The 227,097-nt window shown below is 38.5% G+C and overlaps 2 protein-coding genes and 1 pseudogene across 3 annotated transcripts; all 3 read right to left on the reverse strand.

Moving 5' to 3' along the window:
* Window positions 1-15,230: 15,230 nt before the first annotated feature.
* Window positions 15,231-104,277, reverse strand: Cmya5 (cardiomyopathy associated 5). Its single transcript, XM_042691064.1, has 13 exons — window positions 104,129-104,277; window positions 58,722-68,379; window positions 54,909-55,004; window positions 53,231-53,464; window positions 51,514-51,536; window positions 47,805-47,923; window positions 40,992-41,141; window positions 37,955-38,101; window positions 36,049-36,196; window positions 23,123-23,256; window positions 21,713-21,812; window positions 18,986-19,159; window positions 15,231-15,582 (listed from the first exon to the last, which is right to left on the reverse strand). The coding sequence occupies exons 1-13, from the start codon at window positions 104,275-104,277 to the stop codon at window positions 15,336-15,338; spliced, it is 11,379 nt and encodes a 3,792-aa protein (XP_042546998.1). The 3' UTR covers window positions 15,231-15,335.
* Window positions 104,278-106,596: 2,319 nt separating this feature from the next.
* On the reverse strand, window positions 106,597-153,911 carry Tent2 (terminal nucleotidyltransferase 2). Of its 2 annotated transcripts, none has more exons than XM_042690776.1 (15): window positions 153,661-153,911; window positions 146,666-146,836; window positions 146,383-146,472; window positions 142,832-143,069; window positions 132,906-133,020; window positions 132,725-132,816; window positions 128,270-128,336; window positions 126,491-126,560; window positions 125,031-125,107; window positions 124,077-124,205; window positions 118,033-118,076; window positions 112,282-112,418; window positions 110,537-110,628; window positions 109,401-109,480; window positions 106,597-107,891 (listed from the first exon to the last, which is right to left on the reverse strand). In XM_042690776.1, the coding sequence occupies exons 2-15, from the start codon at window positions 146,797-146,799 to the stop codon at window positions 107,817-107,819; spliced, it is 1,440 nt and encodes a 479-aa protein (XP_042546710.1). In that variant the 5' UTR covers window positions 146,800-146,836; window positions 153,661-153,911; the 3' UTR covers window positions 106,597-107,816. The 2 variants fall into 2 exon arrangements, with proteins under 2 accessions (XP_042546710.1, XP_042546711.1); XM_042690777.1 differs by lacking the exon at window positions 153,661-153,911 and adding an exon at window positions 153,343-153,438.
* Window positions 153,912-196,817: 42,906 nt separating this feature from the next.
* Window positions 196,818-196,965, reverse strand: LOC122117404 (annotated as a pseudogene).
* Window positions 196,966-227,097: the final 30,132 nt, after the last annotated feature.

Consider the following 227,097-nt stretch of genomic DNA (forward strand, 5'->3'; position numbering starts at 1 on the left):
CCTTTAAAAACTAAAGATAGAACTACCATATGATCATGCTATACCACTCCAGGGCATATATGAGAAAAAATGTAAATCAGCCTACAATAGATATATCTAGCCTTTCATATTTAGCAATACTATTCACAATAGCCAAAATATGAATTCAGCCTAGCCTAGGTGCCCACCAGCTGATAAATGGATAAAATATATGTGCCATATATACCCAATGAAGTATTATTCAGTCATAAAAAGAATGAAATTATGTTATCTGCATAGATAAAACTAGAGATCATCATGTTGAGTAAAATAAGCCAGACTGGAAAAACAAGCATCATATGGTCTCTCCCATACACAAAATCTAGCCCTTAAAAATGTATCAGAAGAATCAGGTGCCAGTGGTTTATGCCTTTAATCCTAGCTACTCAGGAGTCTAAGGATCATGATTCAAAGTAACCTATGCAGGAAAATCCATAATACCCTTATTTCCAATTAACCACCAAAAAGCCCTAAGTAGACCTTTAGCTCAGTAGGCAGATTGCTAGCCTTTAGCATAAAAACTCAGGGACAGCTCTTAGGTGCTGAGTTCAAGCTCCAGAATCAGCACTCAGAGAAGAAGAAGAAAAAAAAAAGAATCACAAGAACAATATTGAACAGGTTCTGTTTGGGGGTGGATACTAATGGAAGGGAAGAGGGGGAAACAAGAGGGTGTAGGAGGATGAATGGAATCATCCTCCATACACGTTCATATAAATGAACATGTATTAAAAAATAAAATAATAAAACATTTTGAAATAGTTTTAAGAAAGAAAATATATTACATTATATACTATATATAGTTATTGTATTGTATATTTATATGCGGTTGTAATTTATGTTAATTATATATATAACATTCTATTTAATATATTGCAAAAAATATCTAGAAAAACATCATCTTTTCTAATTGCCATAGAACTTCAACTTAAAACTACAATGACCCAGGCACAGTAGCTTGCCCCTGGAATCCCAGCTACTTCAGAGTAGAGATCGAAAGGATCACAGTTCAAGGCTGGTTCTGGCATAAAATCAGTGAGATTCCCCACTCAACAAATAAGCAAGGTGGGATAAACCTTTAATCTCAGGTACTAGAGAGGCATGGGAGGAGAGTTGTGGTCTGAAGTCAAGCTGAGTAAAACAAGCAGAGAAAAACAGGGCTAAGGACATGGTTCAAGCCATAGAACATCTGCCTAGCAAATATGAAGCCTTGAATTCAAACTGCAGGGCCACCAAGAAACAAAACAAAACAGAGACAGTGAAGTGCCTATATACATGTTCTAGAGTGTCATGAAAAAGACTGACTGAGTCAAATGTTGGTAAAAAAAGGTGGGAAAGTGAATTTGCACACTGCTGAGGGAGACTTAAGTCATCTGTGCACTTTAGAAAATTTGGCAGTTCTCTTAAAACTTTACTAGAATGTCATCCTGACATTCTAGTCCTAGGTATTTATCCAAGAAAAAATTAAAGCATTTGTCTATACACAGGTTTCTACATGATTGTTCATAATTGCTTTATTGGTAATCATCAAAAGCCAGGAACAGGTGAATAAACATTGTGGTACATCAACACAATAAAACACTACTCAGTGACAAACAGGAGCGGACTTGATAAACCCAGCAACATAGAATCTCCAAAGTATTTAGGTTGAGTGAAAGAAGATAGGCCAAAAATAAAAAAGAGGATATATTATATAATTTCATCTATATGAACTCTAGGGAGTGTAAACTAACCTGTGGTGATAGAAAGTAGAGGTAAGGTTGGTTTGCAGGAGATTTGAATTGATTGCAAAGAGGCTCGAAGAGGCCTTTAGGGTGATGGATCAGCATATTGCCTTAATATAATGATCACTTTATGGATATGTATGTCAAAGCCATCAAACTATATATGTGGAGTAAGCACAGTTTATTACATGTCAATTATGGCTCACATCATTATAAACTGCAAAAAGAAAGTGAGAACACTTTGAATCTTCTGCATGATTTTTCTGAACAAATGGAAGAATTGTCTCATCTTAGGTAACTGATAGTCAAAGATAATTCTTTTTTAAATATATATTTTTATTGTAAAGATATTGTACAGAGGGGTAATAGTTACATGAGCAAGGTAATAAGTCCATTTCCTATCAAGCATTGTTACCCCCTCCTTTGTCTTTTCCCTACTATCCCCTTCCTTCCCACCTCCCAACTCCTTCCTCCCCCTGCCAAAGTTGTGAAGCTCGTTTTCAACATACTGTCTTGTACATCTCATTGTTACAATGGGTCATCATGTATCCTTATTCCAGCGTTTTGTTATTTCCTTTCTCCTCCCCAAATTAGAAAAATGTATATACAAGATGCAGGACACCAGAATAAAATACAGTGACAACAGTGGTTGTACCATGGGGGAAGAACATACAAAAGAAACAAAAAAATCACACAGTACATTTTAAGAACATTAAAAAGAACAACAAGAAAGATAAAATCTCTTGTGTCCCTACCTTGAGGTTCATTTCACTTAGCATCAGGTTATATGGTCATATGTACATAGCTTTTGACCTCTTCTGCTTGTCCTAGACATATACTAGTTATTGCAGATAAGGGAAACCATGAGACCTATTCTTACATCCAGGCTAAAACAAGTGCTCCAGGGATGACATTACTCCCTTTTCTATTAAGGGGCCTGAGCCATTTGTCCTCTCACCCCTCATCCCTTCTGGGCTCATGGAGGACAAAGTTATCCCTCTTCACTGACTGCAAATGGAGACCGCATACTGGAAGAGATGCTTACACACAAAAACATTTATTGTAGTTTTGTGGATTTTTTTTTTAGCTCAAGGCAGGTGAAATCTCTTACATATGGATTTCAGACCAAAGACACATCATTCAGTGAATTATAACCCAGGGATATTACAAATCAAGATATATGCCTCACTTGTCATGTTGAAGTGCTGCCAACCTTCCAGCAACCGACTGTATACTCTCCAAAGACTGTCTCCCTAAATCTTATTCTAGACATGAGAATCAATGATGTTAATGTAATCACTCTTTTTTGTGGAGTCAGCATTTTCCAGTCAACTCTTGAGTCTCATTTCAAACAGAGACTGCACAAGCACAGAAGTCCTGGAAGGAGTCATGCAAATCCAATCACCGATTTGAAGAATCACCAATTCTGAGATGCTCTCTCATCACATATAAAAATGGATTAGGGTGGGGGCTTCTAAGAGCACTCTGACTTCTTAAGAAGGAAGCATCCTACATAGGGAGGTAGAACTTGATGCAATTTAGATTTTAAGCCAGAACACTTTTGAAGGGTCTATTAATAATTTGGCTAAGACAGCAGAGGTGGCAAATGATCTATCTAAAGATGACATAAATGTGGTGTATGGGTTGGGTGGTGGGACCTGATTCAAGGCCAGCCTGGGCAGAAAACTTTGCTAGGCTCCAATAACTAGTAAAAGAAAAAAAATCAGAAGCATGGCTCAAGGGGTAGAGTTCCAGGTTAGCAAGTGCAAACTCTACTACTACTACTACTACTACTACTACTACACACACACATACACATACACAAATAGAATAGTTAAAGATATATAAAACGTATTTGAACATGCACGCACACATAATTGAAATGACTGTGATTCTCTGGTTTCTAGTAACAACAATTGAATGGGTAGCTCACTGATAGAGCAGCTTGCCTAGTGTGAAAAAGGCCTTGAATTCAATCTCCAGCACTGCAAAATGATTAATAAGTTTTGGAAAAAACAATTCAAGTACATGCCTTATGTAGACATCTTTCATATATGGAATTAGACCCATATTTCTCTGTGGTGAAAAATTTTGACCTTTGGCACCACACAAAAACCTATAATTTATATAGATATGTATAAAATATGTATATGTATATAATCTAAATGTGAAAACTAAAATCAAATGAAAGAATTTTAAATAAAATTCCTTTAGGACAGGGAAATCTTTCTTAAATCGAATACAAAAACAAAAAGATAAAGTAAATCTTACCAAAATAAGAGGTTCTGTTTACCCAGAACCACTAAGATAGTAGAAAAACTAAGCTTCAAAGAGATATTTGCAAAACACATATCCATCAAAAAGACTTATATTTAGAATATATTTTAATAAGTCCTGCCAAAAGGACAGATAATGTTTTAGAAAAATGAGCAAAATATTTGAAGAAGTATTTTTAAATCCCGATAAATATAAATATTTAATTATTTAATCATGAAGAAGATGCAAATCTAAACTATTGTATAATACCACTGTAATACCAGGTGACAACAAGGATTTAAAGCAACCTCTGGTTGAAGGGGAAGTATCTCCTGAAGCTGAGCAGATACACACCAAGATGAGTGATTCTATTCCCCCAGTGATTCTATTCCTAGTTATTGACCCAACAGATAGTTTAAAAATTGTATGCAAGCATGCTCATAGCAGCAGTAGTTGTAAATATCCCAAAGCTGGAAACAATTCCAATGACTATCAATAAAAGATTAAATAAATCAATTGTGGTATATTCACAAATTATACTCTTGAATAGCAAAGAGAAAGATTAAATAAGGCCATATATGACAGCATGGATATATCTTACAAATATAATACTGAGAAAGAAGAAAGTAGTCGTAAAACAAAAAAAATCACAAGAATGGGTAAGGGTGAGCAAATGCAGTCACTGTATTTGCTATACACTATGAAAAAATGAACAATGCAACTTGTGGGCAGGGACAGCAGGGATAAAATGAAGGAAAATAAAAGAAGGAGTGATATTTTTCCAAAAAGCGTTGTATACATTGCCTGAGTTATGGAATTGTAACCTTTTTACAACTTCTCAATAATGACAATAAAAATATAAAAAAGGCACGACTCCATATATATAAAAGTCAAGAACAAGCAAATCTAATCTATAGTTAGTTTCAGATACTGATTATGTTCAGAGGTGGAGTGACTTCAACTCACTTTTCAGTAATGATAATATTCTTTTTTTATTGTCAAGGTGATATACAGAGGGGTTACAGTTACATAGGTAAGGTAATAAGTAAATTTCTTGTCCAACTTGTTATCCTTTCCCTCCTTTTTCTCCTACTTTGCCTCCCCCAACCTCCAAGTTGTACAGATCATTTCCAACATATTGTATTGTGTATGTCACTGTTGCATTGGTTCCCCCTTGTCCTTTGTCTCACCATTCTGCTGGTCCCCCTTCCCTTCCCTAATTCAAATAAATGTATATGCAACACCAGGGTACCAAAATCAAGTACAGTGACAACAGGGGATACACAAAAGAAACAAAAAAAATCACATAGTATATTAAAAACAACAACAACAAAGAAAAAACTCTTGTGTCCATGTCTTGGAGTCCATCTCACTTAGCATCATCTTATATAGTCATATGTGCATAGCTATTGAGCTATTCTGCTCATCTGCTAAGATTATCCTAGACATATACCAATTATTGCAAATGAGGGAAACCCTGGGACCTATGTTTCTTTGGGTCTGGCTTATTTCACTTATGATTTTTTCCAAGTCTTTCCATTTTCTTATAAATGTGGCGGTCATTCTTTGAGGGAAGCATAGAATTCCAGTGTGTGTGTGTGTGTGTGTGTGTGTGTGTGTGTGTGTGTGTGTGTGTGTGTGTGTGTGTGTGTGTGTGTGTGTGTGTGTGTAATATTTTTTGATCCATTCATCTACTAAGGGTCATCTGGGTTGGTACCTTATCCTAGCTATGGTGAATAATGCAGCAATAAACATAGTTGTGCTGGTAGCTTTAGTATGGCGTGTTTGTAATCATTTTAAAACTGTCCACACATACTTTAGCTATGAAAAAACCTCAGCATGTTATACATTTGTGATGTACTTTTCTGTATGAATATTTCAATGGAATGTTATTCTAAAGACTTAAATTTATAAAGATTTGTTTAATTTGTGGAAAAATGAAAAAACCAAACAGATAATATGTGTGTGCGTGTGTGTGTGTGTATTTTTTTTGTCAGTCATGGGGCCTGAACTCTGGGCCTGGGCTCTGTCCCTCAGTTCTTCAGCTCAAGGCTAGCATTCTACCACTTGAGCCACAGCATCACTTCTGGCCTTTCTGCTTATGTGGTGCTGAGAAATTGAACCCAGGGTCTCATGCATGCAAGGTAAGCACTCTACAACTGAGCCACCTTCCCAGCCTGATAATAAAAAATTTAAGCACCCCCCAAATACTACACCAAAAGAAATGGGAGATCAGTCTTCTGTCATGTCTACTTCCAAATGAACTTTTGACACTGCAATGTGCTACATTCTGCAGTTTATATGATAAGAAGTATAGTTCCCAGAGCAGAACATTGAAGTTCTATAGAGTCTGCTTATTCCTAACCTCCTTTTGTTAGAGTTTCCTTGTTCTTATCCTATCCCCATTCCCTCTCCAAAAACAGCTTTAAGTTCCCCAAACCTTTTTCTTAGAAGATAGCTTATTAGCTGCTCTAAATTCTTAGCTTCTTTCTTGATGGGTACTGGGTCATGAACCCTGGGTCTTGTACTCTCATTTGGCTTTTTCTATTAAGAGTAGTGTTATACTTACCACTGGAGCTAGTTGACCAAATTCAACATTTCTCCCTTTAAAACCTACTTGAAACCTGCTAGGCCCAGAGTATATTTCAGCTTGCCTGAAATTTATGCCTCCTGCATTGCCATTCTGATCAGTTCAAATAATCTTCTTAATTTGTGCCTTGGTTTCTTATAAAGATCTAGAGAAAACTCAAGCAACAGAAGTTTAGAGGTAAGCAGCAAAGAACCAGACTAATATTTCAACCATATCATTTAGAACTCAGCCTTCTACCGACAGGGTTGCTTTATACTCACCTTATGAATCTCATCTTCCAGGTTGTAACATGCATGTGACACTTCCAGGCCTTGTGGCTACAGCATTCTGGGAAGGGACAGGTCAGAGGCCAAAAGCCAAAAAACATGCCAATGAATCTAAGTTTGTGACATGGAGAACACTTTTTATTTTATTTTATTTTATTATTTTATTATTTATTTTCAGGTCATGGGGCCTGAACTCTGGGCCTGGGCGCTGTCCCTCAGCTCTTCAACTCAAGGCTAGCGCTCTACCACTTGAGCCACAGCGCCACTTCCGGCTTTTTTCTTTTTGCTTATGTGGTGCTGAGGAATCGAACCCAGGGCCTCATGCATGCAAGACAAGCGCTCTACCACTGAGCCATCTTCCCAGCCCCCACACTTTTTATTTTAGTCATCGTAATACTTCAGAGTTTCCAAATGCTGTACGATTATACATGTTAATGCTGTTTTAAAAAGAAAGCTTTGGTTAGTTGGATGGCAATGAGGCAAAATCATTCTCAAATTTTGAACTTTATGTTCTTTTGAAGTAATTCATAGGGTTTCCTATTGGGTTGAATAATTGGAAAATCCTTTCTATGACCCTAGGGGCAGAAAAATAGGCCTGATCCTATTCTTGAGAGAATATGGAACAATGTACTGCTGTTTGGTTCTAATAAGACACATACAGAGACCTTCAGTGGGGGGGCCTGGATTGGCATTCCTATGGAGCAGAGGTGTTTCTGACCTGAAATGACTTAGGGAAAATGGCAGCATCCCACACAGCCAAGGTTTGGTGTGTAGGTGTCTGCTGCTGCTGCTCAATGCTCAAATGCATATTTTATGCATTTTCTGGAGTTCTGCAGAGAAGAGCTGAGCTCAGAATAATTAAGAAGAAATGCAAATCAAGAAATAACTTTGGTTATCATCTAATTCACTAAGACAAAGTAACAAGCAGTATAAATTATATTTCAAGGAAGAATTGATTTCCTGAAAGATAGCATTGATCAACATTGTTTTCTTAAGAAAGTGACCTTCAATAGCCATGTTTTGAACAGAAGTATTTTTTTCTTTCACCCCAAATTTTCAAGCTTTTCCCCTTTTTCAGACATTACTTACTGAGAAAACTTGGTTACCAGCAAATTTCATGGGAACATCTCCTCATAAGACCAAGGGGATAGTTCTTCTTTCTAGTTTTATAATCCAATAGCCATTTGAAGAGAGCCTTAAAGTTTTCCAATGAAGATAAATAGGAAATTTGTATGTGGTAGGTTTAACTTGTGAGAAGAGAAATTGTACAAAATTATACAAAAGCCTATAAAATTTTCTGCATTTATTTCCAACCGTATTTCTTTTTTTGTATAAGGCTCTGTGTTAAAGCTTGGCATATTCAGTAAAATAAAAATATTCTCACCACAAGAAACTCCACTGCAAATATTTACCCTCCCCAACCACCTCCAGCCCCCTCTAGAATCATCTTCTACCAGAACCTCCTCCACAGATGCTCTCCACAGCCACACTGCCCTACCTGTGATCTCTCTAAGCCCCTGGTTGTTCCTCACTCTCTGTGCTAGGAACACCTCCTTGCTACTCCCATCTGTCTGGCCAGCTTCTATTTGACCATTAAGCCTCAGTACCAGTATTTCTTTTAAGCAAGACCACCTAAGTCCTCCCTACCTCCCCTGCCTATGCTTTTATTTAGAGCTACTCAGTGAATAAACTTAAAGAGGACACATGGAGGCAAAACTACTTTCATTACAATGTCTTTGAATTCTTCCATTTGGCACAGTGATGACACAGCCAACATTTCTTGAGCCATTACATGCCAGACAATGTTCTAAGCACAATGTGCATGTCAAATAACTTTTCTCCCAGCAGCTCCACAAGCAAAATGAGTAGGCTCATGACTATCTCAATTTTACAGATGAGAAAACAGAGGTATACAGAGGTGAAGTTATTTCCCTTCAAGCTCACATAACTGGAAAGGGAGTCACTTAATACAGACAACTCTCAAATATGTTCCTGTGGCCACATGAGTTTAGGATTTGATGGACAACTCCATTGGGACAATCCCAATATACCCCCAGAGGAACACATCTTTCAACCTACACTCCAGTTATGTTTTCTTTGTTGCCTCTTTTGCTACTAGAGCGATTATGCTTCCAAGAACCCAAATTCAAAAACCTGTATAGTCTGTGATTCTGCTGTTTTATCTCCCTTTGTATCTTGAAGCCCCTGCATCATAATGCATATATCATCCCCTACCTCCTAACACTCTCTACTCATTTAACCTCATTTGTCTGTAGTTTCTGCTCCCCTGCTTTCCTCCACTGGAGAAAAGATTCCTTGACAATTGGGATTTTTGTCTGATTTACTGACTTCCATTTCCCCCATGACCCACTAATGCTCAGTCCATAGTAAGGACCAATAAATATGTGCTGAACTAACAACTTATAGTTCTCTTTCCCCATTTCTCTTTTTCTCCATTATTTCTCCTACTTCCTCCTAAGTTATAAAAATATTCCAGCAGCACATTGGCTCCCAGAGGGCGGCACTTCCCCTAGACATCCTTCAAGCAGTAAAGTCAGCCATGGCACTGGGTAGCTCAGCACAAACTATTAGGATGGCTTGGGTTGAAAAAGGATTTCAACCATTAGCTAGATCTTCAGAAACGTACTAAAGGGGGTGTGCTAAGGGGATGCTAAGAAGTAATGGCCAAAGTCATTTTGAGGGAAAAGCTGTTCTTTGGTCTGAGAAATCCCTTAAATGTACTTTTTCAGTTCTGCAAAGAGAGGCCTAGAGCTTATGGAGCTTGTGGAGAATAAAAGACACAGAAATAAGGAGAGCAAAACTTTGCTCTTAGACTATTATAAAAAAAGAAGAAGGAAAAATTATATTAAGTGAAGTAAGCCAGGCCCAAAGAAACATAGGTCCCATGGTTTCCCTTATTTGCAATATCTAGTATATGTATGAGTCAAGCAGAAAAAGTCAGATAATGTGATGTTAGGAAAACAAACCCTCAAATATGTATTTTAATGTTTTTGTTTCTTTCATGCATGTGTTTCTAACGCATTTATAAGATTATTTCTTTGTTGCTTTGTATGTCCCTCCCCCACAGTGTAACCCCCGCTTTCACTATATTTGATGTCAGTATAACATGTGGAGGAGACGGGGACAAACAAGTCGTTTAAGGATTCAGGTGGACCTGTTGCAACAATGAGAAGTACAAAATGTCATGTCAAAACCAGCTTTACAATGTCGGTGTGGGGGGGGAGGGGGGGTATGATTGGGTGGGGGGGAGGGGGGAGGCTGGGAAGGGAGGTGAAGGGTAAACAAAGGAGGAGGCTGCAATGCTTGGTAAGAAATGTATGCATTATCCTGCCCATGTAATTGTAACCCCTCTGTACAGTATGTTCTCAAATAAAATAAAATAAAATTTTTAAAAAAAAAAAAGAAGAAGAAGAAGATCCTTATGTCAGCCAGGGAGGTTTTTCTGTTTTGATGTGTTCTAGTTCTACTGTATGATCAGAAACACCAAAGTCTGTGCAGAAGCAAGAAATGTAAAGAATAAAGTAAAACAGAGAAGTTAGTGTGTTCAGTGTAACAGTAGGACAGAACTGAAGACAAGATCAGAAGGAACTTCTCACAGAGCAGATGCTTCACATTCAACTTTATGTTTTTATGTTCTTTGAAAAATGCCTCTTGCTAGCTCCAAGTCTTCAACCAAAACCATGTTAACCACTAGCAGTAGGCTTCTTTTAGCAGTGCTGGGAGAAATCCAAAGAGCACTAGGTCCACATCTTGGGATGATACAGACCAAATGGGCTTAGGAAAGCACTAAGGAATGGTGGTATGATAGCTAGAGATGAAGTAGAAGTTTTGGAAGGAGGAAGCCAAGGAATATGTAATCATCTAGAGGAATTCTAGAAATCTGAGATAAAAAAAACAGAACTTCTTATAATCAGTATTGTATTGTATTTGGATAGTAAAGGAACGGCAAAAGAGTAGAAGACTTAGAAGCACTCTCAGTCACAGTGCTGAGTGGAGGTCATCTAGGTTTTGGATTCTCCTTAACTCTAGAGACCTTTCCATCAACAAATGAATTTTATATGGATCCCAACGTACAAAACTGAAACCAAGCTGCCGTGATGAAATGGGATGAGGTTTGAATTTTCCCACCTGGCAAATTCCCACTAGATCCCATGTTGGCTCCTCTAAGTGTCTCTGTAGAATGTCAAGACCCTGGAAACACAATTGTGGTGGGGGGATGGGGGGGACAAGACTCAGAACAACAGAAAAAATTATCTTCTTTTATATTCCAGACAATTGATCATTCTGCATCAATCTGAGCACTCAGAACCTAGTAAATGGTATGTCCCTTCCTGATGAGGTATTCTTCCTTTGCTTAGACCAAATTCCTTCACTGCTACTCACTGATGGGACTCTTAACCAAAAAACCTAGTGGAAAAATAAAAGTAAGCCTACTTCCATATAACAGCTTTCCAAATCTTGGAAGATTGCTTCTATTCTTCCCCAAGTTATGTTTGGTCCAAGTGAAATATTCTCTATCCTCCAACTATTTCCAAACTATTTGTACATTCATATATTCCTGGAAAAATTGAAATTGCTAGCGAGCATCAATTAGAAAAACAAGCTCAGTATTGAAAGTTATTCATTTAAATAAAGCAGGGCACATAGAAAAGAGAGTACAATCACAAACACTTAAATGTCAGTAAAAGAAAATGAGGTGTTGATCTGCTCTAAAAATAGCCTACAATATGTCATCTCTCCTGAGCTCCACCAAACAGCTGGACACCAACTCAACTCCATTCAGCTAAGGGATGTGCTTTATCACTCCCTGACTCCAGCAGATACCAAATCAGGAACATGAATGGAAGGGCAATCAGTGCAGAGGCACTCAGTTCTTACTAATATTATCCTTAAAATGCCCCTCAGCAGCTGGACGCAGAGCTGCAGAACCATAAAGCCTAATGTGGGTGAATTTCAGCTCAATTTAAACGACCACATGCATAGTTTTATAGAATTGTTGCCCCTGGCCAATGGCATGGACCCTGGTATCTAAAAAAATAAAAGACATTGTGTAACATTGGAATGACGAACTATTTCAAAGTATCGTTGGATGTTCTAGATTTATAATTTGCACTTGGTTGGATGGAACCTGTTGGGGATAGAGGGATGTGTTTCAAAGGTTGGAGATAGTCACATACCTAGAAAGTGCCGATGTGATTACCAAAGGCTCAGCTATGTGGGTGGCCCTGTAAAGGGAGGGAAAAAGAGGGAAGGAGAAGGGACGTAAGAGGAGGGGAGAGAGAAAAAGGGAAGGGAGGAGAGGGAAAAGGATGTGAGGGAAGGAGAGGGAAGAAGAGTTGAGGATATGCAGGTATACATACATGCATGCATGCAAATGTGTGTACATATACACATGGAATTCGCATGTGTCACATATATTAGGAAGATGATCTATAATTTTGTTTAAAAAATGAGACAAAACATCATTTTATTCTTGGATCAGGATATGAATTGTAATTGACCCACACTCTGCCTCCTGCTGGCTGAGGGTGTGAACAAATTATTTAACTGCTCTGAAACTAGTTTCCTCATCTACAAAATGATAAACTATTTTCACTGTGCAAGGTGAAAATTGAAGGAGAGGATACAATATACTGGACCTGTTATTAAACTATTAAACACCACTGACAGATTTTCAGAGGAGTAATTTTGACCAATTTTGACAATGTGTTGTATGAAGAGGAAGAAATAGAAAGGACAATGTTAATCAGAGAAGAGAGAGACCCAGAGGAGAGAACTACTTCACCACGCAAGGAACTGCATTACTTAGCTGTCTGTCCATACCACAATAACTTCCAAAACACCAAGCAGGAAATAATCAGTCACTCCCATACAGAAGTAGCTAGCAGGGCTCTCAGGACTCTGGTGTCCTAACTCCCACCATCCAATTGCTGCAGAGTTGGAGAGAGGAGGGCTGTGTGCTCACTAGGAATGTGTGGACAGTAGGATTTAAAGGACCTCTGCAGCCCCTTGTCACAGTGTTTTGTAACTATATTCTATGTGCTTGAAAGAAGAGCTTCTGAATCCAAGCTGTCCAAAAATGGCATCCAGTAAGGGCTCCAAAGAAATCTAAACCTAGTTTTTTTTCCACTATGGTAATTTTCTCTTTTTCTTACTACCCAGACTGCTTTCAACATGACAGCCAATATGCCTGGTACCCCGCCCATTTGCCTCAGCTGACTGAATTGCAGTAACAGCAGCTACACCGGGCAGGTTTTAGCTGCTACATGTGCCCTATTGGGTAGTTATGCTTTTCATTAACTCTCTCTGCAGGTCTTCTCGGAACCAGGAGAGTTGGCAGGGAATGCAGTCTTGGAAGATGGAGGATGAAATTTTATGCCCCTCCAGGCAATGCTCCATCCACTGAGAGGTTAAATGCCAGCCTCTGGCTAGTTCCATGTGGTTTTTAGAGGGGCTCTGGGCTCAGGTTGTCCATTATAGTAATAATCCATTCATAAAACAAGCTTTATTTGATCTCCTCTCCTCTTCCTATTGTCTCACTTTGTTCACTTGCCCAAGTGTTTCTTCAGACATCATCAACACAAAAAGACAGCACTCAGGACTAGGTCTGCTTCTGGATAAACACAAACTGAAACAAATTCTGAAGTTCATGTGGTTCCTTCTACTGCTAAATTATATTCTATCCCCTGCCAAAAAAAGAAGGAAGGAAGAAAGGAAGGAAGGAAGGAAGGAAGGAAGGAAGGAAGGAAGGAAGGAAGGAAGGAAGGAAGGAAGGAAGGAAGGAAGGAAGGAAGGAAGGAAGGAAGGGGAGAGATAGAAGCCAGGTTGCGGTGGTTCACACCTGTAATCCTAGCTACTCAGGAAGCTAAGATCTAAGGATCTCAGTTTGAAGCCTCCACTGGCAGGGAAGCTCATGACACTCTTATCTCCAGTTAACCACCCAAAAAGCCAGAAGTGGAGCTGTGGCTCGAGTGGTAGAGCGCTAGCCTTGAGCACAAAAGCTCAGCAATAGCACCCAAGTCCTGAGTTCAAGACCCAGGACTGGCACATAGAAAAAAAGAAAAAAGGAAAGAAGGAAGGAAGGAAGCAAGGAAGGAAGGAAGGAAGGAAGGAAGGAAGGAAGGAAGGGAGGAAATAAAGAAGTGACTTATCAGTGAGATCCTGAGGATAGAAATTTCAAGTCTTGAGAAAGTGAAGATAATATCTTCCACAAAGCAGTAAATGACCCTTTCAGTTTTGCAAAAAATCCATCTTGCCAGTAATTGTTCAAATTTCAAGACAATGTAGAAAAGGCCTTCAAGAGCTCAGTTAATACATGATCTTAGTTATTAAACAAATGTTAGACTATATCCCAAAACTTGGGTGTTATTTCTCAATTTAACCAAATAACTGAATTCATGATACTAAAACTGAATTCATAATATAATGTAAACATGAATAAAGCATTTATACAGCGCAAGAACAATCATCTCAACACATATTCCAGATTTATCAACTTTGCACACACTTTTGGAAGAGTTTGACAAATTCTGACAGAACATTTAAATACAATAAGCCATTTTTTTTGTAAAATGATGTCCTCAGCATCTGGCAGTTGACTTTAGACAACTGTATGAGCTCTGTGGACTGACAGTATCTTAGTTTTATAATATATGAGTACAAAATTTTCACATAAGAATCAATTGGAGCACAACCCACTCATATGTGTGATAAGATATTTTCTCTGCAGGGTGTCCTGGCCCAGAAATGCTAGACTGGTAAATTACCCAAAATAAGTTCACACAAGATGTTTTGTTTTATAAGACTCTAACCATTTATTTAACAAGATAGCAAGTTCTAATATCTCATACTTTTCTACATTTTCTACATTTAAAATTACAAGAAAATGAGACTCGCATTCTACAGTATACAATATTACAAAAGAGTTCATTATAAATTTAGATCAGCTAAAATACTTTCTCTAATGATTAGGATTCATTATCCTTTAGTGAAGTGAGGTGACATTTTCATGTGGAAAATGTCCCTGTCTTTCTGTCAGAGGAGACATTATCACTAGCACAATATTCTCTTCACTTTGACATGCCCATCAGTGAATTTCTTTTGCCAGTCAGTAAGACAGGGGAAAGCCCATTTCTCTATTTTGGCGTAAGTCCTTTTAACTTAGGAAAGAATTCAAATGCATGTGAACCAAAGGGTAGAGGTTGATTTTCATCCTTTAACCCACCCACTGTCTATACAGTCAGTGTAGACTACACAGCTGTCCTTGTGGATGTTGCTTATGTGCTGATCGCTGTGCTATTACCTTTTATTAGTGTGAATGTGTGAGAAACTTTTTGATAACATGTAGCACATAAGAGAAAAGACAGCAGATCTCTCTCTCTCTCTCTCTCTCTCTCACACACACACACACACACACACACACAAATTCAAATCCTTGTTCTTACAAACTCTGAAAGCCAAAGATCACTTATGCCGTACAGAATCGGGGGGCTCTCTTCCCAAGTGCAAAGTGCATTTTCCAGGTTTCTCCAGAGCAAAGGCAGGGTGAACACCCTCATTAAACCTGTGCCTCACGATGAAGAGCATCTGCCCACTCTCCGCATTTATAAATACAAGTCTCTGGTTGTTGTAGTCCAGGAGAATGCCCACTCTGGCTGCATGCTCAGTCACTTGGACGTCACTCAAAATGCCACTGTAGAAAAATGTATATCTGAAAGGAAATAGGATGGAATTTTTTTTTTTAAAAAAAAGAAAACTTTGGAAATCTTGAAGAATTTGAAAATCACTTCGAAATCACCAAGTTTTCAGTTTTGAATTTCAATTCAAAATATCATGAGTTGTAATGATTTTGTCCCAAATACTTTCATCAGATTCTTCCTAGATGCTAAAATGCACAGCTCATCCCAACAGAGGAGCATTTTTAATAATTTTTGCTGTTTCTGCATCAGGAGGCAATCCCAGAATAACCAACATATGCCTCCCTTGTGATTTTTTTTCTCTCTCAACATTCTAATTCTTTTCTGGCTGCCCACATGTTTTAACTACTGCATTCATGGTGTGTCATTCTTTTGAATAAAACTCCTTTGTGGCTGCCATGTATTATTTTGTTAAAAGTACTGCAGGTTTGCCTTCTATACAATGTATTAATTTTACACTTTTAAAGATTTATAGGTAACTTATATAAGGACCTTTATGAAGTTTAAGAACGTTGTTACTAGTTTTGCCAACTTTATGCTTTGCATATCTTCCTCCTGCCCCAAACCAAAGGCTTTGCAGCCTTTGATTTGTCTCAACTCAAATAAATTCAACTAAACAAGTGTTCTGTAGGCCTACCTATGTATTCAGTGCTTTTCTGGGTATTCTAGAGACTCTATGGAGTCATCAGGAAAAAACTGTTACTGACTGAAATAGGCCTAGGACTGAGAACCCTCATAAAGGCACAGACAGTTCACTTGTGGCTCACTCGCCACAATTTCTTTGCACATTTTGGTTCTGAAGGGGAAGGTTCAAAACCAGAGAAGGAAGGAGATATTGCTAACCAGAAAAAGCTTAACTTACCCATTGAAAAAACTAATCCAAGTTCAGATTTTTCTTCCTACCAGTCTTAGATACCAAGAGTGAAGCTCTGAAAGCAGGAGAGGAAGGATGGAATGAGAGATAGAAAAAAGGAATTGAGAGATGGGTTTCTAATCTCAAGTGGTAGATCTGTGTGCTGGGGTAGGCATGTAGGCAACTTGGGACCTAGAGATGGACTTTTGACCTATGATGTTGGCCTGAGATCCAGAAGCTCAAGGGCAAGTATTTATGGAATAGTACGTTGGCAGCTTCACTGCAGAAAGAAAGAAACAGAAGGGAGGTCAAGGGTCAAGAGTCCAGGAGATAGGTGAGATGAATGCACTGATCAAAGGCCTTTTGGGTACCTTACTATGAGAGATGATGGAACATTATGAAGTTCTAGAACCTAGAGGGCAGAAGTGTTTCTGGTAACATTGACATCAGTATGGGCTGAGGCCACTCTTAGGGAGCAGGAGAGCTCATGCTCAGCCAGTAAGAATAGGCACAACTGGGCTAGGCATGAAGAGGGAGGAAGAGATTCAAGCTGAGAGGGTAGTAGGACCAAGGGTAAAGTGGCAGAAAGCCTGCTTGTCATCGGAGAAAACATCACTATCTGCCTGACTTGTTGGGACAGACATGGGAATGGCTTTTAGGGTATTATATGGATAAGCAAATCAAGGGTAAGGCTCCAGACCAGCTCTGTTGAAAATAGTAGCTACTAGTCACAAATGTCCATGTAAATTAAAATCAATTAAAAATGCATAAAATTCAGATTTTCAACCCTAACTAATCACAATTCAAGTGCTTCATAGCCACTTATGGCATCATTTTTCTAGTATTGCAGAAAAGACTATTGCATAACACAGGTCTAAAAAGTTCTAAATATGCAAAAGAGCTTGGAAGATCCCTATCCCAGAGGGCCCAGGGCTGATCAGTCCCATTTGATCCCTCTAGTACAGAGGCCAAAGAGGGAAAGATGTCCCTTGAAGCTTTTACTCTACCAGTTCCACAGGACCTGTAATCTGCCCAACCCTATGTCTGCCTCTGCTTTCTGCTGAGCACAAGAGGTCCTCCATCTTATTATAGTTTAGATCTTAAATGAAAATGCATGCAATGACTGAAGGGCTTGATCTCTCAAAGGCCCACATACTAAGGGCTTCGTTGTCAGACCATGAGGACACTGAGACAGAGGAATCTTCTTTAGAATGTGAGACTGTGTGGAAGGAAATGAGGTCAATTGAGAACATACCTTTGAAGAGCTACCTGCCCCCCACACCCTGATCCCCAACCTTATTAAGGGGAACAGTTTGCCTCTGCCATATGTTCCTACCACTACAACAACCTATGCTGACAGAGGTGCAAAGCTCTGAGAACCTCATAAGGGCACAGACAGTTCACTTGTGGCTCACTGCCACAATTTCTCTGCATACTTTGGTTCTGAAGGGGAAGGTTCAAAGCCAGAGAAGGAAGGAGATACTGCTGACCAGAAAAAAACTTAATTGACCCATTGAAAAAACTAACCCAAGTTCAGAGGTTTTCTTCCTACCAGTCTTAGATACCAAGAGTGAAGCCCTGAAAGCAGGAGAGGAAGGAAAGAATGAGAGATAGAAAAAAAGAATTGAGAGATGGCCAAGTGACGTGGACCAAAACCATGAGCCACAATAACCCTGGAAAACTTCTTATTTTTAAACTCTGTGGTAGTGAGGATGAAACTTAGGGCCATACATATGACAGACAAGCACTCTACCAATGAGCTTGTCATTTTACCCCTAGTCCTTTCATTTTCAATTTTTTAGGTGCCCTGGTTGGCCTCCTGCTTGGCCATACTTCTGCTTTTGCCTCCTAAGTATCTGGAATTCCAGGTATGCACTACCACACCTGGTGCGAACTTTTCTAGAAAGGGACAAATAGTAAACATCTTAGGATTTGAGTCCTTATCAGCTCTGTCATCATCACTCAAAGGTAGCTATAGACAACACATACACAAATTAACATGACTATTCTAATAAAACTTTATTCATACAAGCAGGCCAAGGGGTCCTTTTTAGCCTATGGGTTATAGGTTTCCAGCCTGTGTACAGACAAGTACTAGAGAAGGAGGTGGGGATCTACTTCTTTCTTACTTCTATTGATTTTTTTCCCAGAGCATCACCTTGTGGTCTCTGTCCATTCTGAGGTAAGCTTAGATGCAAACACTTCTGTTAGGCATCTCCCAAGAGCCTCTTCCTCATGGCCATGAGTTAACTGAAGAGACACATCTGCCTCTCCATAGGGATGAAAGACAGTGAGGTTAGTTGGGTCAGAGCTCTGGATGGGTAAGTCTTGCTTAGTTAATAAAGATCAGTGTGAGAAGCCCTCTTGTCTTCAGGAACAAGCCATGTCTCTAAAACTAGTTTCCTCAGTGGCCATAGTTTACTTTCCATACACTTGACTCTGATTTTTCTTAGTTGCTTCAGAACTGAGGACAAGGAAGAAGAGATGTTCCTTATTGCCCAAAGCTCCCTGCTAAGACATCTATACATGACATTTTGAGTGAGAACAGAGAGGTCTCAGCTTACCTCTGTGGTTCAGAGCAGTGCATGTACCACGAGGTCTCCCCTTGTCCCAGGGCCCCAGCCTGCATGGCTGAGCTGGAGCAGATGCCAAGTCGATAAGCAGGGCAGTCTGTGACTGTAGTTTCCCAGTAATGCTGGCCACATGCTGGCAGCTCCTCACCCAGCACTGAGGGGATTCTGCAGGCAAAGTTAGTCAGATGAAGCACAGCATAGGAATAGCCAAACTTAATCTTACAAACACCATCACTCGCACACCCTCGGGAAAGATTCTATCTTTGACTAAAGAATGTGTTCTTTATTCTCCTAACGCTAGCCAGATTACCCCAGAATTCTCCTAAACCTCTACATGCATCTGACATATGTCCATTGTCTCATACACATATGGCACATTATGTGTCTTAAGGAAACCAGGAAATAAATAGAAGAATGGCGAAAGGAAGAAAATGGCACAATTTCTGCTTCTTCACAGAGGGAAGAAGTAAAAGGAGGGAACATGGCTTACAAAGTTTTCTCCCAAGACCTTTCTGAGGCTGACCTCAAACTCAGAATCTTCCTGCCTCTGACTCCCAAATGCTAGGATTACAGTTATGTTCTGCCCTGCCTGACCTCTGAAATCTCCTTTAGCTGTATGCCAGTGTCTGCTGACCTTCCTGGTCAAGAGTCCTAATGAGGTACAGTTCTGAACCAGCAAGAGAGCTCATGAGGCCAGAGCAGGTCCCTGTGCAGTCGACCAGGTCTGATCAGGGAGCTTTGTGGAGGCTGTGGGAGACAATCTCCATGCCTCCGGCCTCTGTGGATTGAAGTAGGTGTCACCTACTTGGTTGGCTAAAGACTGCTTATCATCTCACCAGAGCTGTTTTTTACAAGAGCACCATGAAATGAACCAAAGCACTTTCAACTGCTGAGGGTGACCTTGTTTGCCTGAATTGTTCAATTTTGCTTGGAAATGGCTGAGACAGCAAGAAGGCACTTAAAAAAAAAATTCAGCAGCGTTGATATTCAATCAGCACCCTGTCCCTCTCCCTCCCCACCTCCTTTAGCAGATGAGAAAATGATGAATGCTAGGCAGTGTAGTTCACTTTCTCATGTCTTTACCTCATTTGAGAGAGGCACCTGGTGACAAGCCCTCACTCCCAGGAGCAAAGCCTGGCTGCCTGATATCTATGAGCTAATTTTCAGGTTAATAATAAATAAACAAAATTCTATAAAAACACACTACACTTTTCATCACTTATTATCTATGAGCTCTTGCCAACCTCCAGTCTACTTTGCTTATAGATTGTTTTTGAGAAATCCAAAAAAGATAGAAGTCCCATTTTCATTTTTCCCCCCTCAGAATTCATTCACAAGTATATTTTTAGCACCTCTAATATTCCAGGCCCCATTGTAAATTCTGGGGATTCAAAGCTACATGAGAGGGAGCTGATGCCCAGCAGATCTTCATGAGGGAGTGCTGTGAAGTGACTCCATGAGTTCTATTGGTCCTTTTGTACAGATTCAGTTCAGGGGGCTCTAGGCCCCAAACAGACCTGGCCATTTTCAGAAGCAGGTAGCACTGCTAGATCACAAACAGGTGAGGAACATGGGTGGGGGAAACGGTGCCTGCCGCCAGGGACTGGCTGCCAACGGGGGGTCAACGCTGTGCATGTTAGCATCCCCTGACTAATGTGTCTCAAAAGATTTTCACATACTTTCCTCTATTTGGCCATTTCCACCCTCAGACTAAATCCAAGAGGGTGCAGGAAAATTTCAGGACCATCCTCAACTGTTCTCAGCTTCTAATTTTTCTTTTTCTTTTTTTCTTTTTTAATGTTCTCTTTAGTGACAGCCACAGTAGGGCAAGATTCTGGGGCCAGAATCAAGAACTCAAACATCCTCAACCTACTCAGGAACAGAAAGGCTTAATGCCTGTGTGCGTCTGACCATGCCAAATCATATCTATCGAAATGAACTCCAGGACATGAAAACAAACGGTCATTTCTTTTTAGCTGTTTTTCTTTTCTTTTTCTTTTTCTTTTTTTGTTCTGTGTGTTCATTTATATGTCTTTGAGAGTGTAAGGAAAGACGCAGAAATGGAGGGACAAGGGGTGAACAAATGCAGCAACAGTACTCACTGGACATTATGTTGAAAATGAACTATACAATTTGTGGGTGGGGATGGGAAGGAGCAAGGGAAAGGGTGACATTGACTTATGTAACTCTAACCCCTCTGTACATCACCATTATCATAACAATTTAAATTTGTTTAATTTCGAATATGGTAGGCCCCCCTCACTTTAAAAACATGGTCCTCAGCCACTCCACTGACCGCTGGCTTCTATTCTGTTAATGGAAATACTGCTCCAATGTATACATTAGAATAAAAAAGCTGGATTGTATGGTAAAAAGAAAAAGCCATCCTCTTCGCTATGCACTTGATACCTAGCTTGCTTTGGAAAATAATGGGATTATTACCAGACCCTTTTAATACCTTAAAACAGTCACTGTTTTAAACAAAACCACCTGTGCTTGTATACTTACTATAACACTTGCTCCAAGTTAGGAACTATCCCTGCCAATTGTCTCTTCACCTTGAACATGACTGCTATAGAAGTATGCACACATCTATGTTTCTGCCACATCCACACACATTCATCAAACCAAGAGCATGCTTGGGTGAGGCCACACCGAAGCAACCACCCTAATGCTCCACTGCTGAACCTCAGCCAGCTCAGGCTACACCCTACTTACTCTGTCAGCCGTCTCCTCTCAGCGAAGCTGATCACTGTCCCATTAGAAGAAATCTGTAGAGCAGGATGAGCTGTTTCTCTCAACAAAAGAAATCTGGTTCCTACGTATTGTAGTTAAGAAAATAAGATGATAATGTCGCGGTAGTGTCAAATACTAAAGCCCACATTTAAAATCCTACTCTCCCTTTCCCCTGATACCCAAGTCCCCACTTCCCCTCAGTTTTTTCAGATCCATAGCTGAAAACATCATTCATGAGTCCTGGCTGGTCATTTCTTCCTGGTGCCAGAGCATACTCTTTTAGGCAAATATGTCCTTGGACCAGGAGCCCCATATCACCTGAAAACCAGGTAGAAATGTAACATCTCAGCCCCACCCTAGACCTACGAAGTCAGAATCTGTTCTTTAACAATGCCCTCAGAAAATTTGGGTACACATTAAAATGAGGGGCACAACCAGTATAGCCTACAGAAGGGACTCCAGTGATGGATGGTACAGGTGCCATCTTGGGGGCAGGGGATAAAACATTCCTCAGGCAGGCAACCTTTGTATCTTCTCTTCCTACACCTCAGGCTGGCCTTACCTCCATGGTAAACAAGGCACAGAACAAGTTGTTGCTTGTTAAGCAAAGGACTTAACATGTCCCATCAATCTTGTTCCATCTGTGGATTTAGGATAAGGTAATAAGATGACCACCTTTCTATTCATCAACTACTTCACAATAATTACTGGCATTGTCTGGGTATTACCTCAAAATGCCATTGCACAGTTTTATCACTTCTTTTCATTCCTTTTATTCATTTATTCATTCACTCAACAAACATTCATTACCAGGCACCACTGGGTCCCAGCTGTTATCCTCATTATTCAGGAGGCAGAAATCTAAGGATCATAGTTTGAAGCCAGCTGTGACCATCCAAGAGACTATCTCCAGTTAACCAGTAAAAAAGCCAGAACTAGAGTTATGCTTAAGTGGTAAGGTGCCAGCCTTGAGCAAAAAAGCTAAGCAAGAGCACAAAGTCCTAAATTCAAGCCTCAGTACCAGCACACACACACACACACACACACACACACACACACACACACACACACACATCTTACTCACCAGATGATTGTGGAAAGATTTCTAAAACCACAAATGTTCAAGCCCATCTCCAAATCAGTTAAGTCCATTTCTCAAGGAGTGTAGCCAGAGTATCAGTACATCTAAGTATGTTAGCTGATTACTAATGGCAGTCAAGCTTGAGAACCTCTGAACAAGAAAAGCCAAAGAAACATCTTGCCTTTGGACCAATCTTGGCACCTCATAAGGACCACCTAGCCATAACAGCTTTATGAAGTTGCCTTCTCTGGAAGGTAGAAGGGGAGGAACCAAGATGCCTGCACACAGCTTGCTGAGCACACAGAACATACCTCTAGTGGAGATAAGGGCAGCTTCGCTCTGTTCACTTGTCCCGAATGCATTGATGGCTCTCACATAGAAGAAGTAATTGTCATTAGGTTGGAGGTTAACTTTCAGCTGGAGTCCTTTAATTCCAGAGAAAGATCTAAAGACAGTGAGAAAATAATATCAAATATAGTACCATGTGCTAAATAATTTACTTCAATTCTGTAGCGAATGAATATCTTTTATTAACAACAAATAACTATCTTCTTCCCTTTGTATTGACACTAGAGTTAGCCAGGTAGATTCTGAAATTTTCCTCTTGTCTATTAAGATTATGTTTTATGAAATCATTTCTATTTTTGCCAGTTTTTATCCCCCAGCAAGTACTTTCCACAATGCTCTTTGGAACAGCTATAGATAGATAGATAGATAGATAGATACATACATACATACATACATACATACATACATACACACATACATACATACATGATATAATTTTTGAAAAAGAAAAGACTGGGAATTTCATGGTCAATGAATTTCCAAGAATTTATATTTTTAAATTTTTGACTGAGGGGATACTCTCAGAGTAAGATACTAAGAGAATTTATAATCTGAAAAGTCCTAATTATCTCATTAACTGGTCTGAACTGTGGAAAACTTGGGGTGGGTAATAATTGTGTTCATGGCTATCATGCCAAATACACAAGTTATCTATTAACTTTTAAGTAATAACTGCCAGTCTTCAAAGAAGACTATCTTATAAAGCAAAGTTAAACCTGTCAAGAAAAAGAATTTTAATTGTCGGGAAAGACAAGGGGGAACCTTGATCAAAAAAAAAACAAAACCTCCAAGATGCTATTGCTAAGGAATTTGTTCAAATGGAAAGAAAAGTGTGGGTAGTGGGAGCTGAAAGCAGTAATTGGGCATGTGCCCAGGGGACTTGCTGGATCTGAAGATGGAGCTCTCTGGTCTTGCCAATCAGCTGGAATAGCTTTGTGCTTCTTACTCATTCTCTTCCCTCTGCTTGATATGATGGAAAACAGGAATAGCCACACCAGGCCTTTTTCCTACAGTCTCCATTTGGACAAGCCTGGAGAGAGTTACAAATTGGGCAAAGATGCTAATGAAGGAACTATTGTCAAGGCTGTTGGAGAGGAGGAATCTTGTTTCCTGGAGACACGTGCTATGGATCCATAAAAGGGATGGCATATTTGCCTTTCTGACCTTTCTTCCATGGTACTGTTTCATTCTTTCCCCATCTTTCCTCCTTCCTTCTCTCCCTTTCTTCCTTCCTGCTTTCTAGTCTTCCTTCTTCTCTTACTTCTATCTTTCTTCCCTTCTCTTCCTGCCTTCTTTTTGTCCTTCCTTCGTTTCTTCCTTCATTCCTTCCTCCTTTCCTTCCCTTTTTCTTACTTTCCTTCTCTCATTGCTTTTTCTTTCTTTCCTTCTTTCTCTTTTTCTCTTTGTCATTAACGAATGTACTACAAAGCATTAGAATCACAGTACTGGATTTTTTTCAGGGTATTTCTACCTTTATTGACTTTTTTCACTTCTTAATATCTGCCTTAAAGAAGAACATGAAGAATTAGAGAAAAAGAAACATTGACTCAGAAACTGCAGATATTTTTTTCCAGTGCTGGGGACTGAACCTAGGACCTTGCAGATACACTGTGTCCTTGATGTTTTGAGACAGGGCTTTGCTATGTAGCCTGTGCTGGCCTCAAATTTGAAGTTCTCCCGTTTCAGCCTCCTAAGTAAGGCCTTGGGTCTCACACATATGCCCACATTGTGCCCAGTGCCTAGAACTGCTTTAAAGCAAATAAGTCTATATAGAACAACAAAACCACCCCATCTTATGTCTAAAAGCACAACACTCACAGTGTAATTCACAGGACAGGAGAAGGGGAGAGGCTGGAACTGTGCTATGTAGTACTTGGGCTTAGAAAAGGTCAGTACAAGCTCATCAAATGATGTTGGTTGTTATTTCTGAACCTATCACCTGACCAGGCTCTCTGGGGCACACTATATTTAGATGCACTGAGAATGGATGCATGAAATTGAGCCACATGACCATAAACATCTAACTCTGCTGCAGTGACTTAGTGAAATCTATGTCCCACAATTGAAAGTGTAAAACTCAACTAATATCCACAATATTCTCAGGCAGATGTATTGCTTATCTGATTTAAATTGAAAGAAATGTTTTAAATAAAGATTGACTATAATTAGGAATAAAATTATTGTCTCAGCGTGTATGAGAAAGTGGCTACACTTCATTCATTCATTTATTGAATAAGTGAATGATTGGTCACTTATTGATCACTTGCAATGTGTTCAGGCCCTGTCACCTGCATGTCATCCTGAAGCCTAAAAGCTATACATATGGCAAGGACAGATGAGGGATTTTTAACTCTAGAGACCACACCTGACCTGGCTTCATTTGTAGCAATGTAGTTGTTATAAACCAAGGATGCTGTTTTCTTAGGTGTTTGCTTTTAAGGCTATGTGGTCTGTCAAGGAGAAAGTTCCATAGGTATCATTAATTGTAGGCCATTCCTCCCCTACTTAAATACAGAATAAAGGTTCACATGGCACTAAATCAAAACACAAGAAAAGAACCCACTTTCACTGTATATAAAAAGGCTTTGCAGGTTCAACAAGAATGCACCATGCCCACACAGAGACTAAAATAAAAGCACCAAAGCAGTATGAAATGTGGACACATTTTATTGTCCACAAGTTGCCATGTCATGCTCAAGCACTAAGAACAAAGTAAAGAAAGGTAAGTACAAATGATGCATTGTCATAGCTATTTGTCGTGTCTGATTCTACTTAGATGTCACCAGAGTTTTCATATCAACTCTTTTTAACCAAACAAAACCTTTAAAAAATTTGAGATTTGTGATCTGTAGAGCAGCATCCTCCAACGGATTTTGACTTTCTTAATTCCAAAATGAAGTTGCAAATGAAGCCACATGACTTGCCAAGAATTTGGCCTAGGGGCTGAGAAGGTGGCTCAGTGGTAGAGCGTTTGCCTTGCATGCATGAGGGCCTGGGTTCGATTCCTCAGTACCACATAAGCAAAAAGAAAAAAGCCGGAAGTGACGCTGAAGAGCCACTTGAGCTGAAGAGCTGAGGGACAACGCCCAGGCCCAGAGTTCAGGCCCCACGACCGGACCAAAAAAAAAAAGAATTTGGCCTAGTTCAGCATAGTTCAAGTTTCATAGGGTATCCAAATTGGGTCAGTGATCAGAGGGCAGATAGGAAATTGACCAGGCTTCGTTATGAAAGGGTTTTAGTCTGTAAACAATGTGACCCAAGTGGATGACTATGACTAAAAGTCTACAGCCACTAAGGAAGTTCAATAGACAACAAGAAATGTCTTCAGTAGGCTTACTTGGAATCTAATCATGAGATTTGCCCTACAATTGGCACAGTGCAATGGAGGGAGTGAATGCTCCAGTGAGGACAAAGAAGACCTTGGAATACCAACATGTTGGAATACCAACATGTCAGTAGATTACTGACTGCTGGTGGAGCATTATTAGCCCCCATGAGGCTGGCATTTCCTGAGCTCTATGCTCAGCTAGTGCTAAAGGACTCTCAACCTGCTCATCTCTCCATCAGTAAAACAAAGAACATTTATTACATCCATGTTGAAAAGCAGAAAGTGACCTAGAGAAACCCTACAATCACCTTAGAAGGCCACAGGCTACCATGTCAATGAGACATTGGTCTCAGAGGCCAGAAGTGGAAGATGCCAAGAGGCTGGGGAGTATTCTGTAGGGAAGGCCTTTGGGAATGACTAGGAAGTTGGCCATGGTTAATGTAGCAAGGATAATTTTATGTAAAAATTGAAAAGAAATTTTATGCAGTAAGAAATAATTAGGGATACTATGTTTATGGGAGAATTACTAAGAATATTCAAGTCAGAGAGAGGTATGAGGTTAAAAAAGAAACTGGAAGATAGTAGGTAAAATTATTATTTGTAGATGGTGTGACTGTTTATTTAGAAAATCCAAGACAATTAGCTATGATAATAGAAATAATAAAGTATTTATTAAGATGGCTTTATATGAAACTAATAAAAATAAATCAGGGGCTTAGAACATAGTTCAGTAGTTAAGTCAGTAGTAGAGTCCTTGCCTAGTATACTGGAAGTCTTGGGTTCCAGTTCCAGAATCCCTCCACCCCAACCAAAAGAAAAAAAAAAGCCTACATATACAATTAACAAATAGAAGAAGAAACAAAAGATCTTTCAATACTCTCTACTGTTCTCTCATTACTCTGTGACAAACATAACAATGTGTAAGATTTATATGAGGAACATTGTTAAGATACTGGGGGAGGGGGGAGGGAGACACACACCAAAAAAAAAAAAAAAAAAAAGGTGAATAAATGAAGTCACATCAGTTCTTCTTATAGAAAAACCACAACATATAAAACCTTCTATTCCCCCTAAGTGATCTATCAGTTTAACATGATCTCTAAAAATGACAAGTTGTCTGGGCCCAACTTGACTAAAACATAATACAGAGTTGCAAATAGAAAAAAAAAATATGAAAACACAATCTAACTTACCAGGGATTCTAAGTTGTAAAGCTATACTAATAAAAAAATATGTTATTTGGATATAAATAAATGGCTCAAAGTAACAGACTATAAAGTTATAAAGTCGGGAATGAAACCAAAAACAGAGACTCCTACTTTTTATTTAAAATGAAAACATTATATATATGCTATATAATTATATATAATGAGGCATTTCAGATCAAAAGAAGAAATGATGGGTTTTATTGAAACACTTGTAAAGCCACACTAAAAAAGAAAAATAAAGTTGGATTCCTTACGGCACACCTCTTCGTACAAGTGAAATTAAGAAAATAGGAGTTAGGGGGCTGGGAAGGTAGCTCAGTGGTAGAGTGCATGCCTTGCAAGCATGAGGCCCTGGGTTCGATTCCTCAGCACCACATAAACAGAAAAAGCCAGAAATGACACTGTGGCTCCAGTGGTAGAGCGCTAGCCTTGTGCTGAAGAGCTGATGGGCAGCACCCAGACCCAGAGTTCAGGCCCCATGACCAGCAAAAAAAAAAAGAAAAGAAAGAAAATAGGAATTAGAAGCATGGCTCAGGTTAGAGCACCAAGCTATGAGGAAAAGCATCAGATATCAAGTTTGAGTTCCCAGTCTTGGACAAAAAAAAAAAAGAAAATAGGAGCAAGAAGATAGATGACAGATAGCTAAAATATCACATAAACTAAAAGCAATTTTCAAAAGAGATCGATAAGTTCAACTAAATTAACATTTGAAGTATATTTTTTAAAAGATTTGCAACTCATCCATTTCACACATGAAAGGGGAAAAAAGAGAGCTTCCATTAAAAAATAAAATGTCATAATGTAAGGCAACAGATAAAGGAAATGAACAGCTCACAAAAAGGGAAATAGTAGCTCTGAAACCTATAGACATTTGGCATAGTGAAAGAAATGCAAAGTTAAACCATATGATTCCAGCTTTTACCCACCCAATTGCTAACAATCAAAGGTTCTACCATACCATATACTAAGACACAGAACCAAGCACCTTTAGACACCAGCTAGGGAGAAAAGCTACCACTTCTATGAAGACAATTACATAATGCCTATCACCACTCAATACATACCTACTTTATGGAATTGTTTTAAAGGAATATAAATATAAAAAGAGAGAATTTGTACTACAGATTCATTTGTACATCTGTGAAATTACATATAGATAGATAGATAGATAGATAGATAGATAGATAGATAGATAGATAGATATAATTTACTACAGCATTGTTGGTGGTGGTAAAAAGAGCATAGCAGCTTATATGCCTCTCAATTGAACAAATAACTTCCATCCTTAAGAGAGAAAGAGATGGTATTGTTTTGATTTTTAATTGAGGCAGTTCCATATGTATTGGTATGGGATGCTCAATACAACATTTTGATAAGCAAGAAAAGCAAGATGGTAGAAATACATACACAGTATGTTACCATTTATTGAAAAAAACTATAGATGCTTTTATGTGCACAGACTATCCAAAAGGATAAATACGAATCAATTAACATTTTCATCTGGGGATGAAAATTAAGAGCTAAGTTTAGGTAGAAAGGAAATTAATTTTCAGTGTATTCCCTTTTTTTTGGTTATGTGTTGAATTTGTAAATATCTTTACCTATCCAAAATTAAGTAATTTACTTTTGTTTGCAAACTCTTTATTGTGATTAAGTGATTACGTAAATTCACAAATTTTACAGTATTGTGGGATAGTGATGCTTAGTTAAATTCACAAACACATTCTCACTTTCATGGGGCAAATTGTCTATTGTGGTCTATAACGTTGATGAGTTCTATGAGCTCTGACAATACAGTTATTTCTTCCACATCAGGTGATGTGCACATTCCTTTCTTTTTGCATAGTGTCAGTTGTTCCCTCTTTCCCACTCATTCACGTTTAATAGCTATACTGGCAGGTCAGGAAGGATCTACGAGTTAGTTGGATGTGCTTGGTTTCAATAAGCCTCTCTAGGAATTTGTTAATTCAATAACTCAGGATGGTGGTAAGGGGTTACCTTAAGCATGTGCATATGCTTGGAACCTTGAGGTACTGGCAATAGGGAATAGATGCTCTCTGCACTGCCCCATTGTACACCGGATCTAAGCTGCTTTCGGGAGCAGCCTGTGTATAGACAATATGCAGGAATCCAGTGCCATGACTCCTGGAAGCAGCCTACGATGGTGCCATCTCTGCGGTGCACAGCAGATGGCTAAGTATGAATTGTTGTTTAAAAACACAGTTGGCTCTTACTGGCATGCACATTGGCAGCACCAACATCCAGCTAGTCAGTCAACACCATTTACTGTGAACTATGAGCGAAGCACATGCTGGGCTCTGTGGGACCTGAAAGGGAAGCAGTGTTTCCCAACCTGTCTGAGCATCTTAAGCCTTCTGAACTGGCTCCTCCTTCCCTCCCCTCCCCCTCTTTCTCTGTTTTGAGACAAAATATGTAGTCCTGGCTGATATCAAACCCACTAGGTAGCCAGGCTGGCCTCAAACTTGAGATCCTCTTGCATCAGCCTTCCAAGTGCTGGGCTTACAGACAAGCACACCCACACCCCGTTTCCGAACTAGAATATCATAAGAGGAGCCTGTACAATTCAATGTTCAACAAGCATCCCGGTTCATTTTTATGATCACTGAGGTTTGGGAAACACAATCAAGACATAGCATGGGGATGAGAAAAGGTAGAAAGGAGAGAAAGGAAAAGGAAAGTACTTGAGAACATGAGCAATATTAAATACAAGAACAACTAATCAAATAGCCATGGCTGAAGCTATTTATAAAACCTTACCCAACTGTAAAAATAGCAATTGTTTAAAGTAAAAAAAAAAAAAACAGGTTAGACCAGGATTAAGAAGAAAATTGTTGATATACCTTATATTTCTTATACACTTTATATTCCATTTATAAAACTCGATAAATATAAAAATTTTAATGGAACTATTTTTCTTTGGATGAATACATATACTAGGATACTCAATTTTAATTAAACCTCACTTCATGACTGTGCTGAAAAACAGTACAAGGGCTAAGTGCTGATAACCTGGGGCTAGGATTCCCTGTGGTTAGAATGTCTCATAACATCAACACAGCTGAGAGTTCTAGAGGAAGGATCCTGGACATCTGTTTTCTCTCTTGCAACCCTCCCCAAACCTGAATGATATCATTTACATTGCAGGCAGAGAAACCCTGGAGCCTCCTAACATGCATGCTCCCAGATTCTCTGAGCACTTCCTTATCAATCCCCGCCACATATGTCGACAATTACAAAGTCCCTGTAGACCTGCCTGTATGGATTTTAACACTATGCATTCCTTCAGATCTGATTTTTTTTAATGGTTGCATAGGAAATGTTTTCACATCTTTGGTAAAACTGCTCTTAAAAGACAATCACTATTATCTTGTTTAATAGCCCTTATATAAAGATCTCCATGAAAAATTCATCTTAGAGCTGAATGTCAAGAAATATAATTGTCTCTCTTAGTGAAATGTTGTGCTTCCTTTTTAAAGAGATGAGTTATGTAATCTTTCTTCCTCTCTCTTGCTCTCTTCCCCCTCTCCAGTTTTCACTTCAGCTGCCAAGACATTCAGATTTTGAATTTTATGTTCCCTTGAGGTACTATTCTCACCCTGAGCTCCCTGATACAAGTCTCCTCACCTCTGCATTATCCGTCTCTTATTCTTACAGGGCTGTTTGAGCAGTTCTGTTATGTCTAGGTCTTTTTTTGTGAACAAGTTGGATGCTGTAAGAAAGTGACAGAGTCTAAGTTCCAACTGAAGGAACAGGTTGTGTTTCTATTGACTGAGGATTTTCCTGTACAACCAGGAGATGGATGTGACTTCTAAAGCCCAAAGTCAAGTTGGATTCATTTAGCAAGATTTCATTTAGAAAATGCTGGATGCCAAGAATGCAGAGGGACGTCACCTGCACATAGCTCCCTGCAAAAGGAGCTCCTAACCTGGCGAGGGCAAATACTACCACATAGACAGCAATTAGCTCTTCAGTATTCAATGCATTTGGGTGGGCTCTCTTGTCATCCTTGGGAGCAAGTCTGGAGATGGAATAGCTGCCTTCTTTACCCACACCTTGCAGCTACTGCTGGTCAGTCATCACCTATGCATCCACCTGAAGGCTTAATAAGGAAGTTTTTGTGAGTTTTGGGTTGTTTTTTTTGGAAGAGCGAGAAGTGCAGAGATTCTCCACACTTGATTTAGGCAGAAAGTTCATTAGGAAACACATCTTTACTTGTCCTTACTGTACAGGGAACAGCAGGTACCCCCACATAGAGCATATACACATTACTGCTTTACCAGGCAATTCTGTTTCTCAACCAGTGGACCCATAAGCTAGGCACAGAGGACAATGTGGACAAGCCCAGCGCCTAGAAGCTGACCTCTCTTGGGAAGGCTCACCCTGGAAGACAGAACAGGGAGGGTCTCCCAACCCCACAGCCTCTTCAGGGGCCAGGGAGCAGGGAACAAGAAGCTCACTCCTGCCTGCCTTGTGGAGTATTGAGTCTCACAGATTTGTCATTCACCACACAGATTTTCTCTGCACAGCCCACACAGCTAATCCTTGTACTATATTTCTCTCAGTTTTCCCTCCTCCACCCACACTTCTGCTGACTTCTCTCACACAGGAGAGACAGAACAGCTGAGGAAACAGCCGAGCGGTGGAAAAATTTTGAAAGTGTGTTGAGCCCACCCAACCTGAGGAGAGCATTCAAAGAAAAACAGGAAGAGGGTGAGTAGGAGCTCCCTTGGGCCCCCACACACAAACTGAGGATTGTCACTCCCGCCCACCCCCAGTCCCCACAGGGACCAACTGCTGGGATGGAGCCTCGATGCCCACACGCCAAAATATGCAAATTTCTGTATGGATTATGAAAGAGACAATTGCTCAGCTATTTCAGACACTGTGTCATGGAACTTGAGGGCAGAGTAGGCTTGCCTCATTCAAACACCCACCGGAAGAGTTCAACCAGGACCTTTTTTCTTAAAGTGGAACATCTAGAGGCCATCATTCCAGAAGAATGAATTCAGGTCTGAAGATGATCTGATTTTGCTCTGGCAACCAAAGTTAGATTCCCCACTCTAAAGGACAATCAATGTCATAGCTCGTGTGTGTGTGTGTGTGTGTGTGTGTGTGTGTGTGTGTGTGTGTGTGTGTGTGTGTGTGTGTGTGAATCATCTCCTTTTTCATTTCCTTTTAACTGCCCTTCCTACAGCAGACCAGGTTTCTGTTTGTTTGTTTTGTTTTGTTTTTCCTGGTACTGGGACTTGAACACAGAGCCCCAGCGTCTCACTGTTTCCTGCTGGCTTGCTCCCTCTTAAGCCAGAATTCAGGTCCTACATCTTGCTGGTTGATTGGAAATGGAATCTCACAGAATTTTTTCCTCTAGGTCTCAGCTGAGTAGCTAGGATTACTGACATGAGCCACCAGTGCCCAGCAGATCATAGTTTTTAAGACCGCCCATTTTTATCAGGGATTAGTGGTGGAGAAAAGAGGGGGAATCATTTAATTCTTATGTCCTCTCTCTTTAGCTTAGGGACAGCTCTTAGCCAATTAGGTTCACAAAGTGAGTTATGTCAAAAGGAGGTTGGCCAATTCCATTCATTCACTGGTACATGTAACAGACCATTGTGGAGGACCTACACAGATAAGTTCCTCATCCTTACCTGCTTCTTAGTCTAGATAATTTTTTATCTTCCTTGCTCCCCTCCTAATCAATTTTGGGAGTGAATCAATTTTGGGATCTAGTTTAGTATAGGATTTTCCAAGGAACCCAGAACTTGAATAGAGTTATAAAACCAGTAGATAAATAGGATTATAACTGAGCTATAGAGATTGTAGGGGAATCATATTTTAGAGAGTTTCAAAATGCCATACATAATGAGATCTTCTAAAGCTGGTTGTGAGAACCAGCTTTAACCAGATGGTTAAAACATGTAAAACCCATGGCCCTTTCAAGAGTTTCCCTCTGAAACCCTTTAACCAGAGAACCAAAAGACATAAATGATTTTTGCAGTTCTGGTGTATTGGAATTACAGATTAATTATTTCACTGTCTATTGAGACCAGCCTGGAATACAAGACTTGAGAGGCTTGTGCTGATGAGGGATGACTCTGATACAGTGCATCAACAGTAGATCTGGCAGATAATCAAGGTAACAATTTGTGGCCAAAACAATTTTGCTTGTTTCAAAAAATTATCTAAAGTCAGACTCAGCAGGGAGCTAAAGAGTCAGCACTGAGCTATGGACTGGCCATGCCATTGCATTTCCTGGTACCAAGGAGTCTTTGAGCATCTAATTGGAAAATAGCCCCATCTTCAACACAGATCCAAACTCTAAAGAATGCCCCACATGTGGGACTTCCTTTACTTTTAAACTTATTGAACTACATGCAGTATATGACAATGGATCCTGAATTGTTCTAACACTGGTATAAACTTCAGCTCCTCATACACTCTTTTGCAATGTAATAAAATTGAACTTGATAGAAAAGTCTCAAATAGAATACACTAATGACAAGTTTTTTTGTTTCAATAAATCCTACATTAGCTTTGATGAAACTGGTGAATGGCCATTTGATTTTCCTACAAATGGAGCTATGATTGATCTCTTTGGCTTTGGTAGAAGGATTTGGAATGGATTATTGATATCAAATGCCTCCACCTTTTATGGTTTTAAGGCCCCAGGATGATTGGGCAAAGGAAAAATCAAGGGGGTTTGAATGGTGTTGCATTCTCTATTATCTGTTTTTCATGTAACAAAGAAATCAAAGACAACCTGGTAATTCCCAGTTGTCAGTCTGTTGACTATGCTAACTCATTGTCATGACAACATTATAAGAATAAGATAGATCTGGATGTGAATCCTTACCTTACACTCTCTCTCCATCATCTACTACCTTGGCCAACTCACTGAAGTCTAGCTTAACAGAGATCACCACTTACCTTCTTTTATTGTTGAGAGGATTAACAGAGTAAAAATAATTCCTGGCATGTGAAGGCCTTCAGTGGACACCTTTTCCCTTTTGTTTTCCCTTTCCCTTCTCCTTATAATTATAATAATGAGATGATATCTCAGCTCCCTCAGTGAGTTGGCTACAAAGTCTCAAGGTTTCCAGATTCCTGCTGATTTAAGTATCCAACTGTGCTGATATGATTTATGCAAATGCCAGCTGGGAACTGCTGCCATAAAAGATGATTCACTTCAGAACATTCATGAACTGTCTGAGCTGGCCTCAGAGAGAGCTAGGCTTTCTCTGCTGATACTGGGGGAGATTTCTATACAACTCACACACTCATAAAATCATATTCTCATAGTATCTAGGGGCTCTGCACAAGGTCCAGGGTATTTTCTTGTACATTTACCACATTCTCACTTCGGCTAAAATGCCTCCATCCCACCCGTACACACCCACCCAACCCAATTTGATCATTTCTTTGTGAAGTCTGTCTTCAGCTTGAAAGAACTATAATTATTGCTCAGTCATATGAAACCTCATATCATAGCTAAATAAATAGCTATAGATTGATCATGAAGATAATCAAGAGGTCAGACAATATGCTTCATTAAAATGTTGTCTCATTTCATACCATTAGTTCTAATTTACATATCCTGCCAAAATAGTTTATCTCAGTAAATTTGTTTAGAAAGAAAAATTAAGTATCTCAAAACATGAGTATTCATAATGGTGTGTAAAGTTATTCTATCATTGGGACTTTGGAAAACCATCTCATAGGTGAGCTAACACTTATAAGTGTCTAGAGATTACATGAACCTTTATTGATAAAATTTAGCTTCATCATTTTAGTGAGAGAACTTCCCATTTCTTTTTTACTAGAAGAATCTCTAGATTCTTCATGTTCTTGCAGAGGCAGGTATGTCTCTGTAATAATAAAAGTGTAATTAGCTCATTTATGTTACCAATATATCATGGAGACATTCCGATTTGCATTATACACAAGCTCACTATTTCCTGAGTTACATGTACCTATTATGATAGTGCTAGTAAAAAGTACATAAAATATGTATAAATCCTGTCTAATGACTCAAGATAAATATACCTCAAAGAATGTTCTATCTTATTAAAGTTCATATACATTTTCTTACAAGGGAGTTATTATTCTGCATTGTAGAGTGCGTTTTATTACAAACATGCAGTTCATTGATGAATAGTGATGGAGCTGTAAATCAAGTCCACAGCTTAATTACCTCTGCAGGATTTGGAGATGCTTTTCTTGCTTGGTGAGCACAAGCTCAGAGGTTAGCTATGAGTCTGGAATTTGGTTCCTAGAGTTCTGGGATGTCTTGCTTCCTAGAGCTCTGGGATGTCTCTTTCTGGAAAAGGACTCTTACCTGAGACCCTCACTCTCTGGAGAGTGCTGTCTACAGTACTCTAGAGTGTAAGTCTCTGTGGCATCTGGGTTGGCAGGCCGCCATCGGATGGTGGCTGTGTTCCAACACACAGTGCAGTCCTCAGCATGAATTACAGGGGTGGAAGGCGCTGCAGAGAGAGAAGCAAATCAATCGCGAGCAATGTGGGCTTGCTTTCCCTGCTGCTGGGGAAGAAGGCTTAGGTATGATTTTATTTTTAACACTTTTTAAACTGTAGTTTTTGTCCTTTTTTTTTTTTGGTACTGAAGATCAAACCCAGGACACTGCACTTACTCGGTAAGCACTTTGCCACTGACCTGCATCCCAGCTATTTTAAACACTTTTATTATTAATTTACTGAGACGAATAAAATAATTTTTATCTGAAAATTCATTCTGTGTTAAAAACCCAAAGGAGATAAAAAAAAAGTGTATATAGCTAATAGTCTCCCTCTCTCCTCTGCTTTCTAAGTGGAAAAGTTTTTAATCCATCCCCAAACAGCCTCTAATATAGGCTTACAGTAAACCCTGCTCCACTTTATAAATTTACTGTACATGTAAATAAATAAACAAAAAAATCCTTGCCCGTCTATCTTTGCACAAAAGATAGTCATGATCTGTCTTCAGTAGGTGCTCTATACAGAATTATTTCAAAAACAAGACGAAAGGATAAAGTTCTAAAGGGCAGGAGCAAGCTAATTCTTCCCTGAGACAACTCCAATTATCTTAAAACCAATGCAGCTAGTTGTGGCTATGTCTCCTGCTTCAGCCCCTTATGAAAAGATATCAACATTCATTAGTTGAATATCATTGCTTATCTCCTAGCACCTATACAATAAAACCCAGCCTTCTTGTTTTGTAAATACAGCCTCCATGTGGTAGTTTTTTCTACTGATCTCTCCTTATTTCTAGGGCTAAAAAGTAATAGCACACTTCTTATGTGCCCTATATGGTTGTTTTGTTTGTTTGTTATTTGTTTGTTTTTTGGTTGGTCATGGGGCTTGAACTCTGGGCCTGGATGCTGTCCCTTAGCTCTTCAGCTCAAGGCAAGCTCTTTACCACTTGAGCCACAGAGCCACTTCTGGTTTTCTGAGTAGTTTATTGCATGCAGATAAGAATCTCACGGGGCTGGGAAGGTGGCTCAGTGGTAGAGTGCTTGCCTTGCATGCATGAGGTCCTGGGTTTGATTCCTCAGCACCACATAAGCAAAAAGAAAAAACCCGGAAGTGGTGCTGTGGCTCAAGTGGTAGAGCGTTAGCCTTGAGCTGAAGAGCTGAGGGACAGCACCCAGGCTTGAGCTGAAGAGCTGAGGGACAGCACCCAGGCCCAGAGTTCAGGCCCCATGACCGGACCCAAAAAATTAAAAAATTAAAAAATAAAAAGAATCTCATGGACTTTCATGCCTGGGCTGGCTTTGAACTGTGATCTTCAGATCTCAGCCTCCTGAGTAGCTAGGATTACAGGCGTGAGCCACTGGCGCCCGGCTGCCCTATATGTTTTTTTACCATTTCCTACCTCAGTGTCTCTACTCATACACTTTCTCCAAATGAAATATGCTCCAATAATGTATTACTTCTTACTGATCCTCTAACGCAATTTCTATAGGAATCAGCTGTAGGAAGCCGTTCCTGATGCTGCCCCTCTGGTGACCATCTGTGTCCCCCTTTAGATTGCTCTCATAATAACTTGTATCTGGATTATTATCAATACTTTCTGTGGTTTTTTTCTAGCAGCCTCTGAGCTTTTGTAAATAGGAGCTCAGTCTTTCTCATTATTTTATACCCAGCATTTTGCTCTACATTCAACATACAACAGGTGCCTCATCGATACTTACTGGCTGATCTCAAGAGTATTGGCTCATAAACCCCTCTCCCATAGCATCTCCTTACCTGTTCTAAAAATTGCCCTTTCACTAGGCAGGCTACATCCAGTGAAGTTCACAGCCATTACCCAGACTTGATAGCATCGGTCAGGTTCCAAATCTTCAAAAATGCAGTAGCTTTCTTTCACTGTCAATCTGTATTCTTCTACCAATTCTAGAATAAAACACAACCATAAACTCTAAGGTGCCCTTCAAAGTTAACTAGATGTTAAAAAAAAATCATCCAAAAAAAAAAAATAAAGTAACACACCCTAAAAAAAAAACAAAACAAAAAAAACAAAGTTAACTAGATGTTACCATTTTTTTTAATGTAATATGATTTTTTCCAGTGGAAAAAAGACCTTACAAATTAAATTATGTAATAACTGGCTCTTTAGAATAAATACATAAGAATTCAATAGAAGTCTGAAAAGATATTCACAATGATTTAGTATTTCCGGGTGCCTGTGGCTCATGTCTATCATCCTAACTTTCCAGCCCTGGCAGGAAAGTTTGTAAGACTCTTTGTTCCAAATAACCACCAAAAAAGCCCCAAAACTAGTAGTGAAGCTTTAGCTCAAGTGGTAGAGTATTAGCCCTGAGCAAAAAAGTTCGGGAACAGAGTTCAAGCCCCAAGACTTCCAAACAAAAAAGCCACGGTATTACTTGTGAACACTTATCACAAAATAGTAATTAATAATAATATATTTGTAAGATGCTGAGTTTCAAATACCACAATTAAAGTAACTTATCTCAATAGCAAATATTAAAATTTCATAGTTAATGCTAGTTTAGATTTCAGTAACATATCTTCAAGAAAATTCTTAAGAGCTAGTACCAGCATTTCATCAGAGTATATCATAAAAAAGAACAACTATGTGTTTTTTAACTGCAGATTACAAAGCATTGTTGATGATTAGTAAACAATATTTGCATTCTTATGACTTTCCAGGTTTCAAATCCTGGTTCTTTCTTATGAATTCCTGAATTCTTTCAACTAACGATTTTCATAGCTTATAGAAATGCTTAGATTGATAGGTTATATGCTATTCTAAGTAACTTTGTTCAATAAAGATACTTTCCTTTCAAAAGTTGTTCAATTATCTTACTTTTTATATTTTTACAGTAAATGTAACTCAATACTATTTTATATACCTGCTCATTTGAGCCAACTTGATTATTACTACTAAATTTTTCTCCCCTTTAAAAAATAACGTTTTTTAAAAAAGAACAATTTTTTTAAATAGTCTATAGTGACTTCAGTTATTTACTTTTATTGGTTCTGAAAGTCACCTCTTAAAATTTCTTCAGTGAAGAACCCAACTGTTTCCTTAAAAGAAAATTAGGGCTCCAACCTAGCCAAATTCTTCAATCACCTCCTTTTTCAGAACATAAAGATCTATTTGACCAACATCACTAAGACTCTGAAAAACATTTTCCCCATTGCCCAGACACTGTGGTTACAGTTTGCACTGGAGTCATTCCTTTAGGTAATTCTGTTAAAAATCCACATGGCACATGTTACTGAAGACCTTATCACTGGCTGTTATCAGCACAGTTAAAGGCATGAAACCATGAGACACCCAACAGGGAAATGTTTGGGTTAGGGATGATGGTAAGCAAAATATGGCAAAACAAAATAAACACAGAGATAAGCAAAAACATCAACTTTTGTTCATAAATCTGAAAGATTAATGTTTAAGTCTTGCCCCTGACACGTACAAGTTATGTGGCATTGGACAAATTACTTATCCTCACTTCAATTTTCTCTTTGCAAATGAAGTATAACACTTATTTTGATGTGTAGTCCCAGGCATAAGGTAATAGTTTCTCAAAAAGACATAGTCCTTATAGACGGACTTTACATATACAGTAGCTTTTTTTAAACTTTTTTTTCTATACTGTTCAAAAAGAAATGTACTCATTACCTGACTTATGTGACTTTAACCCCTCTGTACATTACCTTTACAATAAACTTTAAAAAAAAAAACACCTTTTTTCCTAAACTATCACAATTTCAAAAGACTTAAGTCTTTTAAACAGTAGAATATGTTATAAATCCTTCTTGATTACAAACAGAGCTCCTGAGTTTTGTGATAGGATGTTAGTCCTGCTCATCTGGTTTCCAAAGTGTGTGGGTCTGTCTTCAACAAGCTGCACAGAATGTCAGCCACCCCAGCTCTGATTCATCAGGAAGTACAATCTCAAGCTGCCTGACTCCTGGTTCCGGTCAGAAGTCCTGCTGAGAATATGCTCTGTTCTATTCACACATTAATTTGAGACACTGGATAACTTCACCATTCCTAGGCCCGTGTGTTGAGGATTATCAACACCAAATAAACCTATCTGGTTGGTCTGTAGCCTTTATTAAGCTAGCAGACCTGAGAACAGGCCAACCAGGGCATCCAGTGCTGTATGTGTATTAAAGTCATTGTGTTGACATTGCTCCATACATAGTTTCTTTCTCCTCTACAAAGTGGGACACGTGGGCTGGGAAGGTGGCTCAGTGTTAGAGCTCTTGCCTTGCATGCATGAGGCCCTGGGTTCGATTCCTCAGCACCACATAAGCAAAAACAAAAAAGCCGGAAGTGGCGCTGTGGCTCAAGTGGTAGAGCGCTAGCCTTGAGCTGAAGAGCTGAGGGACAGTGCTCAGGCCCAGAGCTCAGGCCCCACAACCGGACCCCCCCCCCAAAAAAAAAAAACAAAGTGGGACATGTAACATTGTCTTTCATGCTTCCTATTGATTGAAACACTGCTATGTTTCCTCCTTATGGAAATGAGAATCACTTAGTTGCTGCTGTTATTCTGAGAACTCAAAGTCAAGTCTGAATCTCAATTATGAAAGTTAGGTTGGCTTTTAAGATAGGTGTATGTTTTTCTTTCCTTTGATCCTTATCATTATGTCTGTTGACAGTCTTTTGCTATTGTTGTTTGTAAGTGGCTACAGATGCTTTGTGGGTATTTTGATATGTGTACATACATATGTATCTATTTAAATATTTAAATACATCACCTGAAGATGCAGAAAGGTACACCTGTATTAGTATTTGTGCTAGCAATCCTACCATTGAATTCTTGATCATCTTGTAGCTCCTCCATGCAGTAAACCTGGAATGAGTCAACAACATCTTCCTTGTTCATGCTCCAATAAACTGCAATTGTGGTGCTGGTGGCAGAATTCAATTCCTGAGGTTCTAGTCTGGGAGGCTGGGGAACTGAAATACATGCACAATTTACTATAGCTAATATTGTTTTCATTGAAGTATTGTTTTGCAAAAGCTACTTATATTTAGTGAAAAACAATTCAAACAATACAGAAATACTTAGAATGAAAGTAGGAGAGCTCCTTGTTTCCCATACCCAACCCCAGTTATATTCCTTGGAAACAATCATGGTTATAGTTAAATGTGACAGAATGTCTTCTAGACATTTTCATATGTGCAAAAATATATCCCAAACCAGAATCACTATATAATATTCTTCTGTAGTCATATACATACACATATACAGACAGACAGATATAGATATAGATATAAACTTATATAGGCTAAAGGATGTGTCTAGTAACTTGGTTTTTTCAAAACAAAAAGTATAATTTTAATATGCTTTTCTAGCTAACACTGTATTATTCTATATTAATATAAAGTCTATATTAACAAGAGACCAATAAAATCCTTTACAACATCTTCAAGGCTAAAAAAGAATGACATAAAATGAATAACTAAGTATACTTTTTGAAACTACTGTCCCATTTTCTCTTTCACACTTGTACACCTACAGGTTTTTATTTTTGTGCTAGTACTGGAGCTTGAACTCAGAGCCTCATACTCTCATTTGACTTTTCTGCTCAAGGCTGGTGCACTAACACTTGAGCCACATCTCCATTTCTGGCTTTTTGTTGGTTAATTAGAGGTTAAGAGTCTCTTGAATTTGTCTGCCCAGGCTGACTTTAAACCATGATCCTTTGATTTCAGACTCCTGAGTAGCCAGGATTACAAGTGTGAGCTACCTATGCCGGGCAGACTTCTTTGTTAAAAAAATTTTTTTTTCTTGTAAAGGTGCTGTACAGAGAGGTCAGGGTTATATCTGTAAGTTAATGAGTACATTTATTGTTGGGCATTGTTATCCCCTCCTTTGTTTTTCTCCTGCTCTCCCTTCCCTCCCCTACCTCCTCCACTCCCCCCACCCAAAGATTGTAAGGTTCATTTCCAACCTAGTGTCGTGTGAGTATCATTGTTGCAATGGGTCATCCTGTATCCTTGTTTCAGCATTTTGTTATTCCCCTTCTCCTCCCCAAATTAGATAAATGCATATACAAGGTACAAGATACCAAAATCAAATACAGTGACAACAGGGATATACCATAGGTGAAAGAACATAGAAAAGAACAAAGAAAAACCACATAGTACATTAAAAACAACAACAACAAGGGAAAACCTCTTATATCCATATTTTGGGGTTCATTTCACTTATCATCAGTGTATATGGTCATATGTACATAGCTTTTGAGCTTTTCTGCTCATCTGTTAAGACTATCCTAGACATATACTAATTATTTCAAATAAGGGAAACAATGGTACCCATATTTGCAGACCTATTTAAAAATTAAAATTAAAAAGCTACATAGGAGGCAAAGTTTCCCAATAATTAAATTACATGTTATAGACATCTAGTGTAACTCTGTTGTCAATTGTTCTGAAGTTTAAAGGCAAATAATATTCTTAAGCATTTCATGAGAGAGTTTTAAAGTTTATAATTATGCATGTTGAACATAATGGTATATACAACATCATAAATCAAATCAAGCTATGTAATTTTCTGTCAAAATTTATGACATAAAATCATTGAACACATTTTACAAGTTAGAAGAAAAGGTTATTCCCATAGTTAAAAAAGATCCCATGTCTTTAAATTTTATGTGCTTTTTTGCCCAGTCAACAATTTCCCTAGAGACAAGCTTTCTGAAGTAGTATTGGCCAAATTTTCTAAGATAATTTTGTTAGAAAAGAAAAACAAAGAAAAGCAAAGGTTAGTTCAATACGAAAATAAAAACGAGGAAAAACAGATCTAACCAATAGAATACAATGAGACAAGTAAAAAGAGTCAATAGAGATAAAGAGTTGAAGAATGCAGAATTTTGAAAAATAAGTAGTATACAATGGACTCCATTCATGGACTCCATAACAGAGAAGCTGCCCAAAGTGAAATTCCAGATCCCCAATTAACTAGCTGCATTATTTTAACTGTTTCCCAGTCTTCAAAATAAGAAAACAGTAATAATACTATTCCTAGGGTAATGGTGAGATAATATATGGGTATTATATATGTATTTCTATATTGTTCAGATTACTGTTTAAGATACGATAATTCAAGTGCTTAATAAATGTGTCTGACATAATGAGTAGGAACATTCACAAGGCAAGATGGCCTTGGCAGGAGCAAAGAATCAGTGTCACATTCTCAAGGTATCCATCCCAATAGACATGATCAGGGAAATTTTCATGTTACCCAGGTTTATTGAAGAGCCAAACAAAACGTTTCAATTACTGTCAGTGGCCTTCAAAACAATGTTGGCATTTTAAGCATATTAAGCTATGTTGGCTTTTTTTTTTTTTTTGGTTGGTCGGTAGTGAGGCCTGAACTCTGGGCCTAGGCACTGTCCTTCAGCTCTTCAGCTTAAGGCTAGCACTCTACCACTTGAGCCACAGTGCCACTTCTAGCTTTTTCTGCTTATGTGGTGCTGAGGAATTAAACCCAGGACGTTGTGCATGCAAGGCAAGCACTCTACCACTGAGCCACCTTCCCAGCCCCAATGCTGGCATTTTTTTATAGTAACATCTCTTTACATTTTTCTCTCTTTCAAATAACAAACTTAAAAAATGATAGTTGTCCAACCCCCAAATTTTAAGGAAAAATGAAGCAAAGCATGGAGTCTAGAAGTAATTTTGTGCTCCTTCTCATCAAAATATTAAAGTTAAAATATCATTTTTTCAAAACTTTTACTCTACAAACATTTTTAAGTGAAAAGGGAGCAAGATTACTCCGTAGATAGAAGCTAGTAGATTGTGTTGAATAAGTATAAGTGAAAAGGGAGCAAGATTACTCCATAGATAGAAGCTAGTAGATAGTGTTGAATAAGTATAGAATTCTGGTTTTGTAAGATGAAAGGTTCTAGAAATGGATGTGGTTAATATTTGTATGGTGATATGAATCTACTTAATGCTACTGAAGTTACATGGGTAATAAGAGCTGGGTGCCAGTGGCTCATGCCCAGCAAGAAAGTCTGTAAGACTCTTATCACCAATTAACCACCAAAAAATGCTAGAAATGGAGATGTGGCTCACATGGTAGAGCATTAGCCTTGAGCAAAGAAGTTCAGGAACAGTGCCTAGGCCCTGAGTGCAAGCTCAGGATCAACACACATACATACACATACAAATACACATATATTCTCCCTTTCCTTCTCCCTTTCCCTCTCCCTCTCCCTCTCCCTCCCTCTCTCTCTCTCTCTCTCTTTCTCTCTCACACACATGCACACACACAAAGGTAATAAGGTAACTCTGTATATTTTTATTAATTGTTTTAATGCTTAGGAGCCAGAGTCAAGGAAGCAGGGCGATCACTAGAGCCTGGCGGGGGGGGGGGGGGGGGGGGGGAGAGGTTGCCTGTATTTCATGTAGATTTTTTTCTACTGTATAGGTGATGTACAGAAGGGTTCATAGTTACATAAGTCAGTTAATACGTAAATTTCTTTTTGAACAGTGTCACCTCTTCCCTCAATTTCTCCCAGTTTTGTCCCTTCCAACCTCCCTCCCTGACAAGTTGTATAGATTATTTTCAATGTAGTATCTAGTGAGTACCACTGCTGCATTAGTTCAGCATTTTCCCACCATTTCTGTGCTCTTGTGTGTGCGCATATGTATGTGTGCATGGGTATTTCAAGTACTATTTTTGTTTACTTGTTAATGTGGCCAAGGATCTAGATGCAGGTGCTCCTGACCCACAATTGGCTGAGTTTATGTGAATCAAAGACTAGTCCCTGTTTATCTTATTTTCCCCAACAATGTCCTTGACAAAGGACAATGTATAACACACAAAGACTTCGAAGCCAACCTATCCTTCCACACACTCCTCCCCCAACCAGTGTTTAGTCCTGAGCAATTCATTTTCCGGTTCCCCTCTTTTTTTTAAAGTTTTTTTATTGTGAAAATACCGTACAGAGGGGTTACAATTACATGAGCAAGGTAATGAGTACATTTCTTATCAAGCATTGTTGCCTCCTCTTTTGTTTCCACTTACCATCCCTGCCCTCCCATCTCCTCCCCTCCCCTTTTCTTTTCTTTTTTTTCTTGTGGGCTAATTTGTAAATTCCAAAGTGCTAATTTGAGGAAATATTTTTTTATTGTGAAATAGGAAGAGAAAAAACAAATTGTTTAAATAGGGATACAGGTAGACCCATTGCAACAATGAGATGTACAAGATGTCATCCCCTCTTTTCTTAACAACAAAACATACCTCCCTGGCCTAACGTGAGTTTAAATGATTGGATCTGCATAACCATCTCCGCAGAGCCAGGCCTTGAATAAATATAAAATAAGTGGCAGACGCTGCTGTTTCTCTTGAGAAAACACACATGTTTTCTGTGTGTGTGTCTTCTTAGTTCTAGCATAGAGATATCAGACTCACTTTTCAGGTACCAAGTGAGGGCTTTATATCTGAGAGGTATCACAAAATGATTAAGGAACAATGAACAATTAGCAATTCTGTGCAACAGTCTTATACAGTAGCATTTGTCTCTCCCATGAGTCCTCCCATAGACAGTTGGAGCCTTTAGGACTACATGTGTACTTTCCAAGCTTAATCCTTAACATTTCACAACTATTTAACTCTGTGACCTCTTACAAATAGGTAAAATATCCTCCCATTGCCCACCAAATATTCAAATGAACAATAGTATATAATGAATCTCTTAAAAGAAAAAGATGGGGGCTGGGAAGGTGGCTCAGTGGTAGAGCGCTTGCCTTGCATGCATGAGGCCCTGGGTTCAATTCCTCAGCACCACATAAGCAGAAAAAAAAAGCCGGAAGTGGCGCTGTGGCTCAAGTGGTAGAGCGCTAGCCTTGAGCTGAAGAGCTGAGGGACAGCGCCCAGGCCCAGAGTTCAGGCTCACGACCAGACCACCCCAAAAAAAAAAAGAATAGAAAAGAAAAAGAAAAAAAGAAGAAGAAAAAGGAAAAGATCTGCTCTATTAATCAAGATTTCTTAATCTGCATTTACTGCCCTAGTTTAACGCCTCCTAAAGACATTATGAGGCAACATCCTTCTGTATTGAGCTATTTCTAAACATTACCCATTAGGATAAATGACTGAATTTGTTATTGTATAAAATTATTGGGTGCTATGGATGTGGTATAAGTGGTAATATGTTTGCTTAGCAAACATCTGGATTCAAATTCCAGAATCTCAAAAAGAAAAAAGAGAAAAGAAAAAGTTAGTTTCGAATTTTGAGGGTTTATTTTGAGGAATGAGGCTGTTTTTAGGACACAATAGTCACTAAACTAAAATGCTTCCCGTAAGAATGAGTTTTAAATACAGCTGCCATCTTAAAGATAATTTTGGAAGAATATATCTTTTTTTTTTCTGTTTTTCATTGGTCATGGGGCTTGAACTCACAGCATAGGCACTATCTGTGAGCTCTTTTGCTCAAGGCTAGTGCTCCACCAATTTGAGCCATAGCAGCGTTTTTGGTTTTCTGGTGGATTGGAGAGCAGATTCCCATAGACTGCCTGCCCAGGCTGGCTTTGAACTGTGATCCTCAGATCTCAGTCTCTTGAGTAGCGAGGATCACAGACAAGAGCCACCAGCAGCCAACAACAACATCTCTTGAAGAGGACATTTAAGCACATTGTACAGTAAGTGAAACTTGATAACACGAAATACGGAGCTAAATAAGTTCCATTGTCTTGTTTGTTAAAATAGAACAATAAAAAATATTTTGGAGACAGTAGGATGCTTCTGACAGCCGAGTAGGAGGCTCCTGGCTACAGACCATGATGCTGAGCTGTTAGTTTTCTAATTGTTTTTTTTTTTTGAAGAAAAAGAAGAAGAAGGGGGGAAAAAACTAAACTAAAGAGGGGGAACCACTCCAAGGAAAATTGTTACAACATGTGTATTTGATTTCTTTTTACTTCCATATTTGGCAGGTGGTATGAAGTAAGTAATTATCAGAAGGAAGGAAGGAAGAAAGAAAGTAAAAGAAAGAGAGACAGAGAAAGAGAGAGAGGGAGAGAAGGAAGGAAGGAAGGAAAGAAGGAAGGAAGGAAGGGAGAAATATACATAGATACATGAATAGAGATAAATATCTTTTTCTTTTTGTGCCAATCTTGGGAGCTTGAACTCAGGGCCTGGGTGCTATCTCTGAACCATTTTGTTTAAGGCTAGCACTCTACCACTTGAGCTACAGTTCTACTTCTACCTTTTGGTGGTTAATTGGAATTAAGAGACTCATAAGTTTCCTGCCTAGACTGGTTTCACACCAAAATCCTCATATCTCAACCTCTTGAGCAGCTAGAATTACAGGCATGAGCCAGTAGTGCCCAGACAATGTCCTATTTTTTAAAGAAGACAAAATACAAAGGAGTTCATGGGCTCCTTGGCTCCTTCCTTCTACCTCTTTTTACCCCAACACAGTCATAATGCTTCAAATAGAAATGTAGTTTATCGTTGGAAATGGAATGCTGGTCACCTGCTTTATTTCGAAGTATTGCTTTAAGATATACAATCAACACTTTTCTTTTTCCAGATATATAAATGTTTCAAAACAAACAAGTAAGAGCTGCCAAATGCTATCAAATTAATTAATATATCAAAATGATTACCAGCCACTTGTTTCAACATCTGGTCACTTCTCGCTGAGCTGTCATCATAATGTTCAAAAAGGGAAAAGGCAGCAGGCATGTTCTCCAAAGAAGCCGTTCTGTCCATCGCAGAAAGCAACCTGCCAGGAGGACAAACCTCTGCATCAGTTAAGAAAGTACTAAACAATGTACAGGACAAAAGCAAAAACAATTTTTCATTGGAAAGTGGGACTGGTAGTGGTGGTTTTATGAAGCAAAGCCCTACTGTATTCCACTATGGCCTAACCTGTTGTTCAGTTTTAACATGGGCATATGGGAGGGTAAGCAGACATCTTTTAGAAAGTAGGTCCTACAATGGTGGTGATTCTCTTTTTCATTATTATAGAAAAGAGCAAAAACAAAGGAATAACTGCATCTCCTTAACAGACTAGCATTTCCAAAACAAAATGAGACATGCAAATATTGAGCCTAATACATTTCTTAATTCAAGCATGCTTAATGTTGAGAAAAATAATATGCAAGTGCTGTCCTTCCTGATACAAAATAAAATGAAGAAAAAGCAACATGGTGAAATAAACTAGATTCTCATCATTTCTTCTAGAAGGAATACTATATCTGGAGACAGAAGCTATCTGAGGACATGAAAGTTAGTTTTGTATGTGTGTATGTGTGTGTTATTGTCCACGTGCTTATGAACCATATTAACAGACTTTTACTTGTTTATATTTTTTTACCAAATCCAAGAATTTTCTTGTCTTTTCTACTTCAGAAAAATAAGGGTTATCTGAAATTCATTCTCTAGGTAACATGCAGCTTTAGTAAAGATTAATTCATTGCCAGTTAGACAACAATGAAGTAAAAATTAATTAAATGACACAAAATGAGCAAGTGTAAACCCCAAAAACCAAAGATACAGGGTTTAGTATCAAATAGTTTTCAGTTCACATTTGTAATATTCTAATGTTTTAGGAAAGTAAAAATATTCTATTGTATTTTTAAATAAAAGCACTCAGAGTCTCATCTACCAAATTTTCTTACTGATCATTATCTTCAAAAATAAATAAAATATGGATAATCAAATATGCATATATACTATCCACTGTATATGTAATGGCACTATAAATTCATATTTTTTATAAAATGATTAATAATCATTAGGAAGAAGTATGTGTGTATATGTGTATGTATACATATATAGAGAGAGAGAGAGAGAAAGAGAGAGAGAGAGATAGACAGACAGATATCACACATACAGATACAGGTACTAAGGACGGAACCCAGGGCATTGTATTTGTTAGGCAAGCACTTTACATCCCAACACAACTGTTTTTTTGTTTTGTTTAATAAAGTGAACAGAGCAGGAGAGGGTATGAGTTTCCAGGCCTGACTAATGTAGCTCAGAACTCATTTATACAAAGTGCTAATGTACAGGTACATAGTCCCACCTAGGAATTCTCACATAGTAGATTTGGTGCAGGACTCCAGAAATTTTAATTGCACAAATTATACAGGTGATTCAAATACAGTAAGTTTGAGGAGCCCCTGATCCCAAGAACAGACCAATAAACAAGAGTTTCTTAACACTGTCTGCACACTAGAATCACCCAGGAAGCTTTATAAATACCCAGGCCACACTTTGGATGGACTAAACTGGAATCTCAGGACATAAGATTTTTTTTAAGGTCCCCCAGTAATTCTATTCATGAGTCACCACTCTAAAGCTATTACTGATTAATACAGATAGTAATATGTAAATTATTTTTGTAAAACTTATTGGCAATAATCTGGTGAATGGAATAGGATTCATCTGTACAGCTTCAATAATGTAAAAAAAAGATCAGGTTTCCTATCCATGTCAATTTTTCTTTTTTCTTTTTGGCTGGTCCTGTGCTTGAACTCAGGGCCTAGGCACTGTCTCTGAGCCTTTTTATGCTTAAGGCTAGTGCTCTACCACTTGAGCCAGAACATCACTTCTCGCTTTTTTAAGTAGTTTATCAGAGATAAGAGTTTCACAGGGACTTCTCTGCCTGGGCTGGCTTTAAACCATGATTCTCAGATCTCAGCCTCCTGAGTAGGATTACAGGCATGAGCCACTGGTGCCCAGCTCATATCCATTTTTCTATGCCCTAATATATCACAGATACAAATTTCTGGTTTTACTTTATCTATTGGAGGATAGTAGTTTGAAGCCAGCCCAGGCAAAGAAATCTAAGAGATTCTTATATCCAGCTAAACTGGCAAAAGCCAGAACTGGAGGCATGGCTCAAAGATGGTGCCAGCTATGGAAAAAGGTACCAGCTCAGGTAGTGCCTTTTTCCCTCAAAGCAATTCAGGAGTTTAAGCCCCAGTACTGACACATACACACAAAAATTAACAAAAATTTAAACTTGTACAGATAGTGGTGAGTCTACAGCCATACCACCCTGAACACACCTGATCTCGTCACATATTGGTGAAGGGTAGGGGGCAGTAATTGAAGGGTAACACTGATCAAAAGGTACTGTACTCATGGCTTGACATGTTTAATTAAAACTCCCTTGTACAACTATTTTTTTTGGGGGGGGGGTCCAGTCGTGGGGCCTGAACTTGGACCTGGGTGCTGTCCCTCAGCTCTTCAGCTCAAGGCTAGCGCTCTACCACTTGAGCCACAGCACTACTTTTGGCTTTTTTCTTTTTGCTTATGTGGTGCTGAGGAATCGAACCCAGGGCCTCATGCATGCAAGGCAAGCGCTCTACCACTGAGCCACCTTCCCAGCCCTGTACAACTATTTAAAGATAATAAAAAGCTAAAAAATTAAAATGTAAAAAATAATGTTAAAATTATTTTTTAAACTAATTAAGTTTACCCTGTAGGAAAGACCTCAGGACTTGCCATGGGGCAAAGGGTAAAAGGGTCAGATCTCCTTACTATGCTCCAAAAGGTGAACATAAATCTGATAGCATGTATTTTTATAGACAACATTTTCTAATTTTGGAATGTTTTGCTTTTCTAAAGAATTAAGAATCTCTTAGGGGCTGGGAAGGGGGCTCAGTGTTAGAGTGCTTGCCTTGCATGCATGAGGTCCTGGGTTCGATTCCTCAGCACCACATAAGCAGAAAAAGCCAGAAGTGGTGCTGTGGCTCAAGTGGTAGAGTGCTAGCCTTGGGCTGAAGAGCTGAGGGACAGCGCCCAGGCCCAGAGTTCAGGCCCACGACCAGACCAAAACAAAAAAAGAATCTCTTAGACTGATTGTTTAAAGTATCAACAAAACAAAACAAAATGAAAAGAATAAGACTCATTTAGGTTAGTGGACAGAGAGAGAAGATAAATGCATAACTATCTCTTGAGGAGAAAATGAGGAAATGTCATTAAGATTGCATAACACATAAAATTGCTCAAGGCAGACATGAAGGATTCTTTCAAATTCTCATATTTAACCAATAAGTCTAACCATCTATAAATTTTTTTGTATACACTGACAGAAAAGATGGTCCACATTGGGTTGAAAATACAGATTACATCTCAAGGAAGCAGTTAAGAAACTACATTGTGATAATTGTTATTTAACTAAAGCACATGCAATTTTCTTTCAACGCTATCATTTAGCTTTTAAAAGCACTGCATCTCAAAGTGAAAATTCAGCAGCTCACTAAATGTATTTTTAATTGGCAGCTCCTTTTCTATAAAGCATCAAAATATTAAAAATAAAGCATCCAGTCATGCTATTCCCAGTCACCATGGTTTATATACCTTTCATTGATTTCCTCAAATGACTTGTGAAGGAAGACAGAAAAAGAAAGAAGAGAGAGAAAAATCTAATTATCAACCAAAAATCAAAACAAGTAAAGTGAGCATTAAGATTACACATGACCCCTCAGCTTCCCTAAGGCTGTTTCTCTTTGAGGCTTTAGTCTGGATAACAGAGGAATGAGTGTATTCAGGGGGTTGGTAGTCAAAGTGTGGACATGAATTGAGAGGTGGAGAGGGAGGGATTTTAGTCTGAATTTTTCCTCTGTTCTCTTTTTACCAGCAAGGCAGCCAATGAGTTGTTCATATTCTGCTTCTTTCCATTTATTAACTAATGACTTAGCTTCCAGAAGAGAATTCTCTGAAGCAAGAAAAATGACTTAAATTTTCTCAATGTGGGATATATATCAAAAAAGTATAATCAGTAATTATGAGTGATACCTTCTCTATATTTTCCTGTAATTTATAATGTTTTAGAATAGATATAGATCTTTCTTATAAGCAGGGGAAAAAAACTTTTTCTCCCAACTTGTTCTTCTAGAAAGAAGAAAACATTTTTTCTCAAAGTAAAGGTTTCCAGGGAACACATAAAGTATCTTAATAATGCTATGCTTCATAAGAGATGCTCAATTTAAAAATATTAAAGCTTTGCCTTGACTAAGTAGAAAGCAACCCAAGGAGTCTAATTATCCTTTAAGGATGGTCAGGTCCACTTGACCCAAATTTTCCCTGGTACAAATGTCCTGCTACAGAGACAATGTCCATTTTGCTTTTTTCTATTTCCAGACTTCCTAGATGGCTATGGGGATGAGGACCTATGAAAGAGAGTTTCCCCACACATTATCCACGGTGGCCCTTTCCCATTTGGCAATGGGCCTTCACTACTCCTGGTAAATCCTGGCCCCATAGAAGAGCAGCATCGTACTAATGTTGCAGAAGCAAGGGGAGCCTCTGGGTGCAGGCTGACAATCTCCTTTCTACATGTTGTCATTTGAATTAAAGACTCCAGTCTTCAGGGAACTCCTTATAAAAACATTACTGAATTCCTGAGATGCTGAAATTTGTATCCTCCTTTTTCCCTAAAAGTGTACCAAAATGTTACTCTCCATCACTTGGCAAGGATTACAGGGAATAGAGGCCATCTCAGATTAGCCGGTGGGGAGGACAGGTCTCAGAGCCATCAAGAAGATGCCAAACACCAGCAGACAGGGCTCACCCTGAGAAGGAAGACACAGCAGGAATAATGTTTCAAGACTGCTTTCCCCCCCCTTACAAGGTGACCAATCCAATGTGACAGAAGGAAGATGTGGTAGCCTGAATCTATGGCCTTTTAGCTGGATCTAGAAATTCTACCTTTGGGGTTTTGGGGGGCCTTTTCTACAGAAAGTAGACTACGAAGATACTTTTAAAAAGACAGAATTGTATAAGCCCCATGCTAAGATATAAATAATTGTGGGAATGTATGTGTGTGTTTCTGTGTGTTTGTCACAGGATTTCCTAGCATAACCCAGAATTTACTACTTAGAACTTCCTACTTATCCTAACCTCAAACTCACAATCCTTCCAGCCCCAGAGGCTGGGATTACAGGTGTGAACTACTACCCCTGACTTGTGAGTGACCTTAAGGAACATTGAAAGATGAAGTTTTAAAAATAGACTGGTGTCAGAGTGGGCTCCAGGTGGGCTCCAGGTGTGGAGACGCATTTTCCTTGGTGCTTACAGTCAGGAAGACAGTCTCGTCAAGCTCTTCCGCCTCTCTCACAACCGTCTCCAGTGTGTCCTTGGCGGTGTCCATGCTCTGCAGAAAGTGGACCATCTGATCATGCAGGAACTCCATCTTCTTCTTCTTCACTTCCTCAAAGCTCTGGGCTTTCTCGTCGTACTGTGCCAAAACTTTCTTCATCATTTCCTCATTCTGTTCTTCCAGTCTTTTTTCCTTTTTGCTACAGTTTTCCTAGAAGATGGGAACAAAGACACTTCAGAATGACACAAGAAGTACATGTGTATCTCTTCCTCCCAACTTTTTTCCTTTTAAAGACATGATTTCTGACATCCTGATGAGAGAATCAAATGTTACATGCATGGTCTAAATTTCTCACCTACCAACCTCCTTTGCCATAATTAATTTTGTAATATAACGCACTGTAAGAGGACCACCAAGAGAGTTTGGGGGGCTAAGATGTAGCTTAGTGGTAGAATGTTTTGTCTAGCATTCATGAGGCCCTGGGTATCATCTTCAGCACCATACACAAACACACACACACACACACACACACACACACACACACACACAATAAAATATAGATATAGATATAAAAATTGCAGAGAGGAAGGGTCCCTGGCCATCATCAATCAAATAAAATGTAAAATGTTCTCCAGGGATGGGGCAGGGAAGCTTCTGCCACAATAAGAGAAACTTTATCACCCATCCAGACACACCCAGTGGACTGGCTACCCTGCTCTAAAAGAGACACTTGGAGGAGGGGGCAATAAAAATCATTGGCTCACTGATCTATGACAGGAACCTAGGAATTGTGCAGCAGCCTTCAGCTGTGGCTGGAGATCTCCACCACTCCTGGTGACCGATGAGGGTGTCTAGGTCATCTCTGGACAAGGATGGAGCATTTCTACCAAATCCCTTCACTGTGGAGGTGCAGAAGCCATCTGCCAGGAGACACGATCTCATCCAGTACAGTATTACTATGAGAGGCACTCATTGAGCCTGGAGCAGTTCTTCAGAGTCACCCCAATGAGGGGTAAGAAAGTAATGTACTTAATTCTAAGTCTCAGATTCTCTACATATGAAATGAATTCAAGAGTAACACCTAACCGGGTGCCTGCAATCCTAGCTACTCAGGAGGCTGAGATCTGAGGATCATGGTTCAAAGCCAGCCCAGGCAGGAAAGTCTGTGAGACTCTTATCGCCAATAAACCACCAGGAAACCAGAAGTGGTACTGTGGCTCTAATGGCAGAGCACAGCCCTTGAGCTGAAAAGCTGAGGGACAGTGTCCAGGCCCAGAGTTCAAGCCCCACAACCGACGACAACAACAACAACAACAAAAGAAACACCTAACTCATATACTACTAATGAGGATTCATTTAGGTAAAGTAGGTAAAGCATTTTGGTAAGTTCCCAATAAATGTGTATGTTTAAGGACAAGTCCTTGATCCTTAGGCAGATAATACTCTCACTGATTACACGCAAAGGGAAGACTCTAAGAGCTTTCCTTTGAATAAACAAAGACAACAGTGGGAGAAAACACACACACACACACACACACACACACACACACACACACACACACACACACACTAGTTCAGATCTTTTTAGCTCAGAATCACTTAATGGTAATACTAAACAAACCAGGATAGAATAAAAGGGATTTTATGAACTTACCTCAATGGTATTAAAAAAGGATTCTATCTCACTAACAAAGGCTTCAATCCTCAAGGACTTTTCTTGTAAATTTTCAAGAAATTCTGCTAATTGTACCTGAAAAAAAGAATTAAAAGATCCTTAGTGTATAATACTTGGAAAAAGAACTTCAAGGAATAGGTTCTACTTGTTCTCTACAAATTTAATGTATTTGGTAGACACTATACCATACTCACTAACAAACCAATCCTTGAGTTATTTTTGCTGCTTCATCTAAACTGCAGGAAATTTTATATGATAAACCGGAGGTGCACAACTATTGAAAGTTACTTTAATTTTCTCATGCAAGAAAGGTAAGATGGTGAGCTCAAAGCATACTTACTTTAATGAACTATGGGTGTAAAAGCTTTCGCCTTAGGTCTTGAGTTTTATATAGTCTCAGACAGCAGCCTTTTTGCTAAAATGCTTCAATATACCTGAGCAGTGTCCTCACATAGGCACATGTGGTATGCATGAAGGACATGGGGTGAGCAGAGTGCCACCTGAAGAAGTCTATCGTACCAAATGACTACTAAAAGGACCCAAAAGTTATGGCAACCTTCAAAGGGTTAAACTTCTCAAGAGGTGATAACCAGATTAAAAAATGTATGGGATACAGGGCGCTGGTGGCTCACACCTGTAATCCAAACTATTCAGGAGGCTGAGATCTGAGGATCACGGTTCAAAGCCAGCCTGGAAAAGTCAGAAAAGTCCCCAAGACTCTTATCTCCAATCAACCACTCAAAAACTGGAAGTGGCGCTGTTGCTGAAAGTGGTGGAGCACCAGTCTTGAGTGAAAGAGCTCAAGGACAGTGCCCAGGCCGAGTTCAAGCCCCACAAGTAACAACAACAACAACAACCAATGTATTAAATAAACAAACTAAACAGAGTAACAGAGGTTCAACCATCTGACTATCCACAGAACGGTGATGACACTACATTGCTGAGGTCTCTACAGGATCTGCCCTGTCCTTCCCTCTGCAACCCATGCCCCCCGTGCCTCCCAGCTCCCATCAACAGGCTGTAATCTTTCCTTGGACTCTTTCCAAGGGTGTTCTCTATCTCTAGAATGTTCTCCTGGCCTATGACTTCTACCACAGCACTCACTATCTCACTTAAGGTTCAGCCATGTTTTCAGAGACATCTTCTCCAGGGCTCCCCTTTCGACTCCACTATTTCCCTCCCCAAAGCACATTGTATCCCATACCACAACCCCGTAATGATTTGGGTGGTCCTACAAGACCATCTTTTTTTTTTTTTTAAGTTTTTCCTCTCAATTCTAATGATGAAAAACATTCTGGACATAAAAAAAAGTCCATAAACATTAAGAAAGAAGAAAATGAATGAAAGGAAGAGAATGATGGACAAAAGTTAGGCCACTATGAAAGGGTGGAGGAGTAATTTGTACATGCAACGATCAATGCCTTACACAAGTACAAAAGCCCACCTATAAAAGGCTAAAGAATTCTCAACTTACAATTTTTAATTGATTTTTATTTCTAAAAAGTTGTCAACCAACTATTAATCTCATGGTTGATATAGCATAATGAAGCAAGCTTCCCTGGCTTTAGTTAACTAGTTCATACTTTGTCCTCATACTCTTTAGAGAAGATCAAGGAGAAAAAAAAAAACCTAAAAGATTTTTAAGCAGGTTACAGTTCTACTTTTGAAAATTTTCAATTAACAGTTTTCATTTTCAAAACTTACAGATGAACAAAACATAGTTAAGAAATCTGAAAAATCTGCTTCTTTCTTCTGATGGTATCTGGTAGCTGTTCCTTAACAAGTATCACTGTGAAATGGGCTACACTTCACTGAGCTAACACATCTGAGGTTTAGATCTCACAAAAGAAGTTGCTCCACCCACTTCCTCTAAACTTTAATAGGTAAAGTTTTAACAGAATTTTTCCCTGGAAAAATAGAATCAGTTGAGAAGGATTAATTTGGTAGGGAGATAAAAACCAGGATTCTCATATATAATTTTATTTAATCAACATGAGCTTGACAGTTATTTAACAGCAACCTAATTGGATGGTCATTTTTTAAATCACTGTTATTAACAAGCTTCTGAGCCAACAAATATGGCTATACAGTCAATAGTGTGAACTCTGGCATCATCCTGCCCTAGTTACCAATCCCAGCTCTGCATCCGATCACCTTGGCAAATCACTTAAACAAACTGAGCACATTTCATTATGTACAAATTGATGGTAGAGACAGGGGAGCTATAAGGTGTCAAAAGCATCCTGTATATAAATAACATAGCACAGGCTTGGCACAGAGTAAGTGCTCCACTCATGTTGTTATTTGCCAATTTTAAGATCACTCTGGCTGCTGTCTGAGAAACAAAGAGGCAGAGGAAAACTATTAGAAGTAATTGAAAGTAGATGAGAGAATCAAAGATTCAATGCTGGTTTCCAATGGCCATCTCCAAAGAAGTGGGATCTTTGTAATCATATATATAGGGTATGTGTTGTGACATTAGAGGACATTATGTTTATAGGATGTTATAAAAATAGGCAAAAAGAATGTGAAAATTGCCCTTTGAGCATATTTTATAAGCCAAAGTAGAAAATCAAAATTTTAAATCTGTTTCAGTATTTTTATAAAATTTACAATAGGGATAGAGGTATGGCTCAGTCATAAAGCACCCACCTAGCAAGTGTTAGGTCCTGAGTTTCAACTCTAGTAACACCAGAGGGAAAACATTTTTTTTATTAGTAAAATACATTTATTTAGTTATCTTTCTTTCCACCAAGACAAGCTGGACAAGCCCCTACAACCAGAGATTACCATTTACCCCTTCATTTACATACATTTTTACATTCTTTAGATTAAAATGTTACCATTTCTCTTCTTGATTTTCTCCTTTAGTGTTTTTCATTGTGTTTCTACAGTGGTTTTAGAAGATCTAATTGCAAGAGACATCACTCAACAAAGGAAAACATTTTTAAATTGCTCAACGTAATATAGGTATACTTCAAGGACAATATTGCAGATTATATAACTAAACTATATTTTCTATTCAGAAGTATATATTTTAAGTGTAAAGTCATTTGGCTATTGTGGGGGGAGGGTAGTCCTAGAGCTTTAACTCAGGGACTGGGTGGTGTCCCTGAGCTTTTTTTTTTTTCCTCAAGATTAGTGCTCTACTACTTGAGCCATAGCTCTACTTCCAGCTTTTCAAAGTTTCCTGCCCAGGCTGGCTTCAAACCACTATCCTAAGTAGCTAGGATTACAGATGTGAGCCATTTTGGCATTTTTGAAAACGTGGTCATTCCTATAAGATGACAAGCCCCTCATAGGCAATGCTCCTAAATCCCTAGGACTTAGAAAATTGCCTTGCATATAGTATATGTCCAACAAGTATTTCTCAAACTAATCTGTGTGTGTGTGTGTGCAAGCGCACACGCGCATGCATGTGTGCACATGGCCTTGAACTCAGAGCCTAGACGCTGTTTTTGAGCTTTTCCATTCATGGAGGACTCTACGACTCAAGACACAACTCTACTTCCAGCTTTTTGGTGATTATTGGACATAAGGCTCTTCCAGACTTTCCTTCCTAGGCTGACTTCAGGCCACAATCCTTAGATCTCAGTCTTCCAAGTAACTAGCAACTAGGATTACATGTGTGAGCCAATGGTGCCCAGCTTGTCAAACCAATCTTAACTAAATCCTTAGAGAAGCATTCTTAGTTGTCCTTCAGATTATTCTGCTTAAGGATGAATATACTAAATATCAGTCATATAATATAAAAGTGACTACATTATATTGTTGGTTTTAAAATGGATTTACCTTAACAGCACTTATTGCTGTGTCAAGCGTTGAAATCTCATGGTCTTTGTGGGTGTCAAATGCCTTGTCCATTGCAGAAATTAGGCTTTTACAGGTATAGCAATATGCCTCAACCTGGGACCTTTTTGGTTCTTTTTGTGCCTTCTCAGTCACTAACGCTGACACTAATTGGTCTTCTTCTGTCCTCTCTCTACCCAACTCTTTCTGTTCAGCAGACATACTTTGTTCTGCCTCTCTTGCAAATTCATGTTTCTTGAGGTGTTCAAAGGATTCCTTTTCTTGAGATAACACATTTTTAGATGTGGATTCTGAATGTAGTTCTCCTGATAAAATGTTTTGACTGACCACTTCATAATTCATGGACTCAACAAATTCATATTCATCCTGTACAGGGCTATTGCGGAGTCTCTCTTCACTTGGCTCAGCTGGGACCAGTCTTCTAGATCCTTCTGGTGGTGTTTCTTGAATATAGGTAGCACCAGATGCAAATTCTTCTTCCTCTGGGAAAGACACTTGTACTGGGACATTCAAATTGACCTCTGGACTTGCATTTCCTACCTCGTTGCCCTGAGTGCTTGGTTCTTCTGCACCCTCTGAAACTTGACAGGTGTCTTCAAATGGAACTGCATAGCTCATTTTTTGAGTAACCACTCTGACTTCCTCAGCTATGGCTACTTTCCTCTGTGTTGCCACGTCACCATGCATCTCCATGTGGCCAATTGGTTCTTTTTCTCTATAAATAGCCTGTGGTTCTTCTTCCAGACTCTTCTTCCAAATAACTCCGGGCTTCCCCCAACTGTCTTCTTCTGCAGCTATCAGTTGGTATGAATCATCCTTAACAACTGGTTTTTCTTCTAGACCTTGGCCTTGGTCCTTTTGAGTTACAGATGTGTCAAGAAGAATGTCATCCCTGAGTGTGTACTTCTCAAAATACATTCCTCTGCCATCGTCAATGTCAGAATGTCTGCTCGGAAGTGATGTCTCCGGATTCACACTGTCACCTTCATTAGCTGTCTTGCCTTCTCCCTTCTTCTGCCCAATTGCCTCTTCATACAGATCCTTATATAAAAATGCAAGTGCAGGTGGCTCTCCCAGAAGCTCAGGATTCACAGCTTTGACAGTGGTAGGAAATATCTGAGCTCTTGACAAAACTCCTTCTTCTGCATCAAATAAAGGCATTCCAGGTGACCTAGAGTCCACATCTCTGTTTGTGCCCTTTGAAGAGGTTGCATCCGCTGATTCTCGGATAACCAAAGATTTTTGTGGCTCTGGGTGAGGTAATTTTTTGTGGTCCTTTTCTAATCCATGAAAGCTTTCATCTAATTTCACCAAGTCATATTTGTGTTCCAGGACACTCTGCTGTGAACTTTCTGGGGAAGTTTCTTCTCTAGCTCTCTTTGAAACTTCCTCTTCAATCGTTAATTTCCATGGAGCTTTCTGCTTTTCTGGATCTGGGGAGATGTTATAATCGATCAAAGTGTATTTTTCAAAATAATCTTCTTCACTGGGAATTATCTGCTGAGTAAAAATTAAATCACCTGTCTCTGGATTGGTGGCTCTCTCCTCTTTTGTTTTATGAGTTGCCTTTTGTTCACTTTCCTTCCTTCCTTTTCTATCAGAATCATTTAAGTTGTTCTTTCGGGTTCCATGGGAAACAACTTCCTCACTTTCCTCATGGAGGAATGTTGTTTTAAATGGGGCTTTCTCTTGCAAACATTCTAACTCAGCTTGCATTTGTTCACTTTCTTCCTGATCCACTGAAGGAATAAAGGCAGGAGCATGAATATTCAATATTTCACAGCCTTCAGAAATGATACTGAAGGCACTCTTCTGATCTTCTGAAAGTCCTACTGGCTTACTAGTTGCTGTAAATTCTTCCTCTTTTGCATTTGTGCCTTCAGGCTCCTTGGACATTTCCTTGGTAGAAGTCATTTCATCAGCAATGATTGCTGATGTATTCATTATAAATTGAGCATAATTGCTTGTTGCTGAAGAATGTGGTTCATTTATGTGGGCATCTCCTCTTGTCTCAAAATGGCGCCTTGAAACAAGAATGGATTGTTTAGGTATCTCAGATGGGTGGTCTTTAAATGTTTGCATGGTATGGACAGTAGGCCTATCTGGAGTTAATTCTGACCATGGAACTTCCTGTTTCTTCATTGTACTAATTTCTGGAGAAGTTCCTGAAACAAGAGGTTGTGGCTTCCCCAGTGACAGCAAATATGGCGGTGTTTCTAATTTCTTTGTTTCATTAGAAGGAAGATCTAATGTCATTTCAGAGTCTGGAGACAGAGGTCCTCGCTTAATGCTTTCATTTGTGATAGCTACTGAGCCATCATTGGATAGGTCTGATACAATAAACTTTTCCTCTTTGAGACTTGACATGACTTTTCCTTTGCTTGACTTTTCTAATACCAGATTTCCTTCCTGAGGTAACAAATGGTTATCTATTTCATCATGATGTGGAACCACTGGGCGGAATACCTTGGTTTTCTCCACCAAAACTTTACTTTCTTCTAATGGATATGGTTGAGTTTCAACTGTCATTCTTTCCCTGATTTCTGGGTGAGCCTCTGAGAGCATGCTTTCTGGTTTTTCAGTAATTGGTGGTGTTTTAATGGATGAAAGTGGTTGAGTTTCATCCAAAGAATGACCTAAAGAGACAGGTGGGTTTTCAGGCACAGACCGGGCTATAGTCAAAGAGTACGGTTGGCTTTCCTGCTTCCTTTCTTCTGAAAATATCTGTGCCTGCCTGTCTTTTCCTTCTCTTTCCTTCTCAGAAGCTACAATAATGTCAGACCTTTCCTTGTGTTCTTTTGAATAGATGTGCTCCAGGCTCACAGCAACTCTTGATTCTCCTAGTTTAGTAGGTCTAAAGTCAGGTATCATTTGTGACTCCCCTATTCCTTGATTTTCTCTATGCTTGAAAGAAACCATCACTTCGGGGTTTTCTACTATCTCCTTCTTTTCTGTCAAGGCAAATGGTGTCGTTTCCAGGCTATCTTTCTTCTCTTCAGAATGTTTCAAAGTAGATTTGGACATTTCCTTCTTGAACCTGTCCTCGCCAAGATTAGCTAAGCTGTCTTTTGATTCTTGTACTGACAAAATTATTTGCTCTGCAGGCTTCTCTGATTGCTTCTTTGTATATTTACTTGTGATGTCAGATGAAACTTCTTTGGGCTGTTGTGGCATCTTATCTACTACATCAAAGGAAATATGTGATTTTTCTTTTTGATCAAGGCTTGGCTCTTCCTTAAGAATAGCAACATTCCATGGAGATGAAGGAATGCTTGCTGGCTTCTGGTGGCTTTTACTCTCAGGAACAGGGAAAGGAATCACATTTTTGGCTTCTTCCATTACTGATTTCTCACCCATAGGGGAATAAGGTTGAATTCCAAGATTCTCCTCAGTTGTAGTTAACTTTATACCCATTTTCTCTGAATAGTCTGAGATTTCTTTCTTCTCATAATCTTCACTATAGACTTCAAAGTTGGATTTGGGCTGTTCTAAAGCTTCTGTGTTTGATAAAGATGTGGAGTTTTCTTTAAGGTCTTGACCTTCTGTAGATTTAACTCTGCATTCTTCAGCCATTTTAAGTTTTACCTCCGGTACTGAAAGATCAGCTGTTTTCCGACTTACACCAGCATCAGGAGGAATTGTACCTTCAGGCTCTACTATGGTCACTGCTTTCTCTACAGAGGGACTTGGCTGAGTTTCTAACTCTTTTTCAGCAACTTTGTCTTCTGAAGTGCTTGATCCAAAAAATAAACTGGACATCCATGATTTGAAAGATGAAATTCCTTTCTTTCCCTTTTCCTCAGGAAGACTTTGCTCCACCACCTTAGGCTTTTCGGGAAGTTTTTGTGTCACCTCAGGTATCTCGGGGGCTTGAGGTTCTTCAGGTGCTTGGATTGAGGGGGTGGGCTTCCTTCGTGTGGGTATTTCAGGAGCTGGTTTCCTTACCTCATTACTATTATGTACAACCTTTGACTGAACCATTTTTGATTCTGCAAATGTCTTCTCTTCAGGTAGAGGAGATGTGCTCCTGTGGGCTTCATTTTCTTGGCCCATTGTGGGTTCCACAACTTCTGCTTTCACAGTGCCTGGCTCTATCCCTTCCACTGATGGGCCAAGCACCACTTTCTGAGGTGTTTTTTCAGGAAGTAGTTTGATTTCTTTCTGGTTCTCTGCTTTGGAAGCCTTGGAAAATTCACCGTTTACTTTCTCCAATATCAAGCTTTCCTTCTCCATCATAGAATGGATCTGTCTCTCCTCTGCTACGTTTCTTTCTCTACTTGGTCCTTGAGCCAATTTCACTTCTTCAGAAAAGTAAGTTTTAGTTGATAAAACAAAACCATCATTGATAGAGGTATTGAGAGCAGACACTGGTTCTTGTAATTCAGCAGAATGTGGCAGAGCCTGCGTTTTGATTTCTCGTGTCTGATCCTCATCGGATGCAGCAGCCTGGAGCTGCTCTGTCATCAGAGCATCGCTGCCAGAGGAAGCCAGCTGCTCAGACTCTCTTCTTCCTCCTTCATGTTGACCAGCCAAATCATCTGGCTTTTGCAGCATCCTGTTATCATCCTTTGGAAAAGGAAAAGACTCTTTCATTGTGGCTCCTTTCACATCTGCAGGCTCAAGTGAAATAAATGATTTTGATTGTTCCACAGGCAAATTTTCTTTCATAAATAAAAATTGTTTGGCACCCAGCTCTGGCTGATCTGCCTGAGAGCTGCTCACATCGGGCAATGTAACAGCTTGAGCTGAATGAAGTGCTCTTTCGGGCTTCTTTTGTTCCACAAGGATGTCAGGGGAAACAATCGTTGATGGTTTTGTAGCAGACTCAAGACGTTCCCTGTTTTCTTCATTTCCTTCTCCTCTGTAACTAAGCTCAGCTCGACTCTTTTCTAAAGCAGAACCCCCAGTTTCAGTTACAAGAGATTGTATTGCTTTTATATCTATGGACCCACTTGGCCCACTTAAACCACCAGGCAATTCGGACCTAGCACTTGGCAGTTCGGATAGGTGGAGTAGCTTGTCTTTCTTCTCATGCTCTCTAGGAAGCTCTGCCACAGCAAGTCCTTGTTTTCCTGAGAGGAAATCTTGCACTGGAGAAGATTCCTCTCCTGCTTGCTTGTTCTCACCATCCCCGAGAGTCAGCAATGCTGGCTCTAAATCTTCTGACACTAAATTTTCAAACTTAGGAGAAGAAATGGTTGTCTCCTCATTTTTGCTTTTTGGAATTACAGGTTTAGGTACAGGTGACACGTTTTGTGCTGAAGGAAATTTGGTTTCTTCACTGAGGTGGAGTGAAAGAGAAGGTTCTGGCCTTGATGTCTCTGAGGCAGACACCAAGTTCTTCTGTGATGAAACTGAACGTTCAGAGCTGAGGCTTGCAGAAAATGAAAGACCTTGTTTTTCTCCTACTCTTGATTCCTCAGATACATCAGAATGCTGAGAGGATGACACTTTAGATACCGGCATCACTGGTTTAATTTCTTCCATTTCTACTTTTGACAAAACAGAATGCTCTGTTATAGAAGATCTACTTGGAGATGAATCTAATTTAATTTCTTTCTCTGATTCTGACCTAGCTGAATCTTTGGGTAAAGAAGTTTCAGTGAGAGAAGCACTTTTAGTTACTTTTTCTTCTTTTCGTACAGAATGCTCATCTATCACTGCAGTTGGTGGCAAGCCTCTGCTTACTTCATCTTCTCCTAGTCTTGCTAATAAACCTGCATGTTCTACAGGAGTAGCAAGAGATGAATCTGTCAGGATGTCTTCTCTTGCTATCTTGGTTAAGCTTACATCAAGCTTCGTTGCAGGTACTGTGGGTTCAGCTCTTTTCTTTCTTTCTTCTGGCAAAGCTGAAATGGTTGGTGCAGGTGGACTGTGTTCAAGTTCCTTTCCTGTTCCTGCCGAGGCTGAGTGAAGCTCTCTCGATATTTTGGAATCATGTTTCACTTCAGAGAAAATCTCAGGTCCAGAAATAGATGTTTCCTTTGGAGATGAAGATGGTTTTGCTACTTCAGGCTCATTCTTTGACAACCTTCTCTCTTCTAGTTCAGAAGTCATAGTTGGAGCGGAACTGGGTTTGACATCCTTCTTTGGCTCATCTACCAAGTCAGGCAAAAGTGAAGAATATTGCATCGCAGACCCTGGAATATTTGGAGACTGAGGCTCCAGTTTTTGATCCTGCGATCCACATGCTGTAGCTGCTTGAGAATTGGAAACAATTTGTTCTTCTCTGACTTTTGGCAAAGTCATCTGCTCCTCTTCAACTTTTACAATAAGTGAGGCTTTGGGCTCCTGTTCTTTCTTTGCATGGACTGAATCAGGTGAAACTGAAAACTGAGATGCAGGAGAAACAAGTTTATTTTCTCCATTTGCCATGGATGACTGTTCGGGTGATAAGGCAGGTGCCGTGGCTGCTGATGAACTGACCTTAATTTCTCCCTTCTCCAATCTACTGGTCAAAGATGGTAGAACCCTGTCTTCAGGTTCAGATGACTGAGTTTTCTGCTGATGTGACAAAATGAGATATTCAGATACAGATGTGGAGATTGTTTGAGCATCTGACTTGACTTCTTGGTCAGCTTTATTTACTGCAGGCAGCAGGCTTGAGTCTTCAGGCTCAGACATGACAGATAAAGGCTCAGATATTTGCTCAGGCACTGGGGTTGCAGCTGTTGATCCCATCTCTCCCTCCTCTGCTTCTGAAAAGTAGGAATATCCTGAAGCTGATCTTGGAGTTAGTAGGGGATCTGGCTCAATTTCATTTTTCTCCATGTCTGGAATTCTATAGGGTGGAATTGAAACTTGGGATGCTGAGTCTGGAGAAAACAGTTCCATTTCTTCAGTGTCTTCATCTGACAAAATAGTTGGTTCAGATGGTGATGTTAAACACACTGGTGAATCACACTCAAGTTCCCTTTTCCCTGTTTCCTGAGTTGCATAAGGTGAAAATGAGAATTCTGACGCAAATGCAGAATCAGGAGAAAAAGGGCCACTGTCTTCTTGTCGCTGTTCTGATAGATTTGTAGGTGAGGAGGCACTTTTTAGATGTAGAGGGGATCTCTGGGTGATTTCTTCCTCCCGGGGCTCTGGTGTTGCATATGGTGGTGCTGAGAAATCAGAAGTGGATGTGGAAGAAGGTGAAAACCGCCCTGTCTCTATTGTCTCTTCTGACAAGGCTCCATCTTCAGAGGGACTGGCTGAGGGTGGTGAGGCCTGGCATTCAGAAATCAGCTCAGGGGTGTGTGGTAAGAAAGTGCATTCAGGGGCTGAAGCTATATCTGGGGAATATGGTCCAAGGGTTTCCTTTTGTTCTTCAGACAAAGCTCTGTGCTTAGAAATGCCTTTTTGTTTGAGTTGGGGCACATCATCCATTATCTTCCTTTGGGATTCCTGTGTTGCTTTTGGTGGAACTGTAGGTTTGGAAGTCAGTTTTGAATCTGGTATGAAATGTTCACTCCCTAGGTTCTCGTCATCTGACAGGGCTGTGTGATCTGACATAGGAGCAGCAGGCAGTGGTGACTGACTTACAGAAGTTGTCTCCATTGTGGGTGGTGAGAGACAAGGTTCAGAAATAGAGGTCACAGTGGGAGAATATGGAGAAGTGTCTTCCTTCTCTTCTCCTGATAGAACGATGGGCTCGGAAGAACCCTGTGGTTTTAACAGGGACTTGGAACCAATTGTTTTCTTCAGTGAGTCTGGTGTTGCATGGGATGGAAGTAAATACTCAGAAGCAGATGTGGAGTCTGGTGTGTAAGGCCCACTTTCTAAGGCCTCATCTCCTGATAGTATCTCCGATGTAACTGCTGAAAACAATGGGGACTGGCACTCAGGGATTTTCTCAGTTGTTGATGGTGACAGAGAGCGCTCAGACACAGAGGCCAAAGATGGAGAATAAGGCTCCAACTCCTCACGCTCTTCCTCCAACAAAACTTCTTCTGCAGTGGATGGAGGAACCACCTCAACGTCTTGCTTCTCTTGTTCATGGTTCAAATCTTGTGGGACTGAATACTCTGAGGCAAAAGCAGAATCGGTGGAAACAGACTCGTTTTCCTCTCTTTCTTCCTCAGACCAAGTGACATGGTCAGGCACGGGTGTTGTCTCTAAAGGTAGAGGTGGCTTCTCTTCTTTGTGTTCCGCTTCAGGAGACACATGTAATGGGAAGGGCTTCTCTGAAACTAATGGACTTTCTGGGTAATCAAGTTCTATGATTTCTTCTGCTAAGTCAGAGTCTTCAAGTTCAGTAGTAGCAGCTGTTGGTAGAGACTCTCCTACTTCATCTTTCCCCGGTTCTTGCAATGTTAGAGAGATGAATGGCTCAGGCATGTGTTCCTTCTTCTCTCCCTGGGCACTGGGGTGAGGAGGAGTCAAGTGTTCAGAGGCTGGTTCTGCTCTATCTGGTGAGATCAGTTCCAGTTCCTCCTCCCCTGGTGCAAACACTTCCTCAGTAGATGTTACCAGGCCTGGTGTCCCCAGAGAATCCTCCTCTGCGCCCAGTGCCACAGAATGGTCAACAGAAAGCGTATCTCTCTTCTTTCCTTCATCAGTGAAAGCTAGAGAGCTCGAAGAGTCAATCTCTGAAGATTCAAAATCTTGTGAATCTGGTTTCAGTTCTTCCTTTGCTGTTTCCAGGAACGCAGTGGCAGATGGAAGAGAGGTGGGCTTTGTTTCGTGAGTTTCCACCTCATCCTCTGACTGTTGTGGCACTGACTGTTGAGGTCTGAGTTGTCCTTGCTCTGCAGTGTTATTCCTTGCATAAGAGGAATCTGTATACTTGGTATGTGGTGTGGCGTTTAGTGGTGAATCAACGTAAGATTTCTTCTGCTCCTCATGGCTGAATAATGAGGTAAAGGACTTGGATCCCTTGGAGAGGGCGCCTCTCCAGGGTGGAGCAAGCTCTTTCCCTTTGTCATCTTCTATGCTTTGGGCTACTGATTTGCCTCGTTTCGAAACTACACTAGAATCACGATTGTCCAAATCTGGCTCTAGACTAATGGATGCATCTTTCCCCTTCCTATAATGTATCTCTTTAATTACATAACCCTTTGGCAACGTTCCATAAAATTGTAGAGGAATTAGTTCTTCTTTTACTGAGTTAAACATCTTGATTTTATATTGCACTGTTCCGATGTAGACAGGTCTTAACACTAACGGCTTGTGTTCTTTGTATATTGCTCCAGTAATAGGAGGAGTATTTGAGGTGGTCTTCTTTTTTCTTGTTTTATCATAAATGCCAGCAGATGACTTCTCTTTCTCTGTGGTTAGTGCTTGGCTCTCTGAAATTAAAGGATTGTCATTTTTGTGTGCTGGAAGATCTTGGGATTCCAAAGAATTTCGTTTTTTACTGCCTTTCCGGCGCAATGACGGTGAGCCATGCTTTGACTTCTGATTTCTCTTCCGAGCCTTCTTAACTTCATCCACAATGAAGGAAACATTTCCTGGAGGAGAATTCAAAGTTGACCCTTCCAGACTACACACACCGGAAGTCTGACTTTCTTCTGAGGCCCAAGGAGTAGAAGATCTACTTGAGTTGGTCTCCCAGGTGATACCACTGTCTTCCCGCTGAACTGCCACCATGGAAAAGGAGGGGTCAGAGATGATACACTCCTGCTTGGTCTTGCCCTCTTCATCCTGGTCTGATAACCTATAATGAATAACACCATCAACAATTATATTACTAGAATAACAAGACAATATTCATATTAATTATTAAAATAAGTCAATATACTTTAACAAAGGATTCATGTGAAATTAAAATATGAAGATAATGTTGCCATCTAGCTACATAAAGAAGAGATTATATAAAAAAATTGAAGTCAGGATATCAAATATCTCCCACGACAGAATGAATCAATATCCCTCACACTCAAAGGAAGCCAGAGTTTAGTCCAGCACTGCCCCTCCCTAGACTGTCTCCCTACCCCCTTGCGACTCACTGATCACTGTTGCTCGGTCACCAGGATGCTTATCATGTCTCTTGCAACTGTGTCACCTCCAAACCTAACTTCCCTCCTAGATTACTGCCATACATCTCCTACCGGGTCAGCTGGAATCAGATCTGCCTCTTTTCTTCTCCACCCTCATCCTCTCCTGTCTGTCTGTCCAGCCTATCTAACATTTTCATCATGGAACTCCTCACTCAAAAATATCTGGGAACTTTTCATACCTATAGAATAAGAAAAAAATTTAAAGGGGTATGGATTTAGACCACTGGTAGAGCACTTACCTAGCTCGTACAGATTCTGAATTCAGTTTCATAGCACAGGGAGGAGGAATTCAAACTTCTTATCACTCTGACCCCTAACCAGCTTTATTTTGGAGCACTTACTTCCCCTTCCCCTTCCATAATTTTGGTTTTAAATACAATCACATAACAACATATTGGTCAACAATGGACTTCATAAACCACCATGGTCCCAAGACATTATAATAGAACTGAAAATATCCACTCCCTAGTGACAAAGCGGCCATGATGATATCACTCAATGTATCACTCATATTTTCAGTGATGCTTTAGAAACAAATTTACTATACAACAAATCATAAAAGAATATAGCATATATAGTTATGGGCAAGTGGTGCTGTGGCTCAAGCGGTAGGGCATTTGCCTTGAGCTGAACAGTGAAAGACAGGCCCCAGGCTCAGGGTTCAAGCCCCACAACCAACAACAACAACAAAACACGTATAGTTTACAGTATGGACAGTATGTAATAATAGATTATGAGAATAAACCATGTACATATGTAAGTTTATTATTTGTTATCAGTGCTTTTTATACACTATACTTTAAAAAGTTTACTGTAGGGGGCTGGAATCATAATGCCATGTTATACTATAGCAACCTCACAGATCTTGTGTTCTTTGCATTTCTTAATTTCATCAATAGACAATTGTGCAGGAACATAGCTCAAGTGATAGAGCACTTGCCTAGCAAGTTATTCAGATCCTGGATTTAATCCTTAACAAAATACTCAAAGAGAGAGAGAAAAAGAGAGAGAGGGAGGGAGAGAAACAATCACCACCTACAGTGATTGATCCTACCATCCAGGTTTGTATAATACTGATATTCACACAACAATGAAATCACCAAATGATACATTTCGCAGACTATATCCCCTATTGTTAAGTGTGTGTAATTAACTATCCAGTATATCATAGGAACTCTGAGTCATACCATTGAATAAAAGGCAGATGACAGAAAATGCCAGTTTGCTATGCTTCATTTTCATCATTGGCAAAACTGGGAGAATAATGGAATGTACTTTATGGGGTGATTCTGTAGTACACCTAAAGTGCTAACAAAAAGTGCTTGGCATATAGCTGGTACTCCATAAATGTTACCTACATTCAGGGCTCCCATACAGTCCTTGAACTAGAGATCAAATAAGCCTTGGCATTATCATTTTCAACCGTTAGAGGTGCTTGAAAGAGCTGTCTTGTTGGGCTCTTCCCATATCTCCTATAGGATGAAGGCTTTGGCTGGCCCTTCACCTGCCCTTGGGTCCATCTCTCAAGATTCTGAAGCAGCTTCTCTGGATTTCCCACTTCTCTTTCTATTTCTTCATTTAGAGTGTTTACCACCCCCACCAGTCTCCACCTTTCTAGCACAGCTAAGTTAATAAGTTCTATTAACCCTTCAAGAGTATTTTTAAACTTCCATTGGAATTTCCTGGCCAATTAGGCAGCCATGATGACCATTGATTCATGGATGGTAATTTGGAGATTGAGACTCCAAGGGCTTTTTTTTTTTGGTTAGTCGTGGGGCTTGAACTCTGGGCCTGGGCGCTGTCCCTGCACTCTTCAGCTCAAGGTGAGTGCTCTACCGCTTGAGCCACAGCACCACTTCCGGTTTTCGAGTGGTTTATTGGAGATAAGAGCCTCACAGACTTTCCTGCCCGGGCTGACTTTGAACCGCGATCCTCAGTTCTCAGCCTCCTGAGTAGCTAGGATTACAGGCGTGAGCCACCAGCGCCCAGCTAAATGTTTTATGTTTTTTTGTTTGTTGGTTTGTCAGTCGTGGGGTTTGAACTCTGGGCCTGGGTGCTGTTCAACTCAAGGCGAGCGCTCCACCACTTGAACCACAGTACCACTTCCAGCTATTTCTGTTTATGTGGTACTGAGGAATCAAACCCAGGGCTTCATGCATTCTAGGCAAGCACTTAGCCACTAAGCCACATTCTAGCCCTTGCATGTATTTTTCTACAATAATAGAAGCAGGGACCTCTCTACATTAAAACCACTAACATAAACATTAAAGTGGTTAAAACCAAACAAAACGCACACACAGACTCTGGCACGGGTGACTTATGCCTGTACTCTTAGCTCCATTCTACCTTCCTGAGAGGTTGCTAGGCCAGCTTTGCAAAAGAAACGTCTGTGAGGCTTCATCTCAATGGAAGAGGCTGGACGTAGTAGCATCTGCCTATCATCTCACCTACCATGAGAAACCGACAATGGACAGTTCACAGTCTTAGCACATCCTGGGCAAGAATTGAGACTGTCTCAAAAACAACCAGTACAAAAGTACTGGAGGCATGGTTCAAGTGGTAGTCTGCCTGCCTAATACAATAATAAAAAAATGCACACAGAATTTGCCTCCCTTATTAATCTCTCTCCTTTCAAAAATAAATCATCAGGCATTGCTTTTATCAGTGGTTAATTCAGGAACATTTTTTTGGGGGGGGGGGAGGGTCCGGTCGTGGGGCCTGAACTCTGGGCCTGAGCGCTGTCCCTCAGCTCTTCAGCTCAAGGCTAGTGCTCTACCACTTGAGCCACAGCGCCACTTCTGGCTTTTTTCTTTTTGCTTATGTGATGCTGAGGAATCGAACCCAGGGCCTCATGCATGCAAGGCAAGCACTCTACCACTGAGCCACCTTCCCAGCCCCAATTCAGGAACATTTTTAAAACACCAGTGGAGAACTTGATTAAAATATTGATAGTGACCCATCCATGCCCCTCTACCCAGTGACTTTAACTTTAATGTGCTAGGGTATAATTTGGGCATTGTTGTGTTTTTACCTTTCAAGCTTCCAAGTAACTCAATAGGCATTCAGTTGAAAAAATCACTGGCCTAAACAATCCTAGTTCCAAAATCTAGCGTATACCTCTCTTGCTCACTATGACCCTTTCCTGGTCTGTTGGATTTGGCTGAGAACCAGGACCTTAAATTATAGGTATGTTCAAATCCCATTTGCTAAACTTCAGCATTCCCCCAGCACTCTACCACCGAGGGAGAAGGAGGTGCTGAGATCTTGCTCTCCCCAACACAGCCAGGTGGAGCCTGTTGCATCCAGAGCCCAAGTCAGCCTCACCCCTCATCCCAGCGGGCTATAACTTATAGCACTTTTTCTTCCTCTTCCTTCTCCTCCTCCTCCTCTTTCTCCTTCTTCTTTCTTCTTTTTCTTCTTCCCAGTCCTGAACTCTGGGCCTAGGCACTGTCCCTGGGTTCCTTTTTGCTCAAGGCTAGCACTCTTACCACTTGTGCCACAGTGCTACTTCCATTCTGTGATTAATTGGAAATAATAGTCTTACAGACTTTTCTGACAGGCTGGCTTCGAACCACAATCTTCAGATCTCAGCCTCCTGAATAACTAGGCTTACAGGCATGAACCACTGGCACCTGGGTACTTATAGCTTCTTCTATACATGTTCTTAGTGTAAAGGATGGGAAAGAGGAATAATTTGTTTCTCATTTTTCCTGGCAACTCTGGGCTCCCTTATTTGTTGTGGTATTAAACTCTGAGCTTAATTAGAAATTAATCTTGGTACTGGACTACATCTTATTTTGAACTGTTTTTTTGGACTCTTTTACATAGCTAATTAAAGTTATTTCTCAGAATTTTTAACTCATACTACTCATTCATTTCTTGTCACTTCACAGAAATAGGATGAAATTAAAAATGAAGGTTATGATATGATCTGGGAAGCCAGCATTTGGAATGCCTGTGACTATAGTAGCATTATAAAAGCAATTACAAATTCAATTTAGAGTTCATTATTGATTGTAAATTCAGTGTACCCAACCAGAGACATTTCCATTACTAGCTAGAATGAGTTCAGGAGTGCTAAGCAGAGCATCCAAATGGCAATCAACAAAGGTGGAGCCCTGCTGAGGTGATCCACTTGATCACTCACCTGCTTATTCAATCATTACTTGTTTCTGCATTTAATAAACTTTTGTTGAGTTTAGATTGTAAGAATTCAAATGTAGATGCAGAACCTTCTTTCAAGAAGTTTAAGTATAACGGTGAGGAAAAACTAAGCATTTCAATACTATTACAGAAGACAGCCAAGACCCAGTGGAAAGAGAAGACCTCAGAGGGGAAAGATTCTTGAGTCGGTTTCTAGAAGAAATAAAAGTTTGCCAAAAGGGTTCATTCTTTTCTTATTGAAGTCTATCAAAGCAACTTTTTTATTATGACTTAGCTTTCCATGAAAATTTATGTAAGGAAATGAAGTGAGACAGTTCTATTGGACCTCCCCCCCCCCCCCCCCCCAGTGGCAGAATTGGGCAAGAAGGTTCAACAGGTCTAAGATCAAGGAAAGGAAAGACTGATACTAAGTAGGCTAATACCACAGATAACATCCAAAGCTCCTTTTGAGGATATCCATGAATTAAGGTTAAAATTTATTAACTATAACTATGGAGATTATCATAGTTCCTCCTTTATCTCATTAATGTGGTGAATTATAGTGATTGATATGCAGATGCCAAACTAAGTTTAAACACCTGCATTGAACTCAACATGACTGTGATGGTATTATACTTTTTATATATAAAGCTGAATGTGGTTCTCATATATACTTGGGAATTCTGTTCTCATGATCATGAATAATATTGGACTGTAACTTCCTTGTTTACAAAATGCTTGTCAAATTTTTATATGAGTATTACATTATAATTTTTTTTAAGATTAGCTGCTTCATAAAGCAAGTTGAGTGTCTGCAATCCTAGCTCTCAGGAAGCAGAGGTAGGAAAATTGTTAGTTTGAAATCAACTTGGGCTATATAATAAAACCCTGACCCCTCCCCCCCCCCAAAAAAGTTGAGAATTATCCCTTTCTTTATTATACTGTGGAAATGTTTGTTGCATATTCAATTTTTTTCTCCTTTACCAATATGGTAGAATTTCTTAAAGTTCTTTGGACCTGGAGTCTTCTTCATAGTAATAAGTTTAGTAACTTATTTAATAGTTAAATGACCGGATTTTTGTGAACGGTGTTGTATTTTTTAGAATGAAAATAACTTATTTAGATCACCTAAATTTTAAAAAATCATTAGATTGCCAGGCCCCTTCTTCTCTATTAGCTTCTCAATCACATTCTATTTTAGTGAGTATCCATCCCTGACATTAGTGTCTCACATAAACTAGTATTTTTAATCACTTCCTGAATCAATTTAATTTCAGCATATATTATTGTAATTAGCTATTTTAAATCTGCAAGTGTTTTTCAGTTTCATAGGACTATTTTTATTGTCTTAAACCGTCAATATTTATTTAGATTCCACCTAGACACTGAAACTTGAATCTTGCTTCAGTCATTTCTTCCTGTTCCTCTGACTATCTGGATTTCCCTTTCTCTGAAGGACTCCTTTAGTATTTCTTCTGGTAAATTTTTATGGTGGCAAATTCTCACTACCTTTGCTATGGAAAATTTTAGTACCCTCCTTCTCAAATATTTTTTTTTACCATATAGAATTTTAGATTCTCACTACTTCACAACAAAAGACACTTCCCATTGTCTTCTGTCTTCCATTATTTCTGCTGATAAACTAGCTGCCAGTATAACTCCTGCTTTTTTTTTTTTATGTGAATCCTACCAATCCCCAACCTTTTGGAAGACTGGGTTGTTGTTTTTAGTTTTCAGAAGTTGTTCTCATGTTCTTAGGTACCAGAGATTGCTTGGAGACTGACTTTTTTTGAGTTTGTAGATTAATGTCTTTCATCGTTTTTTTAACTCAAGTCTTGATAAACAGGTACTCTGACACTTGAACCAAGTGTCCAGCTCTTTTTTGCTTTAGTTATTCTTAAAAATAAGGTCTTACATTTGTGCCCAGACTAGCTTACAATATGATCCACCTACTTATACTTCTCACATTGCTGGGATCACAGGCACACATCATTCAACTCTTGGTTGAGATGGAGTTTTGCTGACTTTTTGCCTGAATTTTCCTTAAACTATGAGCCTCTGGATCTATGCCCCCTAATATCTACAACTATTGGTATGAACCACCATACCACACCTGCTCATCATTTTTATTCTCAACCATTCTCAACCATTCTTTTGGTATAAATATTGTTTCTGTCTCCTGGTCTCTTTTACCTTCTGAGTTTCCAAGTTTTCTAAGATTTTTGTAAGTTATAAATCTTATTATATTCTGTCTGTGCTTTACTTGGTTGTTTCTTCCAATATTCTTTTCTTTTCTTTTGCATTTTTGTGTTTTTTCCAGTATGTCATCAAGTATACTAATTTTGCACCTAATTATGTCTAATGTGCTTACCAAATCATAAAATGTGTCGTTTTTGTTATACTTTTTCAGTTGTAGAATTTCTATTCCGTTTTTTTCTGGGTATCTGACAAGTTCTGCTCTATATTTCCATGTCTGCATTCATATAAGTTCAGCATTACATTAACAGCATTCTTCTACAGAAGCCCTTGCCACTCCATAATAGTCTAGCTATGTTCCAAGTAAGCATTAGTCATTGTACATGTGTGTGCACAGGTGTGCACAGGTGCCTGCATGTATATGCAGGCCCATGAAAACATTAAGGCTTGAACTTAGAGTCTTGTATTGTACTCTTTGCTTTGCTGGCTTGCTCATAGCGCCACTCTACCAGCTAAGCCAAGCCTTCGGTCAACCTTTTTGCTAGTTAATAAGATATGGGTTCTCACAGACTTTTCTACCCAGGCTGGCTTCATACTGTGATCCTTCAGGTTTCAGCATCCTGAGTAACTGGGATTACAGGTGTGACCATTCGTGCCTAGCTTCATAGTTTCTCCCTCTCTCTGTGTTTTTCTCAGTGTGTCTATCTCTCTGTCTGTGTGTGTGTGTCTGTCTGTCTGTCTGTCTGACTGTCTCTCTCCCTCCCTCTCTCTCCCTCGCCCTTTACTAGGGCTTGAACTCAGTGCTTCACACTTGCCAGCCTGCCAGATGTAAATTTTCAAAAGAGGGAAGTGACTAGCAAAGTGGAGCTATCAAAGTAACAATTGCCTTCATTTTACAGTAAACATGTTTTGGGGGGGTTGGTACTCATACTGATTTCTTTAAGGAACAAAACCTTGTACTTTTGTAGAAGTAGAATAGATCCTCAAAATATTTTTCTCTGAAAAGTTAAGTCTGTAACAAAAAAAGTGTAACTTTTATATTTTGTCTTTTGGGATCAAGATTTATAACCTAGGAACTGGCAGTTTCTCTGATTAACAGTTAAAATAACATTAAAGTTCTTTACATATAATTATGGACAATATAATAACAGTGCATTAGATTTGCATAGTGCCTAATTCTCATAAGAAACCACAGTTCAAACAAAAGAAGGCAGTGGACAATTTTTTTCTCAACTAAATCTTCTTAAATGATCTAAATATCTATTTTTGTAACGTAACAATGGGGAAGTCACATATGACCCTGCTTGTAAGTCTTGAAAATTACACTTTAAAGCATAAGCAAGCTTATAAACTTATGATATAAATTGTTAATAGGTCTTAAATTGTAAAAATCAAATTTTCTTAATAGAATCAGTAATTCTACAATTATATATTTTACTAGCTAAACTTACAAAAACAAATTTATAATCTATTAAGGAGGTAAGAAAAATTTATGAAAACATTACTGAAAGTATTATACAGTATTATTATGCCATAATAGACAACTCATAAGTACACTGAAAACTATTTCAGGCTCATTGTGGATGAAAAGAAAACGTATCTTATTTTCACAGTGGCCAGAATGTTAGTAACCAAGGCCTATGCCACTTGACACTCAGGGATGTTCCCCTTAGAAATTCTATGACTCAGCCAAACACAAGCCCTACACTGCAAACTTGTGCTTACATCTTGCTCTCCACTTTAAAAGGAATCGTCTCTGCATATCTTACCATTTCTGCTTTTAGAGACCAGCTTGTACATCAACTTTTCCAGGTAGGTGTCACTTCTGCAAGCCAAGGTAATCCCTTTCATCTGAACTTCTGGAGCTTTATGTAAACTTCTATGGCATTCACGATCCTGCATTCCAGCTCTTTTCACAGGCAGCTTCACTCCTCTACAAGGCTATGAACTTCTGTGAGGTGTTATTATACCATTTGGGGTTTTTTTAAATTATTATCTTTAAGTAGTGGTACAAAGTAGAGTACATAGAGTTTTCAATTCAACGTGCCAGTTTATGAATACAATTCACCTTGGTCAATGTCGCTCCTTCCATAGTTCTCTCCCATCTCTCCCAACTCCACCCATTCCCTCAAAGTAGTGTAATTTGGTTGATTGGTTGGTTAGCTGGTGGAGTTGGATTTTTGGAGATTCCTATTACTCTTTCAAATATATAATTTCAGGGGCTGGGAAGGTGGCTCAGTGGTAGAGCGCTTGCCTTGCATGCATGAGGCCCTGGGTTCGATTCCTCAGCACCACATAAGCAAAAAAGAAAAAAGCCAGAAGTGGTGCTGTGGCTCAAGTGGTAGAGCGCCAGCCTTGAGCTGAAGAGCTAAGGGACAGCACCCAGGCCCAGAATTCAGGCCCCACGACCGGATCCAAAATATATATATATATATATATATATATATAATTTCATTTTCAGAGTAACAACTCTGTGTTTACATGTCATCAGCTCAAGTAATATTTAATTAAATCATGTTATAACAATCACAAGTACAACCAGTATAAAACAGTTCAAGGACATCACAACTACCCTTTTATAAAAATACATCACAAAATAAAAGAGGAATTATTAGAAAGTAACCTGTTCACTGGACTGGTTAGCTTGCTTTGGGCATTAGTCTGCTTTGTGGAGAAGAGCATTTTGGTTACTGAAGGAAACTGGGTTTAGTTTTATTTGTTTGTCTGTTTGTTTAAGTGGCTTGAAAACTGGAGATAGTGGCACACATTTGTAATCCCAGCAATGAGCAGTCTAAAGTAGAAAAATGGCAACTCTGAGACTACCCTGAGTTCCACAGAGTATATATTTTTAATGTGATTTAAATGCTTTGTATTATACTTTCTTTACACTACCTGTTGCTGTTAGAGTTTACTCCCATAAAGCTTCAGGTGAAACTACAAGACTTCCTCAATCACCAATGACTTTCAATTGATTTCAAGTTTAAGCACTGAGTAAAATTCACTCACTCAATAGCTCAAACTATATTCAAGCAGAATATTCAGCCTGTTTTTTAATAGCAAGAATTACTGCTAGGCACAAATTTTTTTCTAAAAAATTTTCAAACTTTTACTTCCAACTAACTAACTTGCTCTAAGCGACATATTTGTGGTAGAAATATAAATCAATTTTGTCTTATTTCCTTCTTCTGAAGTCTAGAATGTATTTAGATGGAATGTATTTGGCTACTGGAGGCAGCTCCACTGGAAAACAAACTGGGTGCTTGCCTAGACCCTCATCTGTACAAGAATATCGCTAGATACAATTTATTCTGTACTTGAGAACACTCAGATGTTGTCTAGGACCTGTTTCCTGCTTAAATCTATACAAGAATATAGAAATTAGCTATGTGATACAATGGTGTACATATTTTTTAGCATTTTTTAAATTATCTTTTATTTTGTTGTAAAGGTGCTGTACAGAGAGGTTATAGTTACCTAAGTAAGCTAATAAGTACATTCCTTGTTATTCCTTGTTGAACATTTTTACCCCTCCATTTGTTTTTCTCTCACTATTTACCCCTCACTCCTGCACCCACACCCCCACCTCTGCAAAGTTGTAAAGTTCATTTCCTTTTTTTTTTTTTTTTTTTTGCAGTCCTGGGCTTAAACTCAGGGCCTGGGTGCTGTCCCCGAGCTTCTTTAGCTCAAGGCTAGCACTCTACCACTTGAGCCACAGTGCCATTTCTAGCTTTTTCTGTTTATGTGATACAGAGAAATCGAACCCAGGGCTTCATGCATGCCAGGCAAGCACTCTACCAAGCCCAAGTTCATTCCTTTGTGAGTATCATTGTTGCATTAGGTCACCCTTAGCCTTTTTAAAGGAGTATTTTATCTGTAAAATCTCTTTAAACACATGATAGCAATTTACTGAAAGTATTTGGGGCACTAATTTCTCATTTCAGATGTTTACTTTCATGTAGAAGGCCATCTGTTAGCTTAACCTTCCAGGTCTAGCTTCCCTTTACATCTCTTCCCCAGTTAATTCTGTTCTTGCCCCATGAATTATATGTGATTCTAGCTAAGACTAAGTATCTACATCTGTCTATTTTGAAAGTTTGGTATTAGAAAACACAGTATTGTCCCCATATCTAAGCCGCATTCCCTGATATCAGCTTTATCAGTAATAAAGCTAATGCTTTTAGCTCTATCCATTATTTCTTTGATTCACCCATCAACTGTTTTAGAACTTAGAAAAGGAAGAAAGGGTGTGGTGTCATAGGCTGCTTGTCCAACCACAAAATGAATAAGTGGCCACATGTACGGCAGCTGGTCTGACCTACAGGATAGGCCTTGACAACAAGAACAGTTAGGATAAATAATCTACATGTTAGTGAGTATCCATAAAATAATGTTTGGGCCAAACAGATGGAGAGTAATCCATCAGGCAGAATTCAGGACTTCTCTGATCACATACAAGACTCAGAGACACATCCTTAGGAACTGAAAAACATTGATAGCTGCCATGATGTTTTTTAAGTGACACACACAAATTGTAAGGGGGCATTATTAATGGCCTATGATAAGTAGTATTTCATATAGTAGAAAGGAATCACATGTTTGGAAAAAAAGTTTGCTCAAAAAAAGATGAAATTTGGTGTTACAGAATGCCTTACATCACTTTATGCTCAGCCATATAGCTCTATAGCTGCATCTGTATCTGTTCATGGGACTAAGAAAATCTGGATTAGAGTCCTCTGGCATTCACCAGATATCTGATTTTCAGGAATAATAATAATATGATAGAATTATACACCATTTAATGACTTTCAAAATACTTTTAAGCATTTTATTTCCTTTTACCCATAATTTGCTCATTGATTCATTGAACAAATTTTAACCCCTACCACATACCAGACACTGTTCTATGCAGTAAGGATACAGCAGCATCAAACAAAACAAATGCCCACTTCTTGTGTTGTGTAAGTGCTGGTAGGATTTAAGAAGATAACATGCTATAAAGAAAATCAAATGAGGTATATGGAAAAGGAAAATGAGGCCTGTGAGTTTGAGTGCTGTATTATTTAAGAGACATTTGAGCAGAGTCATGGAGGAAAAGGAGTAACTGGAACAACAATAATCCTGGTGCTGAGATGAGGCTGTGCTTGTCATGGGCAATGCACCGTGAAGAATGGAGGGTGCAGGAAAGGAACAGAGAACAGGAGAGAAAGTAAGAGGAGATGAAGTCAAAAATGGTAGCTGGGAGCCAGTTCACCTAAGCCTGGAGTAGGATTTGGATTTTAATGAGATGGTGAGCTGGTTGGGCCCCTCAGTCCTGCTATCTCCTAGTTGGTCTGGAGGGCTTTTCAGGTTAAGCCTGCTTGGTCCTCTGCTTTCCATGTCCTGCCCTAAGCAGGGATGGAATCTTAAAGCAAAATGACTCGAAGGAGGGAAATCTCTGGCACCCAAGGCAGATGATCAGTCTTTCTTTCCAGCACTTTCCCTGTCTAGCACTCCCATGGTTCCTTCCTAGTTTACCAGTCTCTCATTATTTGTGAGCTTCACTTTCCATTTTCTCTTTGGTGTATTTAGAGTTCTTTCTTTGGCTGCTACCAGAGATGGCTAGATTACTACCACAGTCTTTTTCTTTCTTTCCCAGCCTCGCATTAAATGTCACCAGGTAATGACCATGTGGCCACAGAAAGAGTGCAGTTTTCTAGGCCTGGATCATGAAAATTTCATCCATACGACCCTCCATGTGTTTTGCTGATCCACAGGTTTTAAGCATGACAACCTTAAAAAACATATGCTAAAGATGCCAAAGTCATCCTGGGTAAAGTCCTTGAGACATTATTTGGATAAAAGTTATACAACGAGGAATAAGTGTATTGTACTTTCTAAGTGAGCTAAAGAGAAATTCTGAAGCTTTTTTTTTTTTTTGTCGGTCGTGGGGCTTGAACTCTGGGCCTGGGCGCTGTCCCTCAGCTCTTCAGCTCAAGGCGAGCGCTCTACCACTTGAGCTACAGCACCACTTCCCGTTTTCTGGTGGTTTATTGGAGATAGGAGTCTCACGGTCTTTCCTGCCCGGGATGGCTTTGAACCTTGATCCTCAGATCTCAGCCTCCTGAGTAGGTAAGATTACAGGTGTGAGCCACCAGCGCCCGGCAAATTCTGAAGCTTTTGACAATAAGCCCTGAGACTTTGGTGGGTTTCTTATAATAGCTAATAAGTCCTCACTAATGCATACCCACAGTCATCACTAACTGCTTTGCTCTCACAGTAAACATCTGTATTTGTTGGCCTTAAAGGCACACTTTTGAGATTACATATGTGTATGTGTGCACATATTATTTTAATTATATTTGTAAAGGAAGACATTCATATGGTTAAAAAAAGCATAATTTAACACCACCGGGCTATCTTCATCCATTTACCATCACCACTGTCTCTGTAATGCAACCAAAGATAACTCAATCAATAACATTTTATAAACTAAAAATAAAAACTGAGACTGGAAAGAGAAATAATAGAAATCCTGTTTTCAAATAAGTACCCCTAATGAGTAAAGTAGTAAGAATAAGAAGAATAACATGATTCCCATTTTTATGGAACTTAGAGGTTAGTGTGGGAGACATAATATGACACATGTTTCCACAGAAAGAATATGCAAAAGGCATCGAGTATGTTACAGAGATTGTAATTTTTTAACTTTCAAGCTGAGTGTAGCAGGCTGCGAAAGAAGGGGTCTGGAACACAACCACTGCATGTAAAAGCTGATGTGAGATTTTGCAAGGTAAAAATGAATTTCTCAGGAGAACCAGGATGCAGGTACAAATGAAGAAGAGAGGAAACCATCCTATATGTATGGGTGTGTTTGGGGGCACCTTCACAAAAGTCTGGAATCACCTTGAAAGTCATAGGAGCTAGTTGAAAAAATTTTGCCATTATGCAGATGCCTCCAAATGCTACTCCAACCTCCAAAATATCTATTACCCTGTTTTCCCAAGGTGTGAGACAGTGATGGACCATGTCTATCCTTGTTGTTCACAGATGGTTGGGTTACACATGCTTGACCTTATTTTTTTTTTTAATACATCTATAGCTGAGGTTGTTTTCATTGATAGCACAGGTCCCGGGTCCTGCTTGGGAGGAAGGAAGGTTGAGAGGGAGAGAAAGGGGAGAAGGAAGGAAGAAAGCATAGAAAGGAAAGAGGAAAAGAAAGAGGGAGGAAGAGAAGGAGGGAGCGACACAGGCAGGTAAGGAAGCTTGGAAGGAGGGAAGGAGGAATGAAATCTGAGACAGTCTCCTTTAACTGGCACGACTCCATCTCTGACCAGTTACCAGAGATAGACTTCTCCCCAGCTGTTGTACTGACATTTTTTTTAAAACTACAATTATAACTCCTTAAGAGCATGAAGTACGAAGGTTAATTGGTCCCAAAACTAGGAGCAGATGAAGAAGTGACCCATTTGAAAGTAGGAAGTTTCAAAATAGTGACTAGCTTCATTCCTTCCAAACCAAAATACCTCATGTAGGCCACATGCATAAATTCTCCAGTTATGTTGAGCAGAATATGTCTACACCATAGTGATAGTGGCCCATCCAGAACTCAGAAAATGTTGAAACCACTTTTCTGCAAGAATAAAGAAAAAGTCATAGTCTAAATAAGAAATCAATTTGTAAATATTTAAGGAATGGCCATGAGCTAGATGTCTTGACTCAATTGCCTATGAAAATATCTGAATCTACTAGAGAAAAGGAGATAAATGAATAGAAATTCATCCATTGCCAAGTGTAATGGTGTATCCCTATAATCCCTTTGAGGCAAAAGCAGGAGGATCTCAAATTCAAAAGTACCTTAAGGCTACGTAGCAAGATCCTGTCTCAGAAAGTAAGGGGCAAAGATTGTAGCTCCATGGTAGAGTATTTGTCTAATCTGTGCAAAGCCATGCATCCAAACCTCAGGATCATCTAAGGAAAAAAATGCCACTAATGGGCTGGGATGTAGATCAGTGGCAAAGCGCTTGCCTAACAAGTGCAACGTCCTGGGTTCGATCCCCAGTACCAAAAAAGAAAAGACAACTAAAAATGCCACTATTCTTGGCAATAAAGGGCATACAAATCCAAGCATAACAAAGTGTTTCTATAGTCTCAGCTACTTGAAAGGCTAAAGCTAAGGTAGAAGCAGGAAGATTGCAAGTTCAAGGCCAGCAAGTGCTTTCTGAAAATAAAATTTTAAATGGCTGTAGATATGAGTTAGTGGTAGAGTACTTGCCCAGCATTAAGGAGGCCTTGGGTTCAATCCCCTGTACTGAAATAGAAGAAGAAGAAAAAAAAGCCGGGCACTGGTGGCTTACACCTGTAATCCTAGCTACTCTGGAAGCTGAGATGTGAGGACTGAGATTCAGATTCAGCAAGAAAGTCCATGAGACTCATGTCGCCAATAAACTACTCAGGAAGTAATTCTGTGGCTCAAGTGGTTAGAGCTCTAGCCTTGAGCAAAAGAAGCTCAGTGCCCTGAGTTCAAGCTCCAAGACCTGCGTGCACAGAGAGAGAGAGACAGAGAGAGAGAGAGAGAGAGAGAGAGAGAGAGAGAGAGAGAGAGAGAGAGAGAGAGAGAGGAAGATAAGGTTGGTTCATAGATTAGTGAACTCTCCAGACCAAAATGTGGATACTCTAATTATTTGTGATCTTGGGAGCTGCGAGTTTTCCATTTGGAGCTAGATCATTCTTAGTTGGGGTGGGGAGCTGTGCTGTGTGCTAATCACATTTAGCCACCCCCTGGCCTCTTTCCACTAGATGCCAGTAGCATCCCATTTCCAATTGAGACATCAGCAATGTCTTCACACATGAACTAGCTAAGCACTACTGCTCCAGGGGACCCAAGAGTAAGAAAAGAAAGAATAAAAAACAAAACAAAACAAAAAGCAGAAACATGGGCTGAGGGTGTAAGTGAAAAAACCATGCCAGTTAAGAATATTCATGTTCTGGGAATCCCAGCAGAGGACTTAAACACAGCTTAACTGTTTAGCACTGGAATTCTTCAACAGCTTCTGAGTATTAGTGCTAAGCAGAAACTGTACCCACCAGCCCCTGCTGTCAAAATTCCTGTGAATGTTGAGTGGTGGTTACTAAGAGACAGAGCACTTCAGCTGAATAGAATGTGGCAAGTTGGGATCTTTTCAAAATAAATCCATGAGCCAGGATAGACTTGTACCCAGCTATTGCACTGACTTCTTTAAAAAAACAAAACAAAGACTACAATTATAACTCCATGAGTGTATGAAGCGTAAGAGCCAATTGGTCCAAAAAGCAGGCAAAATCTGGTGAGATTTCCTTGGTGGCTCTCCAACAATTTTTCTTGCTAAGTTTCAGCAAAGAAGGAGCTCCCAAGTTGGGACTTTGAAAATAATTATATCAATGCATTAGAAATCAAACCTAGCTCCGCTATAAATGGAGTCAGGGTTTATCCATATACCTAGTTAAGGATAGGGTGACTTTTTTGCTTCTCTTTTTAAGGAAAAAAAAGAAGAAAGCAAGCCACAAGGTCCTCCCTGCAGCCTACGCTACCAAGATAAGCAGGGGCAGGTAGAGTTCATCCAGCTCTGGAGCATCAGGAAGGAGAATTCTTTTGCCAGGAGGAGCAACAAGACCGAGGTGGCTTTGGGTTGGCTCTTGTGAGTGTGGATTAACGCTCAGACCGATTGCAATGGAGGTCTGGGAGAAGCTTGCAGAGAAACATCGTTGAGAACCCTCTGTGCAGAGGAGTGAGGATGGGAGGAGTTGCTCAGAAAAATGTTGATTGGTCAACAACCACATAAACCCTCAACTTCCAAATTCTCCTCCACTGAATTCTTTTTTTCTGATATTTTTAAAATTATTATCTTTAAGTATACACTGGATTCTTACCGACTTCCAAAATTACACTGCCAATAAACCATCAAGGAAAATTAATCATGATGTTATAATTGCTGACAACTCCTTGAATATTTTCTGCCACATCAGCTCTAGATGATAATTCATTAACACTATTAATTCTGTGGTAGCTCCTTTCTTTTTTTGCAAGAGCAGTATTAAAAAGTATGTTCTTCTGTGCACACAAAATATGTTTAGAAATATTCTTAACACCTCATTTTTCCTTTACTCTCAAATTAATGATTTATGAAGAGTGTGTAAAAAGCTACATCTAGGTCTGGAGGCCTGTCTCAGGTAGTTGAGCATCAATACCAAGTTCAAATCCCAGCCTCCAACAAAAAAATAAAAAAATATATAAACATTATTCCAGGGTTTTTTTTGTTTGTTTGTTTTTTGTTGTTTATTTTTTTGGGTCCGGTCGTGGGCCTGAACTCTGGGCCTGGGTGCTGTCCCTCAGCTCTTCAGCTCAAGGCTAGCACTCTACCACTTGAGCCACTTCCGGCTTTTTTCTTTTTGCTTATGTGGTGCTGAGGAATCGAACCTAGGGCCTTAGGCATGCAAGGCAAGCACTCTACCACTGAGCCACCTTCCCAGCCCTCCAGGTTTTTTTTAAGTAGTTCATTTCTCTCCAGTGTGGTCTTGAAGAATTGCAACTTGGAAGGATCATGTGTCATGAAAATAATTTTAAAACTTTGTATTGACCACTCAACTTTGCACCTCCCCTCTTCAACTTTCTAAGCAAGTTTCTAGGATTATTTTATACTCCTCTTCCTACCACTGTTGACAGGTTATTACACTTTGATCAAGTTCTGCCATCTTAGGTTGGTGGCAGGAGTACCTGGTTCCTGTGAAGTTGAAGTCAGATCAGCAGAGCTACCAGATAAGAAATACACAGGAGACCTAGTTGATGGCCCCACATCAGGCTCAAATCCCACCATTGGAAAGGAGAGAGAAAAAGGGGGGGTGAGGGGATGGGAAGGGGAAACAAAGGAGGAGGCAACAATGCTTGATAAGAAATGCACTCATTACCTTGCTCATGTAATTGTAACCCCTCTGTACGGTATTTTCACAATAAAAAATATATAGAAAATAAAAAACTAAAAACTAAAAAAATCGCTTGCATGTATAGTAAAACAAAATTCATAAAAGGAAGTCTCTAAAATTCCAAAGGAAAAGGAAACAAATGAAAAACAAAATCCTGTTGGCATACCAGGAAGTAACTTACTAATAGCTTATAAAATCTCCAAAGTGAAAATTAACCTAGCAGAGCTAATAGTTTCACTCATTTTAGGGAGGGCTGTGTTGGATAAATGGGGTTATTATCAAATCATTTTTACAAGACAGTAAAACACTTAGGTCTCTCTGTAGCAGTTCTAAAAATTAAGATGAATTTCACATAATATTCTCTTATTAAGCTCCTACAAAAGAAAAAGTCATTAAAATAAATTTTAATCTGCATTTGACCTAGTGAAATGATTTTTAAAACTTAACAGACCATCTTTGTTCAAAAAAAAACTTTATTCCTCAATTCAACTCAGGGTCAAATTCAATTATCTTAGGTCTTACATTTAAAGTATATATATTTTTTTAAATTACCAAATACAAAATTTTACTGTAAAATGTATTGAAAACAAAAAAAACACAAAAATGAAAATAATAAGGAATAGCAATATTCAAAGATGACTACTTTAATATATATTTTGATTATTTTTTCATTTTTGGTCTATCCCAAGAGATGTGCTTTTTGTAAAATCACAAATGGTGTATCTTATAAAGTACATTTTGTTAATTAAAAAATATTCTGAAGCTAGAGATGTAGCTCTGTTGTAAAACACTTGCCTAGTTAACATAAAGATTTTGGTTTAAATTCCATCACCATTGAGGATGGGGCACTTTATTTTCCATGCTAAAATAGATTTTTCCAACAGCTGTTCTCATTTTTTTTGCTCTCAAAACCAATTTATACCCTAAAAAAATTATTGAGGCCTTCAAATGCTTTTGCTTATGTGGGATGAACCTATCAATATTAATAGTACTTGCAATTAAAACAGGAATTTTTAAATTATTAGTTCATTTAAAGTTTAAAAAGTACCAGCAGGTATGACGGCACATGCCTTTAATCCCAGCACTCTGAGGTTGAGGCAGGAAGATCTTGAGTTCAAGGCTAGCCTGGGTTACATAGGGAAATCCTGTTTCAAAAACAAAAATAAAAAAGCCCCAAAAACAAAACAAAAAAACTTATTTAATGTCAACATGAATAACATATTTTATAAAACTCCATTTTCCAAAACACAGAAACAAAATCATTCCATGAAAAAAATGGCATCATTCATATTTTTGCCATTTTTAAAAATGTGTGGCTTGGGAGAAGACAGCTGAATTCTCAAATATGCTTCCGCATTCAAAATGTAGATGTGTTCTATTAGTAGAAGCACATAAAGGAAAGACAGCCTCTCACAGACAAGCAGTTGGAAAAGGGAGGAATCATTTTCAAATAATTGTGGATAATTTCTTTTCTCTGTCAATGCTGGGGTTTGCACAATGGTCCACATGCTAGGTGCTCTACGGCTTGAGCCATGCCCCCCCAAGCATTCCTGGATTTTACTTTATAGCACACCAATACTTGAAAACTGGTAGCTTTTTTTTATACAGATTATTTGCAATGTAGAATATGAAAAAAAATAAATGAACTTTCTACACCTACTCATGAGAGAATCAAAGTGGAAAAGGAGAATAAGTTACTGTGAAAATAGTTTTTGCTCAAACTATATGCTGAACTAGTGGCATGGCTCAGGTGGTAGAGCACCTGCCTCATAAATAAGAGGACCTGAGTCCATAATCCCAGTTACTACTGAAAGAGAGACAGACAGACAGACACACAGACAGATAGAGACAGAGACAAAGACAGAAGCAGAGACATCATAATTTAAGAATAGTATTTTTCAAGCTTTTGCAATAATAATGGAGTTGGACATTGTGGCATAGACCTGTAAGTCCTGCATAAGTCCTGCACTAGGGAAGATGAGATAGAAGAACCATGAGTTCAAGCTGGGCTACAAGCCTGAAGCCAGCCTGGGCTACACAGCAAGACCTTGTCTCAAACAAAAGAAAAGAAAACCCTCACAAAATCACAAATGCTTGGAACCAACATTCTGCCATATACCTCTTTTGGCACATTTGCTTTCTCAGAATAGTTCCTTAAGACATAGAAGTTGAAGGTCAAAAGCAAGATAATGTTTTAGGCTGTTTTATACAATTGTTTCCAATTTTCCTTATATCTATGTTAACTTGCATTTTGATTAACAGGGTGTACTGGAGCCTTACATTCTCACTCACACCTTTGTCAACACTAGTTATCATGTGAGCCCTGTCTCAGCTGTTTTTAGAAAATCAGTGTGACTGAGTTGGCTCTTTGTGAGCCCATGGCGTTATATAAACTTCAGTACTTGAGATTTCCTGGACTCCTGTGCTGAGGATTACTTCTGTGACAACTTCACCACAATGTTATTAAAGCTACTTTGTGTTATGGTTGTATTTACCATGTCTACTTGACAATCAGTTTCTTGAGAAAGAAACCATGTTTCCTTATCTTAGTATACACTGCAGTGTCCTCAAGATACAAACAGCATTGAGTGATGGTAGAAATGGCATTTTTCAGCTGTACAGCTTTGTGCTATTATCTGAATGTGTCCCCTGGAATTCAAAAGTCAGACATTGATCACCAGTACAAGAATATCAAGAGGGTTACAGTGATTAAGGCTTGAGGATGAAGCCCTCACAAATGAGGAAGAGATTGAAGGAGCCCATGCCTTTTTGCCCCTTCCCTCCTGTGAGGCTCAACAAGATCTCGCCAGTCACCAAATCTGTAGCACCTCATCTTGGACTTCTAGACTTCAGGACTATAAGCAACATAATTTACCCAGGCTCCAGTATTTTGCCAGAGCAGCACAGACCAGGACACTGTATGAGTGTGGACAAATTACTTCCCTGTCCTTTCCTGATCTTGAAGGTCATCATGAAACAGGGAGACAAATGCCTACTTCATAAGGCTGCTGCATGGAAACTATGTTTAAAATATGAAATAGTCTCCTAGTGTCAATGGCTCAATTTATAATTTATCAGCTTTATGATGATGTGAAAACTATGAGACTGCAGTAGAAATTATACATCATATTTTGAGTTTTGATAATTTCCTGGGCCAGTGATAAGTGACCCAATTCTCCTGATGTGTCAGTGAGCGATGACTCCCAGTGAGCCAGGCCATTATGGCTGAACAACTGATACCCTACTGTGCTGCTAAGCTACGGTGCTTAAGTAGGTTAGGTGCATGACTTCCCCACTTTGGAAGTCCTGCAGGACATACTGATTGTGGCAGCTACTTTCCAGGGGTGACTATCACCATCTTAGACTTGAAGAAATAGGGGTAGCACCCTGGTTCTCTTTGGTAGAAGCAGAGGTTACAACTGCCACAATGTTGAGCTCCAGGAATAGGAATGACAACAACAGATTGTCACATTCCATGCCCAAGAGTAATGGTAATGGTTTCTCTTCCAGACAGCCCAATTGAGGTATGATTCACTTGCCATATAATTTACTTACAGTATACAATTCAGTGGCCTGTAACATATTCACAGAGTTGGGCAATCATTTCTCCAATCAACTGTAGAACATTTTCATCACCCTAAAAAGAAATCCTATGCCCTTTACCATCTCCTTCCCAGCCCTCTCCTTCCCATACAGCAACAATGAATCTATTTCCTGTTTCTGTGGTTTTGCTTATTCTGGAAACTTCTTATAAATGGACTCACTTCACCTACTGTTTTCAAGGTTCATCCACATTGTCCCATGTATTAGTATTTCATTCTGTCTTATGACCAAATTATACAACATTGTATAGACTATGTTTTTATCTATTCATTAGTTACTTGGTGGATTCCACTTTTGGGCTATTATGAATCACAGTGTTGTAAGGATTCATGTACAAGTTTTTAGGCAGGCATGCCTTTGGTTCTCTTGAGTATATATCTAGAAACAGAATTGTTGTGTCACCTGTCATAGTTCTTTGTTTAATTAACTGAAGAACTGCCAAAGTTGTCTAAAGTGGCTGCACCATTGTATATTACCACCAACACTGGATGCAGATTTTAATTTCTCACACACTCCCCAATACTGTCTTCTTAATTACTGCTATTATAAGTGGGGTGAAGAGTATCTTGTTTTAATTTGCATTTCCCTGATGGCTAATGATCATAAGCATGTTTTCTCACGCTCATCAGAAATTTTTAAATTGGACTGTCTGTTATAATTGGGTCAGAGAGTAATTTACCAGACCAGTTTTGAATTATAGTTTGAGGAGTCATTCCTAGCTATTTAAAACTCAGTTTCCAGGGCTGGGAAGGTGGCTCAGTGGCAGATTGCTTGCCTTGCATGCATGAGAGCCCTGGGTTCGATTCCTCAGCACCACATAAGCAGAAAAAGCCGGAAGTGGTGCTGTGTCTCAAGTGGTAGAGCACTACACTTGAGCTGAAGCTCTGAGGGACAGTGCCCAGGCCCAAAGTTCAGGCCTCACAACGGACAAAAAAAAAAAAAACAGTTTCCATACAGATATGGTGGCATAGCCTGTAATCTTAGCACTTGGGAGGCTGAAGCAAGAGGATCAAGAGTTTAGGGTCAACGTGGGCTACATAATGAGATCAGAACCAAACAAAAGTTCTCTGACACAGAGCTTTCAGTCCCTGGTCACAAGTATCGTCATCTGAGAAATAATGGAATTAAACCCCAGCTGTCCATTGTTCATTGTTTAGTTTGATCCGAATTAGCTTCAATCACAACTCTAAGACTTAACTGACAAAAACTTTAGAACACAAGGCAAACATCCTTTAACTAGAGAAAAATAACAGTACAGCCTTAATTTTATTGGCAAATTGAAATCTGTTCAATGGCAGTATTATTCCTAAAGCTCTAAATTCATGATTCTAAACTGCTAAAGTTCACAAACTCAGTCAAAGGAAACTTATGGGATTGACAAGTAGCAACTCTGGCAGGTTGAATAGTTACTATGAACTAGAGCAGAAAGAAATAGAAAATTCTAAGAACTGACTGCCATTTCTTGTCATTTTTCCTCAAAGCTAAAGTAGGCCAATGATTCTCCTAAGTTATTCAAAATGACAAGACCCTGATTTTCTAATGCCAATAGTGTTCTCTCCTGACCTTGTCACAGCCATGTGGCTACATTACCTTCACCCTCTGCCAATCTAGGCTGGTATCCAAGAATTCTGCCAGCACTTTCTTCCAGAAAGCCAAGTATGTAAATAAAATGAGGATCCTGATTCCATCAGCCCGTCAGTTTAACCAAATCTTTGATTGTCAAGCAATTTCTGTTTATAGGCCAATATAGCTAACTTTGTATTTATCTTTATCTTAGAGTCAGGGAAATAAGAATGTCACTGTCCCTGAGAGTTGTCTCTCAGTGAGTGGAAACGAATTGCTGGAGAAAGTTGCTTTCTGGGGATATCTTAGGTTCACTGCTATGAGCAAATTAGATGCTGGTACAAGTACACTCTCAGTCTGTTTTGTATGCCTATTCACTCCTCTTCTAAGCACCCACTTCCTCCTTCCTAAAAGCCTTTTCACTCAAGATAGTATCCAGGTTCTGTAGCTAGTAAATCCAATCCAAAATTGATGCTGATAGGCTTAAACTATTGACTCTTTCAAAGAGGTATTTCTGCAAATTACTAATATCTCCCCATTGACTTAGGTCTTGCCAAATCCAATGTGTACTCCTCCATGCCCTTTATGTCAACCGTCAGAGGATGACAGTAGAAGTTGTATTAATCAGACAAAAGGAGCTAAGATTCTGGGGATGAAATGTTATGGTCATTCAACAATCATTTCTTAAGCACATAGGGTATAGGAGACATTGTGATCTACTTGCAGGAACTGTAGCCAAGAAAAGAAGCCAGGCTTCCGCCCCAGGGAGCTTACATTCTAATGTTAACAATAAATAATAAATAAATCCAAAATATCTTTCAGACAGTGATAGAACTATGAAAAGAAACTTAAGACAGTGACTGCTGTTTTAAGACACAAAGCTGGAGAACTCAACTACTAGGCAGAAAGGTGGAGGAAAGCCTCTTGAAGAAAGTGGCATGAGCTCTGAAACTCCAGAAAAGGATCTGGAGTTGCAGCATTTCAGGCAGAAGGCACAAAATCCTGAATGAGCCTGACAGAGGCTAAGAAAGAAGCCAACATGGCTGGAGTACAGTGAACAGTGATAATGAATGGCAGGTGAGCTGAGACAAGTGGGCAAGGGCCGAGTTGGGGAGGGCCACTGAAGACCATAATAAAGACTCATGGAGCCATAAATCACAAAGCCATAATCTAGATCCTCTCAATACTATCGAGTATCTAAAAATATAGTCTGGGGCTGGGAAGGTGGCTCAGTGGTAGAGTGCTTGCCTTGCATGCTGATGAGGCCCTGGGTTCCATTCCTAGGTACCACATAAGCAGAAAAAGTAGGAAGTGGCGCTTTGGCTTAAATGGTAGAGCACTAGCCTTGAGCTGAAGAGCTGAGAGACAGTGCTCAGCTTCAGAGTTCAGGCCCACGACCGACAAAAACAAACAAACAAATAAATATAAATATAGTCTAACAGAGTTTATGCCCCAACTGGTGCTGGATGAAGAGAGACTATATTGAGGCCCTTGAAGATCCCAACACTCTAAAGAAGACCCAGACTATTGTCTCACTCTCCCCTAAGACAATTCTAATTTTTTAATTAAATATTAGAATATCATAGATATTGTGGTAAATAATATTTGTCATATGATCCCTACAGAGTATGTAGAGAAGTGCCTTTGGTGTTGCTATCTTTGACCTTATGGAAATGCAACACTGGATTGCCTAAGGTCTATTTTTAAACATAAGATCCTCTGTCTCTATTACACACTAGGAAACTTAATATAGCTAAAGTGCTGAGTAGGATTAGCTACTACATAGATTGTCAGGTGTTTTTTTTTTTTAAATGTTAAGCTTTTTTGAAAGTTTGAAGTAAATTGAACCACTTTAAAATAGTAAAATTTTGCCCAAATATGAAGAGGAATACATTGTTTAATTAAAAAAATAACATGTGAAGCCAGACACAGTAAGTGGTTCATGTCTATAGTCCTTGCTAATCAGGAAGTGGCGATCAGGAGAACTGAAGTTGTAGGCAAGTCAGGGGAAAAAGTTTGTAAGACCTCCCATCTCAGACAATAAAAGCTAGAAGTGGCGACACTGTCATCCCAGAGATGTGGGAAGCATAAATAGGAAGATCATAGTCCAAGCAAGCCTAGGCATAAATGCAAGACTCTATTTTAAAAGTGAGATTTTAAAAAGGCTGGGACCATAGTAGTAGAATGCCTGTCTAGCAAGGCCCTTAGTTCAAATCCCAATGCTACCAAAAGAAAAAGAAGGAGGAGGAGGATGACAAGGTGGAAGATGAAGACAAGGAAAGAACAGTTGTGTGAGATGGGCATGGAAGTCTACACACCTGTAATTCTCATACTCAGGAGGCTAGGGTAGGAGAATCATGAAGCCAGGCCAACCTGAGATACAAAGAAAGACTCTCTCTCAAAAAGAAAAGAAAAAAGAATAGGAGCCTATTTAATATATACTGTATGTGTTTTATATATATATATATATATATATATATATATATATATATGCACATATAATGTATATATAGTTCTGAGATGAGCACTAAACTCATGATGTTCTAACAGATTGTGCTACCAGCTCAAGTTTGAATCTAGTTAATATACCTACCAGCTATGGAAATTTAGCCATATTACTCAATATTGATAAGCCTCCATTTTCTCTTACACAAAATGAGGATGAAAGCAATGCTTGGATTGTGGTATTAAAGTAACAAGAGTTACAAACAACAGTGCTTATAATAGATTAGTTGTTCCTTGAGTTCCTGTTGGTTATTTTCCCTTCTCTAGGACTCTATCATTCCTCCCAAACACAAGAAGGTTGGGGAGGTGATAACCGAACCTCTTCCAGGGTAAGTATCAGCATCAACCAGGCTTTCTTGCCAGATCCTACTACACCAGAGTAAACACTCAGTTGTTTATTTTGTTTTTGTACTCATTTTGTGGCTTGAAGTCAGGGCCTAGGAGCTGTCCCCTAGCTTTTTTGCCTAAGGCTAGCACTCAACCATTTGAAACAGCTCCACTTCTGGCTTTGGGGTAGTTAATTGAAGGGTTCCATGAGCTTTCCTGCTAAGGCTGGCTTTGAACAGTAATCCTTACATCTCAGCTTCTTGAGTAGCTATAGGATTACAGGCATGAGTCACCAGTACCCCATAGTAAACACTTTTCCCACAGGGCTGGCCAGAAGGACCCTGAACCTTCAGGGAATGGACAAAGAGGCTCCTGGGACCAGAATTTAAAGGGCTGGAGGTCCTAGTATACCCTACGTCAGCTCCTTAGGATCAATATGTATTATCATTTTTATATGTATATCATTTAGATAACTTGTTTGTTAACATCTTCCCTACACAGAGGCTAAAGTGGATAGATTAGGGACTATACCTGTTTCATACATTCTATATTTAGATTGCCTGACACTAAGTCGATAGTAAATATCTATTGGATAGTGAGGCTCTTTACTTACTATATATACTTCCTGAAAATGGAGGAAATTAATCTTATTTATTTATTTAAATTTTATTTCTGTTGTAAAGGTGAAGTACAGAGGGGTTATAGTTACATAAGTATGGTAATGAGTACATTTCTTTTTGTCAATTTCATTTAAACCAACAATTTTAAGTGTCCTAATGAAATTGGTTATTAAGGAGTCATTTGTGGTGAATGTACTCATCATTTATAATAGGCAAATAAAAATGCATTTATTTATGGTGGACCATAGTGAATATTTAGCACATACTTTTTTTCCAAAGAAAAAACATAGCCAGGTGAAGAAAACACAGTGATACCTCCGCAAGTGGGCTTTAAGCATGAGAGCCTGGTAGACTGAACAGTGATGTCAATTAATCCCCCACATATCTTGGACTTTACCAGATTAGGATGTGGAATTTTGCAACTGAACTCATACTGGTTTGCCTTAATAGAGGACTTTTCTCTGGACACAAAGCAAAGCCTACTCTTATCCCTCCATCTATGATCTGGATCAAAGTCACAGAAGGTGGGAATGAACTCTGCAGACATTATAATTGAACAATCCTTCAAGACTTATCGCTCCTCTCCAAGCTACTCTATTTCCACAGTCCCTGGATATTATCAATCTCTAGTAAGTGAGTAGTCGACAACCACTCAAATTTGATCTCAGCTGAGTTCAACATTCCAACTATATTTGCTTTATGAAGAAGTCTAGGCAACTTCATTCTTATCATTCACTTATCCAACCAAAACCTAGAAAATCCTGAGTGATTCTGGATGAAAAAACAAGATCTTAGAGAAGGTAGGAATTGGCATCTCAAGTGCTTGAACCAGGGACTTAAGGAATATTGAAAAACATAGTGTCTAAAATACCTTTCTTCCCAGCTACAGTGTATTATATAAAACCTTTCTAAATCTTATTTCAGGAAAAATGGCTTTGCTTAGTGTCCTTTGTGTAGTAAACAGGACATTATTATAGAGTCAAGCGCTCCTTTTAACAGATTGTGAGCTCCTTGAGAGAAACAACTGCATCAGTCGATCATTTTTACCTCCCAATAACCTAGCACAGGAACCTAGCCATATAGCACTCATTGCCAATGAAATAGCTCTACCGATTCCAATGAAGCTAACAAATTATTAGATTGTTGGGTTTGCGCCTACCAGTACAATAGCCACCAGCCACAGGTGGCTGTGGATAAGTAGGCAAATTTACATGGGCTATAAACATAAAATATGCATCAAATTTCAAAGACTTATTACTAAGTTTTACATGGGCTGTAAACATAAAATATGCATCAAATTTCAAAGACATTACTAAGTATTTTAAAATTAATAATCTCAATGTTTTTAACATTGATTTCATGAGAAATTATAGTACTTTTATCTATTGGGTTAGATAAATACATTATTAAAATGGATGCCATCTATTAATTTTTTAATGTGGCTATTAAAATTTTAGATTACACATGTGGCTGTGCTTGACATTATAATTCTATTGAATAATTGTTTTCATGTATAAATGACAACCAGTCTCTTGTATCTTGTTCTATTAAGTTTCTTGATAGGAAGGGTAAATTGACTCTATCTAAATAAAGCCAACCAAATATTTCTTTGTTTTGAGAAAAGCCATGATTCATAAAACAATTTTTTTAGTTCTATCAGTATGTTTTACACTTTAGCAGGTTCACTGTTTTAAAGAAGAAATAGTAATTCCAACTCTTGTAGAATATATTCCCTGCTATGGACTCAAAGTTCTTACCAAGGGCATGTAATATCCATGCAGCTGACATTTGAATAGCACTTCAATTCTCACTCAGAATGCCTCTGAACTTTTTGTTGTTGCTGTTCACTTTTTCAAATTAATTTAATTATCTTTAGTTGTACAAAGGAGTTGCTGTTTAACAAAGCAGTTTATTGGGCTGGGAAGGTGGCTCAGTGGTAGAGCACTTGCCTTGCATGCATGAGGCCCTGGGTTCGATTCCTCAGCACCACATAAGCAGAAAAAGCCGGAAGTGGGGCTATGGCTCAAGTGGTAGAGCACTAGCCTTGAGATGAAGAGCTGAGGGACAATGCCCAGGCCCAGAGTTCAGGCCCCACAACTGGACCCCCCCCAAAAAAAAACATATAGCTTTAACTGATAGCTGGGCTGGGAAGGTGGCTCAGTGGTAGAGCACTTGCCTTGCATGCATGAGGCCCTGGGTTCGATTCCCCAGCACCACATAAGCAAAAAGAAAAAAAGCCAGAAGTGGCACTGTGGCTCAAGTGGTAGAGCGCTAGCCTTGAGCTGAAGAGCTGAGGGACAGTGCCCAGGACCAGAGTTCAGGCCCCACGACCGGACTCCAAAAAACAAAAAACAAAGCTGTTTATGAACACAATGCATCTTGATCAATGTCATCTATCAACATTCTCACCCATTCCACCCTACCCACCTCTTCTCTCACTCGATGTAGAACAGACATTGAATTCTTGACTGTATTCTCCCCCTTTTCTCCTCTTCATTCGTCTATCCCTTTCCCCTTGACCTGCTTCCTGTTTGGTTTTGTTGAACTTGAACTTTGCCTTTCTAAAGAATTACATTATTTGAGTTCTTCCTTGAATCTACCGTATTTCAGTTAATACATTTACATACACTTGCATACCACCCAATTTATTTACTTTTAAGTTTATAAGCTAAAAAGGCCTCTGTTTTATATTCTCCTCCTTCAGCCTCTGGCATCTTGAAGAGTTGGGCAGCTCTCCCATCCCCAGCTCTTTCCACTGACCTCAGAAGAGGGCTGGCTCAAATAACACACTTGTCAGAACACCTCGGTAAGCAATCAGTAGAAGACACCCCATAAATAGATATATGAAAACAGAGTGCTCTGTACTGATAACAAAATCCACTTGCAACCTTCCTTCACCTCTACAACATTTGTTACCTGTAATGATTAGTTAAATGTGAATGTCACTAATGGCTTTAATTCTATCGTCTTAGACAGACATGTTTTATATAGGCACTGGCAGAGCTGTAAGTAGAAAGTAATTTTTAAGTACTACTGTGCTTACCTAGAGAAATTAAATTGGACCAACACAAGTTTATCAAACAAAAAATAATAGAAAGGGTCTAAATGAGCTATGGGAAAGGCCTACAAAGCCCTACATGACGTGTAGCCCACCTGTCTTGGACTTACCTTCCACTCTTCCCCTGCTCACTCTACTCCAGAAAACTGAACTTGTGCTTCTGCTTCAGTGCCCTTGCGCCTGCTCTTTCCTTTACCTACAACACACAGTCCTTCACTTTCTGCTCAAATGTCATATCAGAGAGGCTTCTTCACCATTCTATCAAAAACAGCCTAGCCAGGTGCCAGTGGCTCACACCTGTAAATCCTAATTACTCAGGAGGCTGAGATCTGAGGACTGTGGTTCAAAGCCAGCCAGGAAAGTCTGTGAAACTTATCTCTAATAACCACCAGAAAATCAGAAGTGGCACTGTGGTTCAAATGGTAGAGCTGAAGAGCTGAGGAACGGCACTCAGGCCCAGAATTCAAGCCCTATCACCAAAAAAATTAAAAAACAAAAAAATAACCCAGCCTAACCCTAATCCCACTGGATTTGTCTTCATATAGTTTATGACCACCTAGCATATTATTTATTTTTTTCTTCATCTCTCTAAACTGGAAAGTCATCTTCAGGAGACAAGAACTTTGTTCTGTACCTTTTGGATCTTGCACACCACAGGAGCCCAATAATTATCTGTTGAATTAATAAATTAATGAACACATTATTGGAATCCAGACACCTGGAATCTAATCCTAGTTCCATCACTAAAGAGAATATCTATTTTGAGAACATGTCTCAACACATGCTTTCTGAATTTGTAAAAGGATTGGATGAGAACAGATGTTTAAAAGCCTCTCCTAGCTCTAAAATCAGGTGGTTTTATAGATCTGCTTTAACCAATGACCTTGAATAAAGCTTGCCACACAAGAATGTTTTAGGTATCTACAAACTACAAGGCCTTTGAGGTTCTTCATTAAGATTTGAAACCCTGATCCAATGGTAAAGTCCTCCAGGTGGTAGGGATTCCAGGATTTTTTTCCACTTTGAAGTGGTTGATACAGAATGTTTTTTTCCCTTACTCTCTTCTAACAGTTAAGGACACAATTATGTTCTTCTGTTTTTCTACCCAGAGTATCAACTCCTTGAGGGCAGTAGTAGTAGTCTTCACAGTAATGTTCCTATGTCCAGCACCTTGTCTGGCCCATGGCACTCTGTTCCCTGAATCATTATTCAGATTAACAACTGCCACCAGCCCTCTTCCCTTCCTGATGAATGAGAGGCAGAGCTTTGCCAGTGAGTTTTCCTCAAAAGCCAAGGATAACTTTACACGTTCACATGGTTTCTTTATTCCTTAGGACAAGCTTGTGAATTGGGCGTTATTACCATCCTTTCATGGATGAAATAACTGAGCTCACAGAGGACAGAATTTGTCTGTGATAGAATGGTTAACAGGGGCAGGGAAGGTGCTCAGTGGTAGAGCTCTTGCCTTGAATGCATGAGGTCCAGAGTTTGATTCCTCAGCACCACATAAGAGAAAAAAAGCCAGAAGTGGTGCCGTGGCTCAAGTGGAAGAGCACTAGCCTTGTGCTGAAGAGCTGAGGGACAGCCCCTAGGCCTAGAGTTCAGGCCCACGACCTGACCCAAAAAAAAGAAACAAAAAGAATGGTTAACAGGATGCACACCCAGACATCTTGATGCTGTACACCTTATCACATGCCTAGATAGTAGGACTAGTATGTCAGAAGGGTAATCTACTAACATAGTGTATGGACTGGACTGGTGAAAAGCTTGACTAGCATAAGTAAGGCCTTGGGAATGATCATTTGCACAAAGGGGGGGTGGGGGGGAAGCAGCTGGGAATGTGGCTTAGTGGTAGAGTGCTTGCCTAGTATACATGAAGCCCTGAGTTAAATTCCTCAATACCACATGAACAGAAAAGGCCAGAAGTGGCACTATGCTCAAGTAGTAGAGGGCTAGCCTTGAGCAAAAGAAGCTCATGGAAAAGTGTCTAGGCCCTGAGTTCAAGCCACAGGACTGGCAAAAATAAAACTATTAGTCTGTATAATGATGAGTTTTATGTACTATAAAAGCATTTTTGTAATTAGAAAATATTGTTCTTTGTTTCAGAAGGCAGCTAACAGTAATTCTTTATATTGTACCTGAAAGGATAAAAGAAAGATAAGTTGGTTTTGTCTTTTGAATTTTGTTTTTCTTGTTGGCAGTACTGGGGTTTGAACTTAGGGTCTTCAAAGTGTTCTATTACTGGAGCTATGACTGCAGTTGTGCCATTTGAATTTTTATTACTTTATTTTCCTGATAATAAAATGTACTACATACTCATTATAGAAAAACAAAAAAGTTCAGATATACAGAAAACATCCTAATCAACCATTATCCCAGGGACAACCACTATTAGCCTTTTAACCCTCAAACTAGGCCATATTAAGTGAATATTAATTTTAATTAACTCTTTAGACCTCTTTTCCAGTACATCTGTTCAATTTTATGGTTGGCATCATCCTAACTTATACTATGAAACTTTTTCAAATTCAACATAAACATTTCCTGCATTGTTAGAATCTTTGTAAATACATTTTTTTTTTTTTTTTTTTTTGCCAGTCGTGGATTCTGAACTCTAGGCCTGGGTGCTGTCCCTCAGCTCTTCAGCTTAAGGCTAGCTCTACCAGTTGAGCCACAATGCTAGTTCTGGCTTTTTCTGCTTATGTGGTGCTGAGGAATCGAACCCAGGGCCTCATGCATGCAAGGCAAGCACTCTACCACCTTCCCAGCTGTAAATACCATTTTGATTGTGGTTTATAAACACCACATGCAAATACCCAGCAGCTCAAATGCTAGAATGCCAGCCTTGAGCAAAAAGCTAGAGTGAGAGACCCTGAATTCAAGTCCCAGTAATGGCAGAGCCTTTTTTTCCTTTTTCTCTAATAAGCTCTGAAAGTAAAAGCTAGAGGAGGCCATGTCAGCTTCCCTTGTAGTAAGTAGAAAGAGCACCTCCTCACAGGGAAGGGGTAGTGAAAGTCTACCAGCATGAGTGCACAGACCTAGGCTCGCAGGGTGCTTGCTTTGATCTCAGTAAATGATGTGAAACTTCATTTCCCTCATCTGTAACAGGCAAGTCACATAACAGCATTCCAACAAGGATTTAACAAGAGTCAACAGAAGAACACTGAGCACCATGCCCGCTACAGTGATTCAGGGTCTCTTCATTGTGGAAGAGCTTGAAGAAAGGATAGCATGGTTTATCACTCTCACCCTCCATCTCTTAGAAAATATCCCAAGTCCTCAATTCAAGTCTCAGAAGAACCCAGAATGTTAGGCCACATTTGTAAACTCAATTTGTGGTTTGACTGTCATAGCACAGGGAGGCTCCCCATTCCACTGGGACTTGCCCCTCGCTGACCTCCCTCTACCTCTAGCTACTTCCACTGGCTCCTTTCCCCATTGTCCCACCGTGGACTACACCCTCGATAATGACCCTAGTGTCCCAACCAGTCTACAGACTACTTTCTATAACAAAATCTGTTATTCTTCAAGTTCTGATCAGAAGTTTTACTGACTCCTAATTACTTTTTTTGTCAAAAACCAAAAATGTGATTTTTTTTTAAAGGGCTCGATCTCTTGTGTTTTTTCCTACTCTGCTTGTTCTCATATCTTTCCATCCATAGTAAGAGTGGGCTGAAGTTTACTGAAGATAAATCATATCACTTCAAGGTCCTGACCTCTGTCTACAGGCAATGCAGCCACAAGGTGGTGCTTCAAACTGTCAGCTGCTCACATTTTAGTATTAAATGAGTTTTCAGGATCTCCTGGGGGACATTACTTTTACAGAGTTAGGCACATCCTAGGTGTTACTATTATGAAGGCAAGGCTGCCACACTTTCCCTTCTCAATGTACCGAGGATTGCAGGTCCCTATTCCTTGTTCCATATCTCATGGGTGCCTTCTCTCTTATTCCTTTATGCATCTCCTGCCCATTTTCTTTTTTTAAAATTTACTTTGTTGTTATTGTAGAGGTGATGTACAGTGAGAATACAATTTCATGAGTCAGGTAATGAGTGCATTTCCTTTTGTACATTGTCTTCCCTTCCTTACTCTCCCCCAGTCCCTCCCTCTCGTCTCCACCCATGAGTTGGATAGTTCACTTTCATCAGTGTCCAGTGAGCTGCTGCACTTTTTCACCCTTTTTTTGTACCCTTCCCCCCACCATCTGAAGATATACATTCAAATAGACTATACATAAAGAAAACAGAATCATAAAAAAATTTTAAATTAAATACAGGAAAAAGGGAATAGGGGCTAGGAAGGGGGCTCAGGGGTAGAGTGTTTGCCTTGCATGCATGAGGCCCTGGGTTCGATCCCTCAGCACCACATAAGCAGAAAAAGTCGGAAGTGGCGCTGTGGCTCAAGTGGTAGAGCACTAGCTTTCCTTGAGCTGAAGAGCTGAGGGACAGTGCCCAGGCCCAGAGTTCAGGCCCCAGGACCGACCAAAAAAAAAAGACAGAAAGACAAACAGGAAGGAAGGAAGGAAGGAAGGAAGGAAGGAAGGAAGGAAGGAAGGAAGGAAGGAAGGAAGGAAGGAAGGAAGGAAGGAAGGGAAAGAAAGAAAGAAAGAAAGAAAGAAAGAAAGAAAGAAAGAAAGAAAGAAAGAAAGAAAGAAAGAAAGGAAGAAAGAAAGAAAGAAGGAAGGAAAGAATTTAAAAAGCTTAGGTTTTTCCAGATTGATCCTGTGCCTTGGGCCAGGGTAAGCTCATTTTATAAAGCCAGGCTCCTGCCTACTCCTGTAAGGTAGCCAAAGCTTAACCCTCTCTCCTGATTTTCCACAATCTGTCTTCCGTCTCTATTGTTTCTAAACACATAGTCTCATACTCCCCATATTTCTCCCTAATATCCCATAAATATCTTGAGGGCAGAGTCTATACCTGCTTCCTTTTTAGGAGTTGCTTGGAGAACATGACCCATAACTGAAGATCCTATCTGACTGACCATTTACCCTGGCCAGTGCCACTCTATGGTCTACTTTTTCATTTTAGCTTGCTGGAATGAGTTGGGCACTGAGTATGCATGCATGCCCAAATGGTACATATCCATTCGCCACCTTCAAACTCTTTTTTTTTTTTGGGGGGGGGGGGTCTGGTCGAGGGGCCTGAACTCTGGGCCTGGGTGCTGTCCCTCAGCTCTCAGCTCTTCAGCTCAAGGCTAGAGCTCTACCACTTGAGCCACAGCGCCACTTCCGGTTGCTTATGTAGTGCTGAGGAATCGAACCCAGGGCCTCATGCATGCAAGGCATTGACCCATGCAAACTCAGAAAAAAAAAAAAAAAGCTCAGTGGTAGAGTGCTTGCCTTGCATGCATGAGGCCCTAAGTTTGATTCCTCAGCACCGTATAAGCAGAAAAAACCAGAAGTGGCACTGTGACTCAAGCGGTAGCACACTAGGCTTGAGCTTAAAAGCTGAGGGACAGGGCCCAGGCCCAGAGTTCAGGTACCTGGACTGACACACACACACACACACACACACACACACACACACAGAAACCATTTCTAATATTTTTATTTTAGTGCCTTTATGAAGGAAGATCAAACAATAATGTTTTATAATGCAATTGCAAAATTCTTATTTCATGTATTTACATTTAAAGAAATGTTGGTAGTTTAGATCTTGGGGCCAGTAGGAACTTAAGAGTAGGAGTTGCTAGCTAGTGCTGTTTATGTAGTAGTGGAGTTTGACCTAAGGGCCAGTGCTTGGTAGGCAAAGGCTCTACCATTAGAGCCACACTCCCAACCTTGTTTTGGTTTGTTTTTGAGACAAGGTCTGGAAGCTATCCTAGAACTCACATTCCTCCATCTTTGGAGGGTGGGTTCAGTCTTGCCTTTACCTCAAATGGCCTTGAGGCTTCTTTTCTCCCTAAGAAATTTATGTTAGGGGTCTCCGTACCAAAATAAAATCCCTTCATAGCACAGAGTTGTGCACCCAGGAGGCTACCATCCATTTGAAGCTATCACAGCCGCCTTCTTAGCCTCCACTCCCTGTAGCCTAGGTTTTTCCAGATTGATCCTGCGCCTTGGGCTAGGGTGAGCCTTCCAGAGTTACGAGGACCCTACGTAAATCTCCAAGAATAAATAAGAACAGCAAGTCACAAGGAGCTGGGGCTCAGCGGGTTGGGGGATGGGATGGCCATAGTAAACTTTGCTGCAGGCGGGCCTGTCACTCCAGCTGACAGCGAGCACCTTCACCTTCCAGCTCAGAAGAGAAAAATGAAGGCAGCAAGTCCCAAGACGGAAAGTGCTTCCTTCCAGGAAAATGAACTCCAGATCCATAAAGGAGAAAGCAACAAGCACCCCCTGGGGCGGCTAGCGGCCCTACTCACACCTGCGCTGCGGCCCAGCTAGCGGCCCTACTCACACCTGCAGTGCTGCGGCCCAGCTGCCCGGGGCCCAGCCCTGGGGCTCGGCCGAGGTACCTGGCTTCGGGCTCCTCCTCCGACTCGGCAGTGTCCTCCTCGCCCTCCGACGACTCCTCCTCCTCGGTGTCCAGCTCCCGGGCCACCTCCTCGTCCCCATCGGAGCCGAGCAGGCCTTCGGTGGTGCGGTTGCTGTCGCGGCTCGCCATCGCGCCTGTCCCGGGCCGGAGTCGGAGCGCCCACGCCGCGCTGCGCCTGGTGTTCTCCCTCTGACTGCACCTCGGCCGGCCGGGCACCACCCTGTGCCACCGGCCCGGCCAGGGCGGGGCGGCTCGGGTTCCCGGGCGGGGGCGGGTGAGCCCTGAGACTTTAAATAGAAGGCGTCAAAAAGTTTCGCCGCCTGAGCTCGCTGAGCTCCCGGGGCCCCGGGGCCCCGGCTGGGCTGCTTCCCAGAGCTCTGCCAGCTTCCCGCGCGTCCTCCCCACCGGGCCCTGCAGACGGCTCAGGCTGTGCTCCGACCTCAGAGGGTAAAAGCGACCCAGCCCTGGAACTCGGTAGGGTTAACGCTTCTTAGTTCAGCGTTCTGATGAACCCTTTACTCCAAACTTAGGAAGGAGCTGGGGCTCCTAAGTTACTCCTTTACTGTTACTAGATCCAACATCTCTGAACTTCACTGGCAATAGGAGCTCCTCTTCTAGAGGAACCGGAGGCTCAGTGGGAGCTAAGGTAGCTTAAGGTTCCCAATCGTCGCAAATGAAGTGATTCAAGGGAGAGTACTAGGCTAGCACAATTCAAGACCTCACTTTTGATTCATGGTTCCGTATAGACTTCCTCTGTATTGCAAGTTGGTAAACCATATTCCCTGCCTCAGTGGTCTCTGATCGTTTAGCCAGGATAGTTGTAGCTCCACTAACCTTAAACTCACAGTCCTCAAGTTTTAAGCAGGGCGCCGGTGGCTCAGGCCTGTAATCCTAGCTACTCAGGAGGCTGAGATCTGAGGATCGCGGCTCAAAGCCAGACTGGGCAGGAAAGTCCGTGAGAGTCTTATCTCCAATAAACCACCAGAAAACCAGAAGTGGTGCTGTGACTCAAGTGCAGAGCGCTGGCCTTGAGCTGAAGAGCTGAGGGACAGCACCCAGGCTGAGTTCTAGCCCCAGGACCAACAAAAAAAAATTGTTTTACCTGAAATTCAGCCTGAAGGACCCAAGTTTTACTGTATCATGTAAAACCAGTACTTAAAACTCCTGACTGCTCCAAGACTGAAGCACAAGACCCTCACAAAGATCAAATCTTGCCTAGCAACCTACATCTTTCCTATGTGCTCTTTTAGAAGAGCTCCCAACATCATCAAGTCCCTCCCCTATACTTTCACACAACTCTGCTTGAAAGGATCTGGTCTTTTTGATTATTAAAGATCATCACTCTTTTCTGCAATCCTCTTCTTCCAGGTTCCCACTACAGTCTATGTTACAAGTTATGTTGGCCACCAGGGTTCTATGGCTCATGCCTGTAGTATAACTGAGTTCTCAGGCTCAAGGTTCAAAGCTAGCTCCAGCAGGTTAAGTCCATGAGACTTTCATCTCCAGTTAACTATCAAAAAAGCTGGAAGTAGAGCTGTGGCTCAAGTGGTGGAATGCTAGCCTTCAGCAAAACCAGCAGCACAGGACAGTACCCAGGCCTTGAGTTTTAAAAGCCCCAGGATCCCAGGCAGGGAGCCGGAGAGGTGGGGAGGGAGGAAGTATGCTAGTATTTCTGTCCCCAGGGTACTTTTAAAATTCATTACTCATTTTTCCTCCCACCAACCTAAGCCCTCACAAGCTCATAAACTGGCCAAGTACCTAGTACATAGCACTACAGAACATTACCAAATTGTTTCCTGAATACCAGACCAGACCATATCTGATGAGTATGTCAACCAGATAGAGGTGCCTTTACAATTCATAATTTTTACTAGTGGGAATGACTCTATGGCTACAACAGCAAATATTTAATTATAGCAGATTCTGTTTTTAACTGCTGAATGTAACATATGGAGGTTGAGTATTACCAGTTGCAATGGCTTGAATGCAATACATCTCACTTCCAGCTCTTTGCCAGTTAAGTGGAGGTAAGTCTCTTGGTATGCTGGGCTGGCATGAAACCAGATCAAGATAAGAGCTTGGCAAACAATTCCTTAACACATTCAAAAATGCAGAAATGGAGAGATCAATACACAAATATATCTAAAACTGAAAGTAACTGAAGTCTTTGATTTAGAACACAAACTTAACTTATTGATCTATTTCTTACGACAAATAGGCTGAAAAAGAGTAAGAGTGAAGTCATTAAGAGCTGAGAACACAGTAACAGTGAGAGTACATACAACAACTGTGGCCTCATTATAACACTGAATTCATCCCTAAGAATTGTACACTATTGCTGAATGACAATGTACTATTATGACCATGATTACTCAAGATTCATCACAAGAATATTATATTCAATATATTTTGATAAAAGGTGAACAATATATAAACATTTTTCAAGACTCATATTTCTATGTACAAACTTTATTTGACATCATACAAAAAATGAAACTTAAAATGAAAATATGCACCTTTTGTAAGTCAAAGAAAATTTTTAGCTTAACTTTTGAATTGGTCTGCAAAAAAAAAATACATGAGGTACAAATTGTACTACAGTAGGTCTAAAAGAAGTTGTTAGCGGTTCTTTTGAAAAAGTTAAAACTGTTTTCGAGATTAGTTTTTATATTTAAATTTACATGTAACAATTCACAAATATTTACAAAAATCAAAAAAAAACTTCAATAAACACTGTAGCTTTTTCAGCAGCCTCTACTTTGTGTAAAAAGATATACTAAATTCCAATACTGTAAATGTACACAGAAAAAAAATCTGATTCTACAAACAGGAAATGATCTTAACTTTGATGTTTCAGTTTCTGTTTCTTCTTGTCACAGGGGGGAAAAAGCAGGGAAACAGAAAAAGTGCACGCTGTACTATATTATCACAGAGCACAGGAGACTTCATCTTTTCCAAATGTCTTGTCTTTAAAATAATCCAGTATCAAGTTACTAACTGCTGTGTCAGTGGTCACATTAAAAGTGGAAAATGTACTTATTGTTGTTTCAACATAAAATGTAAAGCAATCGGAAGAATCCATCAAAAGCATGGAAAAATACTGATGAAATGCTAGTACAGGCACACTTAAAAGCCTCAGTCTGTCCAAGGAGTCAAATGAAGACTTAAGGTAACTGTCCAGTATTTCATGACTCCAGTGATTTCACTGAAATAAAAGATTTCATTTTACTTCAAGTAATTGAATAACCGACTTGAATCATCACTTTACTAAAACAACATAGACAACAACCTATTGTAGGTCATACAGTAATAAGTATGTATAAATCAGAACCTTTTCAAAATGTCACACAACTTTTACAAATAATTGAAGTAATATCAAAACCTTTCATTTGTTCAGGTAATTTCCCAAAATATATTTTATCTAATTGTCTGAAAATTCATGTAATAATATTACTAGTTATCAATGTAAACATTTTCAAAAATACATTTTTAAATCAAAGAATTTTATTAGGAAACATCATAATAAAATATGCAATCTTTATGTATGTCCTTATAAAAATGAAACATGGAAACAAGAACAATTTAAAAAAAAACATGATGGAGGTAAACAATATACATTATGAATTAACTATTGTTCTTTATTTCTTGACGAATTTAATAGAGGTGAGTTATCTTTTCAGGATAGCAGCTCTTAAAGGTAGTATACTGTTCAAATCTCTTTTGTTTTTCAATTTGTGCCATGACTAGGAAAGAAAGAAAAAAAATCATTCTTAAAGCATAAGATATACAAAGAACAAAAGATTAAAATCTATAGCTGTATGTTTCCAATTCATTAATGAAAATAATTGAGCATATGGGTAGTATCTACAGATGACAACACTTATTAAATAATTCATCTAAAATAAATTGTTAAATAATTTCATCTAAAATAGTAAAGTAATAAAAACAAAATCTTTAGATCTGAGAGTAAGGATTACTTCAATTATTTCATTAACTTTTTGTCTTAAGCTTTTCAGTCTTCCCTAACTTTCTGAAAGTCTCTGGAAAAAGAACAGTGAACAGAAACTTATGGAAAAAAGAGAGAGAATGAAATTCTGGTCAAAAGCTAAAAACCTGGCACATTACTTTATAATTTATTCTCACCTTAGTTGTCCAGTTGATTGAAAGTATTACCTTCACAGCTTATCATTTATCACTAAGAAAAACAATTTTCTATTTTGGTTAACAAATTTTATTTTAGTTACTAAATTTGATCAAATATATTCTGGTAGATAAAATTGAGATGGCTATGGGCATTGTGGCTTACACCTGTAATCCTAGTTACTCAGGAGGCTGAGATCTGTGGATCACAGCTCAAAAGGTAGCCTGGCAAAGAAAAGTTCATGAGACCCTTATCTCCAAAATTAACCAGCAAAAAACCCTAAGTGGAGATATTGCTCAAGTGGTAGGTAGAGTGCCAGATTTAAGTGAAAAAAGACAAGTGAGAGTGAGAGGCCCTATGTTCAAGCACCAGTACAGGCACAAAATTAATTAAATAAAATTGGAGGCCTAATTTAAAAGGTAATTATTAGGGCTGGGAAGGTGGCTCAGTGGTAGAGCGCTTGCCTTGCAAGCCTGAGGCCCTGTGTTCAATTCCTCAGCACCATATAAGAAAAAAAAAGGTAATTATTAAAATACAGTCCACTTTTGTCCAAATAATAAAAAGCTATGCTTTTAAAAATGATCACAGTTCCTTCTTCTATGAAGCATTACTTTCTAGGTTTCATAGAATAGAACGCACCTCTATATTGTACTCTATGGAATTCATCAAAGAATCTCATCTGGCAAACCACTGATTAATAAATCCGTACTGCGGGCATACACTTTTTAAACTTTTCAAAACATAAAGAGAAAATGACATTCTAAATTCCCTCTTAACAGTGGGGTAAACAAAAAGAAAAAAAAGTTCATGGCTGAGACATTAGCTTCCTTCTGAGATTATAATAAACTCCTGATATTTTAAGGAAAGAAATGAGTTCACTGGGTTTTACTCAATTATTCTGGAAGTTTAATAAACTATAAAAATATTTCCACAAAAGTGAAAGTCATATGAATGATTCCTCTGGAAGAAAAGTGAATCAAAACTCAAGAAGTAAATTACCTATTCTGTTACATTAATGTCACCACAGCTTAGAAATCAAAATTATTCAATCCTATTTTTTCATTTTTAAAGCATAGTTTGCTAATGTTTCTAGAATTGACACAATGTTTACCTTTAAAAATTGATCCTTGATCATGTCAAATTTCTGCTTTTCATGCACAGCTCTGGCTGTATTTGTTCCATCAAAAGGTTCTGCAATGTTAGACAAACAAATCATTAAAAAGACACCTTTCTATCTTTTTTGCAGTGAGTCAAACCTAAGATCTTGTATATGTGGGGCAAACACAGAACTACTGAGCTACATCCCCAGCCACCAAATATTTGTAGATTAGATTCAATTATATAAAACTGCCAACATGTAACCATTTTGAACTATAAATACAGAACTTGGTATTGATTAGCCTAACATCATTTCTAGACATGTCCATAACTCATAACTATGAGGTGCCTAATAAGTTAGTTAGAACTCAAGTGAGAGGGATGACTAAAAATCAGAGTCATCAGCTACAGGTATTTTAGTTTAAATCATGGAAGTAGGTAAGGTTTCCGAAGACTTATAGTAGGTCTAAATGAATAAAAATAAATTAAATAAAAAGTTATCAGAAACAACGAGAGGTGCTTTCAGATGGTACAGTAGGATAATTTAAAACTTCATTTTTACTTAAAAGCTAATTTTGTGCATCTGCAAAAAGGATCTATACCCTTTGGAAGTAGAGGGTTAATATAGAAGAAAATGGAAGCCAGTTTCGAGTTAAGGTTTGAGTAGGTGTTTTAGAAAGAAAGACACTGAAACGATAAATTTGGTAAGAAATCTGGTAACAGAGAAAAACAAAATAGTAAACAGAGAAGACTGATGGAAAACAAAGGAAATCTTTATGTATGTATGTTTCCAAAGCTATCCTCCATAGCAGTATCCTCAATTCCCATTCAATAAATCCTAGTCTACAAACAGAAGAAAAGAAGAAAAACAAAAGGGAAAGAAGAGGAAAAGGGAGGGAAGGAGAGTAGAAAGGAAGGAGACAGGAGAGATTTAATGTTCAAATTCAAGTATAGTATTTCTCACAACTAAATTTCAAATGTTAAAGATTTAACATTGTCATCACTTCAGAACATACATGTATTACTTTTAACTCAAACTCAAATTGAAATTAAATAATTCTCTCAGTACTAATGCTATAAACTGAAATTAAATAATACTCTCAGTACTAATGCTAACAAGTGGTAAACCGAGTAAGCATGACAAACTACCTTCCACACAGATGTATTTATTTCTCCATTCAATACCATCAGGCCTTGGAATGGCTTTGGCTTCACGAACTGAAATCATTTGAGTATTCCAACTATAATAAAGGAGATTAAATTGTCTCAACAATTTCATTATTTCCTTTTATCAGCCAGTAGAATAACCTATCCTGATTTTCTTACACAATATTGACATTTGCCTCAACCCTCAGCACCCTTTTTTTTTCTCTACAGCTTCTAACAACTGCTTACTTATTTACGCTTATTATTTATTATTTATTGTGTACCTCCCAAAGTAGAATAAAAGCTCCAAGACGTTAAGATATTTTTCTATTTCTTTCACTATTCAACTAGTTACTTAGTACATATCAGGTATTCAAGGTTTCCTGAAAAACTGTAGTACAAAAAAAAAATTTAATGCAAGTAAAAACATAAAAATAGGGCATTTTTAAAAAAATGGCAGCAAAAGAATTTTGATAGCTGTTAAAAATGTAGAGGGCCAAAAACATAGCTCAAGTAGTAGAGTGTTGTCTAGCAGAGTAAGCCCTGGGTTTAGTTCTCTGTACTGAGGGGAAAAAAGGTTTGTAAAGATTTCTAATGAACTTAAAGGACTCAATAACTTTTTTCTTTACTTGAAAGACAAAGAATTAAATGGATGATAAAAGATACTTGAGGCCCGGCTCCGGTGGCTCACACCTGTAATCCTAGCTACTCAGGAGGCTGAGAACTGAGGATCGCGGTTCAAAGTCAGCCTGGGCAGGAAAGTCCATGGGACTCTTATCTCCAATAAACCACTAGAAAACCGGAAGTGGTGCTGTGGCTCAAGTGCTAGAGCACTCGCCTTGAGCTGAAGAGTGCAGAGACAGTGCCCAAGCCCAGAGTTCAAGCCCCACGACCGACCAAAATTAAAAAAAAAAAAAAGATACTTGAGTATATGGCATAAATGTCTCAGAATTTTTATATGATCACTTAAAATTTATTGATTTTTAGCCAGGTGTAGTGGTGTATACCTGTAATTGCATCTACAGTAGAGACTGAGGAAGGACCGACTGAGGCTAAGAATTCAGGACTAGCCTGTGCAATACAGCCCAAATCTCATCTCTTAAACTAAATATTAAGTAACTTCATTGACATGTCACTGCTAAAATCTTAAAAGCCAGGCTTCAAGAACTATATATAGGAGTGGGAATTTATTCATTCTAGGTGACAGGTTATGTGCCTGACTCCACACTGCTCTTGATCAAAAAAAAAAAAAAGTAGAAAACCATGCATTTAAGATGCCTTTCTATGATCTAATTCACAAGGACAAATATTTTCCTGTGTGATTTTGGAATGCAGTAACTGTGAGAATTTGTGTGATACTGAATAGGCAGGCACAACACTGCTTGAACACCTCTAGCCCAATTGCTCTGTACTAGTTTCTATACATTTTAAGTTTCTAAAAAACAGATGTTCCAAACTATGAAACATCCTTATGGAACTAAATATAGGGTTCAGAAAGGCCCTTCTGGAAAATGAGGCATGACATAAAATGGGAAAACAAATGCAATCAATCAACAAAACCTGGCCTGGTATACTACAGTCTTTTTTATTTGCTGGGACTATAAAATCTAGTAACTGTTAGTTTATTATCTTATAAACTAGACAATCTGGACATGTTTATAGCACAACAATTAACAAATACAGCCTTTGACAAAATTTATCAAATTAACATATATAAACAAATAAGCATAATTTAAAGCTTTACTTACTCAAACTCTATAGCATAATATTTAAGAAAGCCCAGTAAGAGGTCCCCAAGACTTGATTCATTCTTTGAGAGGTAAGGAGGAACATTACATGGAGCTTGATGTACAAGGTGCAGCTGAATAGCAGGACTAAAAGATTCCTGTTAAAAAGAGAAACAAGCTAAGCCATTTAAAGCACATACTAAAAACTAAAAAAAAATTTAAGAAGAAATTTAACTCTCTTGTGTTGGAAATTTACAAATTTGATTGTCTTCCACTAGAAATTGCACCAATATTTAAAATAAGCCAGAAGGTACCTGGAAAACTAAGATATTTTAATCCTTCGCTTGGGAATATCATTTAGTTATCTTTATGATAACTAAAGATTTCTAACTCATACAATAACAGTACACATATCATAATTCAACCTAGCAAAACACACACACTCGTAAATATATTATCTTCATTATTTCCACAAGGACCAGATGTAGAAAAGAAAAAGACAGAAAGGAAGTGGCACTGTGGCTCAAGCGGTAGAGCACTCACCTTGAGCTGAAGAGCTCAGGGACAGCGCTCAAGCCCAGAGTTCAAGCCCCACGACCGACCAAAAAACAAAAAAGAAAGGCATAAAGCAATAAACAGCTTTTTCTAACTGCTACTTAGCACTCCTCAAAGGCCAGAGTAGCTGCAGCACATGAATAGTATTCATTTTTAAATGTTTGCTTTATTCTGCCTTTGTACTTTGTATTTTAATGAAAACAGATAATCAACATGAATTGAACTTGAAAAGAAAAAGGCAGGGAGAAAAAAATAGATAGTACACATACTAACAAGCAACATCCAGGAAATTTTTACCATATTATTTGTTAGGAAAATGAGTGGGTTTTTTTTCTCTTTTTTTTTTTTTTATTTATTTTTTTGGTGGAGGTCCGGGGAGGGAGCTGTTTCGTCTGTTATGCCATTTGTTTTCATAGCTGACCTTTTTCCTTAGCATTAAGTTCTAGATGAAAAACACACTAAATAAAAAAAAGAACCTAAATGAATATAAATACCTTCAAGTAATAAATGTCCAAAACTGGAACATAGTCTAAATGCAATTTCCACAGTACAATAAAAAATAACTATGTTAACCCACTGCCATCCAAGTAGAAATAGATTTTTAAAAACTAGTTAAAGCAGCAGAAATGTGAACTATAGCTAAGTTTCCTAATTCTATTCTTAAAAAAATTAACCTGGAAGCCAAGTGCGGGTGGCTCATGCCTGTAATCCTAACTACTCAGGAGGCTGAGATCTGAGGATCATGGTTCAAAGCTAGCCCAGGCAGGAAAATCTTATTTCCAATAAACCACCAGAAAACTGGAAGTGGCGCTGTGGCTCAAGTGGTGGAGCACTAGCCTTAAGCTGAAGAACTCAAAGACAGAACCCAGGCCCAGAGTTCAATATCCACGACCAATAACAACAACAACAAAAATTTAACCTGGAGTTCATAGTTCTTCATTATAAATAACTTCAGAAGAAAAAATTATAACTGATAATACAATTCATTAATATATTACCTAAACAACTAAGTGGTAACACATAGAAATAGTGTAATATAGCACTAAATGCTAGTCAAAACAAAGGAGCAAATAAAACATCCCTTGTATTCTCACCAGTAATTAATCAATGTTTATCAAGAAACATGATTACCTTTCTCTTAGAAAAAGAATTATATTCCAATTATAACTGAGAAAGCTAGCAATCTTCAGCTTAGGACTTTGTTTTACACTTCTACTATCTGTAGTTATTACATCAGACTCAAACTGAAATTTTAATTAGCTTGAGGAAGGAGCATCAATCTACCAGTAAGAATAAGGCAAGAGCCAGGCCCAAGAGGATCATGCACTGTAATCCTACCTACTTGGGAGCCTGAAATGTAAGGACTGTGGTTCCAAGCCAGTCCGTACCTGGGCAGTAAGACTCTTACTTCCAATTAACCTCTGAAGAACTGAAAATGGAGCTGTGGCTAACATAGTAAAGTGCTAGCTTTAATGCTAGCTTTAGAAACAGTGGCTAGGCGGAGTTCCCAATACCAGGACAATAACAGCAGCAGCAACAACAACAACAAAAACAATAAAGGCAAAAGGATGGCCAGATTATCCCTAGGTATTAAATTGTACTTCTGACACTACTACTTAAATTTGCTAAACCAGCTAGGCATTAGTGACTCATGCCTGTATTGCAGTTCAAAGCTAACCCAAGCAGAAAACTGGAAGCTCTATCTCCAATTAACCAACAAAAAGTAGGTCTGAAGGCATGACTTGCAGGTATATTATAGTGCCAGCTGTGAGCATAAAGTCAAATGAGTTCAAGGCCCTGAATTTAAGCCCCAATATAGGCAAGCACGCGTGCACGCACATGCACACACCACACACACGCTCGAACGCGCGCGCGCACACACACACACACACACACACACAGAGTCAAACTAGAATACTATTTTCTTGCAAAGAAAATAAGCATGCAGGTCAAACAAGAAGAAAAGCAGTATACACAAGTAATATGGGTCAATTAAAAACTTTTAAAGTAGGTTCCCGTTTAATGATCTTGCTTTTTATTATTTTGATTTCTAACAACAGAAAACTAAACATTCAACTTAAAAACTGATGTTCTTACATGAAACCTAAAATTGTTTGAATTCTAAAATTATTTTAATAACTTAAAGGATCAAAAAACATCCAGTTTGAATCTACTCTATTAAATTGGTGACTTTGAGCCAACAATGCCAGTGTTCCTTTAGCTCTACTGCTCATTTTTCATGATTTTATACTGTCACATACTAATGGAAAGTGAAGGAAATATCCACACTTAAAAAGGAAACAATTTTGCCAAGCACTGGTGGCTCACACCTGTAATCCTAGCTATTCAGGAGGCTGACATCTGAGAATCAAGGTTCAAAGCCACCCAGGGCAGGAAAGTCTGTGAGACTTACTTCCAATTAACCACCAGAAAACCAAAAGTGGCACTGCAGCTCAAAGTGGTAGAGCACTAGCTTTGAGCAAAAGAGCTCAAGGACAACACCTAGGCTCAGAGTTCAAGCCCTATGACCAACCAAAATAAACGAAACAAAACAACTTGCTCAGGTCTGTAATCTTAGCTATTCAAGAGGCTCAGATCTGAAGACTGCAGTTCAAAGCAAGGAAGTCCATGACTCTCATCAACCACCAAAAAAGCAGGAGAGTTGTGACCCAAGTGGAAGAGCCTAACTTTGAGCAAAAAGGAAAAAAAAAAAAACAGAGAGAGAGAGAGAGTGAGAGAAAGAGAGCGCGCGCGAGCGTGCACGCTCAGGGATAGCACCTAGATCATGAGGTTCATGGTCCAGGACCAGCATATAAAAAAACAAACACAAAATACAAGCTTCTCAACTATGGCAACTATGTTTAAAATATATGCTACTATAAATAAAATAAGCAAATACAACTTAAGCTAATACATTCAAAGGCACATTAAAGAGCAATACAAAAACAAAAACCAACAGCCTTAAAACTACAAACTAAGTCAATGAAAAACCAATTCAAATGATAACATCTTTTCCTTGAAAATACATTTCACTTTTTGCACTAACAATATGTACTGATGTTTGTAACTGTTGTCTTTGTAATTTTTTTAGTTAGATTTTCCATTATAAAGCCCAGGTTAGCCTCAAACTCAGTATTTTCCTGCCATTACCTTCCCAAGTACTGGGATTAAAGGTATCTCTCATCATACCTGGCTTGATTTTTTTCAAGCAAAAGTAGGGCTATTCTTTACTACAGGTATTAGTAAGAACTAATGGTAGCTGGGCACTGGTGGCTCACACCTGTAATCCTAGCTACTCAGGAGGCTGAGATCTGAGGATCGAGGTTCAAAGCCAGCCCGGGCAGGAAAGACTGTGAGACTCCTATCTCCAATAAACCACCAGAAACCCGGAAGTGGTGCTGTAGCTCAAGTGGTAGAGCGCTCGCCTTGAGCTGAAGAGCTGAGGGATAGCACCCGGGCCCAGAGTTCAAGCCCCACAACCAACAAAAAAAAAAAACCTAATGGTGAGTTTCTCATCAAAATCATACCTCTCTTCCCAAGCACAGTACTGAACTTGTATTTCCCTTCTGTCTTGCATTAATTCCTCACAGCACAGGGTTTCAAGTAAGATTTCAACAGAAGCATTCTGCCCTCAAACTCCCAACACTTCTCTCTCCAGTCTCCCAACTGCTGGGATCAACATTTATCTAAGAGTGTCTTAACTCAAAGACTTTTCTGCTTAGGCTGACTCTGAAGCACAATCCTCATATCTCAGCCTTCTGAGAATTTAGAATTACAGGCAAGAGCCACTGGCACCCAGATAAAAGTGTCTTTTCACTATTAGGGCCTTTGTAATCTGAACCACATATTGTTGTTCTTTTTACATTAAAATCTGGATATTATAAAGTTGAAATGAAATAGTATAAACAATCATTATCTTAGATCAGTATGAGCTAAAGAATATAGAAAGCAGAAATTATTTAAGAATAAAGCCAAAAAATTAAGTTTTTATTTCTATAGTTGCTAATATTTTCATTTTTCACAATGTATAAAAGCATGAAATCTGGTCGCTAGCTATATTATAAACTTGTTTTAATAGTTTAATTCTAAAAAGAGGACTGGATTTTAAAAAGTTCTTGTCATAGTTTATCCCAGCTGATAATCCACCAAAAACTGAGGAACCTCCAATACTATTATAAAACTACTGCCTCTATTACAAATGAACCTTTATTACGTAATATGTTCCATGTGTGCATTATAACTAATGTTCAAAAATAAAGAACAGCTCTTCTCAAATATCAGTGACTAAACCCTACCCTATCTAATTCATGTTACCAATCAAGTATATTTTGTGTGACATAGTAAGCTCTCTGAAAACTGATCATACATGCTATAAAGCACATTCTCCTTTGTGCCATTTGCTGTGCTTACAAAACAGCTCCTCTTATATAGATAAAATGCATAGACACATATGTATGTATAAAACTAAAATGTACATGATTTCAGTCATTCCAAACAAGCAGCTTAAATATTATTTTCAAAGAAAATCAAGAACAAAGAGGAAAACCGAAATACCAGCAATATAAAACAAAGAAACAGAATTCTGAAGAAAGTATGCAAGAAAACTAAGGAAGAAATAAAAGAATACATTATGAATAAGTACATTACATGTTTCTGTAAATTCAAATTTTGAGTTATATACTAAATTTTCCCAGTAGCCATACTTCAGTTTTTAGTATTTCCAGTTTCAGCAGGAATAATATTATGCAGATAAGAATAACATACTAATATTATCTCTTTAGTGTATTATTTAGCAAGATAAGAAGACAGGTTATCCAATTATTCAAATTTTTAGTTTCATTCCCTATTTTTCAAAGGATAAACTGGACCAAAAAAATCAGAGTTACTAAACAATTGCTTATTTTAAAATAGTATGAAAAGGCTAGAATAAATAGGTCTTGCCCTCATAAGTATATTTAATCCCTATTAGTAATGGTCATGCATGTCATGCAAAAAAAAATTCCACATTAACATAAAATGACTAGCTTCTCTGCCATTAACTAAAGTACCCGTTTTTTTTTAAAAAAAATTGCATAAAACATTCAAATGTTCTGGTGGCAAATGCCTGTCTATACAGAAAAGGTTATCATGTACTAGCCTTACATACATTTATACAACATATAATAATTCTATATACACTTGACATAATATGTATTATAATTTATAAGAAACACTTACTGGGTAAATTTTTTGTAGGGATGGAAGGATGGGTTCAGGTAGGGCTATAAAAAGAAAAAGTTTAAAGCTTCTGTGATTCACATGATTCAATTAATAATGCAATAATTTGTCACCTATATCCTAGGAATGAGAATACTGGGTTTATGCTACAATTCAAGAGTTGCCATATAATATGACCCCTAAAATTTTAAATTAAAATACTGGCCCAAATTAGACATACACACAAAATAAGAAAGGACTGCTCTACAGATATTAGAAGGCCCTTACTAAGATGACTGTAGTTACCAAAAATGTAACTTTAAGAGTTCAATGATACATCATGTAAGAATATCTATCATAACTGTCCTTTCATTTTTTAATTTGTACTAACAATACTAAAATTGATAAGTCCAAAAATCTGACTTACTGAAAAAATAAAAAACTAAAATAAAAAAATCTTCAACCACCAGCATTCATCAGTTGTATAAAGGAAATTTTATTGTCACATACATAAATGTATCTCCATTATTCTCCTTTATACACTATGTTTCTAACGTCTCAGCAGAAATTAGAAATTTCAAACAGGAAATTTGTACAGCTCTACTAGAATGTAAGTGAAATCACATACAAAGGAATCATTATCTTCCTCTCAGTGCTGTATTTCTTTTTTGTCATTCTTCACCATCCAGTAGTTTAAACAAATCCAATCTCACTAAATTCACTAACAGTAATTTTGCATCATTATAACGTAATACAAAAGGTAGTATCTGATATTTATAACATAAGAAATAACTATAAAATGCAATGTCAGGAGTATGGTAAAATTTAAGTAATATACTTTCAAAGTATCTTAAATACTAGAAATCAAATACACTATCAAAAATAAGCTTGGTATTTAAGAATTAAGAATATACTACAAGCAACAAAACTTAGTAATAAGTTTTTACTTAGCAAAAACGTCTAAAAAAACAACCTCTGGAATACACTTGTTTATATATAATCAACCATTATGACCAGCTCATAAGAATTACAATTCTAAAAGTATACATTTCTACCATTTACAGGGTCTAGTTCCAAAGTTCCTTAAATGGCTGCCAGAGACAGCCTGGACCCAACCCCACTTACAGACTTTTGGGGGAGTCAGTAATAGGGCCAAAACTCAAGACATGGATGCTCAGGCTTTTTGCTAAAAGCTAGTACACTACCACTTGAGCTACAGCTCAACTTCTGTTTTTTTGGTAGTTAATTAAAGCTAAGAGTCTCATTGACTTTCCTGCCTGAGTTGATTTCAAATCATGATCCTAAGATCTCAGCCTCCCGAGAGCTAAATTTGTTTACAAGTGTGAGCCACTCCTGGCTGATAGCTGGTACTCTTTAGAGTGGATAGAAATGGTTGATAATATCATTAATCTCAACCACTTCAGCAAATAAAATGTTTAACAAAATCAAAACCAAATTTTAAAATATCTTATTACACTGGCAAAACAGTTCATTCTTCTTTAAATCACCTTAAGTAACTATGATTAAAATACATTTTACAGTTGTCAATCAAAAGTTTTAATGTAACCAGCAAAGACATGTATATAGATGTTCATGTTAAATGCTTTAATCAAACCAAATTTAGTAAATCTAATTTTGACATCATTACTAAAATTAATAGACAGTGGCCAGTGATGATATTGCTATTATTATATGCTATTATTTAGTTTATACATATAAGAAATTCAATTTTTGGGCTGGGAAGGTGGCTCAGTGGTAGAGTGCTTGCCTTGCATGCGTGAGGCCCTGGATTCAATTCCTCAGCACCATATAAGCAAAAAGAAAAAAAGCCGGAAGTGGCGCTGTGGCTCAGGTGGTAGAGCACTAGCTTTGAGCTGAAGAGTTGAGGGACAGTTCCCAGGCCCAGAGTTCAGGCCCCACAACCGGACCCAAAAAAAAAAAAAGAAAGAAAGAAAGAAAAAGAAAAAAAATTCAATTTTTAATGAAAGTAAACTGCAATATACAAGAAGTCACTGTAAAAAAAAAAAATCAAAACTAGAAAAAAAATCAAAACTAGCCAGGCGACATTGACTCATGTCTGCAATCCTAGCTAATCAAGGAGACTCAGATCTGAGGATCAGTGTGAAACAAGGAAAGTGTGAGTAGAAAAATCCACAAAACTTATAAAAGAGCTGCACTGAAGTTATGGCTCAAGTTCCTCTGAACAAAAAAGCCAAAGAAAAGCAAGATTTATCTTAGTACATTCATAAGTCTATCTTCAAAGTTTTTCCATTAAGTTTTGCTAATATATTAAAAATAAACCTGGTGGCTCAAACCTATAATCCTAGCTACTCAGAAGGTTAAGATCTGAGGGTAGGAAGGTCAATGAGACTCTCATTTCTCATTAACTTCCAAAAAGCTAAAAGTGAAGCTGTGGTTCAAATAGAAGAGTGCTAGCCTTGAGCAAAAAAGCTCAGAGATGGCATCCAAGCCCAGAGTTCAAGCGCCAGAACAGGCACACACAGGCATGCACACACATGCGTACATGCACACACAATAATTACAGTACTCACTGTACATGCACACCCGAAAAATAATTATAGTACCCACTGTCCAAACATGTGAAAAAACTGAACTTGCCACTTAAATGTTTGGCTAGAAGATACATTTTGAAACCCTTGCAAAGAAAACAAAATTCATACCAACAATGTTGTGAAAATATGGGTGATTATCATTTTTTTCTTTATACTTGAGTATTTTCAAAAATTTCTATGATGTGTACAAATAACATAAAATGTGAATAAAAATATTTCTAAATTATTAACTTTATTAATTTTAAATAAATATCACCAAATTAAGTTCAAACGTATTTGTTCAAAAATACAAAACTAAACACATAAGAACCCTTACTAATGTTTCTACTTTTTAAAAACGCTGAGATTGAGTAACTGAGAAATAATTGTTTAAATATTTAATTGCTTATGCTAGGCAAGGGCTTTGAAAACAGAAAATCTGTGACAATCATCTTTACCCTTTGGGAAGCTTTTCTTCTGTTCTCAACTATTCTATCCTACTATTCAAAAAAGTGACTCACCAAAGGAATCCCAAAATGGCATCATCCTCCCATTCACTATCCAAAGAACTATAGTTTCCCGCAGCTTCCAACCGATTCTTAGCCACATACCAAGAAAAATGTGCCTTTTCTTTTTTCCAGTAACAGCACAGAAACACTACTGTAAAGGCACCAAATCCTTTCAATATACAAACCCTTACTTTCCTACTGTCTTTAAAAAAATTGCTCAAGCTGTTATCTTTCAGTATATTAACGTTAAAAAGCACCAAGTGTAATAAAAGGAAGCTTTTTAAAAAAAATTACTGCACCATAATAATTATTTTGTCAGAGTTAGATGATAAACTGGTAGGGATATTTAGTAGGCAGACTCAATTCATACAAGTGTCTAAAGAACACATGTTGGCTGGACGCAGGTGGCTCATGATGTAATCTTAGCTACTCAGAAGGCTGAGATCTGAGGATGGTTCAAAGCCAGGTATGGGCTGCCAGGTAGAAAAGTCCATGAGACTCTTATCTCCAATAAACCACAAGAAAACTAGAAGTGGTGCTGTGGCTCAAGTGGTAGAGTGCTCTACTTTAGCTGAAGAGCTCAGGGATGGTACACAGGCCCAGAGTTCAAGCCCCACAACCAACCAAAAAAATAAAGAAAGAATACATGCTTACTGGTAATCAGTTCTAACAGTTCTTAACAATTCTGTTTTAACAGTTTAGTTTGTTTTGAGATGAACCCAACTCAGGACTATGTGCTGGCTAAGTAAGCTCTTCTACTATTTGAAGTATACTCTAATCATTTTGATTATTTTAGTTTATTTTTCAGACAAGGTGTCCTCCTTTCTGCCTAGACTCAGATCGCAATCCTCTTACCTGAACTCCCCAATAGATGGGTTTGTATGTATTCACCACCATTCCCAATTTGCTTTAAAAATAGGGTCTTACTAACTTTTCAGTTAACCTCAAATTATGATCCTCCTGTCACTGATTCCCAAGTAGCTGGAATTTCGTTTTCTTTTGTTTTGAGACAGGATCTCAGTATGTAGGCCTTGTGTGGCCACAAAATAGTGTAAATAGTGCTGGAAAAAGTGTGGAATAGTGCTGTCACACCTAAGGATTCTTATGTTTTAGCAATGGTTATTAAAATGTTCATTTTTACACATAAAGTATATAAGCTTTCGATTTTGTTCACTGCTGAACTTCCAGGTCATGGAGTAATACCAGGTATTTATTTAGTGGTAAATATTCTTAGAAGGAACCTATGAGTATTACGCATACTCCCCATTTGCATAATAACCTTCAAAAACTAAGATTCTAAACTAAACCTTCAAACATTCAAAATGTTAGTCATCAAATATCTCAGAGCCCTGGTTTAATTACTATAAACCCTCAGTTTTCTCTTTACCATCTCTCAGCACCCTGCTGAGTAGAATATGTATGATATCTTACTTCTTGTATTACATACATAAAATATTACTATTTATGAAAGTAAAGGTTCCAATGAGATCTGTCTTCTGTATTTGTAGGAATTTTTTAAAACTATAAAAATTCATATTTGTAACCCTAGCTACTTAGGAAGCTGACATCTGGAGGATAAAAGTTTAAGGCCAGCCTGGAACAAAGGTTCACTAGATTTCATCTCCAAAATCACCAGCAGAAAGGAGGACTGGAGGTGTGGCCCAAGTAAAGATTACTGGCCTCACAGTTCAAACATCAATGCTGCTAAAAAAAAAGAAAGAAAGAAGAAAAAAAAACCTCACATATTATATCTTACGAAATGACACAAATACTAAGTGTTTATTTACTGCTGTTTGCATATACATAGAACAAAAATATGGCTTTCACCAGATGGCTAACTAGATTGAACTAAACTCTGGAGGCCAATCCAGACTTTGAAAGTTTCAATGTTCTATCAGGGGAGCACAGTTACTTGAATACCCCTGAGTAAAGAATAGTTCTCAGACAGGCGCCGGTGGCTCACGCCTGTAATCCTAGCTACTCAGGAGGCTGAGATCTGCGAATCGTCATTCAAAGCCAGTCCGGGTGAAAAGACCATGAGACTCTTTATCTCCAATAAACCACCAAAAAAAAAAAAAACGGAAGTGGCACTGTGGCTCAAGTGGTAGAGCACTAGCCTTGAGCTGAGAGCTGAGGGACATAGCCCAAGCCCAGAGTTCAAGCCCCATGACTGACAAAAAAAAAAAAGAGTAGTTCTCTATTGGGGAAGGAATATCTACTCTGACCAAGTAGGCAGCTTTAGGAGGGATACACATGAAACAATACTAGAGGAAGGGAATCCTTACCTACCCAGCAAGATCAGTTGGCCCAGGGAGTCAGTGGGTATGAAAGATATTTCAACCAGTTTGCCCCGCACCCTGGAGGCCAATTTGACAAAAACAGTTCTATAAAGATAACATCTAGTTGGGAAGTGTGGCTAATGGGGATTATAAACTTCCTCAGCCAACAAAATCATTTAATTTCGGCCCCAAATAAAAAGAATGAATGGTGCTTGAAGTTATTTTTATAGTTCTTCAAAAGATGCATGTTTCAAAGTAATTGATACACGCATGATGCTGAAAGCTCTTTGAATACAAATACAGAACAACTTTGAAAAATAAATACATACTGAAACTTCCTTATAATGCTTTCCAGGCAATAACATTTCTTAAATATTAGTTCAAGACAATAAAATGGGAAACATAATTATTTTTTTTTTCGGTCATGGGGCCTGAACTCTGGGCCTGGGCACTGTCCCTCAGCTTTTCAACTCAAGGCTAGTGCTCTACACCACTTGAGCTACAGCGCTTATGGGATTTTTCTGCTTATGTGGTGCTGAGGAATCAAACCCAGGGCCTCATGCATGCGAGCGAGGCAAGCACTCTACCACTGAGCCACCGTCCCAGCCCTGGGAAACATAATTTTTAAGACCTTAAAAAGGACTTTAAATAAGAAGGAAAGACACTATAATGAAGTTTAGCTGAATTTGAGTTTTAAAAACTAGGAAAACTAAAATAATACTTACTTTGTAAATAATGTAAAACCATCAACACGAGACTATAGCTGTTTAAAGTACCACGACTGGCATCATTAATATCATGGTGACTTGCCCATTTCTTAATTACCAGCACTAACGGACGAACTCGATTTTCAACTACAAGTAAAATTAAAAAGTCAGTAGACATATAGAGTTTTCTTTGAAAATTCACATAATTTCCTAATATCCTAAAAGTAATATTTGTAGTAACATAGTATTCACCATCAATAAACTTCTAAATGTGGTTTACCTCTAGTCTGCCTTAGTTACCTTTTAAAAATACCAATTATTCAACTGTATTGATTGCCAGGTATGGATGGTTCATGGGTAATTCATAATCTTTGCTACTCATAAGGCTGAGATCTGAAAATTGCAGTTCAAAGCCATCCCAGACAGGAAAGCCTGTGAGACTCCCTTCTCCAACTAACCACTAAAAAACCCAAAATGAAGCTGAATTCAGGTAGTAGCCCCAGCCTTACTTAAAGGTAAGAAATAACACCCAGGCTAAGAGTTCAAGCCCAAATGCTGACACATACAGATACAAAAAATAGCATCTGATTTATGTTTAACTCTGAAAGTACTCAATTTTATTGCAACAACGTGTTTTACAAAAAATATACATCAACTCAACTAAGGAGGCATTGCTATTTACTATAAAGAGATGTTTTCCTTATTATATAATTCTATCAATCCAACACAAGGCCTTAGGCAAGTACTTTATCATGGAACAACATTCCTAGCCCTTAAACATTTTAAAAGCAAGCTACAGTTCAGCTATCAAATCCTGTGATGAGGGGGAAGCATAAACCGTACTCTTTATCCTGACTATGTAACTATAACTTCTTTGTATATCACTTTTACAATAACAATAAAAAAATTTCTTTTTTAAAAGAAGAAAAAAACGGAAGCTGCTGGTTATTTAGAAATGAGCCATAAACTTACGGTATGCATAAGCCCGGAGAAGGAATGTGTTTCTTATTCCAACAATGTTGTTTACATTCAAGTCAAATTCCATACAACTATAAAAAACAAAAAATACAAACTTTAGTTTGTATTTAGCCCAAATAATCTTCCCCATTCAGTAAATAAACTGAAGTCAATTCAATCAATGGTGTAAAACAGCATGTGGCCTAAAGATACAAATCTTTATCAGATGCAAATTATATCAGTATGATATTTAATGTGATTTAATGTGTATTAAAAATGCAAACTAGGATTATTATTAAGAGAGCCATAATCTACTCCTCCTGAGTAGCCAGTATTACAGGCTTGAGCCTCTGGAGCCTAGCTTATAATTAATATTTCTAAAATAAGAATATAAATCCACATAAAATGTAGTGAAAAAAATAAAGGAATGAAGGCTCTGCACACTGTATTTGTAAATAAAGAAGCTGATAAAGCCTGGAGCTGATGGCTCAGCCTGTAATCCTAGCTATTCAGAAGGCTGAGATCTGAGGATCACGGTTCAAAGCCGGTTCAAAGCCAGCTCAAAGCCAGCCCAAAGCCAGACCAAAGCCAGCCGGGGCAGGAAAAGCTGGGCAGGAAAGTCATGAAACTCTTATCTCCAATAAACAACCAGAAAATGGGAAGAGGCATTGTGGCTCAAATGGTAGAGCACTAGCCTTGAGCTGAGGGACAGCACTCAGGCCCAGAGTTCAAGCCCCATGACAAAAAAAAAAAAAAAAGCTGATAAATGTCACAAGTTGCTACTGATATCTAGGAAGAGTTCTAACTCAAACACACAACCAAAGGTAAAACATCTTTAAAAACAGATAGCAGGCAACTCACAAGTTATTAAACAGGGTAATAATGATGGAATCTACAAAGAAAGATTACTTTGTAAGTCAGTTCCATTCATACCCAATATTATAAGATCAACTTTCTCCAGAATTAGTCTTTTCCATGAAAAGACTGCCTAAAATAAAAACAAAATTCCAGGTTACATGTGGTGGTAAGCACCTGTAATGTTAGCACTTGGAATTTAAAGCAGGAGGATTGTAAACTGAAGAACAGCATGGGCTACTACATACAAAGCAACACCCTGTCTCAGAAACAATTAGTCAGGGAACTGGTGGCTCACACTTGTAATCCAAGCTAGTCAGCAGACTGAAATCTGAGGATCTTCTCTCCCGCCATGAAAGTCAATTATTAGCCACCAAAAAAAGTCAGAAGTAGAGCTGTGGCTCAAGTGATAGAATGCTAGCTTTGAGCAAAAAAGCTCAAGGACAGCACTCAGGCCCTGATTCAAGCCCCAAGACCAGTACCAAAAAAAAAAGGTACTTCAATTCCTTTCTAAAGCCTGACAAAGATAAGTTTTTGTGGTACTATACACATTTCTCACCCATATTAGATGAATAACTAAAAATGATCTAAAGTAATTGAAAAAAAAAAGTATTATTTACCTGACTTTATCCCTGAACTTCACAATTGGCACTTTTGCTCTTATTAGTTGAGGTCTCTCAATATAGCCACCTGAATGATAAAAAAAGATACTGTGAACATCTACCAAAGTTCCTCAAATTCACAATGTTCTAATCAACATTTCAAATTATTATTTTACAAAGCAAAAAATATCAATGTTGTCTATGAGAAAGACAGTAAAGAAATAAAGACTTTATCAAATCTGTTTAAGAGTGAAAACTAAGTCACTTAGAAAGCTTTATACGAAGGTTATTTTCAGCAATATGGGCTAATATCAAATAGTACCTATAAAGAAGTTTATTAGGATACTACAAGAGTGAAAAACAGCTAACAGCACAAGATAAATTCAAGTATAGTAAACATTAACAAATTATAGCCATAACAAATGACAGTTACAAAAAATTTTAAATGTGGAAATGCTTGCAGTATGTTAAGGTAACAACATATTCAATTAAGCATGATCTCTAAGAGAGAGAAAATATATGTACATATTTTTTCCATAAAACATTTTGTGGAAGCTTAAAATGATGATGAGATAATATATACAGATAAGAGAGGTTGTGTATTCTTTAATCCCAGCTACTCAAAAGGTCAAGATAGGAAGGGGGGAGATCTAAGTTCAAGGCCATCCTGGGCAAAAAGTTACCAAGATCCCAATTCAAATAATAAACTGGGTATGGCAGTATGTGCCTGTCATGCCAGCTACACGAGAGGTATAGGTAAGAGGACTGTGGAAAGAGATCCTATCCAAAAACATTACTAAAAACAAAAAGGGTTGGGGGACCTGGATCAAGTGGTAGAGTGCATGCCTAGTAAATACAAAGTCCTAGGTCAAATCTTAATACCATCAAAGACCTAAATAAAATTTTTTAATGATTTTGTATTACAATTAAGTGATCCAAGTTTACTCTCTATTGGAGTACTATCTTCAGGCTTTGTATTCATAACTTTTTAAATCAGTAAAGATGGATGCTACTGCAAAAGAGATGAAATCTCTTGCTGACAAGAAAATCTACAAGATCTTGCTTTATCACTCAGCTATTCAGACATCATGTATTAGAGCTATTTATTCATGCTTTAATTTTCCCACTGATCATATCGCTTTTTGAGAAACAGAATGTTTCCATATCTTTAAATCCTTTAATGCATAAAGTGGAATATTTTGCAAGTAGACTCAACAAAAATTTCTTGAATAAAGTTTCCACATTTTAATCAAAAGTCATAGGAAGCAGGTGGTAGTATCTCACATCTATAATCCTACTCAGGAAGCTGAGATCTGGGTATGGAAGCTTGCAGCCAGCTAAGGCAGACAAATGGAAAGACTCATTCAATTAACCAGTAAAAAGCTGGTTATGAGTAAGTATGGCTAAAGTGGTACAGTGCTAGCCTTGAGAGGAAACATGTAAGCAAAAGCTTGAGACCCTGTGTTCAAGCTTCAGTATGGAACCAAAAGCAAACAAATAAACAAAAGTGCAGCAGTGCATGGTAGTAATCCCAGGAGTCTGAGGAGGCTAAGGCAAGGGGATTCTCAAGGCCAGCCCGGGATATACAACAACTTCTAGGGCAGTACGAGATAGTGCCATAGCCATATACCCTTTAGAAATAATTAATTAGCTAATTAAATGAAAGGAATTTAACTGGAAGAAAAAGGTCTACATTTTATCTAACTCAACCAGAAGATAAAGAAGAGTTACCAGAAAACAAAGTAAAATACATTTTAAGTAAATACTTGTATCAGATAAAAAATGAACTTGACTTACAAAGTCTAGTACAGAAGTGCTTATGGACTAAGGTAAGTATATGTCGTGCTTCAGTCTTCTGATTTACCTGGAAAAAAAAACACCGGGAAGTTTAAAAATAATGCATTTCATTATTTTTCTTGCAAAATATTCTGCTTTCTGCATTAAAGGATTTAAAGATATGTAAACTGGTTCTTTTTCTCAAAAAGCTATAAGATCAGTGGGAAAAATAAACCATGAATAAATAGCTCTAATACATGGTGTCTGAATAGCTAAAAGAGTGATAAAACAAGATCTCATAGATTTTGTTAGCAAGATATTTCATCTCTTTTGCTGAACTGTTTGATCTTCCAAATGTAACTCAATCAAAAATGAAACATACAAGGCAAACTTTTCTTGAGTTGTTTTTCAAAATACATACAGAAAAAGCCAACTGTAGTACTCTTTCATATCTACCCTTCTAAATTCATTCCTAATTTTAAACTTATAGCACAATTTTTAAACAAATTCTGATGAATTCTGACAAATTCTTTGAGTCATAACTCCAATTCTAAAAAACATTAAGGTGATCTTTTTTTCCTTATGAAGATGTTTGATTTTAGAATTTTATAGTTGATAAATGTCTCTACATTTTACATGGATAAAAAAACCTGATAGTTTTATCTTGTGGGTAAATGTTATTATTTAACAGACATTAAAGTTATAAGTTATAAAGATAACTTCTGGAAAATGGGAGGAAAAAAAAGGAAAGAAATTCTGAACCTTCAAAATAAATGTACAAAAATTCATCTTAGAAGGTAAACAAGGGGCTGGGAAGGTGGCTCAGTGGTAGAGCGCTTGCTTTGCATGCATGAGGCCCTGGGTTCAATTCCTCAGCACCACATAAGCAAAAAAAGAATAAAAGCCAGAAGTGGCACTGTGGCTCAAGTGGTAGAGTGCTAGCCTTGAGCTGAAGAGCTGAGGGACAGTGCCCAAGCCCAGAGTTCATGCCCCACGACCTGACCCAAAAAAAAAAAAAAAAAGAAGGTAAACAAATCCAGCAGTAGTACTCACTAGATACTATGTTGAAAATGAGCTACACAACTTGTGGATAGAAATGGAAGGAAAAAATTGAGAGAGAGCAAAGCAAGGGGTGAAACTGTCCAAAAAGAAATGCACTATTTGCCTGACTTACGTAACTGTAACCCTTTGTACATTACCTTTATAGTAACAATAAAAACTTAAATTTTTTTCGCCCACTTATTTATTGGGCAGTTGTTTCTTTGAGGATTTGTTGTTGGGGGGTTTAATTTTTTGAGTTCCAAGTATATTTTAGATATGAGACCCTTGTCCGTTGTATGGCTAGTAAAGATCTTCTCCCAATCCGTGGGCTTTCTATTGATCTTGCTAGCTATGTCATTTGCCCTGCAGAAGCTCTGCAACTTTATGCAATCCCATTTGTCCAACCTTTCTTTGATTTGTTGTGTTTCCAGGTCTCTATTCAGAAAATTTCGGCCTGAGCCAAGGAGACCTAGGGTTTCTCCTATTCCATCCTGTAATGTTTTCAGAGTGTCTGCTTTGAGTTCAAGGTCTTTGATCCATTTGGAGTTGATTCTGGTGCAGGGTGATATATAAGGATCTAGCTTAAGTTTTCTACATGTAGTTAACCAATTTTGCCAGCACCATTTACTGAAGAGGTTGTCTTTCTTCCATTCTATTGTTTTAGCTCCCTTATCGAAGATTAGATGGCTATAGGTCTGTGGGTTCATTTCTGGGTTTTCAATTCTATTCCATTGGTCCTGAGGTCTGTTCTTATGCCAATACCAAGCTGTTTTGATTACTATGGCTTTATAGTAGAGTTTGAAGTTTGGTATTGATATTCCTCCAGCAGTGTTCTTTCCATTCAGGAGCGTTTTTGCTATTCGGGGTCTTTTATTGTTCCATATGAATTTTTGGATTGCCTCTTCTATTTCCTTGAAGAATGAGGGTGGAATTTTGATAGGTATTGCGTTGAATTTGTAGATAGCCTTGGGAAGTATTGCCATTTTCACGATGTTAATCTTTCCAATCCAGGAGCATGGGAGGTTTTGCCATTTTTTAAGTTCTGTGTTGATTTCCTTTTTCAAGATTTTAAAGTTTTCATCATAGAGGTCCTTCACTTCTTTAGTTAAGTTAATTCCTAGGTATTTTATTTTTTGTGGGGCTATTACGGAAACACAACAAATCAAAGAAAGGTTGGACAAATGGGATTGCATAAAGTTGCAGAGCTTCTGCAGGGCAAATGACATAGCTAGCAAGATCAATAGAAAGCCCACGGATTGGGAGAAGATCTTTACTAGCCATACAACGGACAAGGGTCTCATATCTAAAATATACTTGGAACTCAAAAAATTAAACCCCCCAACAACAAATCCTCAAAGAAACAACTGCCCAATAAATAAGTGGGCGAAAGACTTAAAGAGAAACTTCTCTGAAGAAGAAAGAAGGATGGCCAATAGACACATGAAGAAATGTTCAACATCCCTAGCCATAAAAGAAATGCAAATCAAAACAACATTGAGATATCACCTCACTCCAGTGAGAACGGCAAAAATCAAGAACTCTAACAACAACAGATGCTGGAGGGGATGTGGACAGAAAGGAACCTTAATTCATTGTTGGTGGGAATGTAAACTTGTTCAACCACTTTGGAAAGCAGTATGGAGGTTCCTCAAAAGACTCCACATAGAGCTCCCCTATGACCCAGCAATCCCACTTTTGGGCATTTACCCTAATGTTTACAAACAAGACCACACTAAAGCTACCAGCACAACTATGTTTATTGCAGCATTATTTACCATAGCTAAGATATGGAACCAACCCAGATGCCCCTCAGTAGATGAATGGATCAAGAAAATGTGGTATATATACACAATGGAATTCTATGCCTCCATCAGAAAGAATGACATTGCCCCATTTGTTAGGAAATGGAAAAACTTGGAAAAAATTATATTAAGTGAAGTAAGCCAGGCCCAAAGAAACGTAGGTCCCATGGTTTCCCTTATTTGTAATATCTAGTATATGTATGAGTCAAGCGGAAAAGGTCAGATAATGTGATGTCAGGAAAATGAACCCTTAGATGTGTATTTTAATGTTTTTTTCTTTCATGCATGTGTTTCTAACACATTTATAAGATTATCTCTTTGTTGCTTTGTATGTCCCTCCCCCACAGTATAACCCTTGCTTTCACTATATTTGATGTCAGTATAACTTGTGGAGGAGATGGGGAAAAACCAGTTGTTTAAGGATACAGGTGGACCTGTTGCAACAATGAGAAGTACAAGTTGTCATGTCCAAAACGAACTTTACAATGTTGGTGGGGGGGGGGGCTGGGGGGAGGGAGGAAGGGGAAGGATTGGGATTAGGGGGGGAGGGGGGAGGCTGGGAAGGGATGTGAAGGATAAACAAAGGAGGAGGCTGCAATGCTTGGTAAGAAATGTACACATTATCCTGCCCATGTAACTGTAACTCCTCTGTACAGTATGTTCACAGATAAAATTAAATTAAATTAAAAAAAAAAAAAAAAAAAAGAAATGTACTCATTACCTTACTCATGTAACTGAAACCCCTCTGTACAGTATTTTTACAATAAAAACATATATGAAAATGAAAAAAAAAAAAAAAAAAAAAAAAAAACTTAAATTTTTTTATATCTCCAACAAAACTTACTTAGCAGTTTTAACTTTCTTAACATGTTTATTTCCTCCTCTAAATTCTGAACACTGACAGAGGATAGATTCTTATTTATGAGGCCTCCATTTGGTATTAACTATAACAACACGACTCACACATGTGATTAAGACTGGAGGACTATGCTTCTGAGTACACGCTAATAATATAATTGCCTAAGAAAGTTTTACTTAAAAACTCTTGCAAAAGCTGAGCACTAATGGCTCATGCCTCTAATTCCAAGCTCAGACAATCATAATTCAAAGCCGGCCCAGGCAGGAAAATTCATGAGACTCCAATTAATCACCAGAAAAGATGGAAATAGAATTGTGACTCAAGTGATAAGAGTACTACACCTTCAGCAAAAAGTCTAAGAGAGAGCATTCTGGCCCTGAGTTCAAGCTTCCGTACCAGCACAAAAATAAGAATAAAAAAGTATCACTGTGAATTCAAATATATTAAGGTAATATATTAAGGTAATACTGACACAGGCTCTTCTTGATGCATCCAAAGCAATGACACTTCTAAATAAAGACAGAGCACATTAATAACACATATTAAAGCTAGCTCACTTTTAACAATTAGAATTAATGCTAAATTTTATATTATGTGCAACATGCACGTCTTAAATGAAAAAAAGATATAACCCCTGCTTTTTCTGAAATTATGATAGATATCAAAGAACAAAAAAAGTAATTAAAATAAAAACTTTCCTAAATGCCTTAGTTATAAAATTCCTTAGCCAATGTAACATGAAAACACATTAAGAATAAATGTTTCATTACTTACAGGTTCTTCTTTAACCACTAGGCATAAATCACCATCACTGCTCCGGGCACCAAATCCATTTAAAGATGACCCCACCAAAAACAGTCTGCTTTCTATACAAATAGAAGATTTTTAAAATATTATTTAAAATTTAAAACAGAAATACTCAGATATAAAGGACATGTGAAACAGAGCAACATACGTGGAAATAAGAGTTGAATTTCTCTCTGCAGCTGCGCTCGACAGAGTTCTTTCTTCTTTAAGTCACTTACTTGCTGCTGACATGTTTCAAATAACTCCAATATCTGCTGACTCAACTTGAATTCAACACACACACACACAAAAGTAAGTTTTGTTCAAAAATGTGGAATAATTACCAGACAAATCTTACAAAGTATAATATCACTGACAAGTCACAAAAAAGTAGTTACAGACAATTCATAATAAAAATTATGGATCAACAACTATAACTCTTCATCACTATTTGTTCTAAGTGTAAAATGGGTTTTTTTGCTCATTTTAAAGGGTCATAAAAACAAGAATAATCAACAGAAACCACATGAGTAGCACATCCTAGATGTTCACTACTTTACTTTTTAAAGAAATTTGCCCCATCCATTAAAGTCACATTGGTGAAACAGACTGTAGTAAATTCATAGCTCCTATGCTCATAAAAAAAACCACTCTCCCCTCCATTCCAATAATACCACTCTAAAGCCCAACATCTTCAAATGAAGATGCTACCTACTGACCTTCTTTGTTTAGCTACCTACGTGATTTAACACTTTTCTCTCCTTCCCTACTCTCTGTCATCCCCACAGGTGGTTTTCTTTTTTTCTTAATCTGTGGTAAGATATACTTACTAATTACAACATATTCTACATATTCCTGGACTTCTTATCCTCTAATATTTTTCATCAGTATACACTCAATAGCTATAATGTGGTCTTTACAATAAACTGAAACTGCTCTAGCTCTGAGATTTTAATCCAATATACCACCTTATTAGTTTCAATACCCTGCCTCTCACTTTCACACTATCCTCATGCATGGCTCTTGATCCACACAAGAGATCAAGATTCCCTTCACTCAACCTTTCCCTCCCATTGTCAGCACCTCAATGGTATGGTTTCCTTCCCAAAGCAGTTAATTTCCTTCTAAAATGCACCCTTGAAACATTCTCTTATGTCTTAGCAACATAGTCTCCTTGTCATATTCTGCAAATTCTAACCTTAAGTTAATAGAAAAATCACTTTCTTTGCTCTTACATCTAAGTCTCTAAGAGATAACATTTTTTTTTTTTTGGTCCAGTCGTGGGGCCTGAACTCTGGGCCTGGGCACTGTCCCTCAGCTCTTCAGCTCAAGGCTAGCACTCTACCACTTGAGCCACAGCGCCACTTCTGGCTTTTTTTCTTTTTGCTTATGTGGTGCTGAGGAATTGAACCCAGGACCTCAGGCATGCAAGGCAAGCGCTCTACCACTGAGCCACCTTCCCAGCCTGAGATAACATTTTTTAAAACTTGGAAGTCATTCAAATTTATAGCCTAAGTGTCATCATAAGGTTAGGTGCTCTTAGCTTTCCTTACCACCACTTTCATGCGGCTGCCAAGATCCTGTTCCCCCTTTTCACAATACCATTCCAAAATCATTAATGTTTTCTTCAAGCCCCTTATACTTACCTCATTTTATCTGGTATATTAAATTCACATGAAAGTTTATTAAGAAAATTGAAGAGCTATATCTTCCTAACAAAGATTGCAAAATTAACAGTTCTGAAAGATAATTCCACCAGATGAATTACTGTATCTTTTCATGCTCAAAGTTAATCTATGAATAATAGCATCCCATAATTAATAGGATAACCTACCCTCACAGAAGACTGTTTCACCCAAAAATGCCCAATATGGAAGTGAATATTGTTGATCTAGATAAAAGCAGGGAAGAAGAGAAAATACTACACAGAGAGATAATATATAGAACTCAAGAGGCCTAGAGCCAGACTTAGAAAGCTAGCCAGCCTAACCTGTACCATCTAAAAGTAATACATGAAAATCTCATGAAACGCCAAGAACGAAGAGACAAACGGTACATGGTCTCCCTGATAAGTGGATGCTAAATCCAAAAGGTTAGGTGATACGACAAAACTAACAGGACTTAAGAAACAAAGAACTCCCGCTCATCTGGTTGAACCACTACTAAATATCCCCATGCTGCTGATCACAAATATGGTATATAACATGTGAACACTGTTATATATTACAGACTGTGATAGACAATTTGCTCCAGGAAAGTTAGAATGAACTTGTGACTTTGAAATTATGTAATCACTTAATCACAATCAAAAAAAAAAAAAAAAAAAAAAGAACCTCGGGGAAGGGAGGGAGGGAGGGGATAGTAGAGGGAAAACAATGGAGGGGGTAACAATGTTCAAGAGGAAGTGTACTCATTACCTCACTCATGTAACTGTAACCCTCTGTATAGTATCTTTACAATAAAAAAAAAAAATCTCATGAAACATAAATAACAGAAAGAAAAATGAAATCATAGAAAGAGGAACAAGAATGGGAAGATATAAGAAAAAAATGGAGAAATAATGCCTGAAGACTCTAATCAATTCCCATTCAAAGTTTTTATAAGAAAATGAGAATGACTAGAGTAACAATCTTATAATGAAGCACAAATTCAATTCTCTAGTTTTACAAAATATGAATCCTCGAAGTAGTTTAAATATTTTTGGAACTTCTAGATTCAGTTAATAATAAATTTATCAGTACCAGTCTTAACTGAGTTGTTTCAAACATCCGCTACTCTTTTCTCTAGCCAGTCTTGAGTTCTTGAATTCAGCATATGCAATTTCCACCTTCTCTAATATTTTCAAACTTCTGATATTCTACTTCATCCTTTTCATTCATAACACATGACCTTGCATAGTAATTCAGAGAACAAAGGAAGAAGCCTCGGGCATCCCATTAACTTCTTCGAGCCATATCTATAAACCTCTCTATAAAGGCCCATATCCTCTTTCCTATCCTCCAAAAGGCTTTTATCCAAAAGCCAATCACTCTGCCTACAGACAAGACCCTCCCCCTGTTCACCTTCCAGGAAATTTCATTCATGATTCTTTTCTTTCCAAATTCCTCCCTTTGTATTGAATCTTTCCCATTAATAGTTGTAAGTGGCTGAAGTTTCTCCCACTTTAAAATTTCAAAAAAGCCTTGCCCTAACATTCCACTTTTACCTCCTTCTCTTCAAAAGCCAAATTTTCCAAAACAGTTATGCATACTCTTAAGGTTCTATTTTCCTAGTTTACTTTCTTCAACCTATTTCAGTCCTGGACACAAACTCTCTTCTTGGACAATCATTATCTATATATTGGTTTCATTTCTCAATGAAGTATACCATAAGGCATTGATGCCAGACACTATGACTAATTATCAGTAGCTTCTCCTCTATCTTTAATCCATACATTCTCAACTGAAGGCAATTTTGCCTTCAGCATGACAACTGAAAATGACTACAAATATTTTTGGTTGTCATAGTGTTACAACTAAGGACTAGTGGCAACTAATTAGTAAGCAGAGGCCAAGAACTTTCTCAATATCCTAGAATGCATAGGATTGCCCCTTAATACCAAGGAGAGCAGGTCTAAAACATCAATATTGCAAAGGCTCACACACACTGCAATCTGATCCTATCATTCATTCTCCAAATACAGCTTAAACCTATCCCTTTCTCTTAAAACAGTACTTCTTAATTCAAGGCACAGATATAGTTGTTAAGCACTGAATTAGGCTTAGATACTGATAAGGAATCACATGCTGTACTTCTGACATTAACAGAACAACTTGTAACATATAGCCTAAGTCCTGCTTACCTGTAATCCCTAAAACCCTCAGAAAATGACAGTGCTAGTCTGATCATACAAGTATCAGACTGATCAGACAGTGCTAGTTCAATCATCCATCTGACTTGTAGGAAGAACTGATGACATAAACCCAGATTGATTTCATAAGTTCATAACAGATTAGCTCAAGTTCCCAGGACTGGCCATGTATATAGAGCCCAGATCCAGTGACTCAAATCTGTGACAGCACTATTAACATTCACCTGGAATTTAATTTCCCCAAAGCCAGGCCTGCTCAACTTTATCTGCTTTCTATACTGCAATGAAATTAATCATAACTCTTCTCTTTCTGAATAACTTAGACTGAATAACTTTAGACTGAAGACAAAGGAGCCTTGTATGATTTGGTTCTCCCTTTCCCCAACTTCTCCTGACCCATCTTCACTTATTTTCCAACTAATATACCAAACCTATGTCTCATCTGGGTCTGTTTTCTGTTCTCATATTTCATAATCCTTTCTGGTTAGGACCTTCAAATAAGCTATTTCCATTTTCTTCTCAACCCTATCACTCTTTAACTAACTCCTAACTCATCCTTCAGATCTCAGCTCAAACACTGCTCTTCCAGAAGGCTTTCTCTGAGATCTCAAAATATATTTTCCCAACACTCAGTAATTTTCCATTATAGTACTTACAAAACTCTAAGTAAAATTATGATTTGCAATGATTTGGGGGTGGGAGAGTTGGTCCTGGGGTTGAACTCAGGACCTGGGTGGGCATTGTCCCTGAAAAAAAGCTCAAGGTTAACAATCTACCACTTGGAACCACAGCTCAAATTCTGGCATTTTGCTGGTTAACTGGAAATAAAATTGTCACAGACTTTCATGCTCAGGCTGGCTTCAAACCACGATCCTCATATCTCAGCCTCCTGAATAGCTAGGATTACAGGTATAAGACACTGACTCCCAGCTTGCATGATTATTTTTAATGGCTAACTTGTACATAGGTGATAAAAGGACCATGTATATTTAGCAAAACATTATATTTCCCGTGCCTAGTACTAATAAATAAAAATACCTATTGACACTAAAATAAAGAAAATCAAATCTAAGGCTAGGAATGGTACACATATCTATAATCCCAACTACTCAGAGACAGAGATGAGAGGATCATAGTTTAGAGTTGGCCAAGACAAAAAGTTAACAGATTCAATTTTAACCAACAAACCAGATGTGGTAGTAAAGCCTGTCATTCACCTAATAGGAAGACCTAAGTAAGAGGTTTACAGTTCAAGAACAATCTGGACGGGGCTGGAAAGGTGGCCTTGCATGCCAGAGGCCCTGGGTTCGATTCCTCAGCACCACATAAGCAAAAAGAAAAATGCCGGAAGTGGCGCTGTGGCTCAAGTGGTAGAGTGCTAGCCTTAAGCTGAAGAGCTGAGGGACAGCGCCCAGGCCCAGAGTTCAGGCCCCATGACCGGACCCAAAAAACAAAAAAACAAAGAACAATCTGGACAAAAAAACAAAAGACTCTACCTAAAACATAACTAAAGCATAAAAAGGCTAAAGGTGTGGTTCAAGTGATAGATTACCTACCTAAGCATAAAAAAGTGACAGAATACCTGCCTAGCAAGTACAAGGTCTTAAGCTGAAAAAAAAAAAAAAAAAATCAAATCTATTTCAGGAGTTTTACTTGTCAATATTAAGATGTTTTTGAACATGTGTCTATGGCCTTGACTTTATTTCTGAACTCCAAACATATCAATCAGTTCAGTTACAGAACATTTTTTCTACAGTATTGGTAAGCTATTATAAGGAATTGGAAAATCGGTGTAGGGTATTAATGTAACACTGAAGAGGTTTTATATGTAATTTGTACATAGAACAGAATCTGTAAAAACTATAATCTTCACAATAAATAAAATAGCTCTGGGAATTTTGTAAGGCAAGAGTCCTTATATATCTAAGACACCTTTTCCTCTGACTTAACAGCAGCTTCTACTCAAAAGGTCCACTTTCTAATTCACTTATCTCAGTGCCTATCTCATAAACTCTATCTTGAATATTCAGAGCATGTTATCCATGCTAAGCTGTCTGCCTGGACTGCCTAAGCAATTTTCTAAGGTATCTATTATTATTGTTTTGTTTGATTGGGGTTATCTAAGCAATTTTCCAAGATATCAATTGTTACTTTTTGTATGGTTGTGGGCATGTGTGTGGCATGGGGCTTGAACTCAAGAGCTTCTTGCTCTCATAGCTTTAAATTCAAGGCTGTCAATCTACCACTTGAATCACAACTCTACTTCTAACTTTCTGCTTGTTAACTGGAGATTAAAGCTTCAGACTTTTCTGCTCCACCTGGCTTCAAACCTCAATCCTCAGATCTCAGCCTCCTAAGTAGCTAGAAATACAAGTGTAAGTCACCAGCCAGCTCAATTATTCTTGATGGTGTTCTGACTACAAAATTATTTTTGCAACTCAAAATTATTTTTGAGTAGTCTACTGTAACACTATTCCTCATAAGTCCTATATACTTAGCAGGATATTTGTAGAATGTAAAGTTTCTTATACCACAAATATTATAGCAAATTTTTCCATTGTTCCAAATTACCTCCTAATTATTTCCTCAATCAACTTACACACCCCAAATCATGGGTCCTGAACTCTATTGGTAGACAAGAATGAAATCACTGGATTTACTCATGTTTCTCTGTATTTTCCCTTAGTCTATCCATTTTCCCTAGGTACTCTCTTCTATCATTTCTACTACCATCTGACACAACTGTTCAACACCTCCCATCCAGTTGCATTAATAGCATTAAAAAATTATCCATTTTCTAGGTCATCTCATTCAAAACCACATTCTACTGTGCTACAAGAACTATCCCCCTAAAAATATACCTGTGTTATCTTCTGTACTCAAAACCTTCAGAGGCTTTCTATTGAGCATCCAAGACCCCAAACCACTACCTTCCTTTTATCTAACATAAACTATTCATTTTACACTATACAGGGGAAAACAGAGGTAACTGATACAAACTGATGAGCATGTTGCTGGTAAAGACACACATTCAATAAAATATTAGTTATTAGTGTTCTACAGATGACCTGGCATTACAGTTAATTTGAAGAATATGGTCTCCCTATCCTTGATTAAAAGCAGGTTTAATTCCTTTTCTATGTACTTTTAAAGACAGAGGGCAAATTTTGGTTTTGACACTTACTAGCTGTGATCTTGATCAAGTTATGCAATTTTTTTGAGCTTCAATAAAATTAGGATAATATCCACATCATGTGGTTATTGATTAAATATAACAAGGAGAATAATAAAGAGTAGAAACACCAATAAACCTTAGTTTTGTTGAAAAAGTATTCACTTAACCCAGCCATCATGGTACACACCTGTAATCCCAGCACTAAAAAGTGGAAGCAGAAGGATCACAGTTGAGGCCAGGCTGGGATACATGCAAGACCCTGTCTCAAAAAAAAAAAAAAAAAAGAAAACAAAAAATATTCACTCAAAGAACAAATCCAGAGCACACAAAACTGCCTGCCTTCTTTCGCCCACAATTAGACAGGACGAAAGTAGTACTCAAAGAAATTGGTTCAACTGCAAAATCTGATTATCCCTCTGAGAAAATGCCTAATTCCAAAAATATTAGATTTAGGACAACTCTTTCCTATACAACACAAAAAAAAACTTATTGATAGGACATCATATTTTACCAGATGCTTTATACTGAGTAACATGAATTATATGTTATTAAATTTATTGAAATCCAACATCTGCCTAATGCCTAGGCAGAACTAATTAATATTTTCTGTTTATAGAGTTGGAAGTGGTGCTGTGGCTCAAAGTGGTAGAGTATTATGAGCAAAAAAACTCAAGGACAGTGCCCAGACCCTGAGTTCAAGCCCCATGATTGGAGGGGGGGATGGGGGGAATTAACTGTGTTTCTCTCTACAAAGCACTTAACTATGGATCATCTATCTATTCAGTTATAGTAGAGTTAGCTTCAAACATATAAATATATATAAAATAAAGCTTCAATTGTCTAATCATAATACCACTATACAAAATAGACCTTATTGGCATAAATATTAAAAACTAATATACAGTAAATGTTTACATATTCAGAGAATTTATACCACATGCTTTTTTATTATATTATCCCAAAAATATATTTTTACTGGAAAACGAACAATGAAGAAAGAAAGGGGAAGGAGGTAGAATTCCAAAAGGTCCCAAATAGAGATAACCATTTTATTTTCCTTTTTCCAAACCCTCTTCCACTGATTTTGCCTAGCTATCCTTATTTCATAGTGAAAGAAATGCTGAGATGGAAAATAGTCTTTTCAACAAATTATGTTGGACACTGGACTGACATCAAGAGAATAAAAGTGGACCCCTACTTTCTATCATATACAAAATTTAACTGATGGTCTGGGAAGGTGGCTCAGTGGTAAAGCGCTTGCCTTGCATGCTTGAGGCCTGGGTTCGATTCCTAGCACCACATAAGCAAAAAAGAAAAAAGCTGGAAGTGGCGCTGTGGCTCAAGTGGTAGAGCGCTAGCCTTGAGCTGAAGAGCTGAGGAACAGCGCCTGGGCCCAGAGTTCAGGCCCCACGACCGGACCCAAAAAAAAAAAACAAAAATTTTAACTGAAAATGTACCAGCATCCTAAATGTAAAAACTAAAATTATAAAAATCTTACAGCACATAAGCATTGATCATCATGACTCTGAACTCAATCAGACATTTAGAGGATTCACCACTAATAGTACAAGCACTGGACTCTATCAAACTGAACAGAGTTTATGCCTCAAAGGGCATGGTCAAGAAAGAAGAGAAACAAATCACAGAAATTTTGCAAATCAATACACTTCTTTTTGTTCTATTTTTTTTTTTTTGGGGGGGGGGGGGTTGGTCATGGGGGTTGAACTCTGGGCCTGGGTACTATCCTCAGCTCTTCAGCTCAAGGCTAGCGCCTTATCACTTGAGCCACAGAGCCATTTCCAGCTTTTTTCTGCTTATGTAGTGCTGAGGAATCGAACACAGGGCCTCATGCATGCAAGCACTCTACCACTGAGCCATCTTCCCAGCCCCTCAGTATACTTAAGAAACTAATATTTAGAATATATAAATATCTCTTAAAACTCCACAACAAAAAGACAAATAACCCAATTTTTTTTAAAAAAGCAGGTGACAGAAAGAGTACATTTTATGGTACAACTATAACTCAATTAATAACAAAAGAATAATAGAGGAATAAAAAAGCAATACAAGAAAGAATGAAGCAAGTATTGCTTTTCTGCCCCACTACTTTCTTTACATTTGCTATATTCTTCTGGGTGCTAAGAACTTAAACATGACCAAAATATAATCATTATATTCTCTTCCAGCTCCTCCTTGGTTTACAAATGTCCTACTTCTCAAGTGTGAGTAGGGCAACTATGAATAGCAGCAAATTAAACTATAAACAATACGACAGAATGTACATAGATATTTAGATTATAAATCCTTCCCAATCATCTACATGTTTAACTTTTATCTACAAGAGTACTAATATGCTTCTACTATTAGATATAACTCACTGTTCTCAATGTTAACATAATTTTCCAAAAATGATTATTTAAATCATTGCATTTCATTTATCTGAAATACTAAATATTCTTATTACTGAATTTCTGTTGTTGTTTTATGTTGTCACCCTAGGGTTTGAATCCAAGGAGTAATGCCTGGCCAGACTGGGCCATAAGCCTCTCTTTTATGCTTCCCTCATAGGTAGGAGGACATGTGCCTACTACCACGTCTAGTTTATTAGTTGAGATGGGATCTCAAATGTTTTGCCCTGGATGGCCTTGAAGCAAGACCTGACCAGCTAGTATTACAGGTATAAGCCACCATACCTGGCACTAATATTTTTGCTAAATCTGATTATTCACTAACTTCTTACGTTAATAGTGCAAAGGAAGAAAATGTTAACTTTTTTACAATGACAATATGAAAACTATCTTTTGTAAGATGAATCTTTTTAAACCAAGAAATTAAATATTTGGGGTTCTACTCCTAAATTTTATTAGTAAGGTAAAATCTAACAGTTTCACTTACCTATAGTCACTACCAAAAATCAAAATAGTATTTTGAGAGAATATTGGATTATACAGTATTGCAAACAGTGCAAAAAAGGCACACTGTACTCGATAAAGACATTGGATACTCCTGATTATTTAATACATTCTTTATATCAAACTTCTAAAAGGTAAAACTAAATCTGCATTATTACCTTATCTTTAGCCTCAGGCAGAGGGATTTCTCTAGGTTCTAAAAGTGGTATTTCTCGAAAAGGTGGAACACATCTGACTATATCTGGAACATAGTGTGTATGAAACAATGGCGGCATTGAGAATCTTCGTTCAGCTGACAAAGGCACTATATGGTTAACTATGGCTGGTTCTTGGTGAGGTGAATGGAAACGTTGCCGTTTACCATCAAGAGGAAGGCCTTTTTCATCGCTTAATCTCCTGAAAACAAAGAATGTACCTTAGTGATTAAAGAAAAACTTTTCAACAAAATACAATTAAAAATACATGAATACCACATTACATAAATACCACATCACATGACAATATTATACCTCTTCCAGTAAGGTTAGAGTTAGTTCCAATTAATTCTATAATGAACTATAAATATCCATTTTTATCACAAATAAAAATGCTCTCAATACCTTAGAAAATGAGTAGTAAAAAATAAATAGAATGTGGGAATGTGTCTTAGTGGTAGAATGCTTGCCTAGCATCCATGAAGCCCTGGGTTTGATTCCTCAGTACCACATAAACAGAAAAAGCTTGAAGTAGTACAGTGGCTCAAGGGTTAGAGTGCTGGCCTTGAGAAAAAGAAGCTCAAGGACAGTGCTCAAGGCCCTGAGTTCAAACCCCAGGACAAGAAAGAAAGAAGGAAAGAGAGAAAAAGAGAGAGGGAGGGAGGGAGGAAGAAAGGAAAAGGAAAAGAAAAGAGGAGAGAGTGAGAGGGGGGAGAGACAGAGAGAGAGAGAAAGACATCGTAAAAATCTATATAGAAAAAAATCTTGATGAATGTACTGGAGTCAGTCGTTTCCTACCCCAATATTTGATTTCAGCAATGAAAACTTTGCAGAAAAACTTCTAGAATCACCAAGAACCACAGATCCAAATTTTAATATGAGTGCTATATATAAAAAAGGCTTGTTGCAGGACACCAATGGCTCACATCTGTAATCTCAGGTACTCAAGAGGCTGAAATCTGAAGATCTTGGTTTCAAAACTGGCCTGGGCAGCCATAAGACTTCTCTCTAATTAACTATTAACACAAAGAAGTAGAGAAGGAAGAAAAAAAGCAGAAATAGGCAGAGGAAAAGCAAATACTTGATATATAAATTTTTATTATTCTAAATTGTTCATTTAGGCAGCAAATTATGCCATAGTAAAGGTTTAAAATTCCTTTGAAGATCTAGAATTCTGTGAATCCTAAACCCTCAGAAGTTTTTTAATGATAGTGCTCCTTTGGCATCTTGCCAGCTCCTCTCTTTTTTACAGATCCACAGAGTAACTGAAACTCCTACTCGTAAGTTAAAATTTACAGTGTTAACCAAGTATACTAATATTTCTAAACCTAAAATTTAGTTCAGAGCGATCTAAACTGAATATCTTCTAATAATACCAATTTTAGTTTTTAAAATATATTTAACATGAATAAAACATTTTCACTCATGATTCACAAATTGAGTATCAAAGCAATTTCCAAAAAATAAAAATATGAAGTTAGTACATTTAGAACCATTACATAATGTTCCCCCCCCATGACTACTCTGAAGAACTTGCACAGCTATGCCACTTAAACTGAGTAACTACTTAACTTCTGTTTCAGCTTTCTCCTAAATAGCAAAGAGATAACATTATCTACCTTTTCATGAAGTACTATAAAACTTAATCATTACTTATAGTCTTTAAATTAATGCCTACTACATCGTGACTGATTCTTATTAATTTTAAAACATAGAATGTTTAGACAGTTTAGACAGTATTCTCTTATATTGTCATATATTTGTACATCTATCAAGTTCTATTGTATTTTTTTTTGTTTGTTTTTTTGGGTCTGGTCGTGGGGCCTGAACTCTGGGCCTGTCCCTCAGCTCTTCAGCTCAAGGCTAGCGCTCTACCACTTGAGCCACAGCGCCACTTCTGGCTTTTTTCTTTTTGCTTATGTGGTCTGAGGAACTGAACCCAGGGGCCTCATGCATGCAAGGCAAACACTCTACCACTGAGCCACCTTCCCAGCACCTCTATTGTATTTTCTTGTGATACATGAATTCTTTTTTTTTTTTTTTTCTGGTCCTGTGGCTTGAACTCTGGGCTTGGGCACTATCTTCTTCAGCACAAGGCTAGCACTCTACCGCTTGAGCCACAGTGCCACTTCGGGTTTTCTAGTGGTTTAACTAGAGATAAAGAGTCTCACAAACTTTCCTGCCAGGGCTGGCTTTGAACCGTAATCCTCAGCTCTCAGCCTCCTGAGTAGCTAGGATTACAGGCATGAGCCATTGGTGCCGAGCTACATGAATTCTTTTAATTAGAATAGTTAAAATTATTTGGCTTCTAACTTAACTAGAAAAAACTTTAGATCATGCTAAAATTTTTACTGAAATAGTACTTGTTTTCAAAGAACCCTAACCCTATATAAAGTTTAGGTAAATCAAAAGAACATGTGAAGTTTACTCTTAAGAGAACCACATGAGCAAAACTAAATCCTCTTCTGAAACTGAGGTATTAAAATCCTAAAGCCTTGGCATCTCAGAATGTGACAGTACTGTGATAGGGCCTTTAAAAAGACAATTAAGTTATAGTAAATTAGGTTGTGCTGTAATCTAATGTGACGGATGTCCTCAGAAGAGATTAGGACATGAAAAACACAAAAGGATGAACATATGAGGACACAGCAAGATAGTAGTCATTTATAAGGAGTTAGGTCTCAAAAAGCATCAACCTTGCGAATAAAATGATTGGCACTTCCAACCTGCAGAACTGAGAAAAATAAGGCTCTGTTGACCACTTTGTGTACTTCGTTTTATGGCAACCCTAGTTAAGACAGAATCATCTGATTTGACTAAAAAAAAATCTCAAAGTAATTTTCTGCCAGCATCAGTGTCTCACATCTGTAATCCTAGGATAACAAAGAGTTGGTGGTCTAAAGAATCATGATTTTAAGCCAGCCCAGGTAGAAAAGTCCACAGAAAGTCTACCTTCAATTATCCAACAAAGTGCTGGACTGAATTATGACTCAAATGGTAGAGCTCCAGCCATAAACAAGAAAACCAAGTAAAAGAGGTCCTGAGTTTAAACCCAGATACCAGAAAAAATAGTAATAATAATTTCTTTGAAGAAATAGTTTCATTCTAAAACTTAAAAAACAAAAACAAAAATGAAAGAATCCCTAAATATTTTTAAACACACAAAAATTCTTAAATTCTATTACTAATCTGATTGCACAGACCCTAGGGGAAAAAAATCTAAAGAAAATATTTATAAAATTTTATGCAATTATATAGTTCTTGAAACTGAAAAATTTCTAAGGTGAGGAACACAGAAATGGAGACGTAAAGGGTGAACAAATGCAGGGGTATTTACTAGATAATACATCAAAAATGAACTTGGTGGGAATAGGAAAGAAAAACTAGGAGAGTTCAAAAAGAAATGTACTCATTGTCTGATATGTGACTGTTACCCTTCTGTACATCACCTTTACAAAGTAACAATAAAAAATGAAAATTAAACAACTTTCTTTCCAAATAATTGAGATACTTACTTCCTTCCTCGAAATAATGGAGACGCTGAGGTCTGTATTGGACTGATACTTCCATATGTCAGCTGCTGTAAGGACACAGCTCTAGACAAACTACCAAAACACAAACAAGAGTAATAATACATATATTCTTGTTAAGAACAAAAAATAATTTCAGAAAACTAAACACTTTACTGGAGAAAAGAAAATAACATTTTTCTCTACCTTCAAATATTTCATACAAAAAGGGGTTGTGTCATATAAAAACATAATTAAATTACACGGGCCAATATAGCAGCATACTTACTCTGCATTTTGAAAGTTGAATTGTGCATCTATAAGCTGCTGAGGTGAATAAAGAGTTGGTGACAGGGCAAAGAAGTTATGCTGTTGATGGTTTGGAGTAAAGGGTGGACGACCCAAAATTGAGTTTGGGAACATGCTCTTGTCTACTGAAAGTGAACATGTATTCTTCTACCTGTAATAATTTTTAAAAAATACTAAATTATTATAACTTAGACACTAAACTTTTTGATAACTGTTACCTGTTACTTAAAACAACTGGTTATTAAGTTACTGGTTTCATCTGCAAGATTATTTTTCAAAGTTTAGAATTAGAGGCATGACTTAAGTGGTAAAGTGCTTGCCTAGCAAACTCAAAGCCCTGAGTTCAATCCCTAGTACTGTTAAAAAAAAAAAAAAGAAGAAAGAAAGAAAGTTTAAATATGTCTTTTTAATTCTACTGGAGGTACCCCCCCCCCCAAGCAAAATAAAAAAGAAAACCTGTTAATGAATTCTAAATCCAAATTAATACTATTATTAAATGTTTCTAGTTTTCTAATAAATTTACCCTAAATTTACCTATATCAACAATTTTTAAAAGCCGTTATTACTGCTTATCCTAACAATAAACATCATACAATAGGTATATTTAACAAATCCCGGATTTTCACATGTATTCTCAGTCTAATTCACATGAAGACAATAAGCCACCATGTAACAATCTGACTCCAGGATTTGAATCTTACAGATCTGACAAAGAAAAAAGGGATGTATATTACTCGCAATTTATAAAAACAGAACTTTCTCTGCAAGTCTACCTAAGTTTTTGTTTTGTTTGGTGGGCTTGAACCCAGGGCATATGGGCACTGTCCCTGAGCTTTCTCAATGTTAGTACTGCTGTACCACTTTGAGCCACAACGCCACTTCCAGTTTTCTGGTGGTTTATTGGAGGTTAGTCTCACAGACTTTCCTGCCCGGGCTGGCTTTGAATCACAATTCTTAAGATCTCAGCCACCTGAGTAGATAGGATTACAAGTAGGAGCCACCATCACCCAGCTTCTATGTAAGTTTTTTGAAAGACTTCCAAAAAGATTCTGTTCCTGAGGAAGAGGGAACATTCATGAAGCAATAAAGAACTTCAACACCAACCCATTGAAGGAAATTACCAAAACAGATATAACAAGGAACTATCTAGAACTGAAAGATTCCACTTCCTAGAAGGGCCAAAGAAATATAAAGCACACAAGGAAGGAGAAAAGAAAGTAGACAGACAGAGACAGACATATACAGACATACCAAGAGACATTATCATTCAGAATATAAGGAGAAAAAAAGTTTATAAAAATCTTCCAGAAGAAAAGAGGAGTGGCTCAAATGGTAGAGGACCTTAATAGGAAGCACAGGCCCTAAGTTCAATTCCCAGTGCCACCTACACACTCCCTTGCCAAAAAAATATATTCCAGAGGAGGAAAATGTTAAAAACAACAAGGTTTAGCAATCAATAAAAGCATTTAAACTTCCTAAAGGCAACAGTAAAAGCCACAAAATATGAATTCTTTCAAAGCTCTGAGAAAAATGTTCTCAAATCAAAATGCTATTCTTAGCTATGTTATCAATGCAAGAACATTTTTTTAGATATGAAGAGTAAATAGAAAAAGAAGGCCACGACGGGCGCCAGTGGCTCACGCCTGTAATCCTAGCTACTCAGGAGGCTGAGATCTGAGGATCATGGTTCAAAGCCAGCCGGGCAGGAAAGTCTGAGAGACTCTAATCTCCAATAAGCCACTAGAAAACCAAAAGTGATACTGTGGCTCAAGCAGCAGAGCGCTTGCCTTGGCCTTGAGCTGAAGAGCTGAGGGACAGGGCCCACACCTAAAGTTCAAGCCCCACAAGGGAGGGAGGGAGGGAGGGAGGGAGGTAGGGGGGGGAGGGAGGGAGGGAGGTAGGGGGGGGAGGGAGGGAGGGAGGGAGGGAGGGAAGGCCCCGCATGATAGTATACTTCTGTAATTCCAGCACTGAGGAGAAACTAAAAAAGGAAGATAATGAGTTTGAAGCTAGCCTGGGCTATATTACTAAACACTAGAAGGAGGGGAGAGAGGAAAGAATAATAAAGGAAAAAGAGAGAATTGAAGAGAATGGAAAGGAAGGGGAAAAGGAAAAGAGGAAAAAAGAAAAAGGAAAGGGGAAAAGAAAAAGGGGAGGAGAGAGAAGAGGATAGTGAAAAAGGAATGGGCAAACCTGAGGTGTAAGAAAAGGGAAATCCTATGTAGGGCAAAACCAAAGTAAATTCCAAGAATCAAGACAAAAAGAAATTAACAGCTCACAGCTAAGAGCAGGAGGATGGCCAAATAAAAATAATAACTGGGCTGAGTTTGATGGTACATACTACCTAGCCTTCAATATGAGGCTAGCCTAAGCTACACAAAAATTTGTTAGAAAAAAAAAAAAACACTTGGGACTTCTGATATATTTTCAGATCTATTTATTTATTTACATTTAGGGTACTAGGACTTAACCACAGGATCTCTACCACTTAAACCATTCCTCCTCCAATATCTGGTGTATTTGAAAGAAAGTTCTGCTAACAAGAGAAAAATTATAGAAATACAGAAAAGCAGTTAATCAAAACTAAACTAATGAATTACTCAATTTACATTACTCACAAGGTAATATTAACAAAAATTTATATACTTGATTCTTACAATAATATACTCAGTGAGCTGGGAAGGTGGCTCTGTGGTAAAGTGCTTGTCTTGCATGCATGAGGCCCTGAGTTCCATTCCTCAGCACCAAGTAAGCAGAAAAAGCTGGAAGTGGCGCTGTGACTCAAGTGGTAGAGCGTTTGCCTTGAGCTGAAGAGCTGAGGGACAGTGCCCAGGCCAGGTTCAGGCCCAATGACAGAGACAAAATAATAATAATAATAATATGCTCATTAAACACACTGATGTAAACAAAAAAGTTGTGATATCATTATAAACCATTTATTATATTTCATTTTGTATGTTAACTATGTAACATATTTACATGGAGAATAAAATGGGATACAAAGTGTTAAACTTTCATTTACAGTAAATTTAAATCAAATAAATGAGCACTGAAGCTTTTTACCTCTTTTAACAGATGATTGTTTCAACACCTAGCCAGTTAAAAGAACTGATGTATTTATGTCTCTAGGGACTGAGACAAGGAATGTTGGAAAAACTCTCAAGAGTTAACATATATAAGAAAGACCTATGGAGAACTTAGCAAGTCCCTTATACAAACTTTGTTCCTTATATTTTTATTTCTGTATGATTAAAATTCCTTAGGTTGGTCAAAGACAGTGAGATTCTTCAGTCCAAGGTACATAGAGACTGTGGACTGGAATCCTGGGACCATCATCAGATCTCATTCCAGATTTCAATGGGCCAGATACAAAACACTACACATCTAGGAAATAAGTGTCAACTTTCTATAGGAGGCCTTTCTTCATGTTATAAGAGATTTTTTTTTAAAGAAGAAAATCACTATCAGCCAACCCATAATCCTTGACATACACTGCTCCGAAATGGAAATATATCTTGAACTGAACAGTAATCTAAGAAATCCCTTATTGAAAGTACACTCAATAAGTATGGATTGCCAGATTCAAGTCTAGCAATTAACTAGCTATTCTACCCTTTGCCCAAGGTTCAGACAAAGCTTAAGTACTCTTTATTGTTTCCCTGACCTTAAAGCATAATTCCTACTTGAAAGAATTTATGAGAAAATGTTACTGATATGCTATAACAAATTTTGCTTATCTCATTGTTAGAATACAGATATTAGAGACCAAAGCAACAGTACCAATTTGTATTTAGAAAAAGCATATTTAGAAAACAAAGCAATATATTTAGAAAAAAAATGTTTCAAAGCTGAGTGTCGTGGTACTTGTCTGTAATCTTAGCACTTGTGAGGCTAAGTCAGAGACATTTGTAAGGCTGAGGTAGAAGGATCTTGAGTTCAAAGCCAATCTAGGTAGAGAGTGACTTTCAGGGGGAAAAAAAAAAGGTTCCATTTCATGTTTATTTAAATCAGTTCATAGTTTAAAATCTAAGTGTTTTAATTTAGATCTGTAAATAATATGCTCCTTCTCCTCTGGACCAAAAAGGTCCTGTGTTATCTGCATTCAGACCTGAAGATTGAGAATGATCTAATGGCCCAAACCTTACCTTATTTCTGTCTTATTGCATGATCACATCCAAATTAAGTATAAGTAATAAGGTGTCTGGTGGCCCAGAACTATAGCCAAATTAGCCCAGGCTTAAAAGTACAGAATGATTATAATCCAGTTTAACCTATCCAAAATTCCCAAAGAAGCACTGACAGTTTGGGGAAATAAAATCTGTCAGGCTTTCCTCAGATGACTGGCCCTTAAGTAATCATCTTAACTAGGTCAGCTTTCAAAATACAGAATTATCTCTAGGGAATTTAACCAATGACATTGAGTGTTCCCCAATATAGGGATCCTATATGACCACCTACAGATAACAAAAGTAAACCAAAAGCACTTGAATTTCAATTCCTTTTCCTAATACATTTGACAAAAATGACATCAAAATGATCATCTATTATAGTCTGACAAAATAAGGTCAAGTAAAAATATTAATATACCAAAACTGGACAAAATGTCTATTTTCTTAATATTCTTTGTGAAAAGCCTCTTCACTAGTAGATGTAAAACCTGTTTTACATTCCAGTCATTCTTTATATAATGACTGGAATGTAAAACAGGTTTCCCTTAGAAGTAGTTACCAGTTAGGATAAGGGAAGGTAGTGAAAGGTGAGAATGTCCAAGTACTTCATAGATGTGTATGAAAGCAGAACAATAGAACCTGATGAAATGGTTTTAAGGGGAGAATTAGAGAAAGTAATACAGGAGATAAATTTGATCAGAGTTTGTTCCATACATGTACAGAAATATCACAATTAATTTATTCTCCCTATAACTAATATGTCCTAATAAAAAAAAATGGTTTAAAAAAACCGTGACTTTGGGGCTGGGTATGTGGCTTAGTGGTAGAGTGCTTGCCTAGCATGCATGAAGCCCTGGGTTCAATTCCTCAGTACCACATACACAGAAAAAGCCAAAAGTGCTGCTGTGGCTCAGGTGGTAGAGTACTAGCCTTGAGCAAAAGCAGCTCAGGGATAATGCTCAAGCCCTGAGTTCAAATCTCAAGACTGTTTAATTGGTACCCACTTGAAAAAAAAAAATCTAAGTAAAATTTGAACTGTGTTTCAGACCATTATATTACTTCCTGCTTTTAGTAGAGAATCTTAAAGTTTGCTTCTTGAGTAAGTTTAACCCAAAAGGAAATTATACAGGCTTATTTGTAATCAATACGTGAACAATATGGAGTATTTGCAACGTACTTATAAAGTACCCCTAGTGACACAATATTTGATCCTATAATTTACAAGCTGAAATTTTTGTCCTCAACTTGACCTGTCCTACATAAATTATAGAACACTCAAAATTACATAACTTTTTCGTCACGATTACTTGGAAAATAGAATCTACACTAACACAAAAACCTGAACTGTATTGGCTAAATCAAGTCATCTGTCTACTCCATCCCAATGCCTTAGGTCCCCTAAATCTTCTTCATTTTTTTTAAATCCTGCTCACTTTCTGTCATAACTACCTTCAGGTTTCAAACAGGATGTTCCATTTTATTTATTAAGAATAAAATTCCAAGCTGGGCTCCAGGGGGTCAGGACAAAAATCCTACCTATTCAGGAGGCTGAGATCTGAGGATCTGCCTTTCAAAGCCAGCCCATGCAGACAAACCCCTGGGACTCTTATCTCCATTTAACTAGCAAAAAGCCAGAAGCAGAAGTGTAACTCCAGTAGCATAGTACCAGCCCAGAGCAAAAAAGGCAAGCTGTCCTGAGTTCAAGTAGTACCCGTGCAAACAAAGAAATAAGTAAATAAATAAATAAACAAATCCTACTCAAGTGTTACGAAGAATCTAGCTGCACGGGTCCCACTGAATGCTCCATATTATTGATATAATAAATGACCTGTTTCACATGGAACCTATGTGTTACAGTACATTTATAGGCCACACATAACTGGGGCTATTTACGCCAAGAAAGTAATATCACTATTACTGGCTAACAATCAGTAAAAATTAAGAACCTCACGTTAATCCATGTAACTTTTTTTAACCCTGCAGTACATATATTGTGGTAGTTACATAACTTGTCACTAAGTCTGTTTGTACGACAGGTAGCATACTACTTTTGTAAATAAATACCGTAATTTCTTTCCTCACAAAAACCAACACAGCAAACACGATATACAACAAGTTGCCAACCCAGCTTGACTTCTACAGTTTCGGTTTCTTTTCCGCTTATCCGGTAAGGTAGCTGAAAATTTAAACAACTATTATTTTCATCGGAGACTTAAGCAACAGACAGGGCGCTTTGAAACGCACAAAAGTTATGAGATACCTACAGTCCTTTAAATTCTTACATACAAAGAGACAGACATGAGAATCCCGTCTACCAAAGCTGAACGGGAAAAGAGGGGCGTTCAACTCCTCCGACGGTCCGTCCCTCCGGGTGCTTTTCCCGGTCGAGTGGAAGACCGGGACTGTTTCTTTTTTAAAGAACCTTAAGAGATTTAAATAAAAGCCTTGGTGAGAGGCAGCAGAGCCAAGACTCCTCCCGCGAATTTACCTCAGATCGACGACGCCTTAGCGAACAGCCTGCGGGAGCGCCCGGACGATCTTCCCGTTCGGGAAGGGAGGAAGCGCCGGGGCGGCGGCGGCGGCGCGGAACCCGGGCCGCAGGGAGAGGGAGCGAGACTAGCAAGGGGTGCTAAGCTTCTCCCAACAGCACGGCGGCGCGGGAGCGGCGAGCGGCCGGGGGGTCCGGCGGCAGCCGGCCCGATCCTCCCCGGCCCAGCCAAACCCTGGTTTCGGGAAAGTTTCGCCGCCGCCCCGCCCCCGGCCGGGGCCTACCCCGAGGCTTCCCTCTCCTAAACCCCCAACTCACAAGTTGTCCGCGGAGAAGGACCGAGCGCACCCCGTCGGCGCCGCCCACCGGGGAGCCCCCAGGCCCGAGGACCCCCGCGGCCCACGGCTCGGCCCCGGCCAGGCGTTGGGAGCCCAAAGCGGAAGAGGTGGCACCGCCGCGGGACGGCCAGGCCCAGCTCCAGCGGCGGCAGGCGCAGTCCAGCCCGAGCGCGGCTGGCAGGGGAGGAGCGACACGAGAAAGGGAGGGTCGGCGAGGGCGCGCAAGGTTGGGGGCGGCGGAGGAAAAAAGAAAAAAAAAAAAAAGCGGAAGACCAAAAAGTCACCGGAGAGACGGCGTTAGAGAGTCCTCCTAGAGAGACCCAGATCCGCGTGACCCCGGAAGGGAAAGACAGCGGGAGAAAGGTCGCACTTCCGGCCACCGCCTCCTCCACCGTTTTGATAGAAGGCGCAGGCGCAAAGCCCTGGGCGCGAGGAGGGGGGCGGCGGCGAGGGAGATAGAGGGAGGCCGAGAGTTGGACTGGTTCGGCCTGTGCCTGTCCTGCAGGCCGGAAACAGTCGGGGGGGCGTGCCCTCGTCCGTGGGGTGCGTGTGCGCGTTTGCGGGAGCTGCGAGCAGTTGCTGTAGTTCCCGTGGTTGAGGAGGGGGTCCTCCCCAATAAACTTCTTAACCAATTTCCTTCCCTGACTATTCAGTGGATCATTAAATTTTACTTGGTTTTTCCCTCCAATCAACTGACCTACTTGGATTCAAAATACTGTGAAGTAGCTGAAGCCCTGACTCTTCACCTTGCCCTTAGAAACAGCTGGCACTCTCTAGTTCACACTGCTTCTTGAGTTAGTTCATGAACATGTCTGATGATTGTCTAATTTATTGATGTAAATGTGTTAATAGTCCCATATTGTCCTTTTATAATTGCTATTAAAAATGTGAACCTCTCTCATTCCTAAATGAGAAATGTGTGTCCTTTTTTCCCTAACGTGACAAGCAGCTTATCAGCTTCTTAGATCTTAGTTCTCAGATCTCAAAGCCTGCTATGTTTGCTCCATTGTCTGGTTTCTAATTCATTGATTTTAGTTCCTTTCTCTGCTCTTAACTGTTTTAACTTTTTGTTTTTCAATTGAAGTCATTGCTGTGAGATCTCTTTTGTGCTATAGGCATTTGATGTCACCCTGTAATGCTTTTAGCTGCATTCCACATACTTTGACATACTGCGATTTTTTTATTTCCCATCATTTTCTAATTTCCCTTTTGATTTCTTTTCCTTTGGCCCAGAGTTCTTTGTAAGAATGTTATATAGTCTGAAATTATCAAGCAAGTTTCTTAGCATCCTTCTAGATTTAGCATCTAACAAAGCCATTACAAAAAGCATAGTTATTTTGAATCATTTTTAGTTTTGTTCACACTTTAATCATTCATTGGGTCAGTAGGCTTTTTCCATTATCTGGCTTTTGCGAAAATGCTGATGTGACATTTGTAGACTGTAAGGTATACTAAATAGATTTCTTTAGGTAGCTGATGAAGATAACATTATGCAATATTCAGGCAGAAAAAGTTTATTTACCCAATTGCTGCCCCCCCCCAAGCATAATGGAGAGGCATAGCCAAAAAGGGGTGACCCACCCCCAGGCCAGGATTTTTCTAGGCCAAGGATAGGAAGAGGTGTGGCCAGGTGGAGGAAAGATGTGGCCACACTGGATCTGCACGTGATCTCAGGGCCTGGGACCCTCCTATGGTCAGATGGGAGGCATCACCAGAGATGGCCCAGGAAGTGACCTAGCAGGAGGGGGAGGTGACTGCTCCCAGGTGTGCCAGTTACCTAGGTAACGGATACTGGGCGGAAACAGCCAAGAGATAGGGAGATGTAGCACAGGCTTACTTGGCCCAGGGGCAGACCTTACTTACCTTAAAGGTGTTTTCCAGTGATATAGAGAATGAACCTAAAAGTGAAAGTGCTGGGTCATATGGTAATTCTATGTTTACTACTTTGAGGAACTACAAACTATTCTCTAAAGTGGTTGTACATTCTCATTATAAGTATATAAGTATATACTTGTTCACATTTTTTTTCATTCTTGCTTTTTTTTTCTTTTTTTATTATTTATTTTTTTTATTGTGAGAATACCGTACAGAGGAGTTACAATTGCATGGGCAAGATAACAAGTACATTTCTTACCAAGCATTGTTGCCTCCTCTTTGTTTCCCCTTCCCATCCCTTCTCATACTCCCTCCCTCCCCCCCACCACCACCAAAGTTGTAAAGTTCGTTTTTGGACATAACGACTTGTATATCTCATTGTTGCAATGGGTCCGCCTGTATCCTTAGTAAAACGATTTGTTTTTTTCCCTTCCCCTCCACAAATTATACCAACATCAAATACAGTGAAAGCATGGGTTATACCGTGGGGGAGGGACATACAAAGCAACATAGAAATCATCTTATAAATATGTTAGAAACAATTGCATGAAAGACAAAAAAAAACATTTGAATACTTACCTTGGGGTTCATTCCCCTAACATCACCTTATCTGACCTTTTCTGCTTGACTCAGACATATACTCGTTATACTTGCTGCTTTTTATAAGGGCCACATTAGTAAGTGTGAAACTACCACATGTTGATCTGAAGTTGCTTGCTTTTGAACCATCAAAGTATTCTAACATTATGAAAACAGTTTGACCTCATGACCCCTGAAGATATCTGAGGATCACATTTTAAATTTGGTTAAAGTAGCATAGTGCAAAAACCTTGACAAGAATTAACAGGTTTATTGGGAGCTTACTATATGACAAACCACTTGCAAATCCCTTTATATAAGCTATGTTTTACAATTGGCACAACAGAGCTGTATAACCACTATCTTTATATCTACTTTACAAGTGGGAACTGCATCTGAGGTGACTTACTTTACTTAGCATGATTTTTTTTCTAAGTTCATCCATTTCCTTGCAAATGGCATAATGTTATTCTTCCTGATGGGGAGTAGAATTCCATTGCATATATGTGCCATATTTTCTTATCTGCTGTAGGGCACTGGACTGCTTCCATATTTTAGGTATCATGAATAGTGTGTGAGCTTACTATTATAAACTGCTTGACTACTGAGTTATACTGGGTTCCTTCAATTTAAGTGCTTAACTCCTAAGTAATGGCTCCCTTCAGAGCAATTTAAAATGGATTTTAAACAGAAAAGAATCTACTGTGTTTTTTAATTTAAAATCAATCCAAACACCACTACTTCTTCTAAAAACAAGGTAAGAGACATCCTAAATTACTCTGATCGTGTTTGCGTGTGTGTGTGTGTGTGTGTGTGTGTGTGTGTGTGTGTGATATGAAATAAATAACTGGATAGGATTTAATTCATGAGACCTATAATGTAAACTGTGTTCTCTATAGTTAGAACAGAAGGTTGAAAGAAATCTTAGGAAAGGCTTTTTCTTAAGTAAGGCCACATGGAGACAGATAGGTTGCTTTCTCATCAGGAAATAGTAACTGAAACTACAGAAATATTTCCAAGGTGACAGTTTTATGTGAATGAAACAGATTATTATAGTATTATAGCTCTTCAAATTCTTTGACTTTTCTCTATCTGCAGTGACATTCTACATGTCAATGCTACTTTTTTTTTTTTTGAGATGGAAACTTATTATGTAGCTCAGGCTGACCTAACATTTGAGTCCTTTCCTTCAGCCTCCCAAGTACATAGGATTACAAGCCTCTGCTGCTACACCTCTGCTACACTTTCTTCCCCCTTCAAACTGGAATTCAAGGACTTGTGTTTGCTAGGCAGACACTCTACCACTTGAGCAATGTCTCCACATCCCCTTTTGCTTTCATTATTTTTCAAATAGAGTCTTGTTTTTTCTATGCCCAGCCTGGATCAAGAACATTTTATTTATGGTTTCCAGGTAGCTGGAATGACAGGCATGCCCCACCATGTCCAGCTATTGATTGAAATGGGTCTTGTGAACATTTTTGTCACTGTGTGATCCTGCTGATCTAACTCACCCAAGTAACAAGTGTTTTACATTTGTGAGCCACTTTGCCTGGCTCCTATACACTTTTTTTTAAAGGTCCAAGACAGGGATTCTGTACCTGCTGCTCATTGGCTAGTACTCTACCAACAGAGCCATGCCTCCAACACCTCTCCTCTACACTTAAAGTGCATTCTTCTGTGTGCAGTTTGAGAACATTTGTTGGGGGCTGGGAAGGTGGCTCAGTGGTAGAGCGCTTACCTTGCATGCCTGAGCACCACATAAGCAAAAAGAAAAAAAAAGCCGGAAGTGGTGCTGTGGCTCAAGTGGTAGAGCGCTAGCCTTGAGCTGAAGAGCTGAGGGAAAGTGCCCAGGCCCAGAGTTCGGGTCCCACGACCGGACCCAAAAAAAAAAAAAAAGAAGAACATTTGTTGGTTATTGAGTTGAATAGTGTTTTGACAGTATATTGATTTCTGAAGTAATAAAAGGAGTGATAGCTTAAAAGAGAAAATTTGGAAAATATCAATTTTCCAAAAGAAGATATAAGAAGTAAAAATTCATGACCTAGGCATGCAGTACATGTCTGGAAATCCAATGCTAAGGAAACTGAGACAGAAGTATTACAAAGTAAAAGCCAACTTGGACAATAATGATTAAGAAAATACAATCTTAACACAACAAAAAAGAATTAGGCATGTTGAATCATACTTGTAATCTCAATTATGCAGAAATCATAGTTAGGAGGATGGAATCCAAGGCTGTCCAAACAAAAACCATGAGACTCTATCTAAAAAACAATCAAAAGCAAAAACAATTGAGGGCATAGCTCAAGTGATATAGCTTTTACCTACCAAGTATAAGATCTTTAAAAAACCGAGTTTAAAACTCTGGTTAACCCTCCTCCTAACCCCCCCCCTGCAAAAAAAAGCCCCACAAAATTTAAAATAAAAACTTGAAATTCACAGAATAAAGTATTACTAAATATTATGGGCCCAAAAGTTGTGCTTTTAAAATTAAGTAGTTGGGCTGGCAAGGTGGGTCAGTGGCAGAGTGCTTGACTTGCTTGCATGAGGCCCTGTGTTCCATTCCTCAGCGCCACATAAGCAAAAAAAAAACAAAAAGGAAGTAGTGCTGTGGCTCAACTGGTACAGTGCTAGCCTTGAGCTGCAGAGCTGAGGGACAGCCCTCAGGCCCAGAGTTCAGGCCCTATGACCAAAAAAAAAAAGAAAGAAAGAAAGAAAGAAAAGGAGTTGTACAAAAGAGTTATCATTTAGTAAAGCAGTTTGATTAATGCTATCCCTTTAAACACTTTCACCATCCCTCACTTTTTAAAATTTTGTAGCATATCTGAAAGTTGCTATTTAATGGTTCATTTTTTTGTTGTTGTTGTTTTTTTTGTTTTTGTCAGTCATGGGACTTGAATTTTGGGCCTGGGCGCTGTCCCTGAGCTCTTCAGCTCAGGGCTAGTGCTCTACCGCTAGAGCCACAGAGCCACTTCCAGTTTTCTGGTGGTTTATTGGAGATAAGAGTCTCATGGACTTTCCTGCCTGGGGTGGCTTTTAACCATGATCCTCAGATCTCACTCTCCTGGGTAACTAGGATTACAGGCTTGAGCCACCAGCACCTGGGCTAATAGTTCATTTTTATCAAGACAAAATTAAGAATTGAAATAGAACAAATCATCATAACAATTTTTCTTTTTTGTCATCAAGGAATGTTTGCAAATATAGACAAAACTAATATCCCTGGGCTGGGAAGGTGGCACAGTGGTAGAGTGTTTGCCTTGCAAACTATATAAAATTCTATCGTGTATAGGTACAATTCCTTAGCACCACATACGCAGAAAAAGACAGAAGTGGCACTCTGGCTCAAGTGGTAGAGCACTAGCCTTGAACTGAAGAGCTCAGAGACAGCGCCCAGACTGAGTTCAAGCCCCACAACTCACACACACACATACACACACACACACACACACACACACACACACACACACAAACTAATATCCTAGTTCTTTTATTACTTTAAAAAAAAACTTTTTATAAAAAACAATGTAAAATAGTGTAAGAAATTCAAAGTAAAAGATAAATTCTGAAAATGGAAGAACAATTTACAAGGCAATGAGGATCTAAAATATGTTTCTTCATGATAGATGCCAAATAACTAGATAAAAGAGCTGCAGTCAAATGAACTGATTAGAAAAACATGTTTTTTTCATTGAATGAATAGTAAGTTTTTAGATTAACATTTGAGTTTTTGAAGATGAGAACTGAATTTATATACATACATGGACTTTTCATGTTTTCTATAGAAGTTAATAAACACTAGGAATATGTTTAAAAATTAACACTTCTTCATATTTATCAGTATTTCACCTTTTTTATCTTTTTTCTTCTTGATAAAATATTTATTCACTCAGTCATCAGTTCATTAATTCAACCTGTTGAACAATACATAATTTTGAGCACCCATTGTTTGCCACATTCTGTTTTAGGCAAATAGTTACAAGAATGGCACCATTTGAGAGATAGGCAAGGCAGTAATGAAAGCCTGAACTGGAGAGACAATTATATGGAAAAAAAATTCAAGACCAATCTTTATTTGAATAAAGTTAAACCTCAACAAGGCTGGGAAAATGTTATCAAGAACAAGGATTTCATTCAAAAGAATCTGCACAAAAGAAAAAGTGAGGCGGGGCTGGGGGCAGACTGGAAGAGAGTGGATTTATTGGACAGGAATATAATTATCATAGGCAACAGGATTTTTAATTCTTTTTCTTTTGTTTTTTAATTAACTTCTATGTGTACTTTGATAGGTTTTTCATATTTTTTCATATTTCAATACATGCAGGCAATGTACTTTGGAAAAATTTACCTCTAGGTATCGATCAGAATTTAATGCCTATTTTTAAATGTTTCTATTTGCATTCTGCCTAGCTATACTCCCTTCTCTTATAATTTCTTCTTAAGGAAGTTCCACTCAGAGCATTTTTCAGGGTGATGCTAACCAGATGGCATCTTCTAATCCTCTCCAGAAAATGCAAAGTAGGGTTTGAAACTAACACTGCCACCTACAAGTAAGTACTTTGAAGAGAAAAAGATTGAAATACCAGTCATCTGGGTAGATGTCCAAGCTGTCAGAGATCTAAGAATAGGGTTTTGGAGTGGGGCTTCTGATTTACAGAAAATAGAAATGTGATTAAAATAAAATAAGAAAGGAAAAAAAGCCTCACAGTCTTAGCATTCACCAAAAACATAAAGTCTAATTGCCTATGTATTTTATCTCTGTATTAGCTATATCATTCCAGTCATTGCCTGAGTCCTTGGGCAAGTTACTTCTACCATCTCTGCATCTCAATTTCCCTATACACATGAGGATCATCTTTATGCTGATGAGTGACTTATTGATATTTATTAATAGTAAAATTGAGGTTATTAAAACCAGTATTCAAATTAAGAATATAATAAAAACTTACACATCCATGTTCATTGCTGCACTATTCACAATAGCCAAGTTATAGAAACAGCCCAGATGCCCTACAATAGATGAATGGGTCTAAAAATGTGGTACCAATACACAATGGAATTTTACACAACCATTAGAAAAAATATTATGTCATTTGCAAGGAAATGGATGGACATAGAACACATCACATTAAATGAGGTAAGCCAAGCTCAGGATACAAAGGGTGCATATTTTCGCTCTTATGCAAAAGCTAGATCTAAAATACACTATATATTCACACATAGTAACACCAAAGGAAGATACTCTTAGGAAAGGAACACAAGGGTACAATGCCTATGTGTGTCTGATTATATAAAATAATATTTATTGAAATGAACTCCAGGAAATGGAAACGAAGGTTTTCCTTCGTTGCTGTTTTTGTTTTCTTCTTTTCTTGTTTCTTCTTTATCTATCTTTGGAGGGGTTCAAGGGGGCACAGAAATGGAGAAACAAAAGAGAACAAGTGCAGCAATGGTACTAACTAAACACTATGTTGAAAATAAACTATACAATTTGTGGGTGGGGATGGGAGGGAAAAACGGGAGAAAGTGAGGAAAGGGGTGATGTTGTCCAAAAAGAAATGTACTCTTAATTTGACTTATGTAACTGTAACCACGCAGTACATCATCTTTATAGTAATAATAATTTTAAAAGAATAATAGTAAGAATGGTGGGATTTCATTTCAGATATTAATTTAATTTTTACTATGCTTAGACTTTACTACTATCAGGACTCCTTCCCTCTTACTACCACCACCACCACAAAAATTACCAAACTGTTTTTTTCCCAGATGTAGTTTTACAGATGCATAGGACCAATGGATAAAAAGCATTCTCTGATTCATCCTGGAGTATGTACCTAGACAACTGAATTGCTATCATAAAAAGAAGACCTTAAGTTGTATTTCAGTATTAAAGCTAATAGAGTAGAAATGTTTGCTGAATTGAATTGTTCTTTTATTTTCAGCAGTTGCAGAATTCAGCAGGTGATTTCAAATTCTGAACACTTAAATTCTTAAACACATAGATATTTATCTTGATATTTAAATTGTACTTAGGACTGTCAGAGGGCATTTTGTTTCAGGTGCTAAAGTCAGAGAGTTTGATCCTCAGGAAACAAGTTTTGGAGGAGGCAGAATTTACAATTAAAGGAAGAAAAACAATTCTAGATACTTTTGAGTTTTCCCATACCCTGATCAATTTGATACAGTGCCAATGAATAGCAGTGTATTCATTAATCAATCTAAACATTATCAGGATTTTACTTAGCCTGTGAGAAGTAAATTTACTTAAAAATTATAGATTAAAAAAAAATTAGTTAGAGCCAAGTACCAGTGGCTTATGCCTGTAATCCTAGCTACCCAAAGGAGGCTGAGATCTGAGGATCATGGTTCAAAGCTGGCCCCAGCAGGAAAGACCATGAGACTCTTCTCTCCAATAAACCACTAGGAAACCGGAAGTGGCACTGTGGCTCAAGTGGTAAAGTGCTAGCCTTGAGCTGAAGAGCTGAGAGACAATGCCCAGGTCCAGAGTTCAAGCCCCATGACCAACAAAATTTTTTTTAAAAATTGGGAGATATGAGTGATAAAAGAAAGTGATGAAGGGCTGGGAAGGTGGCTCAGTGGTAGAGCACTTGCCTTGCATGCATGAGGCCCTGGGTTTGATTCCTCAGCACCACATAAGCAAAAAAGAAAAAAAAACTGAAAGTGGTGCTGTGGCTCAAGTGGTAGAGCGCTAGCCTTGAGCTGAAGAGCTGAGGGGCAGCGTCCAGGCCCAGAGTTCAGGCCCCCGACTGGACCAAAAAAAAGAAAGAAAGAAAGAAAGAAAGTGATAAAAAAAAAAAAAAAAGATAATTGTCAATTGAGGTTAAAGTTGAACCCAAACGTGAAATCAGCAAAGATTAAAAAAAGATCTGCTTAACTATCTGTAAAATTACATCCCTGGAAAAACATTAATGTATTAATCCAATATATTGATAAGCATGGAGAACCTCCTTAAGAACCCTTTTATACACCTGAGGGTCATGGAAATTGTTTCAAGCCACTTTGGAACATACTACAATACATTAAAAATTTTTGAATATGTAATCCAGCAACTCTACCTTAAGTACATACTCTGAAGAAATCCTTAGCAATAGTCCTAACAAAGGATCACAATAGCTTAATAGCTATGTATATATGATCATATTAAATGATGCTAATCAAAATGAAAAAAAATGCTCTCCCTTGTTAGTGTACATTGGCTGTTGTTCTGCTGAAAATGCCTTCTTGCCATGTGGAATAAGGAAAAAGAACAGGGCTGGAAGGTGTGAGTGCTAAGAAGACAATTACAAAAAGGAAATAAAGTATTGGGTGCAGGGAGGAGGAGTCAGGTTGGAGAAGAAAGAAAAAAGAAGGACTTCTACAAATGGAAATGGTATGTTGAAGGCTCAAAAGCTAAGAAGACAGAACATTTGTGGGACTTAAAATAAGGCCAGTATAGCAGGAGCTATACTGTGGTTTTCAATCTCAATCTGAAAATGAGATAAAGTCGAGCATTCTGGGTCATATTAAGGAGGTAGCTTTTTATACTTGTCAAGAGTAGATCATAGTAGGAATGTGGAGAGAGGGAATCCAGTGGCAAGCTAGTTAAATCAATTAGAAAAGTTTGGTTGAGAAACATTGAGAAGTTGTCCCACAGTGATCTCAGTTTTTTGGCACTCAAAAGCTTGTTTCATTTTGCTTTTTGAAGTACTAGAAGATCTTCTGTTTGCTAGACCAGCAATCTACCTCTGAGCCATATCACTAGTAAATGTTTTTAATTATCTAAATGATACATTCTTTCTCTCTTTTTAGCAGTATTTGGATTTGAATTCAGTGCCTGCCTAGCAAGCATAAAGCCCTGAATACAAGCCCTAATTACACACACACACACACACACACACACACACACACACACACTAACAAATGTATCAAACTAAGTAACTCTACACAACAAAGTACACAATGGAACATAGGATCAAGAGACAAGTAATGATTCTGGCATGAGAAAAATCTTTGCTAGCTACTCAACAGATAAGGGATTAATGAGATTAATATTCAGACGATAATAAAGAGCTCCAAAAACTAAACACAAGAAGGATAAACCAAATGGCCAATAAATACATGAAGAATTGTTCAATATCCTTAACATTAAAAGAAATGTACATCAGAATGGCAATTATCAAGAAAGCAGATGTTGTTGAGAATGTGGGGAAAAGGTAACCCTCACACACTGTTGGTTGGAATGTAATTTAGAGCAATGGAGGTTCCTCAAAAAACTCAAAATAGAACTACCATATGACCCTGCTATACAATTACTAGCCTTATATTTAAAGGAATGTAAGTAAGCATGCAGTAGAGACACACCAATGTTTGATAAGGGGCTATTCACAATAGCAGAACTATGAAATAAGCCTAGGTATTGTTCAGATGATGACTAGATAAAGAAAATGTGGTTACATGCACCATCATAGATTATCACTTAGCCATAATGAAGAAGGAAATTATTGCATTTGTAGGAAAATGAGTGGAACTGGAGATCATTCTGTTAAGAAATAAGCCAGACCAAAAAAAAAAAGAGACAAATATGGCAATTTTAGGTCTGATATGTACACTCTAGAACTAAAATGACTGACAGGCATGTAAAATGGTACCGTTTGGCAGGGGGAACAGTACCCCTTAGGAGCAGGTGGGCTAAAGGAAAGAGTAATGGGGGTGAATATAATTGAAGTACTTTCATTCTAATGTATGAAAATAACTGTATACTTTGGGGAAATGTCTATCCAGCTTTTTTGTCCATTTTTCTTTCCCTTTTTTTTTTTTTTTTTGCCAGTACTGGACCTTATGCTCTTGCTCACAGCCAGCATTCTACCACTTGAGCCACTCCTTCAGCCTAGGTTTTGTGCTAGTTAATTTCAGATAGTGTCTCAAGGACTTTGCTAGTTAATTGTAGATATTCTCCATCTCTACAACAGAGCCTCCTGTTTTACTTTCCTTTCTGGCCCTCTGTTCTGACGATATGCTTTGCTAATTTACAAGCCAGGGGTATAGCACGTATTTTAAAAATAGATTCATTGTTGGTCCATATGGTTGCCTTTATTACCGTTGGAAAAAGGGTACCTTGTCACATTCCAGAACTACATAGAGCCAGTACTACATAATATTTGATGAACATTGCTCAGTCTGAATTCCACCCTTCCCCTCTTTCTCAGTGGATACACTTTTCCACTTCCTCAGTGGACATACTTATACACTTATACAATTATACAGTTGTATGTACATTATATTGGCACAACCTGGTAGACTACACAGGTCAGCCCCACTTAAGAAAGCTGTATAATATATGCTAATTTCTCTTTAACTGTCTTTGAACTTGGTTATACTCAGGCTCATGTTTAGGCCTTCTGTTCTCATCTTTATCTATTGTACTGTGGCAGAAGTCTATAATATCTGCCAGAAAACTGGCATTAACTAGTTTGTTGTTGTTTTATTTTAACTCAGTATCTCAAAAACCCTGCTTCATTAACAAAAGTAACCCAGATATCCCAGGCACAATAGTTTGGCTTGGATTGGATACAAATGGGTATAAAAGCCAGAAATGATTTGGTATGGATTAAACATAAGATAACTCAAGAAGTAGCTTCATTTGATTTGTCTTGTACTTGTATTCCTATTGTTGTGAAATAATATCAGATAAGCCAACCAAATTCTATCTTTCATAATTATAAGTAGTAGATGAAAAAGGGAGGACCGATTACTCCAGTTTAATTGGCCTAACTCATAATTTACCATTTCAAGAGATATTCAATGTTTCTATTTTTGCCCAGTGCTCTATGGAGGGTATACAGAAATTGGGGACTTGAAATGAGCTCCTTATGAAACCCCTAACAGAGAATGTAACATCTTTCTAAAGGCATGTAATTGGTACACTGATTGGTCATTTACCCATCTGTTGTTTTGTGTCATTCTCTAAGTTCTGTTTTTCTCTCCAGCCAGATGCTAACTTCCTCAAGAGAACTTCCCTGTGGACTCTTTAACCCCTGGCAGAGTGCTGAGCACACATACAACAGTTTTTCAACAAATTCTAGACAAGCATTGTAACTTCCTCAAAATTGTTAGTAATTCAACTTAAAAAATATCATTCACATAAAGGGAATGTATAAGATTATAAAAAATACAACCAATATAAGTTGGTATCCACATGTCTTTTTCTCTTCTTTCAATAATTGTGCTCAAAGATTTTTGGTAACAGTTTTCCCAGCCTTTTTAGTGCACAGGCTCTTGTTTTACATACATTTGTTGACAAGACACAGATGAGAAGCAAACAAACCTGTCCAATCCTGTAACAAATGATTTAGAGGACCTTATATGGCCCAAGGGCTACAGTTCCCTGTCCCTGTGGAAAAAATAGGCCTTCTTCAGCAAAATAAAACAGGAACTTATATTTGATTATCCTTAAGAAAAACATGAAAGTGACCCAGAATAACCTACAATAAAAATATATTTGAGACTAGGAATGTGGTTTAGTGGTAGAGTCCTTGTCTAGTATGCATGAAGCCCTGGGTTCAATTCATCAGTACCACATAAAGCTGGAAGTGGCACTGTGGCTCAAGTGGTAGAGTGCTAGCTGTACGGTATATTTGGTTGGTAGGTTTCATTAGGTAGCTGATGAAGAGAACACCATGTGCTATTCAGGCAGGAAAAGAAGTTTATTTACTGGACTGACTGCAGCCTCTGCCATGCTTGGGTGCATGGTAAAGAAGCTTGGCCGAAAAAGGAGAGACCCACCCCCCAAGGCAGGACTTATCTAGGCCAGGGATAGGAAGAGGTGTGTCCAGGTGAGGAAAGGTGTGGCCATATTGGATCTGGATGAGACCTCCTCCAGTCTTGGGATCCTCCTACTATGGTCAGATGGGAGGCATGACCAGAGGTAGCCCAGGATGTAACCTAGGAGGAAGGGGAGGTGACTGCTTCTAGGTGTGCCAGTTACCTAGGTAACACAGATACTGGGCAGAAACTTAGCCAAGGGGTAGGGAGGTGTCTGTACAAGGCCTGCATGGCTTGGGACAGACCTTACACTAGTGTTGAGCAAAAGAAGTTCAGGGACAGTGCCCCGGCCCTGAGTTTAAACCCCAGGACTGGCAAAAATAAATTATCTATCTATCTATCTATGAGGCCAAACATGATAGTATATGGCTGTAATCCCAGCACTTGTGAGCCAGAAGTGGGAGGATGTTGTATTAGTTAGCTTTGTGTTATTATAATGAAATACTTAAGACAACTAACTTTTAAGAAGAAAACTTTAGTTTTACTCATAATTCTAGAGGTTCCAGATGACTGGGCAACTAATAAAGGCAATACTAAAAAGTAATAATGGCAGAAGTGTGTGGTGGAACAAACCACTTACATCATGAGCTAGAAAGCAAAAAGAAAGTGAATAGGCCAGGGCTCCACAGTCTGCTTGAAGGTATGCTCTCAATGAGCTAGGAACCTTCTACTGCCTAAAAGTTCCACCATTTTTCATAACACCATCCCAGTGACAAGAGTTTAACACATGGACCTCTGAGAGACATTTAGCATCTGAACTATAGCAAATACAAATAAAATGTCTGTCCTGGAATGGGCAGAAAGGCCTATGTATAATCACAGCAATCAATTACAATATATCTTCAATTGGTTAAGAAAGCATATGTATTACTAATCCTGCCTCCAAAAGACCGAAGTTGAGTTTTAGCTTTACTGCTAACCAGTTCTATGAAAATGTGATAAGCACCTGAGTTGTCTTACAGAAGTGAAATTAAATTTTTAAGGATCATATGACTTACTGCAGATGAAAAAATCCAAGGGCTCCTACAAACTGTAATTGAGATAAAGAGAGAGAATAAAGAAAATCCTCATGGAAATAACATTTCATGAGTCCTTGAACTAGGAATGATTTCTCCCAACTTCTACTTACCTGTCGTGCTAAGAGAAGAAATGCAATTAGATTGTTAATGTCCCTTTTGCTCTCACAACAAATTAAGAGCTATAAAAAGAGTGCTTTCTATGGTCCAGCCTTTGTTCTAATTATTCTGTATTTATTTTTATTTTTAATATTTTATTAGTGTCAGTGAATAATATGCTACACTTATCACTTGAAAATTTCTTTTCTTTTCTTTTCTTTTTTATTGTGAAAATACTGCACAGAGGGGATACAATTACATGGGCATGATAATGAGTACATTTCTTATCAAGCCATTGTAGCCTCCTCCTCTGTTTCCCCTTCCCATCCCATCCTCCACCTTTCACTTCTTTGGTTAAGTTAATTCCTAGGATTTTATTTTTTGTGGGGCTATTACGAATGGAGTTGCTTTCCTAAGTTCAGCCACACTTTTCTCATTGTTGGCATACAGAAAAGCTATTGATTTTTGAGGGTTAATTTTATACCCTGCTACTTTGCCAAAGTTTTGAATCAGCTTGAGAAATTTGGGAGTGGAGTCGATGGGATTCTTTAAATACAAGATCATGTTATCTGCAAAGAGGGAGTGTTTTACTTCTTCTTTCCCTGTTTGGATCCCCTTTATGTTTGCATCTTGTCTTATTGCTGTAGCTAGATTGAAGAGAAGTGGAGAGAGTGGACATCCTTGTCTCATTCCTGAGTTAAGAGGAAATGGCTTTAGTTTTTCATCATTAAGTATAATGTTGGCTGTAGGTTTGTCATATACAACCTTTATTGTATTGAGGAATGTTCCATGGATTCCTAATTTTTCCAGAACCTTCATCATAAAGGGGTGTTGGATCTTGTCAAATGCTTTTTCTGCATCTATTGAGATAACCATGTGGTTCTTATCCTTGCTCCTATTGATGTGATGAATTATATTAATTGATTTTCATATATTGAACCAGCTTTGCATCCCTGAAATGAATCCTGTTTGATCATGGTGTATGATTTTTGGATGTATTGTTGAAGTCGATTGGCCAGAATTTTGTTGAGAAGTTTTGCATCAATGTTCATCAAAGAAATGGGTCTATAGTTCTCTTTCTTTGATGAGTCCCTGCCTGGTTTTGGGATGAGGGTTATGATGGCTTCATAGAATGGGTTCGGTAGTGAGCTTTCTCTTTCAATTTCATTGAAGAGTTGGAGGAGTATTGGTGTGAGCTCTGCTTTGAAGGCCTTGTAGAATTCCGCTGTAAAACCATCTGGTCCTGGGCTTTTCTTAGCTGGGAGGTCTCTTATTGCTGTTTCTATTTCAATGCCTGATATGGGCCTGTTAAGATGGTTTAACTCATCTTGGTTTAGTTTCGGCATGTCAATATTTGCTAGGAAAAGGTCCATTTCTGCCAGGTTCTCAAACTTATTAGCATAAAGTTTTGAGAAGTATTCCCTTATAATGTTCTGAATCTTGGTTGTTTCTATGGTGATGGTTCCATTCTCATCTCTGAGTTTATTTATTTGGGTGTGTTCTCTTCTTTTTCTGATAAGATTTGCTAAGGGTCTGTCAATTTTGTTTATTTTTTCGAAGAACCAACTCTTTATTTTGTTGATTCTTTCTATGGTTTTATTTGGATTCTAATTCATTTAATTCTGATTTAATTTTAATTATTTCTTTCCGTCTACTGGATTGGGGTTTATCTTGCTGCTCTTTTTCAAGGAGGCTCAGATGTCTCATTAAATTGTTGGTTTCAGATCTCTCCAATTTGTTGATGTAGGAACTCAGAGCTATAAACTTGCCCCTGAGTACTGCCTTTGCTGTGTCCCAGAGGAGCTGGTAATTTGTGTGTTCATTTTTGTTAAATATCATGAACATTTGAATTTCCTTTCTAATCACTTCCATGACCCACTCGTGATTCAGCAGTGTGTTGTTCAGCCTCCATGTGTTACCGGACTTTCTTTGGTGGCTTTTGGTGTTGAGTTCTAATTTTATTCCCTTGTGGTCTGAGAGAATGCAAGGTGTAACCTCAATGTCTGACTTTGGACAAGTTTGCTTTGTGGCCTAAAATGTGTTTTATTTTGGAAAATGCTCCATGTGCTGCTGAGAAAAACGTGTATTCTGATGCTGCTTGGTGAAATATTCGGTAGATGTCTGTTAAATCTAGTTGATCTATGCAGTTGTTTAGACTGTGGTTTCTCTGTTGAGTTTTTGCCAAGTTGTTCTATCTAGTGGGGAAAGTGGTGTGTTAAAGTCCCCAACAATTAATGTCTTTGGATCTATGTGGGGTTTGAGGGAAAGTAGTGTTTCTTGGATAAATTTGGGTGCTCTGTTGTTTGGCGAATAGATATTTATTATTGTAATATCCTCCTGAAGGAGAGATCCATTAATTAGTATGTAGCGACCTTCTTTATCTCTTCTCACGAATTTTAATTTGAAGTCTATTTTATCTGATATTAAGATTGCAACTCCCACCTGCTTATGGGGGCCATTTGCTTGGTAGATTTTGTTTGAGCCTTTCACATTGAAAATGTCTTTGTTTTTATGGACAAGATGTGACTCTTGAAGGCAGCAGATAGAAGGATCTTACTTTTTAATCCAACTAGACAGTCTATGTAGCTTAATTGGAGAGTTAAGTCCATTAATGTTGAGAGATAGGACTGAGAGGTATTTGGGAGTTCCTGCCATTTTATCCACCTTCTTGGAGGCTGCGGCAACTGGGTTCTTCCTTTGGTTCTTGGATTCTCAGTTTGGGTGCGGTTTCTTGGCCTTTATTGTGGTCTTGTTGGTTTTCTATGTATAAGACATCTTTAAGAATCTTTTGTAGGGCTGTTTTGGTGGAGATATATTGTTTCAATATTTCTTTGCTATGGAAAGTTTTTATTTGACCTTTGGTTATGAAGGAGAGTTTAGCTGGGTACAGAATTCTTGGTTGATAGTTGTTTGTCTTTAGGGCATGGCATACATCATTCCAGGCTCTTCTTGCTTTGTCTCCGCTGAGAAATCTGAGGTGATTCTAATTGGTTTCCCTTTTCTCCTTGACAGCTTTAAGGATCTTTTCCTTGGTCTGAGTTGATCCTGTGTGGATTATAATGTGACGGTGGGATGTCCTATTCTGGTCTGGTCTATTTGGAGTTCTAAAAGCTTCTTGTATCTGAATAGGCCTATCTTTTTGCATGTTTGGGAAGTTCTCTGCTAGGATCCTGTTAAACAAATTTCCTAGACCATTAACTTCTGTCTCTATGTGCTCCTCTACACCCATTATCCTCAGATTAGGCCTTCTGATGGTGTCTTCCAAGTGTTGAATAGATCTATCATATTTCTTGGATTTGTCTTGGATGGTTGTATGTTCTTTCTTTGTAATATCTAGGCTGTCTTCAATCCCCAAAATTCGATCTGCATGGTCTAACCTACTATCAAGACTTTCTACTTTGTTTTTTATTTATTTTCCTTCTAGTTGTCGGCTTTGATGGCTTCAAATCCTTTGTTGGAGCTTTGTTTTAGATCTTGTATGAACTTCTTTACTTCCTTAATTTGGTGTTCAGTGTTTATTCTCAAATCACTTAGTTGATTGGTTATGGTTTCCTTGGATTCCCATTCCTTCTGTTGGGTTCCATTCAGCATTCCCTGACTTCTTTCAGCTCTCTGCTTATGTATTCCATAACCCTGAGTTCTTTCAGCTCTCTGTTTATGGATTCCATGAATGCCTTTAGTGATCTTTCTGTATTCTCATCCCGCTCTCTCAATTCCTATATTACTCTTTGATTAGCTTCTTCACATTCACACAGTTTCTGTAGTTCTCTTTGAGTGTTCTCAGTCTGCTCACGCCATTCCTGACTTTCTCTTTGACTGATCTCAGCCTGCTCACTCCATTCCTTTATTTCTCTTTGAGTGTTCTCAAGCTGCTCATGCAATTCCTATATCAATCTTTGAGTAGCTTCCTCACGCTCATGATATTCTTGTATTAACCTTTGTTTTGCCTCCTCTCTCTCCCTATCATGCTCATATAGAGTCCTTTGCAGGCTTTCAATCTTTTCCTTTACCATGTTTACCAGTAGTGTTTGTAGAGCTTTTGGGGAGCTCTCCTCTGGATTATTCATTATCTTTTCTGTCCCCTGATTATCATGAGTGGGAGTTGAGATACCCAGACTTGCCATTTTTCTTGTGTTTTTCCGGGTTGCTCTGCCCACTTAGGATGAAAGTAACACAAGTTTTGTGCTAGCACACTATTTTAAGGCAAGCATCAACCAAAGTCTGTAGTTGCACAGTCAAAAGTCTGCAGATACAATCTAGTTCAACAGATATAACTATTCAACATCAAACAACTATGTATTAATGGGCTACAAACTGCAAAGAAGAATTTGGCAAACAGAAATTATTAGGTTTAGGGAGAGATGTGGGTAAAAATAGGCATAGAGAGATGTGGAAAGGCAGTGAGAGAGTTAACTTAACTAAATCCTAATCTCAAAGTGGGAAATAGGTTGGATAGAATGATAGACGAGAGAGAAAAAAAGAAAGAGAAAGAAAAAAAGACAAGAAAAAATACAAAAACAAAAATTAAAAATTAAGAAGTGCAACACTTTAAAATTATGCAAATTGAAAACATAATATTCAGAGAAGAATGTGGATAGAATAAGAGAAGGAGAGGGATGGAAAGGAGATGAGAAAAACTTAAAAATAAGAATGCTTAAGGGGCTAGGAAGGTGGCTCAGTGGTAGAGCGCTTGCCTTGCATGCATGAGGCCCTGGGTTCAATTACTCAGCACCACATAAGCAAAAAGAAAAAAGCCAGAAGTGGCTCAAGTGGTACAGCGTTAGCCTTGAGCTGAAGAGCTGAGGGACAGCACCCAGGCCCAGAGTTCAGGCCCCACGACCGGACCCAAAAAAAATAAAAGAAAAGAAAAGAAATATTATATAGGTATAAAGAGGTAGTACTGCTATTAGGGAATTTAAATCTAAGAGGTTTTAAATTGAGTAATAAATTTCTGGATTAAGTGTGTACACAATGAGGTTAAGGTCTAATAATCGACTATGGGTATATCTGAGGATGAGCAGAACAGCAATTAAGTCACGCAAGCAAGAAGGAAAGAGAAGGAAAAGTGAAAAGAATGAGAAGAAAAAAAATAAAAGGATCAAATGGTCAGTAGAGCTACACAAAAAAAATTTTTTTAAAGAAAAAAAGTACACACACATATACCCCTAAAATAAAAATTATAAGAGGAAGAAAAAAAAGTTAATAGAAAACAAAAATTTTTTAAAGTTAAAAATTTAAAAAAAAGTTTTAGAAAAAAATTTTTTATAAAAAGTACAAAAAAAAGAGTTCTTCGATTGGGGGAGGGGGTACTGGGAAGATCCTGTATCTCCCTTGTGTCCATAACCAGTCTCTTGTTGGAGTCTCTGGTCTGCTTGTGGTGTTTGATTTTCCTGTGGCTTGGATGGTTTCTTAAATCAGTTTGTTTGAGCAGGCAGAAAAATGCTCTGCTTTACCCAGGATTTTGTGATCCTCCTCCCAAGCTAGTTCAATGGGAGGGAGCTCTGCTTTGCAGTATCACAAAAGAGGGCGATGGCTGTTTCCTCTAGTTTGGAGATGCTGTGATGAGGCTAGGTTCTGGGTAGAGTTGAGGCCTTTCAGCAAACAGCAGCTTTTCCCTGAGGGGCTTGCTTCTGAGAAACTCACAGAGCCCAGCCTGGAGCCATTCTCAGGGTTTATGTTTACTGAATTTCAATTGATTGTCAAGGCTGCTGTAGGGAGGGGCAGCCTTTGGCCCTGTTTACCCAGTGAAGAAAGCCACTCCTGGGACTGCCCCTCCCCCCCCCAGCTGGGTGACTTTTCCCTGGGGGGAACTGAGCCTGGCTGGTCAGGTTAGGTTCCTGTGACCTGCTAAATGACACTTGTTTTCTTCCAAGGCCTGAGTTGGAGCTAGCTGCTCAGCCAGGCCTTTGTCAGTGTCAAAGATGGAGATCTCCAGTAGTGGAGTGAGGGATGGGTGCCTTCCCTCCTTTGCTCCCTGAAAAGGAGTGAGGATGTCAGGCTTCTACTCACACTGGAGTCTTGGTTCCTGGGTCATCTCTGGTCTGCAAACTGCAGGATGAAGATGTCTGCTCCTTGTTAGTTCTTGCTGATGTTGAGTAGAATCTGCTTGCCTATCCCGTCTGGCGCCTTTGTCCCGGACTCTCTGTGTTGCAGGTATGGCGGCTATGGCGGCCACCACTGCTGCTGCCACCACAGCCACAGCTGCTGGCAAGTGCTCAGATCTGTCTCCTTGCCTGAATTTTCCCTCTCTGGCCTAAATCTCTGTCCTGTGATGGTACACTTGGGGTGATTCTCTGGCTTAAGACTGTTCACTGGAACATTAAAACTGCTTTCTATGCGAGAGCTTGTTTAGCCTCCAGCTTCTCCTCCGCCATCTTCCCAGAACCTCTCACTTGAAAATTTCTTAACTGAAATATAGATGTAAGGTCCGCTCCTGGATGGCTAGCAGACTCCACCTTCCTTGCAGCAAAGTCTCCACCCAGTACCTGCGTTACCTAGGCAACTGGGACACCTGGAAGAGGTCACATCTGCATCTGCTGAGGTCACATCTGAATTTGATGTGGCCACACCTTTCTCTGCCTGTACTCTAGATAAGGCCTAGCCCAGGCCCAAACTCTCTCTCTGCTCTTTTCTAGCTCTGTTCTACCTCTTTTCTGGCTCTTTTCTCTCTCTTTCCTCTCTCTTTCCCAGCTCTCTCTCTTTCCCAGGCCTTTCCCAGCCACGTGGAGTGCCAATCTTGCCTGGTCCCAGCAGGTCTACTGAATAAACCTACCCCTTACCTGAACACCATATGCATGGTGTGGTTCTTAGCTACCTCTTTTTAAAAACCTAACAATAGAGATGCTTGATATTCTCACTATAGATGTTCTATAATTTTGTATATTATTCTCCATTACATTTCTGCATTTCTTTGCTATATGTTTTTTCCACTATAGGACACCTCCAATTGTTCTATTATTTCTTTTTTCCAAACCATCAAATTTAATAACTTTTTCTTCTCTCTGTTTGTCCTTTTTTTTTTCACTTCAGTGTACTGCCATCATAGTATATTAAAATACAAACAAGAAAATTAGTGTTGCTGGTACAGAGTACAATTTTTAATGCATATATGCACCACATAAGCTAAATAATGAAATACCTCATTTGAGGAAAAGCATAAATGTTTCCTTTAAAAAAAAATCTAAAGAATTATGAATACTACTCCATAAATCAACGTGACAATATATCAGAAAATAATATAATGAGTATGCTAATATGGAAGTAACAAAATAACATCACTAAAATAATATGCTAATAGAGAACTATATCATCACTCCCCATTTTCCTTTGTAAAGAATTTTCTCTTTCTAATAACCATCATGAGGGCCCCTTCCCTGGAAACCAATGGACTATTAGATGTTCCTAGAATTTGGGCCACCTACCAGCAGCTTCCACCCTGTCTGGCCTGTAGTTACTCTCCCATCTCCCATTGTAACAAGACCTGAGAGAATGCCAGCTGCCATGGCCCAAAGTAATGCAAGAGGACAGGAGCCCACTTCTCTAGATAGTGGCTTTCAGGTCTTTAGATAGTAATTATCTCAAACTCATCATTGCATCATTTGCCCAAGCCTGTAAGCTCTTGGTGGTGCTGGATATAGGGCAGCAGTGGCACAATCTGCTCTGTGGTGGGCTTGTCCAGGGAGCAAGGCACCCCAGCCTCTCTTTGGGCATGCTCCATATTGTCTTCAATTCTCACCTCTTCAAAACCTTGCTGCTCTTCCATAACTTCCATCTTTGTGGCACCTGACATGTCCAAGGTGTCCTCAGTAGCAAGGGTCTGGGTGGCTGGCAGCATCTTGTCCTGGAAATCTGTGCCCTCACCTGTAAGGCACAACAGCAGCTCCTGCAGCTCCTTCTTCTTTTCCCTCTTCTCCTGGAATAGCCAGTTGATACACTCATCTTTGTCCTGATCGAGCTTGTCCAGGATTTTCATCTGTTCTTTATAGAAAATGATAGACTCTTCAATGGCAGTACTGTGTTCTGAGAGCTGGTTGCTTCCATGTTGGAAGTGATCCTCTTAACTAGAGCAGTCCACTTTGTTGGGCAGATCATGAATGAAGCAGATTTTCAGCTTCTTCTTGGACATCTGTGTGTCCTGTTTCCTATTCCCAGAAATGCCTGCTCTTGGGGAAGAGGGCTTGGAGCTCCAGCTTTGGCACTGGACTGTCAGGTTCACCAGGCATTGGCAGTGGGCCTGCTGCTCCTGCAGCTCTGGCTGAACTTCACCTTCTTTGATTCAGCAAATGATAGCAACCTCAAGTTAAAATTCCCATATGGTTTGTGAGTTGTCTACATCCTCTGGGATAGTCACGTCGGGGGAGTTGCCTCCTTACTCTTCTCCTCTTCTTTGCTCACTTCACCTTCTCTAGGAAAGCCAGGAAGCTCAGCTGGGCCACCAGCTGCTTATCCCTATGTCTTGTTTCTTTCAGGCACTTCAGTGTGTACTGTAACTTTTGAGGTACCATTTGGTTCTCCAACTTGGTCTGTACTGCTTCAGCAACTGAGTCTGCTACAGCAGATGCTGCTGCATCTCTAAGGTCAGCTGCTGATTGGAGGTCGTGTTCTGTTCACAGGTGGCTCTCAGCTCCTGCAGCTGGTACAGGCACTGGTCATGCAGCTTCTGCAGATTCTAAGCCCCTTGGTGATTTAACTCAACCACTTCTTTCCATTCTTCTAATTTCTCCTCTTGCTGGTCCAGCTTCTGCAGATGTTTCTTCACCTGATGCTCTGAGTTCAGGATGCTGGCAAGCTCCTCCTTCTCACTACTCAGCCTGTGGAAGGCATCCTGCAGCAGGGCCAGCTGATCTTTCAGCTCTTGGTTGTGCACAAGTGTGCATCTCATGGTCTCATGTTCCCTTTCCATTATCTCAAGGATGTTGTGTCGATCCTCCGCATGTTGATCCCATTCCTTGGTCTTCTCCAGCATCCACAGCTGCTCCTGCTGCTCCAGGTTCTGGAGACTGAGGCTCTGGTTTTCCTGTATCTGGATGTGAAGTTGTTCTTTCAGGTTCTTGAACTCCTTCTACAACTGGAAGGTCTGGGCCTGCAGCTGTTGCTCTGCCTGCGATGGCCCTGCAGGGAGCTGCTGGAGAGGCAGCTCTGCCAGCTGCTTACTCAGTTCCACCAAGTTGGCCTCACCCTTTGCTTTCTCTTCTCTCTCAATTGGCTCATCAGCTCCAAGCGCTGCTGGACCTTCTTTTCCACATGGAACTTTCCAACCTCAGGTCCTCTGCAAAATTGTCTTTCTCCAACTTTAATTCTGTCACCCACTCTTTCATGTTGCCTAGTTGTCTTTTCAACCCTTCCCACTCCTCTTATGCTTGTTGTAACTCATGAATTTTGGTCTTCATGTCAGCCTTCTGTATCAGGAGCACTTCCAGCCTCTCCTGCAGCTCTTCCTCCAGTTTCTCTTCCTCCAGGTCCTCATGGCTCCTGACCTTTTTCTGGAACTGCAGCTTCACATTATTCAAGTCTTTAATGAGCTCTAGGTTGCTCTTTTCAGTCTCATTCTGCATGAGACTGTAGAGACTACATACAATGTCATCTTTGGCTCTGTGCTGTGTTGTCGTGAAGCCTGCAGGCAGCTGGCAAGATCTTCACACTCTCTTTCACTGGCCGTCTTTTTCTGGAGCTCCAGCTCTCTTTCTAGTGCTTTTTGCACACAGGCCATCTTCTCATTAGCTTTCCTCTGTTGGTCCTGCAGGTCTTTTTTTTTTCCTGATTCAGTTGTTTAATCTCACTGTGGAGCTGCAGGCTTCATGTTCTGCTGGAATCCAGGGCAAGCACCAGGTGTTAGAAGCACTTTTCTAGATCCTCAGTGTTTTGGGGACGTGTGACACTCTTGACACTGGCAGCTCTGGCTGTGCTCAAAAGCAGGGAGGTTCAGGGTCTTCATGGTCTTTGGTCATACCTTCATTTGAATTACAGTCCCCAGAGGTGTGTGACTTTGCATTACCTCCCTTTTTTGTTTTCTTCTTTTTCTTGGATACTCCAGGTTCATCAGGACAATTCCTCTGCTGGCATTCTTTCAGTAGGTTCTTTCCTGCCGCTAATTTTTTTTTTTTTTTTTTTTGTCTTGTTTGCTCAGACATTCCAGCGCTGGGACTGCAAAGGTGTGGGGGCCACATTCCCAGGCTCTCTAAAATCACCTCTATTCTTGCAATCACCAACAACTATGTCTACTCCTACTGTATCTCTCCAAAGCCACCTCATTTCTCTTACCACTCAGTACCTCTACCTTCTTCAACTGCTGGTAGTGGTATATAAGTCAACACGGGAAATACAGTGCTACCAGGTAGCATGGAATGTAGGTATGGCCCCAATTCTTATATTCATTGGTCAGAGAGAAATATGAAACATGTGGGGGGCATGGCCAGAAATTTGTGCTAGGCAGAATGGGTGGAATTACGATGAGAGCTGCTCCTGCAGTCCCTCCCCTAGTATAACCTGGTCCAGTTTGGTTGGGGGAAGGTGGGACCTGCTCTTGCTGGATGGCTTGACAGTTTTATAAGTCACCTTTCCTAGCTTCCATCACACAACTGTAGCCACCAAAGCTTCCACTAGGGCTCCAACTGGTCTTCAGAAAGTGGCACCAAAAACACAGCTATCTTCCTACATCCAGTATCTTTAAGTCTTCACTTGATGCAGAACCAGCTCTATTATTCTGACCACATTGCTGACACTTATATTCTGATCCAGGAACTACTAAGGTTCATAATGGCCTTGATATAACCTGCTCTTCGAGTTGTTCTCAGACTGGAGGGTTCAAGAGTATCATGGGTCCAGGGGCATCATGGGTTCAGGGTTCATGTCCATGAATATTGGCCATGCTGCCCACAGCACACCCTAGGCCATGCATAGCAAGTATTTCCTACATTAAAGGGAATTTGAGGCAGTAGAAATCTGACTTCTTTATAAATTTCAAGGAAATCTTACCACAGCACATGTTCCACACATTTTGGCTGGTGATCTCAGATGATTCAGAAATAAAACCATGGGAGGAATAGAATCTGTTAGCTGAGCAGTCAACCAACAACTACATCCAAATGATGTCCAGTATATCTAGAATCCAGGTTCTGGGATAGCACTCTACTACTCCATAGCCCTTAGACATCTACTTCAGCACTGGCGTGATTGGTTGATTGAAGAGTCTCAGACTGGGGATGTGACAGTAAGACCCAGGAGTTATTTTTGTTTTTGTTTTGTTTTTGTTTTTGTTTGTTAGTCATGGGGCTTGAACTCTGGGCCTGGGTGCTGTCTCTCAGCTCTTTAGCTCAAAACGAGCGCTCTACCACTTGAGCCACAGCACCACTTCCGGTTTTCTGGTGGTTAATTGGAGATAAGAGTCTCGTGGACTTTCCTGGCTAGGCTGGCTTTGAACCGTGAACCTCAGATCTCAGCCACCTGAGTAGCTAGGATTACAGGCATGAGCCACCAACACCCAGTCCCAGGAGTTATTTTTGCTGCATCACTATTTACTAGCTACACTCACCACCTTTCTCTGATCCCTTGTGTGGCACACATGACTCTGTCCTGTATTAATTGACTCATTTAATCTTCACTACCAAACTATGAGGCAGGCTTTGCTTTACTTCCTGTTGATTTTCTCATGTTTAAAGCTTTGTTGTAAGGTTTTATTAATTATAAATTTATTTACAGAGCCTCTTTCCTTTCTTGAGAAAAAATTTAATACACCAAACTTAGTTAGCTAATATTGCATAACAAACCAATCACCCCCTGAATTTAGTGGCCTTAAACAATAAGCATTTATTATGCCATGGCCCTGGCAACCATTAACCATGTTTTAGCTGTGAACCTCTCTCCTGATCCCTTTACTCTTTCCTAGTAATCCCTCTACTACATTTAGGTTGCTTTTTTTAAAGTTATTATTCTAGCTTCCACATGTAAGAAACATAATACTTGACCTTCTATGTATGACTGATTTCATTTAATTTATGTGATTTCAAATTGCTGGTTGGGATCCACTCAATTGGTTTTTTACTATTGGAGTTGCCAACATTGGAGTCTGCATCCATTCTTTGCAAAACAGTCTTCTCGGGTCTGTACCTAGCCATTGTGGTATATACAGATTATGGCAGTTTAAACTTTACCAAAAATTGAAAAATTGCTCTTCAAACTAGTTATACCAATTTACCTTCTCCCCACACCCAGCAAGGTCCAAGAGTTCCTTTTACCCCTATAAATTTTCATACTCATGGTTTCAGATTCTTCCTTTCTTGCCATTGTCATTAGGTCTCAAGGTTTGAATGAAAGAAGAACTTAATAAATGTATTATTTCTTTTATGTAGGCAGCAAAAGTACAATTGGAAAATTCTTTCCTATGTGTCTTCATGGATGTTATACCATGACTGAATTCCATTATTGAAAAATACAATAAATTAGAGAAAGAAGCTATTACAAGGGCTTCGCCCAAACAAGTCACAGAAGCCTCCAGAACAGAGCCAGACTTATCTGCCAGACTCTCACAGTCTCTTCAAGGAGCACGTTAATCCTTTTATGAGGTTTGTCAAGCCTTCTCTTCTCCTAACTCCCTGATGTTCAGCCACCATTTATTTTCCTACCACAGATAACATTAAGAGCACATAAAAATTCTGCTACATCCACCCTTATCTGTAAACTTAGCTATATCTGCTCCATTCTCTCCTTCCCCTATGGTTTGGGTGTGTTTTTGGAATTCACACATTGGAAACCTACTCCCAAAGACATACATTAGTGATATTTGGAGGTGCAGCCTTTGGGAAGTGATTAGGAATACATGAGTCCATAACGTGGTACCTTCCTGATTGCATGAGTGGTTTGGTAAAAAGAACTGAGATAGATGCTAGCTCTCCCTGATCAAGGGAAACTCTGGGATGCCAAAGGAATCTGCATAGAGTTCTTACTAGTAGTAAAGCTCTAATCAGATCAAATTTCTCAACCTTGGGCCTTCAAAACAATGAGCTAAAAAAAAATTTTATTTATTTTTGGCAGGGCACCGGTGGCTCACACCTGTAATCCTAGCTACTCAGGAGGCTGAGATCTGAGGATTGCTGTTCAAAGCCAGCAGGAAAGTCCGTGACATTCTTATCTCCAATAAACCACTAGAAAACCGGAAATTGCACTGTGGCTCAAGCGGTAGAGCACTTGCCTTGAGATGAAGAGCACAGGGACAGCACCCAAGCCCAGAGTTCAAGCCCCACGATCTACAAAAAAAAAAAAAAAATATATATATATGTATATATATATATATATATGTATTTATTTATTTATTATAATGGACACCCTTTTTTATTCTTTTTTAACCATCTTTTTTTTTTTTTTTTTTTTTACAAAGAGTGATTCTCCTACCCCAGAACTGAAGCACATCCCCTCCTACCCACTGAGGGCTCATGCTCCTTAAATGATCCATCCCTTTTTTTTTTTTTTTTTTTTTTGCCTCTATCATTAACTGTCCCTCTCTCCTCTCTACCTCATCCTTTGCTTCACATGAACATATTCAGTCTTTGCTTCCTGCATAAGTTCTTCCTTTGGATCCTTGGTCCTCTCTGACTTAAATTTACTCACTCTCAAGCCCAAACATCACTTTCTCAAAAGGTATTTTTGTTTTGGTTTGTTTTTATGCAGCACCAGGGCTTCAACTCAGCACCTGGCACTGTCCCTTTGCCTTTTCTACTCAAGGCTGATTCTCTACCACTTGAGCCACAGCTTTACTTTGGGCCTTTTGATGATTGAGATAAGTCTCATGTGTGGGCTGCTTTGAACCACAATCCTCAAATCTAAGCCTCCTGAATAACTGATCACAGATGTGAGCCAACAGTTCCTGGCTTTGAAAAGCATTTTCCATTACCCAGATCACCCATCCTTTTCCTTCACAGCATTGATTTTAGTGAAAATGTATATAACTATTTGCAGGCCTGCCTTTCCTTCGATTTAGTCAGCTTCAATGGCCCAGAGACCTTGTCTCCACCAGTGCCTAAGACAGAACTAAATACATGTCTACTGAGCCAACAAGTGATTTCTAACCAAGAGCCTCACTCTTTTATTTATAGTCTTATACCAGATGATGGTTCTACCAAAAAAGCCTGTACCCTTCCCCACTTGAAAAGCACTGGTGGCTCCTCAGCCCGCAGTTCAGCATAAAATGGCTCATAAAAAACAAACAAACTCAGTCCTCTTCTCCACCAATACCAATAACTACAGTTTTCTGAGGAAGCTGCTTCTATATTAAAGATCCTGCAGATTGCCTGACTTTGCCTAACTGGAAAACTGTGATTTGAAGAGATGGAATGTTGTAGGTCACCAATCAAAACTGTCTTGAAGCACTTAATAGCCTTTTGACCTTTAATAGCCAATTACCTTGAGTTTTGTATCTGACCTAATGTTCCATGACTAATAAATTTCTCAGAATATATCACTAAACTTAGCAACTTAGCAGACCTCTAGTGTCTACCAACCCTAAAGCTATGAATTCTATAACATCTTAACCCAGATTTTATGGAAGAATTTTCTTCACTTTGCTACAGATTGTCTCCCTGATGCTCCCACCAGTGTGATGGGTAAATGTCTTGATTTATGACTTTTGTTTGTTCTATGACTATAAAAAATGGTGTAACTTCAGGATTCTCTTGAATCTGTTCTCAGGCTATGTCACTAACATTTGACTCAGAACACAATATTTTATTTCCTTTGTTTGTTTGATGCTTGTGGTTTATGCCTATAATACTATGTCTGTAACCCTAGCTGCTCAGGAGGCTGAGATCTGAGGATTGCAGTTCAAAGCCAGCCTAGGCAGGCAAATCTGAGACATTTACCTCTAATTAACTAGCAAAAAGCAGGAACTAGAGGTGTGGCTTAAGTGATAGAGTGCCAGCTACTTATAACAGAAAAAGCTAAGCAAGAGAGCAAGGCTCTGAGTTTAAGCCCCAGTACTGGCACTAAAATAAAATATATTGGAAGGTCCATCCTGGGAAGGTGGAGCAGCCTCCTTCCTCCTCTTGGTTAAGTCTCCTCCCAGTACCTGCGTCACCTAGGTAACTGGCACACTTGGAGGCAGTCACTCCGCTCCCCCTCCCAGAGGTCACATCTGCATCTGGTGTGGGCCATACCTTCTCCCGCCCCTAGCCTTGCTAAGTCATGGCCTGGCTATGGTTGGACCTTTTTTTATCTCTGCTGCATGGTTTTCCAACTTGACCAGGGGTAGCCTGCAGCTCGAAAATAGACCTTTCCCTTGCCTGAATACCATGTGCTGCTCTCTCTTCCCTCCACTGCCAATTTAATTTACCTAACATACATGGTGCCATGACTCGGAATGAAGTGACCTGGGTTGGCCAAACCTTTGAATAAGCAACAGTGTCAGTGTCAGCAGTCTCTGATGTTATGGGATAGGCCTCAATCCATCCGGAAAAAGTATCTACCATAGTTAGAAGGTATTTCAGCTGCTTACAAATAGCAGTTTCTTTTTTTGTTTCTTTTTTTAATCCCTGACACTATCTCTTTCTAGTAGAGGAAGCGGAAGAGGAAAAAGTTGGAGTTAATAATCTTACTAACAGCCCTAGCTCAGTAATAGAACATATACTAGGTCCTGCATTCCATCCCCTCTACCTACTCCTCCCCACCACCCAAAAAAAATGATGAAAGAGTTTAGGATCTATAGATAACAAAGGATACATATTCATTTACAGATTTCATTCATTTGTTACTGTAATCATTTTTCCTGTTTTTGTCTTTTGTGAAAAAGCGTGTACCTATTTTTTCAAAAGGAAGGGAATCTAGTGTTTTAGTGTACACTTATTATATGCCCGGTATTGAGCTAAATGCTTTATTTATCCCATCTTAATTTTTTTCCTAAAACCAGTATCATATCCCCTTCCAGAACTAAAATTACTAAGGCCAAAGCATCCTATGCACAGGGCAAATGAATGTTGTCGTGATTTCCGTATTAGGAGAAAGCACAAAAAGGCTTGTACGATATATGCATTTTTATTAGCTAAAATTAGGCTGTGGGTCTTTTCTGGCATATGTACCACTTGGAATGCGCCAGTGTTCCACATGAATTTGCATCTCTATTTCTCTCTTCTTTCTCACTGTTGTTCTCCTCTTTGCAGTTTTTCCCTTTCACTGAACTGATTACTTTTTGCCTCTTCATTTTTCTCCTTGCCTACTATCTCTTAAACACATCAACATTCACTGTTGGCTTTCAGGCTATAAAGGTTACTGACCCCTTGTCCAAGCTGAAGTGAAAGCAAACAGAAAGAAAAGCTTCTTTTTACAATCCTGGGCTAGGTTATACATGGTGTTGCAGATATGTGACCCAGAGATAAAGCCACATACATTACACAGGCTTTCAGCTTCTTAAATGCGAAGGAAAGCTGCTCATCAAGGTCTTTGTGAGCTTCTAGATCATTAAGATAACACCAAGGATCTCATGTTTGCACTTTGAATAAATAACTTGTAATCAAACGGCTTAGTGTTTTATCTGCTAGTGAGAAATTACATAGAGAATTTTCCCTGAGGGTTAGAACATGAGTAAGAACCCCTTTAAATGACAAGGATTTATTTTAACGAAATTTAAAAGCAGAATCTTAAGAAAAATTTGAGAAGATGAAACCAGTGGTCAATTAAAACCATCATAATAGGTGCCCCAATTTGATGTTTACTAATTTCTCTGATTTCAGGCACATAAAAAGAAATCCAGAGATAAATAATTGCTTGGGTTCTATTTGAAGAAAAGAATATTCTCCTATTTTCAAGACTTCTCAAGTGCTTTCTGAATACTAGACATTTAAACAAACCAAATCTTGGAGACCAAGCAGATGCTATAAATCATCTAAATTACTCCCTGTTTTCCCTCCCCTTCAAACAAACAGGCATTAAGAGAAAATTAGTGTTGAAGAACAGAGCTTTTGGGTAGGTGGTTTATAGCTTGTGGGTTGATGATCTGACAAGATTTTATCAGAGAACTTTGCTGACTGGCAAAAAGCAATGAGTTGCTAAATGCAGAGAGACCCATTATGAATAAATAAGGACAAATGTATTATTGTTTCTGGGGCTAAGAACCATATTTGAAAGCTATTAGCCCTTTCACTTTTCTTAGGGACAAAAGACTCTATTTCAGTAGGAAGTTTCTGTCACTTGAACAAAAACATTTATATTACTGCCCAGGCATCCTCCTCCTCTTTAACAGACTCCCAATACCCTGAATTCATCACATACCTTGTTGGTTCATTAAGTCTTGCTGTCATTTTCAACACATATATTATTCGAATGAAACAAACAAAGCTATAATGTCTAATCTCTGCTTAATGAATTTTAAGGCTGTATTTAGAAGATGAGAAATTTTGAATAATTCAATCAACTCAGGAAATGAATCATTGGCCTATTGCTGTCATTGGAGGGGGGGGGGGGACTCCCCTGGGGATTAAATCTCAAAAGATAAAAAAGAGCTCTTCACCATAATTTTAGGAATAAAATATAGTCATGGTAGTTCTAAGGAAGTTTTGCAAATTGGTGCTCCAAAAAGGAAGCTCCACTAGAGCTTTTTTGGGCTAACTGCATGTAACTGGCTCATTGAATGAGCTGGACTCCATCAGGGACAAAAGAAAGCAACCTTACTCTTTTCTGTCTTTCAGTGCAAAGCATTTTCCTCCACTTGTAACTAAAATTTCAGGCAGAATAGCAGCTTTTCTGGTCTTGGTTAGATATCAAAAAGTTACATTCTCATTTGATTCAAAGCTTCTCTCCAAGTCTCTCTTCTTCCTTTCATCCTGGGAACTGAATCAAGATTGCAAGCCTAAATATGGTAAACGCCAGGGAGGGGTGTGTGTGTGTGTGTGTGTGTGTGTGTGTGTGTGTGTGTGTGTGTGTGTGTGTGTGTGTGTGTGTGTGTGTGTGTGTGTGTGTGTGTGTGTGTGTGTGTGTGTGTGTGTGTGTGTGTGTGTGTGTAATTGGGGCCTAAAAGAGGCTGTTCGTTCTTCCCAGCTCCACCACCTTCTATAGTTTTAGTAGCTATTTAGACCTCTTCTATGTTCTAATCAGTGGAGGAGGCAGATCAGAGATGAAGTGCAGTGTTCTGCAGCTGGTGTAGTAGATGTTTGGACTTTCCATTTCTGATGACTTCTTACCTCTAGTTTCCTTTGGTAGAAAAATGTTCTCACACTGACCACTGCTGTCTCTGATCAGTTTTCACATCACTGTTTCATTTCAGCTTTAGATTGTCTACCACTGCCTTAAGAAAGACTATTTTGGAAAAGCCAGCTCAGGCAGGAAAGTCTCTGAGACTCGTATTTCCAATAAACTACCAGAAAGCAGGAAATAGAGCTGTGTTTCCAAGTGGTAGAGCACTAGCCTTGAGCACAAAAGCTCAAAGACAGTGTCCAGGCCCTGAGTTCAAACTACATGACTAACAAAAAAAAGAAAAAAGAAGGAAGAAGATTTTGGGTTGAGAATGTAGCTAAATGGTACAGTGTTTGTCTAAGGCCCTTGTGTAGGGCTCTGGGTTTGATACTCAGGTCTGGGGCGGAAGTGGGGAATGACCAAGTCCCTGCTAAGATGACAAAAATGCATATGCATGTTTATGTTACCCATAGATTTAAAAAAATAAAACTGTGCTAGCCAGTTGAAAGCTAACAAAACCAGACCAACACCCCATACATACAGTTGTCTCTTGGTTCCAAGACCTCTTGATACCAAATCCATGAATACCAACACCTTCCATACAAAATAGTGTAATATTTGCATATAACCTATGCACATCCTTCTGTATGCTTCAAATTACATAGTTAATGAAAGGAAGATGCTATATACATTGTTATGCTGTATTATTTAGGGAATAATGGCAATAAAAGGCAATTTGGTTATGTTTAGTACAGATGAAGATTTTTAAAAATACTTTTAGAGGGCTGGGAAGGTGGCTCAGTGGTAGAGCACTTGCCTTGCATGCATGAGGCCCTGGGTTCGATTCCTCAGCACCACATAAGCAAAAAGAAAAAAAGCCGGAAGTGGCGCTGTGGTTCAAGTGATAGAGTGCTAGCCTTGAGCTGAAGAGCTGAGGAACAGCGTCCAGGCCCAGAGTTCAGGCCCCATGACCGGACTCAAAAAAAAAAAAAAAACTTTTAGAATCTGCAGACATGAAGGGCCAATTCTGTGTGTATGTGAAGAAATGGGTGAAGAAGGAGGGAGAGGGAGGGAGAGAGGAGAGAGAGAAGAAGAGAGGAAGAAAGAGGAGGATGAGGAGGAAGAAAAGAAGAAGGAGGAGGAGGGGAGAGAAGAAGGAGGAAGAAGAGGAGAAGGAAGAAAGGGGAAGAGGGGGAGGAAGAGGACTAGGAGGGATGAGGAGGTGGGATTAGAAGAAGAATTAGAATTAGAAAGTAATTCACATATACAGTTATGGAGGCCAGAAAGTCCTAAGATTTATAGTCAGCAAGCTAAAGAAACTTCGTAACAGAAAAAATAAACCCCCCAAGCCCCTGATGTTCCAGCTCAAAGACAGGAGACAGTCCACCTTATTCACAGAAGGCTCAGTTGTTTGTTCTTCTTTGAGCACACTGAAGATAAACTGGACTGTGAGAAAGGCACTGACTAAGCTCTATGAGATAGTTCAAACTAGAATAAATAAAAACAAACTGTATCCAAGATAGAGTATGCTTTCTTACAGAAACCTCCTCATTTGCATGAGTTCTTAGGGAACCAATTTAGCATGGAATTCTTTTGGTTTCCAATCTTTACCATCATGGTAAACCCAGAGCTATACATTCATCACAGGCAGCCAATCACGGACACAGAACTAGTATACGGCTAAGCAGATTGGGCACTGCACAAAGATAATACATATATAGTAGTATCTCAGAGAAAGCAAAGGAAAAAACTACCAAGTTGATGCAGTTTTTCAGTGCAAGGCTTGTGAGGTATAATGGCTTATTTTCTGAAACATTAACAAAAAGAAGATGTTTGGGGCTTAAAATAGAAGTATAGATTCTATTGTCCCAACAGAAGTATAACCATATCTAACATGGGTGTGTTTGGCCTGCTTATCTTTTGTATAACTATGTTTTATAAACCATGCTCCTTACTGTAATACTTTATATTATATTGTTCTCAGTATGTTCTGAGATATAAATGAAAACCAGCATTTAATTCTAAACCAAAAAGAAATGTAATTTAAAAATGTATTTCTTTGCAACTGCAACCCAAATTTCCAAGTTAGCTTAGAGAATATTAGCTTTTTTATTTTTATGCATTGTTAATATATACCATACCTGAGTGTATTATGCATATGGGCTACTTAAAGAAAAACAATAGCCAGGCATCCATAGCTCACGCCTGTAATCCTAGCTACTCAGGAGGCTGAGATCTGAGGATCGCTGTTCAAAGACAGCCCGGACAAAAAACTCTGTGAGACTCTTATCTCCAATAAACCACTCAGAAAACCGGAGGTGGCACTGTAGCTCAAGTGGTAGAGCGCTCGCCTTGAGCTGAAGAGCTGAGGGACAGCACCCAGGCCCACAGTTCAAGCCCCGTGACCGACAAAAAAGAAAAGAAAAAAAAAAGAAAAACAATAAAGAAATTTAAAATAGCAGTGTTCTAACATGCATCTTAAGAGAAAGCAATGTTTCCAATCCTTTATAAGTTCCTTTCGTGTACATTCCTGACAAGGTCCCACTCCCTTCCATTCCAGGTAACAAATACACTGAAACTTTCCTTCTGTGTATATATGTTAATACTGGGACTTGAACTCAAGGCCTCACATTCTTCTTTGGCTTTTCTCTCAAGGTTGGCACTCTACCACTTGAGCCACTCCTCCAGTTCTGGCTTTTTGCGTTATTTGAAGCTGAGAGTCTCAAGAATTTTGTCTGCCCGCTGGCTTCAAATCTGGATCATCAGATCTCAGCCTCCTGAGTAGACAGAATTGAAGATGTCACCTACCAACTCCCAGCTGAAACTTTTTTTTTTGGTGGGGGAGGTCAGGTCGTGGGGCCTGAACTCTGGGCCTAGGCACTGTCCCTCAGCTCTTCAGCTCAAGGCTAGCGCTCTACCACTTGAGCCACAGCACCAGTTCCAGCTTTTTTTTTTTTTTTTTTGCTTATATGGTGCTGGGGAATCAAACCCATGGCCTCAGGCATGCAAGGCAAGCGTCTACCACTGAGCCACCTTCCCTGCCCCTAGCTGAAACTTTCTTAATCATTTCTTATTTCTATCAATTGTATCATTATATATGTATGTCCCTAAGCAACATGTTACCTAAATTAGCCTGGATTTTGCAATTTATGTACATGGAATATGTGATTTGCTTTTTTCTTTGAAATGTTTCTGATATTCTTCAATTGTGATCACACTGAGGTAACGCATTTGGTTTTGCTACTCTGTAGTATTCTATTGTACAACTACAGCACAATTTAGTTATATAATGCTGATGGATATTTGGGCTGTTTCCAGGGTTTTTTTTGTATCTTTATGAACAATGATGTTGTAAACATTTTTATTCATGTTTCTTGGCACACATGTGCAAGTTTTTCCAGAATATAAACCCAGAAGTAAAAGGTTTTATAATTCATCAAAATAGATTAATTTCAGTTAGAAGGAATGAGTATAAGATATATATTATTCATGATAGTAATTATCCTTAGTAGTATTATATATTTGAAAATTGCTAAGAGAATAGGGTTGTTTTTTCTTTTTCTTTTTTATTTCTTTAGTTTTGTTGTTAGACAGGTTCTTGCATTATAGTGCAGGCTATGGAACTCAAACTAGCCTCAAACTATAATTCTCCTGCCTCCGTCTCCCAAATGGGATTATAGGAGTACAACACCAAGCATGGCCCATGAGAGTAGATTTTAAGAATCCTCAACATACATATATTGATAATATATGAGTTAATGCAAAGCTTATAAAGCTTGACTTAGTTATCTACAATATATACATGTCAGAACATTATGTTGAACTACATATAAATCTACTATTTTAATTTATTGATTATAAATAAGTTATAATGTATGGGGAAAATCATGCCAAGCTACAGTATTCTCAGAACATGCACAATATGATGATTACCTTGCTGAATATTTATAATTTTGGAAGATCTCATGCTGTGCTACTACTGTCACTCCAAAATATTACTTAATATCATCAATAACACAGGAAGACATTCAAGAAACTTCACATTGTTTCTGAATTTCAATATGCAAGGCAAAAGCTAGAAGGATATAAAGTTTACTGAAGATGGTACATGTTTAACAAGTGATGTAATAGGAAAAAGAACTGACAAACCAAGTTCTAGCAGGAGGGATATGTGTTAAATAGGAAAAAGAAACTCAACCTCTAAGATAATTCCATTTGTATGTTGGTTTTTTGTTTGTTTGTTTGTTTTGTTTTTATCAATTGTGGGCCTTAAACTCCAGAACAGGTCTCTGTTCTCTTTCACTCAAGTCAAGTGCTCACACTTTGAGCCATAGCGCCAATTCCAGTTTTCTGGTGGTAAACTGGAGATTAGAATGTCATGGACTGTCCTGCCCAGGTTGGCTTCAAACTGCAATTTGCAGATATCAGCCTACTGAGTAGCTAGGATTACAGATGCCTCTGGTGCCTAGCCGTGTGTGTGTTTGTTTGTGTGTGTGTGTGTGTGTGTGTGTGTGTGTGTGTGTGTGTGTGTTTTATTTTTGTTTTTGTTTTAAGTAATGCTCAGTTGAATCCAGAGCCTCCATGCTCTATTACTGAGCTCCATTCCCCAATCCCTGATTCTATTTCTGGATGTCTATGTGATACTGTGTAAATCAAGCCATCTCATTGGGTTTTTACATCCCAAGGATTGGGGTAGATTCAATGACCTCTGGGTCACTTCTTTAACATGGTTTCAGTGACTTCAGAATACTTTAGGAAATGATAGTTTTGTGTGCCCCCTAGTGGTATCCTCTGGCATGGCAACTAAGAGAAGCAGCTTTTAAAATGGTGGTGATTGCCTCTAATTTTTTCCCCCCTGCACCATTCATTTTAGGTATTACAATTAAATGATGTGAAAATATCCTAGAAAAGCATTATGAGTTAAAGACTCAATTCAGTATATTCAGAAATAGGCTACAAGTACACTATAAAATACATTATAGATGTTCCTTTAGGTAGGACTTATATCCTACCCAACTCCTTATAGCTTGAAAATGCATTATTTTCTTGCCATCATTTTTCTTTTCTTCCTTTCTTTTTAAACTGATACATAAAATCATAGATGTTATCATATCAGTGGAGTACCATGTTAGTATTGATACCTGTATACATTGTGTAATGTTTAAATCAACTTAAACATTTTTATCTCAAATATTTATTATTTCTTGTAGTGCTGTGCATCAAACCCAGGGCCTTTAATTATAGTTTTGCTATACTGTGCTTTGTAAAGGATTGCTTGTTTCCCCTTGGGATTCCAAGGGCTGACGAAGATGCAGTTTGCTACTGCTGCCCAGAACACAGATGGCATCATATTCTACAAGTCCCTAGCCCAGAAAAAGATCAAAATTCAAAATCTGAGGCTTGTACATAAGTGTATATTACTTTCTCACCATCCTAAAGCTAAAAAACCCTAAGTCAAATATAATGAGCTGGGAACTGTCTGTACATGTCATTTTTGAAATAAAGTATCAAATTGCAACAAGAAAAATAAAGCTGCTGCTTACAGAAACCAAAATTACAATTCTTCTTCAGAGAGCAGAATATAAGTAAAATCAAGATTCTTAGTTTTGAACTGAAACATAACCGCAATATAATCAAGTTCTGAGTCCTAAATGTGTTAGCTCTTTCATCATTTTAAAATAAGTTTAATTAATACAAAATAGTCTGATAGAATCTTATTCCCTTTTGATTTTCTTCTTATTGTGGTTACCTTCTCAATCATTTAGCTACTTGAGAAATCTTTTTCTATGTTTTCATCTGCTTGCCTGATTCTCATAAAGAAACCCATCTAGCCGAGCCCTGGTGGCTCAAGCCTGTAATCCCCACTATTCAGGAGGCTATCTGAGGATCATAGTTCGAAACCAGCATAAGCAGGAAAGTCCATGGAATCTCCAATAAATTAGCCAAAAAAGCCAAAAGAGGCACTGTGGCTCAAGTGATAGAGCACTGGCCTTGAGCAAAAGAAGCTCAAGGACAACATCCAGGCCCAGAGTTCAAGCCTCAAGCCCATGTGAGGGAGGAAAAGAATGGGATTCAAGTCAGAAAAGAAGCTCAGTGTTCACACTTGCCCTGGGAAGTTCAGTTCCCAGTTCTCAGTGAACTGAGAGACTTTGGGCAAGCAGTAGCTCTCTGAAACATTTTTTCCCCTATAGAATATGTGGTTTTGAAATGGTAGGCCTTACAAAGTATGGTTGTATGGAAATGTATCTGTTCTGTTTAGAGACTATGTTTATTGTCAAATGTAAATGATTGTGTTTTGTATCTGTATTTTTTTAAATCTCTACAAATCTTGCAGGTCTTGCCTTTTAAGTTTCAGTATATTCAGAAACTGGCTACAAGTACGCTATAAAATGCATTACAGATGTTCCTTGAGTTAGGATTTATAGGAGTTCACTCCTAAAATCTTCTTTCTAATTAGCTCTTTTAATATACTCCATTGATCATGCTGTCCTTGCTCGCTCCTGGACTCATGCAATCACTGGGCTCCAATCAAGCCACTTTGCCACCAGGGTGGTAGAGTTTCTCATGTGCAAAAGTAATCATGTTTTCCCAGTTTGATGTTCTGTGTGGCTCCTAATCATCCACAGGAGAAAGTTTTCAATTCCTTTACCATCTCCTCTACCTACATCTCCATCTGCTAGCTTGTACTTCACAGATTCCTAATTCCAAGATTGTTTTGGTCCCAATCTGCATGCTTTGGCAAGCTTATTCCTCTAGCCTAAAATGTCCTCCTTCTGAGTACCTCCACTACAATTCTTTCATAGCATCTTTTCATTGATTGCCGGCAAAATTCTGCTTACACTTTACAGGACTGCTCAAAATGTCCCCTTTCACACGACTCCTTCCCACTTTGTTCATGTTTTGTGTTTGTTTGTAGGGCATTTTCTTTTATTTATTTATTTATTTATTTATTTTTATTGTGAACATACTGTACAGAGGGGTTACGATTACATGGGCAAGATAATGAGAACATTTCCTATCAAGCATTGTAGCCTCCTTCTTTGTTTACCCTTCACATCCCTTCCCAGCCTCCCCCCACCCCCCCCCCCCCCCACTCAATCCTCCCCCGCCCCCACCCAAGTTGTAAAGTTCGTTTTGGACATGACAACTTGTACTTCTCATTGCTGCAACCGGTCCACCTGTATCCTTATTTAAACGACTTGTTTTTCCCCTTCCCCTCCACCAATTATACCGACATCAAATACAGTGAAAGCAGGGGTTATACTGTGGGAAAGGGACATACAAAGCAACAAAGAAGTAATCTTATAAATGCGTTAGAAACAAATGCATGAAAGAAAAAAAACATTTAAATACATATCTTAGGGTTCATTTCCCTAACATCACCTTATCTGACCTTTTCTGCTTGACTCATACATATACTAGATATTGCAAATAAGGGAAACCATGGGACCTATGTTTCTTTGGGCTTGGCTTGCTTCACTTAATTTTTTCCAAGTCTTTCCATTTCCTAACAAATGGGGCAATGTCATTCTTTCTGATGGAGGCATAGATTCCACTGTGTATATATACCACATTTTCTTGATCTATTCATCTACTGAGGGGCATCTGGGTTGGTTCCATATCTTAGCTCTGGTAAATAATGCTGCAATAAACATAGTTGTGCTGGTAGCTTTAGTGTGGTCTTGTTTGTAAACATTTGGGTAAATGTGTAGGGCATTTTCTTCATTATACTTTTATATGCTAGATTCCTGAAGACAGTGGACCATGTTTTCATGCTCCAGTCACTAGGACAATCCCTATTCTAGTAAACACTTGACAACCTCTCTCTCTCTCTCTCTCTCTCTCTCTCTCTCTCTCTCTCTCTCTCTCTTTTTCCAGTCGTGGGGCCTGAACTCTGGGCCTGGGCACTGTCCCTCAGCTCTTCAGCTGTGGACTAGCGTTCTACCACTTGAGCCTCAGTCCCACTTCTGTCTTTTTCTGCTTATGTGGTGCTGAAGAATCGAACCCAGGGCCTCATGCATGCAAGGCAAGCACTCTACCAGTGAGCCACCTTCCCAGATCCTTGATAACCTCTCTTGATGGATGAATACTTCCTGATAGTCTAACTCTGATTTTCATAGGTCTTTAATAATTTCCTTACACTAAGTGATAGGCATCTGCTTTGTTCTCATCGCTCCATGTTGTCCCCATAGCCCACTGACCGCCTTCCCCCAGGAGCCCCTCCAGATTCTCAGGGAAGCTTCGCCCCTGACCTTGTCTGAGAGCACAGGACAGGTCTTATCTGAAAGTGCAGGACCAGAGTCAGGATGATATCCCTACCATTAAAACTCCACAAATCCCAAACAGAACAATTCCACAATAAATTCCCAGCAGGACAGGACCAAGAAATTCCAAAGAAGAATCTGACCTCTTTCCCAATCTCCTCCTCCAGCCCAGTCTTTTTATCTATCCAAAGACCCTATATGAAGGACTTACCTCTCCCCTCTTGGCCCAGTCCTCTTATGTATCTAAAGATGGAATATGAAGGATTGACCTCTACTCTATTATCCTAGATGCATATAGACATTAGTGCAAACAGGGCAATCCTACCTGAGCGTGGCCATCAGCATTCCATTGTGGGCCTAATGGACGCTTCCCACCTCCTCCAGCCCTAAGAGCCTTTTTCTAGAACCTGTGTTTCCTGGCTCAGACCCCATAAAAGTCCAACTCCAACCCCACCTCCTTGAACAACCTCTGATCCAATGGAGGGGTGTTTTGCCCCTTGTTGTATCTCAATATAACAGCCCTTGCCTGTGGAGATGGAGAGTCTGGCTGGTTCCTTCCTTCTTCATTTTCCTAACACTGTTTTAGTATTCTTTTAGCATCTGCGTAGTTGTTATAACCTTCTCTTGGGACATCATTATTGTTATCAAATCTATTATTGCTTGATCCATGGCTTTTATAGTTACAACAGACAAAGCATACTTTCCTTCAGGGAAAGGATGAAGATGGAGAGATAGACTGAGTGAGGATGAAGTGAAGCCTCATGGGAAAGATGCTGAAACAGAACAGCTTTGGGTCTCTTGTCATGATCTGCATCTTTCTATATGCATGCTCTAGTCCTCTCTCTTTGCTCTGTTTTCAATTTGCTGGTAACTTGCCCATGCATTTTTGGCTATTATTCCAATCCCCGATATCCTTTCACTCTGTACCCCAAATACTTCCTTTCTCAGTCTCAAATTTCAGGTCCCAAAAGAGGACTCAGAATGACACAGTCTACCTACTTAAGCCAAGCCACATTTAGCTATTAATTCATTAAATATTTATGGGATATCTAACATGTACCATATAGGTTTCTAGGAATTGGGACAATAGTATGAAAAAGACGGATCAAGAAAAACATCTCTCTTCAGTGAGATTACATTTGGTTCATAGTGGACAAGTAATTAAATTGCAGTGCTTAGACCAGATTCCAGCCATTGGTATCATTCCCTGAGGTTAAGAGTAGGTTGAGCAGAGTAATGTGGTTAAAAAAAAAAAAAAGTCACCTGGTCAACAAAGGTGAACAGGGCAGATTCCCACAAAGGAAATGTGGAAAGGCATAGAGGAACATTAGCATAAGTTTAGTTTGAATTTCCTCTGTATTATTCATATTCCCTTACTCAATTCTCATATTTTATATATCCCATATAGTTTTATAGTTTTATAAAATTCTTTAAAATCTTACCTTCTTTGGTTCATTCAAGAACTCCATGATGTTTAAATGCATTCATATATATTCTAAGAAGGCTTAATCTTGAAAGTAATTTGTAAGCTGGGGGCTGGTGGCTAACGCCTGTAATCCTAGCTACTCAGGAGGCTGAGATCTGAGGATCGCGGTTCAAAGCCAGCCCAGGCAGGAGAGAATCGTGAGACTCCTATCTCCAATAAACCACCAGAAAACCGGAAGTGGTGCTGTGGCTCAAGTGGTAGAGCGCTCGCCTTGAGCTGAAGAGCTGAGGGACAGCGCCCAGGCCCAGAGTTCAAGCTCCATGATCGACCAAAAAAAAAAAAGAAAGTAATTTGTAAAGACTACCCTGAGGAAAATCTAGGTTTGATGTGTATGTGTGTGTGTGTGTGTGTGTGTGTGTGTGTGTGTGTGTGTGTGTGTGTGTGTGTGCGTGTGCTTGTGTGTGTGCGTGTATGTATGTTTGTATGCTGATACTGGGGCCAGAACTCCACTTCTAGTTTTTGGTAGTTAATTGGGTGTGAGAATCTGATGGACATTTTTTGCTGAAGCTACCTTTGAACCACAATCCACAGATCTTAGCCTCCTGAGTAGCTAGTACTATAGGCATGAGCCATTACACATAACTTAAACTTTAACACTTGACATAATTCTATTGGCTCATTTTGCAAGACCTAGATGGTACTATTCCCACTTATCTGTGTTCGTGTTAAAAAGAAATGACTTTGGAACATTTATTAACAAGCTCTAAACTCCATTAAAATCCATCTTTCTTTCTGGGATCACTGTGTGTGTGTGTGTGTGTGTGTGTGTGTGTGTGTGTGTGTGTGTGTGTGTGTGTTTATTCTTACTATCCCCTAATATCCACATCTTTCCATTCTTTTTTAACACAGTCCCCCACTACCACGAATTCCACAGTGGAGTTTCCCACACTTGGAGAAATCACAGGGGTCAGCACATCCAGAATGTAATGGATAAGCCTTGCCCCGAGAAAACCACCTTCGTGATCATAGTGTCTCCCCTGCCAGGTAAGATTCCATTTCTTTTTTGTTCATGTTTCTCTTCATTCAACTTCTCTATTTTTCTCCCCTTCCCATCACAAGTCTATTTATATCTCTTAATTTTTATATGAAACAGAAATTAATATTTTATTAGTGGTACTACCACCTTTCTGGGTAGGCTTATAAATGAGTATCCCATGTCTAGATTACCATTTAATATCATGCCTGAAATTCAATTAGCTAAAGTTATGGCCTAAGAAGAAAAAAGAAAGTAATGGCTCACCCACAGGCTCAAATTAGAAGTCTTCTCCCAGAAATAAATACTTGCCACCAAAGGATGCCTTTATGCTTATGAAACAATAAATTACTCTAATGTATAAATACATTTTGTAAAATTCATAATGACAATGACCATTAATTTTCTATTATAAAATCATCACAATGTATGACAATGTTCAAGAAAATCAAACACTTTTCTTCAGACAAGAACCTTACTCAGTAGCTTTTAATGTGATTATAATCAAGAGCCTGCTCAATAATCTTCTGTTTAAGGTAACCTAAGTTTTCTCTGGTATACACAGATTAAATCTGCCAGTCTACAGTGGGGCCTTTGACTTCAAAATTCTGAGACTTTGGGTGCAATTTTTCATAAAGAAATTCTTGTAGAGTTTTTATTCTATGATTAAACCCTAAGTAGATCTGTAAGTATTTGCTTACAACTTTAAAGATACAAGCATTCATTTCTTTCTCTAACTCTCCCTACTCTTTCTAACATTACTTTCTGATCTCGTAGCAAAGCAGGGGTAGGAATAGGGACAGGGACATAGGATGTAGACCTGAATGAAAAATCTTTAAATGAGCCTCTTTTTTTGTCATAGGCAATTCTTCAACTGTTAGCTAACTTCACTCATTTCTCTCAGCCTCAAAATAGATTTTGTGCCAAAACTTGCCATCTATATAATATTAACACTTTTTTTTTCAGGAGATATGAACACTTTTTAGAGCAGAGTAAAAGTACATCTAACTGAGATCTGAGGATAACAGTTTAAAGAAGCACAGACACATTTGACAGACTCTTTTTTACCAAGTAACTTTTAACAAACTAGAAGTGGAAGTGTGGCTCTAATGGTAAAGCACCAACATTAGGCAACAGAACCAAGCAAGAATGCAAGTACCTGAGTCCAATCCCCAGTACTAGCACACGTGCGCACACACACACACACACACACACACACACACACACACACACACACCCCAAATTATTTTTACAACTTTCTTATTGGTTTAAAATGCTCCAAATACATTTTGGAACAAGGAAAGAGAAGCCCAATAGGACTTCAGGAGCGTTTTATTAAGAAGGTTTTTTTGGTATTGTTATTGTTATTTGTTTTAAGAACAAACTCTCATGACATAGTCTTGAATTTATAACTTTCTGCACCAGCCTCTAAGTGCATGAGCCCCCTGCACTGAGCTAATTTTTCAATATTTAACAAACATACTGAGCTGGTGCTAAGCACTGGGGGTTCAGCTGAATAACAATCTTCCCTGATGCTACCCAATTCTACTGGAAAAGTAACTAACAATTATGCAGTATGGAAGAAGGGAATAAATAGAGCTGGCAGGCCAATAGGTAGTGGATATTAAATAAGGTGGGAAACATTAAAGTGGCAGATAGGCTGATCTTTTGGAGTGGTTTAATATTTTCTATTCTTGATTTAAAAGGCAGAAAAATGCCCATTTATAATCCAGTGTATAAAGACAAAGTAGTATTATTTTAACTGCTTTTAATCTTACATACATTTGATTAACTATTTTTGTGTATCTGTCTTCTGCCAGGAAAAACAAAACAAACACACAAACCTAAACCAGAGTTGGTGTCATCTTTTAAATCATTGATATTTGGGCCCTGATTTCATGTAAATCGGAATCTCCTGCTGTGATGTCCAGGTACCTGTTGTGTTGTTTTTTTCTTGAGGTTATGTTTTTGTCTTCTTTTTTTCTCACTTGTTCACATATGCCTTCCATGTACTTGGATTTTAAATAGAAACATGTTTTATAATCCACATTATAATTTTTTGGAGTTCCAATTATACAAGAAACGCAACAGATAGTTTGGACCAAAAACCTTTAAACTCAGCCTACAAACCCCTGAAAGCCTCATGCCCAGCAGCTCTAAGGTATTTCCTAAGATAAATTTTTGTGTCTGTAGATGTCAGCTTTTGCCTTGCTCTCCTACTTTCTCTTTCAACTGCTTTCCTCTACTTTTTCTGCCAGGAGCCTGGTGACAGCCTGGTTGTTTAGCCCTGTGGGTGGCCAATGCTGGGCTAGGTTTTCAGCCTCTGATGCAAGACAGATCTAGTTACCAGGATTACTTTGGGGGCTGCTTCCATGCTTCCCTGGGGACTCTCTACACCCTGACAGGTGGCTGTCCTTCACAACTTGTGCTATACTAGAGACCAATCCCAGAGTAGTCCTCCAAGAATAGCCCTTGGAGTTCCTGATAGCATACCACATAAGTATGCTCTTGGTGTGGTATAAAATGCATCTTATATCTAGTCCCTTTTCTCCTTGACACCTTACTCACCCCAGCACAATTCTGCCTCACCTCATATGTACATATCCCCTTTATGTGTGCTCACATTTCCCAGAAAAAAGAGAACCCTTATTCCAGTCTAGAAATTTTCTTACTCATCACACAAGAAATTGATTCAACTCTTGCTCCCTAAAAAGCTTTGCACTGGAGTCTGCCCTGCTAAGCATTCTGCTTTTGCTTCTTCAGGCTCTACGATCCACTTCTTTATGGCCATATTTCATTACAATAAGCTTGTACATTTCTTTAAAATGTTTTTGTTCACTTTTTATCTAGCTGGGGAAAATGGTATGATAGTTTAACTGGCTTCAAGTTTATATCCTTCCCAAGTAGTTCTCCTTCTACTGTAATGTCTCTGTCTCTGTCTCTCTCTTTTAATCTAGATTTCACATGTGTCAAAAAAATTCAATATTTGCCTAGTTTATTTCAACTAACATGATAATTTCCAGTTTCATCCATTTTCCTACAGAGGATATAATTTTATCCTTCTTTATGGCCAAATAATACTCTATTATGTATGCATACCACATTTTCTTTGCTCATCCATGTATTGATGAACACTTACACTGATTCCATAGTTTGGGTATAGTGTAGAGTGCCACAATATACACACATGTGCATTTATCTCTATTATAGGCTGGCTTTGATTTTTTCAGGTATATACCCAGGACTGATAGTTCCGTTTTAGAGATTTGAACTCAGGTCCTCATGTTTTCTAGGCAGGCATTATTTTTGACCAGTGGTTTTTGATACATGTGTAAATATTCAGAATTAAAAGTCTAATTAATCAAAAATACTACTACTACTACTAACACTAGCATTAAGGTGCTATATAAGGTCTAGCATGCTACCTAAAAGGCCCATATGTTGAAGATTTGTCCCAGGCTGTGGTGCTCATTGAAGTTGAATCACTGGGAGCATGCTTTTCAAGGGGATTTTGGACTACTGGACTTTTCCACTCCCTCTCTGTTTTTCATCCCAAGTAAACAGACCTCCTCAGCCAAACACTTCTGCTACAATGTGCTGTGCTGCCACAAGCCCAAAGCCATAGGGCCAAAGGACCATAGCCCAAATGAATCTTTGTTCCTCAAAAAGTAATTAGCTAAGATTTTTTTTGTCATAACAACAAACAACTGATTAACTAATAAGGCAATGAAGATTTATTTTCAGGATATTTATTATTTTCTCTTTGAAAAAATAATTGTAGAATGTTTTATTTATAAAGAAAGGTAAGAAGGAGCAGTCCTACCTTTCCATGTTTTCATGCTGAATTTCATTAATTCCTCAAATCCAGCAGGTGTGCACCTCCGATAGGATGGAAGCTTTCCTGGAGTTAATTACTTCCTAGACTACTACTGCAGTATATATATATATATATATATATATATATATATATATATGTCTATAATTGCACTCATCATATGCAATGTAATTATTTGTGCATCTGATTTGTAACCCACTCTGACAAGACTACCTGGGATGGAATCTATATTTTATTCATTCATGCACTTCTCCAATGAAGTCAACAAACAACAAATGCTGTTTGAACTGTATCTGAAGAAAAATGCTTACATTTAAATAGATTTCTTTTATTTGAAGTTTTTTGTATTTTTGTTTTAGGTTTTTTGTGGGTTGAACTCAGGGCCTAGGTGCTGTCTCTAAGCTCTTTTGCTCAAGACTAGCACTCTACCACTTTGAGCCACAACATCACATACAGTTTTTTTGAGTAGTTAATTGGAGATGAGCGTCTCACCAGGACCTTCCTGCCCTGGCTGGCTTCAAGCCACATCCTCAGATCTTAGCCTTCTGAGTAGCTAGGATTACAGGTATGAGCCACTGGCACCCAGCTTTGAAGTGTTTTTATTATAGCTGATCAGGCAGATTTAACATTAGAGAAATTTCTGGAGGTACAATCACTGAGAGCTATTATTTATTTTTTATTGTTGGAAATACTGGGATTTAGACTTGTGGAGTGAACCGTTAGTATTTACAACATAAAATATTTATAATCATTCTTATAACATTAATGAGACTACATTTATTCTCAAACTTTTCAGGTGTGAAGTATTTAAGATACCTATGAGATTATGATTTGATCTATTTTTAACTGTTTTATTGTATCTTATGAAATATATATAATATATACTTGCTTTTTTTTGCATATCCTGTCATTTGATTTCTGTTGGTGGTGGTGGTGGTGGTAGTGGTGATGGTCATGGGGTTTGAACTTTGTTGCAAGCCTGGGAGCTGACTCAGAGCTTTTTTGCTCAAGGCTAGTGCTCTACCACTGAGCCCTGGCACCACTTCTGGTTTTCTGGTGATTAATCAGAGATAAGAGTCTCCAGAACCTTCTTACTCAGACTGGCTTCAAACAGCAATCCTCAGATCTCAGCCTCCTGAATAGCTAGGATTATAGGTGTGAGCCACCGGTGCCCAGCTTTTATTTTTATAAGAAGTAGTGTTTAAATATTGAGAGATTAATTTGTGAGATGAATGTATTTGTTTCTCTACATATATTTGCTGTAGTACAATGTTCCTTATTTTTTCAGCTAAAATCTAATGTATGTGTTTAGTCATTTTGGTACCACGAAAATGATATTCTCTAGCCAGGTGCTGGTGGCTCATGCCTATAATCCTGGCTACTCTGAAGGCTGAGATCTGAGAATCATGGTTCAAAGCCAGCCTGGGCAGGAAAGTCCGAGAAACTCTTATCTCCAATAAACCACCAGAAAACCAAAAGTGGCATTGTAGCTCAAGTGGTAGAGCAATCACCTTGAGCTAAAGAGCTGAGGGACAGCACTCAAGCCCAGAATTCAAGCCCCATGACTAACAAAAAATAAAATAAAATAAAAGCAATCATATTGCAATTTTTCACTCCCCAATTTTTATTATTAAACATCAATTAATTCTAAATTAAAGAAAAACCTAAATGTATTCTATTTCTAATTGTTTTTTTTCCTAGTTTATTAAAGAGTCCTTTCACTATATATATATATATATATATATATATATATATATATATATTTTTTTTTTTTTTCCCCCAAGCCCTGGTCATTGAACCTTACAAATGTGAAGGTATTTGGAATTTAGTTTGCCATCCTGGTGGGGATTTCTTGTTTGTTTGTTTGTTTTTGTCAGTACTGGGGTTTAAAGATAGGGCTTTCACTTGCTTGGCTGGCTTGCTTGCTTGCTTGCTCACACTTGGTGCTATACCACTTGAGCCACACCTCGAGCCTGGCTTTTTGATAGTTACTTGGAGATCCAGTATCTAGGATTTTTCGGCTGGGCTGTCTGCATTGTGATCATCCAGATCTCAGCTTCTGAGTAGCTAGGATTGCAAGTTTCAGCCACCAGCGCTCGTGATTAAATATGTCTTAATATGTATAAATAACAGAATATTTGATTGATACCCACAATATTTTTATTCATTGTAATTCCTGAACCTTGAATTCTGTAGAGGCTTTTAAGATTTTGTGATAAATATTTATTAGAGAAAATGAGCTTCCTTTTTGAGAATCTGCATCCTTATTTTTTTCCCAGAAAAGATAGTTTTTAATCCATCCATATTCTTTCTGTATTCCCATAAAACAAAGACATTAGGGTGCAGTAGACTTTTGCAAGCCAACTTACAAATTCCCAAAGGTTCTTTATATTGTAAATGCTTGGAATAGTATGAAGTCTATTGAACAAGCCGAAACATTGGATGTAGCAGGATGCTAAAAGAAACAATTTCTTTTATGCTACACATAGCAACTAGTTATGAAGGTTTGAGTTAATGTAGAGCCTTGTTTTTCTCTAGCCCTACTTTTTCTAGAAGACTTTTCTTTCATGTATGTCCTTTGAATTATAAAAAGAAAACAAAGCTGTAATTTTTGTGGAGTCATTTACAGTTTTTTGTTGGTTTTATTTTAGTTTTGCTTTGCTTTTTGAGATCTGGTCTCACTCTTGCCAAGGCTGGGTCTCCAGCTCTGGGCTCAAATGATCTTGCTTCTTCAGCCTTTTGAATGCTAGAATTATAGAAATGCATCCCCATATCTGACCCATTTTGTTTTTTAGTGCTTTTGTTGCTTTGAAATTTATGGCTTGCTCTATTTTGAAATGATGATAGGAAAATATTTAAATCCTCACAACCTCGTGATTCTTGCAAAATAAAATTTAATTATTCTATGTTTTCAGTAAGATTTGTTTTGTGTGTGGTTATATATCATTATAATTATTAATACAGTTATGTCCTAGTTTTCTCCCTCTCTGTCTTTCCTTCCATAGATGATAGATAGATAGATAGATAGATATTCCAGGCATTTTGACAGGTATAAAAATAGATAGATGAAGGAAAATAAGTAAAAAGAAAAGTAATCAACTGAAATGGCCAAGTTTTTTTTTTAAGACCTCCCTTCATTAACAGTCACATGTTTGTTTTGTTCCTAATAGCGAATAGCAAAGTGAATTTCAATCATCATCAGTACCTCCTTTTGTGTAAGTCTAAGTTGATCTTGTTCCCCTATGTTGAAACCATTTTAATTGATTCTTCTCTGGGGCTGAGACTGCATTCAACAAACGTGGACTTCTGATTCATTGGTCACAAACAAATTCTAAACATCTTACAAGGGGATTAAACTCATCTTTGTTCTGGATTATATTAAAAGGAAGAGTTGTTTCAGTCCCATGGAGATTGAACTTTATTTTGAATTTATTACCTGGTGCTTCAAAGCATTTTTTTTCAAGGCATTTTTCCCCCAAATCCTATAATTCCAAACCAATTTCAGCAAGTTGAACTAAAACTTCATTTGACTTCATCAATGTAAACATTTTATATTTCTTGCTAGTCTCCTGAAAGTGTATCAAATATTTTCATTAATGAGTTTAAGTTTTATTTGAAGAGTATGGTTTGCATTTTTTTTGCAAAAGTAGACTCATTATGCTCATAAAAGTACTCTAAGCTTGTAAAAATTAAAACATTACAAAAATATTGTAGAACTGGGCACCAGTGGCTCAAGCCTGTAATCCTAGCTACTCAGGAGGATTTGAGGATCACAGTTCAAAGCCAGCCCAGGCATGAAAGTCGGAAAGACTCTTATCTCCAATAAACCGCTCAGAAAACTGGAAGTGGTGCTGTGGCTCAAGTGGTAGAGCGTTTGCCTTGAGCTGAAGAGCTGAGGAACAGTGCCCAGACCCAGAGTTCAAGCCCCACGACTGAAAAAAAAATGTAGAATATTTAACTCTGAACTTTCAGAGAGCCATTGTTCATTAAAGGTGTTCACTAAAAAGTGTGCTTATAGGTGGGTGCTGTGGCTCATAGTTATATTCCTAGCTACTCAGGAGGCTGAGATTTTGAGGATTGTGGTTTATAGCCTGCATAGGCAGAAAAGTCCAAGAAACTCTTATCTCCAATAAACAACCAAAAGGAGGAGGAGGAGGAAGAGGAGGAGGGGGAGGAGGAAGGGAAGGGAGAGGAGGGGGAAGAAGAGGAGGAAAGAGGGAGGAGGGGGAGAGGGAGAAGGGGGAGGGGAAGGAGGTGGAGAAGGAAGAAGAAGGAAGGAGAAGGAGAAGAGGAGAAGAAAACCTGGTAGAGAAGCTGTGGCTCAAGTGGTAGAGTACTAGCCTTGAGCAAAAGAAGCTCAGGGACAGTGCCCAGACCCTGAGTTCAAGCCCCGGGACCAGCGTGCGCACACACACACACACACACACACACACACACACAAGATATTCATTAAAATATGTGTAACAACAAATCAAAGAAGGTTGGAAAAATGGGATTACATGAAGTTGCAGAACTTCTGCATGGCAAAGGCCATAGCTAGCAAGATTAATAGAAAGCCCACGATTGGAAGAAGATGTTCACTACCCATACAACAGACCAGGGTCTGATATCTAAAATATACCTGGAACTCAAAAAATTAAATCCTCCAACAACAGATCCTCAAAGAAATAACTGCCCAATAAATAAGTGGGCTAAAGACTTACAGAGAAACTTCTCTGAAGAGGAAAGAAGGACGGCCAATAGACACATGAAGAAATACTCAACCTCTCTAGCCATAAAAGAAATGCAAATCAAAACATCGAGATACCACCTCACCCCAGTTAGAATGGCTATAATCAAGAAATCTAATAACAACAGATGTGGAGGGGATGTGGACAGAAGGGAACCTTACTGCATTGTTGGTAGGAGTGTAAACTTGTTCAACCACTTTGGAAAGTAGTACGGAGGTTCCTCAAAAGACTCCACATAGAGTTGCCCTATGACCCAGCAATCCCACTTTTGGGCATTTACCCGAATGATCACAAACAAGAACATACTAAAGCTATCAGCACAACTATGTTTATTGCAGCATTATTTACCATAGCTAAGATATGGAACCAACCCTAATGCCCCTCAGTAGATGAATGGATCAAGCAAATGTGGTATATATACACAGTGGAATTCTTTGCTTCCATCAGAAAGAATGCCATTGCCCCATTTGTTAGGAAATGGATAGACTTGGAAAAAATTATATTAAGTGAAGTAAGCCAGGCCGGAAGAAACATAGGTCCCATGGTTTCCCTTATTTGTAATAACTAGTATATGTCTGAGACAAGCATAAACGGTCAAATAAGTTGATGTTAGACGAAATGAACCGCAAGATAAGGACTCAAGTGGTTTTTCTTTCTTGCTATTGTTTCTAACATACTTATAAGGTGATTTTTTTTTGTTGCTTTATATGTCCCTTTCCCACGGTATAACCCTTGTTTTCACTGTATTTGATATTGGTATAATTTGTGGAGGGGAAGGGAAAAACCAAATTGTTTAAATAGGGATACAGGTGGACCCATTGCAACAATGAAATGTACAAGATGCTATGTCAAAAACTCAGCTCATTACCTTGCTCATGTAATTGTAACCCCTCTGTACTGTATTTTCACAATAAAAACTTATTAATAAAAAATGAATAAAATATGTGTAAATGTTTTACAAATTGGTATATTGGGAAACTTTTTTTTGTCAGCCGTGGGGCCTGAACTCTGGGCTTGGGCACTGTCCCCTTGCTCTTCAGCTCAAGGCGAGCACTCTACCGCTTGAGTCACAGCACCACTTCCATAAGGAAACTTTTTATTCACTAATTCCTTGATAATTATATAGTGCTTAGAAACATACTAATCATCAATTAATACTATTTTTCACATTGTATTCATCACTTAATATATTTTGGCTATCTTTCCATGTTGGTGTGTGTGTGTGTGTGTATGTGTATATACTTCATCTTTTCCATTGACAATGTGATATTCTATAATATACACCTATCTTACTTTTCTAAAGATTATAAAGATTGGGGCTGGGAATGTGGCTTAATGTGCCTAGCATGCATGAAGTCTTGTGTTCCATTCCTCAGTACCACATAAACAGAAAAAGCGGGATGTGGTGCTGTGGCTCAAGTGGTAGAATACTAGCCTTGAGCAAAAGAAGCTCAGGGACAATGCTCAGGCCCTGAGTTCAAGCCCCAGGATGGGCAAAAAAAAAAAAAAAAGAGTTCTAAGTATGGAAATATCTGTTCTAGGTATGTCTTACTTGCTATACCAATGTTGCAGTGAATACCTTTTTATACATATCTGCATATTCTTAGAAACTAATACTTTAAGTCATTTTTTAAAAAAGTAATGGACTAACACTGTTTTAATGTATCCCATTTTTGTTATTTCACTAAATAATTACTAGTAGTATATAAATCTTGTAATAAATAACATTTCAAAAATCTTAGTTGGCACCTTTAGTAAGTGCATTTGTCTTGATTCAAAAATAGTGTCCTACAAATGACCCACCAACATGTTCTTTTATGATCCACTGAATGATAGTAATAATGATTGCTTGACCATTATACAGCTCTTCAGTTGACCAAGCACCCTCACATAATGATCTCATTTGACTCTCACAGCAATGCGATGTATGCAGGACAGGTTTATAGAAAAAAATGGTGCTGACTTAGAAATATATACTGCCTGAAATAGTGCATAAGTTCTTTGTTCTGGTAACTCAAAAAGTCAAGCCACTGTCATGAAAGACGTGTTATATCATACTGGTACCTTAATGTGGAAAAAACATTTTCATGTTACTTCAATAACTAACATTACTAATTTGTTATCCAGTTCTCAGTCAGTCTCCGAAATCTAGAGATTAGACTTGCCAGGTATTTATTAGGTAAGGCCTCTAGTAATTACCACTCCTGAACTAAGGCTGGAAAAGATATTTGTGCAGCAGTTGTTAATGGTTGGCAAATGTTAGTACTCCTTTCCCTCATTTGGAATTGGTAGAACAGATAGTAAAAGTGGAAAAGAAAATCTATACACTGTAACACCCAGAAAACATTGCCTGATAAGACCTTGGGAATTTCTATCCCTACTTCCTATTTTTCTTATCCCAATGACTGTTCCTTTATCCAGTACCTATTATGGGCAGAATAGGCTTCCATTATTTCTCACACTCCTGGAAGAACACAGACTCCTGTGGCTGGAGAGGAAATCATTGTTATGGTGTCTCCTGTTTTGGGAAATTCCGGAAGCACTCCTGAATGACCCTATTGTTGGCAAAGCAGCAAACTTAGGTTGCCTCATTAGTAGATCTAAGCCCACTCTCTATTTAGCTAAAAATGTACTTCTGAACTTCCTCTTTCTTATGTGAACTGTCACATGCACAAGATCTCAAAAACCAATGTCCAGATCTAAAATTCAAATACTGCCTATTAAATATGGTAACAATTGCTAACCAACCATGATTCTGCTGAGTGGTTACATTAATACTTGAAACAGTTTTGAAATGCTGCTGCTGTGTTCTCTTCTGTCAATACACTTACAAGCAGGTGATCTGTCACTGTTCTATCTACCTGGTATACTTTGTACTGGTAAAAACGGACTCAGCCATCAAGTCAAACTGTCTCTTGTTTGTTCTGTGTACAATACTAGATCATTCTCACCTCTCTGCTTTCCTTTATATTGTTCCTTTTCCCTTCAAGTCCTTCACTTTGATATGTCTGAATTTGAATTAAGTTTTGGGAGCAGACCACAGGTCTCTCATTAAGGCTTCCTTGCTAAGACAGGCAGTCTCACTGTTATTCATATATAAGCAGAGAAAACTCACCACTTTTCTCTACATCCTGATGTTCCCTTTCCAAACTGTGTTTGAATGATCAAATTTGTACTCTTGAGAATCAGCTCTTAAAATGATAACCTGGTTATTGAGTTGCAATAATCATGATAGGCACCAAACTCCAGCAAATGTCTGTCTAGTCTCATATTCCTAAGGCCTTCAGTCCAAACCAAGTAGGGATCTATACTGATGAGTAAAGTGAGAGTTTCCTACGTATCAGTTGGGCCTTTCAGAAGAATCCCAGTAGAGGTAGGAGTCAACAGTAGTTGATCAATTTCTTCCTCTACTGGGCATGGTGGATAATTTCAGAATGATCACCTAACCATATTGCTTAATGAACAAATTCTATCTTGCACAAGAATCAATTCTTGATCCTTATAATTTGTATATAGCAGGTAACTTTGTACACATTTCACCTAGTCAGAACATTTTAGAGAAGGTTACTCCATGCTTGGTTGAAATTTTAAATTTTCTAGTTCAAAATAATATATGTAACAAATCTATTAAACATTTAAAATAGATTTAAAATGTCTCAAATCCAGGAAATTTAAAAAATGCAAGAAATATGGTGCATCTGGAGTGTGAGGATCTCCTATAAAAATTTTATCTTGGGCTAGAAAGGTGGCTCAGTGGTAGAGAGCTTGCCTTGCATGCATGAGGCCCTGGGTTCGATTCCTCAGTACCACATAAGCAGAAAAAGCCAGAAGTGGTGTTATGGCTCAGGTGGTAGAGCGCTAGCCTTGAGCTGAAGAACTGAGGGACAGTGGCCCCACGACTGACAAAAATAAATAAATAGATAGATAGATAGATAGATAAATAAATAAATAAAATTGATCTTACTTCTAGCTAGTTCTATGACTTACCTAACAAGATTTACAGTCTTATTTTACAGGTTGTTAATGGACCTTCTAACTAGATTATAAACTTCTCAAGACTGAGAACAGGACACATGACCTTTGAACCTCCCATAGCTCTTAGTATAACTTTGAACACACTAAGATGTTAAATACGCATTTAGTAATTGAAGTCAAAGACAACTTTAGAATGAGGTGCTGAGGTTTCAACTCAATGGGTTTGAAGTAAGAAGGAAAGAAACAAAATTTATCCAAGGTAGCCCAAATGTGAAGACTTTAACAAAAAGATTACTCAAATATATGTAGGTAAAGTTAAGAAAAGAGTCAGTGTATACTTAGGGAGCAACTACAAAAGCAGAACCATTATTTCCCTGGGGCTGAAGAAGCAAAGAATAAAAGAATAAAGAAGCAAAGAATAAAAATACAGTAAATAATAATCTAGTAAGAGCTGAAGTTTGGGAAGAAGGCCAATCTAGCAGAAAGTGTGATTAGGAGTGACACAGGTACTAACAAAGATGTAGGGTCATAGCAGGGTCATAGTAGGGATAGAGAAGAAACCCCTACTTTCTACCCTGAGATATCCTATGTGTCTTTACTCAAAAGAATTGGAGATGTAAAATCCAGTCTGAGGCATGAAGCAGTGCTGAGAAAGCTGGGGGGAAAATAGAGGTAGAGAGGACTAGGACAGGACTGGGAAAGTAACTAGAAAATAAGGTTTTTATTATACACAGGGACAAGAAAAAGGCTGAGTCTGCAGGCGCCCGTAGCTCACGTCTGTAATCCTAGCTACTCAGGAGGCTGAGATCTGAGGGTCATGGTTCAAAGCCAGCCTGGGCAGGAAAGTCCATGAGACTCTTATTTCCAGTTAACCACCAGCCACGTGGTAGAGTATGGCGCAAGTGGTAGAGCCTCGCTTTGAGCTGAAGAGCTGAGGGACAGCGTCCAGGCCCAGAGTTCAAGCCCCACAACCCACACAAAAAGAAAGAAAGAAAAATGCTGAGTCATTATCTATGGATAAAAGATACCTGGTAAACAAAAATTATCTGAGAAAAACTAGATTATCTAACTTAGTCAAATGTAAGCCCTGACATAGTATTACTTTTCTTCATTAAATCATTCTGATCACAAAAAGCAAACCCACAAGAGGGAAAAATCTACCTGAATACAATCTGAATAAAGAGAATTAATGCTCTATAATAGTCAAAATTTTCATTTTTTTGTAGTGTCAAGCTAAGGAATAAATATACATATCTATCACTCAAGACAATAAATAAAATTCATTTACACACACTGCTGCCATTACACTCAAAAGTAAGGACCTACTGATTAATGAACATCTCTGGATTTCTTTATTAAGTTCTATAAAATAAAATAATTATGTATTTCTTATGGTACAGAAATTGTTCTGAAGAACAACAAACTGTCTAGTCACTGGTAGCTCACTACAATCCCAGCTACTTAGGAGCTTAGTTCTGAGGATCGAGGTTCAAAGTCAGCCCAGGCAAGAAAGTCCATGAGACCTCTCTCTCCAATTAACCAGCAAAAAGCCAGAAGTGGAGCTGTGACTCAAGTAGCAGAGTGCTAGCCTTGAACAAAAGAGCTAAGGGATATTACCCAGGCTCTAAGTTCAACCTCCAGTACCAGCAAAAAGAGAGAAACAGAAGACAGACAGACATAGAGACAAAGAGACTGAGACAGAAACAGGGAGAGAATAACAAACTATTCTTTGTATTTAAACTTTAAATGTAAATTTATTTTAATTTCACATTTATTTGTGACTATATAGGTTAATAAATACTTACATTAGTAAAACTACAGAGCTAGAAGACACCAAAAGTCTTACGATCTACCATTTAACAGATAAACAGCTCTTAGATTTAAGTCACCTGCCCTTTATTAAATACATAGTTGTGGCAGAACCAGAATAGAGTTCAAATAGTCTGTATCCTAATCCAGTTAACCATACTTTTAGAAATGTTTTATTTAACTCCTATTAGTTTGCAAAAGAGCATAAAGGTTAAAGTCAAAGATTCAGAATTAGGTAGATTTAAATCTAGCTGGACTTTAGGGAAATGACAAATTTTTTCTGCTATCTCATTTCCTCCCCTATAAAATAATTACAAACTATCTACTGCAATACACTAAGAAAGTAAACATTAAAGTATTAGCAAACGTTAAATATATAGTGGATGCCCACTAAATAAAAGCTATTACACAGTTAATTATAAAATTGTTCTGGGGGCTGGGAAGGTGGCTCAGTGGTAGAGCGCTTGCCTTGCATGCATGAGGCCCTGGTTTCAATTCCTCAGCACCACATAAGCAAAAAGAAAAAAAGCCGGAAGTGGCGCTGTGCTCAAGTGATAGAGCACTAGCCTTGAACAAGAGCTGAGGGACAGCACCCAGGCCCAGAGTTCAGGCACCACGACCGGACCCAAAAAAAAAATAAATAAATAAAATTGTTTTGGTTTTCTTTTAATTGATAATTTAGTCATAAAAGGTGGGCAAAAAAGAACCTGAGAGGGATTATGCATGGAATTCTAAACCAAGAAGAAAAATCTTTAAATAAATCAGATAAGGTAGTACTGGAGTTGAGGCTCAAGTGGTAGAATGCAAACCAAGTAAGATCTTTAGGCCCAGAGTTCAAACTTCAGTACCAGTACAAAAAAATAAATCCCCCCAAACAGAATTACAGAATGAAGGAAAGTAATTAGAATATGAAGGAATACAACAGACCTAACTGAGCAAATAAACTTTTTTACCCCATCTTTTTCAAAGAAATATTATCTAAGAGTTTCATTTTCAAATTATAAATTTTAAAAATTAATGGAATGCCAGTTTCCAGTAGTTCATGCCTGTAATCCTGCCTACACAGGAGACTGAGATCTGAGGATTCTGGTTCAAAGAAGAAAAGTCTGTGAGACTCTCATCTCCAATTAATTACCACAAAAACTAAAACTGGAGCTTTGGTTCAAGTGGTAGAATAGTATCCTTGAGAAAAAAGCTCAGGAACAGCACCCAGGCTGGGAGCTCAAGGCCCAGGATGGGCATAAAACAATTAGTAGGGTTTTTTAAAGTAGTAGTTGTAAGATTGTAGAAATAATAATTATATTTTCATGATCAGCAATTGAAATTGTTGGATCTATTAAAAAGTTGAGAAGACATTTAAAAAGCATAAAGCACTAAGAAAGGATGTAAGGGGAGGGCTATTTCTTTTATTTTCTTTCTTTTCTTTTTGTGCTGATACTGGGGCTTGACCTTAATGCTTCACTTTCTTCCTTAGCTATTTTACTTAAGGTTGGTGTTCTACTACTTGAACATGCCTCCAGTTCTGGTATTTTACTGGTTAACTGGAGATTTCTACCTGAGTTGGCTTTGAACCATAATCTTTAGCTCTAAGTCTCCCATGTAGCTAGGATAATAGACATGAACCACTTATACCCAATATGGGGAGTATATTTCTATTAATAAATAGTGAGAAGCACCTAGGACCTAGTGAACACACAACAAAGAGACGAATCAATAGTTCTTGATCTATTTGCCTGTATTTTAAAAAGCATATCAAGAGTAAAACTGCAATGGTAGCCAGTTGTATAACCTGTTAGGTCAACTTTTCAGAAGACTAATAGATGAACTATCTGAATTCTGTCTAAAAAATGAATTTCAGGTTTAGCTGTGTAATCTTACAGATAGTATCAAGAATACTTCATGAACTAGTTGGACCTGTAATTAAAGTTCAGGACCAATAAAAAATGTAAAAACAATTTACTGAGGAAAAGGTACCATGCCTTATAAAGGAAGTTCATATAAAGCAATCTACTGAGGAAAAGATACCATAGCTTATAAGAGAAGTTCATGTAGACATATTGTGGGTTCTTTAGGGAAATAATGCCAAAAAAAAACCAGATGAAGTTTACAAATAAAAGACTTCCTAAATATTCTCATTTATAAAGTTTATTCGTACTGTTAAATAAAAAGGTTTAAAGATTGTAGTGACAGTGCTTTTTTTCCCCTCTCACTACATATAGTTATGGAACTGGCTTAATATGAAGAAAGAAGATATATGACTCAAGAAATACATATTAATTTGAAGAAGCATAAATAACAGGGTTATTATAACAGAGATCCCTCTGTGTTGAGTCAATATTTAAAAATTATGTGATCTGGAGACACACAAGTTCATAGGTGATGTTTATAGATGATCATAAGTTCTTCATGTAGGAAATACAAAAATAGCAATGGTTGAAAGACCCCAGCTCACATTTCTTTTTTCTTTTTTTTTTTTTTTTTTGGTGGTCATGGGGCTTGAACTCTGGGCCTTGGTGCTGTCCCTCAGCTCTTCAGCTCAAGTCTACCACTTGAGCCATAGAGCCACTTCTGGCCTTTTCTGTATATGTGGTATTGAGGAACCGAACCCAGGGCCTCATGCATGCTAGGCAAGCACTCTACCACTGAGCCACCTTCCCAGTCCCCCAGCTCACATTTCTTTACAGTTATGTCCAGGAATGTTGATTCTCTTTTGGGTGAGGGGCTCTAGGAGTGATGGTGTTATTTAGTGGGGTGCAATAGGTGGGCCTCAATGTTCATTATATGCTAAGTAGGTACTGGGCTAATGATAGAGGTGGCCCATTTTTCTCTGAGTATGAATTTCCTTATGCTTCCTGCAAGAGCTGGATAGGCAGAAGATCTATGAATGCAGTTTTTTCTCTTAATGGCAAATGTTTTGTGATGGATTACCAAAAAATTATTGTTAAGCATACTAATGCCTTTTTATTTTGGCTTGTTTTGTTGAGACAGAGTCTCACTGTATAACTTAGACTGACCTCAAACTTTCTATAAAAACTGTGCTGGTTTCAAACTTGCCATCCTCCTGCCTTATCCTTCCCTGTGCTGGGATTACAGATGTGCACAGATACTCCTACTTTCTAATGTACTTTCAAGAGTTCACTTAACTTATGGGCAAGCTTTGAGGCCCATTCTGAGATCTCTAAAGGTCATTGAAGGGCATAATAAGACTGAGCAATCAAAGGTACTCTTAGGCTAGAAATTTACTCTCGCATCTATGTGATAAATCCAAAGCCAATGATAATCTATAGTTCAGTTTATAGCTACAAGATACTACAATATAGTAGCTAAAGGGACTTCAGAGATCATCTAAGTATGAAGTATAAATTTTTTTTATTTGGATGATATTGTTTCACTTTGCTTTTTATATGTAAGATGATCACAGAGCTGGTATACTATGTTTAAGAAGTTCATAGGTTTTGAATGCTTTAAAGGGAAAGATTGCATCTTGAAAACATTTAAAAAATCACTTTCTCTAATTCTTACATAGTCTCATGTTTGCTTTTGTTGTTGTTGTTTTTCTGTTTCTATAGTTCCTTATTTTTGAGATACTGGAAACTAAACCAGGTTCTAACACACTCAAACCAAGCACTTTGCCATTGAACTACACCTCAACCCTTGTAAGATTCCTCTTAAGTAGCTGATTACAAATATTAAAAATGAGTGGAAAGGATGAAAAAAATAAGCTATCTTTTTTTTTTTTTGTCAGTCGTGGGGCTTGAACTCTGGGCCTGGGTGTTGTCCCTCAGCTCTTCAGCTCAAGGCGAGCACTCTACCACTTGAGCTACAGCGCCACTTCCGGTTTTCTGGTGGTTTTATTGGAGATAGGAGTCTCACGGTCTCTCCTGCCGGGGCTGGCTTTGAACCACGATCCTCAGATCTCAGCCTCCTGAGTAGCTAGGATTACAGGCGTGAGCCACCAGCGCCCGGCTAAAATAAGCTATCTTTTATATATAAAGAGCACATTTACTATGTCCTGGGAATTTATAGTTTAATTATTTATAATAAGTCCTTCAGGTATTACTATTGCTAACATTAGGGGACACTGAGGTTCAAGTATATTAATAACAACTTACCCATACTTCCTGCATAAACCAAAAGGACTTAAGCACACACTTTGACTCTTTCTTCCATGTTTTTAGCATTCCTATTTGATACAAGAACTTACCGATATTCTTAAAATTCATGTTGGTAGTTGATTGTGATTGCTATTAACATAACAAAAGGCACCCTCATTAAAATACCTTTCATCTTATATCTTTAATCGTCTTGAATTTCTACTTTTAAAATATTTATTGTTCATGTAGGTTTTCCTGTTAGTACAACACCCACTATTATAGATAATAAAAACTATTTTTCAGTAAAGACATCTGCCAAATGTCATGACTATTCATGTGCTGATGTTGGTACTTTCAAATAAATTTGTTTTGTGGTGCCCACTCTATTGCATTTTTGAGTAGGCTGTAAATCTTGTTAAAACCAATAAAAATATAATTTCAGGATGTTTCAAAAGCAATCTTTCATGTCACTGGAGTCTCAAGTTCTTTCTATTTCTACTTTCTTCTTTGTTCAGTGCAAAAATGGATTCTGATAAAAAAAAAAAGTACTTTTATCTTTAAAGATAACACTTTTTCTTGTTAGAAGTAGCACACAACTACATGACAGAATTTAGAATATGCACAAAGTTATAAAGAAAAACTTCAACACTCCATTACCTAGAGATAAAATATGATGAGCATTTTCACATAAAGTATTTCTTTTAAATATATGAGATCAAATAGTGAACTCTGCTTTATTTAGAAGAATTTCAAGTGATTGTAAGTTATATATATACATATAGACATGCTTTCATCTAAGATATTCATGTTACATTTTTCAAATAGCTTCTATAATCTTAATCCATTTCTTTATGTAATAGTGATTATAAAAGGTTTTGATAATAAGAAAAATTTTTACTAACTGTATTTGAAAAATGATAGTGGGACAACAACAAGGAAAGGAAGGGGTAACGTAACAATGATCGACAAGTAATGTGCTCATTGCCTTACTCGTGTAACTGTGACCCCTCCGTACAACATCTTAACAATAAAATAAAAATAAAAAACAAAAAAAGAAATATATGAGAATGTACATATTATATAATAGAAAAAGTTATATTTTTATTCATATATATTTGTTTTGAATTTTTGTTTACAATAATATGTAGTCCAATAAAATATAAAAGTCTCAAAAATAACATTTGTTGTGGTTGAGTACCACCTAGATAAGAGTAACTATGAGGACAAGTGCAAGGCCCACAGTTCAAACCAAACTATTGACAAAAATGGGGGGAATATCTAACATATTCTAATAGCTTCTTTATGCCAACCAATGCTCTAAGGCTGTATTTATATTTGTTTGATAAACTCTCAATAATTCTATAAAATAGGGAATATTATTTACTCTTCATTTTACATATAAGAAAACTTAGAGCCTGGCGCCGGTGGCTCACGCCTGTAATCCCAGCTACTCAGGAGTCTGAGATCTGAAGATCACAGTTCAAAGCTAGCCCAGGCAGGAAAGTCCGTGAGACTCTTATCTCTAATAAACTACTAGAAAACCGGAAGTGGCACTGTGGCTCAAGCAGTAGAGTGCTCACCTTGGGCTGAAGAGCACAGGAACAGTGCTCAAACCCCATGACCCATGACCAAAAAAAAAAAAAAAAAAGAGAAAACTTAGATATCAAGAGGCTAATTTGCTTGGACCTTTGGTTTGCTAAGAAAATAATCCTGGAACTCCTCTGTACAGTATGTTCACAAATAAAATTAAATTAAATTAAAAAAAAAAAAAGAAAAGAAAATAATCCTGGAAAAATAGCATGGTTTTTATTTATTCATAAAACATTCAGTTTGGGCTGGGAAGGTGGCTCAGTGGTAGAGTGCTTGCCTTGCATGCATGAGGCCCTGGGTTCCATTCCTCAGTACCACATAGGCAAAAAGAAAAAAGCTGGAAGTGGCACTGTGGCTCAAGTGGTAGAGCGCTAGCCTTGAGTTGAAGAACTGAGGGACAGCACCCAGGCCCAGAGTTCAGGCCCCATGACCAGACCCCCCCAAAAAAATTAAAAACAAAACAAACATTCAGCTTGTTTGTTTTAATGAGTAAACAAAGATAATGAATTAGAATCTTGCCATGGATACACATACACACACACACACACACACACACACACACACATCTTTATGTGTTGCTGGCACTCTACCACTTAAACCACCTTGTTGCTAGTAAATTGTATATAAGAGTTTTAAGGATTTGTCTGGGTTGACTCTAGAACTTGGATCCTCAGATCTCATCCTCTTGAATAAATAGGATTATAGGTATAAATCACAAGTGCTGGCATCATGTTTTTCTTTTTTGGCTAAATACATTACTCTTGTTTGACTTATCATGTAAAGAGATAAGAAGAACCTCAAGAAGATATGTAAGAAGGATTAATGTTCATAATTTTCTTTAGCTTTAAAGAACATCCAAATGGAAGCCAGGCCTGGTGGCACATAGTCCTCTAATCCCATCACTTGGAAGGAGGTTCACAAGTTCACAGCTAGTATATGCTTCATAGGGAGACCCTAACATAAACAAACACACAAAGGAAAATAAATACAAATGGGCTTTTCAGTAGGTATATATGTGAGGCTCAGCTTGGAAAAAAGAGGGAAAAGTAAGTTGTGCAGTGGCAATGGGTGACAATCTCAGGAAACGATGAGTTCTCAGAAGGAGACAATGCAGAGTATCTAATGGGAAAGGACTGCTGTGATGTAAAATCATATGTGAGTTGTCTTAAAATATTGGAATAAAAAACAATTGTAGGAATCTCATCATTCAAGCTCTTCTCTGACAAAAGCATATTTTCTAAATCATCCCAATAACTGGTCCTACAGCTAGTTTCTGCTTCAGAAAATCTAGTGAGGAACAGCTCAGCCAATTATTCTCAGGGAAACCAATTTCATTCGTATAGATCTAATTGTTTTTGCATTATTTCTCACATTGAGTTGAAATCTGCCTTTTACTAAGTTTTAGTACTGATCTTTTAATATATCATGGTGTGCTGTTCCTGTAGCTGTTATCTATGCTTTAAGGCAGCTGTTATCTATGCTTTATGATGTCAACAATTATCTCTCCAGTTGACTTTGTGTTAAACAAATTAAACATCTGTTTGTCCTCAAAACTTTCTCTTGGTTCTGGTCACCTTGGTTATTCTGCTATTTCATCAGAATCTCTCTTATATCCCGATCCGGTTTCATCAGTGGACAGTACAATGGAATTGTTTCCAATAAAATAACTTGCTTCCATTTTTTTGTTTTTATAATTGTATTCTGTAAATTTATAGTACTTTCTTTAAAAAATGCTATGAATGGGATAGGAAAATTAAATGTTTATTAATGTCTATTCTAACCTATTAAAATTGAATATTAAACATTTATGTATTTTAATAACACTTTAAAAGTTTGGTTTGGTTTTGTATTTTTGATATGTACTCATGGTTTAAAAAACAATGTACTCCCCCACAGCATAACCCCTGCTTTCACTGTATTTGCTGTCGGTATAATTTGTGGAGGGGAAGGGGAAAAACAAGTCGTTTAAATAAGGACCTGTTGCAACAATGAGAAGTACAAGTTGTCATGTCGAACTTTACAACTTGGGGGTAGGGGAGGATTGGGTGGAGGGGGAGGGAGGATGGGAAGGGATGGGAAGGGTAAACAAAGGAGGAGGCGGCTGGGAAGGTGGCTCAGTGGTAGAGTGCTTGCCTTGCATGCTTGAGGTTCGATTCCTCAGCACCACATAAGCAAAAAGAAAAAAGCCGGAAGTGGCGCTGTGGCTCAAGTGGTAGAGCGCTAGCCTTGAGCTGAAGAGCTGAGGGACAGTGCCCAGGCCCAGAGTTCAGGCCCCATGACCGGACCCAAAAAAAAAAAAAAAAAAGGAGGAGGCTACAATGCTTGATAAGAAATGTACTCACTATCTTACCCATATAATTGTAACCCCTCTGTACAGTATTTTCACAATAAAAAAAATAAAAATTAAAAAAAACAATGTAAATGATATTAAGGAAAAAAATTTAAATCTCTTTCAAATCTATACTTCCACTCCTAGAAGTTACCCAAAATTTAGTTGATTGTAACCACTCAGAATTTTCTTCTGTATCAGGCATATTTCCATATTAGCACTATGGTTCTATTTCATTCATTTAGACAGCTGCGTTGTATTTCATTATATGATTATACCATCATTCTGTTAGCCACTCCTATAATGATGACATAAAGGTTGAGGTCTCTCCTTTATTCATTTTAAAGCAGTATTTTTAAAAGTTGTGTTTCTTTGAACACTTGGTAAATATATCTATAGAATAAATTCCTTGAAGTAGACCTCTTATGTCAAAGTTTAAATATGTCTTCAAGGGCACACTAATTTGTAGTTCTATTCTGTTATGCAACTTTTTTCCTATGTACCAAACTTTAATATATCTATGTTTATCTATATATATGACACATGGAATACAATTTGGGCTAGATATCTTCTATTTATGTCTCCAGATCCATTGTGAAGGCTTCTTTTCCTCTGCTCTTTGCCTCAAGATAACAATCAGTGTGGACAATATCACTGGATTCCTGTATCCAACTTCCTGTGAGTCTGCTTTATGAGGAACTAGTAGGAGATGGACAGTAGAGTGAGGAGGAGAGTTAAAATATTTCTTGGGCTGCCTCTGAGGCCTGGCTGTGACCCTTAAGTAAAGGACATACCTGTGCAAGAAGCCCTCTTCCCACAGTCCTCTCTATGTTCCTACTACTGCCTCTTCCTCCTGTCCTTTTAGGCACAGAAGAAGCAGTCTGCCTTGCTGAGCCAGGTTCTGCTCTTGTAATAGTTTTCCTAACCCTAATCCTTCCTATGTAAAAGACTAACAGCTTAATGTATCTAGTGTGTATACTTTTTCCTACCATTTCTTATTCCTAGGACCCCCAACCTAGATTCATCTGTCTTCTCAATGATTCCAAGAGCTAGGTATATGGTCTTCTAAACCTCTTTGTTCTGTCAAGAGCAGATATGATCAAGTAATTCTTCCTAAGAATAACTGGAAACTACTTAATGAATACCTACTATGTGCTAGACATTGTTTTGCTATTGTAGATGGAAAGTTAATCAGAGAGACAAAGTTTCTCTTCATAGGGCTATATTCTACAAGTAAATTAATAAAAATATATTGTTATGCTAGCTAGTGCTAAACAGAAAATAAAAATAAAGCAAGTGAAGTGAATGGATAGTGCTGTAGATATACAGATATTTTATAAAGAATATCCAAGAGATATCTCTGAAGGACGCAATCTAAACACAGAACTGGATGCTGAAGAAGAATATACTATGTGAAGATGTCAGATGTATGTTCCAGGCAGAAGGAAAGAACAAAGGTGCTATATTTGCAGCAAGTATGCCATATTTGAAGAGAAATAGGAGTAACAGTGCCTGTAGACTGTGTAGCAATGGGCTTTGTTTGATCAAGATCAGTTTGGTCCTTCTTCTTTGTTGTAAGAGTTATAATTTTGTTAGATCACAAAATAATTGAATAAACCAGAATGTCTAAGCCAGTCATGAAAACCCTTTACCAAAACTCTTACTGATTAAGTATATTAGTATAGTTTTGATCTGGGAGACATGAGACTTGGGAGGTATGAAGCTTCTTGAATTTTCTCCTTGGTAAGAAACAAATCTAGAGGAGAACAATTCCTCAATCTTCTTCCCTTTCCTTTTGCATTAGATGATCTTTGCCTAAATATAATGCTGGAAATGAAATAATCTGGCAGCCATGAGACCATAGCCAAATTTTAAAAAGATAATACATAAGGCCAGTGCGGAGGATCATACCTATAAACCTTGCTAATCAGGAGACTGAGGTTAGGAGAATTGAAATTAAGGCCAGTCTAAGCAAAAAGTTCATGAGACTCATTCAATCAGTAAAAAGCTGAGTATATTGGGATAGAGGTGTGTCTCAAGAGTTAGAGTGCCAGCCTAACAAGCTTCTAATATAACTGGGTGCCCGTGTCTGATACCTGCTATGTTAGCTGTTTCTAAGGTAGAGATTGGGAGGACTAAGGTCCAGGCTACCCTGGGCAAAAATTGATGAGACTATCATCTTATCTAATGGCTAGGTATGGTGGTATCTCCTGTCATCCCAGATAAGTGGTTTGGTTTTGTTTTTTGGCCAGTCCTGGGCTTGAACTCAGGGCCTGAGCACCGTCCCTGAGCTTCTTTTTGCTCAAGGTTAGCACTCTACCATTTGAGACACAGTACTACTTCCTGCTCTTTCTGTTTATGTGGTGCTGAGGGATTGAACCCAGGGCTTTGTGCATGCTAGGCAAGCACTCTACAAATAAGCCACATTCCCAGCTCCATCCCAGCTAAGTGGAAAGCACAGATAGGACTGTAGTCCAGGCTGGCCCAGGAATAAATGTGAGGCCCTATCTGAAAGTAATAAATATAAAAAGGTCTGGAGGTGTGGCTCCAGTTGTGGGGCACCTACATAGCAAGTAAAAGGTCCTGAGTTCAATCCTTTTTATACAGTTACAAAAACATATGACTCAATGAATATAGACAAATTATACTGTATATAGGCAAATTATCACATATGTACTCAAATTTATGATAGTGTAATCCATTATTAAGGTAACTGATTTTATGGGGATTAATTTTGGTGTCAACTTGGCTTTGCTGAGGAGTACCTAGAGAGCTAGTAGAGAACTATTTCTGGGTCTCTTCATGAGAGTATTTCTAGAGCAGACTGGCATTTGAATCAGTAAAGTATAGATCTATTACTTCTAATGTGGACAGACACCATATAATCTCTAGAGGGCCTAGGCAGAACAAAACGGCAGAGAAAAGGAGAATGCTCTTTTTTTTTTTTTTCTAGAGCTGGAACAATCATCTCTTGATTGTGAACATTCAAACTACAATTTCTCAAGACTTTCAGCTGGACTAAGGTCAACACCATTGGCTCCTCTGGACATTAGTTCTTTTAGACTGAAGCACAATTTATCACTAGATTCCCTGGTTTTCCTGTTCGCATCTATAGGATTCCTTGGTCTCCATATGACAACCATTCTATCTATCTATCTATCTATCTATCTATCTATCTATCTATCTATCTATCTGTCTGTCTGTCTGTCTGTCTGTCTGTCTGTCTGTCTGTCTGTCTGTCTGTCTACCTACCTATTCATCCATCATCTGTATTTTTTCTTGGGGGGAAAAGAGGGAGCATATTGGGGCTTGAATTCAGGACCTGAGGTTCTCACTCAAGACTTAAACTTAAGTCTGATGTTCTACCATTTGAGCCACACATCCACTTCTGGTTAATTGGAGATAAGAGTCTCACAGACTTTTCTGCCTAAGTTGTCTTCAAACCTCAATCCTCAGATCCTATTGGATAGGTAAGATTATAAGCATGAGCTACATCTCTATATAGCACTACGTATCTAACTTTATCCTATTGGTTTGTTTCTTTGGAGAGCCTTGATTAATACAGATTTATTTACCATTTCCATTTTAACATTTAGTTAAAACCACATTAAAAGAAATAAAAACCTCACAAATAATTCCTGAAATATTTTGATTGAAATCCTCAAATGCTAAGAATCTCTCTGACATCTTCTGCTTGCCAGAACCTTTAACATAGGTTCTAGGTATTGCTTTTCTCTGCTTCAGCCATGTCAGACTCTTTACCAATTACGTTTTGATTCTGTGAGTTTGCTATTGCCATGTTAAATCCTTATCTCTCTTTGAACTAGTTTAGAATTTCTATTTCAGACACATCTCTTTTGAAAAGAAGGCAATTTCCTTTCATAAGCATGGCTGTCTTGAATACCTTGGGTGTTGTTTTCTTCCTAGCTGGCACCAAAAGAGTCACAAAAATGAGGCAGCTCATTTAAAATATTTTCCTCATGGTTGTTCTCTTCCCCCATTCAGGAAAAAGATTATTGGTTACCATGGCAATCAGCTTCCACAGCATTTCTTTCTAAGTAACCGCACAGGTATAGCACAAGCTTTATTCCACATTCTTTACTGTAGTTCCTTACAGATCTGCATATTTTTCTAGTTTATTCTCTGTAACTGCTGCTTAAAACAGCTAACCTGAAATTATACCAGACAATATTTTCAAAGACACTATGTTTCCTGAATATTAAAAAATAGGTTTATATTTAGTTGTACAGCAATTTCTTTTATCAGTTTTCCTTACTTTTGTTCTAGCTAGTCTTCTTTTACAATCCTAGAATTATATTTGTATATATTTGACCAGACTTGGAAAATGAACAGTGAATTTATAGTAAGAAGTAAGAGCAGGAGTTTGTTCTAGAAATCACTTCCTATGATCTATATCATAGTTTTCCTATGGATAATTCACCAGCTTTCCTCCTGAACTCCCAAACTGTCTGATTTTTTAAAAAATAGGTTTCCTCAGAAGAGTAAAATTTGCCCTTAAACCACATTGCCTTGAAGATACTATTGTATTCCTAGCCTTGAAACTGCTTTTACTTTTTTTCTTTTTTCTTTCTTTCTTTTTTGCCAGTCCTAGGGCTTGAACTCAGGGCCTGAGCACTGTCCCTGAACAAATTCTTTTGCTCAAAGATAGTGCTCTACTACTTGAGCCACAGTGCCACTTCTGGCTTTCTCTGTATTATGCGGTACTAAGGAATCGAATCCAGAGCTTCACGCATGCTAGGCAAGCACTCTACCACTAAACCATCTTCCTAAATACGCTTTTTCTTTTAAATTGAAGACACCATTGGACTACCGTTTCTATCGAAAATATTACTAAAAAAAAAAAAAAAAAGATGGAGCCGGGTGCTGCTGGCTCACGCCTGTAATCCTAGCTACTCAGGAGGCTGAGATCTGAGGATCGTGGTTCAAAGCCAGCCCAGGCAGGAAAGTCCGTGAGACTCTTATTTCCAATAAACCACTAGAAAACTGGAAGTGGCACTGTGGCTCAAGTGGTAGAGTGCTCACCTTGAACTGAAGAGTGCAAGGACAGTGCCCAGGGCCAGAGTTCAAGCCCCACAACTGACCAAATAAATAAATTAATTAATTAAAATAAAATAAAGAAATAAAAGATTAGCTGGGTGCCAGTGGCTCATGTCTTTAGTCCTAACTATTCAGGAAATAGATCTGAGAGGATGTGGTTTTAAGTCATCCAAGGCAGGAAAGTCCATGAGACTCTTGTGCCCAATAAACTACCTCCTCCAAAAGCCAGAAGTGGAGTTCTGACTCAAGTGTAGAGTGCTAGTCTTGAGCAAAAGAAGCTCAGGAACACCATCCAGGCCCTGAGTTCAAGCCCCAGGACTGGTACAAGAAATAAAAGATAACTTTACACATTCTAACACAACATTCAGTGATCTAGGTGTGCTAAATAGTATAAGATATAGAATGAGTTTATAGAGTTCATAGGAAAATATTCTTACCATTACTTTTAGTCTTTCCTGACTAGTTCTTTATAATTAGGTATCATAAAGTAGGAATCAAGATTTTTATGGAAGGATCTCTCTACTTATTATTTCTACCTATCACTTCATTTAAAGTACAAGTGGTATTTGGTAGGGGAGTATCTAAGGGAGTTGCTATTATCTAATATTTGTCAATTCAATAAAAGATCAGCCTTTAACTCTTTCCTTCAAGATTTTTTCCTAGCTCATGAATGACTTTTCATTGAAAAACTCATATCTCATGATCAGTCTATGAACAACACCCCATTGGAGACTTCCATCTCCTATTAAGGGCATGGAAGTAAACTCGGTAGCTGCAACAGATGCCTACACCCACAGATTCTAAAATCAGAGGGTATTCATAAACCACCCCACAAAATTTCAGAGTGTAGTGGGAAATGGGAACAGTTAAAAACTCAAAATGCTACTGAAGTTATGTTCTTCCTCTTCCGGTAAAAGAACATATATTACTTTCTAGGAAGCTCACTACTTAAAAATACAAAGAACTTAAGAATTGGGAATTCAGGACTAGAATCTGGGTTATGTCAGTTCATTTTAGAAGAAAAGATGTTTACTAATAGACAAAAAGCCATAAGATGGAACTCTAACTCCTTTCTAAACTGTTTCAAAGCTCAAAGAGGAAAGGGAGGAAGGAATGTATTTTACTTATGTTTTCTGAGAAGATATTCCATGTTACATAGAAAGTTTCATGGTTGGGCTCCAGTTGTGACTGGGTGGTAGAACATTTGCTTAGCAAGTGTAAAGCTCTGAATTGCCAAAAAAGAAAAAAAATCCATGGTTTTACTTATTTCATTGGGACATACATGTTTCACATACTAATCTCACATAAGCTAGATAGAAAAACTAACCATTTATAGGTACCATTTTCTAGATTAAGAGGCAGAAGTAGTCATAAAAACTGAATAATTATACCACAGAGAACAATTAAAGATATATGAAGAGAAAACTTGCTCTTAATTTTCAAGTTGACAAAAGACAACTAAGAAGAAACCATCTAACTGTGAAAAGTAGAAACTCTAAATGAAGGGTTCACATTCTAAAGCTAGAGTCAGCTAGCAAACTGTTTTGACAGCTGGATTAAGATCAGTTGGGTTTGAACATGGTCAAATGAGAACCATAATTAACATGTAGAGAAAGAACTGGAAAGAAAAAATTACTCAGCACAGATAGAAAGGTTTGTAGAAAAGTTTTTTATAGAGTAATAACATATACAATTTGTAGTTTCATGTATAGAAACCAAAGAATTGGATTATTTGAAAAAGGATAGTTTTATTATTTTATATGTAATTAAAAAGCTCCATTTGTCTAAAACCTAAGTACTAATTCCTATTTATATGATAATAATATCATATTAGTGTCAAATTGGCAAGCAGGGATTTAATCAATTTTGTGTGTGCACGAGTGCGCTGTTCCTGGGGCTTGAACTCAGGGTCTGGAGCTGTCCCTCAGCTTTTTTGCTCAAAGCTAGCACTCTACCCCTTCTGCCACAACTCTATTTCTGCTTCTTGGTGATTAATTTGAGATAAAAGTCTCATAGGCTTTCCTGCCTGGGCTGGGCTTGAACTGTAATCCTCAGATTTCAGCCTCCTGAGTAGCTAAGATTACAGGTATGAGCCACTGGCACCCACAATAACTGTCGGGAGCCCTAAAGGGAGTCTCTCTGCATGATAAGCTTGACTATCTCGCTGGAATGTCTCCAGGCTGTTTACAGAATCTGGTCTTTTCATCCTGCCCCAAACAAAGACCAGGTAGCTGCTATCAACCACCTTTTCACACTGCTCTAAGCAAACATCCTGCAGCTGCTACGGCCAATGAAAAAGCTTCCTTATTCTAAGCATATAAATACCCTTGTGTGAAAAATAAAAATTGGCAGCTTGATCAGAATCCTTGTCTTGCTGTCATTCTTCGTGTCTCTTGTCCCTTCATTCCTTCTCGCTTAGGTTCACTGCCCTCGTTGAAGTCCTGCGGGTCGGGACAAATAACCCACTTTTAATATTTTAAATTATAAAAAAGATTATGATTTTATAATGTGAAGATGATACTAAAAAGTCTGAGTCAGTTGCAAATGTGTCCTTTTTCATGCTCGCGTCTTTAATACTGAGTTTTGAACTTGACCAAGAAAATATAAGAGCAGAAAGCTACAAAAATAATGTTCCCTAATTAGGATTATGAAAGTTATTTTAACATTAAACTCAGTCTTTTCTTTTTTCCTTTTTTTTTTTCTTTGCCAGTCCTGGGGCTTGAACTCAAGG

The sequence above is a fragment of the Dipodomys spectabilis genome, unplaced genomic scaffold (genome assembly GCF_019054845.1).
Source record: "Dipodomys spectabilis isolate Male_0828 unplaced genomic scaffold, ASM1905484v1 ptg000140l, whole genome shotgun sequence".
Lineage (NCBI taxonomy): Eukaryota > Metazoa > Chordata > Mammalia > Rodentia > Heteromyidae > Dipodomys > Dipodomys spectabilis.

Bases quoted from the DNA above. Each gene is read 5' to 3' on its own strand.
- Cmya5 (XM_042691064.1), bottom strand. From the start codon at position 104,277: ATGGCGAGCCGCGACAGCAACCGCACCACCGAAGGCCTGCTCGGCTCC. The intron at 68,380-104,128 runs GTACCTCGGCCG...TATTCATTATAG, and splicing joins GAGGAGGAGCCCGAAGCCAG to GTTATCAGACCAGGATGAAG. The intron at 23,257-36,048 runs GTAAGAGTCCTT...CACTGTCTTTAG, and splicing joins CCAGAGAGTGAGGGTCTCAG to ATCTTTCTCTGGAATTAAAG.
- Tent2 (XM_042690776.1), bottom strand. From the start codon at position 146,799: ATGTTCCCAAACTCAATTTTGGGTCGTCCACCCTTTACTCCAAACCAT. The intron at 143,070-146,382 runs GTAAGTATCTCA...CTTTGTTTTCAG, and splicing joins CCATTATTTCGAGGAAGGAA to GAGATTAAGCGATGAAAAAG. The intron at 126,561-128,269 runs GTAAGTCAAGTT...TTTATCATTCAG, and splicing joins GCACTTCTGTACTAGACTTT to GTGGCTATATTGAGAGACCT.